The following is a 288358-nucleotide window of genomic DNA, read 5'->3' as shown; positions in this document are numbered from 1 at the left end:
AATATGAGATCATGGGAAGAAAACAAAAATAACAATTTATTTCTTGTATAGCTCAAAATCACACAAGGAATGCCTCAGTGGCCTTTGACACATCCTTTTTTTTTGACAGCTCCCCAGTCTTGACTCCCTAAGAACACAAGAAAAAATAAATAAATAAAATACTTGTAGGGAAAATAAATGGAAAATTTAGGGAGAGACCCCTTTCCAAGTAGAAGGGCATGCAATGGATGTCAACAAATAGGGTAAATAAAATACACAAAACAGAACATAAGTATTCTTCTTCACAGAGCTAGATGGCCAAACTATGATTGTCATCTAAGTACTACAATACAATAGCACACCCTACAAGGCAGATTGCATGAATAGATGATACCACTTACTAAATACAGAACTATCACATATGAAGATACAGATTTGTTCAAATAAAACAAAGAGAAAGTAAAACAAAACTAAAGGGCAAAACTGGAATCAAAGTCAAAATGGAAAATAAGTGGCTTACTAGTTCAGAAACAAACTATTGTTAAGAGATGAGAAGAAAACATGTATCCACCGAGATATAGGCAGTGTTATGACCACTGCCATATTTAGATTTCCTGTGATGTAGGCAATGTGACAGACACAATCAAGTGACAATACTCAGAGCATTACCTAAGCAAAGAAAAAAAGACTCTTAAAAAACATTAACCTTGTCAAAACAAGTTGCAATAAAAAATGGACTGCAAAATGTAATCCTGGGCATAAAACAACATTAACTAGGTAAAAATATACAAATAAAATTGACATGAAATCACACACACCATTATACCACTATTGCAGCCTGCCTGATACTGATTTCCTTGTCATTCTTCTGACATGTAACTTTTGGCCTTCTTCCACTTGTGTCCACAGGAGCCGACTCGGGGTCAGAGAGAACAGTCGTAACCTGACAGCTGACTCAAATCTCATAACAAATTTGAATGATTGAGTGTATTTAGCATAAACACAATACTTTACAGCAAAGTTTAGTAAGAATACCTGGACAAAGACAAAAAACAGAGCTACAGTTTCAACACAGTGTGTGGTATTAAATGTTACAGTGTAAACGATCAACAGTGCCATGCAGGTTATGATGGTGGTGTGATGGTTATTTTGCCTACCATTCAGACAAGAACTCCAGGTCTGATTCATGCCCATTATATTTAATATAATTCTCTCTAATATTATCAGTGCCCCAAGCTGCCTCAGATAGGAAAATGTTGTTTTCAGGGTTCTTTGCATGAGAAAAAGTAATACATTTAAGGGTAATAAACTTTGGTAATATATAATTTGCAATTACATTTTTTACATTTCTGCCTTTACACTTTGTAAACCAGGCAATGACAAATAATTCAGCCAGTTACACTTAAAAGTGGGCATCTGACCATCACACTTATACTGTATGAATTTGCTGGAAATCCCATTCTAAAACAATGGTCATTATTATGGAGTTGCCAATTTGTAAACACCCACTCACTTCTGTGGCTATAACAGTGTCTTTTAAGAACATTTTGGAGTACGTCTGTGGAAATCTGTGTCCATTCAGGCAAGATAGCCTTTGTGAGGTCAGGTACTAATGTTTGATAAGGAGACCTGTCTGCCAATCACCATTCCAATTCATCTCAAAGGTGTTCAATAGTGTTGAGGTCAGGGCTCTGAGCAGATTATTCAAGTTCCCCCACACCTAACTTGATAAACTATGTATTGGTGGACCTGGCTTTGTGAAAAGTGAAGAACCTTCTTGGGATGTGCAACAAAGCTGGAAGTGCCCAATTGTCTAAAACAAGGGTTCTTAAATTTGGTCAGTGGGTCTGATGCTAAAGTAGTTGCAGTCTTTCATGATTCAGTGTTGTTTGCTTGAGTGTCTGCTCTGCTCATTTTTATTTGTCATTATTAAGATACAATGAAGGGAGAAAGAAAGAAAGAGAAAGGGCAAAATGTAATGAAATCAACAAAAACATTTGTATCTCTAGCAAAAATAAATATTTCTAAATGTCTTACAAATGTAAAAATATTACTGTGCTTTTCTATGTCAGCTAATTAAATGAGATCAGTGTTATCAGTTGTTGTCACTGATTATGAATCTGGTTGAAACAAAACCTGAAGTCAAAGTAGGCCCCTAGGACTGACTTTGAGAACTCCTTGTCTAAAATGTTTGTGAGGGCTGTAGCATTGAAAGCATTCACTGGAACCAAATTATTAAATATAATTAATAATAATAATACCAAAGTATTAATATTGAATCTGTGAATTTCACTCAATCAAGGTATTTTTTGAGACTTTGGAAAAACAGTGCATGACTTTTCCAATATCCTTGCAGGAGTACAGTCCAAGGGTATTGTGGATGGATCCAGAACTGCTGGAAATTGTGGAATATCATATTAACTACTTATACTGTAAATCTTTTAGAAACCTCTATGAGCCTGTCTATGTAAAACTGTTCGAAAAGCATGTTTATGAAATTTTAATACCCTGCTTTAGTAAAACTATTGTGACGGGACATATTCCCATTTTTGCCTCAGCTGTTAAAGGATCCTGGAGAACACAAGGAAGAGCTTTAGAATAATCTCTATATATAATCTTCATTTGGATCTTGATCTTTGTTTGTCCAGAAAATGAATTAGAAGAAGAAGCACTAGATGGCAGTAGTGAGACAGCTAAAATATAGGCATTGCATTAAGAATCTCCTCCAGGCTTATACTACTGAAGACTATAGTACTCCAGTCACACCTCAAAACACAGACATTCAAACTAAACAAATTGTTGTGCTTTAAATTAACTAAAGAGATCTTCATTTAGATCTTGATCTTTGTTTATCCACGAATTCCACGCATGTGTAGACCACCTTCCAGTTTAGTACGTTGTTGTTACTCACGGATGTCAACAATGTGCCGGAATAACGAAAGGGGTGGTGGACAGTGTTACGCTGGTTAGCTCCTGATGCCTGTTAATAGAATGAGATTGCCGAAGATAAAAGGTACGTGCCTACGTAACATATGAATGAAAGAAAGACAGTGGGTAAAATGAATGACAATGTAACAGCACGTTCCGGAAATTATTATTGTTACGTAGTAGCCGGCGAGTGCTGCGCGTCTCACAGTTGTACCGTGGCTTGCTCACATGTCAGAGAAATGATCCCTATTTATGCTTTAAAGAGCCTGGATACCTATGTTTCCCCCTTTTATAACCATTGCTCTGTGCATATTACCTTACTCTTTGGATTGCCACAAAGCAACCTGTGAGATTGGAGAAAGGTTGAGAAGACATTGTAAGAGGAAACAATAGCGTCGTAAAAACGAGACAGACTGTGAACGGACAGAAGCAGAAATGCTCCTATACCACCACATAATTACTATTCGGGCAGTAATTCCAAGTAGGTTGTTCCTATCAAATTATTGTCCAAGGGTTTTCTTTTGTAATTTTGTTTCCCTTATAAAAAATCATAATGCTGTGCGACGAAGGGCCTAGTTCACGACTGGCAGCTGCATTTAAACAGGGAGCCCTTCACAGACAACTTTAACACGTGCAACGTAGTTGGGCGCACATGGCTAGTACACTATAATGTGGACAGGGTCTACAGACAGTGTATTGACTACTTATTTTTTGTCTTGTGCCCACAAATGTACTGGGACTTAACCTAGGAGAGGGTGAGGTAAAGAGAGGGGCAAAACAGCAGCGTCCAATGGTTTGACAGTATTTTGAGCTTTGGGTGCCTCTGAAGAGCAAATATTTAAAACCATACATGTGTAAAATAGTGGTCTCCTAGGTTAAGATTTCTTTAACTATAGTAAGGCAACAAAATAGGGCTTCTTTTAGACCAATTGGGCAAACAGATGCCTTCAGAGTTCATTTTTGATTAAACCCCATTTGCAAAGCATGTCCATCCCCAGAAGATTTGAAGGATCTCCACTGGACGTGAAGTAACTGGAGGTCAGAGTACCTTCAACCCCTATATCTGTAAAACACTTATATGAAAGTGGAATGTTTTTAAAAATGGTGGATTTTGTGGCATTCATATTTACTTGAAATAGAACGTTTTCCACAAACTGTTAAAATTACTTGGGGTTTACTTGAGGCGTTCTGTCTTATCTACTCTATGACAGTGCATATTGATGAAATACATTACTCTCCATATTTGTCGGCTTTGTTAGTGATGCAGTATGAAGGGGTTGGACTTTTCAGTGCCCTGGTATACATCTGCTGCATTGAACACCAGGCAGTCCTCTTTGTTGTTCACAGAGCACACAGTTCAAAGCTGAGGTACAGAGCTGAGGAAATAACTTTGTAGCTTTTTTTTTTTAAGCTAGTGACCCATTGACTGTGACCCACAGGTTGAGACATATGTCATTAAATGAGCTTCTTTAGTAGTATTTAAATCTGCAAATTCCTATGCTTGACCTGTTGGATTTTGTATAGTACAGGAAATAGTTCATTTTTGTATTAGGACCACCATTTCTGATTTCTCTTACACCTGGATTATTTTGTACATTTCAAGGATGTTCACCTCTCCAGTGACCACCCTCTCTAGAGATAAAACATATGGTATATTCATTTGAGTATGAATATTATCTCGGCCTGTGCCTCAACCTCAACTATACTCTTGCTGTCAAAATGTGCCTTAGCCCCTATTGCTTTGCCCCATATAAAACAAGGTATGAGCAGTTTGCAACATATCAGTAGGTTTGTGTTCCTTTTCTTTGCTCTGTTTATGAAAATTCCTGGCTGCTACTTTTGCTTGTATCTCAGTTAATCCTCTCCAGTTTACACTGTGCTGTTTAAAAGCCTCCAGCACTTTAGTTTGCAACCATCAATCAATAAATTAATAAGCAAAGGCATATCTGGTTCCACAGTTTGGTTTGCACGCAGTTTGTGTGAGGAACTTGTAGATTTGGGTACAACTACCGATCCTAATTTGATGTGGGAGACCTTCTGTGACAAAACCCTGAAGGTTGCTGAGGGTTGTTTGGTGTTACTGGTGTTCCCAGAAGGAGGTGTTTCATCTCGCTGGGCAACCTGGATATCATCGAGAGGAGTCGCAGCCCATGGCTCAATGGCAACTCTGGTCTGTACTGGGAACTGAGAAGGATGGCTGTGAGGGCTCTGAGGGCAGATAAAGAGGCGTTTGTTAGAGGAATCTGTGAGCAAGTGACACACCATCTGTGGTCTAGCGAAGCATGTCCTACTTACAGAGGAATTGAAGCATTATGCACATCTGAATCTGTTCTTCGGAGAGTCGCAGTCAGATCGGCTGATGGAACGGTCCTCATGGATGACACTGCAGTTGTGACCTGCTGGGCTGGCTACTTTGAGCAGTTGTTCAAAGCTGATCCTCCGACTAGGAGGTTGGATATCTCTGTGTCCACAGTTCTTGAGGCTGATCTTCCAATTAGCTGTGAGCCACCCAACCTCACTTAGATTATGCAGGTGGTAAACCAACTGAGGGAAGGAAAGGCTGCAAGGAAGTCTACCATCGACTGCATCCTGGCACTGAGGGTTCTCATGGAGTGCAAACGTGAATATTAGCAGAGTTTTTTTGCAGTCTTTATCGGTTTTCGTAAAGCGTTCGACTCAGTTGATCAGGCTGCCCTGTGGGACATCCTGAGGGTTAATGGGATCCCCTTGATGTTGCTGGATATCATGGCCAGCCTATACATTGGTACTGTGAGTGCTGTGCAGAGTGGAGGCAGAACCTCTGTGTATTTCCCAGTTGATTCTGGGGTTTGTCAGGGGTGTATTCTTGCTCCTACTCTGTTCAATGCTTGTATGGACTGGGTGTTGGGCAAAGTCGTGGGGTCCAGCGGCTGTGGGGCATCTGTTGGTGATGGCTTTGCTGATGATGCTGTGATGTGATTGGGACTCTTGAGAGACTGAGTGAGGATTCTGAGTGTCTGGCTTGTGAGTGTCCTGTTTAAAAACCAAGTTCTAGACCTTTAATGACCTATTGGGCACAGCCATCAGCAGTGTGTCTGTCTGCGGAGAGAGTGGGTTCATTTACCTTGGCAGTGACATTCATGTCTCTGATGAGTCTTCCTATGAAGTCATTAGATGGATTGGGAAAGCATAAGGGGTCATGAGGATGCTGAAAAGGGGTGTGTGGCGCTCCCAATATCTATGCATAAGGACGAAGTCCAAGTCTTTAGAGTCCTGGTGCTTCCTGTTTTGCTATATGGTTGCGAGACATGGACGCTATCCAGTGATCTGAGATGAAGACTGGCCTTCTTTGGTACTGTGTCTCTCCGGAAAATCCTTGGATACCGTTGGTTTGACTTTGTGTCGAATGAGCGGTTGCTCATGGAGTCCCGAATGAGGCACATTACTTGCATTGCGAGGGAACGTCAGTTACAGCACTATGGCCAAGTGGCATGTTTCCCCGAGGGTGATCCAGCTCGTAAGATCCTCATTGTTGGGGACCTGAGTGGCTGGACCAGTCCAAGGGGTCACCCGCGTAACACCTGGCTGTGGCAGATACAGGGTTATTTCCGGAGGGTGGATGGGGGATTGCCAACCGGGATCCTGAGTTGTTTCATCGTGTAGTGGGTGCGGCAATGCGCTGTACCAGTGCATGCTCCCCAACTTGACTTGAATTTGGTTAGCATGTCTCAGACACCTCCTCTAACCTTTCCTAATATTATAATTTTACTTCTGATTTTTGTGTACAAACCTTTCAGTTTCTCCAGTCAATCTGAATTTTCTTCACTGTTCCTGACAATTTAATAAGCTCATCATTCGTAAACAATTCCTGTAATTTGGTTCTGCTGACCTTTCATCTAATGTTGCTTTTAATTGAGTCCACCTTGTTTCAGAATAGCTGTTAATAATTCTGCCGTATCTCATCATTTTGGCCTGTGAGAAAATATCACTACTTCTAATTCTTCTAAAAATGCAGTTAAATTATTCTTTGGATTTCCCCACTTCTTTTACCCTATCCTGGAGATACAAAGGCTGTGTACTTCAACAATTATATCTTCAACTAACTTAATATTTTAAAATCACCATTGTACTTTTTCCCACTAGGAAATTCTTTTTTTGTACAATGTCTACCCGAATCTGTATGTGGGACTGACCAGTTAACCCGTCTGATTACCTAAGTTTTGTTTCTCCTTCCCTTCCTAAATCATGAACTCTTGAGTTGGAAAAGAATTCACTGTCTTAGAAAACTGATAGAAGCCTGGTGATTTGGATTATAAGGAGGTGATAGACAAGGTACTCACTCATCATCTTCCTGGTTATATGTATTTTGAATTGAAGTTTAACTTTAAAACTGAAGAAGCATTAAGCATTTAATGGGAAAGGGAAATTATTTGTGGAACCGCCACAGATTTTAAATCAGGAGTCACCCCGATTGATTGTGCTCCTGTTTCTGCATATTTTCTTTTATTTTTTTGTGCTTTTTTTGCTTTTGATTTTTCCAATTTATTAGCCATTTTATTAGCCATCCAATTCACTTTTCCAGGTATTACATGCTTTTTCTTTAATGAAATCCTTTTTAACTGAGGACAATGTATCTTTTAAATTAGTCCATCTGTCCCAGTTACATCTACTTCTTACCTATGTCAGCCCGCTGTCATTTTGTGATATTTCTTATTAAAATTATTAACATCTGGTCCATGTTTATTAGCCATCTGTTTAGGAATGTCAACAATAAAATTTTGAATTGTACTTTGGTTTAAAGTCACATATATTTATTTAATTGCAGCATGTTCAGGAGAGGCCCTCCTTAATAGTAGTATTAATTAATACAGCAAATAAATACACACATCATCAGAGTAGTCTGAACCCATCTCTGGTACTATAAACTGTGTAACAAAAAGTAAGCGATAATTTTAATTAACAAAAGTTGGTCTTTATAAAAAAACTTAAGATTTGGTAGATTCCCTAAAAGAATGAACACTAACTAATTCTTTCAGAATATTTTTATAGATAAATGCTACATAGGTATGTATCAAAATGAAAAAAACAGGATAGCTAATGCTGAGCCCATAATCCTGTTTTTGATTTCTTTTAAACAATAGGTATTATATTAAATCAGGAAAGAAATTGTTTTTTTATAAAGTTGTTGCAGATCAGGTTAAAAAGAAAGAAATGTTAAAAAATTTAAATTTTTAATACAGATGTTACATTTGACTTCCACAGGATCACTGAGGCAAAGCAATCACTTATGGCTGCATGGGACACCTATTTATATCTGTTTCTCTCTAAGCATCTGACAAGACTCTTGAGGCTTGTCAAAGAATGTGCTTCAATTTCCTTTTCTGCCAGATAGGCTGCTTCCACTCAAACATGTAGGCCCAGCTAGCCTGTGAAACTCTGGCAAACAGTTGTGTTCCTTCCAGCCTATCTGCTGGCTACTATAGTACTTCCTGGGACACCAAATAATGAACACTGAGTGACTTATATTTCCATAAATTAATTTTTAATTTTTTTTCAGGAACTACTGACCAATACAGTACACCAAGCTATACATTTATAAAATGATCACATAATATTGCATTTTTAAACATGTTGATGCTTTAATTTTTGTAAATTTAGATATTTAGTTTGCTATTTTTAATTCCATCCATCTATCCATTTATTTACTATAGCTTATTTTGGTCCGGGCCATAGGGGAAGCAGTCTTAGCAAAGATGCCCAGACATCTATTTGCCTGGCCACCTCCAAATCCTCCAGAAGGATACCAAGGCATTCCCAGGCCAGCCGAGACATGTAATCCTCTAATCCAGCATGTCCTAGGTCTGTTCTGAGGTCTCTTTCCTTTTGGACATGCTTGAAAACACCTCCCATGGAAGGCATCCAGGAGGCATTCTAATCAGATGCCTGAACCACCTCAATTGACTCCTTTCGATATGGCGAAGCAGCACCTCTACTTTGACCTCCTCCTGAATTTCTGCACTCCTCACACTATCCATAAGGCCAATCCCAGTCACCATGCAAAGGATGCTCACTTCTGCCGCCACTTGTATCCATGATCTACTTCTTTTGGTCACTACACAAAGCTCATGACATTAGTTGAGGACAGGAGCATACATCGATCAGTAAATCAAGAGCTTAGCATTTTGGATCAGTTCTTTCTACACCACAACCAACAAGTACAACATCTGCATGACTGCAGATACCACTCTGATCCAACTGTCAATCTCATGCTACCTTCTTCCCTCGCTTTTGAACAAGACCAGGGGATTTCTTGATTTTTAAAATACCTTTGTTAAAAGAGCTCATTTGCTTGCCTGAACATTTTGTTATAGGACGTCCGACTATCCAAAGACATCCAAGTTAGGTAAATTGGTGAAGCTAAATTGGCCCAAGTGTGTAGTTATGTGTGTGCTGGACTCACTTTTGTCAGACCATGTACCTGCATTCTCCTCTCAGCAGATTCACAGTATCGAATATTTTGTGAATCAGCCACTCATAAGCTCTCTCCTTGCTATGATGAAATAAGCAGTTGGTTCCACAAATGAAAAAGCTCCACAGGAGAAGGTAATAAGTGAAAGATTGAAGAGATTGTCATAATCAAGAAAAAGCCACATACTGTATATGAGTGAAAGGCTCATCCAGAAAGTAAAGGGCCACCTGGAGTTGGCAGTCTGATGATTTATGACAATCTAACAAGAACATTTTAAAGCATTTACATCTAGATATGGAGATTTGAATTCCAGAGGTAAAAATTAAGTACTGCAATACATGAGGGCATGCTTAGCAAAACATTGCTTAAGTGACTAATCAAGTAAGTAGTAGTAAAGTTCTCTTTATGTTTTCTGAGGACCACTAATCCAGACCATATTTAAGCTGCAATACTAATTGTGATGCTTAACAGAGTCTACTGCATGGAGCTGGAAGGTGATTGTGTCAAGCAGTAGCTCCTCATTAACATCATACTTATAATGAGTTTGATGACGCTGATAATCTGATACAGACATGATAGCAGACATGCTGCTTGCTATATCACCATACCCACTCTTCTGCCTGTACTTCATTCTATTTTGATCCTGTGTTGAATTGCAAAAAGTGGAATGTCTTTAATGCTGTCTCCCTTTTGTTTTGGGTTGACTTTAAAATAGTGGTAAAAAAATGCATGCTTCCTGCTAAATTGAAGAAGACAGGCCACCCCAGTGGCAAACCAAGAACATAGTACAAGAGATTTAATTACTTGCAGTATACATAGATTGTGCAATAGCTGTAAATTTGTTTCTTTGGAATTAGGCTTAAAGGGTGGATGATTGGTTTAATTTTAGAAATCAATAAGTTAGCTTTCTGTTCTTTCTTTATTACAGTTACTCATTCTTCAGTATTTTACTATCTAATTTACTAAAAAGAAAAAAAAAATTCACCTTAGGGACAATTATTATACACATAGTTTTCATGTGTTTCTTATCCAGAGAGCTATTGGTATAAACAGATTTTCATCTATTAATGTAAAGAAGAAATTGTCTTTTTATGCTGTTTAACAATCATAGTCTACACTGATTAGTATATTTCAAGCATTCTTGTTGTAAATATCCTCAAAAGTTTTTTTACTTTTAAAGTGAGAGAAACTATTTTAGTCCATTTCAGTCTTTACAGAAACATTGTAAACATTAAAAAATTAATTATATTCTGGTAGTTGTAGTACTGATGCCTCGAAATAAGGAGATCAGGGTTTCCGGATCCTCCCTGCATGGAGTGCGGATGTTCTCTTGATGTCTGCGTAGATTTCCTCTGGGTGCTTAGGCTTCCTCCGACTGTCCAAAAACGTCCAAGTTAGGTGAATTGGCAAAGCTAAATTGCCCCAAGTGTGTGGTTATGTGTGTGTTGGGCTCACCTTGCAATGAAATGGCACCCTGTCCAGAATTTGTTCCTGCTTTGCAGTTTGCACCCTATGCTGGCTAAGTAACATGACATGGTAATTATATTTAGTGTAATATCTTACAAAGTTTTAGTACAAAAAAAAAATGTGACTTTTCTTATTTTATGTTGTGGCAGACAGCCGGGGCCCTTACCGGCCGGGACACCTCTACACATGAAGGACCCGGGGAAAGGAGAGTTTCCAGAGCATTGCCTTCCCCGAAGTGCTAGAACGCAGCCCCCCTGGAGCGAGTTGGTACCACCGATTTGGAGCATGGAAGCTCAACCCTCTTGGGGCCCGTGGCCACTGCCAGGGTGCGCCAGGAGAACTGCTGAGTCCTTTGATGCAGCACTGCTGCTACACCCTGAAGTGCTGCTGGAACAGGGTCAATGAGGACCGAGCACCTGGAGCACTTCCGGGTGCCTTATAATAGGAACCAGCAGCCCCTGCTCCAAGTGCCAGTCGGGTGGGAAAATACTAAGCTTGACAGGAGGAGTGGAATCAAGAGAAAAGAGAAAGAAGACAAGGTTGTGTGCTGACCTGTGCTTTGTGCTGGGACTGTGCTGTACCAATGGGAAACAGGCAAAGGCGTTTCCCACAGAAAAGAAAGACAAATAAAAGTGTGTGTGCTTGCACTTGTGTCCTGCCTTTCTGTGTCGGGGTTAGGACGGCTGTACGTGCCCTTGGGCATCTCAAAGTATATTCAAAAACTGACTTGATTTACAAATATTGGGTTTACCATTAAATATACTAAATATAAATATATGATACTCTATATCAGATTCAGTGTTATTTGTAATTCACCTACTAAACATAAAACATTTTAGATTTTAGTTTTCAAAAATGACTTTTTATATCTACTTTAACTTTATACTTTATTGCTTATATATCAGGTTTGGCTCTATAAATTCATTCCAAGTATATTACATTTGGCTTGGAAGTTTTTGAATAAAACTGAATTTAATTTGGCTTTTTTACACTGATTGACAGTAAAAGACACTTTAATGTCAAAGTGAAAACAGATATTTGCAAAGTGGAAAAAGATAAAAACAAATATGAAACATAATATATTGGATTGCATAACTATTTGCTCCTTTTTGCACATTATTTAATTAGTTTTCTGGAGATCACCTATCTGTAGTTGAGAGGCTAAATGCACCTTATCTGGAAGATCCAATTTGTGGTGAGTCAGTATTATGTCCTACCCTACATAATAAAGACAAAAGAAGACTCTATGAAAAGGTGAGTGAAAGAGACATGTCAGGAGATGGAGACATGAAAATATCCCAGTCATTGGCTATCTCTTGGAATCCAGACAAATCGAGCATTAAGAAATGGAAATAGTGTGGCACAGTTGTAAATCTGCCTAGAGCAGGCTATTCCACGAAAACTGAGTGATTGTGCTTGTAGACTAATGACGGAGGCCAACAAAAGACCTCCAATAACTCTGAAGGAGATACAAGCTTCAGTGAGATTGGAAAGACAGTACATGCAACAACTGTTGTCAGGATACTTCACCAGTCACTGCTTTAAGGGAGAGTTGCCAAGAGAACACCACTGTTAAAATAAACAAACACAACAACTTGGCTAGATTTGCCCAAAGGCTCATGGGAGACTCTGATGTCTGCTTGAAGAAGGTTGTACACTCTGATGAGACTAAATTGAACTTTTTGGCCATCACTCTAAACACCATATTTGACGTAAGCCAAAATTATTAAAAACACACCCTCCCCACAGTGAAGCAAGGTGGTGACAACATCTTGCTGAAGGAATATTTTTTTGCAGCAGGACCTGGAAGGCTAGTGAGGGTGAATGTACCAAAACTCCTGGATGAAAACCTGATACAGACTGAAAGAAACCTGCACTTTGGAAGATGATTAATTTTCCATCAGGATAACATCCTTAAACATAAAGCCAAAGCTGTACAGGAATTGCTTAAAAACAATATTATTGTCCCAACGACTCATTTATAAAACAGTCCATGAAATTGAACATGAAAATATACATATTCCAAAAAACATGAAACAACATATGCCAAAAAAAATCCAATTTAATAAACCAGACATTCACACATTTGTATGCAATTTACCCTTTACAAACCACAATCTCCTTTTAAATGTGCGCACGTCAATACATATGCAGTCATGATGTTGCAGACCTTTATTGGCTGGTAGAGTAGCCAACCACCTGACACATCCAGGACACTGCACTTAGATTTGAGGAGTTCTATGGTGTGTAGCACTTTGTTATTCGGTTTATGGCTTCCAGCACAGAAGGCATGATCGAGCTGAAGCTTGGCAGAGATATTTTTGAGCTCTCAGCCAGTTTCCTCTGGTAGGTGCTTCTTGCCAGAAAGCCAACTATTGTTAAAACTTGGATTTGAATAGGTGTAGCCCGGTTTCAGGCAGTAAGTCTTTCTATTGTTGATGATCTAATTCAGCACAGAGTTCCAAGAGAATGCCTAAATCGCCAGTCATCATCAAGGGTAAAACAATCCTCCCTGTTCCTAAAAGCGCATTCCATTTACAGATGACCAGTTGCATATTCTTCAAGCAACACCATGATGCACCGTGTTGTGCCAAACTATTAGCCTGTTTGAATAGACCGCAGGGAATGCGATTTATGTACACAGGGAGTGAATCCTACCTGTGCAATTCCTTTTTTTTAGTTTTTGATTTTGTTTTAGCTTTTATTCAATTTTACTTTTTTGCCATTCTACAAGTTTAGTTTTTGTGTAGTTTTTTTGTTGTTTATGTTTTATTTAGTTTTTCAGCTAATATCTTTTCAGTTTTTGTCACATTTTATTAGTTTTGTATTACTCACCACAATTATCCACACAACTCAGTTTTGCAAGTGTAAACACAGTTTTTTTCATAGTTGTCAAATTGTATTTCATTCATGTTATAATCATTAACTTAACACATAGAATTTTACTGTCTGCGACAGAAATCAACTTTCTCATGATAATGTGACAGTTCATCGCTCCCAGTATAATCAAAACATGCGAGAATCAAATGACAAGTGTGCTCTGATTTTATTTTGTTACTTTAATGATTAATTAATTAAAAAAAATATTTATTCCCTTTGCAATCAGTAAGTTCACCACACACACATACTCTTATTTTATATTTATTTTTTATATTTCTTGATGCCGACCATATATCATCTACCCATTTCCAAACATAGAAAGTATCTTTTTCAGGGAATCCTAACTGGTTATTTATTTATTTTTTAATACTGCTGAAATCACTATTTGACCTGTGCTAATAACAGTAACAGCAGATGTATAAAAAGAATTTCCACAAGCATACCATTTATATTAAATACTGAACATCTGTTAAAGCAACATTTCAGATAATTTCTTAATAAGCAACATGCAAAACCTGGGTAGCTCCCTGTGAGCCTAAACAGGGAGGATTCAATTTAACAACACATGTAGAAATAAACAGATTTTGGCAGTTGAGAATGCTGAAAAGCACACTTCTAATATCCAGCTATAAAAAAATATCTGAAGTTACGCACACTCAGTCTACGTACAACAGGGGAGAACATGCAAACTCCATACAGACACTGAACAGGTTAGCAACCAAACCTGAGCTGATGGCACTGGGTAATAATAATAATAATAATAATAATACATTTTATTTATGTATCACCTTTCTTGTGCTCAAAACACTTCACAAATATTAAAAGGAATAAAAATAGGAATAAAAGCAAAGATGACATTAATAACACAGGACGCAAATTAATATCAAATATTAAACACCAAATAATAGATTAATATTTGAAAGTCACAGTTCTAAATGGGAAATAAAAAAGCCTGAAAAAAAAGAAAGCCATAAACAAATACCGCAATTTGTTTGCGATTACAAGTAGAATTATAAATGTTAATGTTTCAAGTGCTCATGATGATATGCAGCAATGAATACGATAAGAGCAGATTTCATTATTAGTTTTATAGCAAAATGCTGGACATCCACCATTCAATGGCTGTTTGTTTAATGTTCAGTTAAAATCTAGTAATCCCTGCCAGACCTCTATGCCACTGCAGAGTAAACACTTAGATGATGTCGCCTCATTTAGAAAAGCAAACTCCTCAAGCTTTTTTTTTTTTATTGTTATTTTTGCATGGCATATCAAGATTGCAGTTGGCAATGAAACAAATAGTTCTAGTCCTGTACCACTGATAAGCTGTATGTTAAGCATGGCAATATTAAACGAGGAGAGTTCCTTTGTAATACTGTGGCATTCAAAATGTGTTAAGATTGCTGCCATCTCATCATTTGCTATGGATTGACTATTTAACATGGAGAAGTTCATTATGATAGTATGTGAGGAACTTGATCTGACAACACACTGCCTACTCTGAAACATCAGTACTAATAACCTGACTACAAGTAAACATGTACAATGTTCAGTCAAAGCAATGATTGCATGCTATGCATATGCTTAATCTGCCACTGCAATGGCACAGCCAGAAAGCAAGTAATATCTGTGCAAAATAAGGGTGAAATTGCTAAAATTTCCTTCATTCTTTGGCATATAAAGATTCCATTTTTGTCCAGTATAAATACTGACTGAATTTAAAGTGTGAAGCTATTTAAGCTTGACAATTCTCCCACTGTTCCAGTTTTCCAAGCACTTAGCTACATCTTTCAAAGTAACATGTGGCACATTGTAAGATCCTTTTCCTTGGAGTTTGGTGAGAGGTGCCTTCCACTCACAGGCAACAGGGCATCTGTGACAGATGGTCAATTATGGCCAATGAAATGAAAGTCATTGGTGAGTGATGAGGCTTTGCTAGGTCGCTCCCAGTTCTAGAAGGGAAAGCTGACTGACGGCTGAAATGACCAATGACATCCACAGGATCTGATGCTAGCAGCATGGGGTACTTGCACATGCACACAAGCCAATACTTATTTCTAACTCTAAGTTAACTCTGACTCCTTGGTTTTAACAAATGTTTAGTAAATAACCAGTAACTGCATGCTTGAATTCACACTATGCACAAAGACTGCTGTGGTGAAAATCAAAATTAAAAATTGCAAAAACTAGGTTTTTCTGTATTTTTATTTTCTCATTTTTGTTTAGTTCTAGTATAAAGACATTTTTTCAGTTTTTATTTTAGTTAAGGAAAGTATTCTTTTTTATCAACAGAATGTTTTGTTTCAGTTTTCATTAATGGAAATAAGACTATAGGGACTGCATTGGTTTCTAATCCTGGTAAGCAGTGGTGGCTCTAGCATATTAGTGCTCTAGGTGTAGATGAAAATTGTGCTTCCAAATCTTAGATGCACCTCTTAGTTTTGAGGACATTGATACATGTTTTTTACATCCAACAGTGAGGGTTCCCTGTTTATGTTTCGAGTGTGCTGAGGAACATACATTTTAGCAAAGAGAGTTGGTTTCTTTTGGTGTTTCAAGCACACTGTAACACATATAACATTGCAAGGAACCAGAGGGGGATTGAGTGGGTGATTTGTGGTTCTCCTTAGTGTTGTACTGAGTCTGAGTATTTCTCCAATAGCTCTGTAATCTTAAAAAAAAGCCACACCCAAGCTTTTGGTACCCAAGGCAACCATCTTAGTTAGTCTAAAGTTCCAAATCTCTGCATTGTTGCAATCAGTCTTCTTACTCATGTTTTAGTAGAAAGCTCAGGCTTGGGGACAAGTGACAAGCTGCCATTTGCAATCTGATCAATCCAATGCTTACTATGGTGTGAATCAATAGGGTATTCATCAAATCTAGCAAGGAATGGAATGAAACTGCTCAGTATTTCCTCTTGGTTTCTTTTTCAGTAACACATTGTCCTCCTGTTGCCGTTTGGTTGATGCACCTCCTTTCTTAAAATGTGAAACTTTCTCGCATTCTTGTATGGAGATTTTCTATAAATCACATTAAATAGTAATGTTGATAAAGAAATTGTAAATTACCTATATAATAAAGTTACTTTCTATAATTGGTTTCACTTTGTTGGTTAAGATATGCTCATGTTGTACAACTATTAGTTACTAAGTGATTTGTAATGAGGGAGTATACATCTGAAAAAAATATAATGGGCTTAAACCTACCAATTGTCAAGATGTGAAAGTCAAAGGGGTAGAAGGTATGGAATAAGAAGATTTGACAAACACCATCACAGTACCATGCCTTCTAGAGTAAGAGCAATCTCCCAACGATCAGTAGAGACCCCTGAGACACACACTCCAAATGAAGAACTGAAGAAACTGAAAATATCCCATAAAGTGAAAGCAGAGAATAAGTCAGATTTAAAGTTGATAACATAAAACAGGCAACTGTGTATCTGGTAGCAAATGGTCACCAGGGGATAATATCGGGGGTACTGTTCTAAAACTGATTTTAGAAAGATAATAAAATTTTGCTAAATACATTATGTAAATCTTACAAAAATGATGACAAAAACATTTTGTTTCTAATCTCCTTTTTATTTATTTTTGCAGTGACTAATGAAAGATCCAAAAGAACAAAGCAAATTCCCATTTCAGGCCTAGGAAACAAAAACAAAACATCAATGCCCACTTGTACCATTGAAACTACCACCTGATTTTGTTGTAGGAGGTGTTGGCCTATTATGGGGACAGTTCTATGCCATACATACTATACATTACAAAGCCTACATATGATCGTCTACATCTTAGTGTCACACATGTACGATTAGGAGGCAGTCAAAGAGCCTAAAGGTGAGTAAAACATCGTGAGATAAGGGGATGTCACGTGGTACTTACCTGAACTCTCTTTTGCCAACAGTAAACAAGAAGAGAATTAATCCCGCAACTTACGGGTTTTCAAAATGGCCGTGATGACGTCACTTCCGGCCAATATTGATGACGTCACTTCCGGCACCCACAAACCACCTCACTTCCGGCTCCTCAAAATGATGTCACTTCCGGTTCCAGTTGTCACGTCACCATTTTGCCAACCATTTCCTGACACCTGTTTTTTGTTCTATAAAACTGCCATTTTGTTTCAATAATATTGTTCATTGTACTTTCAGGACTTTGAATCACTGCATTTTTCAATATTGTCTGCACGACAATATACGGGGACGGTCCCCAAATCTTTATTTTGTATTTGTGACTTTCTTTTCGATCACACTAGATACTCATGTTTATAAGAAGCCAGGCCACTTCAACAATGTGGGGGCGAAAGCTTTGCTCAAGCAACATTTTAAGCATTGCACAGAAAAGGTGAAAAGAAACAAATATCATGAACTATGGCTTTCATAAGTTATTTTTTATTTGTATTATCAATTTGTGCTTTTTAGATTAATTGTTTTTGTTTTAAATTTCACTCAAACTTTAAAAGGTAAGATACTTGGACTGTGGAGGTTTTGTGTATATATCATACTCAGTGCTTGAACCTTTCCAGTAACTGCAGAATTTTAAAAAACATCAAATAAACACAGCTACAAGAGTTATTTTGAAGATATTAGAAGAATAAAAACAAAAGAATAAAAACAAATTAAAACAACTCCTAATGCAAAAGTCAACCAGTATTTGCAATACATAAAATAACACAGCACAATATAACATAACAGTCTCAAACCCACTTAATCCATAGTTCTCTAAGTTCCGCTATAATATAATAATATAATATTTTCAGGGTTAATAGATGCTCTATGCTTCTAAGTTTGTAGTTCTGTATGTTGTCGACATTAGACCGTCTTCATGGTCAATAGTTTGAAACATTCTGGAGTTTTGCAAAACTGACAAAAAAGATAAACTATTAAATTTTAATTCTATATTTTTTGTGGTCTTAGGAGGTGATTGAATTTGAGTTGGAGGTTAGATGGCCCTCTTTCAGGGCTCTTTGCAAAAATCCAAGGTGAAATGCAGCCTGGAAGCAAGGGATTTGAATCTTTTGTAAAGTAAAAAAAAAACTAACAAAAAAAAAACATGTATATATATATTCAAGTATAAGTTGGGTCTTGAAACCTGAAAAATTGATCATAGAATCAAACCTTGACTTATTTTGTTGCAGCAGCACAGTTGTCAATTTCTTTTGCTACTTCAATGACATTTAATTTATAACCCGCTTCATATTTTGTTCTGATCGAATGCTCCATTGTAAATAAGGGATGCTCTTATGATAAAGGTGTATGAGGGTGTGCGATACAAAAAACACAAATCAGTGCAAACATTGCTTCTGGATGGCTCTGGTATTACCGTGAGGTCACGTAGACACAATACATAGAATAAAAAGGCAGTGTACTCCGCGGTTACACTTTCAGGTGGGTGTTAGCATGTCATAATCTCTTGGACCAATAGTGTGAAATTTCTGCATTCGACTTATACGACTGACATTATAAAATACTAGAAATTACACGGTAAAATCAAGTCCTGACTTATCCTTCGGTATATATGGTAAATACTAAACCTTAAGAAAATCACATACTATATTAAATACATGACATTTTTTCCTTCAGGAAAGAAACATTAAACTCAGGAGACCATATACAAGAAAGCAAATGATGTTTATAGAGAGTTGTTTAGACCTTTTGACCAAAAGTCACAGTTACACTACTGAAAGAAGGTTTAGCTGTCTCATCAGCCATAACCTGAAGATAATTACAAATAAAATAGGCAATGAAAGGTTATACTGGATATGGTCGTAAAAACATTTTCCTGTCTCCTTTCTAACAGAATATGTGGTTATCTCATGTGATGAAGTACCTCAGGACAATCTGTGATTTATCATTCAAGGCCACAGAAATATATGTCTGACAATGTCTTTCCTCAGCAGATGCGTGGGAAAACATATGGCTATATATTGTATGTAATTTATCTCAGCTCTGATGGAACAATGATGTCTTTTAAGTGTGCTCCCTCTGAGCTCATGACTTCTGTTCACCTGTATGCTTTAATCTAGGATTTGCTTCCAAGTGAAAGTTTATCTGAACTCAACCCTTTGCCAGCAGTTATAAAATTAAATGTCAATATTTTACTTTCTGAATATTTTCTGTCAGATTTATAGTGTATATACAGCAAACAAGCTATGACTCATCTCTTTGAAAATTTCATCTGATGTACTCTAATAATATATACAGATGTTTAAAAGAAACTTTAATACATTGCCTTTCAAGGACCAAATATGCTATGCTGCATTTCTTTTTGCTTTTGCAAGTACTTCCATTTGACTGCATTAAACTATTTTTACTCTATGTAAAGAATTTGTAGAGTATTTTCAGTTATTATTAATAATAATATATTCACTTTCTCCTTTAAAACCGTATGTAAGAAATTTTTTTCCTGCAGAAGACAATCGGGCATACTGTAACAGAACATTAAAATAGTCTACATAGTACATCATCCTTCTTTGGAATATCATTCATTTTGTCCATACATTATTCCCAAACAGCCATTTAAATAAAAATATGGCTTTTCTGTTATCTTTACATAGAAAGTACTACTTGATGCACAGTGAAAGAAGAAACCCACTCCTGGTGCTTCCTTTTCCCAATGTACTGGACTACTGTGATGCTTGGCACATGGTGATGACAGAAGAGAGAAACAATAAAAAGAGTTTTCAGCATACTGCCCCAGTATCGAAAAACTTGAATCAGAGGAAATGAGAATGAAGATGAGGGAGCAGCAGAGAAAGAGTGTGGAGGCAATACGAGAGGTTAGGACAAGTACATATTATAGAAGTAGTAAAAGCACAGCCTAAATTAGAAATGTACATGTTACTGCATATCTGCACAGCCTTGCGAAAGTGCGTTTTCATGCTGACTTTGCATTACTTTTTAAAAAATAGGTTAACTGTTCTGCTGCCTCAATTTTGGCAAAAAAATGGAGCTTTCATTCCTACCATCTTCTCCATTCTCTGCAGGGCCAGGTTAGCTTCCAGGGCCGTGGGATGACTTCACTGAATCTTTTGAAAGATATTTAACAGCTATTGATCAGGACGAGGTGAGAGGGTTTGTAAAACAACACTGCTTATACGCTGCCTAGACACAAAAGAGAAATGAATGTTTGAAGCCTTCAGAACTGCAACTAGTTATTCTGTTTCAGCAGCTCTCTTGGCATGTCTTTTCTGTACACAGCAAATCATCATCCACTGAATCCATTTCCATCAGTGTCATCAGAAGCAGTGGAGAACTTGTTGGCTTCAGCCAGTTTCTGCACGTTGGTGAGTTACTTGCCACTAATGGTTAAGTTCAAGAAAGATTACTAATAGCAGCAAATGACAATACTCTTGCTAAAGTAATTCACATGGCATTTCAAACTGAATCAGCTGCCTGACTCAAGGAATAAACTTGTAGTTTCTCCAGTACAACACCAGCTTGCTGCACAACAACTGACAGATGCCTCCTATGCTGCTGGAAAGGATGTGCTTTACTTTCTGAGCAGTTCTGATGTTTGCCATGCAAGGGACTGCCGACTGTTTCCAGAAAGTGCAGAAAAGTGGAACTGTGGCTCTGCTTGTCATGCATCTAGAGTTCGGAGCTGCCCCACACAGGGATACAAGTGCCAGATTTGAAGGAAGCTTAACCACTAGGACAGTCTTCTTCCACTCAGTTTGCACCAACAACAATTTAGTCAGTGAGCTCCAAAACGCCCACATTCAAAAGCTATACTATACTGTGTGTATATATATATATATATATATATATATATATATATATATATATATATATATATATATATATATATATATGATAGTTTTGGTGGAGGTAAATATACATACAGTATTTGGTTTTGGAATCATTTTTCTTTTAGAGTTGGTGCAATTTTTTTTTGTATATACTGTACACACTTGATTTTTCTTGTAAATATTTTCTCCCTTTTGAGGGGCTTCCTGAGCCAGGGATAAAGAAGGAAGACTGCCTTTATTTTTGGAGTTTGTGTGAGTGCACCATACTTACTGTAAATACACCAGTTTTGTTTTTCTCTTTTGTTTCTATTTGCTTTTTGATAAGAGTGTCAGTGTTGAAGGACTGTGAAACAAAGCCGGCCTGACAATGCCGTGTTTTTTTGTTGTACAGCATTCTTGTAAATACACTTGCACCTTTCACCCTTGAGTTTTTGGATCTGTGTGTCTTCTCTCCTCTGATCCTATTTGGCTCATGAACTATCAGATGTCCAGAGTGTAGGATGGGACCACTTTCCCACTGCACAGAATATTACAGGCAACCTTTAAGAAGAATCTGGATGAGATGTTGAGACAGCTTAGCTATTAGCTAAACAAACTGACTTGATAGACTGAATGGTCTCCTCTCATTTGTCAAATTATTTACATTCTTATGAAGAAGAAAAGTGGCATCAGTAAGGTACCTTCCATAGTATTGAAAGCAGTTTATATCTCAGCCATTGCAGAAAACCTTTAACAGGACCTGTGACAGGAGGAATGTTAACAGTGGGTACGTAAAAAAGAACAAGAGGCCTAGTCCTGTTTCTTCAGCTAGAGCACTTGCGGGTAAAGTCATCATGTCTAATTTTGATCGCTGGTGTGGAATGCCCTGTCAGACTTGTGCTTTATAGTCCAATAGCTTCGCTTACAGGCCACAATACATAGAACTCAATTATAATTCTGCATTTCTGTTTATATATTTTTTTATTAGAAATACAGTATAGGTAAAGGAGCAAGTGCAGCTCCTATAACATTTACCAGCACATTTTAAACTCTTACCTAGTAAATCATTTGCTGCTCTAAATGTAATTCTAAGAGTGCAATAAGTAAGAGATCTAAAACACAAAAATTGTAACAAAGGAAGTCAAAAACATGATTGGCGCACAGAACCAAAAAAACTGAAGCAACTTTCAAACTTAAAACACAAAACAAAAATTGAAGATCAAAAAAGGTCCTAATGCTAACTTCTTTCTTTACCACCAGCTGTTTTCCTATTCAGAAATAAATCCAACACTAGTATCGAGATGCTGTGTATCTTCATCCCATAAAGGCGGAGCGCAACAACAAGACCACATGACTGGCAATGGGCCAGGGGACAATAACCATGGTGGCAAACATTAAAAACTCCATAAAACAGTGGCACCCATGAAAGCAAACCCTTCTCAAAATGGCATTGACAGGACATCATCATCAGAATGATAAAAATATTAAACAATGTTAAAAATGGACAGAAAACTTCTAAAAATATTTTGCTCTAATCAAAAACCTGGAAACCTTTAAAGCATTTCTTTTAAAGTTTACCAAACTGAGTGATCCAATTAAATCAATTGGATGAGAGACAGAAAAACGAACATGTAATTGATAGACCCCACAAAATAACTGGGAAGATGAAGCAGTGAATTTAATTTCAAATGTTATGCACTTTAAATTAAATTTTGGATTAGAACTATAATTACTACAACGTGAATTACTGCATATGATAATAAAATTCTTGTTTGGGTAATCTTTTTCATGCAGTTATGTGCAGATGTTATATTAACTTGGTGAGATTATAATCAAGAGCAGTATAATCTTGTGCTAATGTCAAAATGTGCATCTGTTCTACGTGACACCATTTTTGAAGTCTTATTTTGCTATATATTAATATGTAACTTCACTTTCTGCTAGGTTAAACATTACTTAGGCCTAATATTGTGTCTAATACTTTAATCCATATTTCATTCAACCAATTACATAAAAGTAACATTTCGGATTTTTCAGACTTTGTGCTTGGCAAATCTTTTTTAGATGAGAAAATACATGTAATATATTTAACAGTGTAGATGTAGGTAATTTTGAAAAGAAACATGTTCCTACTAGCCCTCTAAAAGTAAATGGAAACCACCTGTTTGCTCCCATCAAGTCTAAGATTTTTATAGCTTCCCAGCGTGATGTGACATGCTTTTGTTGGAAATTTTACTGAATCAAGATGTCTTGAAAAACTACAAGAAACCTGGAAGATTTCTGAATTATCCATAAAGCGTTAATGTATTTTTTGATAGTCAGTCTACATTACATATAGTAATTATTTATTCTTATTTGAGGCTTGCTGTTTCATAATATGCATTTTAAATAGTTTTACATTTGAATTACAATCATATTATAAATACTCTATTTTTGCCTTCTTATGAGCCTTGTGATTATCAAAACATATCCTTTCTACAAAATTATTTCTTATATTCATGATGTTTTTAAGAATTATGCCGCAGGTGGGATCACCAGCAGAAGTTTAAGGATCGCTCCCAATTATAATGATGTTAAAGAGTATTTGCTGTTTTATTTAGACCTGACTTGGAAAACTATAACAATGCAAAAATTTTGATGAGAACGGGCATTGCAGCCCAGCAAGTTTCCCAATCGTAATTGCCTAATTTCATTGAGTCGAGTTTTGAAGTTCTCCTAAAATATCACTCTCTACCACGCTACTTGGTAATTTATTCCACGTGTCTATAGTTCTCTGTGTGATGAAAAACTTTCTAACATTTGTGTGATATTTGTTTAGTTTCCATCTAAGTCCCCGTACTTTTGTTGAAGAACATTTTTTTAAAGTAATAGCTAGGATCCAATGTACTAGCTATTACCTCTCAGTCCTGGAATCAGCCCAGATGCTCTTTTCTGGACCTTCTCTAGTGCTACAACTTGTTTGTTTAATATGAATCATGGCATATATTAATTTATGACTGGAAATTTTGTTCTTTTTGAATTTCATAAATCAGAGATGGCCTTAAGGGTGTGTTGGGCCTAGGGCTGACCAACCTGACGTGGGGCCGGTCACGTCAAACTCTGTGACCGGCGTCTGTGGAAAAAATAAATGTTAACATACACTGGATTTTCTCATTTCAGTATTCAGCTAAACTTATGCATGATAACAAACGGACTATCAAAATATAACTGGAGAATATCACTTGACAAATCCGCTCAAACAGGACACACGGACCTCTTTAGACGTGGGACCTGGGGTGGTTGCCCCACTTGCCACCTCCAAACGCTGCTCTTGTTATAAATATATTGTCCGTCCTTGTAGCTGAAAATCAAGTTATAGGGTACCAAGGTTGAAAGCTGAATAAAAGGCCTTAATCTTACCAGATACATCCACTTTAAAGCAACATTTTTTAAAAATGTTATTTGAAGAAAATAATATAGCATGCGATTAAGTCAAACTAAAGAAGAAAACTTTTTGATTTAAGAAAACACACCTTCCGCATTTCTGAGGCATCCTTGCACTAATGAAAGGAAACTAGGAATAATTATTTAATCACAGATCCTTGGTACTATTTTGTCAAGGTACTGTATGTAAATATTTCCTGCTCATTTGTTTGCTCGTAGCGGCCTTCATGGATGAAGTTAGGACAACCCAAAATTAAATCCCCTCGACCCATTTTCCAAAGCCCAAAATGCATGTTGGGTGGCAGCGTAGTGAATTTCATGGTACTTTGCACAAATAACAATAAAGCTGAACTGATGTGATTACACAGCATTGCATTTTTAATAAAAGCCTTACATATTTGAAAGAGCTAAGACACCTCTTGTGTGGAATTTCTTAAGCACAATCCAAAAAAAAAAAATCAGAAAATGAAAAAGACAGAAACAGAACAGAATTAAGTGCCACAAACAAATTATCAACTTTTTTTAAAGCCTGATGAGTTGCTTTTTAGAACATTAGAACAATCTAGACAAGAACAGGCGATTCAGCCCAACAAAGCTTGCCAATCCTATCCACTTAATTCTTCTAAAAAACATCAAGTCGAGTTTTAAAAGCCCCTAAAGTCATACTGTCTAGTGCACTACTTGGTAGCTTACTCCAAGTGTCTATGGTTCTCTGTGTAAAGAAAAACTTAATAATATTTGTGTGAAATTTAAACTGAACAAGTTTCCAACTGTGCCCCTTGTTCTTGATGAACTCCTTTTAAAGTAACCGTCTTGTTCCACTGTACTAATTCCCTTATACTTTTAAACAATTCAATTGTGTCACCTCTTAATGTTCTTTTGCTTAAACTGAAAAGGCTAAGCTATTTAATCTTTCCTCATAATTCATCCCCTGTAGCCCGGAATCAGCCTAGTCGCACTTCTCTGGACCTTTTCTAGTGCTGCGATGTCCTTTTTGTAGCCTGGAGACCAAAACTGCCCACTGTACTACAGATGAGGCCTCACCAGTGCATTATAAAGCTTAAGCATAACCTCCCTGGACTTGTACTCTACACATTGTAGTATAAAATCTAATGTTCTGTTAGCCTTCTTAATGGCTTCTGAACACTTTCTGGCAGTTGACAGTGATGAGTCCAGGCCCTAGCATATTTATATAACGGAATAATATTTACTATTTTTCAGTCCTCCTTTCAGTGCACAGTGACTCCCCAAAAGTATGCGTCAAGAGTTTATATATATGTACTCGCTAACCTCCTTAAGAACGTGAGGTCAGGTTTGGGTCAGATTAGGAAGCATGCACTGGTACAGCGTGTTGCTTCACCCACCACATGAAAAAACAGTTAGGGATCCTGGTTGGCAACCTCCAGGCAGACACACATTCCAGTCCCACCCTCCAGAAATAACCATCTTGGCCTGGTCCAGCCCTCGGGTCCTCAACAATGAAGATCCTACGAGCTGGATCACCCTCAGGGACTCTTACCACATGGCCGTAGTGCCATAACTGACGCTCCCTCACAATGCAGATAATGTGCCACATTTGGGATTCTGTGAGCAACCATTCATTCAACACAAAGTCAATCCAGCAATACCCAAGGATTCTGTGAAGAGACACAGTACCAAAGGAGTCCAGTCTTTGTCTCAGGTCACTGAATAGCGTCCATGTCTCCCAACCATGCAGCAAAACAGGAAGCACTGGAACTCTAAAGACATGGACCTTCATCCTTTTTCATAGATACACACCTCTTTCTAGAGACCTCATGACCCACTATGCTCTCCCAATCCATCTATTGACTTCATAAGAAGAGTCACCGATGAAATGTGGTTGACACTCTCACCACAAAAAAGAAACACTGCTGATGGCTGTGCCCAAGAGGTAATTAAAGGCCTAGACACTCAGACTCCAGGACACTCATAAGCCCAGACACTCAGACTCCTCACTCAGTCTCTCGAGAGTCCCAATCAGAACCTCCATTGACTCAGCAAAGATCACAGCATCATCAGCAAAGTCAATGGTAGTGAATCTTTCTTCACCAACAGATGCCCCAAGGCTGCTGGACCCCATGACCCTGCTGAACATCCAGTCCATGCAAGCATTGAACAGAGTATGAACAAGAACCCATCCCTGAAGAACCCCATAATGAAGTGGGAAAAATGCAGAGGTTCTGCCTCCACTCTGCACAGTACTAATAGTACCAGTGTAATAGTCGGCCATGATATCCAGCAAACCTGAGGGGATCCCGCAAAGTCTCAGGATGTCCAACAGGGCAGCTTGATCAACTGAGTCAAACGCTTTCCGACAAAGGCTGCAAAGAAACTTCCAACTGCCAACATTCACATTTGCGCTCCATGAGAACCCTCAGTGCCAGGATGCGGTCGATGGTAAACTTCTTAGGTGTAAAATCAGACTGTTTCTGTCCCTGGCAGGTGAGCAAGTGAACACGGATCCTATTGAGGATGACCCTAGTAAGGACCTTGCCTGGCATTGAGAGCAGTATTATCCCCCTGTAGTTGCCGCAATCCAGACAATCTTCCTTCCCTTTCCAGACAGGGACGACAAGTCCCATTTTCCAGTCAGTTGGGATGACACCCATCTCCCAAATGGAAGCAAAGAGTGCTTGCAATGCCAGGAGGACAGCCTTACCACTAGCCTTTCTCTGTGACTTATCTCAATGATATCCAGAGTGCCCTGTAAGATGAAACACCTCCTTCTGGGATCTCTGGTAACCAAAACACAACCCCCAACAACCCTTTAGGGTCTTGTCATGGAAGGTCTCCACGTTACTTTAGGATCGGCAGTCTCATCCAAGTCTGCAGTTCCTCACATAAAATGCGTGCAAACTCATCAGAAACAGCCTGCTATTGGAGTCTGGCCAGGTCCAGCCTCATTTTCCTAGTACAGTGGTTCTCAAACTGTGGGGGGGCCCCCCTAGGGGGACGCAAAGTAACAAAAAGGGGGGCGCGAAAAAAGAAAACAAGAATCAAAAATATGAAGAATACATCTATTGAAACCAAAACAAATTAACTTAAACTACATTCTGATACTAGAAAAATAAATATAGAGTTAGATAAATGTTGATAAAAGTTAAGTAGGTATAATAAAATATGCATCTATGATATATCATTAATTAAAAAAGAACAAATTGGAATTAGTAGGCTCCTTTCAAAAAACGTTAGGGGGGTGTGATTAAAATTGTTATGAAAACTCGGGTTGCAAATACTTAAAGGTTGAGAAACGCTGTCGTAATAGATGGTAGCCTACTGGACCTAAGATGGATCTTCAGAGTAGCAACAAGTCTGTGGTCAGAATTCACAAACTGGGCACTTCTGTAGATCCTGTAATTTTGCATGATTCTCATGCGTTTGCCCACGAGGATATGATCGATCTCCTTCACTGCTCCACCAATACAGGAGTACCATATCCAATGTTGCAGCTCAGGGTGCTGGATCTGCAGCCGCTGACCTTTTGCAAAGTCAAGAAACATGGAGCCACTTTCACCATGGTCACCAGACCAATGGTTTCCGACACAATTCCATAGCCAGCCCTGTCAGTGCCAGTGGTTCCATTGAAGTCATCCATGTCCAGAGGAGTTTACACCCCACGGGTACCCAGCAACCACAGAGCGAAGGTGCAATTAAAATATCTCCCTAACCGTGGTCATAGCATACACTGAGAGAACAGACAAGGCACCCAGAGAATGTCATAATCTGAGCCTGACAATCTGCTCGTTCAAAGGAGTGACATTGGACACCATCAGAAGGAGCCAATCCGCTACATCAACAGCTACACCCTAAGTATGACAGCCATCAGAGTAACCAGTAGGTGTACCCACCTACAGAGATCTGGCTAGTCCCAGGTCTACACACCTTAGAGAGTGCAGCCACTGAAATGGGGAGTTTACGCAGCTCCTCTAACAGTAGAGGAAGATGATCATCATATAATAATAATAATAATAATAATAATAATACATTTTATTTATAGGCGCCTTTCAAACACTCAAGGACACCGTACATTATACACAGCAACCGACAAACAATACAGTATAATGTTTACATAGAGAAGGCATGATTAAAAAGATGAGTTTTAACTGAAGACTTAAACAGAGAAAGTGAATTAATGTTTCTAATCTCAGGAGGCAGTGCATTCCAAAGTCGGGGCAAAACGACTGAAAGCTCTGTTCCCCATTGTAGAAAGACGAGCAGAAGGAACAGTCAATTTAATTGAGGATGATGATCTAAGAGTACGGGAAGGGGTGACAATGTGGAGAAGGTCAGACAGATATGGAGGGGCTAAATCATGAATAGCTTTAAAGGTTAGCAGAAGGATTTTAAACTCAATGCGGAACTTGACAGGGAGCCAGTGAAGTTGATGCAGAACAGGAGTGATGTGGTGAGTGGAAGGAGATCGCGTAATAATACGGGCAGCTGAGTTCTGGACTAGTTGAAGTTTGTGAAGAGTTTTTTGAGGGAGACCAAAAAGAAGAGAGTTACAATAGTCCAAGCGAGAGGTGACAAGGCTATGAACAAGAACTGCAGCAGAGTGTGGGGTGAGAGAGGAACGGAGACGGTTGATATTGCGTAGGTGGAAGTAAGCAGATCGTGTAATAGTATTGATGTGTGAAAGAAAGGAGAGATTATTATCCAAGATGACACCAAGACTTTTGGCCTGAGAGGATGGAGATAGCGTACAGTTATCAATTATAAAGGGGAAGTTGTGGAATTTGGATAATGTGGATTTTGTACCAATGAGAAGGATCTCTGTTTTATCAGTGTTGAGTTTAAGAAAATTAAATGTAAACCAGTTTTTGATTTCGGCCAAACAGTCAGTAAGGGCGGTAGGTGGGAGGGTAATTGTAGGTGAAGTTGAAAAGTAAAGCTGGGTGTCATCTGCATAACAGTGAAAATGAATATTATATTTCCTGAAGATATTGCCCAGAGGAAGGAGATAGATAGTGAACAGAAGGGGGCCCAGGACAGAGCCTTGAGGCACGCCTGTAGTAACAGATACAGAGTGAGATGAAAATGATTTGAGCTGTATGAATTGAGAGCGCCAGAAAGGTAGGATACTGAACCAATTATAGACATTATGGGTGACACCAATGGAAGATAGTCTATTGAGAAGAATGGAATGAGAAATGGAGTCAAAAGCCGCACTCAAATCAAGTAAAATGAGAATAGAGAGTAAGCGCATTCTGCTGCCATTAGAAGATCATTAGTTATTTTGATTAATGCAGTTTCAGTACTATGGAGGGGGCGGAAACCAGACTGGAATTGTTCATACAGGTTGTTCAGAGATAAATGAGAGTGGAGCTGTTTGGCTACCACTTTTTCTAGAATTTTGGATAAGAAAGGTAGGTTAGAGATCGGACGCAAGTTGTTAAAATTAGCAGGATCGGCGCCGATTTTTTAAGATTGGGGTTATTATAGCAGTTTTGAGTGAAGTAGGAACAATTCCAGTTGAAAGAGAAGAATGGATAATAACAGATATAATATGGAGTAAAGATGGAAGACAGGCTTTAACAAGTGATGTAGGTAAGGGGTCAAGCAGACAGGTGGATGATTTAGAATGAAGAATTATATCTGATATTTCTAAGGTGGAGGGAAAATGAAAGAAAGAAAAAGGGTGAGTAGATGGGAAGAATTCAGAATGAATAGTGTCAGTGGATTGCAAAGTAAGGTAGTGGTGGATACTCTCAATTTTGTTAATAAAAAATGACATCAAGGAATTACAAAAGGCATAAGAGTAAAAATGTGATGGCCACAAATCAGGGGGTTGTGTGACACGTTTGAGGAGTGAAAACAATGATTTAGTATTACCTTCATTCATGCTGATTATATTAGAATAGTAGGCAGATTTAGTTTGATTAATACAATCCCTGTAATGTGCAAGATGGTGGAAATACATATCTTTGTGAACCACGAGCCCAGTTTTTTTATAGAGTCGCTCTAATTGCCGGCCTTTCGCTTTCATAAGACGAAGTTCCGGCGTAAACCAGGGGGCAGAAAGGGAAAATGAAACAGACTTTGTTTTAAAAGGGCAAGAGAATCCAGAATATGATGAAGGCTGGTGTTATAATACAAAATCAACTCATCAGCAGTAGCCAATTTAGGAATTGCAATATGTGAGTCAATACTGGATTGAACAGAGTCCAAATTGATGTTCTTGATATTGCGAAAAGTTATTGTGCGGGGTAGCTTCGGAATAGATATAGAGAGTGGAAGATTAAAAGAAAGGAGAGAGTGATCAGAAAAAGGCAATTCATCAGTTGTAAGATCAAGAGAGGAGACACCGAGCAACAAATTAAGTCCAAAATGTGTCCTTTTGAATGAGTGGGGACCTTGGTGAATTGTTGGAACCCAAAGTTCTCCAAGCAGGACATAAAGTCTCTAGTGAGAGGGTTATTTACATTGTCCATATGAATATTGAAGTCACCCAGCACAATAATTTTAGGGGAGACAATGACAAGCTGAGCAAGGAGAATGGCAAACTCATTTAAAAAGTCACTATTCTGTTTAGGTGGACGATAAACAGCAGCAATGACGGTAGGCGAAAATCCAGGTAACTTGCATACAGTACATTCAAATGAGTTGAAAGCAGAGACAGACATCGGCAAAACGTTCCACTTTCCGCGGTATATCATCGCAAGACCTCCTCCGCGGCCAGTGCCGCGAGGTTGACAGATGTAAACAAATCCCGGCGGAGTGGATTCATTGAGTTCAGAAAAGTCATTAAGTTTTTGCCAGGTCTCAACTAAACAGAGGAAATCAAACTTACGATCAACGAGGAGATCCTGAACAAGAGACCCCTTGTTCGTAAGTGAGCGAATGTTCAGTAGTCCAAAGTTGAAGGTGGTAGTCCCATAGGTAGTAGAGGTGTTAGCCGACCTAGTTAGGCTGGCAAGCACACTATGGTCGACAGCCCGAACAGCGCGGCGAGAAGGACGGCGAGAATTGGACCAGAAAGACTTTATTGCAGACGAAGGATCCTGGTGGATCATTCGTCGGGATCCACGATGAATATATCTCCGGCGTGGATGGAAGATGATGTCCGGATGGAAATGCAGACAAACAGGAGGAGGCGTTAACATGGAGGGACGCAGCCGGAGAAGTTCAGCAGCAGAATACTGGAGCAATCCTAACGCAAACCGATGTACAGGCAGTAGGAAAGCCCAGATGATCACAAACCAGAAAGCAGTCGACATAATTTGTCGGCGTCAGGGTAAGCAGACCCAAGACGATCAAACGGAGTTACGAATAGCAGTTTTTACCGGTGAGCAGCGGCAGCCAAACGCGCCAGCGTCCACTCTACCGGAAGTTATTTGATCTTTTGATCTTATTTGATCATGCGGGAGACACAAGATGTTCCATGCGCCTACCCGGATGGGCCACCTCAAATTGGGACCCAAGTGCTGCCATGAACTAAATCGAATATAAAATCCTACTAATGACCTACATAGCCTTAAATAACCTTGCGTCAAACTACATCCGTGACCTTCTCCATCACTCCATGTGCCTGCCCTCCCACTAAGGTCCTCTGATTCTGGCAATCTTGTTGTACCCCACACTTTTCTACACTCCATGGGTGACAGGGCCTTCAGCTGTATATTGGTCAGACTCTGGAATGACCTACCGAAATTAATCAGGTCAGCTGACTCCATGAATTCTTTAAAAAACAACTCAAAACTCACCTGTTCAGGAAGGCTTTTAGCTCTACTTAACTTTATTACCCTTCTCTCAGTTTACCTCTCTGTCAAAATGCTCATGTAACCTGTGTGTGTGTGTGTGCTAGACCATCAATTATGTTGCCTGTTAGGCATTTTTTTCTCTGAATTCACTGTCGTAATCTTCTTTATTTATTTATTTGGTTTGTACAATGCTATATACTGTATACCCTGCCGGTCTTTCTTATATTCTGTAAGTTCCTTGAGCATGGGAAAGGCGCTACATAAATAAAATGTATTATTATTATTATTATTATGTGATGACCACAGAAAAATGCAAGTACAGAGCATCCACTGTTTCACTGTCTGTGTATTTTAATTTCTCTTTACTATTTCTGATGCAGTCCACCTCCTCCTTGACTACTCTTTTACTACTAAAATACTGAAACAATCTTCTTTTTTTGTTATCTTTCACCTTATCTTCTATATTCCTCTGTTTTTTAAACTCCGTAATAACCTATTTAATAGTTGTCCTCATGTTCTCCTACAATCCACATTGGAGTTATTAGTCTTATACACCTTATATAGCTGTTTCTTCCTTTGCAGCTTCTTTTTTAACTCTTTATTAACCCATTGCTTAGTTTTTAAAATCTCCTACTTTTTCCAAATTTAGGTATGTACCTGTCCTGCATTATACATAAAACATTTTTAAACCTGTTTCACTAGTTCTCAACTGCCTCCACACTTAAAGGCTTATCCCAGCTGCAGCTGCTCAAAATTTTCCCTACTAAAGTTAAACTTAACAGTTTTAATCTTTGCATTAGCACTCTTCCAAAACACTAAGAATTGTGTTATGTTATGTTCACTTGACCCTAATGGTTCAATCACCTCTACACTATTGATTCTTTCCTGATTATTACAAAATACTAAATCCAGACAGGCATCACTCCACATTGGTGCTTTAACATACTGTTAAAAAACAGTCACTGATTAGTTCTAAAAACTCCTGCTCTTGTGCTCCACTATTTGCAAGGGTATCCCAGTTAATATTTGAGTAGTTAAAGTCCCCCATGACTATAATATCCACTTATGAAATTGCCTTTTAAATATTATTAAAAAAGATGTGTGTTGAAATTACTGTCTGCATTGGGAGGTCTATAACACACTCATAAAATAAGGCAATGTTTTCCCTACAAAGCCACATGTCCTCAATAAGATGGAGCTCATCATCCAGCTGAATAGGACTTGCATTTAAATTCTCTTTGACAAAACAGCAACTCCACCTCCTTTTCTGTTCTGTTTATTCTTCCTAAAAACATGTATCCCTCTATGTTATTCTTATCCCCATCTTTGTTATTTAGACAGGTTTCTGTTATTGCTATTATATCATAATTATGCTCCACTACATACAACTCCAACTTGTTTTATTTTTGATACTTCTGGCATTAAGGCAAGCTATTTTTAATGTGTTACTCATTTTACATTTAATTGGGTTAGAATTTACATTACTATGGATTTTTATTTTTATGCTATTGTTAAGGACAGGCCAACTTTAGAACTGTACATGGAGGAATAAACTCCCTTATCTGTCTCCTTTCCTTAGCTTAAACAATCCTTGACTAACCTACTCTTATGACTCCCCAACACATTGGTGCCCCTCCAGTTCAGATGTAACCTGTCATAGTTGAACAGGTCCCATCTGTTCCAAATGGAGTCCCAATGCCCCAGAAACCTGTACCCTTCTACCCTACACCAAGATTTGAGCCATGCATTAAGCCTTCTAATCTCTTCAATCTTACCTGGACTGGTGTGTGGCACAGACAGAACTATGGAGAAGATTACCTTATCAGTTCTACTCCTCAGTCTGGCACCTAACTCTTTGAATTTGAGAGAGCAGAACTGACAGACTACCCTTATGTATGTCATTTGTTCCAACTTGGACAATGACAACTGGATCCACCCCCGCTCTGGCCAACAGCCTATCCACCCTCCAGGGAGGTCTCCCACCTGTACACCCGGAAGGCAACACACCATGTGAAACTCTCTGTCTCTGGAGCAAACCTGTGCTTCAATGCTTATAATGACTGAGTCCCCAACTATGATATGGTAATAAAAGTACAAGTGTTATCCCGTCATAAAGGAATTCATAGACAGCGGTGGTCCTCTAATCTGAAGATGGGAGCATACTAATGCCTCTCTCTCAAAACTGCAGAGGACACAAAACTAACTTTATTTAATGGCCAGAAATGCCTGTGAGGCACAGTACCATACTCCGTCTTTTAGCTAAGGTCAAACCTTTTTTAATCTCTTGAGGTTCTTGAGAAAGCTCCTCATACTTTTATCTTTTCTTTGCTTGATTACTCTAATTCATTGTAGTCTGGGATCAGCAGATCCCTGATACGCAGGTTGCAGTTGGTTCAGAATGCTGCTGCCAGTTTTTTGGTTGGGGCAAGAAATTTTGATTCTGTTTCTCCAATATTAGATTCTTTACATTGGCTGCCTGTTAGTTTTCAGAATTGACTTTAAAATTTTGTTGCCAGTTTTTAAAGCATTACTTGGGTATGCCCCAGCCTATTTATCTGAATTGTGTGTTTTACAACAGCCATCCAGAGATCTACCGGTCAGTTGTCTCTTATGGTCCCTTGCACTAAGTGTAAAACTAAGGAGGACAGGGCTTTTGTAGCTGCTGCACCTCATCTGAGGAACTCTTTACCTCATTACATTAAGGAGCCACTTTCAATTGAACTGTTTAAAACTTGATTGAAGGCGCATTTCTATTCTCTAGCTTAGTCATCTTCTTTCTTTTCTTTAACTTGACTCTTTATTTCTGTTTATTTCTATTTATTTTAAGTTCATTGTATGTTTTAATGTAAAGCACTTTGGCAACTGCATTACTGATTTTGTTTTAAACGTGCTCTATAAATTGATATTGATTGTGGTGAAATAACTTCCGTTTGAAAAATACCAAACTTATCCTTTTACCATAACTTCCCTTGACTTGTTCTCTTCACTTTGTGGTATTTAACCTACACTATAATGTTCTGGCAGCCTTCTTAATGGCTTCTGTACACTGCCAGGATGTAGACAATGATGAGTCCGCTTTGAATCCTAGATCCTTCTCATAAGCTGCACTTTCAATATTCAAACATGCCATTAAGTATTCAAATCTATAACATATCTACTCCCTATCTGTAATACATGAGACTTTTATAACAGTAAGGCACCACGTTTAACATCACTTAACTTTGAAAATGTTGTTCCCAGTGTTTAAGTCGCTTGAGCATCAATTTAAATGCAGCAGCTTGATTCTCCACTTTTTTTTTTTAATTTGTCCAGTAGCCTCCCACATGAAATCTTATGAAACGCTTCTTGGAAATCAAGATAAGTGATATCATATGCACCTCTCTGACCATATGGTTTTGTTGATTTCTCAGAGAATTCCTGCATAATAATGATGCGTCATCTCTCCCATCTTAAACCCAGGGCAGTCTCTGCCACTCAGGTAAACTGCATGGTCTCCTAGGGCGGCAAAATTTGAGGGAGGGGAGAAGTTTTTAAACCGATACAGATTTATGAACACACAGGCTCAATGCAAATGTCCGACTCCCATTGGCCTTATCATTTTATATTACTTTTGTGTTCTAGTCTTAACATCTGACAACCTACATGAGCTATTTTAAGGTGGTCTTCCAAATGCCAGGATGAACCATACTCGGTTTCACTGGGGCCCTATTAGTGCTGAATGTATTTGTTTCTTTATTTTTTTCAGGTGCAAGTCTATAGTTTCACTTTTGTTTTTATTTTGTTTCCTTTTCTACAAGTTTGTTTTTTTTATCTTATTTTCCAGTCTTTTTTCCATATTGGATTGACTCATATTTTGGATACAAATATTTTCTTTTATGTCATGGGTCACATTAAGGATGGTCTCCCACCTTCTCAAGGCCCTATACAGTTTGTGTATTGTGCCAATCGGGCACCTAGACATCACGCACCATTAGACATGTTTGGTAGATTCCAGCCTGTCACCTTTCAGTGATGTTCGCTTTTCGTGTTGGCTTCACAATACTGCTGACAATCCTGCAGCTCCTCATTGACCATTCAGGGTTAACCCTGGTCTGAAAATGTCTGTTGGTCATGAATATCCTAAACTACTTATGATTTATCAATGATAGTCTGATGGAGAAAAGTATTGTTGAAATGAACTGCAATGCCGAACAGTTTCAGAATAGTCACAGCTAAACATTTCCTGGCAACATTCACTGGCATCCTGTTTCTGCAGATGACATATGATTGGTTTTCAGTCTACTAATACTATAGTGCATAGTGGGTAAACTAGACCAGAGGCAGGACTGGTCCATAAACTGGTTGTTGGAAACATCCATTTTCGATGAAGTTATGAGTGAGAGTCATTTTTCATGCATTGTAAAATATGTGCATTTAACTAATAAAGATGACCATGATGATGCCAATCAACCAGCAGTGACACTGTATAAACTGTGGGATGTGTAACAGGATCATCAAAAATATGCAGATGGTGTATGATCCGATTGTGACATAACTATTGACAAAAGGGTTACAAGGGAACACATCCAAAAGGCCATGATTTGGTATCCAGTTCTTCATGCTGTGTGAAGAAAGCTTTGAGTATATCTGGAACTTCATACTTTACATTGGCAAATGGGCCAAGTGAAGTGCCATGTACAGTTAATGTGCTATTGGTACATCATCTTTGCAGTCACTGGTGAACCCAAGGAACCAAGGATATTGTAAAATGAAGGACAATTTCTGTACCTCACTTGAACTGTCGGAGATTTTACTTCAAAGAAAAACTGATGCGTATGCCAATACTGTATATGACTGAACCACTGTGATATGCCTGGTAAATATGGTTGCGTGAATGTGTCAAGCTGCAGTGTAGCAAAAATGACAAAATGATTGTCATCACCTAAAAAAACAAGAAAGATGTGAGCCTCATAAGCACTATTCACAATGCAGAAACTGTCAGTGTATGTGTCAGGGGATATTTGGAAGTCACTATGCCTTTCACCGTAGTAGGTTACAGTAACACAATGGGCAGAGGTGATTATACGGGTCAGGCACTGACATTCTACCCTGTCATATCCAAGCAGCACAAAAAAATATTTTAAATATATTACAAAACAGCACCTATGCACTTTTGGTGACTATTTCAAAACATATCACATGAAGTACATATTCCAAATCTGCATCAGCACAGCAGTGGACACTCGACACATCTTTCCTACTGTGATTATTTTGACATGTTACTTTTGGAACCTTCAAAACTAGACCTGATGTTATTTTGGAAGGATTAAGTGGAAAAGACTGGCGAGATTTGTTGGGCTGAATGGCCTGCTCATATCTAGATTGTTCTAGGGTTGGTATTTACATGTTTCTGTTACACATAATCACATTTTTTGTTGTTGAAAAATAATTCAGTGTTTTTGGCTTATTTTTCTTGATGTAAACATAATGCTAAGAAGGTTAAAGTTCCACGACACTATAATGTTCTGAGATAACCTTGACTTTTCAATATTATTAAAAAGATGTTTGTTGAAACTATATCCGAATTGGGAGTCTATAATACACTCCCAATATTGGGCCTCTATCACAGATTTTTTCTGGTTTAGTCTATCTTTCCTAAAACATTGTATAACCATCTATATTATACTCATGCCCTCTCCACCAATATCACCATTTTTCTGTTATTGGTATAATGTCATACTTATGTGCAGCTTTCTGTAACTCACTTGTTTTATTCTTAATACTTCTAGCATAAAGACAAATAGTTTTTGTAATATATTACTCATTTCATTATGGTTATTAATTGTGGTCTAGTAATTTTAAAGCTACTTTGTGTATGTGTATGAATACTATTGTCCATTCTTTTATGTTAAGCTATAAACCTTGTATGTCCTAAACTCTAACCTACTTCAAGTTGAACCCATCAGGGTAGAACTGGTCTCTTTCATTCCAGAAGAAGCTTCAATGTCCCATAAAACTATGCTCCTCTATCCTACACCAAAACAGAACCACATGTTAAACCTTCTCATTTCCTTAACCTTACCTGGACCGTTACATGCCACAGGCAGAGCATCTGTGAGGACCATCTTGACAATTGTACTCCTCATTTTAGCATGTAACTGTTTTAATTTTGGATTGTAAAACTGGCAGCCTTCCATTATGAATGTCATTTATTCCAGCATGTTAATAACAACTGAATGCACCCCCTCTCTAGCCAGGACCCTATCCATCCTACCAGGGAGCATTTCCACTTATGCATCAGGCACAGAGCTTTCAACACTCTCTGTCTCTGGAACACTATCTCTACTTCTCTCTTTTGGGGACTAGTCTTGAAGTGACCAGTTGAGGCTGCTCATTTCTGTGCATCGCTTTAGAATTATCAGAATCGCTGTCCAGTTCTTTGGGCCCTAAAAATGGTTGGACAAATCCACTTTCTGTAAGATACTTACCTGGCAGAAAACATTTCTTTTGTCAGGTACAGAAAATGCCTCATGGCTTCTAAACAACAGCAAGAAATAGGTTGGCTTGTCTAACTTAAACAATGCAGAAACGTGTAATGCTGGCAGTTCAGTGCCACAAATTTGAGTGCACACGATGTGGCAGACTTGGTCACAAAAAGAATGTTAAAGGCAAATTAGACGCAACTTGTGTGGCGCAGATTACCAGGTTGTCTAATATCATTTTGTAATATAAAACAAACTGGGATACTGCCAGAAAGCTCCTAGTAAAGTTAGATGAAGAATCTGAATGAGAAAAAGTAGATGATGTCCCGGTAGACACAGAAGGAAGCGGAATTCTAACAGAAACCCTGATAAATCCTCAGGGAAATACATTAGTTGAATTATTTTTTGTAGATGAAATAAAATGCATATTGGAGAAAGCCATGAGGAAAATCATAACACAAAAAAAGTAACCAAGAAGATAAAAAATTGGTCAATTAAAAGCATAACTAGAAATGCAGATAAAATCAAAAGAGTTATGCACTATATAGAAGTCCAACTGCACAATTAAGTCAAGGCTTATTTAATGAACAATCAGATGCAAAATCCCCAAAGAAATGTTGAAATGAGAACCTATTTCTGACTGAAAAGCAAAAAAGGAAAGAAAGGAAACTAAGCCAAGTCAGCACACACACTTTTCTAAGACCCACAAGGAGTGAATTCATTTTTCGAAACTTTAGAACATTAGAATGTTAGAAAGATTTAGACGAGAACAGGAAATTCAGCTACTTGAATGACTGGAGGAGAGAACTTGTCCAGGACATTACCTCTCATGGAATGCTAGAGGACAGCACTCCTGGCTTGTGGAAGCTCAAACCCTGCTGGGGCCCATGGCCACCACCAGGTGGTGCCTGGAAAACTGCTGAGCCACTTGGTTGCAGCACTTCTGCCACACTCATGAGTGCTGCCGGAAAAGGTCATCAGGCACCTGCAGCACTTCTGGGTACCTTATAAAGGAAGCCAGCTGCCAGTATTTAGGGAGCCAGCGTCAGGAGGAAGGGAAATGAAGCTTAAAAGGAGAAGTGGAGGTGAACAGAGAGGAAGAGAAAGAGATAGTAAAGAAAAGAAGTGTTGGGTACTGTGTGTTGGTACTTTGGAACTGGAACTGTGCTGTACAGGTGGGAAACAAGGGAAGGCATTTCCCACAAGAGAGAGAGGAAAAAATAAAAGCGTGTGTTCTTGAACTTGTGTCCTGCATCTATCTGTGTCGGATTTGGGCGGCAGGAGCGCTCGCTAGTCCTATTCACTTAATTTCTCCACAATAACATCAAGTTGAGTTTTCAAGGGCCCTAAAGTCATACCACGTGTCTTGGTAAGATATCCCATGTGTTCGGGTGGGCATTAAATTCTGTGTTGTTAGTTTTTGTCTCTTTTTGAACATGCTTTCTTTTTTTAATTTTCTCATGTCTTTTTTATTTTAATTTCTTTTTCTAGTTTGACTATGAAATCATTTGTCATATCAGTTTGACTTGATTCTATGGAATGTTATTTTCTGCTAATACAATTAAAAAAAAAAAGTTATTCCATTTGTCAATGGCTCTCTGTGTGAAGAAAAATGTCCTAATGTTTGCCAGAAAATTACACTTAACAAGTTTCCAAATATGTCCTTGTGTTGTTTTTGAACTCATTTCAAAGTAACCATCTTGGTAAACTGTACTAATTCCTTTCATAATTTTAAAGACTTCAATCATGTCTCCTCCTAATCTCCTTTTGCTTAAAATGAAACGGTTCAGCTCTTTTAATCTTTTCTCATAATTCATCCCCTGTAGCCCTGGAATCAGCCTAGTCACTCTTCTATGGACTTTTTCCAACGCTGCTATGTCTTTTTTGTGGACTGGAGACCAACACTTGAATGCAGTACTGCAGATGTGACCTCGCCAGTGCATTAAAAACCTTGAGCACAACCTCCTTTAACTTGTACTTTACACATCATGCTGTATAACCTAACAGCCTTTCTAATGGCTTCAGGATACTGTCGTAAAGTTGATAGTGATGAGTCCACTTTGACTCAACAATCCTTCTTCTAAGGTGTAACGTCAGTTTTCAGACCTCCCATTGTGTATTCAGATTTAACAGGTTTACTTCCTACATGTAATACTTTAGATTTATAGATATAGATTTATATACATTAAATTTCATCTGACACAAATCTGCTCAAGCCTGTATGCTGCCCAGGTCCTTCTATATGTGTTTTTTAATTCTCCTTTACTATTCCTGATGCACTCCACCACCACCTTGACTTTTCTTTTTCTACTAAAATTCTGAAAAAATCTCTTTGGGTAATCTTCACCTCATCTGCTATATTTCTCTCCAGCTGTCTTTTAGCCTCCTTAATAGTCTTAATGGTTGGCCTCATGTTCTCAGACGCTCAATGGTTAGCATTGGAGTTGCGAGTCTTAAACTCCTTATACAGCTGTTTTTTTCCTTTGCGGTTTCTTTTCAGCTCTTTATTAACCCACTGCAGAGTTTTTTTTGTTTTTTTTTTTAATTTCCTACTAATTCCAAATTTAGCTACCTGCTCCTTGACTGCATCTACACTTAAAAGCTTATCCCAGTTTATCTCTTTTACATTTTGCCACATCTGCTCTAAATTTACACAACGAAAGTAGCAGTTTTAGTCTTTGCATTTGCACTCTTCTAAAACACTGAGAATTGTTCTATATTTTGGTCATTTAATCCTCGTGGTTCAATCATCAAGATGAAAGATACAGGAGAGTGCGAAACAGTAGCAAAAACAAGTAGAAGGGAATGAAGTAAAAGAGGGTAAAGTAGAAGGTACAGGAAAAGTAAAAACATATAATGAAACTAAAGGTCACAGCTATAAAATGTTAGAAGTATGCATGACTCAAACAAGAGAAGAAAAACATCCATCCATCCATCCATTATCCAACCCGCAATATCCTAACTACAGGGTCACGGGAGTCTGCTGGAGCCAATCCCAGCCAACACAGGGCACAAGGCAGGAAACAAACCCCAGGCAGGGTGCCAGCCCACCGCAGAAGAAAAACATTTTCATGTCTATAACATATGAATACAGATATAATTTGCATTCCAGAATGTAGCATTTCCTTTCAAAAGACGTATAAAAATATGAACTAGATTGAAGAAATGGAAAAGCTATTTCTCTGGAACTTTTGAAAACAGGAATGTAAGAACAGGAACATTAATAAAGAATAAACAAATAGAAACTGGTAAATTAGTAGATGTTATTGCAGGTCAATTAATGTCTGCACAAATAAAGATGACAACTTAAATTGTAAGTTTAATAAATATATCTGGACTTGTAACTAATCCTGAAAGATTTGAAACTTTGATAAATTAGAGGTGTTAATAGTAACACAAACAAAAATAGGCTGAGAAGCACAGACATCCAGGAGAGGCTCAGAGTAGAGCGCTGAACCAATGCATCAAGAGGTGGTTCGGACATCTGATACGAATGCTTCCCAGATGATTCCCTGCGGAGGTTTTATGGGCATGACCAGCTAGGAGAAGACCTTGTGGAAGAACCAGGGCCGGCTGGAAGGATTATATCTCCCACATGGCCCGAGAACGCCTTGGAATCCCACAGTATGAGCTGACAAGTGTCTCACTGCTAAGACTGTTGCCTCTTCTACCTGGTTGGATAAGTAGTAGAAAATGAATGTTTGAATAAGTAGCAATGCAACGAGAAGTAATCATTGCAGGAGAACAATAACAGAAAAATGAAAAATAGAAAAAAAAAGTTGGACAAGGCAGACAATGAATTAAAAATATGAAGATAGTCCTTCATTTAATAGACAGAAGGAAGACACAGAATATCTAGGATTTATTCTGTGTTTGCAGATTAAAAATCAAAATGAAGTCATGATGGTTAAAGCCAGTATTCTTTTCATATCATACAATGGAAGTAGAAAGTCCAGTAAAAGACAGCATTAGTAAACCTAAAGTATATGAAAACTAAATATAAATTTAATCCTAAATAAAAAAAAGGCTCAAGATGAATATAGAAAACATTATAGTTACTGATGAGTTTTCCCAAAAGAACACAAAAGTAAAGAAATAAAAAGGAAGAAATTAAATCAAAGTTTTACAAAGAAAGTCAGAGACATGTTGCAAAAGAAGGGACAATTAAAAGGAGAAAAAAAAAATAAATTAATAGACACAAAAGATAAACTAGAATGCAACTTTCAGAAGTAAGAAGAAAATAAAACAAAATTTCAAAGAAAAGTCATGGAAATAGAAGAAGAAGAAGAAGAGAAAAGTCTAAAATCTTTCTTTAAAAAGATGAAGAACCAAGTCAAATTAAAACATATAGAACGATTACTTGATGGACAAAGTTTTAACAATTATTTATTCTATAAGAATGTGCAAAAAAAAAATAAATAAACAAAAATTATCACAGGATAGTTAAACTCAGATAAATAAGATTTTATATGAAGTTAAACAAGAAAGCTTAGTAAAAATTGCTAAAGTAGAAGAATCATTAAAATAATGTAAAAAACGGAAAGCACAGGATGCGATGGGCTCCCACACTGAATTTTATGCAGAGTTTTGGAGTCTAATAAAAAAGACTTTTGCCAAAAAAAAGAAGTGCTTCATGGCCTAAAAACTGGTGACTGATAATCCTGTTAGGTCAAAAGTACAAAGTACTATCAAGAATAATAGCAAACAAAGTAAAAGATGTGTTATAGTATGAGCAATCATGAGATCAAAGAAATGAAAACCAATCTTCTGCCTGATGCTTAATACATCAGTAATCTTACCCAAAATATTGTATTTAGCTGCAGTCCTCCACTCACCAAGTGATATTTTAAAATAGATGACAAAGAAATGCTTTGTGTTCTTCCAAATATGAAAAACTTGTAAGAACCAAACTAATGAAAGAACAAAGTAAAGGAGGTAAACGTTTTCCAAACATAATGAGACTGCTAAACTTGAACTTAGAATACTCAGCAGCAGCAGCAGCAGCAGTTAACATTGTGTTAAGTCAAGAAGGTGGTGTATATTTACCCCCTTTTTGACACCCATTGCACGCCCAACCTAAATCGAAAGGGGCCAAGATTTCGTCCATTATTATTTTTTTCCTACAAGGGTATTTTTGGGAGTTTTTCTTATCTTCTTAAGGAGTCAAGGCTGGGGGGCTGTCAAAAAACTTGTCAACAAGTCTGACTATGAATTTCCCCTTGTCAATGGAGGGGACTACTTCCTTTGCTCTGGCAGATAAGTCTCCTTCTGTTGCAACAGTGAACGGGTCTCTGGGAAAACCCATCACCTTTATGGGCAGAGCAAGTCCATCCAATCGACCAGCAGAGATCTCTTTCAGCCTCATGATGAAATATGTCATCACATCCATGATTTGTGCTGGAGATAATATACATCTGCAGAGTGTTGGTAAATGCAGCATTGGGCCTTTGCTCAGGTCAGTCGTGAAAAGCTCCAGTTTAACTTGGAATGAACATGTCTGTTCCACAAGTTCAATGACAGTTTTGTCTCTGCCTTGCAGAGGTCATTCAGGTCAATTAGGTCATTCAGGTGTTTGAGTATGTCCATCAGAAAGCGAACATTGGCCACAAAGTTGTCATCTAGTGCTATTCAGGTGTGTTTCTGCATTATTTTGCTTGCTGCTGCGGAGGAAAGTTGTAATCTCCTCTCTAAGATTACAGAAATGCTCAAGTACTTTACTTTGCCTTTGGACAGCCACCTGACATCATTGTGCAAAAGCAGGCCGTGGTGCTCAGCATACATTTCTGACATCAGCATACAGAATAAGTGGTGTTGGAGGCTTGATGTGGAGAAAACAAAATTTAACTGTAGCCATGACGCTGTCCATTGTCATTTTGAGCTCCCTGCTTAGCTTTGTACACAACACCATCTGATGGACATCGCAGTGTAAAAATATCATCTGAGGTGCAACAACGAACCAACGTGCTGCCAAACCACTGATTTTTCCTGCCATGGACAGAGCCCAATCCATCATAAGCATGCACACATACTTCATATCCAGACTACTGCCTTTGAAAAAGGCTGAAATTTTCTTTCTTGCCAGTTATGTGTCCTTCTAATGGCAGTAAGCTGTGGAGTTCCTCTGGGAAACATTTGCCGTTAAAAAAACCGACATATATGCATAATTGTATGGTGTAAATTTTGTCTGTGGACTCATCTACTGCTTTAGACAAGTGTCTGACAGGGGTACATGTTGTGACACTAGGGGTCGCTCTCGCTCCTCAAACCCTGCAGATAAACGTCCAGACACCAGGTAAAAGTCTCAGAAATAATTTTAATTTCTTCTTTCTGATAGTATGCCACAGTAGACACCACAATCACTACCATAAGCCAATAAATCAATAATAATAAGAATAAAGATCCTCCTCTCCTCTCAGCAGCTCAGTCACTCTACCTCCCAACTCTGGCTTCGCTTGCTGGGTTTTCCATAGTCCTTTAAATAGTCCATGACCCGGAAGTGCTTCTGTCCTTCAGTCCATGTGATTCACTAGCACTTCCGGGTCAGTTGAAGATTCATATTTTTCTTCAGCCCGGAAGTACTTCTGTTCTTCCATCCCCATGAATTGGGAGTACTTCCGAGCTATAGGGAAAATAGAAATCCCTGCGTCTCCCTGCAGTATCCCCGATGGCACCCACGGCACCCAGCAGGGGTGTGAAGTCGAACTCCATCTCCCACGATGCTCTGCGGGAATCTAGGGCACCTCCATGCTGCAGGGAGAAATCCATCTCGCTGCCTGGATGTGTTGGCCAGGATAAGCTGCCGGCCATCTCTCAAAATGTATTATAGCAGATGTCACACCTCATCTACGATGGTAAGCATACAGTCTTTCTGAGTCTGTGAATGGCCATTTCTTCTTTGCTAGGATCCAGAAAAAACAAAGGGAAGCTACTATAGCTTTCTCTTGGGCTGTGCATGACCACACCATGGTAGTACAGTTCCAGTTGTAAGATTCAATCAAACTCTGTACTTTTGCAGCCCTCTCCTGAGATACCTTAGGAAAGTTTGTGCGGAAAGTGTTGTGTTTCTCAATGTGGTGCCTCAGCACATTGTAATCTTTAAGTATCGCAAAACCCTTGTTGCAAATTAAAGGCATTGGTTTGCCATTTGGATTTGGAGGTAAAATATTTGTCAGTCCAGGCAGGATCAAACCAATGGTTTTCATTGTCAGTTTTACATTTCTGGGTTGAGAAAGACATGTTGTTAGATTGTATTGAGACTTGTCTCAATACTGTATGGGTTATGGAGAATGGAAGTTGGGGGAGGAATCTTGGCAAAAAATCACTCTGTGAGGGCTCAGGACATCTCCCTAGAGAGAGGTGAGTGACAGGATCAGGGTGAGGGGGCATCAAATGTTAAAAGGGCAGGGACAGACAGAAAAGCAGATGGCTACCTGTTGTTTTTTTTTTAGTTGTCCATGTGACCCTGAGAAGGTGTGGTAAGGTAATATTTATATTGTGGCACACCAAATAAAAAGTCGCCATTTTGAAAATTCCCCTGGAAAAGGGGTTCCTTGGTGTCTTATTTGGCAGGTTGTTACTGTGATGATCCGGCTGCAGATTCAAGAGAGCATGAGGCTGGACATCTACGGGGCTCTGTGTTTTCAGAAGGTGCAAATGAAACATCTCAACAAGAGGGGGAGGCCCCTGGAAAAAGGGTGGAAGGATCACAAGAGACAGAATGGAGTGTGGAAGGTGCTGGAACAGAAATGCCCTGTTTCAGCATTGGTGAGAAGGAGGGGAAAAAAACACTGTACAGGAGTGGCACGGTGTGTGGGAACACCGGAAAATGAATGAGCAAGTAGAGGAGAACGAGAGTGAAAGAGCGGTATGCTTCTGGGTCATAACACTTAAGCAGAAGACGAGCAGTGTACAGGAGTTAAATGAGTCTGACTGCAATTAAAAAGTTCAGATGTAATCTAGTCAGGGAGGAACAACACCAGCATTACCGCCGCCAGGATTTAATTCAGGGGGGTGCATAAAGAGATTTTTTTCTTTCTACGCCCCCAACAAAAACTTTTTTGTATATGTATGTGCCCATTAAATACCTGCCAATACAGTCGCTATCTCTGAACAGTACAGAGCAGTCAGTTTTTGCATAGATATATTAACCACTTAAGGCATGACCTAATTTTTAATTTTCTGACAAAAAATCATCGACTTTTTTTTGTTATCATATGATCACTGGAATATAGTTAAAAATGTTATTGATGTATTCAGTGGCATAGGTAGTGCTTTTTTCCTTAAGTTTTTAATGTAATTTTGTAAGCATTACATACAGCTAGATCTTTTACGCGGTTAATAGTTCGATTTCTGGGAGAACAGTACACTTTAGAGAAAAATATTTCAAATAAAAATTGTAGACATTGATAAGTTCTATAACTTTTATGATAAATATTTTTCTCTAAAGCGTACTGTTCTCCCATAAATCGGAACTATACACCGGCGTAAAAAGAGATCTAGCTGTACACTATATACTTGTATGTTGGTAAAATAGATATATTTTTCGGGGTTTTAAAGTATTAGTGGCGTAGAAAGAAGGGGTTGGGGGAATTATAAATTTTAAAAAAAGTTTACATTTTTTTTCGCATTTGCATAATTATTTTGAAAATACATTTTGTAGCTATACACCTATACATATAATAACAATACACAAATAATAGCACGCTCTGAATGCAAAATATTATTATTTACGTAATAATTACAAAATAATGAATGCAAATGACAACAATATACCACTATCGAAGCTTCAAATTATAATTAGATACTACCTTTTGCTTAAGACACGCCCAGTTGTCTTAAGCAAATGCAGTTGATTCAAGGCTTTGTATTTTCATTGTGCCAGTCATATATTGAATCTCGTCATTAATGACTTGAACAATGTCAAAGAAGTTTAAAATGCCAGTGGCACAACTAAAGAAGTAATCAACTTTTTTAGAGAGAGCACTTTACGACGATCTTTGATTCCTAATATTCCTCTGTTTTGTGAAACACGTTGGTCGGCAAAGTATAAAAGTATCAGAATATTTTCTGAGAACTTTTTGGTAATTGTCCAAGCGCTAGAAAAGCTTACAGAGGACAGTGCGAACAAAAACACAAAGGTTAAGGCTCATTTGCTGTTCACTGCTATTACAACTCCAACTTACATTTTGACGCTTTTAGTAATTGCTACTTATTCGCTAAACTCGAACCTGTGTGCAATCAGTTGCAGCAAGTAAATATGAACATTAAAGATGTAACTGCTCATATAATTCAATTAATAGATGTGCTGCAATCCCATCGAGACAATGTTTCTGAAGAGTTTTCATTGATTTTCAAAAAAGCACAATCGATTTGTGAAGAATTAGACATTGAATTAAAACAGCCACGGTTAAATAAAAGGCAAGTTCACAGATCGAATTTACTTTCTGAAAACGCAGAAGAATATCTTAGGAGGTCCATTTTCATCCCTTATTTGGATTCTATAATATCTTCTCTACAAATTCGGTATTCTTTTACACAAGAGAAAGCATTTTCACTTTTACAACTTCACCCAAAAGAAATGAGTAAATTGGATAAATCATCGTTTTTAATAGTTCTGGAAGACATTAACAGTCTGTATGGTGATATTCTTCCAAACTTTATATCTGATGCTACCACATGGTATGAGATGTGGAAAAATAAAAACATTGCAAACGAAATTACCGATTGCATGAGTTTAATTGAAGAGGCTACGAAGTTTTATCCGGCTGTTTCCGAGGCACTCAAGATTGGCATGACACTTCCTGCAACAACCTGCAGTATTGAAAGATCTTTTAGCACATTACGGCGCGTCAAAACTTGGAACCGATCTACAATGAGTGACGATAGATTAAGTGGATTATGTATGCTTAGTGTACACAAAAAAAGAATAAATAATTGTCCAAAATTTATCGACAAAGTTGTAGACAAGTTTGGACAACAAAAAAGAAGGCTTGAGATGCTCTTTTAGAAACAAAGTGAATGATTGTTTATGTATAGTTGTAAAATGTAAACGTCTAATTGTAATTTAAAAATTTAAAATAAAAACTATTTTTTCGCGTTTTTTCTTATTATTGAAAGATTTATTTTTTTTCTCCATTTCCTTTTTTCAAAAGCTAGGGGGGGTGCACGTGCACCTACTTGCACCCCCCTGCCGGCGCCCATGAACACCAGTACACATTGCAGGAGTTTAAAACTGATGAGGCTTTACTTTGTAATTAAACTCCCATTGTTCTGTCCTTGGGGAAACGCCTCAACTTTTTAATCGCAATTGGACTTGATTAAGTCCTCTACACAGCTTGTCTTCTGCTTCAGTGTTATTACCGAGGAGCATGGTGCTCTTCCAACCTTATTCATCCACATGTGCCACTCCTGCAGATGTGGGCCCTTCCCTTCTTCTCACCAATGTCAAGATGGGGCGTTTCTGTTCCAGCACCTACCACCTGGCAAAACAACAACGTGCAGCATTGTGGGTTGAACTTTTCTAGGCTACACAGAGTGTTGCACTCATCCCTGTACTACTGTAGGAATTTATGTAATGTCACACACAGCGCATCGGAGGCAGCTAAAGGGCTCGAATAGTGACAATTCTATGTCTGACCAGGGGGTGGCGAAGTGCACTAACTTTTTTTCTCAATCCTCTGCAGAGCATTCATGGAAAATTCCACAGGGTTCTGGTCCCTGTGATGATGTCACTTCCTGTCCAGACGCCATCACTTTCTGGTCCCAGTGCCTGTGATGATGCCACTTCCGATTCTGGTGCCCTCTATGATGTCATTTCAGGACATAATATACAGGTGGCTGCTCCAAACCTTTTTATGTCTCCTGTCCATTCTTGTGACAATAAGAATTTCTGAAGGTTCATGAAATGTGTTTTTCTCAGTTTTTCTCTATATTTCTCGCTGGACCAAGGGCTGAGCCTGTGGGCCGCCATTTGAATAGGCCTGACCTAGGGTGTTTAAGTTTGCATACTGTAAGTTTTCAACCAAATTAGCGTTGTTTAAAAGAAGGATCAGTAAACAAAATGTCCTTGAATAAATTGTTAAGCAACAGAAATAGTATATCATGTTTTATGGGACTGTATGAGTGTTTGAACACCATTGAATAACGGAAAGGTGAAAAACAATTTTAAATATCACAGTATTAGACCAACAAAATATTCATTATTTACTAAAATGGGAAGAAATATATAAAATAGACAATGGAAAATAACAAATATGGTAAAAGATGTAATCTGTGGGCAAAAAACTAATAAGTTAATCTTGCAAAACAAATACCTCTAACTGGAATTTTGAAAAAGAGCAGAAGAAGCAAGAGAGAAGAAGACAGGACTAAACAAAAATAAGAGGAGTCTTACAAGAAGAACCAACAGATGAATAGATTAAGGCAATTTAAGGTGCAGTTGTTGTAGGTAAGTCTTTAAGGACAATAGCATTAAACAACTGTAAGAAAAGACCCACTAGACTAGACTAAGCGGCCTAGAGCCTAGAAGTGAAAACAGTACATGAAGAGTTAAAGAAAAGAGATCTGAGAAACAGTATCAGACCTTAAGTAGTGGATTTTAGAAAAATAAAGCAAAAATCAGGATATTATTTACCTCTTATCTTTCACTTAAATCAGTCAATCAAGCACCAATGGGAATGGCAGCCTAATCAGTAGCTCTGTCTGTGTTATGGCCTTTTTCTTTCTTTTATTTACTAAAAGTGTAGAGCTCTCTCTCATCTGTTTGTCTACTATGTGAGCACTGCTTTTGTTTAAGTTTACTTTTTAATTGAATTTCCCTTGGGATTAATAAAGTATCTATCTATCTATCTATCTATTATCTATCTCTACTACTTTGTTCTAGGCTCTTCTCTCACAGCACTTTGGGGTACACAAAGTTCTTTGTAAACTCCACTTGCTTCCTGTGAAATATCGTATTGATTTCAAGATTTTGCTATTAACATTTAAAACTCTTCATAATCTACTATGGGGTCTAGATCCTTTAGTTTTGTTGCTCCTCATCTTTGGAATTCCCTCCCTCAAGATATTCACAGCATTGATTCACTTCCCAACTTCAAATCTAGACTTAAAACTTATATTTTCAAATGCGCCACTTCCCCTGATTTTGTTTTTTGGCTGTATGCTTTTTTGCACTTTATGAACATATTTTCATAATGTTTGTAGCTGCGTTTTCCCAAAATTACCAAAGTTCTGTAGCTTCAACTCAAAAAATGGGATTCAACAAAAGCCTGACACGCAGAAATGATTCCACAGACAAAATATCTTCATTTTTGAAAGTTTAGTTAAGTTTTAAAGTAAGACAGATCACACACAAAAAAAAGAAAATTAAAATAGCAAAAAAGGGAAAATTAATGTTAAGAAAAGTTCAATTCTAAGCTTAAATCTTGTTACATCTCAAATCGTTACTATTTATTTAACATTTCTGAACTATTTCAAAACGGCCAGAAAACTGTATGCTTGTCCCATTTCTAAGCTTAAAATGGATCTTTCAGGTCCCTCTTTACTGGGACTTGTTCCAAACAAACTGAGCTTATTATCACACTGTTACTCAGTTATAGTAAGAAGGTTCTATCTCTTGTTAACTATAGGGGGAAAAGACTATACCAAGTTATGACTATGAAAGGAATTTATATTCTATTCAAATTAAGCAAACATCAATATGAGTTTAACTCAAAACTTTAACTTTCTAAGACTGGCTCTTACAATATTATTTTAATTGTTTTTTATTATACTTTTTTTCTTTTACTTATTTTAAGGTGTCCTTGAGTGTCATGAAAGGTGCCTTGAAACTAAATGAATTATCAGACGCCAGTTCTGCACTACCTCTTCCTCTTATTGTGCAACCCTGGCATCCATCGTATATGTAGACATTTGGAAGCAGCCTTTAACAAAAGTCAGGAGGATTTTGAAAGTCCCTTATAGTAACAAGACATTGATGCACTTCTTGTTTCTTGACCCTTCAGCAAATCATTTTTTGTCACATGCATAGTACAGTATATTACAAACAGACACAGACTCCTCCCTTATCAGCATGACCCAGAGTTGATTGAACTACTAGGTCTTTGCAGAGAATCTCTTCTGGAAGAGCACCATGACCTCAGAGTCATATTCCTCTTATAATTCTGAGCACATTATACTCAGCTGCAAATCATAGTCCAATAAGGTCAAGAAAGTCAAAACTCGAAACTCTCCAAAATGAAGCTGTTCAAGAAATAGATTCTTTCATGAGGGAGACTTCCTTTTATTTTTAAATAAAGATCAGATGGGCAATCTGATGCACAGGTTGACCTTACATAAAAAGGCTACCCTGACATGTCATACTGTATTTGATGAAATATATCCTTGGAAATGGTATAGCATCATAGCAACGATAGGACAGACTTGAGTAACCAATGATTATGCTAGCAAGAGTCTCAATAAGTAATTCTAAATGTAACAATGATAACATTTTAAACAGTCAATAAATAGAAAAACATGACAAATAATTTAAACTGCTCAGATTAGTGCACTACAATATTGGAACAAATAAAACCAAATAAGACACAATAGGTATTGTGCTAATAAATATCAACAATAAAGCCATCATGATGACAGAGTTTGGCTTCCATAATTATTGAAAAGAGCTGACAATCTTAATTTTGTCTTTCATAAGAAAACTCTCGGCTATAACTCTTTACCTTGATGCATATAGTCGTGCATCTGTTCCGTATGTTATTTATTTCCTTACACATCCACTCAAGACATCTCCTAGGTTTCCTAATGCTTCTAAATTTTGGTACGTATGCAATTGTCTTGACCTCTACGAGCAATACATTAAAGACAACTCTGTTGGTCCTCAGCCTTTGCCACATATAAGTGTTTGTCCCAATTTTCTTCTTGAAGGATTTAATACATCTGTTTAAAATTACATTTAATAGTTTACATTTTCTGGATTTGGCTCCGCCAAACTACTTTGAAAATTATTATATTTTCTAGTGATGGGAACTTAAGTACTCACTAGTCTGAAAACTTGGCTTTTTCAAGGCTTTATGTGTCCAATGGGTTTTTAACCCTATTTGCCAGCTTCGCTTGAATTGATGTTTTGCATCTCTTCATTTTTTTAGTGAATTTAATTTAAACTTGCCCTTAATTAAGCTATCCATCCATCCATCCATCCATTATCCAACCCACTCTAACCTAACTACAGGGTCACGGGGGTCTGCTGGAGCCATTCCCAGCCAACAAAGGGCGCAAGGCAGGAAACAAACCCCGGGCGGGCGCCAGCCCACCGCAGGGCGCACACACACACACACACACACCAAGCACACACATTAGGGACAATTTAGGATCGCCAATGCACCTAACCTGCATGTCTTTGGACTGTGGGAGGAAACAGGAGTACCCGGAGGAAACCCACGCAGACACATGGAGAACATGCAAACTCCACGCAGGGTCGACCCGAGAAGCGTACCTGGGTCTATTAGCAGCGCTACCCACTAATTAAGCTATTGTGTTGTGAACTGTCTGCTAAGTAACAAATCTAATAGTAAAGTTGTGCATTATCTGCAAATTAGCCATCAACATACACCCTTAACTTTGTTAGAAGTTTTGATAATTTTACACATATCTTTGAATACTTTTTCATAAATCAAAATCTCCTTTTTGGTCTTTTTTCAGAATCTTCTACACCTAACTTACTAACATTTGTGCCAGGTACGGATGTAGTTGTTTGTCTGATGCCCTGCTTGTGTTTCAGACTTTTACTCTGCAATGCCTCAGATCTGATATGAAAAATAATGTCATGAATATGTGACAGGTGTCTGGCCACACTTACAGGTAATATAACCTAGACACCGGTAAAATATCCGACTATGCCTCCCAGTTTTATTAAGATACTGGGAACTCTTGAAATTTACAGATAATAGCGCACAGGTTTCTTTAAATTGGACGGTGAATAAACACACAATGAAGGACACAGCAGAAATTATACGAAAAGCAACAATAACTTCTACTTCACAAGACAAGACAATATAAAGTACATTAAAAAGATAAACTAACATAAAAATCTAACAATATCAGGGAAGAAAACACTTTTTTTCAAAAGGAAAGCACACAGTCCATTCTCTAAAAGTCCATTAAAAAAACATAAAGTGGAGGATACAACCTTTAGTGGTGCAGAGTCCAGGTTGCGTACTGTGTGACCCCAGCAATTAATCATCCAACTGTCCACAAGTGCACTCTGTTCACCGGACACTCATTTCCCAACAGAAGTTTTGTAAAATAATTGAATCTCTGTCAGTCTCTCTTTGTCATTCTTTTTTCCCCAAGTCTGGACTCCTGGCACGCCTAACTTCTCGTCCTCCAGCTTTGATCGGTCCTATCATGCGGCTTTCCTCTCTCGCTGGACCCACAACCGGCGACTTCTTGTGGAGCTGTCTCTTCCTCCCTGGAGGTAAGTGTTGCCATCCTTGAGCCTCACGTCGTACCAGTCACATACCCTAGTCTGCCTGCGAGCCCCTGTGCTCTGTTTGAGTGTCTTGGCAGCAGTCTCAGTGGACTGTCCCTCATGCCTGCCTTCTCCTGCCCAGAAGTTTAAATCTTCTTTAGTCCCTGTCTAGATCAACATATACAATGGCACATCCAAATTTCCTGGGGTTAATAAATAATGTAAACACAGGTTAACAAAAAGTATTGTTACCAACTATCAATGAGTACACATATGCCAATTAGAAATCAATATTGTCAGACATGTTCATTTCTAAGTCAGGTAAATACTAACATTTTCCAAGAAAAGAGTAGTTCTTTTATCACAATTTGTATTGTTTGTATATTTAAGCAGTTAAAACATTATTCTTTTGCAAGACAGCAAATGCCTATATCCTGTAGACAGCCATCACAATAATCAGTAACAGGATTACCCAGGAAATTTGCCTTTCAACTTATCACCACAGTCCCAATAATGGGTGCCTATTGCACTGTGTTTAAAATATAATATTTACATGTTTCTTTGCCTAAGAGAGAAAGAAAACCACCCAGTGTACAAAAAATGTCCCCCTCTGACAAATATCACTGATACTTTAGTCTACAAACATAAACTCAGAATATTCATAGGTCAACAAAGACTGTGATATCCTGTATCAGCTGGAGTTTATAAAATTAACTGATGATTTTGCCTTAAGGAGAATGAAATTAAAGGCATTCTAGCAAACAAAAAAGGTTGATTTTAATTAAAGTCAGAACTTTATCAAAACAGAAAGGTTCAAACAGCTGTGCTTTGTTTGCTACTTTCTTTAAACAGTATATTGTCCATGACATCACTATTACTCCTGTGGCTATGAGCACAAACAAAAAAATAATAATAATAAATATAAGATCTGACACAATAAAACAGGGGAAAATAAAAAAAAAAGACAAACCATTATTTTTCTCTTGCTCTCTGGCAAAAGTGCCTCAAATGAAAAGAACTTCCTGAGTTAGACCTAGGCTGATCACTAAGTTGCCCACTCGACCAGTTCTTCAGACCATCTCCAGTTCTGAACCCAACTGCTGTGAAGAAAATGTGCAGAGCAAAGCTGGAGTTCACCTGAACTTGTACTTTAGAACATTAGAAGAATCTAGACAAGAACAGGCCATTCAGCCCAACAAAGCTTTCCAGTTCTATCCACTTAATTCTTCTATAAAAACATTGCCTAGTTTTGAAAGACCCTCAAACCCTACTGTCTTCACACTGCATGGTAGGTTTTTCCATATGGCTATGGTTTTCTGTGTAACCTAATGTTTATGAGACTCTTAACAAGTTTCCAATGGTGCCTTTGTGTTTTGGATGAACTAATTTTAATCCACTGTAGTAATTCCCTTCATAATTTTAAACACTTCAATCATGTCACCTCCTTAAAAGGCTTAGCTCTTTTAATCGTTCGTAGTAATTCAACCCCAGTAGTCCTGGAATCAGCCTAGTCGCTCTTCTCTGGCCTTTTCTAGCGCTGCTATGTCCTTTTAGTAGCCTGCATACCAAAACTGCACATGGTATTCCAGATGAGGCCTCACCAGTGCATTATAAAGGTAGAGCATAACCTCCTTGGACTTGTACTCCACACATCGTGCTATATAACCTAACATTCTGTTAGCCTTCTTAATGGCTTCTGAACACTGTTGGGAAGTTGATAGCTTAGAGTCCACTATGACTCCTAAGTCCTTCTCATAATGTGTACACTCGATTTTCCGACTGCCCATTGTATATTTAAACCTAACATTTCCACTCCCCATGTGTATTTGTTTATCTCCAGGCCCTCAGTGTTGTTCTTAGCAACACCCGCAGGGGATTGTGCAGCAGTTAATTAATCTGTTTCATAAGCTAAAACTGAAGCCATGATAATATATTATTGTAACTGTTCTATGTTTATAACCTAATTTTCCTAACAAATTAATGTTACTTGATAAGTAACAAACTATATTTAGGTTAAAATATTCGAATGAATGTAAGTCATAACTAAATGTAATACTCAACTAGAAATAAATGAGCCGTGGTTTTAAAATGGAACACTACCATTTTATTCAGACCTTTATTCTCTTTGTTTAATGAGATAACGGCAAGAAAACAAAGTGAACACATTATTATTACCAAATCATTACAAAGAACACCAAATAAGGTTAATTTTTAAGAGAATTGCAAATTTAACTTCAGGAACAACTTTTGGAAAAAATATTGTTCCACTTTAAAGGCATTTCTTTTTTCAAAGTAATACATTTCTTTTGCACAACACTTCTTTTGATTATACATTTGAGAACTGAGCTAAAATTTTCTCTCCCTCCTCCTGCTCCAGAAGGAAGTTTTAAGAAACACTTTTTTTTTTTAAAGTCTATTGTCTTCATTTCAGGTTGTGGAAGTGCTTCCTGGTGTGTTGATCTGTGAAGTCAATTTGGCTGAGCTTCTTGCTTCTCTCTCATCCTAGTTGTTAAGATTCTCTGTACGCCAACCCTCAATTGCACCGCACAAGCCTAGTTATACTTGACAAATGGCTAGAAGGGTTAATTTACGTTATAAATAAATTAATAAACATATTAATTTATAAATAAGGCTTTACTATTATGCAATAATAATGATCATATTTTTCCCAAGAGATGGGTGCAAACATCATGTATTGTTGACATTTATTCCACTAAGGATCTTTTAATTTGGTTCAGAATTAATTCCATGTACAGACCTATGTTGCTTAAGTAAATGGTTTTCAAACTGTCGCCACAACCCCCAGGGGCTTATCCAGACTTCACTTGGAGGGCTTCAGCCCTCCAGGGGAAGCTAACATTAAAAAAATCACATTTTAAAGATTGACTTTAAATTACCTTAGGTGGTTTTTAAATTAAACATACCTCAAATATTCTGCAGTTGAAGTGTGAAAACGGTGAAAGTAAACCTTTATCAGTCTACTATGCAAGCAGTTATCAGGTGACACGCCAGAGCCGCTCATAGCAATTCTACACACCTGCTTCAAGCACCACCTGACCTCGTTCTCGTATTCTGTGCCCGCCATCTGTGCCTGTTCATGCTCATGGCATGTGATGTACTCATTCAGTCACTCTCCAACATTCTCCTTTCCAGTCCATGCTAGAATCAAGACCGGCCAAGACTGACGGATTTTTATCAAAATCAGGTGAGCTCTGTTTATTATAACTCACAAGCCATCTGCAAAGAATATCCTTCTCTTTCACAGATCTAGTCTATTAATATTACAATATTTTTGGTTTTGGTAAATTGTTTGTTGTATAATCATTTTAAGGATGGTTTTAGATGACAGTGTGGCATAGTTGTCAAGGCTTAGAACTTTAAACCCTGCAGTTGTGCGTTCAAATCCTGCTAGAGATGCTATGTGACCATAAGTAAGTCACTGTGCTCTAATCAGAAAAAGACATGCAACCAATTGTATCTGAAATTTGTAAACTGACATTTTATAAAGGCATCAGCGAAATTAGAAATAATGATAGAAATTGACGGACTATTGTAGAAGCATATACGAGGATGAATTGTAACAATTATTAATGATAAATGGTTGTATTTAAAGCTTTTGTCTCAGTCAGAACTGCCAATGTTTGATGCGCAACTGTGCAGCCATGGAGGAAACTCAGTCTTTACATTGATTTGAAAAGTAATTTTTCTCCTTTTTAGCATAAGTTATTTGTAACTTGTGAATTAATTTTCTGCAGTTTTCTGCTAATTCATATAATTGTATTCTTTTTGTAGATATTGTAACCATCCAACCTCTGCTCCTTAGAGACAAGCTGACTGAGATGGGAGTAGACTCCTACCTGGTGGCATGGATTGTGGACTATCTTACAGACCTCAATATGTGCGTCTTGGGAACTGCAGGTCTGACATTGTGGTCAGCAACACAGGAGCGCCGCAGGGGACTGTACTTTCTCCGGTCCTGTTCAAACTATATACATCAGACTTCCAATATGACTCGGAGTCCTGCCACGTGCAAAAGTTCGCTGATGACACTGCTATTGTGGGCTGCATCAGGAGTGGGCAGGAGGAGGAGTACAGGAAACTAATCAAAGACTTTGTTAAATGGCGACTCAAACCACTTACACCTTAACACCAGCAAGACCAAGGAGCTGGTGGTGGATTTTAGGAGGCCTAGGCCCCTCATGGACCCTGTGATCATCAGAGGTGACTGTGTGCAGAGGGTGCAGACCTACAAATATCTGGGAGTGCAGCTGGACGACAAATTGGACTGGACTGCCAATACTGATGCTCTATGTAAGAAAGGTCAGAGCAGACTATACTTTCTGAGAAGGTTGGCATCCTTCAACATCTGCAGTAAGATGCTGCAGATGTTCTACCAGACGGTTGTGGCGAGTGCCCTCTTCTACACGGTGGTGTGCTGGGGTGGCAGCATAAAGAGGAAAGACGCCTCACGCCTGGACAAACTTGTTAAGAAGGCAGGCTCTATTGTAGGATTAAAGTTGGACAGTTTAACATCTGTGGCAGAGAGACGGGCATTAAGCAAACTCCTGTCAATCATGAATAATCCACTGCATCCACTGAACAGGATCATCTCCAGACAGAGGAGTAGCTTCAGCGACAGACAGACTGCTGTGACCTTCCTGCTCCACTGACAGACTGAGGAGATCATTCCTCCCCCACACTATGTGACTCTTCAATTCCACCCGCGGGAGTAAATGCTAATTTTAATTTTATTTATTTATTTATTTTATTTTATTTTTTTTTCATTTTTTAATTTTTATTACTATTTAATTTAATATTGTTTTTTTGTATCAGTATACTGCTTCTGGATTATGTAAATTTCCCCTTGGGATTAATAAAGTATCTATCTATCTATCTAGCTGTAAAATATTTAAAGGCTCTTTTGTATTCCTCATCAAATCATGCCACTGTTGTTGCATTAAAAGCAATCATTCAAAAAAGCATCTGGCATATACACAGATAATTAAAAAAAACTCACAATACACAAAAAACTATCAATAGTCCCGTGTTAAAATTCCCAAATGCAATATTAGAGAAATTGAGATTAAAGAAATAACCTCTTTAGCTGTGCCTAGTAAGAGTTCAATACTGAACAAGTTAAGACTGCAGAAAAAGGTGGCACAAAACATTTCAATGCTCTGCTTTGCTGTTTATATTAGTTGGGGGGGTTGCATGACCAGATGGTATAACATTTTGGTGGGCCTTGATCTGACACCTTAGGAATGAGAGTTTTGATTCAGTCTGCAATCTCAGTCTCTTCTACATGGTAGCAGCTGTGGGTTCATTTCAGCTGAGAGAGCAGGTATAGTATGGCATTGCAAACTACGTTGGGGAGCAAAGTTCTCTGAAATTGGGTTTAAGGTGAAGCACAAGAATAGTCAGCAGCTTTGTAATAACCTTGGGTTGAACTCCTGTTAGTCTGCTACTTTCAGGACGAATCGGCTTTTAAACAGCTCTGACACACCATTTCCTTACATTTATATTTATTTGTTTAGCAGACACTTATACACAGTGATATACAAAGGAGGACAACATAATCGAATAACCTCAGTTTAGGCACTGTTTTAACAAGTGTAGGACAGGTCACAAAAGTTGATCACTGCAAGTTAGCAGCTATAAAGGCAGCATAACACAAAATGATCAATATGACAGATATCTACAGAGCGAGAAACATTCATTAACCTCAATTAAGAGTGAGGCTGGAAAGCCATGTGAGCTCTGCTGCATTCACTCCACTGAGCAGGCATGCTTTGAAACTCGGTGTCTCTCCTAAAACCTTAACAAGATTGGCTTCATGCTTGCTGAGAATAATAATAAAAAAAGGAAATATCATGGTGGGGGGGGTGAAGTATTAAAGATGTGGCTAGACTTCCAAATTCATGAAGGTTTACTTTCCTTATCTCCAATACTAATCTTAACTTGGTTGCTGCTACATTCATTTACAAGTAGATGCTGTATTTAAAGGTGTGTGGAACTGTAGTTTTCATTGTATATAAAAAAGGAAAGAATTTAATAATTGTATCAAGAATATTACTAAAATAAAATATTAAATGTAAAATAAAGTAAGCAACATCTGCATAGCACTGCTTGTAGATGTTTGATTCATTTGAAAGGTCTTAGTTGTCTGCTTACAAATAAAAATCAAGTGTTACAATAAAGTTTCAGCAGGAAGAAAGATTGTATTTTTCCTATTAAACAAACTGATCAAAATATAATAAAGAACAGATTTCTTAGTTCAGTGCAATATGTTTAACTTCTTAGTTCAAGGTTTGCAGTCTCCAGAGTTTGTTTCTAGCTGGGTGCCTTCCAGTTCTCAAATGATATGCTTACCTTTCCCATGAAATGCTATCCTGTAGTGTTCTGCATTACTTCTGTTTAAGGGGATCATCTGCAGGTCACTTTGTCCACAAAGTAACATTAGTTACTGATTATAAAATGTGTATGTTGATTTGTTAAATCATTCATATATTCTGTGGTGTAGAAACAATATGCAGTGTATTTAAATATTGATTTTAAATACATAATATCTGGAAAGTCCTTAAGGAGTTTCAAATCAAATTCAAAGCTGATAAATATTGTTGACAATAATAATGAATAGTGTCTGTGTACTAAGAAATGTAATAAGTTGTTTTTCTACAGCCAAGCACAATATCTGTGGTGCAACCTTAATTCACACTGAATTTTAGATTAACAGCAATAAATCAGTTTTATGTTGAAAGTGGGCGAAGCTGTTGTAATATACAGCAGAATTTATGCAGATGTTGAAATATTTATTTACATCTAAATAGGTTACACTTATTACATTTTTAGTGGGCCACCAGTCTTGATTCTATTTTCTTCTCTATACAATAAATTAAAGTTCAGAACATCACGTTGTTTAGAAATATATTTTACCACTTTACATGATACAATTTATGAAATTCTCATGACACACCTGATATTTTTTCTTAAGATACTACAGTGGTATGAAAAACTATTTGCCCCCTTCCTGATTTCTTATTCTTTTGCATGTTTGTCACACAAAATGTTTCTGATCATCAAACACATTTAACCATTAGTCAAATATAACACAAGTAAACAAAAAATGCAGTTTTTAAATGATGGTTTTATTATTTAGGGAGAAAAAATCCAAACCTACATGGCCCTGTGTGAAAAAGTAATTGCCCCTTGTTAAAAATAACCTAACTGTGGTGTATCACACCTGAGTTCAATTTCCGTAGCCACCCCCAGGCCTGATTACTGCCACACCTGTTTCAATCAAGAAATCACTTAAATAGGAGCTGCCTGACACAGAGAAGTAGACCAAAAGCACCTCAAAAGCTAGACATCATGCCAAGATCCAAAGAAATTCAGGAACAAATGAGAACAGAAGTAATTGAGATCTATCAGTCTGGTAAAGGTTATAAAGCCATTTCTAAAGCTTTGGGACTCCAGCGAACCACAGTGAGAGCCATTATCCACAAATGGCAAAAGCATGGAACAGTGGTGAACCTTCCCAGGAGTGGCCGGCCGACCAAAATTACCCCAAGAGCGCAGAGACGACTCATCCGAGAGGTCACAAAAGACCCCAGGACAACATCTAAAGAACTGCAGGCCTCACTTGCCTCAGTTAAGGTCAGTGTTCACGACTCCACCATAAGAAAGAGACTGGGCAAAAACGGCCTTCATGGCAGATTTCCAAGACGCAAACCACTGTTAAGCAAAAGAACATTAGGGCTCGTCTCAATTTTGCTAAGAAACATCTCAATGATTGCCAAGACTTTTGGGAAAATACCTTGTGGACTGATGAGACAAAAGTTGAACTTTTTGGAAGGCAAATGTCCCGTTACATCTGGCGTAAAAGGAACACAGCATTTCAGAAAAAGAACATCATACCAACAGTGAAATATGGTGGTGGTAGTGTGATGGTCTGGGGTTGTTTTGCTGCTTCAGGACCTGGAAGGCTTGCTGTGATAGATGAAACCATGAATTCTACTGTCTACCAAAAAATCCTGAAGGAGAATGTCCGGCCATCTGTTCGTCAACTCAAGCTGAAGCGATCTTAGGTGCTGCAACAGGACAATGACACAAAACACACCAGCAAATCCACCTCTGAATGGCTGAAGAAAAACAAAATGAAGACTTTGGAGTGGCCTAGTCAAAGTCCTGACCTGAATCCAATTGAGATGCTATGGCATGACCTTAAAAAGGCGGTTCATGCTAGAAAACCATCAAATAAAGCTGAATTACAACAATTCTGCAAAGATGAGTGGGCCAAAATTCCTCCAGAGCGCTGTAAAAGACTCATTGCAAGTTATGCAAACGCTTGATTGCAGTTATTGCTGCTAAGGGTGGCCCAACCAGTTATTAGGTTCAGGGGGCAATTACTTTTTCACACAGGGCCATGTAGGTTTGGATTTTTTTCCCTAAATAATAAAAACCATCATTTAAAAACTGCATTTTGTGTTTACTTGTGTTATATTTGACTAATGGTTAAATGTGTTTGATGATCAGAAACATTTTGTGTGACCAACATGCAAAAGAATAAGAAATCAGGATGGGGGCAAATAGTTTTTCATACCACTGTATATGACTTTTGATTGGTCCACACATTAAAAGCAAATGCTAGGTGAACATTTAAAGAGTTAAATATGAAGGTGATGTTTCTATATACACACTTTTAAGAGTTAATTTAACATGAACAGACTTAACACTGGAGATTTCCTATCAGTTCTACATTGTGCAAAGTTTGAATCTGAATACCAACAGTCTACACACCTTTATGGGAATGTGAAAATTGAGCTTACAGTTGTGCTTGAAAGTTTGTGAACCCTTTTGAATTTTCTATATTTCTGCATAAATATGACCTAAAACATCATCAGATTTTCACTCAAGTCCTAAAAGTAGATAAAGAGAAACCAGTTAAACAAATGAGACAAAAATATTATTCTTGGTCATTTATTTATTGAGGAAAATGATCGAATATTACATATTTGTGAGTGGCAAAAGTATGTGAATCTCTAGGATTAGCAGCTAGTTTGAAGGTGAAATTCAGGTCAGGTGTTTTCAATCAATGGGATGACAATCAGGTGTGAGTGGGCACCCTCTGTTATTTAAAGAACAAGGATCTATCAAAGTCTGCTCTTCACAACACATGTTTGTGGAAGTGTATCATGGCACGAACAAAGGAGATTTCTGAGGACCTCAGAAAAAGAGTTGTTGATTCTCATCAGGCTGGAAAAGGATACAAACCATCTCTAAAGAATTTGGACTCCACCAATCCACAGTCAGACAGATTGTGTATAAATGGAGGAAATTCAAGACCATTGTTACCCTCCCCAGGAATAGTCAACCAACAAAGATCACTCCAAGAGCAAGGTGTGTAATAGTCGGTGAGGTCACAAAGGACCCCAGGGTAACTTCTAAGCAACTGAAGGCTTCTCTCACATTGGCTAATGTTCATTTTCATGAGTCCACTATCAGGAGAACACTGAACAACAATCGTGTACATGGCAGGGTTGCAAGAAAAAAACCCTTGCTCTCCAAAAAAAACATTGCTGCTCGTCTGTAGTTTGCTAAAGATCAAGTGGACAAACCAGAAGGCTATTGGAAGAATGTTTTGTGGACAGATGAGACCAAAATAGAACTTTTTGGTTTAAATGAAAAGCGTTATGATTGGAGAAAGGAAAACACTGCATTCCAGCATAAGAACCTTATTCCATCTGTGAAACATGGTGGTGGTAGTATCATGGTTTGGGACGGTTTTGCTGCATCTGGGCCAGGACAGCTTGCCTTCGTTGGTGGAACAATGAATTCTGAATTATATCAGAGAATTCTAAAGGAAAATGTCAGGACATCTGTCCATGAACTAAATCTCAAGAGAAGGTGGGTCATGCAGCAAGACAACGACCCGAAGCGCACATGTTGTTCTACCAAAGAATGGTTAAAGAAGAGTAAAGTTAATGTTTTGGAATGGCCAAGTCAAAGTCCTGACCTTAATCCAATCGAAATGTTGTGGAAGGACCTGAAGTGAGCAGTTAATGTGAGGAAACCCACCAACATCCCACAGTTGAAGCTGTTCTGCACGGAGGAATGGGTAAAATTCCTCCAAGCCAGTGTGCAGGAATGATCAAAAGTTACCAAAAACATTTAGTTGCAGTTATTGTTGCAAAGTGGGGTCACACCAGATAGGTGGTGGATAGGAACCAGAAAGGTTCACATACTTTTGCCACTTACAAATATGTAATATTTGATCATTTTCCTCAATAAATAAATGACCAAGTATAATATTTTTGTCTCATTTGTTTAACTGGTTTCTCTTTATCTACTTTTAGGACTTGAGTGAAAATCTGATGATGTTTCAGGTCAAATTTTGGCAGAAATGAAGGGTTCACAAACTTTCAAGCACAACTGTATATTGATGTAATCACTGAAACAAACACTTTTCTTTTATTGATAAAATTTTGTAACCACTATATTTTTGGTAGGTAACTATCGGTTTTTAGGAAAAAAGTTCAATGCCTTACTGCATAAGTGTGCATAAACATGAAGTAATAGCACGTGTTGGCCCCTTTTATTACAGTAGTAAGTCTGTTTCAGTCAAACTCTATCAACTTAGTACACCTGGATTCTGTAATTGTATCCCAGTTGCTTATAGAAGAGTTCAGTCTGAGAAAAATACAAGCTGATCTCGTGCGCACAGCCCTTTTTCAGTAAATCAAGAGATTTGTCCTTAGAAATGATGTCCAACCTCTTAAAACCCTTAAAAAATAGAGTATATTGTATCATTCCAAAATACAGAAAAAGCCATTTATCACAAGTTAAGGTAATGTTAACACTGAGAAAAAAATTAGTTATGCGAGAACAAAGCATTCCAGAAGAGAACACGGCAATTTGCATATTCATTTATGGACAGACATTGTCAGTCAATTTACATGAAAAGCAATTCTGTACATTCTTATCATTCGTTTTCAGACTTCATAAGATTTTCTTTCTTTATTGTATTACAGGACAGACTAAATGTAGCACTGCACTAAGCTAGATGGTATGATATATCGTATGCTAGTAGTAGTGGTAGTGGTGCTAAAGGTATGACTTTAGTTGTAAGTGAGAAAATGTATGATGTTTCTGTTTATATACTAGTTATTGCAAACAGATCATTATATGTGTGTTTACTTCTAATTTTAGTGCCTCACTGTGACTGCCAAGTTGGAAGTTTTCTTTCTTTTTAATTTTCTTTCTATTTAGTCATACTGATGTGTGTTAAGACCATAGTGTGTGTTTATATAACTTAATTATTGAGTTTCTGTAATAGGTCAACTTTACCCCTGGGGACAAATAAAGTTCATTCCATCTATCGACATGTGGACAAAATGAAAAAGGACAGGACAAAGTAACAACACAAAAATCATAAACGTCACAGAGAGCCACACTGTTGAGGAGAAAGCAATGGATAGTGGATACTAAGCAATGGTAGATTCTGTCAGGCATTAAGCCCTAGGAATTCAGTAGTCAGTGGCACAACAAGAAATGTTCTGTCCTGGTGGAAACATACACTGTTCCCCATGACACTAGCTGGCAGATGAACCAGCAGATGTTGAGGTGCACAGTCATGGAGTAAGAGAGAGGGTATGGGAAGTGAAGGAGTCTGTGGAGGTAAGAACATAAGAACTTAGACAAATGAAAAGAAATCATTAAGTCCATTAAGCTTGTTTGAGTAGCTGATAGCTTGGTTGTAAAGGCTTCTGTTTCATGTATATTACTGGAGTTTCCTCCCAATTCCCATGATTTTTTTATATAAAAAGTGCTTCCTGGATTCCCCCTTGAATGCATTTTTCCACTCTTGTCATGGATCAGCTTTCTCAAAGCCTTTAGTAATTTTAAGGACCTGAATTATGTCATCTCACAGCCTTCTCTGCTTAAACTAAAGGGATTTCATTCAGTTAGCTTGTCAGACTAAGACATGCCCTTTTAGTCCCAGGCTGTAATTGGTTTCACTCCTTTGCTCACCTTTTAGTGCTGCTGTCTTCTTTGTAGCAAAGTATAGATTTTACAAATAGGACATTTTATTTGCCTCTGTGCAATTAAAATGTTGTAGTAACAAAAGCTCTTCATACTTTTCAGAGGCTACTTAATGCATTAATCTAATAAATAATTTTCGCATTGCCATTACGTAAAATTTTGCACTTTTCTTCCTTAAAATGCACTTTCAAGATGTATGGCTATTTTTGAAATCTGTTCACATTGTAAATTCCTTTTTTTTTTATCTCTTACTGACCTTGAATTACTTAAGAGTAATTTGAACATTTTGCAATCACTAATTATACTAGAGTCAATGACATTAATATAAATTAGTAAGTTTATGCTCAGATCACTCAAGAACTCCTGTATCACCAGGATACTAGAGGACAGATGACCACGCAAATGCCAGGGTCTGAGTTCATCTACGCAGCATGAAAGAGAAACAATGTAAACCTCCTGGTTGAAGGGTAGCAACCCAACTTCCCTAGAGGGGTACGTTAAGGGCAGATTTGAACTTATGAAGCAGGGGTACTCAACTCTGGTCCTAGTTTTGTCAGACCTGGCAGATAATGAAACTTGGTACTTAACTATATGATTTGTTAGTGCGTTCATTCTTCCAAGACAAAACTTCATCACATTGTAGATTTTTTATTTTCTGAGAACATTACCCATATGTTTTTTGGTCTGGAACAGATTTGTACCTCTTGGTTCTTCCCTTCTCTCTCATTTATTTCAAAACATTTTATTAGTACAGACACTTCATGATGCATATGCACAGGTTTAAATGGAAGTATGGAGAGCTGGAGGATCCTTTGTCTTTTGCACCTCATTATCAACTCATGGCTGGTTAAGGAAACAGGTAACAATTAAAACAAATTCAACTGTTTAAAACTAAAATAGGGGATTAAGGTTCTGAATCATAACAAATTAGTTAATTAAAACTAAGCCCAAAAAATATTGCTTTATTTGAAAATAAATGGCATGTAATTACAAAATTTCTTCAAACAAAACCCTGCAGAAACTAGAGGACTACTGTAGAATTGAGTTACCCCTGTTATGCAGAATTGAAAGGTGATCAGTACACTTTCTTTTGCTCTGTTAATGGCATGGGATAAAGACTAGCTACTTTAAAATGTTGGCCCTTTAAGGACTACTCTGAACTTTGAGTACTGGTACACCAAAGTATACTTGACAGAGTTCTAGAGTAGTGTCTCAGCAATTCCAGGATTTGGCCATTGCGTGGAGTTTAAAAATACCTCACCTAGCTGACTATAATATTGTGTAAAATAGTTGGGCTTCTTTTTCTTGAACTATTTGGGATTACATTCCAATTACAAAAAAGTGTAATAGTGAAAGAAAATAAGAAAAGGAAATGTTGTACTATAGTACATTTCAGAAAAATGAATACAGTATAAATATTATGAGAATGTAGAATGTAGTACTCCATAGAATAATTTTAAATGTTTTGTCCCCTAAAGGCAACATGACAATTTCATACAAAACACAACAGACACATGAATTGCAATGTAAAAAGAAAATAAGTATAATTTTTTTTCTGAGCCATAATGCATCTATTTTCTGTCATGTAAAAATATTACATAAAACCTTATTATATACATACTCAGTAAATGTAATAGAATGTGAGATTGCTTTTTCATAATCAGTTTTCATAGTAATATTAAATGAAATTCTACATCTCCAGCTGCTCACACTGAGCGAGACTAAACTGATCTTGTGGATACAGGTCCCTAAGCTTGTCAAATTTGACACCGCATTCATTTATATAGATGTAGCTGAAGCAGTTTTCTCCTAATTCTGATCCTAGGGAGCTCAGACTTCCAACAGAGGATGCCAGGCCCTCCAAACAAAATATGTGCAGGGTGTCCATTGGGTAAGTTACAGTGTCATTGTCTGCTTCCCATATAACTCTGGAAACATGACTTTTGAATTCAGAAGAAGAAGCTGAAGTGGTGCCAACATTCTTGTTATAACCTTCTATTGTTTTAAGGTGCACTTTTCCCTGAGAGGCTTGCTTGGACTTTAGCAGGGGTACTGTTGTTCCATGTGAAGACTGGGACCAATATGTACATCGGGGCCTTTTCAGTTCTTCCATGTCATATGCAGTCTAAAAATAAAAATAAGGATACATAAGTAAATCTTAAGCACTGTAAAAGCTATATGGATATTGTACTATATACAGTATACAACAACTCTTCTCTTTGGGAGCTACTGCCAAAACTGCAATAAAAACAATTTGCAGTTTGTGTAAGTTAAGTCTTCTGGAACAAGAGCTCAGAGAGGACAGTTGGCAATGGTTTCACTAGTGACAGACCCAGCTTTAGACTCCTGTATGATTTTACTCAAAACCATGAGCACTTGGCTAAACTGCAGCACACGACAGAACGCTCAGATGGCCAAGATTCCATAGATTTGTATAAATTAAAGGTTTGCCTTCATGCACTGCTGCCAACTAGCTTTGTTTACTTCACTATGATGCTATATTAACATATTTGTTCTACTTTGTGTACATTAGGGGTCTAAATTTGGCTAAAAGATCAAAAACTTTTAAAAATCTATTCATACTTGAACCAAGGTTTCCCTAGTAATATTAGAAGGCTGAAAGCAAAATTGCCATTTTTGTTGCAAATAAAAGCAATTCAAGTTTGTGAAACAAGAATGATACAAAAATAGAAAATAGGTAGAATAGTACAGAATGTATATGTTGTTAAAGTCATAACTTTAATATCTAAAATAAAACTTACTACTTGGTCCTAAGACCCAGTGCCAACAAAACTAGTAAAAAGCTCAACAAATGTACTGACAAAGCATATTTTTAGCATTATCAATAGTTCTTTACTGAATGGCACAAATCCTGATGCATTAAGTTGTCAATTATCAGACCATTACTTAAAAATCCAGAGATAAACACACATACACTTGATATTTATAGACTCATTTCAAATTTACCCTTTCTTTCTAAAATGCTTGAAAAACCACTTTTTTGCACAGGGGTGATTTCAAAATCCTCCTTTTAACAAATAAAGCCTTAAATGGCCAAGGCCCTGATTACTTATCAATACTTATAAACCAGAGCACACATGACAACCTCAATATGCTTCCCTAATTATGATTCCAAGGATTAATAAAATAACAGTGGGAGGCTGTGGAATGATCTACCTGCTAATGTAAGAGATTCCCTCTCCATCTCAGCTTTTAAATTCTGGCTAAAGATTCACTGCTTTAGTCTAACATACCCTGACTAGAGCTGCTGATTAGCCATTCATACTGCATCTGTTTGATAGTCATTTGTAAAATAATATAACTAATGTGATATATATAAATCATTATTAGCCCTTCTCTATTCTATTTTGCTTCCTGATGTCTTGGTGTGGCACGTATTACCTCTGCTTTACTGCCAAGATGCTTTCCTCCCCATGGAAAAGATATCCCAGATAAAAGAACACTGGAATCATTAGATGTAAAAGAGTCTCTCATCAGACTCGCCGACCCACCACAGACTCTGCCATAGAATGCCCAGAAGAGGATAATCAGAGAATGTCAGAGATGACTAAACACATACATTTCAAAATCAACCAATCAGACAAAACAAAAAATAAATAAAGCAGAACACAATGTCATGTGAATATCAGCACTAAGTGCTAATGTCTGGAGAGAATACTGGAGAGAACTACCAGAAACTAAATGGAATATATCTTGATCATTACATCCAGTAAGAGACAATATGACTTTTCTCCTTAGGTACAGAGTGTACCTCTATTTGAAAGCTCAGCTCTTACTGTTTTCCAATTAAAAATCCAACTGCTTTTTTTATTCCTTACGTGTTTCAGAACCATTCCAGTTCCTTTATCAAGGAAATAATTTCACCTGTTCAGTGGCTTAGGAAAATATATCAAATTAGGAATCATTACCAAAGTGCATTGAACTATTCAATTTACAATTGGTTTTCTGTCACACTAACATACACAGAAAAACAGTACAAACAAAAAGAAATGTACTAGAAATCATGCTTAAAAAAATAAACAATATTGCATACTTCAGAAGGTATTAATAATATGCAGACATACATTAAACAGTCAATCATTATCCAACCCGCTATATCCTAACACAGAGTCATGGGGGTCTGCTGGAGCCAATCCAAGCCAGCACAGGGCACAAGGTAGGAACAAATCCCCAGGCCGGTCACCAGCCCACTGCAGGGCACACACAGACACACCCACCCACCCAGCATGATCACCAATGCATCTAACCTTCAAGTCTTTGGACTGTGGGAGGAAACCGATGACCCAGAGGAAACCTACGCAGCAACAGGGAGAACATGCAAACTCTGCGCAGGGAGGACCCGGGTAGCGAGCCCAGGTCTCCTTACTGCAAGGCAGCAGAGCTACCACAGCGCTTCCATGCCACTCACACATTAAACACTAATTGCTAAATGAAATTGAGATTCATACATTGTTATACAAAAGGAGTTGCATCTAAAGGAACTGTTGTTTTTTAGTTATTTCTGTATTTAATACAGTAATTAATGACTGAGCCCACTAACATGTGTCTTGCGTTAAGGCAAAGGAAAAATCTGAAGGTGCACAGAAATGTGTAAATTTTAAAGGTAGCATCCTCAGTGAAATTTAATCTATTCGGGTTTTTAAATTAAAGTTCCAGAAAGCTTCCTAAAGTAATTGAGCTTTCTCATGGTCACCACCCCTCTGATGTGGCCTGACTATCTCCAGGAAGGCATATTTCAAGTCCATGACCAAGTGCTTGTATTCCTAGAAATGTTTTGAAACTGATTACCTTTCTAACAATCTTCTAAAATTACTTGTGCCCCAATATGTGTGTTTAGACCAGTCGTTCTGTTTAGCCTACATACAACAATATACAGGGATAAAATAGTAAATGTACACCCCCTTTGGTCTCATAGTCATGTCGATGTTTTAATAAATGTTTGTTTTCAGCAAGAAACTGATCAATTTGTGTCCTATTCATTTTTTTTCTAATATCTATCTTGATATTTTGAATCTGTATTTCCAAATCTTATATTTCAGACCTACCCATTTCAAGAATAAGTAACAATAAATCCTGTTAGCATTTGTTTAAAATGGAGACTATTTAGACATAAAAGTAAAAATATCTTTAAACAACTATGACCCTTTCTATATCCTAAGACTCCTAATAGTTTACAATAATTGACTAGAAATTATGTATGTATCTCTTATCAGAGTTTTGTGTTTTGTATGATCCATTATAGTATTAGCAAAATCTTTCACTTCAGGGGAATATTCTTTACTAGTTGTAGGGCTAGTGCCTAAAAGGACTTTGATCTGTTCATTATTATAACTAAAAGTATCTTTCACTTAAATGCCATAATCAAAAAGTGACTGACAATTGTGATAACACTGAGAAACCAACTTAAACTTAACTGTCAAGAATATTAAAATGCACACTTGCTCAGAAAAAACACATAATCGTAGCAGAGAAGTGTAACACTACAGTATATTCAAACACTATATATCTCAAACTCTACTCCGCGTACATCCAATATGGCTAGAGAAGAGTCATCACACTTCAAAAAAGAGAAGGAAATGCCAATACACAGTCAATATCACTATCATTAATACATAAAACTATATACTAACTATGGGGTTACCTCCTGCTCGCTTCGCTTGCCAACCCCCCTGGCTTGTGCTACGTGTCAGCCACTTCACATCTCTGTTGTTCGTGTTATGAAGAGGGGGACTGAATGCACCCCAAGGAGATGCGGTCGCTCCTCCAAAACCTCCTCTTAAATGGTGATACAATGAGAAACAAATACAGTTTTTTTACATCTTCTTTGCTTGATCTGCTTTCTTGCTGCTGCTGGATTGCTGCGTGATCTGCTTCTCACACGGCGCTTTGAACATTTAACACTAGAATTACCAGAGCCTACGAAAAAACTCGTAATTCCGTCCTACCTTAAACTGCTTCTTAAATCCCTTCACACCTCTCCGCCAGCGCCCTTTGTCTTCTAAATGTGCTGATAAAGAGAAGCCGGCTATTCCATCCCCCCACCAATTTAGAACGTGTACGAACTTCTCTCAGCTCATGCCTTGATTGAGTATCTGGGAGTGAAGTGGAGTTTTAGAGTGAAATAATAGATCGTTGTTTGGAACACACGCATTTCATGTCTGTTCCGTTTCTACAGTAATCTGTGTCAACACATTGTTAAAACAGAAACTTTTTTTATATTCTAGTAGTAGATGACAAAATGTAGGCATAAACTATATAATGTATGAAGCCTGAAGTCCAAATAGCAAAGAAACATTTTCACAAGAATAACACAATTGCACTTTTATTCAAACATATAACTGCAGAAAGAAAACGCCGCCTTAACATGCGACATTGACACCAGTTTACTATAACTGACTCTGTGGTTCAATAGATACAGCCCCGCTTGGAATCAAGGGTCACGGGTTCGATCCTGCCCCTCCTTTTGAGAAGTAAACTGTTCTTAGTCTTACTGTTTTAGAATAAAAACATACTTTTGATTTCAGTCTGTAACAGCCGGTGCAATTTATGATCTTTGTAAAGGTTAGCTTTTTTTTTATTCACTTTTCACTCTCTCAGTCGCGTTCAGAATCAATCCATACAACCCCATCTGACACGGCTGTTTTCACTAAAGACGCTATAGCTCTGCAGTGTACCACGATGCATACTAACGCACACCCACCGCCCCGGTTCTGACACACAAGCGCTGGCGAAGCTGCCTTCTTATATCTCACCGTCACTTGCTTTTCTTTTTATTCAGTTTTATTGAGTGTTCCTGCCAGTCCCGCATGTTGCTGTATGCTTTTTCTTTTGCACCCAGGACATGCAGAAGAAAGAATGGTAAAGACCAACTTCGGCGCTATATGCAATCATCAGACACTCCCCATCTGCCCGTGTCGTTCAAACACAGGAACATATATTGGTGTAAAAGTATAACAAAAGTGCACTTTTATTCAAGTGCACTTTTTCCATCGCTTTTCCTGTAAGAAGCAGTGTACACACTTCTCTCTATGCTGTGGTTTCTATTACACACCTGAAAGAAAGAGACAATATATGTGAAATATCCAGCATACAGCAACAGCGGGGACTGGCAGGAACACTCAATAAAACTGAATAAAAAGAAAATCAAGTGACGGTGAGATACGAAGAAGACAGCTTCGCCAGCGCCTGTGTGTCAGAACCGGTGGGGGCGTTAGTATGCATCGTGGTACAGCACAGAGCTATAGCGCGTCTGTATTCTGTTTCTTTTGTACTCCAGGGCACGCAGAGGAGAGAATAGTAAAGAGCAGTAAGTTCGGCGCTATATGCAATCATCAGACACTCTCCATCTGCCCGTTGTTTTGTTATACTTTTCAATACTTTTATACTGCTCAAACGGGCATGCTCAAAAATACACGTGTAATGCCACGAAAAGTGCGCAGACACTTCATTTCGCAAACAAAACAAGTGCACTTTTATTCAAAACTACCTGTATAACCGAAGAAAAAAGAAAGCAAGTTACAGTAGGCGATTGATACGACATCTTGCATGGTGCAATGCTAAGAAGTGAAGATTTTCATTCCGTGCTATATAAAATCATCACATTCAAATATTAACAGTTCCCACACACCCAAGGACCGTCCTTCCTACATTTACGACACGTGTACTTGTTGCCGTGTACACACCTCTCTGTGCTATGGTTTCTATTACACTGAATGAGCACCTGACACTGTACTTTCTTCCCTGGGGAAGGTCCGCATCAGAGAATTTCCAGTTCCTGCATAAATTCACACCCGATCTGGCGCTGTTCGTTTTCAAATAATATTGCATTAGTGCGATTATATTTTCACATATATTGTCTTTCTTTCAGGTGTGTAATAGAAACCACAGCATAGAGAGAAGTGTGTACACTGCTTCTTACAGGAAAAGGCGATGGAAAAAGTGCACTTGAATAAAAGTGCACTTTTGTTATACTTTTACACCAATATATGTTCCTGTGTTTGAGCGACACGGGCAGATGGGGAGTGTCTGATGATTGCATATAGCGCCGAAGTTACTGGTCTTTACCATTCTTTCTTCTGCATGTCCTGGGTGCAAAAGAAAAGCATACAGCAACATGCGGGACTGGCAGGAACACTCAATAAAACTGAATAAAAAGAAAAGCAAGTGACGGTGAGATACGAAGAAGGCAGCTTCGCCAGCGTTTGTGTGTCAGAATCGGGGTGCGTTAGTATGCATCGTGGTACACTGCAGAGCTATAGCGCGTCTTTAGTGAAAACAGCCGTGTCAGATGGGGTTGTATGGATTGATTCTGAACGCGACTGAGAGAGTGAAAAGTGAATAAAAAAAAAGCTAACCTTTACAAAGATCATAAATTGCACCGGCTGTTACAGACTGAAATCAAAAGTATGTTTTTATTCTAAAACAGTAAGACTAAGAACAGTTTACTTCTCAAAAGGGAGGGGCAGGATCGAACCCGTGACCCTTGATTCAAGCGGGGCTGTATCTATTGAACCACAGAGTCAGTTATAGTAAACTGGTGTCAATGTCGCATGTTAAGGCGGCGTTTTCTTTCTGCAGTTATATGTTTGAATAAAAGTGCAATTGTGTTATTCTTGTGAAAATGTTTCTTTGCTATTTGGACTTCAGGCTTCATACATTATATAGTTTATGCCTACATTTTGTCATCTACTACTAGAATATAAAAAAGTTTCTGTTTTAACAATGTGTTGACACAGATTACTGTAGAAACGGAACAGACATGAAATGCGTGTGTTCCAAACAACGATCTATTATTTCACTCTAAAACTCCACTTCACTCCCAGATACTCAATCAAGGCATGAGCTGAGAGAAGTTCGTGCACGTTCTAAATTGGTGGGGATGGAATAGCCGGCTTCTCTTTATCAGCACATTTAGAGAACAAAGGACGCTGGCGGAGAGGTGTGAAGGGATTTAAGAAGCAGTTTAAGGTGGGACGGAATTACGAGTTTTTTCGTAGGCTCTGGTAATTCTAGTGTTAAAAGCCTGTACAGTAGCAATCCTACTCTTTGTCTTTTATTTCTGGCCCCGGACGTGGTTAAATTTCTTGGCACAAACTCACATAAAACATCACATAAAATCGTTGCACAAAATCGTTGCACTTTTAGGCTTAGGATTTTATATACATGTATATAGAGTAGATATCAAAACCAAACTTCAGCAGTATAGGAATCTGGGTGCTAGATACATCATGTATCTTTAGAAATAAAGCACACTTTTATAGCTATCATACCCCCACAGACAAACTGAATACCCACATTCTGCAGAATAACAGAGATGAAATAACAAACACATATCAAAATTAACCAGGTAAACAAAGTTAAAAAATATAAAGTAAAACAAAATGTGAATATCAGTATCAGGTGCTAATGTCTACAGATAGAAAACTACCAGACACTAAATGGAATATACATTCATGATTATATCATTAGTTATATCTGTGCCTTTTTTGTCTTCTGCTATAACCCTACAATTTCCTTTTGGATTAATAAAGTTTCTATCTATCTATCTATCTATCTATCTATCTATCTATCTATCTATCTATCATCTCTGCAGTTCTAAAACATGATTGCTTAGCAAATGTAAGTTAGCTAGCAGTAAATACATTGTAAATCATGTTTTTTCCCCAAAAGGTATTATATTGTTTCTAAAGTTGTAAACTGTGCGGCTGCCAATTAACAATGAACGAAGCAGGCACCAGGGCCAACAGGATGATGAATGGCTTTACGCCAGAAATTTCAAACCTGGGTTGTCTTAATTTAATTTAAACGTTGTCAAGGATGCCAGGGGCGATGACCCGGCCGGGACGCCTTGAGGGACCGGAAGTGGGTGTGCGACCATCTGGGATCACGTGGGGGCTGCCACCCTGGTTGCTTTGGGGGCCACGGGTTGGGGGCTTGGAAGCCCAACCCTGTAGGGGCCTGTGGTCACCGTCAGGGGGCGCCCTGGTGCCTTGGGAGCCCTGGACCTCAGCACTTCCAACACACCATTAAGTGCTGGGGGGAAGAGGAGCAAGAAAACCCGGAGGATTTCCGGCTACACAGTTGGTGCTTCGGAAGCTCCTCAGGAAGCACCTGGAGCCAATCCGGGCGTGCATAAAAGGGGCCGCCTCCCTCCAGTTGATAGCAAGAGTCGGGTGGAAGTGGACGGAGATCGGAAGAAAGGAGTGGAGGCGGTCAGAAGGACTGAGCAAGGCATTGTTGTGCGGCCAGGACTTTAAGGGGTGATTGGTGCTGCGGCACTGGGTTTGTGCACTTTACCACTTGTAAATAAACACGTGTGTGGAGAAAGAACATGTCTACCTGTCTGTGTCCAGGCTGTACCCCACAACGTATTAAACACGTATGTGTTACGCAGCAATAATTTAGTCTTATTTTTAATATTTGCTATTAAAGCGTTAATCATTATCATTATGATTTTCATTCTGCTGTCTTCCGGCTATTTAAACATCGTTTCCTGATGATCAAGCTTGTTGGTCTGTAACTGAAGCAGTTGTTGCCTTAATATTTGTATGAAAATGTGTAATATAAATAAATGTTGTTGTTGGATTCAGAGTAATTTGCCTAGGTATTTACTTTACTTGTCATTAATTGTCAATATTAAGTTATATTTAAGGGTGAAAACTCCACAGAAAATGTGAATTAATAGGAAAATGGCCAAAGAGAAATAAGAGGTTAAAACTGTGCAGAAATATGAATATTTCTAAATACCTTATGAAAGTAACTCCCATACTACTACTCTTTTCTAAATGAAGAATGATAGGAGAAAAAAGTCATCTAATTAATGAGATCATCTAATCAATGAAATCAGAAATAAAACAACTCATGAATTTGGAAGCTAGTTGGACTAAAAAGCCTGTAGCCTCAGGACTCCCCTGGGACTGGGATTGAAAACCACTGGTGTAATTAAATCAACACAAATATAGTGACAGATACACTGCCATCCTCACTTCTACACTGCACACCATATTTGTTCCCAGTGTACAAGTACAGTATACTACAGTATGAATACAACCATATATAAAAGTTTTTAAGGTGGAAAATGTCTGTCACACTTCAATACTAAAGTTATCAGTTTTCTTTTAGGTAATGTCATAAAAATGCCAAGAACACGACACAGTTACTTAGTTCCATTAAAGATACAACAGACAAGTGAAAACAACATGATAAAGACCTGGCTCAGTAAATTAGAGTATAAGAAGGAGAAATGGTCAAAATGAGCTTGAGAATTCTCACACATAACTAGAGTGTGTGATGGCAAAGTGAATAATGCATAGGGACTTTTGGTGACAACACATAATAAGTTCAATAAATAAAAAAAGAGCATTATGGTCAATTAAAAATACACTTGTCCATTTCTAAGGCTAAGATAAAACTGCAAAGAAAGGAACAAAGCACAGGTAACCCAAAGCCTACCACTTTATATGTAAAATACGAAATAACCTGATTAGTAACCTGATGAGATTACTAATAAATGGAGGAGAAGAACAACTTCAAAGTGTGCAGAAAAAACCTCATAGGCCTATATAGTAATGATTAATGTACTGCACAGGCACATTGCATACAACTGGATCAGCAAGACATTAACCTAAAACACATTACCAATGTAACTAAGGAAGTCATTTGAGGGAAAGAAAGTGTCAGGGCCAGAATCGGTATCCTGGTTTTAATTCAAAAGAGAGTGCACATCACTGGCTAAAAAACGAGGCTGACATCAGAAAACCTACTCTCCCCCAACCCTAAAATACACAAAAATGACATTTTTAATACAAAAGAACAAAGAGTGAGTTTAGTGATGTCAGTTTGAGAGCCTTGATTCTTTTAAGTGGCTTCAGATCCTGACACCTTTCAAAAAATGACGCTTTGCAATTAATCACTCAATGAAAAAAAATCTACAAAAATGCACTTTCCTGGTGTGAAAAATTGTACCCCTACCAAGTTTCTTCATGTAGATATTCCTGTAACTGTCTCACTGAGTTGCTCACTTCTGCCTAAGGCAAACTTTGCTCCCTTTATGATTTATGATATTTGCTGGCTGCTTCACATGTACTGTTTGCTTCAGGATCTCCCCACAGCATCTCAATAGGATTTAGATCAAGTGCTTGACCTCTACTGCTTTTTGAGGTATTCTGTCAGATTTTGTTCAGAATCACTGTTTGTTTTTTTTTTTCCTTTTTGTGAGTTTCTTCAAGTTTTTTTTCAGTGTCAACTTTTTGACAGATGGTCTCTTATTCTGGTCAAGTGTTCTGAAGTACATAGAAATAAATATAGCAAGCCCCTGACTCTCAAACAACAAAACACCTCTGCACTCAATGCTTCATACACCACACATTAAAGTAAAATAAATTAAGTAAATTATTTATTGTCACAGTAACATCAGGTGAATGGAATGTGATTTGGTGAAGCTTATTCAAATAAATATCAATACTAGAACACAACATAAGGACAACGTAATTATTACCTTCTAAATTCTAACCACTATGCAGTTTTGATTTACTGCCAGACATGATGTCTAGTATTGAAGCAATGCAACTCCCAATTAGACTAGTCAGTTTAGTGCATATTGATCTTTATGAAGGTTCAATTTTACGTTTATGTTGATTTATGAACAGATGCGTCTTGCTTCTTGACATTCCTTGTAAAACAAATTTGTGTAATCTCTTTCTGCTTGTTGACTCAGTTTGACACTAATTATGGCAAAACATACATTTGATGTTGCACATCTTTTTCAGTCTTGCTTATCTGGCTTGTCCTTTACAGATTTGCCGATAATCATAAATTTGTCATCTGCAGAGAGACTAGTTGCTCAAACCATATGTTAAGCTAGGCATTTGCATATCTGCGGCTGGTTGCTAGTCCATATAAATTTTCAATATGAAGTCTAGTTAATCTCATTGTTGGCTCTGAGAACTATTTTAACAGATCATCAATGTCAATATAATATAAATGAAGGAAATGGTAGCAATTCTGATACACTAATCAAACAAGCACTAGCTCTGTTACAAGAAGTTAATATCATTATGTGTATTTCCTACACCCAGCAGACACGGTTGCATCAACAGAATAGATCTTTCGTTCAGACACCAAGCTAGAATTAGCTAAAAAACAGTAATAGATTGATGGAGTAATTAGCAAGTGGTGAACTGCTTCTATTTCCAGGAAATTGCATTTTATTTAAGATTTGTTGACAAATCAATAACAAAGTTTATTTTTTATTGTTACTTGCTAGATTAGGCAACCTTAATTGCACATAAGACATGAAGACCAGAATTCCATATCTCATCTTTTGAAACGCTTTGCCTGCTGAGGTCAAGTAGGTCAGCCCAGACTTCCCGGTCCCCAACTACAGTTTCCAGCTTTTTCTGGGAAAACGTAAGGAGCACCTAAGCTAGCCAAGAGATATAATCCCTTCAGCATGTCCTGGAGGCATCCTTAGGACATTCCTAACATCCACAACTGGCTCCTCTCAATCCAGAGGAGCAGTGACTCTATTCTGAGACTCTACCAGTTGCTTCTCACACTGTCACAAAGTATCAGCCCACCTACCCTGTGAAAAAACCTCACTTCTGCTGCTTGTAGTCATGATCTCTTTCTTTCGATCATTACCCATCACATGACTACAGATAAGGACAAAGATGTAGATTGACCAGCAAACTGCGAGTTTTGTCTTTAGACTCAACTCTCGCCTCACCAAAACAGAATGGTACAGCACCCACAGAAATGCTGCTGTCATTCCAATCCGCTTGTTCATCTCACTCTCCCTTTTACCATCACCCATGAACAAGATCCCAAGATACCTGAACTCCTCCATGAAGGGCAATATTATTGTTCCCTTCCCACTTGAAGGGTGTGAGAGAATCACATATCAACAGTGACTTTTTAAGTGTAGTTTTAATTACATATGCAGACAATATGAATACTGTAAGCTTATAAAGAAAATGTTTAATAAAAAAATAAAAGAAGGAAGAAACACTTTTTGAAATGTGTTTATTAACCTTTTTTTGGGAATATGAATAATCGAAAAAATCCCCTAAAATTGCTTCGTTTCTTATACATACATTTTCTTTCGCAAGTTTAATCAAACTACCCCAAAGGAATAAACAGTGTGAGGTTCAAAATTCTATTCCATATGTTTCTGTTTGTTAACCTGGCAATTTCAGTCCACTTTCAATCCTCTCTGGCTCTCTTCTTCCCTTTCTTCAGTAAAGGGTGACCTCTAGTGTAAGAATGGAAAACATTGACCTACTCATATTTATTTCCCAATCTTGAACAAAGCGTGGCTACAATGATTTACAACCAAATATTACATCTGATATGACTTATATGTACTGCATAAAGTTACTTTAAATTAATTAGTTAGTTCAACTAACTAGTTAGGTAAATGAAATACCAAATATAATATTCTGTACTTTCACCTCATATTCATCATTTATTCTTCAGTCTGAAATTCTTCTATAAACATTAGAAATAGTAATTTTGAATTCACTGTCTGTACATGTAATAAAGTAAAAATAATAAAATAAAGCCAAAAATTTTTTTGTAATATTACCATTTCTACATAAATATGAATATGCCATAAAAACAAGCATATAGACATTTCTATACACATGCCCTTAAATAATTAAGGTTGTTATTAATTTATTTCACATATAAAATAGACTGAAAAAATATATAAATTAGTAAATTCAAGCAGCAAAGATAATGCAAAAACATCAGTTTTAATATAATGCAAACATTAACAAAGGAAACTGAGGTTTCTTCTGTTTTCTCAAGCATTTTTCAAAACAACATGCTTTATGTGCAAACTATATTATCAGTTTAAATTATACTACTTCTGAATGCCAATGTAAGAATTTAGATTTTTTTTTTTTTTTAATTTTTAACATTTTTATTTTATAATTTTAAATACATGCATGCCTATTACACTGGACAATTTTACTTTCTGAAAAATGTTTGATGATTATGATTGACATTTTCAAGATAAACACAATTACAATTTCATATTGAAGTTATCATATAGGATGGGATTCGTTTTATTGAATTTAATGTGTTTAATCACTTAATTATCCTCGTATTATTTCCCTTAAGATAAACATATTATGCTGATGATTTTCAGTTTTTTGTCTGCATCTGATGCTTCTGATGAAACCTTTTACTTCGTTCATCATTGACTGCACTAAGATTAGCAAAGAAGAAGTCCAAAAGTGAATGCAAAAATCAAATCTTTAGCAACTTGTTTGCACTTCAGTAGTTTTATATGCTTGAAGCATGTTGTCAACCGACTGCACATAGTTTGATGCTCTGTAATAGTTGCCAAACAAATTCACAACAACATCCTTGAATGCCTTCCAAAAGATTTCCTCCATCCCCACTAACAGATCATTTTACTGCTTGTCATTTATGACGTGTCTGATTTGTAGATGAACAAAAATGCCTTCCTTAATTCTGGCATCAGTTATTCGTGTAAATATCTTCCTCAAATATCAATATCCTTCACTTTTCTTGTTTATCGCTTGCATGAAATTCTTCATCAGTCCATGTTTTACATAAAGACCCACTTGTTGGATGGACAAGTTGTTTAAGTACCACAGTTTTCTGCTACGGAACCAAATGGCTATTGAGCAGCCCGTTCTTTTTAATGTAATGAGACTCTTTAGCACTTTGTCACATTTGCAAATCAAACAACAGCACCTGGTACAGTATATCAGAGCAGCATTCCTAGCAACAGTGCCACTCTTTTTAGATTACCACAGATATTCCAGCAGTAGCTGTTGTACTCCATATATTTCAGCAGCATCTCTACCCATTCGTACATTTCTTTCATGTGTACTGTATAACTAATGGTACTGAAGGGTGGGCATTGCCATTGTGTAACAAGACAGCTTTCAGGCTTAAAAGTTACAAATGAATAAAAGAAATGTAATTTTTGCACATCATATTCACAAACCAAAACCATAAACAGCTTATCAGTGTAGAAAGAGAGGTTGTCAAATTGTCCAAAGAAATTTGTCAAATCTCTTGGTGGCTTCAAAAAACAGACATTTTCATACCTGATGACAGCAAACTTCATCCTTGTAGTCTTGAACCAAGTAGTTCTTCTTTTGCTTTTAACAAACCTAAGTCTCTGAACAAGTGCTTTAATTCTGACTGTGCTAGATAAGGCTTACCAGACATAAATTGTTCAAAAGCTGAATCATTCTCATTTTCCACATGCACTGGGGCACACATTTGTGGTGGCTTTGGTACTGACAAACTGTCTTATTCTTATTTTAGTAGAGAAGCCAGAGACATTGATTAGACATTAGTAACAATTCTTCATGATCTTTCTGTTCTCCCCATAACATAAGGACTGCAAATGGCATTTACTTCTGATTACTTCTAAAGTAAGCTCTCAGATCGACAGCACATGTTGTACAACAAACGTAAGGAGCCCAGTTCTTTAGCCAAAGTAGAGCTCACATGCTTTCTTAACAAGTTCAGTCATACTGCATCTTTGATGCTTCAGCGTATACTCTCCACAAATGAAACCAAATGTACGGCGGCAGTTGTGAGACGTTTCTGCTGTAACGATTTGTACTCTAGACAATAAATGGTAAATGTGCATCTGCATATGTACAAACTGTGTATATCAGGTGCTTTAATATCCTTTGTTCACAACATCTATCCTGGTTAAGCACGCCCTGGTATACCTAAGCCTTAGTATACACATTTCATGTTGTGCAACCTGAGTGCAAGGCCAGGCATGCCTGGACTAAACAAAAGAACTTACTTACTTTATGGGCAACATATTAGTAGACTTCAAAATATGAGAGGAAATCACAAAAATAGGCAATTGCAATAAAATGCTACGTGATAGGAAAATTTAAAGGTGATTTTCGTGATCAGTAGGCCAAAATCCATAAGACGTACCGAAAAATATTCAGGAAGCAAAATCTTCATTGTCCAGTGATTATTAATCGATATATCCCAAACAATAAACCAAAATGAAAAAAAAAATACACAATCAGAAAATAATATTGTATTCTACTGGATAAAACAAATAATTTGTCTAAAAACTGGACAATGCAATTCATGGGGGACCAGCAGAAACTCTTTCAAGTACTTACCTGATCCTGTTCTCCTCCTCCCTCTTCATTGTAGTTAAGGACATTTTCCCGAATATCCTCCCAACTTTCATTTTCTGTAGGAATGTGATAAACCACACTCTTCCGAAATCTTCTAGTAGTTCCCTTTTGGCGCCATACTGTAACAGCAACTAATATAGCTATGCATACCAGAGATAAAAAAAGACTTTTAAGGAGTACATCAGTAAAGGTAATTAATGTGTTCAAACTTGTTAACCTTTTAAATAAATAAAACATGAGATGAACTTCCCAACATTGCATTTTCTATGTTATTTACACAAATGCTGCAAAATACTTTTCAAATAAAAAAAAAATGTTCTTTATTATCATCAAAGCAAATCACATTACTAAAGCATTAACAATGATTTGAAAAATAAATGACAAGTATATCTATCCTTGGTCACATGTTAGGCTGCCCTGGTTAAAGTTCTCTAATGCAATTTTTAATTTGCAAATATTATTTAGAGCCGATAATTTCTGAATAAAGTGTGCAACTGTGGCAAAAGCAGTTTCCTGTTTTTTTTTTTTTAATATATATATACTGTATCTCTGTTTTGTTGCAGTGACTAAATAAAAGAACTTTTGTGTCACCCATCCTGTGGAGACTGATAGTGTATTTGGTCAATAAATATATAAATTTATATAATATATAAATATTATGTCAATTAATTTTCTATTATCAGTGGTGTAAAATTAAATGATCTTCTTTCTAATTTTTCAATGTTTTTTTAACTTCTGTTTGTGATCCTGCTTAAAGGTAATGCTAAATTCTGTACCACATTGTAGGGCTTTATAATCATCTAACATTATATAATTATAAATTACAATAGAGTGCTATATTGTTATGAGATAATACATTAAAGTCATTTATACCATCTCAAGAAACTCGAAAATACCACTTAAATATTAATCTTGTCACCTCATCTAATCTCATCTAATCAAGTCCATTTGGCAGCAATTACATCTTTAAGTGTTTTTGTACAACTCTCTGCGATCTGCAGCTTTTGATGTTATTGATCATAGATATGATAATATTTTTGGTATTTGATTCATTACAGGGGTGGCACAGTGGCTCAGTGCTGCCTCGCAGTAAGGAGACCTGGGTTCTGCATGTTCTCCCTGTGTCTGCGTGGGTTTCCTCTGGGTGCTCCAGTTTTCTCCCACAGTCCAAAGACATGCAGGTTAGGTGCATTGACAATCCTAAATTGTCCCCAGTTTGTGCTTGGTGTGTGTGTGTGTGCCATGCGGTAGGCAGAGACCTTGCCCAAGGTTTGTTCCTGCCTTGTGCCCTGTGTTGGCTGGGATTAGCTCCAGCAGACCCCTGTGACCCTGTGTTAGGATATAGCGGGTTGGAGAATGACTGACTGACTGTACTGTTATGTGTGCAGAGTACAATGACATTCGTATTGTATGCTTGGGCAATAAGCAACATGCTCCACTCTCTGGCACCAGAAATCTATTTTTGGTAACTTACAGCTACTTTCATTAAAAGCTCTCTCAAACAAATCCTCATTGTATAGTTTATTTTCTACCTCTTTCCTTTATGAAATTAAAGTCAACAAAATGATGCTATAACTAATATATTTTATGTTAGTCATGTACAGTAGGAAAGTCAGTTGGATTAGAGACAATGATCTGATCTAGTCACAATTGAACTGTAAATCTGATTGTTATACGTACCAATGAAGATTAGAAGGCACATGCTGATGGCCAGGATAGAGCTGGGGCTAAGTGCTGCCATTTTGCTGGACTTTAGCAGGCTTATCTCACACCATTGTCCCTTAAAGCCATCCATGCAATGACAAACAAATGTCTCAGGAGAGCCGATAATGCAGATGCCTCCATTGTGGCAAGGTGACTTGCTACATAGTGAAGGGGCACAACGCTGCACACCAGAAACATTATCTGAAAGTGTTATTTCACCAGTTGGGCACCTGTAGACATAATAAGTAAACAATATATTAATTTCTTCTGTAGTTCACTATGTGTGTAATGTGATTCACATTAATTTTACAAATTACAGAATTCTTTTAAGATAAAATACAATAAGAATAGCCAGTAACTGATTAAACTCGGACATCTAAGGTAAGTCATATAAAACAAAGAACGCAGGCACCATCCCTAGACAGGACACAGGCCTATATTAAAGAATAAAAAATTATTTTAATATTGTGCTGTTTACATAAAGTGCTACATAGACATCTAGAATCTCAATTTAATTGATAAAGAAATTCAGGAAAACACAAGGGTTGACTAATAAGAAACATCATACACATGCCAAAGGCTGTGGTATCAGAAAAGACAGAACACCTGGCATGATACAAATTCTGAAAAAAACAAGGTTGCCAAGACTGGCAAGAAATCACAAGACCACTTAGCTAACAGGTAAAGGTTCCTAGCTAGAGAAACCTGGGACATTTTGTACATTTAAAAATGATGCCAAGCTGCTCATTCTTTGTATCCTTAGGCTAAAGCTGCTCATCGTTTGCTGTGCATTTCTAACTGCTAGAGGGCATACACAGTTGCCTTTAAGGGAATGGGTCACCGAAGAAACTAACGATAGAGACTGAGGTTTTTAGAAGTTATTGAGGAATCAAGGGTGGTGGGAAATCCTGGGCTACCGAAGTATATTTTAGTCTGGTTTCTAGGAGGTAAAGAAAATAAATCTTAGAAGTGGACCTGCACCTTGGCTTAAATCGACCATAGGAGGGAGATTAAAATTATTTTAAGGCAGAGCTCCACAATGTTTAGATAGAGGTTAAGGCAAAGAGTGACTGGCAGTCATATATATTGTAGATAAGTAATTGAATAAGCCATGCCACTAGAAAGACAGTTATTCATGTCTTCTGCTGTTATAAGGTATGTTTGTATAATTACTCTAGGTGCTAAATAGTATTTGAGTATTCAGAATGCATGGAGATTTGTTTTTAACATCATGCTCTGATACTTCATTTTTGTGCATCTTTTGTTAATTTTTCATTTATTTTCTTTATTTTATTATATACATATTTTTGCAAAATATATTTATCACATAGCACCCAGGTGCAAAAAAATCATACATGATCATTTTTAACATTAAATCTTCTGTGCTACTGCTGCTACATTATGTGAATAGCACATTTCAATTAACTAAGCATTTGACATAATGCCAAACCACAACCAAAACAAAGAACATAACCAAGCAAAATCACAAATTAAATAAACTGCATAAACTGGGGAAACATTATGACAACACCACCAGCACCCACTGAACCCCAACAGAAAAGCTGTCTGTTGGTTAAATCTGTTGCCTTGAATACCAGCCCAGTTAGACAGAACCTTTTTTGGCTTCTAATGGAAGATAGATAGATATCTACATGCAAATACTATAGTCTGAACACACCAGAGTGACTAAAAAGAAAGAAAACTAGTGACTTGACAGTCACAGTGAGGCATTATAAAGGCTTATTGCTGCTGGTATAAAGGAGCCACAGTAGCATTTCTTGACAATGAAATTACAGCACCTCACAGCATAGAAAAATCATACAGAGTTGTAGAAGATGTGAAGGATGTTATTACCCACATTAAAGGAACATGGTCTCCTAAGAGAAAGGGATCTGCCCTGCCCTCTGAGTTGTGAGAAGAGTCCAGCCTGTCATTAATGTGGACCACAAAATATTTGTAGCAATGTACCACCTCTACATCCACTCCCTGAATAGTGACCAGACACAGAGGCTTTTTGATGTGGCAAGTCAATAACCAATTTCTTGGTTTTGCTGATGATTAGTTACAGATCATTCTTTCTGTACCTAGAAAGTCTGTAGTACTAGGGTGTTGTACTGTGTTAACAATTATGAATTTAATAAGAATAATAAAAAAAAGACTTTTTATTGACTAACTAAAAAGATTACAATATGCAGTCTTTTGAGGCAACTCAGGCCTCTAGAAGTTTTTTTAGTTAGCCAATAAAAGGTCTCATTTTGCTTGACTTCTAATTGCACCTAAAAAAAATACTCTGTCCCAACCTCTTATCAATACACCCCATAAGTTCAAATTCATTTGAGATGACCTGGTGTTAGAGGTGTCTGAGATGTACAGAGTGTAGAGAAAAGGAGGCAGGACTGTTTCTTGTGATACTACAGTGTTGCTCACACCCATATCAAAGACACAGTCCTCGAGTCTCACAAACTGTAGTTTACCAGACAGATAGTTCATTATTCACGACATTATAGGCTCATCCACCTGGATATCCTTGAGCTTATTATGCCTTAACAGGGATGGCTGAATGGTATTGACAGTACTGGAGAAATCATGAAATGCAATCCTCACAATGCTGCCAGCTTTGTCCAGCTGAGAATAAGCCTTTTTTAGACTGCTAGTGTCTCACATGTGTGTCAAAGTGACACCCTCCCAGCTGGTCACAGGTATGCAATGCCCTGTTGGGGCGAGATGGGGTGCTGTCATACTTGTCTGACAACCTTGTCTATTTTCTCCTCCTGAACAGCAGGTAGAAGTCGCGTCTTGAGGGAAAACAATCCTGCCGCTTCCAGCAGCAGGGCTTTAAAGATCCAACACCTACTGTTGTTGGTGTCTCCTTTGGACACGGTCTTAACGGAAGGATGGAACTCCCAGTGACAGACCTGCTCTCTGGAGCCAAAGCCTTTTCTCCTATCCAGCATTTTCATGCTCTTGAGCACTGAATTTTGATTTATACTGTATATTAGAAAATTAAAAGGGGCAAGCCTGTTGGAAACCCAATATTTGCTTGGCCTCTATCTAAAATTATTCACCCATCCACAAAAAAAACATTCTATCCTCCACTCCAATTTTTGGCCAATAAGCAAACTGCAGGAGATCAAGGTGGTCTACCACAAAAAGACGCTTTATAGTCCAAGACCAGCCTCTCAAACGCTTTCTCGATGCGAGACATAAATGCCACTGATCCATAGTCATTAGGTGAAGAAGCACCTGCTTTCTTTTGAATAGGAATAATACAGGATATTTTCCACAGCAACAGCACTTTCTGGAGCCTTAGGGATAGACTGCTTACAGTATGTTGAGCTTACTCATTCTGTTTGCATTCCTGTGAGATTTTGTGGTGTATGCAGGTTTCCTCCCAGATCCAAAAGTCATAATTACTAGGAGGACAAGCAATTTTATATTGAAACTAGTTAAATGAGTGAAAGGGTATTGATGTGTACATTCACCAGTAAGCTCTGCAGTGGACTGGCATCCCATTTAGGTGGGCATTTGACTTACAATCAGAAGTTCTCATTTTGAACCTTAAAAGGGAAAACTGCTTTTAAAAAATAGATGGAATGGATATACTATTGTATTTGATACATTTTGATATGTGTACAGTACACTATCATATAAAATAAATCACATATACTGTATTTAAAATTCCTCAATTATGTGCAGTACCTCACAAATTGTAATACATTGAAGAGTTATTATGTGAATTTCCCCTTGGGAAAGTATCTATCTATCTATCTATCTATCTATCTATCTATCTATCTATCTATCTATCTATCTATCTATCTATCTATCTATCTATCTATCTATCTATCTATCTATGCTTTTGGAGTGGGAGAAGTTATCAGCACAGACCTCCTCTTTTGGCTGCATTTGGTGGTAATCACTTTTCAGTGATTTATAACATTAACAGTCAGACAACTGTCATTATTAATGTTTAAAAGTAATGTTTTTGTTTCATATAGTGAAAATATGCTACACTTTCATAAAACACTGTATTTAATCTTTGTTTCAGAAATAACAAAAAAATATAAACACCAGTACCTGCACTCGTGGCGCCTCCATATGTCCACACACTGTAAATGGCTATAACATGGCTTAGTGCTACATGCGTCAGAATGACAGCCACTGAAAACTGCCTTTCGGTCAGTAACTGTGATAAATTCAGTGTTTTGTTCATCAAGAAGAAGGGAGTGGCCATTTATTCTGATATCCCTTAAACAACCTAAAAGAAACAGAACATTGCACATGACTTTTGGAATATGTTCTGCTTTAAAAGATGTTACATAATGTATTGAGTAACACTGTGAACATGAGATATTCAGGCAGAAACACCTGGGTAATCACAGATAAGCAGGCACTACCAGATTAAATGCATATCATACTAAAAAAGCAGATAAAGACTGCTGTAAAAGAGCAGAGGGGCTATGTAAAGAAGAACTCAAAGCTGGGAGAGAAACAGTAATCTGAAGAGGGATTCACAGAGAGAGTAAAGGACCAGCTGGCTAATAGAAGGCTTGCAGCAAGAAGGCTACATTGGAGATCTCAGTCTTTGCAGGCCATGAAAGGTCGGGATGTAGGGAGATACTAGCCACTAGGCAAAGATTTAGCCTGGTGTCCCAATAGCAATTATAGGGCACTGATTGTGGAACTGATTCCAGGATGTGGCAGAAAGCAACTCTGGGTTCTGTTAAAAAGCCACCACTTAGCCAGGGTTAAAGGTGATGTGTTCTTTGTTGTTTATTTTGTTCATTTCTTGCTTTTGTTTGTCACTTTTGTTTATCCCCTCCATATGCTTTATTGGTTCCCTTGGCATTTACTTTGGGTATAGCAACAGTTTAAAAATTCTGTCTTCCATTATGTGCTTTAACATACTTTCAATTGTACCATTGTAGTTTTCACATTCATATTTATATTTTACAGCAAACTCTTATCACAAGCAGCCTAATTAATAAATGTAATCCATGACCAAATAAACAAGCTCTGCTATTCAGTGTCATCTACAGGACATCAGACATCAGTAACAACAGGTCATCACCTGATGTGTTTCACTTCTCTTCCTCTCCCTTAAAGTTATTTCTCATTTGACTTTAATATGAAAAGTCACTGAAACAGTTATGGAAAATGATCAATCATATATTTGATTATTTATTTAATCAGATCAGGAAGATGACATGTCGGGTTATCATTTTTTTAATTTACCATATTAAGATTTCTTATATATTTTCCTATTATTGCTCACCTTTAATGTAAGATTGGAATAAAATGGGAGAACACTGAATGAGAATATGCTAAAAACACTTTGTTTTTTGTTTAAAAAAAATAACTGTTCAGGTTTCAATTCAGTTCAATTTATTTTTATGAAACAAGATTTTCACTTACTTCAGCAAAGGTGTTAGGGTGATTGGCACCATATATGATTTTACATGTCAAAAGAATATAAAACAAACGGCTCCAAACAAGTGTTAGTCAGTGTAGTGATTTAGGAAAAGTGCTTAATGGTCATTTTACAGAAACACTTGGAACTTTGCTGAGGATAGGAGGGTAGTCTGATCTCTACAAGTCAGGAGTTTGCCACCATGACACTTGCTAGGAAAGCATGACACATGATAATGAAGACTTCCAGTTATGATTTTATCATCTTGTTTTGAATTAACTGTGAAACTGTAAAGCTGTGTCACAGATCCAGCTAAATCTTATAGCTGATGATACGGATTTTGCAAGTTACCCTTGTGTGTGTTGGTTTCCTTCTCATCAGACAGAGTAATGATTATGAAGCTAGAAATTGGAGGTGTAATGATGAATGTTATTAGTGCATATGCACTGCAAGTTGGGTGTGCAATGTGTGAGAAAGAAGATTTTTGGAGTGAGCTGGATGAAGTGATGATTGGATCGGATTTCAATGGGCATGTTGGTGAAGGGAACAGTGAAGATGAGGAGGTGATGGGTAGGTGTGGTTTCAAGGAGAGGAATGAAGAAGGTCAGAGGATAATGGATTTTGCCAAAAGGAAGGACATGGCTGTGGTGAATACGCACTTTAAGAAGAGAGAGGGACATAGGGTTATGTACAAGAGTGGAGGAATATGCACACAGGTAGATTACATCCTATGCAGAAGCGTTGATCTGAAGGAGATTGAAGACTGCAAAGTGGTGGCTGGGGAAAGTGTAGTTAAGCAGCATATGATGGTGGTCTGTAGGATGACGTTAGAGATCAATAGGAGGAAGAGAGTGAGGGCAGAGCCAAGGATCAAATGGTGGAAGTTGAAAAAGGAAGACTGCAAGGTTGAGTTTAGGGAGGAGGTGAGACAGGCACTGGGTGGCAGTGAAGAGTTATCAGACAGCTGGGAAACTACAGAGGAAGATGATGGCAAAGAAGAAGTGGGATAGTCAGAGAGATGCAGAATGTAGACAACAGTAACAAGAGATAAGGCGCAAGGTGAAGAGAGAGGTGGCAAAGGCTAAAGAAAAGGCATATGATGAGTTGTATGACAGGTTGGACACTAAGGAGGGAGAAAAGGACCTGTACCGACTGGCTAGACAGAGGTACCGAGCTGGGAAAGATGTGCAGCAGGTTAGGGTGATAAAGGATAAAGATGCAAACATACTCACAAGAGAGGAGAGTGTGTTGAGCAGATGGAAAGAGTACTTTGAGAGGCTGATGAGTGAAGAGAACGAGAGAGAGAAGAGGTTGGATGTGGAGATAGTGGATCAGGAAGTGCAACAGATTAGCAAGGAGGAAGTAAGGACAGCTATGAAGAGGATGAAAAATGGAAAGGCCGTTGGTCCAGATGACATACCTATGGAAGCATGGAGGTGTTTAGGAGAGATGGCAGTGACGTTTTTAACTAGATTATTTAATAGAATCTTGGAAAGTGAGAGGATGCCTGAGGAGTGGAGAAGAAGTGTACTGGTGCCAATATTTAAGAATAAGGGGGATGTGCAGGACTGCAGTAACTACAGTGGAATAAAATTGATGAGTCACAGCATGAAGTTATGGGAAAGAGTAGTGGAAGCTAGGTTAAGAAGTGTGGTGATGATTAGTGAGCAGCAGTATGGTTTCATGCCAAGAAAGAGCACCACAGATGCAACGTTTGCTCTGAGGATGTTGATGGAGAAGTTCAGAGAAGGCCAGAAGGAGTTGCATTGCGTCTTTGTGGACCTGGAGAAAGCATATGACAGGGTGCCTCGAGAGGAGCTGTGGTATTTTATGAGGAAGTCGGGAGTGGCAGAGAAGTACGTAACAGTTGTGCAGGATATGTACGAGGGAAGTGTGACAGTGGTGAGGTCTGTGGTAGAAGTGACGGATGCATTCATGTTGGAGGTGGGATTACATCAGGGATCGGCTCTGAGCCCTTTCTTATTTGCAATGGTGATGGACAGTTTGACAAACGAGATTAGACAGGAGTCCCCGTAGACTATGATGTTTGCTGATGACATTGTGATCTGTAGCGATAGTAGGGAACAGGTTGAGGAGACTCTGGAGAGATGGAGGTATGCTCTAGAGAGGAGAGGAATGAAGGTCAGTAGGAACAAGACAGAATACATGTGTGTAAATGAGAAGGAGTTGATGGAATGGTGAGGATGCAGGGAATAGAGTTGTCGAAGGTGGATGAGTTTAAATACTTGCGATCAACAGTACAGAGTAATGGGGATTGTGGAAGAGAGGTGAAAATGAGAGTGCAGGCAGGGTGGAATGGGTGGAGAAGTGTGTCAGGAGTGATTTGTGACAGACGGTTATCAGCAAGAGTGAAAGGGAAGGTCTACAGGACGGTAGTGAGACCAGCTATGTTATATGGGTTGGAGATGGTGGCACTGACCAGAAAGCAGGAGACAGAGTTGGATGTGGCAGTTAAAGATGGAAAGATTTGCTTTTGGCATGATAAGGATGAACAGGATTAGAAATTATTACATTAGAGGGTCAGCTCAAGTTGGACGGTTGGGAGACAAAGTCAGAAAAGCGAGATTGCATTGGTTTGGACATGTGCAGAGGAGAGATGCTGGGTATATTGGGAGAAGGATGCTAAAGATATAGCTGCCAGGGAAGAGGAAAAGAGGAAGGCCTAAGAGAAGGTTTATGGATGTGGTGAGAGAGGACATGCAGGTGATGGGTGTAACAGAATTAGATGCAGAGGACAGAAAGATATGGAAGAAGATGATCTGCTGTGGCGACCCCTAACGGGAGCAAATAAAAGAAGAAGAAGAAGAAGATACCCAAAGATGTGCAGACTAGGGTAAATGGCTATTAAAGAACGGATTCTATGTAAGTATGTGTGAGGGGCTCTGCTAAAAAGTAGCCCTATGTCCAAGGCCTCGTTCTTGCTTCCGAATGCAGGTGGGATGGGCTGTCTCTCTGCAACTTTTTAATCAAATGACACAAATAATATTACAATATTGCATTATTAGTAATTTATGTTTAACAATGAATAAAACTAGATGTCTGTATTACTGCATTAATTTTCCAGCATTTCCAGATTTGTGGAAAGACAAATGGTGGAAATGCCACAACTGAAAAATTATTCATTTTCAGTGTTGATACCTAAACTACCTGACCAGAAGAACCAATCAGTCAAACTTATTTTTTTCTGGTTGCAGGAAACCTGAGCCTATCCACTCATAACAGCCAATTTTGTGATGGCCAATTATGCCCTTGGGATATAGAATACATCCCAGGTAAGTGCACAGCAAGACACAGATGAAGTAGAACTGAAGTGATAGTAAAGTATGTTATAAGAATACTATACTATATTACAGTATACTACACTATACTATACTATACTACTACAACAACATTTATTTATATAGCACATTTTCATACAAAAAATGTAGCTCAAAGTGCTTTACATAATGAAGGATAGAAAAATAAAAGAGAGTAAGAAAATAAAATTGGTCAACATTTATTAACATAGAATAAGAGTAAGGTCTGATGGCCAGAGAGGACAGAAAAAAACAAAAAAAAAACTCCAGACAGCTGGAGAAAAAAATAAAATCTGCAGGGATTCCAGACCATGAGACTGCCCAGTCCCCTCTGGACAACTATATACTATACTATAATATGTTTGTGTCATTATTCATTCCTAAGTTTTTCTAGTTACTCTGACCACTGAAAGTTAGATTTTGTAAACGACAACAAGTCAATACCTATTCACATTGGTACAATGAGGTTTTCTGCATACCTTCAAAGTGTGTTTCCTTATTCCCAAAAGGACTATTGCCAATGAACACATTAAAGGAGCTGATGTAGGTCTTTCTCTTGTTACCAAGAGTTGCAGAAATTTGCCTCATTCCTCCACCTCGATCCAACTGCAAAGTGAACCTGCTGTCATACCGATCCATGCTAAGGAAGACCCACTGACCATTATCAATGCGCACAACTTGCAGACTAAGAGAATATTCACCATCCCCAAAACCTGCTCTAATTCCAAAATGTCCTTCATTGATCTAAAGTAAAAAAAGGAGAGACACGCACACATTGCAAAGTTAGTACAGTGGATTGCTGCTATATTGGGACACAACAACTGTTAATAACTACTGCTATGTAAATAAAATAATACTATTGATAATGGACATTTATTTATTTTTAATTAGCTCCATCTGCCAAATTATATGCATGCACAATATATACAAAAAAGTATGATCATCTTTTGCCTTATGTGTGCCTTATTAAACACAATGCCCTCCTGAACTTGTAAAATAAATTTGAAGTCTTTTAATAAGCAGACTGCAAACACGGTAACTCAGATTCATTTGTCTTTTCCTGGAAATTAAATTAATTCACAATGGTCTCCATCAAATGGAGTTCAGTGAATGAGCTATAGAATAGAAAACTTGGCTCGGTTGTGAACTTAATATACAGTTAGTTGCTGAGCTTTAAAGGTGACTATTGGGCTGTGACATGCGACTTTGTGTGCTGGCTTGCTAGTTCCTGTAGCTGATCCCATACTGACAAAGTTGTACCTGTCTGAAAGCATTTTCTCTATAACAGAATCAGCTGTAGAAGACAAAAGTGCACCCAATTGTTCAAATTATCCTCCTTAATTGGTTTAGTGGTTAATGCTATTGTCTCACTTCACCAGAGTCCTAGGTTAAAATTCCAGCCAGGCACTCTGTGTGGTGTGTACTTTCACAATATATCTGTGTGGATTTTCTCAGGGTGGACCCACAACCTAAAGACATAAAAGGAAATTTATTTTGTAACTATAAATTGACACTGTATGAGTGAATGGGATGTGTGTGAGAGTCTGAATGTTTGGAATTGGTTCTTGGCTTTCAGCTAATGCTTCTACAATAGCGTCTTGCTCCTCACAAACTTGAACTAAAATATATTATCTGTCATAGAATTTTACCTCAAGCGTGATATATTCAGTGTTATCCAAAGATGCCATATGGAGCAGTGTACTTGAAGAGGATCGTGTCCGTAGCAGAAGTTGCACCTGAGTCTTGTGAGGATTGTCAACACCTCGCAGACTATACCAGAGCTGGCTGTTTTTCTCAAACGACCACTCCTGTAGACCTGTGGGTGACATTCCAGATATACTGGACTGAGAGAATAATGAGGAATAAATGCTACACATCATTTATGACTTTAATAAGATTAACTGAAAAATTGTTGTAGTAGATTCTGCTGTTTGTAAATTTGATATAAATTGTATCCTTGAGTTAAAAAAAAACACATTGATAAATACGTTTTTTAGATTAAATGTACGTGCAGGAATGTTATATGGTTTTAGGAGGCTGAAGATATACAAGTAAATTAACACAGCATTCATTGAAGTTGCTATATGCAGACCATTAAATAATTACGCATAACATCACTAACTATAATATTAGAAGTATTAGAATGTTGTCTATAATGGGAATACTGAATAATCTCTTAAAAAAAGATACACAGTGATAAGATGATGAAACCAAAGTACAGTAAAGAATCAGTGCCAAATGACCACATTTATCACTAAACACTAGCAACATTTACAATTAACAAAGGATACTAAATAATAATTTAAGTTGGACATATTTAGTAGTTATTTATAGTTATTTTAAAGTAGAAAGATTGATATAGTTAAAAGTGCTTTATACCTTAACAAATAGAAATATACAAATATATAAATATAATTAAACTATTATAAAAGTTCAATGTAAAGACAGAAGTAACTAATAAAATGTGAAATGTTAAAGGGCTTGGCACTGTGAAAAAAATCATTTTGTAACATTTGGCTGTATAAGAATTTTTAGTTTTTTTGAAGAGAATATTGCATTTATTTAGACCTCGTTATATTTTTGAATGTTAACACTTTTCTGCTCTTGTCACTTAAAAGTGTGAAAAATAAAACAAATTGCATTGATAATTGTTTATTTTAAGATCCAACAAACTGACCACATTTGCTGCACAAAGGGTAATTCTGAGATCTTTATCTGATTGGCATTTTTAAGAATAATAATGGCAGATAATTTACAAAAAATATTCCATTTAAAATTAAATATCCAGTTAAAATAGGTCAATGCAAGTCACGTTTTAGCTTCTTACCATGAACACTATTTCCCTGCAGATGTGTTAATGTTAATTTTACAATGAAAACAGTTTTAAGTCCACTCTTTTCAGTTTCTTTTAACTTACGCTTTTCACACTTGTGTCCAGAGTAGCCAGGATGACAGTCACAACTGAATGATCCCCATTGCCCTAAGCACTTTCCATTCAAGCCACACAAAGGTTCTCCTGCAGCCTGGCACATTGGATCAGTCAGGGCACATCCTGGAGAACTGTCCATGCTCTCTGCGGGGCTACCTAAATCATAAACCTGTCAAAGACGCACACATAGACACACAGACAGACACAGTCATATGTTTTACCAAGGTCAATTTTAGATCTATTATATGGACTGTTCTTAGTGGTTTACTTTATGCTTTCCAAATTATTTTCAGAATGTTTGCATGTTCTCCCTGTGTCTGCGTGGGTTTCCTCCCACAGCTCAAAGACATGCAGGTTAGGTGCATTGGTGATCCTAAACTGTCCCTAGTGTGTGCTTGGTATGTGTACTGTGGTAGGCTGGCGCCATGCCCGGGGTTTGTTCCTGCCTTGTGCCCTGCATTGGCTGGGATTGGCTCCAGCAGACCCCCGTGACCCTGTGTTAGGATATAGTGGGTTGGACAATGACTGACTGACGAAATAAGGAGTGTTCACAAAGGTCTGTCAGTAGTTCAGCATCGGGGTTCTATGCAGGATTATTTTTTTCTTTCTTTATACAATATGTTGCCATTAAAAGATGTAACTCAAAAACACAATATTAATGTTCATTTATATGCTGATGATATTCAGCTGAATTTATCAGTTATACTGAATTGCTTTTTGTAATTAATTGACAGCTTTATTAAGGTGAAACAGTGGATAATGAAATACTATTTATTTTAATATAACATTCTCAAACCTGTGCAATCCAATTCAATCTTGATGTGGACAGAAGCCTATCCTACATATAATAATTGCAAGGTGGGAAATAGTTTTGGGAAGGAGATCAGTTTATCTCAGTGTCAACTCAGGCATGCGTACAACTGCACTCACCCAGGAGCCAAACCTGAATCACCGATCAACTCAGCCTGCATGTCTTTATTGTTGCAGGAGGAAAACAGAGTACCTAGTGCAAAATCAATGCAAGATTCTAACATAGGATGCTACTGTATATCTGTGAAGCAACAGTAGTAATCATGCTGCCTTTTATTGCATTTTAAATTTTGAAAAACACATTAATTATCAGTTAGTGTACAGAATGTTGACTGGTTTAAAATTAATCTTACCAATAAGTTTCTAATACAATAACAATTTATTTTTTGTATAGCCCAAAATCTCATAATTAACAGACCCTGTGTTTGGACAGCCTCCCAACCATGAGACAAGGAAAAAACTCCCAGACAAGAAATAATAATATTATTCCCATGTCCATTAATTCTAAGACAGACCAGTAATTCTGTATTATTCAAGCCACTTCAGGGTGCATGTATCCCTACTCCCTCTTTGCCACTCATGTGTGCCCCTGGCTATTATGACAAGTCACAGTGAATTAATATGACTAAAAGCCAGAGGAACATAAAATATTACCAGCGATAAAACAACAGTAGCTGAAAACTCTTATGGCAATAGAATTGGAGTTCGAAGGTCTCAATAGAGAAAGTTTTATCTGTCATAAATGTGACAATGTACAATCATTTTTATTGAGATTCTCAACTTCTTCAGATAGCTAATAGAAACAATAGTCACATGAATCCCAAACAGCCCTTAATAATTTCCCGCCCAACATTTTGATTGCCACATTAATTAAAAAACTTAATTTAAAATGCAAACCTTTAATTCCTTCTTGTTTTAAAGTGTGCCTCAGTGCCTATAGCATCTAATAAATACTCCTAGTGCAAGATGAAATATATTTATAAAAGTGTGTATAATGCAAGCTTAATCTGTGAATATGTAAATATAGCGGAAAATGCATATTTTCATAAAAAGCAGAAACCATAGTGATATAATAATCATTGATTTTACTCAGACCCCACAAGTCTTGATTGGATTAAGCAGATCTGCCAATGTTGTTATCTTTGTGGCACACTGCGGGTAGTAGAAAAAAATGTTCACTTGTTTATTTGCATGTTGCAGAAGGTGTTTGGCACTCTAATGAGAGTCTGTAACAAAGTGCAAAAAGAATCAACATGAAGTATTTTAATTCATTTTATCATCATAATGTTGACAGCATGAAGAGGCATTGAGTCCAAATGTTACCCTTAGAATGAAATTAGAGAGCATTAGGATGTGTTATGCATTCTCGCTCAGATTTCTTACCTTGTTGTCCACAACCAGATTTCCTATGCAACCAGTGAATCCTTTAAATTGTAACATAGATCTTTGAAAAAGCACAGATTGCTTCAATCCACCAAGCTGAAGAGGCTGATTCACATTGAGGAACCTAGCAAAGTAAAGTCCGCTTGTGATCTCTTTATAAAAAGGTGCTTCTACAGTAAGTTTTTGAGTGATAACCTTAAATGTCTGTTGTGTTTCTTAACTGAAACACTTGCTGGATTTGGAACTTTGGGAAAAATATATTACTCTTCTTGATTTATTTTATGAGCTAGGCTTTTTTATTTAACAAAAACACACATTTTTTATTGTAATAATAAATTCATATATTCATATTAAATTGACTGTATTTGATTTCGGGAGTTGGTGGAAAGTGGTACAGCCTACATTGTCACAGATTTAAAACATTTTTGTCCATGCTCAATTGGTAAAATATTGCATTTACTGTGTACACAATATTTCTTTTTTTTTTTTTTTACTTTTAAATGGATTTCGTCCCACAGTTAGTATATAGACTGACAACTCTAAACTGGCCAAACTGTGCGTGTGTGTAGCTGTGCAGGAATGTTTCTTATGATTGACTGGTGTTTAATGTGCGGCTTGGTTCTGCACATTCACTTGAGCTGGTAAAAGCTCTGGCTCACTAACCAAAAGTGAATGGACACAAAAACAGGTGCATGATTTGTAGCAGAAGTAAAATCAAAGAAGCTGAACATTTTACTTGCTAAATGATTTTTCAGCCTCACAATACTAAGCTGCATAATGACTGTATGTTTCTCATACCTTTCTTTTCCTGGTGTTACACCTGCTGCTTTGCAAATAATCAGGCCAGGTTGTAAAATGTCAGTTCGAGTCTCCTCCAGTTCATTCAGTGTTACTCCAGAACACTGGTCCAGGATTAGCTCCACCATCTAAAGCAAGGAAACAGTGCTGATTAGGCTGTGTTTTACACGAGCATTTATCTTCACAATAAGGAAAACTATTAATGATGCCCTTATGATCCGGTTTCTCATTTCAGGGAGGGTACCCATACCCATCTGCGTCTGGGTGTTCAAAAATAAATTGAAGTCCCCCTCCAGTGACATAACTTGTGTTTTACCATGCCATAATGTGACTTTCATGAAACAAGTATAACAGGCTTTCTAGTATTCTTTGAAGATCTTAAACACGAGAAATAAAGTAATGAAAAAAAGCCATGATAAGTTTGAAAAATACTAAAACTAGGCAGTAGACAGAACACAAGCCAAAGAGAACAACCACAAGACAAAGCCATAAATTGTAATCAAACAGTATAGCACGAGAGTCAGAAGCAATGGGAATCCAAAAAAAATGTGAAAAGTTTGGGAACAAGAGTATACTTCAGCACCATAGGGTAGAAGCAGGAATAACCTCTGAGTAGGGCACCAGTGCATACTTACACACGTTCACACACTCCCTCACACCCTCTCATCAGCAGGGCTGTCTTAATGCATGGGCATTCTGGGGAGTTTCCCAGGGTCTCCACAAGTTTAGGGGCCCCATGCTAATCTATGTACAGTATGTTGTGACATGCTGTCTCATACTATAAATACTATACTATACTAAACTATAAATATTTGTTATTGTGTTACAAGTGGACATTGATATTCACCTCTGACTCTGACACGGTCACCTCTACAACCTTGTGCATGTATGTGTATGGATCTCACACACTACAAAATGTAAAATCATATATGTTAATGTCACTTCAACTTAATTCTTTGCAAAGAAATTTCATAAATGTTTGTGTAGAATAAATAATTCATAGTAATTTCATACTGTGCCATCTCCATCTGTATGGATTACCAATTGAGTATCATTTATATGGTGAACTTTTTGTGTTTTTCAGGGCTCATGTTATATTGTTCAAACATTTTTGTTGATTAATCTTTGCTGTACAGCATGTTTTTAATGTTTGAACACTGATTTTTGGAAGTACCAATACAATAAATATATGTTTAATTTTATCGAACATTTACGTTTGAATTCCTATGAGTGGTTGTGTAGGAAGGGGCCCTGGTGCATTGCTTATATGCTGTTAAGATGGCACTGCTTATCAGACAAATTTACAGACAGAGTAATTGGAGAAAAAAACACACTACAGAGAAAATAATATTTTTTGGAGTTAAATCCCCTGGAGCCTTTGGATAGTGGCAGTAACCAGTGTGCCACCATACTGTTCCTCTCACTGTAAAAAAGTATTATAATGTAGTAATTTGGTCTTAAATGATCATTCTTAAATAACTTGAGGTGCCACTGGATAGTAGGGACATGAGGCCAGCAGAGAACAGGTGCTGACTATGATACCATACCTGTGGTCATTGCTTCAAAGATAGGCTTGACATCCTCAGCAAAGGTGTGGGTAGTCACTTTGCTTTTCCTGGAAGGTGTTGTGTTGGCAACATGCTAATCTGGACAGAGCTGGCCATTCAATCTGTAGAAACTCTTTCCAATTTGTTTTTGGGAATTCCCAGACACTGCCAGGTCAAAAGAGACATATAATTCCTGGCATGTGTCCTGCATTTTTATTCAAAGGAAGGGGCATTCTATCTACAAGCAAAACCCATTTTCATTTTGTGTTCACAATTGATTAATTTGTTGTGTTTTAAAACATTATTAAGTTTTTTTGTGTTTTGGAATATTTGTAATTAAATGTTTTGCGATAACAAACAGAACATTTTGCATTGCATTCCTAATATAAAACATAAAGTCTATCATTAATCCTTAATAACAATAATAGACAAATTTATTTAATTATTATTTTGCATTACCTAATTAATTTAAGTGGAGTTTATAAATTAACCCCAGCGCCCTGCATTAAATACTGTCACTGGATTAGACTTACACTCAGAGTAGAGGGACACAACTGTCTTGCCTATGACAAGTCAAGCATCATACATTCATTTGACTGCTTAAAAACTATAAACAGTAGCCATCACTTACATTATTATTGCTTTCAGGAGCTTTAAAACTTTACTAAAACACTGCATGTTGTTTTCTTGCTCAACTTGTATTTTTTCTTCATTAAATATTATTTAACATTTTTACTTTAACAATATTTATGAGTCTACAGTGTTCTGAGCTGCTAATGGGAAGTTTACCGTGTATAAAAAGTTGAACTGTGAGCTCTGTAACATACCTTCCCATCACTAATGATGTCAATTCGGTGCCAGCGACGGTCTGCTACATTTATTTTAGAAGAAAGCTGGAGCTTTAGAGATCCTCGGCCATGACTAATACTCAGAGCTGGTATCCCATTCTTCAGCTCTGCAAAAGAGAAACGAAACATTACTAAAAAAATTTATAATAGTTAATGTCTTTATTTTTACTGTGCTAATCATAAAGAGATATCTGTGAAGCTCTTGCAATTGGTTCAGGAAGCCAGTACAGTAATTCCAAACACATAAGTCTTTTCAGAACAGTCAAAACTAGCAATTTAAAACACACCACCATATTATGAACGGCAGGAAAATAAAACCATTAGTAGTTCAAATGTGAAATTGTGGCAGGCCGGTTAGCATTTAAGGGAAGGCAAACTGGATATTTAGGACCTAAGCATTTGATTAACTTAAATAAGTGAAGGTTTTCATTTGGTGGAGTAGTTGCTTCACTTTAATGCAACAATCTATAAAATTATCAGATTTTTATATTATTGCTTAAATAATGCAGAGTGCTTTTTGAATCGAGGCAGTCAGGGATGTGGATCTTAGAAAGATTCTGGGGAAAAAGTAATTTTCACTACCGCCTAGGAAAACAAAACAAAAATCATACACTAAAGCACAACTATATAGAATAAGGTGTCACAAAATGTAGTGGATATTAGTACTTTGTGAATCTTCAAAACTCATACTGAACTGGATTTTATTTTGGAATAACAGGCCATTGTTTGACTGAAAATTGTGATGTATACTCCAGAAGAGGAATGGAGTATAGACAGCAACATATTTCAATCTTGGACATGCAATTAGAACGGACTTACGGTGAATAAAAAAATCATACTAAGGATTAAGTCCCAGACATTCTGCAAAACATTTTCAAGGTGATTTTTTTGCAACAAAGCTAAAACTGATCAGATAGGAACCATCGCTACACAATATTTTCTACATCTATTAATGGTGAAAGTTCCTTTTCACCTTTCATTTTAGATCCTTCGCTTGTTACGTAACAAAGATTTGGTTTTCTGCACACATCTTCCTCATTTCTACAACTTGAGAAAAGGTTTAGGTGACCCAAAAGGCACAAATGAAAACCTGTGCCATCAATCATGAGGTCTGGCTGGCTATGCAGACAAAACAGAACGTGATCCTAACTAACAAGTGACAGTCTAAAGAATTTTAAGGGCAGGATGAGGTATAGAACAGAAAATTGTTACCACCTAGCTACAGAGAGATTGTGCAAAACAAAGACTGAAGTAGATTCAGGCAGATCAACAGAAATAGGAAGCTGTCGTGAAAAAACAAAAATCTGGAAATAGTCTGGCAAGAAACTTTCATGACATGTGTGATACATAAAACCAAGCAGTTGTCAACTGCAAAAGATAAACAAACAAACAAACAAGCAAACAAAAATAACATGGAGAGCTTGGGTAAGAAAGACACAACTCAATGAGCTAAGAGGAATACAGGATGAGAAAAGGGAGCTATTGTGCTCCTCAAGGTTTTGAGCCATACAGAAAAAAACAAGATACTTTTGCCATGCAACACAATATCTTGTTTTGTACTTCAAACAAAGAATCAGTAAACAGATGCTTAGGGCTCAGGTTTTGCAAAATGTCACCTGTGTACGCCAAAGTAGAGTAAAGCACATGGGACTTCAGATGTTAAAAGACAAGTAAAAAGCAAATCCAGTGCAACACAAACTAAAAAACAGTAAAAAAAAAAAAATATATATATATATATGCAAACAGTACAAAGACACACCCAGCATACCCCAAATACAGACATCAAATGTATGAAAAGTCCAGTAAAACCAGTACAGCACCAACTGCTGAACTGCACTTTAGTCTTTGTTTGTAATGTAATGGTCTTACCCAGAGCAATGAAGTCTTCCTTGTCCCCTGGCTTAGGAAGATCTACAGGTCCATTGTAAAGCAGAAGTCCATTACCATTTTCTGTAATGAATTCTAGTGAAATATGGCTGTCAAAACAAAGTTTAATGGGGTTGAACCATGCATAGCCATGCCCTCTGAATGTGTGGTGTGTCTGCTCACAGTCCGGCCCATCAAACATAGGAAGACATGTGCACCTAAAAGAAAGGATGAATAATTTTAAAACAAAGGCTCTGACATAGCTTCTCAAAGTCCTGGCACTATGAAATGTTTCCCATCTTTAATGGAGTTAACCGCAAGAGCCAAAATAAGAAAGGTGGCATTAAGGATGAAACTGACATACCCATGCAGGAAGAAGGGACCTTCAGGGGGCATTAAAACCCTGTAATTATAGCAGGAGTCCTAGAAACAGCTACCTTGGTATCACCAAAAGTAGAAAGAAAATGTGAAGCCCCAAGAGCACTATGAACAGATTTTCTCTACACGCTAAAGGACAGGCAGGAAAGGCTGTGATGAGTTTGCCAGAACCAGAGTAACTCCTATTTAAAAAGGGGTGGGGCATGAGCCAAAGTGAAGAACAGTAGAAATATGATGCTAGAGGAGACAGGAAGAATGACAGACAGCCAGTACCAATGGACTGGTAAGTACTGCCAGGAGGGCCCCCTCCAATCACAATATGCTGTATATCTATAAACATTTTCACAAGGTGCATAAAGCTTGAAATAGTTCATTAATTAATGTAATGCATAAATATTGAAACCTAAATTCAGCTAGTAATGGAAAATAGAAAAGCAAAGTTTACATTGAATCAGAGAAAATAAACTTTGGATGCCCACTTATAATTCAAAAAAGGCAAATCATACTGTGTTTGTTCTAATGTATCAGTTATTACCAGTGCATTTATTCTTTTACCACTTGATTATGTTAAAGAACTCTGTTTTAACATTGTTCATAGAAGAAGAAAGAAAACAGGATTTAATCAGTATAGAAAAAGAGGGAAAAGGGCCAGATACACAATACCATAAAAAGAGAAGGACATCAGAATATGTAGTATGAGAAACAAACACCTAACTGGTCCTCAGTTAACCTCTTCTTTAAATACACACCAAATACCATTGTCATCTACAACACAGAAAAGATGATTCCTGGAATGCTGGCCTTAGAGACAGAGTTTCTAAGTAAAAGCCATATGGGAAAATGGCAAATAAAAAGAAAAAGTTAAAAGGGACAAAAGAACATGGATACTGGACAGAAGACGATTGGAAAAGTGCATTATGCTCAGCATCTTGAAGTCTCTGTTTCTCTATTGCATTGATAATGAAAGGTATCAATTTCTACCAAAAACATGGAAATTCCTGGGAGACTCAAAACGTTTCACCAGTATTGTATAGAGTGCAATATCTGGAAGTAGTGAATAGTAAATAAACTAAACTGAACTGAATGTGGACAGCAGTGCAGTTTAGTAGCTAGAACACATGTTCTTTAGTACTAGGGGTCTGCCAAAGAATCCAGTCTCAGTCGATGTCTGGATTTTGCTGTCTCCAAATGGGGTTTCTTTATGTACTCCAGTTTCTTCTATCATTCTGAAGAGATTCTAATTAGATGCTAATGAGGTGATCATTAACTTTAAACTAAGTTAAAAAGTAAATTTGAATGTGCAATGTGGTACACTACTCTTTGAATGTGGTTGTACTTTGCATCTTTTTTTTTAATGAAATTGATGAATGGAGGGATGAACGGAATATGATGCAAAGTGTTTTACTATTTTTGTTCAGAATTTGGTCACAAGGCTATATACATTCATACTAAATTAAAATAAATATTTAAAATAGTATTAAACACATAGGAGTTGATCTAGATGAAATTTTTTCATTTAACTCAAGATGGTTGTGTTCCTGTATAATATAAATGATTTCATACAGTTAAAGTAGATTACAGATAAAATTCATTTCGAGTAGGATTAATGTGATGGCAGCACACCTTACCTATAGCCCAGATCACTGTTGGTGCAGGTACCACCATTCAAGCAGGGATTGCTAGGATAGGAAGAACAGGATAGGTAGTGTCTCTCACGTGCTGAACATGTGCACTGGGCCTTGCTGAAAACTGTTATAGACAGAAGAGAGGTACTTTTGGCTCTTACTCTACTAAGTTTGTTACTGAAAGAAACGTTGCTTAAACACCCAGCTTTATGGATGCATTTATGGTTTTTGCACGCATCTATTCCAACATGGGAAATGTGTATATTCAAGGCAGTCTCCAGCTAAGGAAAATCACAGACAGGATATTGTTACCAAAGTTACACAACAGTATGAAACAATACAACTGTAGAAATTGCAGATCAAACATTTAACCAAGACAACTCTAAACTCAGAATCATTTTGACTTTCAGTCCAGAATTCAGTCTTATGAATTGGAATTACTATAATTTTGGATGTGGTGTTTACATTATAAACTATAAACTTATTTCTGATACATTTCATTAAAACAAAATTTACTTTAAGGGAGATCTAAAATGTTTGGAACACAAATTCTAGATTCTGAGTGAATTGCAACCAATAGCCACACAATACTGTCAATTTTAAACACAGAGATTAAATTTTGCTGAATCTTCCTGAATTCAGAGGATATCATTAACATTAGCAGATTACTACACTAAGATTTACCTTCTCCATGTTTCAGGAAATTGTAAGTAGGAGCAAAGGAACACACTCCCAAATACCAGAATTATTTAGCTACCAATAATGATCTCAGCATTTAAAACAAGGCTGAAATCTGTGCAAAACATACTCTTGTTTGAGGTGTTAGTAATGTTTAAATATTTGACAAGACAAACAGAAAGACTGTTAATATCCATTTTCTCCTTTCCTTTTTCCAGTTCAGCTTATTTTTACAAAATACAGCTCTATTCACAAACCCAGCACACTGTATATATCTGTAAAAAAGCAGTGACACTAAATAACACCTAAAAAAATCTGAACATCAGGAAGAACATGCAGTATATATCTCTATGGATTTCCCATAATTATTTCCTTAAAACCAATACAGTATCACTGTTTGTTTCCCGACTCACTAGTCGTTGGTATGTTCTTGTCAAGGGTCTGTGTCTCTTTTTGTGTTGATAATATAGCTAGTACCGTGATCATCAGAGGTGACTGTGTGCAGAGGGTTCAGACCTATAAATACCTGGGAGTTAAGATGGATGATAAATTGGACTGGATTGCCAATACTGATGCTCTGTGCAAGAGAGGACAGAGCCGACTATACTTCCTTAGAAGGCTGGTGTCCTTCAACATCTGCAATACGATGCTGCAGATGTTCTATCAGACAGTTGTGGTGAGCGGTCTCTTCTATGCGGTGCTGTGCTGGGAAGGCAGCATAAAGAAGAGGGACGCCTCACGCCTGGACAAACTGGTGAGGAAGGAAGGCTCTATTGTAGGCACGGAGCTGGACAGTCTGACATCTGTGACGGAGCAACGGGCACTGAGCAGGCTCCTGAACATTATCATCTCCAGACAGAGGAGCAGCTTCAGCGACAGACTGCTGTCACTATCCTGCTCCACTGACAGACTGAGGAGATCGTTCCTCCCCCACACTACAGTATGTGACTCTTCAATTCCACCCGGAGGGGTAAACATTAACATTATACAATGTTATTGACTGTTACACCTGCCTCACACTCTCCACCTTGCATTTTTTTAACTTGCACTGCATTTTTAACACTATTTAATTAATATTTTTTTTATCAGTATGCTGCTGCTGGAGTATGAGAATTTCCCCTTGGGGATTAATAAAGTATCTATCTGTCTATCTATCTATCCTTTTTTGGTTGGTTTAGCTTGAAGGACCAAGGAAATCAAGTTGGTTGCAGCTCATTATGAAGGATCTGTTGCGCCTTGCTCTATGTAAAGCACCTGTATGGACTGGTCTCTCGAGGGGGGATTCCCTATTCTTGCCCTACAAAACTGTTCTTGTTTTGGCTCTGGTATCTTTTAATTAATTTAGGTATCTTATGGCCAAACTAAACCTTAGGTTATTGTTTGGAAGGTTTTAGTCTTTTGTTCTATAGTACCTTATTTGAATTTGGTTTAATACTGTATTTGACTAAGTTAATTTGCTCTTTTGTGGTTATCATTGTAGTTTTGAGTTTAAGATTATATATATATATATATATATATATATATATATATATATATATATATATATATATATATATATATATATATATATATATATATATATATATATATATATATATATATATATATATATATATATATATATATATATACATATATATATATATATATATATATATATATATATATATATATATATATATATATATATATACAGTACAGGCCAAAAGTTTGGACACACCTCCTCATTCAATGTGTTTTCTTTATTTTCATGACCATTTACATTGGTAGATTCTCACTGAAGGCATCAAAACTATGAATGAACACATATGGAGTTATGTACGTAACAAAAAAAGGTGAAATAACTGAACACATGTTTTATATTCTAGTTTCTTCAAAATAGCCACCCTTTGCTCTGATTACTGCTTTGCACACTCTTGGCATTCTCTCGATGAGCTTCAACAGGTAGTCACCTGAAATGGTTTTCACTTCACAGGTGTGCCTTATCAGGGTTATTTAGTGGAATTTCTTGTTTTATCAATGGGGTTGGGACCGCAGTTGTGTTGTGCAGAAGTCAGGTTAGTTGGACGATCATTTATTTTTCAACAGGACAATGACCCCAAACACACCTCCAGGCTGTGTAAGGGCTATTTGACCAAGAAGGAGAGTGATGGAGTGCTGTAAATGGTCATGAAAATAAAGAAAACACATTGAATGAGGAGGTGTGTCCAAACTTTTGGCCTGTACTATATATATATATATATATATATCACAGGTGTCTGGGGTTCTTACCTGGCCGGAATGCCTGGAGGGACTGGATAGAGACATTAAAAGCTTCCGGGTCAGGAGGACAACCGCCCTGGAGCAGGAGAGGACCACGGGAGAGGAGGAGAGACTTTCCAACTCGTTGGGACCCGTGGCCACTGCCAGGGGGCACCTTAAGCCTCCTAGAACCCGGGAGAACGTTACTTCTGCCACACTTTGCAAGATGGCGGAGGAACCGGCCAGGGACACCCGGAGTGCTTCCCGGGCAAAGGGCAGCACTCCCGCCACACCAGGAAGTAATGCCAGAAGATCGTCAACAGCCACCTGGAGCACATCCGGGCGGGAATAAAAGGCGCCGCCTCCTTATACTCGGGGAGCTAGAGTCGGGAGTGGGAGCAGGACAAAGCTCCCAGGAGGAGATTGGCGGCTAAGGACTGAATTCATTGTGGGAGATTATTGCTGTGTGCATTGTGTCGTGTTTGTGTTTTTTATGTTAAATAAAAGTGTGCGATTTATAAAGATGTGGTTTCCGACTGGTGGTGTCCGGGCAAGTCTCACAATATATATATATATATATATATATATATATATATATATATATATATACCTATTTAGTTAATATATTCCAGTATTCTTTTAAAAATTGCATTTTGAGGTTTTTTTTGTTCAAATTGGATTTTGTTAATTTGTGTTTACTCTCCTTGGGACTAATAGAAAACTCTCATTTATTAAAAAACTCATTCAAAATAAAGGGTTCCATTAGCAGTTCTTCATTTGGTTGCTAAGAACACTGATCTTGCCAGGTGTGAATGCAAAAAGACATAGGGTCAAATGAAGGAACTGGAAATGCCTCAGATAATTTTCTTGTTTCTTTTCAGGAGAGAACCATAAACATCTTTAGAAGAAAATGCTTCACAGGATGGCCTAGCCCTATTAGGCTTTTGCTAAAGATTTACTTGTTACATTTGGTAATGTGACCATGAACCAGAGATGTTTACAGTCACTGTTATGGGGACTCTTTGCAACCAGCAACATGGCTGGGTAACCTCTCTTCATAAAAAACAACAGGCTTAGGCTAATCTAGCACTATTTCATCCTTATTGCTTACCTTACAATTTCTAAATATAACATTTATTTTTGAATAGGGATAATTAAAATATTGTATCCTTATGAACACTTTATTGAAAAAAAATTTTTTTGTCTATATCACTATTACGAGTGTTATTACGTTGAAAAGGCAATCACAATGCTAACGTGAGCCATGAAAACATTGTGTTTGCCTTTTCAACAGCTCCCCTTTTCCCCTTTTTGTTACAATGCATGATCGACTGTTTGCATCTACCAAAGAAGATATTTTTGTTATTCTTCAATTTATAAGGTATTTTAATTGTACATAAATAAAATTATTATTTATTGTAATACTGTAGTATTACATGTTTAGTATATTTTAAAGTTTTATAAGATTATTTGGAAAATAAAAAGTTACCAAAATGCTGGCCTTTACAATGACTGCATCCTTTCATATTTTCACTTACTGCTAGCCTAGCATAAATAATTTTCACAAAAATTTTAATTTCTGTCATGTTAACAGTTTTTTAAACTTATTTATATTTATTTTATATTAAATATATTAAGAACAAAACATCCATAATTTTAACATTTTTGCATTTGCTGTTAGACTACATGATACTTTTAATTATTATTTAAACTATTATTTTGGTTTGAATTACACTGAATTATTAATATTATTTCCTAAAATCCTCTTCTCATACAGTATATACCCAAAATTATTAAGCAATCCAGACTAAAGTTGTTTAAGGGGCCCTGAAACTTAAGCTTCATTAGTTTCATAGTAGATTAGTACAAGGGAGGGACTAATACATCAAAGATGTATAATAAGAAATCTTAATTAAGTCCTTATGCTGGAAACTAGAGTTTATGTGACTATAAAGTCTGGAAGGACTGTGAATTGCAAACAATAGTAAATAAAAGAGTCGTCCTTTTGTAAACTGGCTAAGAGCAGAACTTTATTTTTCCTTGCACTTCACTGCCGTTTATTTATATGTAAAAGCTGTATTGTTTAGGGATAGAATGCTTACTGACAAAAATCATTTTCCATTTGGTTGAGCATCAACCCATCAACAGTCACTGTCACCAGAAGAATATATTTATCACATTCCAACTTGCTAAATAAACGGCAACAATAAAAATGTGTTTTTCGCCTAAAGAAATTACAAAAAGAGCCACTATTTCTGTATTTACGTAGTAAAATGCTTGATAGCTAGTCATAAAAAGTGATGGATGGTGCCATTATATTAATTGAAACATTTGTTACTTGGTTTACTAATTTTGAATCTATGGAAATCCATCAGAATCAGCCAATATCTTTGCTCAGTTTACTGGAGGACAAAAAAAATCCTTTTGTCTATTTATGCTAGAGAACAATAATAGCTGGATTTTTGCTTAATGATTGGTAACAAATATGCTAGTATAGTTAGAAATTAGTGTTGTAATGGCACTATTTGAACAGAATAATGAAGAGGGGATCACAAGAAAACTAAGCCTGATAAGAAAATGTGGATTTAATTTTTGAATTCAGCATGTACTTAGTACATTCATTACAACATACGTTAAAAAGTGTTTGTTGACCATTGAATTATCTATATAATTTATGGTTGCAACCTAATAGCACTTCAGTCCAGGCCAATATTTTGATATTTTATAATCCTGCATAATTATGGGATTTATTTATCTTTTTTATTATTTTCTTATTTATCTATTTATTCCAGCAGATGATGTTTGAGTAAGGGGCTATTTACAGCATGCAGTCCTCTCCATTTTGTTTTGCAGTAGAAGCTAGAAAAGTCACATTCTCCATACATGCATACAAACAGATTAATTCCCTTTTCATTCAAACCTTTTCTTTATTTGCTGCAACGTTTCCATTGAGTTTCTCAGCAGTGTAGTAGGAGGAACCATGAGCAGCAAACCACACATTGAGCTCTCTATAGTGCTGCTTAACATTTGTTATGCTGAAGAGGTGAATGTTATCAACTTCAGCAGGAATGGTTTCTGAAAGTAAATTCTTTAATTTTGAATATTTGCTTTCTCCTTCTTGGACTGAGATGAATTCTTCTGCTGTAATATCTGAAGTAAAATAAATAAAAAGGATAAGTAGTTTTTAATTTACATTTACACTTACATACATGTATTTACTAAACAGCAAGAAAGATTACATTTACAGGTAACAACAGGGAAAATGTTTCTCATCTTGACATAAAAAACCTGATAAAGAGATAGACTGTATAATACCAGTGGTTATCAATCTGTAGATACTTTTACATATTTTAAAATACCTTTAAATATTTATTTCACCTTTAAAATGTTAAACTTTAATCTCTAAATTATGTGTAAAACATCTAAAGAAGTCTTTAAATAATATAATTATGTGTGTTCTCCTGCCTTGCACCCGATGCTTGCTGGGATAGGCTACAATTTCCCCACGATCCTATTCTGGAAAAGTGGGTTTGGAAGGTGTTTTTAACAGCATCACTTAATAAGATATTTATTATGAATAGCATATCCAGGCAATCCTCTGCTTCTACCCTCTTCCATCCCACCCTTCTTGGGTTCCTTCTTTGCAGCCCAAGACACAGCACTTAAGGAACATTCCAGCTGCTAAAGCCCATCACCTTGGGTGCATAGCCAGCAGCGAGCCTTGGATATGGATGCTGGGCTTGGTTTAGCTCACAGATTCAGGGGATTGTGTGGTAAATGATTGCCTCTAACTGTGGGTTAGCAGCCAATAAAGGCAGAAGTGGGTGTTGGGTCTGACCATTGAATCAACCAACGATTTTTTTCTTGGATAACTACCACCAGCTTTTTGTAGAGTGCTAAACCCATTCCTTTGTCTCTTGCACCCCTGAGTCATTACATTTGTGCTAGATGTGGGATAAAAAATAGCTAACAGCCTGAGACAACAGGACTGGTTTAACACTAACACTGGTGCATCCTTTGACCATATTCAAGATGGCTTGTTTCAGGCTGGGCAGACCAGACTGCCTCACACCCTCCACGTATCCATGTGGATGGGCTTCATGTGTTCCTCCAGGATGAGGGTTTTGAAAGAAGGGCACTGTAGCTCTCTAGTTTTAGACCTGAGAGGGACAGATCCTCAGGTGGCAGTAACTATCTAAGGGGGCAGAGATAGCTAGGGAAACCCCCAATAAAAGCAGCCCCTAATAATAACAACACATTTTGCTAGTTTTAATTTTTATATACCAATTTATTGAACCAAGATATTTATTGTGTCATGTAATGATTAATGAACATTAAACAAACATATTTTTTGGCAATTTTAAATGACTGAAGTCAGATTCACCACACATTTTCCTTCACTATCTTAAAATAATGTTCCTTCACATAACTATAGCAATCTCTTGCTAATCTGGATTATGGTCACAACTGGTGCACTACTCACTGGTAATTCGTAAGGATCCAGCATTAAGTATTGCCTCTTTTGGCAGTTCTTGGATGACTACTTTTACAGTAGAAATTACATCAGGCCAACACCCATCCATCACTTTAACTCTTAAATTATATGTTCCAGTTGGGGTTCCTTCTATAGTACTAAGGAATCCAGAGTTTTCATCTAGAATAAAGTGCCTACAAAAAAACAAGAAAAAGGATATGGCAGGTGAGTTCTCATAAAGGAGCATGGTGGTGGTGTTGTGGTTACTGCTGCTGCCTTTAAAGATCTGTCTATGTGAGCTTCCCTATTCTTCCATGGTCTGAGCAGGGTTCTGTGGTCTGCAGAGGGTGCACCTGCCGTCCAAACCCGACACAGACAGACGCGGGACACAAGTTAAGCACACACACTTTTTCTTTTTTCTTTTTCCCTTTTGGGAAATGCCTTCCCCCATTTCCCACAAGTGTTGCACAGTTCACAGCACAGCGCAGTACAAATCTCTTTTTCTTTCTTTTCTCTTTCTCTTCCTCTTCCCTCCTCTCCACTCCACTCCTCCAGGCAAGCCTTGTCTAACTTCTCCCGACTCTGGCTCTGTCTGCTGGCCCCTTATATAAGGCATCTGGAAGTGCTCCAGGTGCTCGTTAACCTACTTCAAGCAGCACTTCTGGTTGTGACAGAAGAGCTGCCCATAAGGGATCAGCAGCAGCTGCAGCAATCCCTGGTGGTGCCCACTGAAACCCAACAGGGCTGTATCACACTCCAACTCCCATGGAGCTTTGCAGGAGTCCAAGGCACCGCTGCAACCCAGGGAGGCTGCCATCTAGCGCTCCGGGGGTGGTAATGCTGATACACTCCCTCCCCCAGTCCTTCCAACGTGAAGGGGTCCTGGTTGGGCAAAGGCCCCGGCCCTATACCACACTACCCAAATTTTCTCAAACATTCCAAAGATGTGTAAATTGTTTTGATTGGTGACTGTAAATTAGCCCAGTATGGATGTTTGTATGTGTGTGGAGGTGTTTGTGTGAATGTGCTCCATAATCATCTGGCATCACATTCAGCATTGGTTCTTCTCTAGTGCCTGATGCTGCCAGAATAGGCTTCTGAACTGTAATAAGTGCATTGAGGAAATTAAGGAATGGATTTCTATTTTCAAAATAAAAAAGTAGTATAAATATAATTAAAGAGAAAATATTATTGTATTGCACAAGGGAGGGAACCATTACATTATTCCCATATATTCTACAATGTTAAAAGAAAAAAGTATTCATATAAAAGGTGTTAAAAAAGAAGAAACTTGCATTGCTTTATTGTACAAAGTTGTACACTGTTGTACTGTTGACTGAAATCTTTAGGTGATCACAATTAAACTAATTTAAAACTACTTTAAAAGTACTGAATTCTTTTGGAAAAATGTTATTGTGGATTTTAAATAGTGTTGTTCTATAGTACAAAACCACACTTCCTACATGGCCCAAAGTCAACTCTGACAAACAAAGTAACCAAACTATGAAACTAGCTGCAAAACAACTAAGGTTTACAATTTACTAAATTACATTCTTGCAATTATTACTACCTACAGTATTTCACCCAGAGTAGAAAAGTCAAACATTTTTCAAGGTAAACTAGACTCTATAAAACAGAAAAGAAGCAATCACAATTCCTGAGCTGTTTTGATGGAATGGGTATCTGGAATAAACTCTCTTTAAGAAAACAGATAATGGTAAAGACAAAATAATTTAAAATAAACTGTCTTGGAGGAGGGCAGCACGGTGGCACAGTGGGTAGCAGACCCCCGTAACCCTGTAGTTAAGGAAATAGCACGTTGGATAATGAATGGATGGATGAAGTACTGTGATGTGGCAAATCTACCTACTATGGAAAAAGGCTGCTAAGATAAATAACATAATAGTTGCAGTAAGAAAATCTATATGCTTTTATTTATTTTATCGATTAGAGGTGATAGTTGTCTTAGTAATTATAATTAAGATCATAGTACCTATAAGGATTTCCTTCAAATCTGTATTTTTTTATATCCCAGTCATCAGGGTCAGGAGAATGCACTTGCCCCAAATGAGTAGATGGTAGAATACCTGAAGAAAATACATGCATTTAGTAGATACAGAAAAACATATGGCTCTGAGATTTAGATAAAAATAAATACACAGTATTTTCATTGATATTAAAAATAACATACATTATCATGGCTATTTTTTATAACTGGAATCCAAAAAGGAAATACTATGCTTTAAATATTCTCATTTTCAGACAGGCTCAGTCAAGGTCTGGGTTGCAGCAAGCTGCAGCCTATAGTTGCCGCAAATGAGGTAAAGGACTTTTTCATTTAAAAAACTTACCCACACATTTTATTTTTAATACAATGTGACATGCATTATGAGTCAACAGTGATCATACTCAACAAGAAAAAAATCTTTATTCCATTAGAATATTTGTTCTTACCCTCATAGGTGTAAACAATAAATTCTGTGTGTCCTGCTTTATGAGGATGGTCATTCCGATCTCCTATAATAATTGTTAAGATATTGGTGGAACTCATGGGTGGATGGCCACTATCAGTAATTAAAATTGGCAAGTAATATATCTTCTTTTCCTCTCTGTCAAAAGTGTGAAGTGCAGTTATATAGGCACTGCCATTTCTTAAATCAGTAAGATTAAAACCATTTTGATTTTCTTGACTCTCACCCAAAAGCTGAAAAGTAAACGGTGGCCCATTAAGAAGAGTGTCTCTGTCTTTTGCATGTAGCAGTAGTGAGGTGTCATTCATAGGGATGACATCTGGAGCTGCAGCATTTTCCCACACTACAGGCTGATATGGCATTTCAAACTCAGGTCCGTTATCATTGATATCTTGCACTGTTAACAGTACTACAGCACTTCCAGTCAGAGGGGGATGTCCCATGTCTGTAGCATAAACTATAAGCCGATGATGGGAACATTTCTCATAGTCTAAGGCATCACCCACTAATATCCAACCCTCATTGTCAACTAGAAATTGATCAAATGGATCAGACTCGGGAGCAATACTATACAGAAATTGGCCATTTGGTCCAAATTCCAAATCAACTGCTGTAACCTGAGTGACAACTGTACCTACAGAAACATTTTCAGGAAGAGTTCCACTATCATAAAACTGAGAAAAGAAGACAGGAGTGTGATCATTCGAATCTTCTACATGAATAATACAGTAAGCAAGACTAAAGAAATCCTTGTCTTCTACCTTGAGAGTCATGTTAAAATGTCTATCCTGAGGCTTTTCAAAGTCAACCTTGGTTTTCAGTCGAATAACTGCACGTTTGTTAGCCTTATCAGTCTCGATAAAAAACCTATGATTGTCATCCCCAGCTACTATGCTAAAGGTCATCAGCGCATTTTCTCCCACATCCAAATCAGTAGCCGAAATCACCAGAACTTCACTGTTAATGTCTAGAGTTTCTGGTATGGAAGATGTATAGAGTTTCTGAGTGAAAATGGGAGCATGGTCATTGATATCTGAAACCAAAATAGTAGCAGTTCCTGTCCCAGTTAGGCCTCCACCATCCATTGCTTCCACTATAACAAAATATTTGTCATTTTGCTCTCTATCCAAAGTTTTCCTTACATTAGAAATAGTGCCTGTAGATGGGTGTATTGAGAAAAGATTAAGACTGACTTCATTGCGCACATTCTGAATAATCCTGTAAGTCAGTACAGATTTTTTTCCAGGTTCTGGGGCATCTAAATCAGTGGCAATCATTTCCATGATAGAAGTGTCTGCTGGGGAATTTTCTGGAACACAACCAATAAAGCACCCATTTGTAGCACAGAGGAACCTTGGAGGGTTGTCATTAACATCTTGCACTTCCACAATTACATCTGCAAAGCCTGTTAGTCCTTCCCCATTCTCATCAGTAGCAAGAACTAGAAAGTGCCAAACCGAATGTTTTTCTCTGTCAAGTTTCTTCTCAGCATAAATCCTTCCAGTCATCTCCTCAATGGTGAACTCACTATTAGCACCCTGTCCATGCAATGAGTACCGCAAGGCACTCTGATCTGCTTCCCAGTCAGGGTCAATAGCCGAAACCTGTAAAATGTATTTACAGAGTTTATAAACTGGGTTAAAGAGAAAGTAAATTACTGAAATTGGTCAGTGGCTACCATAAAGGAGAAATATATGCAAATTAAACACAAGAAACAAAAGTTCAACTTCTGTAATTTGTGATGAAAGCATGTAGTACAGACTATTACTCCTCAAATACTATATAAAATGTTTACAGAATAAGCATTTATATTTTTCATTCTTAATATTATTTAATTGGAAAGTGTATGCGTAGTTATATTTCAGATATATCATTTACATAATTATAAAATAAATCGTTTCTTACTTGCAGCACAAAAACAGGAAGCACATTTAATTCCTCCTCCACAGAGCCATGATATTCATTCTGGTTGAAAACAGGCACTTCATCATTTCGGTTTATAACATTAACAATGACAAGAGTCTGGTCCTCCCATTTTCCATCAGATGCCACTAGTTTTAATTCATAATGTTGCTCATGTTCATAGTTTAGACAGTGAGTTATATAAATGATACCAGTGTCAGGCTCTACACCAAATATCCCTTTTACATTTCCAGATGTAATTTGGTACCATATTTTAGCATTTGCTCCTGAAAACACAAAACAACACAAGATATGATGCTGTTTTATCTTTTGCAGTAGTTGACAGTATATGAACATGTTTAGTTATTGTGCATCTATCCATTTTACCGGACGGTTTTAGGTATTCTAATCATAACACAGCATTCTCAAATGTGCTTTCTCCAATTGACCTTTGCAGTTGGTTGGAATCTATCCCAGCAACATCACACACAAGTGTCCATCACAGGTCTCACCATAGCACAGCCAATTTATTTTGGAATAATCAATCAATTTAAAATGTAAGACGAAAATGAGAGTATCCTGTATTTAGTACTAGATGTGATTAAATCATCAATGAAGAAAATCAAGCAGTACTTGCACTGAATATGTTGCTGAATATAACATCTTATGGGTGCCTTGGTGCACTATGTTTTATTACCCGTCTTATCCTGTGACTGCAAATCTCACATTTATGTTGATATAACATCTAGTCAGAAGATAACCAACCTGTAAAAAATCATTTAAAATGATAAATATAGGCATAATTTACTTCAGATAAGTCAGTAGTTTTACAAAGCAGATGACCTCTCGCTGACTCAACAAGCAATGCAAATCTTCGTTTATAAATGAGAAACAGCACAGACCCAATTTTAAAAAAAAAGACCATGTTTGCTTTGTAATGCCAGAATGATTGCTGCTTATTGCCATCTTTCCTCAGTTGTTTATTTCCATGCTGTGTCATGTGGCTCTGTGAGTTGCACAGAAGGGATCAAAAGACTTCTTGCCATTCGAAAGATGTCACAGCTCTTGTGCATCCAAAACTCTAATACAGAAAGCTGCAAGGACCTAAATTTTTATATATTCAATCTGGTGTACATGACAAAAGCCATGCAGACCCTGTCTTGTCCATAGTGCACATGACAAGTGCAACTTCTTGTTTCTCCTAACGAAAAAAAAACCACAAGTGACCAACTGATGAACTTAAAGAATGTTGTAAATGCTGATCCAAGCAAAATGTTGTAAGATGTAATGGTTTGAAATTCTTGTGTAACTAAAGTCATAAGACAAAGGCCCTATAAAAAATTTGGGACACCGACCCCTCGAGGCAGATGAAGGGCAGGTGTCCTAGGACTGTGCTTCTTTGTCATTTTACCTTTGCCTGGTGTGTATTAATAAAAGATTTTTTGCTAACTTTAATTATATCTCTCTGTCTTCAGTCACAAGAAACGACACTATAGAAAAAGTGTCAACACACCCATTGGCAGGTACAAACTGCCACCAGCACTTCCTATCCTTCTGTTTATTTGGCTTTTGTATTTCCCTTGTATTTTCCTCTGTTGTGTTTTTGCTAAACACACTATGTTTGATAGTATTTATTTTAATGCTGACATTTACTAAGATGATCCTTCATACTACAATATGCTAAAATACTGTACACAAAAACTTGTATATATTACCCTTATCTAAAGTATTCATAAACAAACTCCATAATTTGTAAGATCATCAAATGACAGTTAAATGTCATTTAGAGATATTTCAGAACATAGAGCATTTGTGGCATCTTAGTCCATATTAATCATGACCAAACAACAGAGAATTTACTTCAGACTAAGTTCAGTGGAATTGAAGAAATATTGGGGAGCTTTGCTAAATTTCCCAAAAAACACAAAGATAATATGGAAGTAGAAACAAAACTAGTTCTGAGTAGGTTATAATTGTTATTATGCACACAAAGTTTCAGTCTTTGGGGCACTAACTGGCTGTGCCATGAAGCAGTGGTGTGGAACTAGCTATCTGTGCAGATGCTTTGAACTCCATTTTCTCCATCTAAAAGAAATATATGCTTTGCAAACAGTAATAAATCTTCCATTATCATTGTTATTTCACAGGGTTTTGTCTGTTTTCTGACTCTGGGAGGGTGAGGAGGAGTGCTCTCTTAAGGCTTGTGTTGACTGCTGATATACAACATGGCTGATTGTGCATGTGTTCGGACCACACCAGCTTCCCTTTTGTGAGCTGAGTCCACTGACTCGATGATCATTTTGCACTACTCCATAGTGGCATTTCTCTGCTGAATATGCTGCAAGAGTGTTATATAAGCTTTTAAGTCAATACCTGAACTCTGCATGCTTAATCCAACAGTAAAGACACAAAGTGCAATGAATCTATGCAGAACAACAAAGTATTTCATAATATTCTCATTATGATCAGCTAATGTACATCTTAAATGTATATACAATGAGTTTTTTTTTTTAAGCCTTGTGGAATGCAAATCCGGCCTAACAACTGTGACATTGCGCTACTCTGTACCAGCACTTCTCTGTTTGAGCTTTGGAGTATTGACAGAGCTTGTGATGCAAGGGATCAGTGTTATATAATCTGGGGCAGTCCCTGAGTACCTGATCTATGCTACTAGCGAAAAGTGTAACATGCTAATTCAACAATCAAAACACAACATACAATAAAGCTATGGATGTATTTCCATAATAATTTGTGAAGCAGTTCAGAAAGCAACATCAAATGTGAGATGGAGTACACTGATATTATATATGCATGAAAGTTCTGTGCATGTGTGATCAAATACAGATATCTCCACCCACATTGATATCTTTCTAGCTTCACAAAGAATCATGGGGCACTGAGAAAAAATTTTGTCTAAGCCCACCACACGCTAAATTTCCAGGAAAATATTTACTGCTGTGAAAAACTCTCTGGCTAATTTTGCTGATCAGCAGTAGTCTGTATCTCTTTGCCTCAGATCACCTGTGGTAAAGTGAGGTCAGTGGTTGATTGGTGTCTTTTAAATAAATACAGATGGGGGTGGGTGGGTGTGTGGTAGTATGGTGATTGCAGTTCCCATGTGCTATGCAGAAGCAGAAGGTCCCGCACTTGGTGCACAGGTGCAGGATTGCCTGTAACCCTGATTGATGCCGGGAACTGCAGATTGCCACAGTTGTGCCATATCCCCATTTTAAAAGGGGAGTGCGAGTAGAGAATAGAATGGAGGTTAAAGAGAGAAAGAGAGACAAGACGAAAGGAGGCAGAAGGAGCTGGTGTGAGATAATGAGCGAGCAAGCAGACACAGGCAGTGGTGTGGAGAGCCCCTGGAGAGGAGAGGAGTGGGTGGCCAACACCCAGGGGCTGCTGTATAGGGATTGCTCCAGCTGAGCTTGGTTGGCAACCCACCAGGTAGACTCGCAGTCCAGTCCCACCCTCCAAAAATAACCATCTATTTGCCACAACCAGGTGTTGCTTGGGTGTCCCATTGGCCTTGACCAGCTGCTTGGGTCCTCAACAATGAGGATCCTACAAGCAGGATCACCCTAAGGGGAATCGTGCCACATGGCCATAGTGCCGTAACTGATGCTCCCTCACAATCCAGATAATTTGCCTCATTCGGGACTCTGTGAGCAACCACTCATTCAACACCAAATCAAACCAGTGGTACCCAAGGATTCCCCAAAGAGATAGTCTTCGTCTCAGGTCACTGGATAGTGTCCATGTCTCCCAAGCATATAGCAAAACAGAACTCTGAAGACTTGGACAATCGTCCTTTTGCAAAGATATCGGGAGCCCCACACACCCCTTTCCAGAGACCTTGTGACACCCCCCCCCCATGCTCTCTCTACTAACTTCACAGGAGGAGTCCCCAGAGACATGAATGTCGCTGCCGAGGTTAATAATGAGGAGAAATCTATTGCTGCAAAAAGCGAGCTGTGCCCAAGGGATCACTAAAGGCCTGGATCTTGGTTTTTATCCAGGACACTTGCAAGCCCAGACACTGGGACTCCTCACTCAATCTCTTGGGAGCCCCGATCAGAACCTCTATTGACTATGTGAAAATCATAGCATTGTCAGCAAAGTCAAGATCAGTGAATCTTTCTTCACTAACCCACAGCCTTGCCCAACACCTAGTCCATGCAAGCATCGAACAGGGTATGGGCATGACATCCAGTAACTTTGGTGGGATCCCACATAGTTTCAGGATGTCCCTCACGACAGCTGAAAAAGTTGAACGCTTTATAAAAATTGACAAAGGCTATAAAGAAACTCTAGCGATATTCACATTTGCGCTTGATGAGAATCCTCAGTGCCGGGATGCAGTAGACTTCTTTGGTGTAAAACCAGACTGTTCCGGTCACTGGTAGGTGAGCAAGTGATCATGGATCCTCTTGAGGATGACCCTATAAAGGACCTTATCCAGTACCGAGAGCAGTATTAACCCCATGTAGTTTCTGCAATCCTGTGATGACCATTCCCTTTCCAAATAGGGATGACAAGTCCCATTTTCCAATCAGTTGGGACGATGCCAGATTCCCAAATGGAAGCAACGATTGCTTGCAATGGCAGGAGTACAGCCTTACCACCTGCCTGGAGAAGTTCACCCCTGATACCACAGATCCCTGCAGCCTTCACTACCCTCAGCTGATTCACAGCTTGTGCAATCTCAGTATGATTGGGTGGTTCACAGAAAATTGCAGGATCAGTCTCAAGAACCATGAACCTAGAGATATCCAACGTCCTAGCCAGAAGATCAGCTTCTCAAAGTCAAGTCAATTTTATTTATAGAGCACATTTAAGAACAACAGAAGTTGTCCAAAGTGCTGAACATCTTCCAAAAATACATCATTATGTATATTTTCATGCTTGGGTCAAAGAATTGCATAGAAACACAGGTGATTGTAGAGACAGGAACTTAATTCAAACACTTCAAACAAACATGTCTCTTTCAGAAGTAAAATGAGCTCAGTATGCAGTTAGTTCTCGATTAAAAGAATAGGCAAACATCATTGGGGAGCACAAGGGAAGAGGACCCCCAACAGGAGCAGAGGATGTCTGGGGGAGGAGAGAGAAACAAAGCAATCAGCCCAAAAGGACAGGTGCTGTTTAGAATTTTAAGTATGTGTACCACCGTGCGAGAAACACATATCACGCAACAGAGCAGCTGTAAGTAAGCCCAGCAAGTAAGGGAGCAATGTGAAGGTAGTCTGTCAGTGTTTTTTTAGGAGTGTCTGTGTCTTCAAGGGGTATGTTCAGACCCCCTGCTCACAATATATATGGTGGACAGCCTGGGTGGGACGCCTCTATAAAGGAAGGACCGGGGGAGAGAGCATATTCAGGGCATTACCTTCTCTGGAATGCTAGAGGACAGCCCCCCTGGCTTGCTGTGGGTTTGGGGCATGAAAGCGCAATCTTGCTGGGGCCCGTGGCCACCAGAAGGAAGCGGCTGGATGATTGCTGAGTCCTTTGGGGCAGCACTTCCACCACACCCGGAAGTGCTGCCGGAAGAAGGTCATTGAACACCTGGAGCACTTCTGGGTTCCCTATAAAATGGGCAAGCCGCCATTACTCCAGATGCCAGAGTCGAGAGGAAATGGATGAAGCTTGAGGGAGGAGTGGAGGTGGAAGAAGGACAGAGGAACAAAAGAGAGAGAAAAGGACTGTGTTGAATTGACCTTAGTACTGTGCTGTATAAAGGGTGGAGCAAGGGAAAAACTCTACCCCACTGAAATAAAAGCCTCTGTTGTGCTGGGACTTGTGCATCTGTCTATTGTGTCGGGTGTTTGGGGAGTTGTGTGACCCCTGGTGTCCACAATATATACAGGGTGGTCCAGATCTAATTATGCAACTCTTAATGCAATGCAGGAAAACAATACAATTTTGGGTGATTTGGCGCTACCAGTCCGGTCAAACATTTCATTGATTTCGGAGATCATGTTCCTATTCACTTTAAATTTCTCCAACATCCTGTGTTGCATGTTGTTATAGCATAATGAAAATTGCATAATTAGATCTGGACCACCCTATATATATATTGTAAAAGATGCAACAACAAGTAGCAAAAAGGTTTGGGGTTTTCTGGCCCCGTATATTGCAGACAATCCACAATTAATGAAAAAAAAAAACACTGGTCAAAATATAAACACAACAGATTCATATGCGTGACGCCGAAGATGGCGTCAGCGGCCATTTTATGTAGGAGGAGCCAGAAGTGGAGGAATGCTGGGAAGGAACCGTGAGGGAAGATGGGATTGATGACGTCAGGAACAAAAAGGCGGAGGAAGGGCAGAAGTAACGTGCTGAGGGCAAATGAGGCTTATGGTGGCGGAGCGTCTTTTTTTCTGTAAGAAAGCAAAGGAGAAAGGTTAGTACCCGCCACTCCCTGCCGGCGAACGTCTTCCGAATCGTGTCTCCTATTTGCGCGTGCGTGACAATATATATATATATATATATATATATATATATATATTAAAATCCTATAGTGAACTGGAAGCCAGTTAAGGAAAGCTAAGGCTGGTGTGATGTGATTCTGTTTTCGGGTGTCTGTTAGAAGCCTGCCAGCAGCATTCTGGACTAGCTGAAGACGAGCAAGGGATGACTGATGAATTAGAATCTATAATGAGTTCCAATAGACAAGCCAAGAAGAGATAAACACAGAAAGAAAGGGTTGACCTTCGCCAATATTCTGAGCTGATAGAAACAGGTTTTGACAACGGAGTCAATTTGTTTATCAAATTTGAGGGCATTATTAAAAATCACACCAATATTTTTTTGCAAAGGGTTTACAGTAGATTGTCATGGTGCCAAAATTAATTTCTGTAGCATAAGTAAGATCAGAAGGTCCAAAACCCAGTCTCTGTTTTTTTGTCATTGAGATTAAGAAAATTTAGTGACCTTCATGTTTTAATATCTTCCAGACATTCAAATAAAGGTTTAAGAGAATTTGTTTCAGTGGAAAATACATCTGTGTATCATCAGTGTAGCAATGGAAAGAAATATTTTATTTCTAAAAATGGATCCTAAGGGCAATATATACAGTGAAAAAAAGAATATCCCCCAGAATAGATCCCTTAAATACCCAACTGGTGATAGGTGCCAAGGAGAAGGAGAAATTGCCCAGGCTGACTGAAAAGCTTCTGTCTGTGAGGTATGACCTGACACATTCCAAAGCAGTTCCTTGTATACCCACAAACTGCTCAAGATGGGCAATAAGGATGACATGGTCAGCTGTATCAAATGCTGCAGTTAGATCTAACAGCACCAAGACAGCAGTATCCCCAGAGTCACTTATTAAAATGGAGATTGTTTAGAACCCTTAAAAGTGCAGACTCCGTGCTGTGGTGTGTCATAAAACCAGACTGAAATACCATTTTCATTAAAAAAGTTTGAAGCTGTAGAAAAGCAACCTTCTCCAGAATTTTAGAAAGAAAGGACAACTTGGAGATGGGTGTCTGAAGTTAGACAAGTCTGTAAAGTGCAGATTTGTTTTTTTTTTTATTAAAGGCTACCCACAGCATGTTTACAAATTACTAGGACTTAACCAGTTTCACAACATCTATTTATAATGTCTAAAATGCTAGGTCTAACACTTCAAAAACATATTTAAGAAGATGAATAGAAACAATATCTAGTAGACAAGTTGTAGGTTTAAAGTGACTAATTACTTCTGCCCAAAAGGGGAGAGATACCGGATCAAACTGATGAAAGACAACTGTACATGTAGGAGGAACTGTGAAAACTTTAGCATTAATTGATTTGGTCCATGGCTACTGTTACTCATCTCACCTTCATCTTCATCATTGGCTGTAACTGTAATGACAACAAATCCAACATCTTCATCTTCTCCCAGGCTAACTTCATAAACAGACTGAGGAAAAACTGGGGCATTGTCATTAACGTCTGTGACCAAAATTCTGAGATATGCTGTGTCTGTAAAAAATACAGCAAAAAAAAAAATTATCAGTGATACATCCAAAAAACTTTAAATTGTAATATGTCTACCTAATCTAGTCTAAGCTATTTTAGGAGAAATTTAATGTATACTTTTTCTCTCAATTTATAATAAATGGCATAGGGGTGAAGGCATAGAGATATTTTGAAGACGAGTATGAAATGTCGGAAGCAGCTATCTGAAAATGGCAAGTATTCACAGTCCTCAGTGTGAAGAAGTGTGGGATAACTTTATATATCCAAACTTAGTTGAAAAAATTGAGAGTTGTGTGGGGCTGAAGCCTTTCCTAACAGCAGTAAGCACAAAGCAGAGACCACACAAACATACATGTCCACAGCTGAAGACACTTCCTTGTGCAATTAAACTTGATATTTTTGCTTACTGTGTAAAGATATATTTGCATTTAACTTCATCTCCAATACATCCGAGTCTACGGCAAATGCTAATTTATATTGTTTGTTGTTATCTCTAAAATGAAGAAACCTTTTGTTTAATTTTTGTTCACATTTATATAAATTAAAAAGAACAGTAGATACTCATTTGAGATCAATTAACACTAAGTTTGTTGAACTGTAAGGTATTGTTTTTTTTCTCCAAAATGTACCCTGGATATCCTCCTCTTGTGAGTTTTATCACTGGCTCTTCGGGTGATATCTTATCATTTTTTAAAGTGTAGGTAATAATACTGAATGCTTCTCTACTATCAAAGACTTTTGTTGTCTCCTCATAAAATTCCTGCATATTACTGTAGCACTGATTGCTCTGTCTAAATTTATATTATCTTTACACTAACATTCCTAGTTTGACAGGGAAGGACATTATTTTAATTCTCTGTAGTCCACTTCAGGATCTGATGGTACACTGCTTACTTTGAATATGATGCCACATGAATTTTGAGATGTTACTATTAATTGCACCATTATAAAACAATAATAAAATACAGCCGTCCCATAAGTACAAAATATCTCATACTAAATATCTTATATTGTTTATACAGTAGATTCAGAAAAGTATTTAGACCATTTCACTTTTTTCACATTTTGCTATGTTGCAGTGCTAAAATCATTTAAATGCATTCTTCCCCCATGTCAAGTAACACTCAGTACTCCAGAATGACAAAACTAAAGCAGCATTTTGGAGATTTTTTGCAAATGTATTAAAAATAAAAAACTGAATATCACATTGACACAAGTATTCAGACCCTGTGTTATGACATTTAAATCTGCCTCAGATAATCACTGAGATGTTCCTACACTCTACGTCAATTCAATTGACTGGGCATGATTAGGAAATGGAAGGTCCCACAGTTGACAATATGAATCAGAGCTTAGACACACAACTGTATTGAGGTACATATCTAGGGAAGGCTACAAAAAAATTCTGAAGCAATGAAGGCTCTGAGGATCACAATGGCCTCCCTAATTCTTAAACAGAATAAGTTTGGAAAAACCACAACCCTTCCTAGAACTGGATTTCAATCCAAATTAAGCAATCAGGAGAGAAGGGCCTTGGTAAGTGAGATGACCAAGAATCCAATGGTCACTCTGGCTGAGCTCTAGAGAATTTGTGTAGAGATGGGAGAAACTTCCAGAAATACAACCACCAGTGTAACACTCCTCTAATCAGGGCTTTATGGCAGAGTGGCTAGAAGTCATATGAAACCTAATTTAGAGTTTGCAAAAAGGAACTAAAAGACTCATACACATTGATAAACAAGATTATCTAGACTAATTAAATAAAGATTGAACTGTTTGGCCTCCATTTTAAACATTACATCTGGAGGAAACCAGGTACTGCTCATCACCTGTGTAATACCATTCCAACAGTGAAGCATGGTGGTGACAGCATCATACTGTAGGGCTGTTTTCCGGTGACAGGAACTGAGTGACTAGTCAGAGTTGAGGAATAACTGAATGGAGCAAAGTACAAAGATATTCTTAATGAAAACCTGCTCCAGAACATTCTGGAGCTAACACTAAATGTATAAATTTAATGTAAGTTTAGTTATTGTTAATAAAAAAACATAGAATATCTTTTTGAAATAATGCAATACTTTTGTGAAATAACACTACCATACATGAAACAAGACATTTTTTTTGAGTAATGGTAACAAGATTCAGTAGGTCAGGGCTTCTGTATAGACACGGTCAGTCTTGTTAGGTATATCCAATAATGTGCACACATAAAAAATAAATGTGTTCTACAAAGACAATGGGTACATGTATAATGTTGAACATATTCATTTAAAGAACAATCTTGATATTATTCAGGTTCACATTTTGCTAAACTTAATTTACTATACCATGTCATGATCCCTGCGGTGGGCTGGCACCCTGCCCAGGGTTTGTTTCCTGCCTTGTGCCCTATGTTGGCTGGGATTGGCTCCAGCAGACCCCCGTGACCCTGTAGTTAGGATATAGTGGGTTGGACAATGGATGGAGGGATGGATGTCAGGATCCCATTGAATTTATTAAAACTGTGAGTCTTTTCACTTCTTGCAACTTTATATATTCAGACACTGCCTTTATAATTTTGGGAAAGATTTTATCCATTCAAACACTCGTTTAGGGGCAGACTTTATATATTTGCCTGTTTGGAGCCCGATATATATATATATATATATATATATATATATATATATATATATATATATATATATATATATATATATATATATATATATATATATATATATATATATATATATCCATCCATCCATTTTCTAACCTGCTGAATCCGAATACAGGGTCACGGGGGTCTGCTGGAGCCAATCCCAGCCAACACAGGGCAGGAACCAATCCTGGGCAGGGGGCCAACCCACCGCAGGACACACACAAACACACCCACACACCAGGGCCAATTTAGCATCGCCAATCCACCTAACCAGCATGTCTTTGGATTGTGGGAGGAAACCGGAGCGCCCGGAGGAAACCCACGCAGACACAGGGAGAACATGCAAACTCCACGCAGGGAGGACCCGGAAGCGAACCCGGGTCTCCTAACTGCGAGGCAGCAGCGCTACCACTGCGCCACCGTGCCGCATATATATATATATATATAGTCAGGGATGCCAGGGGCAATGACCCGGCCAGGACACCGTGAGGGACCGGATGTGGGTCTGCGCCCACCCTTGATCACATGGGGGCCACCTTCCCGGTTGCTTTGGGGGCCATGAGTGGAGGGCATGGAAGCCCCACCCTGCAGGGGCTCGTGGTCACCGCCAGGAGACGCACCAATGCCTTGGGGACCTGTTGCCTCAGCACTTCCGCCACACCAGGAAGTGCTTTGGGGAAGAATTAGAAGGATACCCGGAGAGCTGCCGGGAGGACAGCCGGCACTTCCGCCATGCTGGGGCGTGGCCAAGAGGGGAATGCCGGGAACCACCTGGAGCTCATCCGGGAGAGTATAAAAGGTGCCGTCTCCCTTCTTTCAGAGCTGGAGTCGGGTGGAAGAAGGACGAGGCAAGAGAGGAGAGTGGAGGCAGCCCGAGAAGAAGGCATTTGTGGCCAGGACTGTGTGTGTTGGGGTTTGTGCACTTTTGGACTGGGTCTTAGTGACCATTAACTATTGTAAATATTGTAAATAAAACGTGTGGTGGTGAAAAAACAACATGTCCACCTGTCAGTGTCCGGGTCGGCTCCACTATATATATATATACGTCAGGACGTCTGGAAGATGGTAGGACCGGGACAGGACTAGTACCTCCCCTGGAACAAGAGAATGCAGCCACCCTGGTGTTGGGGCCACGGGAACAGAGCTTGGAAGCTCAACCTTGTGGGGACCTGTGGCCACTGTTAGGGGTCACCTGGATGGCTCAGAAGACATGGTATGCAGCACTTCCGTCACACCAGAAAGTGCTGCTGGACCAGGAAGCAGGTACACCCGGAGTGCTTCTGGGTGCCCATGCAGCACTTTCGCCACACCAGGAAGTGCTGCAGGAAGGTCATCAGGGAGCACCTGGAGCACATCCGGGTGCATTATAAAAGGAGCTGCCTCACTCCATTTGGAGAGCCGGAGTTTGAGAGTGGAGGAGTGAGGGCAGCAGAGAAGAAGGAAAGAAAGGACTGTGAATTATATTTGTGGACTGTAAAGAAGAGAACTGAAAATAAAAAGCCCACACTTATGTAAGCGTGCCTCTTGTGTCTTTCTGTGCCAGGTTATGCGATGGTATAGCGCCATCTACTGTCACAAAACACACACACTGTATGGAATGAATTGTGTTTTAAGACTTCCGGGTACATTTATATTGAAAATATATTTGTATTCTTTGAGCAATTCTGCATATGAGGCACACTTTCATCAAAACATTTTTTCTTTTACATATCAGCAACAGATTTTATCAACAGAGCCCTTGTTATTTTTCCTATTCTTATCTTGCTATCCACTGTGATGATTATACCCTCTAGCTGATACAGAATCACGAGGAGTTTCAAAGTAGTTTCAAAACATTGCACCTCTGGATGGTCTGAGGCAGCATTTGGGAACAACTTCCCAACTTCAGTTACATTTTAGATAACACTGCACAACAAAGTTTTTGCTTCTTGAACACTGTTGGGTGTTTCTTATAGATTTTTGGGTGCTGATCACAAATATCACATCAGGATTTACCCACCGTACCATTTCAGTTTTGTCATGATTTTTTCTTATATTTGTATCCAAACATTTTCACTCCCGTAAGTGACTTATCAACAACGGTTTGTACAGCCTGGGCATGTCCAGCCATCGAATCAGGCCAGGTTGGAAGCTGGTTCTGTGGAAGTTGACATCCTGGGCATGCCTGGGCAGGTCTGAACGAGCTTGACGCTGTCTCAGCATGCTATAAAGGTGGCTTGCATACACCGATCCTGCTCATTTGCTTTATATAGATAGTCAATTTGTATGTATAATATTAGTATAGTAAAGTATAGTATCTGTAGCAATATAACAGTAAGTAAGCTTGATGCTATAGACTTTTTGGTGTCGGGCGATATGTCTCATCAATGTTGTATCAGCCGTGATACATTCTGCTATATTGTAGCGAATATACACTTGTGCCTCAGAGACGTTGGATGACTGGTCTTGTGAAGAAAGCTTATCATCTGTATTTTGGCTGCAAAATTGGTGATCAATACAGGGAATGGGCACCTCACATTTGCTGTGCGACATGTGCTGTCAGTCTGAGAGCCTGGCTCAGAGGCACTCGAAAGACGATGTCGTTTGCTGTTCTGATGATATGGCGAGACAGAAAGACCATGTGACTGTTACCTCTGTTTGACCAATGTGTCTGGTTTCTCTGCCAAAAACAAGAAGTCAATTGAATATCCTAATCTGCCTTCAGCAATGAGACCCGTGCCACATTATGACAGTCTTCCAATTCCGAAACCATCAAAGGATTGGACATTAGATGAACCAGATGAAGAAACTGCAATGCAGAGTACTGACAGTGACATTGACCTGGATTTTGAACCATGCTCATCAGGCGATCCACATCTGATAACACAGTCCGAATTGAACAATTTGGTCAGAGATTTGGGTATGTCAAAAGCAAAAGCCGAGCTGCTGGGTTCGAGACTGCAGAAATTGTGTTTGCTGTAACCAGATACGGAAATTTCTGTGTTTCGAGGCCGACATCATGATATAACCAAATTTTTTGCACAAGTCGGCAGTCTCTGTTTCTGTTGTGACATTGAAGGATTGTTCTCAGCCTTGGGTTGTGATCACAACCCGGAAAAGTGATGTCTCTTCATTGATTCGTCAATGTTAAGCCTGAAAGTTGTTCTGCTACACAATGGCAACATTTATCCTTCAGTACCTGTTGACTATGCAGCACACATTAAAGAAATGTATGAGAATATGGAACTATTGCTGAAGCATGTCCAGTATAGCAGGTAAAGATCTGGTGGAGGTGGAGATCTTTAAAGTCGTTGCTTTGTTACTAGGACTGCTGCTCGACTATACAAAGTACTGTTGTTTCTTCTGTGAATGGGACAGCCATGCCAAAGAATCGCACTATTCTCGACAGAACTGGCCACTCCGTAAAAAATTAGTTCCAGGACAGAAAAATGTGGCACATGAATCGCTTGTCGACCCGGCAAAGATATTTTTGCCTCCTCTTCACATAAAACTGGGACTCATGAAGAATTTCATGAAAGCACTAAACAAGGAAGGCAAAGGTTTTCGTTATTTAAGACAGATGTTCTCAAGAATAACTGACAGCAAGATCAAAAAGGGCATTTTTGTTGGCCCCTAGATCAGACATGTTATGAATGACAAGTGGTTTGAAGATCTGTTAGTTGGGCTGAAAAAAATTGCCTGGAAAGCCTTCAAAGACATTGTTGACAATTTTCTGGGCAATTACAGAGCCCCAAACTACATTCAGCTGGTAGTCAAACTTCTCAAAGCCTACAAGACAATGAAGTGCAACATGTCACTCAAGATTCATTTCCTACACTCACACTTGGACTTCTTTCCCGCAAATCTCGGTGCTGTCAGTGATGAACATGGTGAAAAGTTTCACCAGGACATTGCTACGATGGAGAAACAATACCAGGGCAACTGGAATCCGTCAATGCTTGCTGACTACTGTTGGATACAGAAACGGGATGCAAAAGACATTGAATACAAAAGAAAATCAGGAGCAAAACACTTTTAATTCTGTTGAATTTAATAGCTTATGCAAAACATAAATGTGACTAAATACGTTATTGTCAGTAAAAATATAAATGTCTATTTCTCAGACTTCCTACATGATGCAGTAAAACCAAAACTATATTTGTGCATACCCAGTAGGTACCTGTCACAATCACAACTTTTCAGGAAGCAAGAGTTTTCAAAAAAATTGTGCAGTGTAATGTATGGAAGACATCCCTAAATAAAACATATTCTTTAATAATTTATGTGAAACAGTCTAACTAACTCAACCAAAAATTATATACTGTACACATTTCTCCAACTGCCTATAATGTATTTGGTTGACAGAGATGCAAACCTTATTGAAATAAAGTGTTTACTTTTTTTTTCTGACAGCCTTGGTATCACAATAACTGTTAGTCATTTAATAGCTCTGTTCTGATGGTGCCTTAGTAATTAATAAAATTTCTATAGTAATAACTTACAATATACATTCTGTCTTCTCAAGAATTGTAATCAACTTACCATAACACTTTGGAAAATGATGTAATGTTTACTTAAAATGTTGAGAAAATGTATTTACTTTATGAAAAACATTTTTTTAAAACATGACAGTTGTTTTTAAGAATATACTAAGGACGTTAATAAAGCATTCTCACCAAACACATAAATGTAGTTAAGTATTTAAATAACAGTGCCACTTTTGGTCCATCTAAAACAAATACAGATTTTTGAGAATACAGACACAGATCTCACTGTGATTATAAAAGGGACTGAATAGCCCCAGAACCCCACATTTTTGCAGTACCCCCCAAAAGAATTATTTATGGAATATGGTCACACATATTCTCTAAATCCGCAAAACATATGTATACCAATTGGGCATACTTTCATGTCCTCTCTGGTATCCTATTAAGGGGAAATAGCTGGTCCACTGTTCCATAGCCTGGATGGAATTCACATTGCTCCTCCTGGTTCCACGACTGAGTGGAGTCTCCTTTCCAGTACCCTGACATAAGCTTTCCCAGGGAGGTTAAGGAGTGTGATCTCCCAATGCTTGGAGCACACTCTCTGGTCCTCCTTTTTAAAAATTAGGACCTCCATACCCAGCCTGCCATTCCAGGTGCCTGATGAGCATGCAACATTGAAAAGGCAGATGTCATTTTAAAAATGCAGATTGGTGATATGTATGGAACCTTCTATGAGAAAGAAAACTCCTAAACCTTACTGAACTTCTAATAAGAAAGAAAAAAAAGTAAATTTTAGGAAAATCTATTGTTCTTTAAAGGAAGGAAAAATGATTACAAATGAAAACAAAAAAGGTAAAAGGCAGAAATTAGAAATTAAGATTGATTAAATCCAAAGTTTCACCATTTTTCAGTGCTAGATTGTGTACCTGTGTTAGGCTGTCCATACAGTCCTGTTCGAGATGATTCTGAGTTATCTTGGGACTGAAGTTCAATTAGGTATATTTCTTTTTGTTCTCTATCAAGAGAGGCTGTGGTATATATGGTTCCTGTCTTTATGTCAATATCAAACAACAGATAATCTTCATTCACATCCTTTAGAATCTTACAGTTAATCTGAAAGCCACAAAATATTAATTTATTATACAGCAATATTTCAACTCTTACTTTCTCTTTAGTGTAAGTACAGAAAGAAATTATATATTTCTAAACATTATAATGAGAGAGGTAAATTTTTTTATTAAACTTTTTTATATCTAGACTGACCTCATTTGGAAAATAAGTTTACATTCTAAAACAGAAAATATGTTGCTGTAACTAACCATTCCATGTTGTCCAGAGTCTAGATCTTTAGCTAAGACTTTTGCTATAGATGTACCAATATTTGAGCCTTCTGAAACAGCAGCCTCATATGTAGAAGACATAAAAAAGGGCACATTATCATTGACATCTGAAAAGAAAAAGAAAAGTTTAAAAAATTATCCAACCACTCATTTTCTTATTCATCTTATACTAGTCATGTACACTACTGTTCGTTATAAAGATATGATAACACAAAATGAACCCCTGGATAAAATATCTTTATTTCAGACTAAAATGACACCTTTTATTGGCCGACTAGAAAGATTACAATATGCTTGCTTTCGAGGCAACTCAGGCCCCTTCTTCAGGCAAGATGTAATGACATACATTAATCCCAGGGAGAAATTCAGATGCATACAATAATGCAGGCTAAATCTAAACTTTTCTTAATCTGTTAGTGTCCCTGCTATATTAGCCTATCGTATATTAAAGATTTCAGGTTTCTTCTACACACTAGTCCATCTGTTTTCATCCTGATAGAAAAACTAATTTCAAGCTATGTATGTCAGAAATATATTGTAAAAGGTTGGTAGAGTAGTAGCTCTGCTGCCTAGCAGTAAGGTGATCAGGGTTCATGTCCTGGGTTCACTCTGCATGAAATCTGTATGTTCTACCAGTGTCCATGTGGGTCTCTACTGGGGGCTCCAGTTTACTCCTACAGTCCAAAAACATGCAGGTTAGATGGACTGGCAACCCTAACTGGCCCTAGTAATGTAGGTATGAGGTATGTTTGTGAGTGTGAGTGTGTTCACCTGAGATAGACTGCTCCATTCCAGGGGATTATTCCTGCTTTGAGCACTACCTTTTCTGGAATAGGCTCCAGAATGAGCCTGCTCAGGTTTAAGTAGGTTTAGAAAATGGTATATAGTAGCTTTTAAAAAAAACAAGCATACAAAGTAATGTCAAGTTCTTCCAGGTTAACAGTGTCATTCATTGGTGGCTACTGATCCAACAAAATAAGAAGTACTCATCATGTCTATAGTTTCTTTGCTACCGTAGTAATCAGTGGTCAATGAAAAAGTTTGATACAAACTAATATCAACTTAGAATTTTTCTTACATTAAGCTACATATTTTTAGTTAACACTGTAATTAAAAGACAGTGACTTTGATTTATCTATTGTGACAGATGGGAGCGCTATCGCTCCCTTGAACCCTTGACCAAGACATCAGACACCAGATAAAAGCCCAATAATTGACTTTATTTGAACTGCATAGTGCACAAAGCACCCTCCTCTCCACAATACTCATTAAATAAACCAATATAATAAATCAATAAATTCTCCACCACTCTCAGACACGTTGCCACCCTTCCACCCAGCTCAGTTTGACGCTCTGGTGTCTTTCTCACTCTTTTATATTCCCTGACCTGGAAGTGTTCCCACAGTCCTTCAGTCCATGATTCCTTATTACTTCCGGGTCAGATAAAAAGTCCTTTTCTTCACCCTGGAAGTACGTCATTCCCTCTGTCGCCTTGACTAAGACGTACTTCCAGGTTATAGGTGAAATCAAAATCTCTTTGTCTTCCTGCAGCGTCCCCTGGAGGTCCTCATGGTATCCAGCAGGGCTGTGATGAAAAACTCCATTGTCCATGATGCCCTGCTGGAACTCATGGCACCTCTATGTTGCTTGCAGGTCTCCACCTGGTGACCTGGGGGTATTGGCCGAGATGAAAGGCAGGCCATATCCCACACTATATATTGCTTACTGTGTGCTATGTTGTAATCTGTCGTTGTTGTAAATAAAGTAAATTGTGCTATCTAATTTTTAAGGTACCGCTTTCAAATGAAAACCAATTAATGTTAAATCAATATAAATATCTATAAATAATGCTTTATTGTACTAGTTTTCACTCACCCAATTAATAATTTACCTAAAGATAAGTTAAGTACCTGAATGCTATGTTGTATACAGACACGGAAAAGCCTATTTTTATTGTTCAATTTTAGCTGTCCAATCATCTTGCTTTTGCTGTCATTTAACATTATTTTTATACCAACAGATTTAATATCATACATTATGTATTTTTCAAGCCTACCATGCTAAAAAAACTATAAACTAAACTGTATTTGTGATTTTAAGAATATAATAAGGACACTAATACAGCATTCTCACAACATGCACAACTGTAATTAAGTATTTAAATAACAGTGGCACTTTGGCCCATCTTAAACAAATACAAATTTGTTTTTGTCTGTATATTGGATGGTTTACCTGAAATGCTAATATATACAGTTGCAAAAGATGCCAGTGGAACTGCTGCTACAGTCTGTGCCCTAATGTGAAGTCGGTAGAAGTTTGTTGTCTCAAAGTCAAGGGGCTCGGCCACATAAATAGACGCTGAACCATCATCCTCGTTTGCTTTGATGTAAAACCTCACTGGCATGTTGCTCACTGGAACCTGACCATTCTCTAGAACATAAGTGACTGTTGAACTTCCATCTCCTAGATATGAAACAGCCCTAAAATTCTGAAAAAATAAAGATAAAGTTTAAAAGTACAGATTCGACTAAAAACATAATTTTTGAATGGCACAGATGTTACTAGAGAACAACTAAAGAAAATCACAAACTTGGGTAATTAACACTAATCACTTTTAGCTGTACACTGTACACTTTTAGCTGTATCTTATGTATTTTGGATAGCTGACAAAAAAAACACCCTTGAATTCTCCAGTTTTGCACCATATTATTATAATCACCCACTTTTGTGATTTCCAAATTCTGTCATTGAAAAGAGTCTCATTGCAATAAAAAGAACTTTCCCCTCAATAAACATTTGGTTCCAGGGCAGAAAAATGTGGCACACAAACCACTTGACAACCCAACAAAAATATGTCTGACTTCTTTTCATATAAAGCAGTCTGGTGAGAAATTTTCTAAAAGCGAGGAGGAAGAAGGGTGAAGGATTTCAATATTTGAGACAGCTGTTTTCATGAACAGCTGATGCCACGATTAAGGAAAGCATTGTTGTTCGTCTGAAAATTAGGCACATCATCAATCAAAAGCGGTCTGAAGATCTGCTAGTCAGGCTGTCTCTCATAATCACCACATTTTTTTAGGAAGCAAAACTTTTGAAAAAAATGTCAGGTGTTATCAGTAATTATCAATTACTATACAGTTAAGACAAAAATATTTAAGCACTATAAATGTAAATTGAGTTTCAATATGGAAAAAGGTAATGCCATCTAGGTACAGAATGGAAAATACCATAAAATTCATAATTCAAATGCTAAAATATTTGTGTCAGTTCATCTCACATGCCAGAAATAACCAGTGTTATTACATAAGGAAGTGTGGAATCAACAAAAAATAAATGAATCTACAATGTATAGGTAGAATATTTTGGCTGTTCAAGGTGTAGTCATTTCTTTAGGGAGTAAACTATTCAACCTGTCATCTCATCAGTTTTTAAAGTCCCTGTTAACATAATTTATGACCATATCTGGAAGATCATATGAGTGGTGATAAAAAGTCTTGATAGGAGAAATGTAAAACCTGGGTCTGCTAAATTGGAATGTAGGAAGCATTAATGTGTGTTAAATGAATTAACTATTTTATATTTGTGATTTTAACATATTCTTCATCATCATTATTGCATGCTGTTCTAATTATTTAAGCTGTTATTTTCTAATGTTCCTGTCAGAAGGCATTTTATTGACATCATTCACAGTCATTTGCTATACTCCACTCATTGTAAATTATCATACTAGGATACAGTTATGGAAGATGACTCCACCAAAAAACATGTACTGATTTACAAATGACAAATAAGAGTTACGAATTTAAGTCAATGGCAAAAATATAAACATTTATACATTTCTTTACAAAGTAAATCTCATACTACACTGTATATACTTTCCAAAATGCAGATTAAGAGAAGAAAAAGACCAGCTAATTAAACAATAAGATCAGTTAGACAGAAAATGACTGACTGATTCAGAAACTGGTTGTAATAAAACTAAGTAGGCACAGGGGTCTGCAGGACAGGGGTTGGGAACCACTGCTCCAGAGGACTAAAACTACATGGGTCAGGTTATTTGAAAATGAGCATCTTCTTCTCCAGTTAACCTCTATCCATCCATCCATCTTTCTAGCTAGCCTCCATTATTGACAGACGTCTGATAGATTTACCATACTGTACAGTATGTGCCAACATACAATAGTCTGTGATATACTGGAACCTTGTCTAAAGTTAGCACTTGTCTTAGAACCAGTTCTTCCAGGATGGGGTCTGTGTTCTTGCAACCTGAAAACATCTGAAAAATGGATGGCTTTATATAGAGTTTGTGTTTTAGCAAGTGCTTTTTATGTTGTATTTTGTATTTTTTAAAGTCTGTTTGATCCAAGGGTGGCACAATGGCACAGTGGGTAGCGCTGATGCCTTGCAGTTAGAAGACCTGGGTTCGCTTCCCGGGTCCTCCCTGCATGGAGTTTGCATGTTCTCCCCATGTCTGCGTGGGTTTCCTCCAGGTAGTCCGGTTTCCTCCCACAGTCCAAAGACATGCAGGTTAGGTCTATTGGCGATTTTCCCTGGTGTGTGTGTGTGTGTGTGTGCACGCCCTGGTGGGCTGGCGTCCTGCCCGGGGTTTGTTTCCTGCCTTGCGACCTGTGTTGGCTGGGATTGGCTCCAGCAGACCCCTGTGACCCTGTAGTTAGGATATAGAAGGTTGGATAACAGATGGATGAATGGATGGATGGGCGGATGTTTGATCCACAACCTTCCAGACGAAAAAAAAGGAAAAACTCTTAATTAATAGATTCATAATAGAGAAAATAAATAAATCTTTGTCCAAAAATTAAAGAGACACATGCACTAGCCATACAAACTAGCTTGGGAGTGAACTGTTTATAAAGTCACACTTAAAAAATGAACTTTTGTCAGGAAATAATGAGCAGATGTTTGATTCAGCAAGAATTCTTTATCAGATTTTCTGTTCCATGAACTCTGAGTGTACTTTGCTGGTACACATTCTGGTAAACTCTGGTCCAATACTGTTTTTTGTTATGTCTTAATCAAGAAATTGTTCAAACATATTCTTGATTGAAAGATATTTATCATACAGCTAACAGTACCTCTTTTTTAAGTAAACACCTTTTTTAACCCGTAATGTGCAAAATCCATGTTTATGTATTATAACAAGTTTGAAGTTTTACTATTCACCTTAAACAAGAAATATTCTTATTAGAAACTAGCTGTGCTCACGGCAATGCCCGCATAGTAGTGAAACAGGACAGTGAGAAGGGCCCTGCCTGGCTCCCCACTCCTGACGTCATGCTTCCACCTCCCCTTGCCCCGCACCCTCTGTCTCAGATTAGCATGAATATATCACTCCTGCAAGTGAACTATGAATCTTAGTGCAATGAGAGAAGTCTCAAAAACAACCGGAATGTTTAACCAAATTATAGAAAAAAACCTGATCTAAATCCATTAAGTAGTTCTCTCATGAAAAGTGGACAAACAGACAGACGTTTGATTTTATATAGAGTGAGTCAAAGTTATGTTAACATTTGAATGGTGGAAACAACGTATTCACAAAACATACTTCATACTGTTATAATACATTTTTCTTTAATATTTATGTCACTATATCTGGACAATACTGTTAGGAGTTTCATTCACATGTGCATGTTAAGTTTGACACACATGGGCCCAGCATTTAAAATTGCTATCCAAGCATTAGACTAGATAGCCAAAGACAACTGGAGGATTGTATAGTCAGCCTAAAAACAGAATAGTGTATTTCTGTCCTCTGTCAGCACAAAAATCTTCTTTCCTTGTTGGGAGAATAAGAACTGCAGTGTGAGCATGGTCCTATTCTTGTTGGAGGTGGGGTTACGTCTTTCCTGCCCTTGTGTGGAAACCAGAGAAGACCAGCAAGTGAAGCAGACATTATTTAAAGGCTTGGACAACAGCCAGACCCTTTGAAGCACGTGTCGGCAAAGTTCCGAAAAACCTCCCAGCTTGGGGACGAAAAATGGCAGACTGTGTTGATCCAGATTCCCACCTGGATAAAGTCATTGTCATATGCTTCCCGTCTGTAACCGCGTCAACCATCAGTAAATGTAAGCCTAAGTATATTTTTCTCATGTGATTCTTGTACCGCCGTAATCACGATGGGAGGGATATCGCCTTTTCTGTTATATTATTATATTGTTTAGTTACTTAATATGCCGCAATTTCAAAAGAACACATTTCCAAGAGAGCTAATGCCTCTTAAGGAAACACATATGTGCAAGATAATTTGCATTAATGTCTCAACCTGTTTGCCATCATTTTCAACACATGTACCATGTGTGGCACATAAATTGTCCACAAAAATTGTATACAAGTATACACATAGCAGTACCATTAGTGTTAACATTATTTTAACTCACCCTGTATATATATATATATAGAGAGAGAGAGAGAGAGAGAGAAAGAGAGACAAAAAAATGATGATTACAAAGTTGTGGGTGAAAGTAGGAGAATGCACAGGTTATAGAAGGTTCTTTATTTATTTTAAATACAAATAAATAAGCTAAACAAGTAAAAATAAATATTAACTACCCAAGCTTCAAGAATGTCCTGATGGTGGCACATTAATAATATTATATATGAAATGATGTGATTGTATGCACTTACAGAAGTGCACTATGTTAGAAAAAGGTGAAATTAATTAAAGTAAAATTACAATACACATATTCAATTAAGTATGTGGCCTTTTTGTGTACAACCATTTTCAGGGATTTAAGTCCACCGTAGTGAGTACTTCATGTTACATTTACTACGGTCAATGGCAAATATTCACACATATCAACATCTATAATAACTGCAGTGAGAATTCTACCCAACAGGTGATGCATGCAGGTTGCACACTGTGGCATATTCCACATTTTACCTTAGTGGTAGTTGCTTTGCCAAGGATTAATGGCCAGTCCTGAGCATTTTTCTGCAAGAGACAGAATTCTGCCAACATCACAGTGAACGTCAGAAGTAACACAAAGGGTTATAATATTGTTGCTGTGTAATTTGCTTATATTTTTTTAGTGTAGACATGAACAGCTCAGCTCAATATGACGTGTATTTCAATGCATGAATTAGTGAGGTCACAGGTAAGGTCCTGCCACTAACACCCAGTGTGATAATAGTAAACCACATAGTCTTTATGTATCTCTTGTGTAAAACTATGGTAAATACTTCCATAGTGTCTGTAAATTGGCTTTGGATAGGATTCACTCTGGAAAAGCAAAAATTATATTTTTGGTTTGCTCCTTACCAATATTTTGGTGTCTCGTATGATGTTCTCTGGAATAGTTACCCAGTATTCTTGGCTCTCCCACTGTGGTGGCTGATTGTGGATGGTGGTGATAGTCACAGTAAGATTCACAGTGCTGCTTCTATTTCCTCCATCTGTAGCAATAATTTGGCAGGTGATTTGTGACATCTGCAATGATAAGGATTTTTTACAGATACAGTACTTGCATATATCTTTCTCAACTGTTACGAGTGACAATATATTAATGTGTATCTTTCATACTATACATATCCACCAAATAATCTGCAATTTATTAAGATATAGCAGAATACCCGCGCTTCGCAGTGGAGAAGTAGTGTGTTAAAGAGGTTATGAAAAAGAAAAGGCAAAATTTAAAAAATAACGTAACATTCTTTGCCTGAAAGAAAGTGAATGAAATAAGTATAATTGTAATAAACGAACAAAACAACAGCAGAAAAGCCGCAGATTAAATAAAGGAAATGGGTACTTGAACAGTAAACTAAGTGTAAAATATGTACACAATAAGTATAATAATCGTAACAAATGAACAATAAAACAGCGCAGAACCTGTGGATTAAATAAAAAGATTGCCTCGTTGGCAAAGCAAAGAAAAACGACTTTCTTATATGTCGTTCGTTTATAAAAAAAGAAATCAAAGAAAAGGAATCAAAGACGAGAGAGAGAGAAATAAATAAATAAATATCAATCAAAACAGAAGGAGGTTATAGGACGTGAAAGGCAGGCTTGGGAATGACAATTTGGCCACCTGGAAGGAGGAGACAGCACGAGGTGGGGCCCTGCGAAGGAGCATTGGCTGTGGCGCTCAAGGGGCTAGTTCGCCCCATTGAACATTTGGGTGGAAGTAGTGAGCAAGGCAGGTGCCCTCCCTAGGCTTCCAAGGTACGACCACGTGAGTGCAAAGGAAGAAGGGAGGAGAGCCGACAGGAGCTCATGGCTGCTGAGTCTTCACCAGCTAGGCGAGCAATGGGTGAGCTGGGGAGAAAGAGAAGGAGGGGTGGGCTGAGATCAGGAGGAGTCTGCATTTTAACCTCGGATTTTTAATGGATTTATTTATTGATTATTTTTATTCCCACTTTTCACTGGATTTTTATGGATTTATGTATGTACTTTTCTCATTAAACATTTTTTACATGTTCCTGACACTGTTAAATTGCATGGTTGCAAAAACGTATGCAAATAAGGAACCAGTACATGAACCCTAGGAATGTATGCCATCATTGCAACCAAATAATAAAATGCCAACACTTGATGATGTCATCAAAATGTGATGTGAAGTAGTGGCAGAAAAAACATACAGTAAAGCAAATCAACATTACATTAGAATTTATGATGAAAATGTTAAATGTACTTCTTAAAAATGTCAAGAATGCATTATTAATTTATGTGGTATATTTTATTTTTTTCTCTTGAAAAATTTTAATTTTCATTTAAATAGATTTTATTACTATTATACTGACATCACTGTGTCACCACTTTGTGGAATTGTTTTCTAGGGGTGCTGCCATTTTGTCGCTATCAATCACGTGCTTCCTGCGTAGAGCTGTGTGCGCGACTTCATCATGAACACTTTACAAAAGATGACCCCACACAGTAAAATACATCAAAATTTTAAGACCCTAAAATATTCAGCTTGAGGTAAGTTCTCAAGCTGCTTTAATTAATTAGTTAAGAACAACTATTTATTTTAATTTTTGTTTGGTTTTGAGTAAAGTTTTGGTTTTGTCCCTCTGTTTTTGTATAGCGATTTAATGACTTCCTGTACAGATAATACCCTGTAGACTATTCTTTGTCCAGAACCTAAAATAATTTATGTTCGTCTCTGCTGGTCTAAATAATAATACTACATGAAAGGACCCCCACCCTGTCCTACTCAAACATAACACCAGAAATGAAACTTGTTTTCTGAAATGAAATTGCATTCAAATCAAATCAATCAAACAGTATCAAGTGACAAGCAGAGTTATTAACAATGTTAAAACATATTTGATGTACTGTATAGTTAAATAAGCACACACATCTATTCTTTTCATGAAAAACTCAGTTGCTACTGCATGTCATACAGTATTCAAAACAAAATACATGATCATTAAACAGTAATTCCAAGATTTCAGTACTAAATATTTTAGTATATTCAAGATACATAACAATTATTTTCAAATTAGAATATGTAAATTATTTCACAGTAATTGCAGTGTCAATGCGGTGCTTAATAATCATGATTTTTTTTTGTGCAGCAATGTTCATAGTACTAAGGCGGCAGCCATTCAGGAATCACACCACAAAACCATAGTCTATGGAAAACTATTGCAGAACAATTTACATTTTTCTGGGTAAATGACGAGAGGACAAACCCCAGACAGAAATCGTTCAAGAAAGACATGCTTCAAGGTTTAATTTCTTCCAAAAGCACATCTAGCAAATCTATTGCTTTAAGCTTTGCAGATGAGGCCTGTGCTAATCTTATTGGTTTCTGTACACCTTCTAATGTAAATTAATTAACTTATTCCATATTTAAAGAGCAATCAAATTTTTCAGTGGCACTATATATGATCTTCATATGCTAATATTATAAAAAAAAGAATGACATAAGTGATATTCTCCAATAACTAATTGTTCTGACCTGAGAAATAGGATAGTTGACAGATATCCAGCCTGTGTTAGGGCTAATGTTGAAGTACTGAGGTTGCTGATTTGAAAATGAATAGATGATGGCAGCATTCAGCCACAGATCTTCATCATGTGCTGCAACTCGCAAAAAACTTGTTCCAACTGGAGTATCTTCCCTGAGAAAATCTGTTCAGCAACCAATGACAAAACAAAAACAAAACTTATGGTCATTCTCTATAGAGATTTTTTTGTTTATTTCTACACAATAACTCTTTTTTTTATAAAATTAAAAAAGGTTGTTTTTTTGCAAATTCTACCCATTTAAACATCAACCTTGTTTGCAAAGTCCAATAACCAAATTTTAGTACTTTAAAATGTTCTTTCAATGTGTAAGTAAAATATAACTATGTAGGCATAAGACAGAGCACGGTTTACTTTTTTATTCCAAAATCAAAGTCAGAAAATATTCAGAAGCCATGGTGAGTGAAAAGGGCACTAAAATGAGTTTCGCTGATGATGTCACATTTTTTTTTAATTGCACCTTTAATAAGTGACTCTGGAGATACTGCTGTCTTGGTGCAGTTAGATCTAACTACAGCATTTGATACAGTTGACCATGACATCCTTATCGCCTGTCTTGAGCAGTATGTGGGTATATAAGCAACTGCTTTAGAATGCATCAGGTCATACCACACAGGCAAAAGCTTTTCATAAAACCATTTCAGGTGACTACCTGTTGAAACTCATCGAGAGAATGCCAAGAGTGTGCAAAGCAGTAATCAGAGCAAAGGGTGGCTAGAATATAAAACATGTTTTCAGTTATTTCACCTTTTTTTGTTAAGTACATAACTCTACATGTGTTCATTCATAGTTTTGATGCCTTTAGTGAGAATCTACCAATGTAAATGGTCATGAAAATAAAGAAAACACATTGAATGAGGAGGTGTGTCCAAACTTTTGGCCTGTACTGTATGTATATACTAGCAAAATACCCGCGCTTCGCAGCGGAGAAGTAGTGTGTTAAAGAAGCAATGAAAAGAAAAGGAAACATTTTGAAAATAACGTAACCTGATTGTCAATGTAATTGTTTTGTCACTGTTGTGAGTGATGAGTGTTGTTGTCATATATATATATATATATATATATATATATATATATATATATATATATATATATATATATATATATATATATATATATATATATATATATATATATTTACACACACACACATAAACATATATATATATCTATATCTATACATATACACATATACATACATATATATCTACATATATACACACATACATACATACACACACACATATATAAACATATATATACATATACATACATATCTACATATATACACACACAGCTATTTCAGTATCAGTGCAATACGCTGTTTGTTAAAACGGTTGACTCCCGCTCTTACGTGCAATAACAAATCAAATCATTCAGTTGTCTTTGCTCATATGTCATTTTAGAGCTGAACGCCTGGCATCTTTTTTTGGCCACAAGTTTGTTTATGTTTGGTGTGAGGTTCTGTGTTGTGGAGATTCTCAGGATGGATTGCAGGTGCTCATCAGTGAGGCGACTCCTGTGTGCTGTTTTGTTAGTCTTTATCACTGTGGAGCTTCTCACACAGATATGTGCTACCAAACATGCACAAGGTTCGAGCCGCATGTAGACGGACTTTTTTTGTTCTTCAAAGTCACCAAAGCGCCGTGCAAACTCAGTGCGCAATAACTCTAGCGCAATAACTTGCAGCATCATAATGTAGACTTGATTAGCGTGGTAAGTGTTGGCAAGGCAGCTGAAGCGCTGCATTATGGGATCTGTAGTTTATTGTGTTACCAGCGCTTCATATACCGGGCCATTAATAACAATAATACAGTATATAAAATGATCTGCGGGCGGATATAATTACGCCCGGGCGGATGTAGCCCGCGGCCCTTGAGTTTGACACATATGGACTAAATAGAACTTGAAAAGATATATTTTTTCAAATGTGATCGCGCAGTTCAGATAGAGTTGACGCGCACTACAGCCTGCATGCCTCAATAAGTCATCCTCCCCTCGCTCTTACTTTTTTACCGTTCATCTAATGAATACACTGAGTATGGCTTTACCAAAACAATCATTGATGGCGAATAAAATATCCATTATTCGAGTATGTAGAGCGGGATATATATATATACATATATATATATATATATATATATATATATATATATATATATATATATATATATATATATACCCGCGTATAGGAAAGTGTGTTAAAAAGGTAAAAAAGAAAAGGGAACATTTTAAAAATAACGTAACATGACTGTCAATATACAGTATTTGTTTTGTGAGTGTTACTGAGTGTTGCTGTCATCAAGGATTTGATTATCATTATTTCTTTCAATCAGGTTCGTATTTGTAGGATGTGTTGTGTTCAAGTTACATTCCGTGTTTGTCAATCGTTGTAAAGATGACAGGTTTCATTCATCGATTCGTTTCTTACTGCATCAATAAACAGCTCGTCTTCTTCTTTATCTGAGACCTGACACACTGCATGCACGGGTTTTTACACTGTCTTCCTTTAGCGGGACATTGACTTTTCCACCGTGTGCTTTGTTTCCAGTAGCTGGATTTATGAATATGCTTATCAGGCGCTTCATATTTTTGCTGCCTTTTCAATTGTGTAATTGTTTTTGTTCAGCGCTCTTTGGAACTGTTGCTTTGTGAGTGAGTGAGGGCTTTTATTATTAGTATAGATATATATATATATATATCTATACTAATATAGTATAGATATATATATATATCTATACTAATAAAAGGCAAAGCCCTCACTCACTCACTCACTCACTCACTCACTCACTCACTGACTCATCACTAATTCTCCAACTTCCCGTGGGTGGAAGGCTGAAATTTGGCAGGTTCATTCCTTACAGCTTCCTTACAAAAGTTGGGCAGGTTTTATATCGAAATTCTACGCAGAATGGTCATAACTGGAAGCAGTTTTTCCATTTACTGTAATGGAGATGAGCTTCAACGCCGGGGCGGAGTTTCGGTGACATCATCACGCCTCCCACGTAATCACGCAGTACATAGAAAACCAGGAAGACCTCAAAAAGCGCTGAAGAAAACATGCATTATATAATTGAGAAGGCAGCTAAACAATAAGAAGCGAAGCGAAAGTGACATATACAACCATATTCATGAGTTCTGCTACTGAAACAAAGCACATGTAAACCTACACTTTAAATTAAGTTCATAGACAGGCTGACGCTGGCGCTTGTAATTTAGTGCCTGCCCATATAAGGCCGTCCGTCAGCGCAATCCAATAGCAAACTCCCACTAAATATTCACGGGTGAAGGACTGTGCTTATGGAGAGGAAGATGAGATGGTCAGGGTGGTGTTTGACACAAACTCAGCTAAACGCAGAGAAAGTTTTAAGTGCCAGGACTAAGGTAACATTAAATACAGCCATGGACATAGCACGAGATGGCACCAGCACAGCTGGGAACCTTCGATGCATGTACACCGAAGGCTCACGGAACTGACGAGTGCACAGATAAAAGCAACAGTTCCAAAGAGCGCTGAACAAAACCAATTACACAATTGAAAAGGCAGCAAAAATATGAAGCGCCTGATACATACAAGCATATTCATAAATCCAAAACAAAGCACACGTTGGAAAAGTCAATGTCCCGCTAAAGGAAGACAGTGTAAAAACCCGTGCATGCAGTGTGTCAGGTCTCAGATAAAGAAGAAGACGAGCTGTTTATTGATGCAGTAAGAAACGAATCGATGAATGAAACCTGTCATCTTTACAACGATTGACAAACACGGAATGTAACTTGAACACAACACATCCTACAAATACGAACCTGATTGAAAGAAATAATGATAATCAAATCCTTGATGACAGCAACACTCAGTAACACTCACAAAACAAATACTGTATATTGACAGTCATGTTACGCTATTTTTAAAATGTTCCCTTTTCTTTTCTAGCTTTTTAACACACTACTTCTCCTATGATATGCGGTATATATATATGTATATATATATAACCCGATCTACATACTCAATAATGGATACTTTATTCGCCATCAATGATTGTTTTGGTAAAGCCATACTCAGTGTATTCATTAGATGAACGGTAAAAAGTAAGAGCGAGGAGGATGACTTATTGAGGCATGCAGGCTGTAGTGCGCAACTCTATCTGAATTGCGCGATCACATTTGAAAAATATATCTTTTCAAGTTCTATTTAGTCCATATGTGTCAAACTCAAGGGCAGGGCCACATCCGCCCGGCGTAATTATATCCGCCCGAGATCATTTTATATACTGTATTATTGTTATTAAAGCCCGGTATATGAAGCGCTGGTAACACAATAAACTACAGATCCCATAATGCAGCGCTTCAGCTGCCTTGCCAACACTTACCGCTAATCAAGTCTACCTTATGATGCTGCAAGTTATTGCGGCTAGCTCACACGATGCTGAAGAGAAAAGTTGATTCTGAAAATAGAGCCTTTAAAACCGATGGGAGGCTGAGTATATGTTTACTGAACCCGTGTGTCTCATTTGTGGAGCTAATGTGGCTGTAATTACAGAATTTAATCTAAGACGGCACTATGAGACAAAACATCAGGTTAACCTGAATGCAATGCAGAAGATACAGAAAGCAGCATAATTAAATAAGAATCTGACACTTCAGCGGACGCTTTAACCCGTGCACAATCACAAAGTGATTTCAAGTGAAGCTGCTTTTATGGGAGACACAAATGCACCAGTGCACCTTGCCCCACTTTCCCTGTTGCCAAGTAATGTTAAACCAAGTCGTCACTACGGTGTTCCCAAATACGCACTTTGCTGATAAACTGAGCGCACTGAGTTTGCACGGCGCTTTGGTGACTTTGAAGAACAAAAAAAGTCCGTCTACATGCGGCTCAACCTTGTGCATGTTTGGTAGCACATATCTGTGTGAGAAGCTCTTCTCAGTGATAAAGACTAACAAAACAGCACACAGGAGTCGCCTCACTGATGAGCACCTGCAATCCATCCTGAGAATCTCCACAACACAGAACCTCACACCAAACATAAACGAACCTGTGGCCAAAAAAAGATGCCAGGCGTCCAGCTCTAAAATGACATATGAGCAAAGACAACTGAATGATTTGATTTGTTATTGCTGAAAGGAACACATTTTATTTATATTTCTAGGTTTTGTTATGCAGCATGTTCATATTTGAATTTGTATAATTTTGACAGGATATATTTTATGGAGAGCAAAATCTTTTGGGATATTTAAAATCTAAGTTTATTTTTATATAAAATTACATAAGAGTAAAGAAATGTGAATGTTTGTTCTTTTAACGCTTACTTTATTTCTAACTTGTATAATTTAGACAGGATAAATTTTTATGGAGAGCAAAATATTATAAGTTGTTTAAGGTTTGAGTTGATTTATTCACGAATAATATTCCTGTCTGTTTTTACCATTCCTACCAAAGATATTTCTGTCGACTAAATAAAAATTCCTTCTATTTAAAATTTAAATAGAACTTGAACAAATACGATAGTTCATAATATCCACGCAGACTTGCACGTAAGAGCGGGAGTCATCCGTTTTAACAAGCAGCGTATTGCACTGATACTGAAATAGCTGTGTGTGTATATATGTAGATATGTATGTATATGTATATATATGTTTATATATGTGTGTGTGTATGTATGTATATATATATATGTATTTGTGTGTATATATGTGTGTGTATGTATGTATGTATGTGTGTATGTATTTATGTGTGTGTGTATATATATATATATATATATATGACAACAACACTCATCACTCACAACAGTGACAAAACAATTACATTGACAATCATGTTACGTTATTTTCAAAATGTTTCCTTTTCTTTTTCATTGCTTCTTTAACACACTACTTCTCCGCTGCGAAGCGCGGGTATTTTGCTAGTATATATATATATATATATTGTCTGAAGGTTTGCCGGACATGAATCATTGAACTACATCCCCTCCTGCATGCCGTCTCAAATCACCGACTGGCTAGGTACAGTATATCTTGTGAATAGCCCAGTTAGCAATTGCACAACAATCACTCTACACGAGTTGCCGCAATAATGTCGGGTGAAAAAATCAAATAGCGAATCAACATCAAATTTCTCGCGAATTTTCTCTTTTTCCGTAAAGCAGTTTTTGACTGACAAAAACATTACTGTACTCAGTCATACTCCCTATTCAACCAATTTAGCTCCCTGTGATTTTTCCTTGTTCCTGAAAATCAAAAGTGACCTGAAGGGAACACAATTTTTTTATTCAATGGATGAAGTGCAGACAAAAATGGCAAACTTGTTGAAGAGCTTCAAGCAAGAAGACTTCCAGTACTGTTTCAATCAATGAAAGATACGTATGGAGTGGTGTAGAGATCGTGAGGGGGAGTATATAGAAGGTGACAATGTTTAGAATGCTGTAATTCATCAATAAATATATTTTTTACCAATCCGTATATATATATATATATATATATTGTGGTCGGGCTGTGGAAGGACAGACTGGAAACAGTGAAAATGTTGGGACGCCATCCGGGTCGTCACTTTTAATCGAAAATAGTGCCAATGTGCTATCCCGATCAGGGATTTCTTCCTCTGGACAAATCTTTTCGAGAGTCACATGCTCCACTGACTTTCTCTTTGCCGGCGCTTCTTTTATACAGCCACTTCCGGAATGGGTAGGGTCAAGTGCCCTTACCGAGTGGCTTCTCGGAGATGTGAGGGAAGGAGAACAAAACCTCGTTTTGGCGGGTTATTGTGTACCTTTCACCGGTCCTAAGAGGAGTCCTCCGACACCCATGTGTGACATGGCCACCCCCTTAGCTCAAGCCCGGAGGGGCGAGTGGATCTCACCGTGAGGTCATGGATGTGGGAGAGGGTGTCCACATTGGCATTCAGGGTTCCTTTTCAGTGTATTACCTTAAAGTTATAATATTGCAGGTTCAGGAACCATCTCGTCATTCTTGGATTTGAGTCACAAGCAGCGGAGAGCCATTGTTGTGGGGCATGATCCATGACTAAGGTAAACACACTGCCCAGTAAATAATACCGTAGTGTGGTTACTGCAAATTTGATGGTGAGCGTTTCCTGTTCAATTTCCGTCTGAGATACATAATGGGGTGTTCAGCTCCTTCGACGACTTGGTTTAACACGGCACCCAAGCCAGTATCCGAGTCGTTGGTCTGGAGAATAAAAGGACTAGAGAAGTTAGGTGATCTTAATACTGGAGCAGAAGTCAAGGCCTCTTTTAAGTCACTAAATGTAGCCTTAGTCATGAGATTACATACCACTGAATTAGGGGCCTTCTTCTTTGTCATATCGGTTAGAGGCACAGCTTGTTCAGAGAAGCGGGGCACAAACTGGCAGTAGTACCCTGCTAAGCCTAAGAAAGCTTGCAGTTACCTCTTTGTTTGCGGCCAAGGCCAGTCACAAATGGCGGCTATTTGGACTACTGTGGTTTGATCTGTCCTCCACACACCCCTTTATCATCAAAAAAGCCTGTACAGCAGTTGCTGCTGCCATTCTGTGTGATCTGCATGTCGCACTGCGCGACAATCACTTAAAAGCCTGTACAGTAACTGTCCTTTTGTCTCACTTCCTTGTCTTGTGGGACGTTAAAGTGTCTCCAAGAAATTGTTTGTAAGTAGGGCATGACAGGCAAGAAGTCTTGCGGGACTTCAAAGTGTCTCTTCCAGATGATCACATCTCGACTCAAGATTTTTTTATGTAATAGATATAGAGAGAGAGAGGTTAGGAGCACGTACTGATACAGTGCATTGCTGCACTCACCACAAACCAACTCAGGATCCAGATTAGGACCCGAATGTAGGCATGCAATGGGTGATACCTCAGCACCACACTAGTTCAGCTGGAGTGGAACAATGTAAGGTTTTTTATGGAGGCTGAAATGTTTTTCCCTGCAGGGATGATAGATATCATATATACTGTATATACTATATATTTACCATTCAGGAAAAAAAGCTTGGTTCGTAAATATATACATTGGTTCAGATATATATTTTGGTTCAGATACATTGGTTTGAATATATATATATATTGGTTTTAATACATCCATTCAGATGTATATATCGATTCAGATAAATACATTGGTTGGGATACATTGGTTTGAATACATCTGTTGAGATATATACATTGGTTCAGATACATTGGTTGAGATACATATACATTGGTTTGAATACATCCGTTCAGATATATACATTGGTTGAGATAGATCCGTTTGGATATATAGGTCGGTTCAGATATATACATTGGTTTGAATAGATCAGTTGGAATTTATGGGCAGGCACAGCGTGCGGCCACCTAAGTTTAGCATCTCCCCTTTTCTTCATCATTGCTTCAATATTGTTGTCATTATTGCATGTATTTTATATAAGTAGCATATGTCTGTCTGTCACATTTTGTTTTGTACACCGTCTTAGTTGGGGGCGCTCGATTTCAAAGCACTTTTTTTCCTTTCATTATTTAAAACACTAATATAGATACCCGCCTCCTCGCCTCGCTCCGTCCCGTCCCGGCTTAATGCACCCGCCTTACTCGCTCCCTCTTGTCCCTCCCATGACAGATTCTTCTCAAAAGCTGAGTTACCAGGAAGCACTGATAGCAACCGCAGTACCTCCCATTTTTCACCTCAAGAGATGCTGGTTTATCATTGACTGAAAGCTGCCCGGTGATTTCTGTTATTCTGTATTGGCAGCATTTCATTAAAGGGCGATCTGTTTCAGCAAGCACATTAGTCCTGTTTGCTGAAAGGATGTTATGGAGGAAAACACTGGAAAAGCACTGTTTCTTCTGAATGTTCATCAGTGATCAGGGTTCAGAATGATCAGAATATCCCTGATTCACAAATAATGGGTGTTTAACCCTGTTTTTATAGTAAAACTGACAAAACCACATACATGTACACGTACACACACACGTACACGCACACACACACACACACACACACACACACACACACACACACAAACTCACAAATCTTGGGTCGCACACACTACTAATTAAGTGTATCTGTCAGGGGCGATCATTTTTTTCACCCCATAAAACGTTAGTTCATCAAAGATAGAAAGCAGCGTGGTGATTTCTATTATACCTTATTGGCAGCATTTCATTTAACGATGATTCACGTCAAGAAGGCGAAAGAGTCTCTTATTTTGACAGGACGATCTTTTTTATAGGCCTATCTGAATGGATTTAAATATATATACACTGGTTCAAATATATATACAACGGTTTGGATATATATAAATTCATTCAGTTAGGCCAGTTTATATATTTTCTTCTTGTGTCAGCGCGTGCATGTGCAAGTGCTTACGCCTAAAAAAAAGATCGCCCTGTCAAAATAAGAGACTCTTTCACCTTCTTGACGTGAATCATCTTTAAATGAAATGCTGCCAATAAGGAATAATAGAATGTTATTGATAAGATCCTGCCAGGTTTTAAAAACGTTTTAAACAGATCCTCTAATTGAGAATTAGATTTTTTCCAATTTCAAATAATATATGACATCAGTTACCCACTGACTTAAAAGCGGTGAGTTAAGATTCTTCCAGTTGAGCAAGACAAGTTTACGCGCCTGCAGTGAAGTAAAGGCAGTTGCAGTTTGTTTGTCCTTCTCCACCAAAAGAGGAGATTACTGAATGAAGATAGAATGGAGATACGGAAGGCAGCACAGTCACCTCCTGTTATGTGGGAAGGTGCAAGAGTTGAAAGATTGAAAAACCTGTGCAATGTGATTTTGTGTGAAGGGAGTATTCCTGACTGGGAAATATGTGTGCTTCTTTCAGTAATTTAAAGAAAAGAGTGATCCGTTAGTGTGTGGTCATATTGAATTATCAAGCTTTGGAGCAGGTAGTGAAGGTGGTTAAGGGAGTGCAAGAGAAACAAATCAGGGTTTAAATTAAAGTTGCAGAAATGCAGGTTTGTTTTATGCCTGTCAGCAATACATTCAATCTTTATAGTCGGGCAAATATAGGAAAAACATCTGGAAAAGCGAGAGATGACTAATACATTACTAGATAGGGCCCTGAAAATGTCCATGCACCCCCTGGCAGTGGCCATGGGTTCCAATACAGTTGAGCTTTTATGCTCATGACCCGTGGTCCCACTGGAAACCAAGGGGGCTGCCCTCTGTCAGTATGTGGGAGAAACTGTCCTGGAAATACTCTCTCCCCTGGTCCTTCCATAATCAGTGCGTCCCAGCCACACTATTTATGTATGTATTTATTTAAATAGCTCCTGTAAAAAGCCAGATTTCTTCCTGGGGACAAATACAGTTTTACCCATCTGTCTATTTTGACAGGTGAGCTAATTCATGTAAAAGATGGCATGTAGTTTCCTGTTGTAGACTGAACAAAGGAAGACAGGGTGGATGGGGTAGTTGAAGTGTAGAAACAGAAAAAGAATGATAAAATGCTGAGAGAAGAAGGTAGGTTGAAATATGAGACTTGAGAGATGCAGTTTAAAGGCACAGCATTTACCTAAGTATATGTTGTTTTATAAGTGATTTTTAATATTAAATAAATGTGCAGTGAGTGAATTGTGGTTCAATAGCTATAACTGGAACTTTTAAAACCAAACTACTTACATTGGTAGTAGTTGTTCTCAAACTTTGGGTCATTGTCATTTTCATCAGCAATCATAATGGTTATTTGACAAAAACCAGTGAGAGGGCCTTGGGCCAAATCAGTAGCTGTTATTGACAGAGTGAATTCTTTCTGTGTTTCTCTGTCAAAACTTAAAGCAGTAGTGATGATTCCTGAAACAGATGGAAAATACTTTTAATAGTCAAATTATGCATTTCATTGATTGTACATGATCTTAAGGCTCTCATACCAAAATGTAGTTTTCTTATATTAGAGTGAAAACTACTAAAGGTCTTTTTAGGAGATTTTCTATATAAGAAAAGCTCACAAAACTGTTTGAGGGTGTAAGTTAATCAATTTTTTAAATAGAAAGTATAAATATGATAACTTTATCAAGATCAACACTAAGCTACATCTTTTAAAGGATTTGTCTATAAATAATCTGTATCAGTAAATAATCTCTTACTTAACTAATTTTCTCATTTAGCCAATCATACTGTAATCAGGGGTCATCAACTATATTTGTCAGAGGGCCAGAGTTTTACCAGACAGTCTCCTTGGGGGCCGGACCCCCAAGAAGAAAATCTAATAAATATCTAAATTTGGTTTAACATTATGTTTAATGTTTATACTTTTTCCATTGCATTACAAAACTCAAGGCTCCCATCACCTATACCACAGTCAACCACTAGGAGTGATAGATATTTTGCATCATTTCCATTAGGCCAAGTAAACTTTATAATAGAGCACTTGAAAAACAAACACGGAGGAAGTGACAGGAAAGGGTCTCCTAAAAGAGGTAAAATGGCACTCTCAAAGACCATGAAACGCAAAGTTGATGTAGAAAACAGGTCCTTCAATGATGACTGGACTGAAAAGTACGCATTTATCATGCCAACCTTCCGAAATGCGTCACCAGTATGCCTAATTTGCAGCGAAACTGTTGCTGTTGCAAAAGAATACAATCTGCGCCGTCACCACAACACAAAACATTCTAATTTCAAGGTTTCATATCCTGAACAGTCAGAGGCTCGTCAGAGAAAAATCGCCACATTGAAATCTGCCTACTCCCGTGCAAGTGGCATTATTACTCAAACTTTAACTGATCAAGAGAGAGCGACGTGCATCCCTGCAGGCTGCTTGGGTGCTTTGCAGACATAACCGCCTTTCGCGAAAGTGATGTTTTAAAGGAGTGCATGATCACCGCTTTGGAGGAACTTGCCCCGACAAATCAATAGACAGAATTATTGCATCTGTCAAACAAGTACCTCTATCTGCCTCAACGAATGCACGCCGTGTGCACGCTTTGGCAGAGCAAGTGCAGAAAGCTGTCATTGACGGGTTAAGGAAGCCAAATACTTTTCGCTAGCTATTGATGAGTCCTCTGACAACACCGATATTTCACAGTTGTGCGTTTTTGTCAGATACTTTGATGGCAAAGATTTCCGAGAAGAGCTGCTGGCATTGCTTCCACTGGAGGACAACACCACTGCTGACATCATCTTTGGAAAACTGGAGGATTTTTTTAAAAGCCATGGATTGCCCCTGGATAAAATCAACCTGACAGTGACAGATGGTGCACCTGCCATGATTGGAAAAACAAGGGTCTGGTGAGCAGAATAAAGACTGTTGCTCCTAAAACTAACGCACTCCACTGTATCATCCATCAGAGCGTGCTGCGCAAAGCTAAGTGGGGAGCTCAAAGAGGTGATGGAGAAAACGATGAAAATTATCAACCACATCAGAGGAACTTCAAGCACGCAGCACCGCCTGTTCCGCAAATTTGTGCTTGAATCCCAGGCTTCTCATGATGACCTGTTACTCCACAATGACGGCGCTGGCTTAGTAAGGGCAAAGCACTGGAGCGCTTTGTTGAACTCCGTGCAAGTAGTGGATTTTTAAAACAAAGTAAATCCAAAGCGCAGCTGACCATCTCCGCATCATGCAAGACACATTATACATGTGCAACGCTATGCTTTTAACAGACATCTTCTCCCATTTGAATACACTTAATCTCCAGCTGCAAGGAAAAGGAAAATCAGTGGTGGATTTGGTGGAAAAACTTGATGCCTTTGGGAACAAACTCGATCTTTTCCACGCAGATTTGTTGTCAGGAGGCTGCTGCACTTTAACACACTGAAGACGGTGGGAGAAGGCAACGTAACAGACAAGATGAAGACATTCATCACACAATTAAAAGACAACTTTTCTGCTAGATTTGATGACTTTTTCATTTCCAGGGATGTCATTGGATTTGTGCGTGACCTATTCACCATCAGCCCAAGCGGAGAATTCTCCACAAACGCGGTGAAAATGTTGCCATTAGACGAGTCGGCCATTCAGAGCCAGCTGGCTGAAATTCAGGCCGCAGGCGACATGAAGTCGGCTCTCCGTGGTGCTGAAAGCCTGAGCGCATTTTGGGTATCTTGTCCCGAGACCTATAACACATTGAAAACGCTGGCTATGTATGTGCTCACCATGTTCGGTTCAACCTACACCTGCGAGGCTGCATTCTCCAAGATGAATTCGATAAAACACAAGAGAGGAACCGACTGTCAACCCAGTCTTTGGAGGACTGTTTGCGATAAGTCTGACAGCGCCAAGCCTGATGTGAAAAAGTTGGTGTCAGAGGGGAAATGTAACTTTAGCCATTGATTAAGCACTGTGAGTAGCCCGTTTCAGCATTGTGATTTGAATTCAAGCCCACTTAACGTTTCATTTGATGTGCGAACATTATTTGTGACCTGTTTTGTTCTGGTACCAGGTTATTTATTTACAATGCTATTTTAAGTTTTTATACCTGAGGATTCTGCTAGTTTCAAGCATGTTGTTGAGACTTAGTAATAAAAAAAAACATATGTTATGTAAGGGCACGAGGAAAAGTTACGCGTTCGTTGTTTTTTTTTTAAACCTGTTTGAAACAATAAATGCTTAACGCCGCAGTCTGTCTGAGTCTGTCCTCATTTTGGAGTGTAGCCTAAATATAGTCATAAATGGTGGTTAGTCTGACAAGAGACTCAGTTGTTGTTATTTTTTGTTGCTTTAATAGTGTGGACAACCATTTTCTTTTTGATCCTCACAATTTTGGAATCCGTCGCGGGCCAGATTGAATGGCTCAGCGGGCCGGATTCGTCCCGCGGGCCGCCAGTTGATGATCAGTGCGTGTACATACTAGAGTGATGACAGTGTAACTAATTGCCTTAAGTAACAATGCTTGCCTAGTCAGACTTGAAGAAGCTACCACATAAAGTGTGCTTACAGTCAAAGTTAGATTATTGTAATGTACAGACAAGATGATGACAACACTAACTGCAAAATAGTGGATGATGCACTACAAATGCTGGATACACCAATTTCATTCTCTGCATAAACACTGTCAGCTTATGCAGTGACATGCAAAATCTTATGTTGTTTGTACAGTAAATAGGGAAAATGATGCTGTTGTTGGTTCATAAAATACTTGTAAAATCATTGTCTTTAAGTATATTATTGTATATTCTAGCCCAGCATTCCTTCCAGGCTGCTTACTACCTGTTTGTCACTGAAAACATCTGTGGGTTACAGTAAGACCTAAAGTGGGATGTTAGCACATAAGAACACACACAACCTAAGAAAGCATGTTGGCTGAAGTTTACTTAGTATTAACAGAACATTCTATTAGTGGACAGTGAAAACTGCAAGTGTGACACCTATATAACTATTTCAGATCTTGGATGTCTCTTTCTGTCCATCCAGTCCAACTGAGGTGACAGGGCAAATTAATTCTGATACCAAGTCTAAAGTAGATGGCCATCCAGAATTTTACAACAAATTGAAAATCCCTGACATAAACTATCAATGCAGGGAAACCATCCAATCAGAATATGTGATTAAGGAAACTATCTATCAAATCCTTAAACTATGAATAGTTATCTAGGCATGGAGTGTGTACTGTTAGAGAAGTGATCCACCACTACTACCACCAGTGGCATTCCATGAAAAACTTACACGGAGGTAGATCTTTAATAAATCCCATAGACATTCTGGCACTAGTATGGGGGAATAAAGATCAGTAGCTTCAACACTACACATACTGTGCATTCTTTGACAATTTTTGAGAGGTTTTGATATATATATTATACAGTACCAGAACAAATGTCTTGAAATTAATTATTTGCCATATTACAATATTAATTAGAAAATTTTACACGAGATCAGGCCATTCAACCCAACAAAGCTCATCAGTCCTATCCATTTAAATCGCCCAAAATAACATCAAGTTAAGTTCTGAAGGTACCTAAAGTGCTGTCTACCACACTAATTGGTAACTTATTCCATGTTTCTATGGTTCCCTGTGTTTAGAAAAATGTCCTAATGTTTGTGCAAAATTTACACTCAACACATTTCCAACTGTGTCCCTGTGTTCTTGTTGAACACCTTTTAAAGGAATATATATATATAAATTGACGAAACGATTCTCACTTTAATTTAGCCTTAGTAAAAACAGACGATATATAATGTAATGAAAGCACGTACTATGTATGTATGCATAGTATGTAAGATATCTTGAAGAATATACATTACAAAACAACAACAACATCAGCCATGAATATAATGTACATTACTTAGCATTACTTCAAGTATAGATGTTGCCTTCATTAACAGTGCAGGACTTCAATACAGGTTCATCTCTGACAGTAGTAAGCTTGGATATTGGATATTGACAAACCAGGGAGTCGAAAGTGGATGGCAGTCTTATGAAATGAAGATGGTGTCATGAATCATAAGTATGCAGGTGAAGCTATGAACTCATATAAAACAGCAATGCATGTAAGGAGACATTGCTTGACATCTAATAAACCTTCTTTTAGCTAAACAATTATATCGATGTTAAGTCTTAATTGTAAGGAATCCTAAGTTAATAGCTGTCTTTCACTGAATCAGATCTCTTAAGATCTTAGCTCCAATAATCTTTTATTTGATGGGATTCACAACCAGAGGATGAATCCTCTAGTTTAAAAAATACTGGGCCGGCTGTGCTATGCAAAGCAAAGATGTAAGATGAGGCAGGATGACTGGTAAGAACCTATCCACTAGCAAAATGGGCTATGAGTTAGGCTCAATGTCTTGGAGGAAATTAATCTTTTGGTTTTAATGTCTTACTTAGTAAGAAATTACATAATCCGTCAATAAATAAATCGTTGTGGTAATTTTAATCTTTCAGAAGCTCTTGTGACACATTAAATCCCTTCCAACCAATAGCAAAACTCCTTAAATACCGACTTAACTTTCAGCTTCATCCTATTACGAACATCCAAACTACACTCAACAGATAAGCACATTAGGAGAATGCACAGAGTGCAGCCTATTGGTTTTGGGAATGGCCAAGGATGGAACCAGCAACACTCACACTGGAGATAAGGGTCTGGCTCACTGAGGATTGTAGGAGGTATAACCAAGGCTTTTAAATATTAAAAACTGAAAAAGTCTACGTAAACTTCCCGTTTGCATATTTGTTTGGAGTTCTTAATAAAATTCAAGTAGTTGTCAAAAACAAAATGAGTGGCCATTGTAGCTACAAAACACTACACATTTCTATTTTTCCTTGTTTATTTATTCAACAGTAAAGTAATTTTTTGCTTTTAAGTGGAAAATTCCCCATCTGAGAAGCCTACGGCAAATTAAAAATGGGCATAATTTCCCCCAAATCCATAATTCTTTTCAAAAACAATGAGGCATCTAACCTGCCCTCTACCTCTTGTATATGGCTGAAAGAATATTTTTGAAACATTTTGTCCACATCCTCCATAGATCCATAAACGTAACATAGCTCAACCTGGGCTGAGATACTCTTCAAAACACATTTTGTTTTTTTTTGGTTTTTGTGCAGCAGTGCGTTCTGTTGTAAACCACTCACCTGAAACAGGCAAAGAGGTGTGAGGCCTTTAAAAATACCCAGGAAAGCTGGGCTGAATCCCTCCTGCCTTTCCAGAGAAAGTGCACCAAATAACAGCCTACTTTTTACTTGACTATCTTGCTTGGGCCTCCACTGGACTGAAACACACTTAATCCTTACAGTTCAAAAATATACTCTGAAATGCCCCAAAATCCACACAAATAACCCACTAGAGAGGCAAACACTGTCAACCCCTGGCTAGTGCACAGCAAAACAACAAAAAATCTGTTTAAAAGGAGAACTTATTAACAAAAATTCAGAAAACTAAAAAAACAGGCAAAAAGGATTTGCCAACAATGCAATCTCCAGGACACAAGTCCCAGAACACTAACCACTAATCGGAAAAAGGAAAAAAAACACAAAAAATAATATCACATAAAAAGGCTATTTACATGAGTGCAAAGTTTACTGAAACACTCAGACCACAATGATGCACTAAATATTATTGATTCTCGCTGCTGCCTATATAGCCATACAATATGCTTTAAGATATTACCTGTATTTGGATCAATGAGAAATCCAGACATATTCCCATCTGCAGACATAATTCCATACGTGACTTGTCCATTCATACCTAAGTCAGGATCATGGGCCTCCACCTGTAATACAAACGTCCCTGGAGGCTGGTTTTCCAGGACTAGTGTATTCTCATTGTACGAGGAGCACTAAGAAAAAGATAAAAAGGTACAGCTCAGATTTGTGATATTTAAACGAGAGATGTTTACTAATTTTTTATACTATTTTAACAATTTGCCCATGTGGAAATTCATTGCCATGTCATGATTTCATACATACATTTATTTATTTTATGGCTGGCATGGTAGCAGTGTAGTCAGTGCTGCTGCTGCACAGATCCAGTGTCCTGCACTTGAATTCTGAACATGCTGTGTGGAGTTAGTGCATGTGTCTGCATGTACATTGTCTATCTTCCTACATTCAAGGCATAAATGGACCTTGTGATTGACTAGCATCCAGTCCAGCATTGATTGTTGGCAAATTAGAGTACTGCTCCTTGGAGCCTGAATTGGATTAAGTGGATTTGAGAATGTTATTTATTAATTTATGAACAGGGTGTTCTTTATTGAAACATGAAGATGAAACAAAAATATGGGCAAACACTAAAGTGATGAAAATTTCATAATTTAAAATTAAATTCTAAACTTTATTTTAATGTGTAGGACCCGAGGTTAAAATGTGATCTCCTTTCTAAACAGTTTAAGATTAGCATGATTTTTACCTAAAATGTAATAAAGCAACCTCTACTGCAGCTATAAATATACATTTTTATCTTTTATTTAGTTTATAAACTGAAAGTTAACTAGAATTTTACAAAAAAATCAGAAATACACACTCATGAAACCAGAGTGGGTAGGGAAATCCTGCACTGACAAAAGAAAAATATGCCAACTCCACATATACACATACTGGATAGGCTGAGATGTAAGCCCAGGGGTCCAGAGCTGTGAAGCATTAAATATAACCCTTACACCACCAAACCACTCCAAGATTTAAATCTTATTTTTTTCCATTTTAAGTCACACAGTTACTATAATCTTAACATACCTTATGGAAAACTGGTTTGTTGTTATTTATGTCGTAGATCTCCACTATGACCTGGGCAAAGCTAAACAAAGCCTGTGGTCCTCCAGATGCATTGTCATCCATAGCAGAAATGTTTAGCACATACTGGGGGCCTCGTAGTCTTGGTGAAGGATTTTTGCACAGTTTGATGATACCTAGAAATAACAGGCTGTTTTATTATTTTACTATTCCTGGAAGCTTGAATAAATTTATTATTAAATTATACAAAAATATTCATAGAAGCATAAGTTATACACTATTGCTTTATTCTTTGCTAAGAAGCTGTATGATTAAAAAAAACTCAGACTTTGATTATATTATTCATTGGTTACAAATTTAACATTAACATACTCAAATTCCAGTTTGGTTCATAACCTATTCTCTTCATTGACTGAATTCTCTTGTAGTTAGTTTTTTTTTTAATCAAAAGTAATTCACTAATGGAATTATACAAAACAAACAAGAGTAATAACTTGCAAACAAATTTGAATGGGAGATCTGGAGCTTTATGTCAACATGAATAATAATTGCAAATGAAGCAATGTAATTTTGAAAAATAAATAAATAAATAGCAAAGGAGAGCACACATGGGCTGGCATATGGGCTGGACTGGTCCCATGCCCTTAATTGGTCAGGAGGCCAATGTAACAGAGAGGGGGAGGGGAAGGCTCTGTTTCAAAGATATGCCACCCCAACCCATTAGATGGTAACATCCCTGGGCTTCGGGACACATTCAAATATCAGCAGGGAATGTTGAGAACTGTAGTGCAGTGGGGCAGCCCTGCTGAGGTGGGACTTCTGATTGACCCGGAAGTACTTCCATTGAGCTATGCCCCGGCACCGGAAATACTCCTAGGTCCAAGGTAAAAGGAGCCACTCGGCCTAATCCAGGCAAGTTGGAGTCAGGTGGAAGGAGGGCAAAGCTCCTCGCCTGGGAGGTGTGGAAGAGAAGAAAGAGAGACAGAAATTATGTTATGCTGTACTTACGATGCTTTTGGAACCTTTGTGTAAGGCATTTTGTGAAAATAAACCTTCTTTTATATCTGGACGTGTGTCTGTAAGATTATGTCTAGGATTTGAGGTGCAGCAATGCCTCCTAGTGGTCACAATATATACACACACACACACATAAAGATATACATTGCTTTTTACATTTATTTATATACACTACATATATTTATAGATAAGATACATTTTAATATGATGCACCCAATATGTATAGTTCCTTGTTTATAATGCTTCAAGATTGTCCTAGTCTCTCTGTGTCATGAATTGGATTAGTTGGGCTCGATAATGTTATGTATATGTACTGTATATGCAAGTACACAAATGTATGTTGTGAACCCCATGGATCTGCATACATTCTACTGCATAGTTCACATTTAGTACACAAATTGAGCCTTTGCCATGACACCAATTCCAACTCCATGTGGTGGGAAAGAAATATCTTTATATCCCTAGACGGAGACCACCTCAGGGACACACCAGAAGCCACTTCTGGGATCACGTACAATGGGCAGAAGCTCCCCTATTCTTAACAATTGCTAATTATGGCTTAAAGAAGAAGGCATCCCAGAGAATGCCTAACTTTCCTAATGAACAGTAGGGGTCGGTAAATAACATAAGGGAATCTTCTACAGACTTCTAAATGATTGGGAAATTATTTTTCTACTGCTACTGACTAATCGTAATTTTTATGCAAAGTTAATCTCCTGGGAAAACTGTCCTTCTGCAGGCAAGCTGACATAATGCACCTTTAAATTGGCAATGTCTTTTTTACTCTTTTTAATAAATGTAATTAACTCTACATGCAACGTATACTGTAAAGAATAAATGTATACAGTGATTAAGTCTCTCTGTCAAGCCTGCAATTTACTCGCCAAATTTGTCAATTCAGACAACTAATTAGAACATTAGAATAATATTGACAAGAACAAGCAAATCAGCTCAACAAGCTTGCCAATTCTAATTTCTCCAAAATAAATTGAATTTTGAAGTTCTCTAAAGTATAACTCTCTGCCGCTACATAATGCAACCCAATTTTCATTGGTTCTGTGTGTGAAGAAAAATGTTTTAACAAAATTTGCGCTTAACGAGTCTCCATCTGTTCCCCAGTGCTCTTATTGAAGAACTCATTTTAAAGTAATAGCTAGGATCTATTGTACTACTTCCCTTCATAAGTTTAAACACTTCAGTCATGCTCTCCTAATCTCTATTTGTGCAAACCAAAATGTTTCAGCTCCTTCAGTCTTTCCTTGTTGCACCTAGCTACCAGTCACAGACTTAGAGTAGTCACTCTTGTCTGTGATTTTTTTAGTTATTTAGTCTTTTTTGTAATGCAGAGACCAAAAACTGTACACAGTAGTCAAGCCTTATTAGTGTTACATAGCTTAAGCATTAATTCCTTTGACTTGTACTTTACACATTGTGCTTTATAAAGTAACATCCTATTAGCCTCTTTAATGCCATCTGTACATTGTCTGGATGTGTAGATAGTGATGAGTCCACTATGCCCCCTTGGTCTTTCTCATAAGGTGTACTTTTGAGTTTTAAACTTCCCATCCTTATTCAGATCTTACATTTTAAATGTGTTAAACTTTTTAAATGTATTTACATTAAATTTCATCCAGCTACAAATCTGCCCAAGCTTGTATTCTGTAGCAGTCCCTCCATAATGGTTTAGCTTATTCTACATTACCTTGTATTCCACCTAGTTTGGCATCATATGAAAAATTAACCACTTTGTTAATTATATTCATGTCAAGTATATTGACATACAGTATTACTTTTATTTTGAAAGCTTTTTATTTTATTTTACAACAATACTTACTGTACATATTTTGGGTCTTTGTCCAAAACTCTTGGTGTTTGGGAATGTGACACATTTTAAATGTGTATTTCTTTTTTACTTTCAGGTTTCTTTTGAAGTTTTGTTTTTCATGGGCATATATATGCAGTTCATACATGTACATATACATACATTGTGACAGTAGATGGCGCTATACCAGAGCTTAACCCGGCACAGACAGACACTAGAGGCACGCTTACACAAATTCACGCTTTTATTTTAAGTTCTGAAATCACCATAAATAACTCACAGTCCTTTCTCTTCTTTTCTTTATTGCCACCTCTGCTCCACTCCTCGCAAGCTCCGTTCACTTCCATCCAACTCCGGCTCCCTGAATGGAGTGAAGCGGCCCTTTTTATAATGCACCCGGATGTGCTCCATGTGCTTCCTGATGACCTTCCTGAAGCATTTCCACCACACCAGGTACACTCCGGGTGTACCTGCTTCCTGGTCTGGCAGCATTACCTGATATGGCGGAAGTGCTGCATACTATGGCTTCTGAGCTATCCAGGCGCCCCCAGGTGGTGCCCACGGGTCCCCACAAGGTTGAGCTTCCAAGCTCTGTGGCTGCCTTCTCGTATTCCAGGGGAGATACTGCTCCTCTCCCAGTCCTTCTATCTTCCAGGCGTCCCGACTGGGCATGTTTTATAGGATCATATGATTTTTTTCATTATTACTTATTCAATATTATTCTTACCAAGTCTTTTTTGTTTTTTTTCTTGTAACTTTCACTTTGAGCTACATTCTTTGTAAGAAAATATGCTATTTAAATAGAGGTTGTTGTTGTTACACACATTGTCACAGGGCTTGAGTTTGAAGCTTAGATGATAATAATGGTATTTCTTTTTCCCAGAAGAAAATTCCAGTAAGCAGAGGAAGTATCCCACAACTGTGGGATGTGGATAAATGGCCATATTTAAAGGAGGTCTATCTCATAAAGGTATACATTTGTTAATAGGAAGATATATGCTTAAAACATCAAAGCCATGCCAGAATATTAACAGTGAGGGAGACAGGCCTTATGCAATGAAGGCTATATTAGGCTGGATCACTTGCAATCAAATAAAAAAGGAACACCCCAATGAAAAGGAAGATGACATTAGATAACTATAAACTGGATTTCAGATGGAAGGCTAGGGGACCTTAAACAGCAGCAAATCAAGTACTGTATAACTTCCCTGAGAGTCATCAAGGTGAGAAATTAGTACTGTCCAGAGAAGATTAACAGTTTAAAGGATTTATCTCACAATCAGTAAGGTTTGTCTGCAGTCATTTTTATTCTTGTCTACGTACCTTTGAGAAACAGGATAATGGTATTCTAAAAAAGTGCTCTGTACCTCTGCAAGAAAACCTTGCTTAAGGTTAAAAATGACTATATTTTCAGAATTAACAGAGTTCAAATATAATCAAGGGACAGAATCATGGCTTTCTCTTGGGATGGGTACTCTGACCCTGGAGGTAGACCGAGAAAAGAGAATTTGAGAGGTTTGCACTTTTTGAGAGTAAGCAGATTCACCAGCAATTAGAAATGGCATCTGGGCCCCAATTCAGGTAGATTCATATAGGAATGCGGGATGGGTTGCTTCACCCGGATAACATTTAGTCCTTAGTTCCTGCATTACCTATTTTATTTTGTTAATCCAAATCTTAACTAGCACCCAGTTTGGGGGTAGGATTTTTTTTTTAACCAGGCAAAGCTGTGGGAAGATCTGGGCTGTGCTCTTTGCCAGGATACTTTGTGTGGATGAAGAGCTGCAGGGAGATTGTATTTGTTTTTGATTCCAGTTTTCTTTTCTGGATGGCTTGCAGAGATTATGTGAAGGCACCCAATATTGAGTTGAAAGAGGATATACACATGGGGAGGTCACACTGATTTAGTGTGAACGTATGTACATGTGACATGGGTTCAAGAGTTGTGTTTGGGATCATGTGATAATGGGCAAGCGCATACTTTGTGGGTGTCGGTTCAAGTGGGAGGATTTTTACTGAAAGAAGCAGCCAGAACAAGTCTGTAGAATGTGTCACAGATCTGATGTGGACTGTGGACGGAGAAAATTCCTTGTTTTTACTTAGTCAGGGCTGAGCCTGTTAAAAGATTTTTTTTTAAAGATTCTTTTTGCAAATTTTTTTTATGGTTTTGGATAATACTGGATTTAACTAATACTATCGTTTATTTATTGTTCTGTTTTTTTAGGATACAGTGTTACCCGTTTTTAATTGATCACTTATTTATTGCTGTACTTATATATAGCTTTTTCATTGTTTAGAATTATTTTTGCATAATAAATGCAGCACATTTTTTCCTCAACACTTCTCTTGTCTGTCTTGCTTATTGTCTTGCTATCCCTCAGTCCCCCCATATGCCCTTAGGTTCTGAGATACCTTGGGCTGAGGTCAATAGTGTGTGGCAGGTGCAGAGATACATTTGTTTTTTTGGTTTACATGAGCTTACTTCACTATAAACTCTTGTTACTGTGTACATTTTACCTACGAGTGCATCCCTTTGCATGGGGCAACAGATTTAAGAGGACCAGAGTGTAAAAGTGTTGTATGTGCAGCACAACCTTGTGTATTTATGCAGGAAACAACAATTGTTGCCACTTGTTCTTTTATTTCTCCCTATTTAGCTCAGCTGGAATTTCATTTGCAGCTGGGTTGCAAGCACAGGGACAGTTTTGATCTTTGATGCAGTATACATTAAATGTAAACCTGTACTTTATGGTGTACACACAGAAACCAAAGTTTTCTTACAGCTTCAAGGACAAATAAAATTGATGCACGAGTTACAACTACAGGACCTCCATGTTGTGGAATTAACTAATTGTCATTATAACAGATTCTGTGTTGGTTTTAGAATTTAAATCCAGGGTGAGGACTTACTTAAGCTTATTGTACTCATTGTAACTATTAGTGTGGCTGGTTTTGTCACTTTATGTTTTGTCAACTTTTTTGCACAGACTATATTAACTTTCACTAACAGCTGGTATGAATCCTTTCCCATTTTTTTAACAATTTACGTGTTCTATTTTTAGTGTTTGTTGTTTATATTTTTTAACAATTCATCTCAAGAAAAAGTTTTACTTACCTCTACGACTATCCATCTCAAAGTTCCCATCATCATTGCCTTCAGCAATTGCATATGAAACATAATCTCCATCAAGATCTTTAGCATGGACAATGGCTACAAAGGTGTCCGGACCAGCATCTTCTGAGAGGAAAGTCTTGTAACTGTGATGCAAATGATTGGACAGACATTTGTTAATGGTCACCATTTTAATATTAGTCTCCATGTGAAAACTCTACCTGAAATAGTAATGAGAACAGATCTATTTACCATTCCTTCGGTGGTTAATTTCTGAGTATTACACACCTAATGATATTTATGAAAATTTTCCAAACATAACTTATTTATCATTTTAATTGAAATTACTTGTGAAGAGATTCAATTGGAATTGGGAAGCATGAAATTACACTATCTTCAGAGAAAACTGATAAACTAAGCTGTCTGATTTTTATTTTCTGTTACTTCATTAATCCTCTAATATAGTGCATTTAATAAATCTGAATGCAAATAACATCACTCATCATTTAATTTTAGCTGACCACATTATGATAGTTTTAACTTTTATCAAAAACAGTTGTAGATATCAAAAAAATGACAGACACTGGACTTTCACATACATGGCTTGTGAAAACACAGGTGCTTCATCATTGCAATTGGACATATGGATGCGAACAGAGGCTGTTCCAGTTCTTGGTGGGTATCCTTTATCTGTCGCCATCACTACAAATTCATACATATGGTTGAGCCGCTCATAATTCAACTGCTTCCTTGGGCTGATAACGCCTTGGTTGGTGATGTCAAAGTCAAAGTTGTTGATAAAGTAAGATAATTCAGCATTTGGCCCACTGTCACAATCTTTTGCATGCACTGGGAAATATAATAAAAGTAAATACAGAATTTATAATGAAATAGAAATGCTTAATAAAATGTTTACAATGTAAGTATATTATAAAGGTCAAGCTGAAATTCAAATATGCTATTAATGTCACAGATCACCCTTTGCATTAAAAGATTAAATATGTTAACATTAGCAGGATTTTCATATATGCCTTACCTAGAAAGCAATAAATAGTAAAGAACACACCAATATCCAACAGTATTTTCTTATACAGTATTTTCACTTGAACCTGAGAGTATGCAAGTCAGCTTTTAACAATGGTTATCTGTGAGAAGGTAAATAAAATACAGCCACCCCTTGTTATCCAAAACTAATCCATTCCTAAAAGCATGTTGGAAAATGGGCTGAATCCTTCAAAAAAAGGCCAGCAGCCTTGAAGAAAAATAAGGAAGGTGGGGACAAATCTTTAGTTTAATATAACAAAATTGAAATCTTTAATTTTAATTTTTTTAATTAAATAAAAAATACTCAAAAGAAATCCTGAAAAAAGTTTTTTTTAAAACAATAACAGATTCCAAAAGGAAAACAATAAGAAACTCAAAGGCTGCCAAAAAGCAAGAGACCCCAACGTTACCAAAGCAAACCAAAGAGTAAACAAAGAATGAAAGCCAACAGTCAGTAAACTTTGCAAAGTCAACAGAAAAAGGAGAGAAAAGCCAAGCAAAATGACACCTTTTATTGGCTAACTAAAAAGATTACAATATGCAAGCTTTCGAGGCAACTCAGGCCCCTTCTTCAGGCAAGATGTAATACAGAAACTGAAGTTCCCTGAGTTTATATCCACACACTAGGACAAGAAACAACAATGGTAAATCTTTAAATGAAAACTCTTAAATGTAAAAAATTAATAGGTTCATTCAGGCTAAGATTAATTTAACAGGAGATAGAAGAACAATGTATGGTCAAGATCTTTAGATAAGATAACTGTCCAATAAAGTCCTTTGAAGTTTGTAACACTTCGAAAAACTATCAAGGAACTTCAGCCAATACTAAACAACGACCAAACACTAAAAAATGTATTTCCTGAACCTCCTCTCCTGGCATACAGACAACCACCAAACCTTCAGCAACTAATTGTCCGAAGCTCCCTAAATGAACCAACAGAAAATGGCACATCTCCCTGCCTACAGAAAAGATGTAAAACGTGTGCCCACATCTACAATACAGACCGTCTAATTATACCAAACTCCCGACTTGAACATCACATAAAGGGATCATTTTCCTGCAGATCATCAAATGTTGTCTACCTAATTCTCTGCATGAAATGTCCTGACACTACACTCTATGTGGGAGAAACTGGACAAACACTCCGCCAGAGAATGAATTTAAACAGATTCCACATTAAACATGGCAACACAGATGTTCCTGTAGCGGCCCACTTCAACAGCCATGGACACTGTGAGAGGGACTTTAAAGTCACAGTGCTTATGGGCAACTTCAAAACGCAGCAAGAGAGAAAAGAATGGGAAGTTAAGCTCATGTTAAAATTTAATACATTATAGCATGGCTTGAACAGAGACAAGAGTTTTATAGCCAGATATGAAGACTGTTTGCATCTCTCAGACTGACACAGACAACCTGACTACAGATCTGCATTGTTTTGAAAAACTTCACAAACTTCAAAGGACTTTATTGGACAGTTATCTTATCTAAAGATCTTGACCATACATTGTTCTTCTATCTCCTGTTAAATTAATCTTAGCCTGAATGAACCTATTAATTTTTTACATTTAAGAGTTTTCATTCAAAAATTTACCATTGTTGTTTCTTGTCCTAGTGTGTGGATATAAACTCAGGGAACTTCAGTTTCTGTATTACATCTTGCCTGAAGAAGGGGCCTGAGTTGCCTCGAAAGCTTGCATATTGTAATCTTTTTAGTTAGCCAATAAAAGGTGTCATTTTGCTTGGCTTTTCTCTACATTCATAATGGCTAACACGGTACAACAACCTAGTACTACAGAAAAAGGAGGAAAGCCCAAAAAGGGAACAAAAACACTGAATGCTAGCTAATACCTGAGAAGGAAATCCAGTGGAATTTAATCACACCCAAAGGCTTTCAATTGAGACAATGAGGGTAAAAACACTGGGGCAAAATCAAATGTAGTACAAAAATGTAAAGAAAAGAGCCAAGGAAAATTTTAATATTCATAAAAAAACCTACAAAACCAAGCGGTCAGTCTGTTTGTGAGAACTTTAGCCAAATTCTGTACATTTGTGTTGGAATGATCTGTAGTATGTGCATTTAAAAAAGGCATTTCCATTTTATTACTATTACTGTTTTTTGAATAGGGCATTATTTCCAATACATTCTAATCAGTAAATTGTCTTATTATATTCCTTAAACATGCTGCTTATCTTCCTTTATGTTCAATAATTTGGTCACAATAAAATTATTGGTTCAATAAAAAAATCTAAAATAACCAAAAATCAAAGATCTGCTAAAATGTACACTCTCCTCTTCATGGTTCAACCTTTAAATTACCTTCCTGGTAATGAAAGAGTAAGATGTCACAACACACAGATAAAGAAAAGGAAATGCAGCATTGTTCTACAGCTACTTCTTTTACCAGCTACAAAATAATTTTTTTTTTATTTTATATGGCTTTACTTATTTCATTATTGCAAAGCAGTGTTTACAAAAAAGTTGTAAAGAAATGTGCACTGAATTGGTTATGATTTTTTTCTCTGTATTTAGTCTTGTTAGAGTTAGAAATAAGACCCATCACTGTTGTGTCATCAACAAATTTTACAGTGACGTTAGACCTGATCCTAGCCATGCAGTCATGGATGTACAGGGAACACAGGACAGGACTTAATACACATTGAGCGGCTCCACCGTTGAGAGTAAGCATAGCAGAAGTGAAGCCACCAAGTCTTGCCACCTGGCGCTGACCTAACATGAATTTCAGGATAAGGCTGCAAAACCTTTACCTTATTGTATGTATTGAAATTTCTTATTTTTGATTTTGTTTTTTTATGGTCATCCCAATTTGTGGCACAGTTGGTACAACATAATGTCTCATTGTCATAAGGTGTTTCCCAAAAATCATGCAGTTTCGATGTCATAGATATGGCAGGCACACGGAAATCACCTTCCAAGTTTTTGGATACTTTACCAAGTGCTGCTTTGATTTAAACTTCTAGAAACGTTTGGCTAGGTTTTTCTGACTTTTCCTGCTTCATATATTGGGTTTAGCAGTTTAATCATTTGGCTTTCTGTTTCTGACTCCAACTTTGTTTTTGGTTACTGTGTTTGTTTCCTGGGGCCTCAAGAGTAGAACTCACACTAAAACATTGTGTATGGAAAAAAGTGGAAAGGTACATATGCACAAAAAACATCAGATGCTCAAAACCATGTGTAAGCCAGCTTCCACGCACTTCAGGTCCATAAATCCCAGCCCAGCGTGAAAAGTAACATGTGCATGCGCCTGCCGTCTCACCCTGACTCCTCCCACAATTTTGCAATTTTTTATATGCAAATCAATATAAATGTCATCTTCCCGTTTCAGAGTTTCATTAAAAGACAATGCCAAAAGCACGAGAAAAAAAGAATTTCAGTGAACGCGAAGTGCAGGCAAGGAAAAATGTTAGCTTAAGCAGTGGTATAAAAAACAAAAGGAAGTTGATTGAGTGACACAGAGTGGCGGAGAAACGCAGAAGTTCAAGTTCAGAAAGTCGCTCAGTGCCCGAAATAAAAAAGAAGTGTTCAGATATCAAAGTCGCCATGAAAAGGCATGCTGTAGCCCATCATCTGAGTTTCATATGGAAGTTTATTAGGGTACAGAGAAAAGACAAAAATAGGGACAGAGTGGAAAACAAAGGATGAAAAGTCCACTTTAATCTTGTAGTTTATTTTGTCATTAATGTAGAATGTCTAAACTTCATCATAAAATCAATGTTTAATTTACTAGAGTTTCTCAGATCTCATTGTAACTAAAGTAGCATGTTAAATGCTTTGTATGGTATGTGTTCTTCTATGTGCTCTATGTGTGTAAATCACTATGTGCTTCTTAAACGAGCATTCTCTTACACCAACAAGAAACAGTATAAATTGCATTCATGATATAACAGCTCTCTGAACAGTTTAAATACTAAGATGTGTACTTGGTATCACTTTCATCATGAAGGGAATTAAAGCATGTATTAAACATGGGGGCACGGTGGTGCAGTGATAGTAATGAGCTGGTGCCCCCTAAAGAGATTGTCCCTGTCTCCCGTAAGATGCTTGCTGGGACATGCGCAACCCTCGATAAAATAATTTATTGCAGCAGTACTGTCTCTTTCAAATGTACTAACCTCCAATTCCTGTCCTTCCTTTTCCTTCTCTACATAACCAATCACCACACAATAAGCTCTTTAATAAACATCAAGACATTTGTAAGCTTAGAACGCAGATTCTTCAAAACTTTTATGGAACATTGACATATCTTTGTAGTACATTTTTAATTATTCCATCCATCTATCCATCCAGTCCCAGCAAGCATAGAGTGCGATGCAGGACCAACCCCTGGAGGGGTCACCAGCTCATCACTACCGCTACCCCACCATGCCCACATGTTTAATTAGTAACAATATTCATTATTTAAATTGAGTTAAAATGTATCTGTATAATGTAATATAGGCGGCGCAGTGGCACAGTGGGTAGCACTGCTGCCTTGCAGTTAGGAGACCTGGGTTCACTTCCCTGAGTTTGTATGTTCTCCCCATTCTCCTCTGGGTGCTCTGGCTTCCTCACACAGTCCAAAGACATGAAGGTTAGGTGGATTGGCAATCCTAAATTGTCCCTAGTGTGTGCTTGGTGGGTGTGTGTGTGCCCTGCGGTTGGCTAGCGCCCTGCCTGGGGTTTGTTTCCTGCCTTGTGCTCTGTGTTGGCTGGGATTGGCTCCAGCAGACCCCTGTGACCCTGTAGTTAGGATATAGCGGGTTGAATAATGCAACATACATACTTCAATTCATTTCTTCTTAAAATGATATCAAGAGCTCTTTGAAATCTAAATCGACTTAGAAGCCATTCATCATCGTCTGTAAATAAGCAATTGAATTGAATTGAATTCCTTCATTGTTATTGTATGGTACAATGAGATTCAAAATGCAAATCCTCCTTAAACTTATTATCCGATAAAATGATAAAATAATAATAATAATATGATAAAAAACAATTAAAAATATACAATATGAAAGCATAAGTACAATATACATGTAACATATAGTGCAGATAGTTCATAAAGTGGCTCAAGCTGTGAAATATTACAGCTGTAGTGCAAGTTTACAGTGAGATATATATATATATTTTAATTCAAAATACAAACAGTTCTACCGGGAGCACTTGATGGACTGATTGAGTACGTTTATAGCTCTTGGGAGGAAACTGTTTCTGAACCTTGATGTTCGTATAGGAAAGGCCCGGAGACATTTGCCAGATTGGAGAAGTTCAAACAGACTGTGTGCATGGCTGAGGCAGCGGGTGCTATAAATGTTCTTGAGGGTAGATGCTGTATCCCAATAATCTTCTGCGCTCTCACAGCCTGCCGTAGAGACTTACGATCAGTTGCTGTACAGCTATGATTCCACACTCAGATACAGCTGGTTAAAATACTCTGAGTGTTGCAATGCGAGTAACAACGCTAAAGCAGTTATGGTATTTGGAATAGTTTGGCCATTCTGTGGACCATTATTTTGTTACAGGTTGATACAATCAGATGCCTTAAATTTATAGACGATATGCAGTTAATTTTTGTATATTTGATAAATCTGTGTCAGGGATGTGAATCTAAAAAAAAAGGTAAACCACATAGGAACTGACGCTGATGCTGGGTGCCACCAGTATGCAAAACCGAGTGGAAACTTGTGTATTCACAGGATAAGACTGGCGTGAGAATGTGCGTGGCTTTACGGCAAGTTTAGTTTTTATACATTGCGATGTGAGCATGGAAACGGGCGTACGCAACATTTTTATGCATACGCACTGTTCATATATGAGGCCCCTGGTCTTTTTTCTCTTTTTCTTAGTGGGCAGTCAGCTTTACACTTTCTTCCAGGACAATCTACTTTTTTTACACCAACAGTAGGTAGGGTAATAAAGGTGTGGTGGCTTGTACCTTTTCTGTACATTTGTGTTAAGTAATGTGACAAAAACACACTCAAATGAAAATATGCAAGGCAGGCAGTATTTTTGTTACATTTCCTGAAGTCAAAAAAACTCTCAAAATGTTATTTAGGAGAGTGGAAAAAATGTATTCATAGCAGAAAAATTTTCCATAAGCATATCTTTACATTTTAGTGTGATATATAAATGTAAAGAATTATTATTGTTATTTGTAATTGTTTTTGTGGCACCTTATATTAACCTTTTCCAAGCATTTTCTGCAATAGAGCTGGTTAGGATAGGCATCTATACCAATCACACATGGCCCTGCGACTAACACAGACACTGTACAGTGTTAATTCACCATTTGAGCACAGGATATGCCAAATAATAGGGTAAGTGAACATACAGATCTACAACATACACTGGGCCATTTACGCATTGGGCACTTCAAAATGCCTTTGGTTTAAATTATGTCAAAAGAAAGCACTTAACTGTGAGATTAATAACATTGGGGTGGAACTGTGTGCCTAAAGCTGTGGTTTTGTCCTGGTTTGCCCTGAGCCCCTGGTTGCTTTTCTATGGCTTTTTTAGTGTTCTCCCTGCCTAACCTTTACTATTCCATTTCCAGTCTAGTTTGATTCATGAAAAAGCTGAACATCATAAGCAACTTCACAAAAGTATATATTTTTCAGAGTGTGGATAATGTCAGAAAGCAGATTAAGACTGAAAGTATATTGACTCACTTTCTCAAAGGGTGAACCTTGCATTATCTAAAAATAAAATCTGTTTTCCAAGTAAAAGAGCACACGGTGCTTTCTTTGTGTTCCTATTAAAAACCAAACCAACAGGCCAAAAGTGGATCTGGATACCTGACAAACCTCCCCTAAATAATCCTAGAAACTATTTAATGAGCTTCATACTCATGCCTGATGCCTGATGTGAAGATCTGCTGCAGACCTTAAGACAGAGAAGTGGCTCTCTAAGCAAAAAATTCATGAACTTCAACTATGAGCAAATCTAAACTACACGCAAAAATTAAAGGAACACTTTGAAAACACATTAGATCTCAATGCGAAAAAAAATCCTGCTGGATATCTATACTGATATGGATTGGGTAATGTGTTAGGTACGTAAGAATGCCACATCATTTGATGGAAATGAAAATGATCAACCTACAGTGGGCTGAATTCAAAGACACCCAGAAAATCAAAGTGATAACATGATGCGGCAGGCTAGTCCATTTTTCCGAAATTTCACTGCAGCAACTCAAAATCATACTCAGAAGTTTGTATGGCCCCAATGTGCCTGTATGCATGCCTGACAACGTTTGGGTGTTGGGGGTTGGGGGAGGCATGCTCCTAATGAGATGACGGATGGTGTCCTATGTTATGTATTGAAATAAATGTAATAACGATTGGTAGTATTCCCAGGCAGCAGGGGGTGCCACAGTGGGGTTAAGAGATATCTTGGACAAGTGGTTACAGAAAACGTTCTTAGTGAAAAGCCTACTATGCAGTTAACATAACTTCTGGCCTCATTGTCTATCATTGAATATCTGCTGTCATCAGCCTCAAATTACCTAACATAACATCCTGGGGGATCACCTCCCAGATCTGGACCAGGGCATCAATGAGCTCCTGGATAGTCATAGGTGCAATCTGGCGGCGTCAGATGGACTGAAACATAATGTCCCAGAGGTGTTCTGTTGGATTTAGGTCAGACGAGCATGTGGGCCAGTCAATGGTATCAATTCCTTCATCCTCCAGGAACTTCCTGCATATTCTCGCCACATGAGGCCGGGCATTATTGTGCACTAGGAGGAACCCAGGACCCACTGCACCAGCATAGGGTCTGACAATGGGTCCAAGGATTTCATCCTGATACCTAATGACAGTCAAGGTGCCATTGTCTAGCCTGTAGAGGTCTGTGCGCCCCTCCATGGATATGCCACCTCAGACCATCACTGACCCACCACCAAACCAATCATGCTGAACAATGTTACAGGTAGTATAACGTTCTACACAGCTTCTCCAAACCCTTTCACGTCTGTCACATGTGCTCAGAGTGAACCTGCTCTCATCTGTGAAAAGCACAGGGTGTCAGTGGTGGACCTGCCAATTCTGGTATACTGTGTAAAATGCCATTCGAGCTCCACGGTGCCAGGCAGTGAGCACAGGGCCCACTAGATGATGTTGGGCACTCAGGCCACCTTCATGAAGTCTGTTTCTGATTGTTTGGTCAGAGACATTCACACCAGTGGCTTGCTGGAGGTCATTTTGTAAGGCTCTGACAGTGCTCATCCTGTACCTCTCTGCTCAAAAGAGCAGATACTGGTCCTGCGGATGGGTTAAGGACCTCCTACGGCCCTGTCCAGCTCTCCTAGAGTGACTGCAAGTCTCCTGGAATCTCCTCCATGCCATTGAGACTGTGCTGGGAGACACAGCTAACCTTCTGGAAATGGTACGTATTGATGTGCCATCCTGGAGAAGTTGAACTATCTGCTCAACCTCTGTAGGGTCCAAGCATCGCCTCATGCTACCAATAGTGACACTGACCATAGCCAAATGCAAAACTAGTGAAGAAACAGTCAGTAAAGATGAGGAGGGAAAAATGTCAGTGGCCTCCACCTGTTAAATCATTTCTGTTTTGGGGATTGTCTTATTGTTTCCCCTCTAGTGCACCTGTTGTTAATTTCATTAACGCCACAGCAGCTAAAACTGATTAACAACCCCACCTGCTACATAATTTACCAGATCAATAGCCCAGAAATTCCAGTGACTTGAGGCTATACTCTGATTAAAAGGTGTTCCTTTAATTTTTTTGACAAGTATATTATGAGCTTGGCTTAATTTTTGTCTTGAGAAAGACACACAGAAAGAATATTATAGTAGTGACTATGATGATAACTCTTTTGTTTAAAAATCTGGGAAAAATTATAAATTTATAAACAATAAACAGCCTGGGAAATTTACTATCTAAAAATCTTGAAGTTATTGTTGCGATGTTAATTTACCTCGACTGAACTCCTGTAACTGATTTTTTTCTTTAACCTCTGTTATCTTTCGCATTTTTCCACACAACATCTACACTTTCTGTTGTATGCACACACCGACAGTGGAAAAAAAGAGTTAAGACAGTGTGGTTCATATTTGTTAATTTTGTGTTCAAATGTTTATTTTTAACCAATAAAAATAAATAGACAAAATGGCTCAGACAACAATTCTGAGTCAATTTTATGTTCAAGATATTCAGTTGTAAACAGAACTGAAAATAAGATCATGGTTTAGGGTGAAACAACACACAATTACTATAGTTCAGCTGTGGACAATGCTTTGAAATCTGACTGTTGCTTACAATTTTTTTGATAAAATAATGCAAAATAATAATTATTCCCATATATCGTTTAGTATAAAAAGACATTCATTTATTAAATTTACAAAGATGGCAGGAGACATTTTATAAGAAAATGTATGCTACTGTATATTTTGAAAAGCTATCCTCACTTAAAGACTGCCAGAGTGCACTTGTTACCTCAAAGAATCCCCTTGCAACAACCATACAAAACTGTATACTAATGTCCAGTATTTACTAAAATTTCACATTACTTTACTCTTACATTACATTATCAAAACCTGTAAATTTCACAAACAGATGTATATTCACTTTTATATCACATTTTTATTTAAGTGCATTATGAATGAGGGAGAAAGACATTCAAAATTCATATTGCGAAGCTATTAATTTATCTACCAAAACATTTACAGGGGATCCTCAGGGTACGACACAGTTCCGGTCCTACAACAGTAACCCGAATTTTGGTGTAAGTCAAAACACACCCTAGCCAAAGTCACTTACCCATCCTAACACATTTGTAAAATCATAATCTAGAACATAAAAACACAACTAAGCCACAGAAAAAGGAAAAGGACATAAATATACTGTACTTTACACTGTACTGTAGTAACAGAAAAAATGACAAAAAATGAATGTAAAAAAATTCCTTATCTTTATTACTTCTAATCTCCGTACAATGTCTAATTTCACTTCCATTGTGATGGTTTTCCTCTTCTTCGAAGCACTACCATCTGAAGACTCTGACTTTCATTTAGGAGCCATGATAAGGGCCAAAAAGTCGCCAAACAAAGCAACACAAACGGAACACGTGTACCAAATTAGTTCGCCAACATAGTCTGTAAGTACGACACTAATGGCGTAAGCCGAAACACTCACGTCTCAATTTTTTAAGCTTTATGGGAGTGAGTGTTGTAAACTCGAAACGTTGTATGTTGAAACATCGTAACCCGAGGACCTTTCAAGGTTATCTATCTGTCAAACTGTTCTTTCAAAAAAAACATGAAACTTGAATTCTTTTAAAGTAGAATTTACCACTAAGTATTACTTACAGTTCAGATACTTTAAATTTTCAGTACAGTTCTTTTAAGTCTTTACCGTTTAATAAAGAGGTGCCCAAGGGAACGGTTTCAGGGATGTTGTCCCGACTGTAGATAGAGTGCTGAAATTCTGGAGTGCAGTCATTTTCATCAGTGATGTGCAAAACAAGCTGCAACAGCATCAACATAGTCCAATGATTTAAGTTTACACTTTCACAAACAGTTTAATATATTAAAATACATATATTTTTATTTCAAATGTAATACATTAAAATCTCTCATTACCAACCAGCACAGTTTGAAGCAGGTGTTTCTACTTTCCTGGTAAAGACTGTTCTGTTTACTTCTTTCAAATTCTCACTACCAGCATGGTTGCAGCTATACAAATATGCAATGACTGTTTTTCGCATCATAGTTTTGCAGGTTTAACAGATGTTACGGTTGTAGAGAACAGCTTAGAGTTTGGCCCGTGAAACTAACAGCTGGTGTCATTGACAGAGGAAGTAAATCTTGCAGTCTAGTAAATCTATAAAATATGACTAAACATTATTTATACAAAGTCATAAACATTTTAGGCAATGTAGCATTATGTGGTTATACAACTCATCTTTAATCTGTTTTAGATTTATTTATTTAGTTACAGTTGATCTCAATAATTCTCCCAAGCCATAGCAATATTACTGCCAAAGTATTTCTCATTTCACATTTTAAAAAGAATAACCTTCAAATACCCTCCACTTTCTGATAATTTGTAATCTACTGTCACTGTATATCATACAACAATATACTGTAACAAACTGTAAAATGGAACCGTCATGAAAGCTATGTTTCCAAGTGTATTCTGTTTTTGGTAAAAATGAATTATACATAGTAGGAAGCTAAATATTTTGCAAACATGTCTAAAGAAGTTTCTATCTACGTTTGCCAGATTTGGATTATGAAATTGCAACTAATTTTTTAAGAAACATCCCAAAGGTCTACATAGCATGTCTAAAAAATACATAAATGTACAATAAAAAATATGAAAGTGCAGTGCTTTAAAAAATTAGCTGTGTTAAATCAGTGTTACTATAAATTAATATTCCAGAAGAATATAATAAAATGATAAAATTAAACTTTAATTACTAGTAATTATAAAAAAGAAACATGAAGACTAATACCTCTGTGACGCTGTTCAGGCTAGTTCCCAGTTCTTGTACTTGTATCAGAAGGTGGTATAAGTGATGTTCACTCTCATAGTCCACACTATGCAGCACACTTAGCTCTCCTGTTTCCTGGTTCATGCTGAATAGACTACTGTGATTTGTGAGCAGGTAATACAACAATGGCTGATTCTGGAATGAAACTGCCTCCACAATTGCCACTCTGCTCAGGAGAAAAAAAGGTATATTTCAGCAATAAAATTGATTTTTAAAGCCATTTGTATCTTTGACACAGGTTTTGCTGCGATTTAAAAAAAATCTCATTCATCTAGTTTACTATATATATCTCACTTTTAGTAATTCTGGAAAAGACTCAGAATAGAGAAGACAGCAGTAGCATCACTATTAGCACCAATGCTATTAGTAATGCTATTTAAGCTGATTTGTAGATTTTTTTCCATTATAAAAAGTTTAGACAGGATTGCTGGATCTAAAATTATATATTTATATCTATATTCTGTATATAAAAGCCAAATACCACTGACTCACTCATCACGAAATCTCCCAAACCATGAGGACTTGGGACTTTGGAATCTAGATTACCCTTGGCCCATAAATGCTTGCTAAGAAACAATTTTAAAAATTTCATGGTCTAAGCACGAAATTGCTTATAGTTTTTTACACCTGTTTGTATGTCTGTCCGGTTTTCACAAGACAACTACTTAATGGATTTAGATCAGATTTTTTTCTATAATTTGCTTGAACATTCCGTTGATTTTGCGACTTTCTCATCACGCTAAGTATCATAGTTCGCTTGCGGTACCAATTTATTAGCACAAATCCGAGAGAGACTCATAGGGCTGTGGGGAGTGTGGCGGGTCTCTACTGACTCACGTGTCTGCCTTGGGGTGTAATCTTAACTCCTTAGTTAGCGAACGAGAGAACTACTTAACGGTTTTAGATCTTTTTTTTATCTATAATTTTCATGAACATTCTGGTTGATTTTGCGACTTCTCTCATTGTGCTAAGATTCATGGTTCGCTTACAGAAGCGATATATTCATGCTAATCCAAGACAGAGTCTGTGGGCCAAGGGGAGGGGGAAGAGTGATGTCAGGAGTAGAGAGCTGGGTGGGGCCCTTCTTACTGTCCTGTTTCACTAATACGTGGACGAAGCCACAAGGGGTGGCTAGTACTGTATATATGCACATGTATGTATATATATATGTAAACAGTTGTGCTTCAAGTCTGTGAACCCTTTAGAATGTTCTATATTTCTGCATATATATGACCTAAAACATCATCAGATTTTCGCTCAAGTCCTAAAAGTAGATAAAGAGAAAACAGTTAAACAAATGAGACAAAATTATATATTATACTTGGTCATTTATTTATTGAGGAAAACAATTGAATATTACATATTTGTGAGTGGCAAAAGTATGTGAACCTTTGCTTTCAGTATATTTATGCAGAAATATAGAAAATTCTAAAGGGTTCACAAACTTTCAAGCACAACTGTGTAAATATATATATATAATATATATATATATGGGACACCTAGAAGGACCAGGAGAGGGCAGCTGCCCTGGTTTGTATGGGGGCTACAGGAACTGAGCATGGAAGCTCAACACTGTAAGGGCCCATGGCCACTGCCAGGGGGTGCCCGGAAGATTGAGGACATCACACATGGAAGTGCTGCCAAAAGGATTACCAGGGACACCTGGTCCTGGTGTGGTGGAAGTGCAGCAGGAAGATTGTCAGAGGGCGCCTGAAGCATGTCCGGGTGGGTATAAAAGAGGCCGCCTTCCTCCAGTCATGAGAAGGAGTTGGAAGAAAAGGACGAAGCTCGGGAAGGAGGAACGGAGGTGGTGAAAGAAAGGAAGGACCATTGAAAGGCATTTACTTGAAGGGTGTTTGGTGCAGGGGCACTGTGTGCTGTGTGACACTCAATTGGGAACTGTAAATAGTGTAAATAAAAGCTGTGTGTGTTGGACTGATCGGTGTCTGCCTGTCTGTGTCCGGTCTGGTTTCCACTATATATATATATATGTGTGTGTGTGTGTGTGTGTGTATATATATATATATATATATATATATATATATATAAGCTGGAGGGGTGATTGCACCCCAAGAGGACACAGACGCCCCTGGGAAAACCTGAAACCCAGTCTACCTTCACATTGCTCCTTACCCTTCTCACTTGCGCTATAACACATGATAAACCTCTCGCGCGGTACTCCACTTACTTAAAAGCCTTGTGCAGCACCTGCCATTTTTGGAATTGATTGTTTTTGCTTTTATCTCTCTCTCTCTCTCTCTCTCTCTGACATTCTCTGCTCCTAGCAGAACTGTTATCTCTGACTTGTCATGGAGCACATTTAAGCTTTTGAAAAAGAAACAAATGTTTGTTTGCAGCGTTTGAATAAAATTCCTGTTTTCTACAATCTCCTGTGTCTCTGTGCAAATCTGTGACCGAAGCGTGACAATATATATATATAGATGCAGTTGAAGTGCAGACTTTCAACTTTAATTTAGTGGGCTGAACAAAAAGATTTCATAAAAATGTGAAGCAACTAAAGCATTTTTTAACACAATCCCTTCATTTCAGGGGCTCAAAAGTAATTGGACAATTGACTCAAAGGCTATTTCATGAGCAGGTGTGGGTAAGTCCGTCGTTATGTCATTATCAATTAAGCAGATAAAAGGCCTGGAGTTGATTTGAGGTGTGGTGCCTGCATGTGGAAGATTTTGCTGTGAACAGACAAAATGTAGTCAAAGGAGCTCTCAATGTGAAAGATGCCATCCTTAAGCTGCGAAAACAGAAAAAACCCATCCGAGAAATTGCCTCAATATTACGAGTGGCAAAATCTACAGTTTGGTACCTCCTAAGAAAGCTAGCAAGCACTGGTGAACTCAGCAATGCAAAAAGACCTGGACGTCCACGGAAGACAACAGTGGTGGATGATCGCAGAATCATATCCATGGTGAAGAGAAACCCCTTCACAACAGCCAACCAAGTGAACAACACTCTCCAGGGGGTAGGCGTATCGATATCCAAGTCTACCATAAAGAGAAGACTGCATGAAAGTAAATACAGAGGGTGCACTGCAAGGTGCAAGCCACTCATACAGTAAGCCTCAAGAATACAAAGGCTAGATTGGACTTTGCTACAGAACACCTAAAAAAGACAGCACAGTTCTGGAAAAAGATCCTTTGGACAGATGAAACCAAGATCAGCCTCTACCAGAATGATGGCAAGAAAAAACTATGGAGAATGTTTGGAACAGCTGATTATCTAAAGCATACCACATCATCTGTAAAACACAGTGGAGGCAGTGTGATGGCTTGGGCGTGCATGGCTGCCAGTGGCACTGGCACACTAGTGTTTATTGATGATGTGACACAGGACAGAAGCAGCCGAATGAATTCTGAGGTGTTCAGAGACATACTGTCTGCTCAAATCCAGCGAAATGCAGTAAAATTGATTGAGCAGCTTTTCATGATACAGATGGACAATGACCCAAAACATACAGCCAAAGCAACCCAAGAGTTTATTAAAGCTAAGAAGTGGAAAATTCTTGAATGGCCAAGTCAGTCACCTGATCATAACCCAATTGAGCATGCATTTGAAAAATAAACTTTGGACAGAAAGGCCCACAAACAAACAGCAACTGAAAGCCACTGCAATAAAGGCCTGGCAGAACATTAAAAAGAAGGAAACCCAGCATCTGGTGACGTCCATGAGTTCAAGACTTCAGGCTGTCATTGCCAGCAAAGGGTTTTCAAGCAAGTATTAGAAATGAACATTTTATTTTGCAGTTATTTAATTTGTCCAATAACATTTGAGCCCCTAAAATAAAAGGATTGTGTTAAAAAAATGCTTTAGTTGCCACACATTTTTATGCAATCTTTTTGTTCAACCCACTGAATTAAAGCTGAAAGTCTGCACTTCAACTGCATCTGAGTTGTTTCATTTAAAATGCATTGTGGTAATATACAGAACCAAAATTAGAAAAACGTTGTCTCTGTTCAAATATTTATGGACCTAAATGTATATATATATATATATATATATATATATATATATATATATATATATATATATATATATATATATATATATATATATATATATATGTCACAGCACTGCCCAGCCGGGACGCCTGGATAGTCCCAGACTTGGACAATGCTACTCCTCGGCCACGAGAGGGCAGCCGCCCGGGGCTATTTGGGGGCCACAGGGACGGAGCTGGGATGCTCTTTATGAGAGGACGTGGCCACCGCCAGGGGGCGCCCGGACAGTTAGAGAAGCCTGGATGGCAGCACTTCCGCCACACCAGGAAGTGCTGCCAGAAGTAATTCCGAGGCCACCCGGAGTGCTTCCAGGTGCTTTCCTGACACTTCCGCCACACCAGGAAGTGACGTCAAGGGGAGCACCTGGGGCTCATCTGGGTCATAATAAAAGGGGAAGCTTCCCTCCAGTAGACAAGCCAGAGTTGGGAGGAAGGAGACGAAGCTTGTGAGGAGGACACGAGGTCAAGGAAGGAAAGAGAGAGAGAGAGAGAGAGAAAGAAGAAGAAGAAGAAAACAAAGACAAAGGAAGAGAGTTGGTGCTGGTAGACATTGTGGTGCTCAAGAACTTAATAAAGGAGTGTGTTTTGGACATCCTGGTGTTGGTCTGTCTGTGTCTGGGGGTACGCTTTCCACAATGGCGCCCAACGTGGTGCCCACCTCCTGCTAAAAGGGGGGACCCCGTTTAAAAAAAAAAATTTTTTGTGGAGGTTACCCCGCACAGCAGACGAAGGCACACTTCCATCGCCACATGCAGGCCTGCGCCAACGCCTCTGAAAACGCTCGCCTAGGACCACACCTGACGGACGTCTATATTATGGGGAAGAAGAAGGGAAAATGCACCCTGAAGGTAGCGACGCCTCTACCCGGCGTCGTCGTTGCAGATGCACGGGGCGGCGGGGCGGAGGAAGAGGCCGCCCAGCGACAGCTCATTCAAGAAGACGGGATTCGGTAGGTAAGTCTCGCGTATGATGGTGATACGCTTGGAGGAGCTTACCCTGCTGTCCCCTGGTCTTGTTTTTTAGTAGGGGACTGCCCAAATTCGTGTCTGTGGCCGAAACACGCCGACCAGTGGAGTGATAACGAGACGGCGATGGAAGATGAAGAGGAGCCGCCGCTGACTGCAGAAGGGATGCAGGGCGGAAGCTACCCGGAAGACTCTTCCCCGATTGAGTCCGCTCATAGGGTGGAGGGAGCATCGGATGACCGGAAGTTCCTCCCAGAGACAGGCACAGGATTGGACGGAGTGTGTTGTGTGCCCGTTGGTGTGTGCTTGAAGGCAGGACCTACGAACGTCAATCCTGGGACGCTCAAAGACCCAATGTAGCATGCGCAGGAGCTCCATGGCTCCCAGCCGGCAGGTGAGTACGAAAAAAATATGAATTCACGGCCGGCTGGCTTAAGTGACTTGTTGTTGGCTGTACAGGAGTTAGAGAAAGTCTTTCGTCCTGTACAGCCTCTTTTACAGATACTTAACGATTTGAAGGGCGTAATTAAGACGCTGGAGGAGACTGCGGATGCACCCCTAAGAGCAGTACTGGGATGGCTGAGGTGGCGCGACATGGGATTCTCCAGCCAATCTGATGCTTGGGTACAAGTAAGTGTTACCGGTACCGAATATAATAATGGAATCCCTAGCGAAAAGAACCCGGATGCAACAGAAGGGATCCAAGTAGCAGGGGTTCCGACAGTAGATCGGGGGACAAAAACTGAGCCCGCAGTACAAGCAGAGACAGGGGGACGGTGCTGGCTTGTATGCTTCGGCACCCAGACTGCCCCGGGCCAGGAAACTGCGGCACTTGTAACCCGGTTGAGAGGTGTGCAAACAGCATGGGGTCCCTCTTTAATTCATAAGGGGATCCAAGCTGTTACAGTGCTCCAGAGTAACGGGAGGCCCCGGAAAAAAACGGAGGGGTCTCCCGACAGGTGGAAACAAGGTTACGAGAGCTCACGTAAAGAGAGAGAGCTCTCACCGAGACAGTGGAGAGCTGCCCCAAACCAAGCCGAAGAGATACAGGCACGGGCGTTCCCGTCTTGTTTTCAGGTCCGGAGGGCACCAGAAAGACAGAGGGTGCGCAGGTGTTATACGTGCCATGGACGTTGTCCATATGCCTGGAGTAAAGATGCCGTTAGGCGGCGTTGGGACGGCGTCTCCGCACCTGTTTCCTGTTTTGCAGGTCCAGACCATAGAAGATGGTATGTTGGGACCCCGCCTTGGGAGACTCCTACCCCTCGTGGGACGGGCCACTTTGCCGGAATGGGCTTCAGCTGTTGAGGGGGCAGTGTCACAGATGACCGAGGACACTGCCTGGCCGGGACGCCTGGATAGTCCCAGACTTGGACAATGCTACTCCTCGGCCACGAAAGGGCAGCCGCCCGGGGCTATTTGGGGGCCACAGGGACGGAGCTGGGACGCTCTTTATGAGAGGACGTGGCCACCGCCAGGGGGCGCCCGGACAGTTAGAGAAGCCTGGATGGCAGCTCTTCCGCCACACCAGGAAGTGCTGCCAGAAGTAATTCCGAGGACACCCAGAGTGCTTCCAGGTGCTTTCCTGACACTTCCGCCACACCAGGAAGTGACATCAAGGGGAGCACCTGGGACTCATCCGGGTCATAATAACAGGGGAAGCCTCCCTCCAGTAGACGAGCCAGAGTTGGGAGGAAGGAGATGAAGCTTGTGAGGAGGACAGGAGGTCAAGGAAGGAGAGAGAGAGAGAGAAAGAGAGAGAGAGAGAGAAGAAGAAGAAGAAGAAGACAAAGACAAAGGAAGAGAATTGGTGCTGGTAGACATTGTGGTGCTCAAGAACCTGGGGGTACGCTTTCCACTATATATATATATATATATATATAGTAATCCCTCGCTATATCGTGTTTCGATTTTCGCGGCTTCACTTTATCGCGGATTTTATATAAAAGCATAATTAAATATATAACGCGGATTTTTCGCTGCTTCGGGTTCTATGGACAATGTGTCTTTTACTTCCTGTTCATGCTTCCTCAGTTGGTTTGCCCAGTTGATTTCATACAAGGGACCCTATTGGCGGATGACTGAGAAGCTAACCAATCAGAGCACGCAGTTAAGTTCTCCTGACTGAGAAGCTAACCAATCAGAGCACGCAGTTAAGTTCCTGCGTGCTGAATGCAGTGTTAACCAGGAAGTCTCGTCTCGCTCATTCAGCATCAACGTGTTTCGCTGTGTAAAGTGCTCTTTTGTGTTTATCTTTATGCATAGTCAAGCCCTTCATTATGGCTCCAAAATGATCTGCTACTGCTTCAGGGGCCGTGCCCAAGCGCAAACGAAAGATGTTAACAATTGCCGAAAAGGTAAACGTTTTGGATTTGTTGAAGGTTACAATTCTTTTTATTTAAAAAGTAGGAAAGGAATAGAGAAGATAGAAAGATCTACGGCTGCAGTGTCCTTTTAACCAGGGTGCAAAACGAGTTGTAAGTGGATGTAATAAGGCAGTAGTCTGGATGGAATCTGCTTTAGGGATTTGGATTGAAGACTGCCAGAAGAAGAACAACGGCAGTGCTACACAATTGCCTGAAGTGGCTCCTTTGGAAGAGCTGTAACGCTCTTCTTTGTTGTGCAGTAAAATTAAACTCATTGTTATCGGACAAGTCATCGTGTCATTGTTGGTGAGTAACCATAATTAATTTTCTACTTACAGTACTTAATACATGTACGTACGTTTAGTGTCACTGTACACACATTTACTGTATACTATTTTTCTTGCATTGTACGTATTTATTGCTGGTGGCCTGTCTATCGTAATGGCTGTAACATATGTGATATCGGAGACACTCAATATCTTTAAAATAATATTTAGGTTTTACTGTATATAAACCTAATATCTAAATATATACCTAATAATATATATAATCTATACTAATAAAAGGCAAAGCCCTCACTCACTCACTCACTCACTCACTCATCACTAATTCTCCAACTTCCCGTGTAGGTAGAAGGCTGAAATTTGGCAGGCTCATTCCTTACAGCTTACTTACAAAAGTTGGGCAGGTTTCATTTCGAAATTCTACGCCTAATGGTCATAACTGGAAGGTATTTTTCTCCATTAACTGTAATGGAGTTGAGCTGGAAAGACGTGGGGGGGCGGAGTTTCGTGTGACATCATCATGCCTCCCACGTAATCACGTGAACTGACTGTCAACGCAGTGCGTAGAAAACCAGGAAGACCTCCATAAAGCGCTTAAGAAAACATGCATTATATAATTGAGAAGGCAGCGAAACAATAAGAAGCGGCGAGTGACATATACTACCATATTCATGAGTGCTGCTACCTCGAAAGAAAGCAAGGTGTAAACCTAAACTTTAAATTAAGTTCATAGACAGGCTACGCTGGCGTTTCACATGCCCACAGGTAATGCGGGATACAAGTTTAATGAGAGGACGAGGATATAAACGAGAGTTTTGATCACTTTGTAACTAAGTTAAAATTGTAGGTGAAGGGGTGTGCTTATGCAAATTCCGGAGACTGTGTTTGTGGGGATTGACAGTTAAGGCGGGTGGGGAGTCACGTCATCATCCCCTCCCATTCATCTCATTTCGTCTGAGCTGAGCTCAGCTAACGCCGTCTTTCGAAGTAACTTCATCACACTGCCTCCAAATACTCACAGAAAAATCCACAAGTTAATACACACTCTGTCTCTAGAGTTTCTCCACACTGAATCCTCCAGGCACTACTTACAAAAGGTTACATTGACAATCGTGTTACGTTATTTTTAAAATGTTTCCTTTTCTTAGCACAAGCACAGCTGAGAAGCTTCATGCATGTGCTCCATAACGCTGCTAAAAATAATGCATTTAATCACACTTTGCATTACAAGCAAAGGGAGCTTTTGTCAATGCATGATTTCCTGGTACACGATTACATTGATCAGCATCCCGATTCATTTTACCCTCGCACCACCTTAGTTTGAGAAGAAGTATGAAAAATATGAGGTTAACACAGAAAAACAGATCACCAATTCAAGCTTTATGAATAATCGATTCGCCATCAATAATTGTTTTGGTAAAGCCATCCTCCTTCCATTTTATAATTTTTCCGCCACTAGCCATGATTAAATGAACGGTAAAAAGTAAGAGCGCGAGGTGACTTATTTAGGCAGGCATATATATGACAGCAACACTCATGACAATGTCAATCATGTTACGTTATTATTAAAATGTTTCCTTTTCTTTTCATTACTTCTTTAACACACTACTTCTCCGCTGGCGCTGGTATTTTGCTATATATATAATATATGAATGACCTCCAAAGAGCGCTGAGACTTTTGATATCATGAACGTGTGTACAAAAGGGGTCTCCTGCCCAGCAAAAGTCGAGCAGCCAGCGCTGCGTGCATAGCTGTGCCGCCTTTGAGACGCTGACTGCGCTTCTGCCTTAAGTCAAAGTGAGCACTTTTCATTTTTTTCATCCTCCCCTGCGCTATAGCCCAGACAAGTGCAAACACGGGACCCCTTTTCTACACCACGGCAAAATAATATTAAGGCGATTCACACTTTCTTTTGCACGATACGATTATGAGGTCCTCAGCTCGGATTATGAAGATACGCACAGGAGTGGAGGACTGACAGTGCCATCACAGCCGATTAATGGCGGGACGCCTCACCAGTCTACACAAGACCCACGCGACTGTCCCCAAAAGGCGATCATAACGCCAGCGAACACATCTCTCTATACTATATAAAAGGAAAGGCAACTTTCCTTTCTTTACACCTTTTTTCCTTTTATCCCAAACCAAAGCCTTTCTCTCTTAACACTGCAGAGGACACGAAAAAATTTTCTTTAATTGCCGGTAAGGCACATTACCAGAGGCACAAATTTGAACGTTCACATAGAAAATGTAATTTCTATACCACAGCCGTGTGTAGCGCCTTTCAAAAGGGATCTACTACCGAGAGATGATCCATATACATTTTAGCTGCTGTTAGTTACTTACCTGTTGTGTTACACAGTCTTTAAAATGTAGTTTACCTGAAACCACTCCAGTAGTGCTCAATGTACCTGTACTTCTTAAAACGTTAATGTTTTACTGTTTAATAACTTATAGACTATATTTTATTATTTTTCCCTTGCACTCAGTGACCAAAGCTATACACACACATATAGACACATACAAACATATACACAAGTATATATATGTGTATATATATGTATGTATGTGTATATATATATATATATATATATACACACACACACACTATCTAGATTATATATATATATATATATATATATATATATATATATATATATATATATATATATATATATATATATATATATATATATACACATACATACATACACATTTGTGTGTGTGTATGTGTGTGTGTGTGTGTGTGTGTGTGTGTGTATATATATATGACAGCAGCAATCCAAGCTGTGAGAAAACAGTAAAAAGGAGGCGTGTCAGACGTCATGGTACATTTTCTGATGCAGCTAGACGAAAATAACTTTGTGACGCTGCCACCAAATACACAAAACAATTATATTGACAATCATGTTACGTTATTTTCAAAATGTTTCCTTTTCTTTCTCTTTCCTTCTTTAACACACTACTTCTCCGCTGCCAAGCTGGTATTTTGCTATATATATATATATATATATATATATATATATATATATATATGTATATATATATATATATATATATATATATATATATATATAGATAGATAGATAGATAGATAGATAGATAGATACATAGATAGATAGATATAGAACAACATATATATATATAGATAGATAGATAGATATGAGAACAACACTCATATCAATGACAAAACAATTACATTAACAATCATGTTACGTTATTTTTCAAATTTTTCCTTTTCTTTTTCGTACCTTCTTTAACACACTACTTCTCCGCTGCAAAGCGCGGGTATTCTGCTAGTAATATATATACCTAATATCTAAGAGAATACAAAGGGATTATGCTGTATAGCTCTGCGGGGAATATTTATAAACAGAGTGGGAGAGTTTATAAGGGCTTAAAATATACAAAAATAACCATACAAACATATGGTTTCTACTTCGCGGATTTTCACCTATCGTGGGGGGGGTCTGGAACACAACCGCCGTGATCGAGGAGGGATTACTGTATTTTATATATATATATATATTAGTCACATGTGCTAAGGGGGCAGCTGATGGGCTCTAGCGACCGTAATTGTACCACTGGTTCAGGGAATGCTGCTGTGTCCTAATGCTTTTCCCCTTCCTCCCTCTGCAGACTGGGTGATTGAAGACTACAGCACATCTGCTCTCACTTCCAGTGACCCATCTCTTCCTACCGAAAGGTCTCAAAACCAAAATCTCAACCATTTTTTTTAGTTCTGCTTTGAACTCATGTTTATAAAGTCTTTCCTCAATTTAATGCATGCTTTTGTTTTTGTGCCAACGTTTAATTATATGGGGTCACCCGTCTGATACCCGAACTCTTTATCGATCTTATCCTTCTCTTCCACTGGTGTAGTTGTCAGGGCTTGTTGCAAGAACTTTGGTACAAAAGAACATGCAATACCTTCTCAAGGCCATGGCAAAAGAAATCTGGGCACTAAAAGTCCAGGTTGGGGAACAACTAACTCAGGTCACTGAGGCAGAGCGACCAAGCACATGTTACCTTCCAGCAGGAACGACTTCCCTAGATCATGTTGCCAGAACATGCTTGTAATAATACTGAAACATACTTTTTGTTATTCGAGCGTACAGCTACCTATCATCATTGGAAAAGCATACTGGCGCAATTCTGGAGGGGACTGGCTCAGCGAGTTTATTACAACCTCGACAAGTGAGTTGCCAAGGACTATACCCAACTAAAAGACAAGGTGCTTCTGAGGTATGGCATTAGTCTGAACCCGCAGGCTTGTCAAGAGTGGAGGTATTGGCTATGGCCAGAGATCAATAATCCCAAAAAGGTGGTAGATCTGGTAACCTGTGATATCCTGGTGAATGCCCTCTCTCATAGCCTCGCTGACAGCTGAAATACAAAACATCAACAACCTCATTAGTCATTTGTTACTATTTCTGAGCCTACTCGCCGTGAGACTCGCTCGCTCATGCACCTTGAGATCAGAAGAATGCTGGACCTTGGTGTGATTGAAGAAACTTTTAGTCACTTGTCTATCCCCATCATTCTGGTCTCAAAGCTGGATGCCAATTGGTGCTTCTGCAAGATTTTCCCACTTAATCAAGTGTTCCAATTGGCTGAGCTCCTCAAGCAACTCAGTACAGCTCAATATCTGACCACTCCTGACATGATACAGCGGGCATTGGCTAATTCCTTTATCATCGGGTTCCTACCCATTCCAATGCCAATGCTCTTTCTCAGGCTCATGACCTTGTGGTTTGGGCCGCCCGACCCAAAGGGTCTAAGAGGGTGTCCTGTCATGTGCGTCTGCATAGGAGACAGCTGAAGGGCTCTAGAGACTGTAATCTTACCACCACTCCAGGGGCTGATGCTGTGCCCTAATATCTTTTATCTTCCTCCCTCTGCAGACTGGATAATTGATGGCTGTAACACCTCTGACGTCACTTCCAGTGTGAGTCCACCTAGACTCAACTCTTTCTGCCAGAAAGATTTAAGGACTTTAAAACCTGCTTCTAAAAAAAGTTTCTGTAATGTAATGTGTGCTTTTGTTTTTTTGCAAACCTTCAATTATATGGGGTTATCAGGCTGATAACCCAAATCTTTATTGTTGTCTTGTCCTTCTCTTATAACTGGACAGTCACCAAAACCAGAGTCAAATTTCTAGTATGCATGCATACTTGGTGAATAAATCTGATTCTGATGAACTCACACATCATTAGTGAGCATGTTCATTAGTTCTGTACTAGTTGAAAGGTATTACATAGCCACTACACATACTTATGTAAATATATTTATATAAATTAAAAATGTAAACTATACAAGGAGGCCCCATTGATAGAAAATAATTGAGAGACAATAACGGACAATAAAGCAATTACTCACATCAAAATGAGTACCAAAAAGTTATCTGGCAGACAACCTCAATAAGGACTACATGCACTTTGATGTGAATGATGCTTCTGCTAACCAGCGGTACAACAAATCTGTTGCAAGAGATCTTCTCAGTGAGGAAATAGCACTTACTTTGATGGAACTCAAAATATTCAGAGCTTTCAAGAAAGTGAACATCAGGAGTCCAGCAGGTCCAGATATTATTCAAAAATGTGTTTTTAAGATCTATACCAATCATCCTGCACCAATACTGACGGAATATTTAATCTCTACTTAACCCAGCCTGTCTTACGAATATACTTTAAAAAATCTGCTATTGTCCCTGTAACTAAAAAAGCAAATCCAAACTGCTTGAATGACTTATCGTTCCAACACTCTTACGCCTATAGCAATGGAGAGATTCAAGAGGCTAGTCAAACATTACATTTGCTTTGCTCCGGCAAAAGACATATTACAGTTTACATACTGCTCCAGTAGATCCACAGAGGATTACATCACCTTGATTCTACATACAGTACTGGCCCACCTGGACAACAAAAGAGGGAATTATATGTGAATGCTATTTATAGACTGTTGTTCTGTATTTAACACAATCAACTTTTCTAAGCTCATAGCCAAGGTCAGGGACCTTTAGCTGAGCACTAAATAAATCTTTATGCATGGAGAAACTACAACAAGTTGGGGAGCATGCACTGGTACAGTGCGTTGCCGCGCCCACTATATGACGAAACAACTCGGGATCCCGGTTTGCAACCCCCCAGGCAGACAAGCGTTCCAGTCCCACCCTCCGGAAATGACCCTCTATCTGTCGCAGCCAGGTGTTATGTGGGCGACCCCTTGGCCTGGTCCAGCCACTCAGGTCCCAACAATAAGGATCTTACAAGCTGGATCACCCTCGGGGGAAACGTTCCACATGGCCATAGTGCTGTAACTGATGGTCCCTCACAATGCAGGTAATGTGCCTCATTCAGGATTTCATGAGTCAAATCAACAGTATCCAAGAATTCTCCGAAGAGACACAGCACCAAAGGAGTTTTGTCTTCGTCTCAGGTCACTGGATAGCTGCAACACTGACTGTTTTTTTTTTTATATTACATTTTTTGTTTACTTTGTTATGATATATAACATAGAATTCCTGAACAATTTCAAAAATGCTCACTAAAGGGGAAAACCACGAAAACATGGCTAATAACCAGGACAAACACACTGGATCTTTATAAAATACAGTAAGAAGATTTATTTCACAAAAAAGGCTCTGTCAAACTGAGAAGCTCCAAAAAGCACAGAAGGCAAGGAGGTAATGCCTAGAAAAGACAATGCCAAAGGCAAACAAAGTCCCATTGCAAAATCCAAGAGTGAAGTTGTTATTGTAAATATTTTTTAAGTCAAGCGTCCAAAAAGGCCATAAAATCTATGGTAAGTATACATAAAGTAATTTGACAAATGGTAAACGTTACTAGAATTGTATGAAGAGCTTTATTGTCTCTCTCCAGTTCATCGGTGGATGATGATCTACCAGCAGGGTGAACTGGGGGTGTGCAATTCCATATGCGAGAAAAGCTAATACAGGTGTTGTACCGAATTCTCCCCCCCCACCCCACCAAATCATCAACGTTCACGTTGCATACGCATCACCCAAACCATAAGGTATTATTTTAGCATTCTTAAGGTAAATATGTAAGTGCTACTGATTAACTCTATCATACTATTAGAAGAGTCTGATTCATTAGTAGTTGACACCTTTCCACACAATACACATATGCAGTTATTCATACAGTATATCGCCACCCCTCAATTTAATGTACAACCATTGGCCTAAATGAGGGGGATTTTTTAAAGTCATGTTCATAGAGTGTAAATATATGTGTGAGACACCCTGGAACATGTGGGATTTTAATCTGCATGCTACATCTAATTTTTCTCAATTAGAGAAATACATGTAGGTAATACAGATGAGTTGATATTTGTCATTCATTATGCATCCAACTTTTCCTAATAACCAAATTTTTGAACATTCACCAAAGCGTATAAAATATATATTACATGTACTGGCAGAACTGAGATTTCACAATACGGCAGGGCACACCCACTCATCACTCTTATCAAGACCCATTTGGTGTTACTAATCAACCTAACCTGCGCATGATGTGAACATAAATTGGAGACCTGTGCTGTAACAGATATCCTTAAATACTCCAGTGCAATTAAAAACAAAAGAAATAAAATTAGGTCTGTGGTTCTAAACATAAATGGCTTTATTTTGCCCCTTAGGTCTAAATTATATTTATGCGGAATAGAAAAAGTATAAAGTAATGCTATGACTGTGAATTACTAGTTTTCAGTCTAAACTCAGACTAATAAAACTTCAAAAATAATTAACATTAGCTGCTTTTTTTAGAAAAAAATTGTTAATTACTTCACCAAGTTTTTGATGTCTAATATTGTTTTTCCTTGGCTTTACAATAATATTAGTGATTGCCCATTTTAATATTTGGGATTTAAAGATGAAGTCAATGTACATGTACATCCCTGAAATTCCAATGGATGATTTTCTTGGACAGCATATTATTTAATTAACACTGACAACAAGTTTCACTTAAGTTTAAGACGTCTCTACTTACACTTTTCCTGAAGCAGTATTTTCAGAAATGAACACGGTGTAGGATGAGTTAGTGAACTGTGGAGGTCTGGAACCAACTAGGATAGAGACAGATGCATGGAGACTTTGCCTGCCCAGTTCTTCAACAGCTTGTACTGTGAGGATATGTTCAGTGTGGAGCACGAGAGTCTTTCCAGTTGTTCTTATTTCCCCTGTTACTCTGTCAACTTCAAACAAGCCACTACCACCTAAGAAAATAAAGTAAAATCATTGGTAAGTGAAAAGTGTAAGCACATGACAAATGACAGCTTCTATACTGCACAGCATGAAAGTAACTATTTGATGATGTTTATCATATGTAATGGCAACGAGGCCTGTAAACAGTCTTAATTCATCAATAGAGATCTTGCTGGCATCAAAAAGTAATCAAGTAGGTCATATGTCTCAATTCAAAGTTTTAACTACCCTGAAACAAAATTAGTTATATTGAGATGTTATTTTATTTTAAAGTTTTCTTTCTTAAAATAAAGTCAATTTCAGTTTATCTATACTAATAAAAGGCAAAGCCCTCACTCACTCACTCACTCACTCACTGACTCACTGACTCACTGACTCACTGACTCATCACTAATTCTCCAACTTCCCGTGTGGGTGGAAGGCTGAAATTTGGCAGGTTCATTCCTTACAGCTTCCTTACAAAAGTTAGGCAGGTTTTATATCGAAATTCTACGCGTAATGGTCATAACTGGAAGCAGTTTTCTCCATTTACTGTAATGGAGATGAGCTTCAACGCCGTGGGGGCGGAGTTTCGTGTGACATCATCACGCCTCCCACGTAATCACGCAGTACATAGAAAACCAGGAAGACCTCAAAAAAGCGCTCAAGAAAACATGCATTATATAATTGAGAAGGCAGCGAAACAATAAGAAGCGAGCGAGTGACATATACAACCATGTTCATGAGTTCTGCTACTTCGGAAACAAAGCACGATGTAAACCTACACTTTAAATTAAGTTCATAGACAGGCTGCCGCTGGCGTTTGTAATTTAGTGCCTGCCCATATAAGGCCGTCCGTCAGCGGCAATCCAATAGCAAACTGCCACGAGTAAATATTCACGGGTGAAGGACTGTGCTTATGGAGAGGAAGATGAGATGGTCAGGGTGGTGTTTGACACAAACTCAGCGAAACTGCGAGAGAAAGTTTTAAGTGCCAGGACTAAGGTAACATTAAATACAGCCATGGACATAGCAGGAGATGGCACCAGCACAGCTGGGAACCTTCGATGCATGTACACCGAGTGGCTCACGTGAACTGACGCAGTGCACAGATAAAAGGCAACAGTTCCAAAGAGCTGAACAAAACCGAATTACACAATTGAAAAGGCAGCAAAAATATGAAGCGCCTCATACATACAAGCATATTCATAAATCCAACTACTGCGGAAACAAAGCACACGTTGGAAAAGTCAATGTCCCGCTAAAGGAAGACAGTGTAAAAACCCGTGCATGCAGTGTGTCAGGTCTCAGATAAAGAAGACGAGCTGTTTATTGATGCAGTAAGAAACGAATCGATGAATGAAACCTGTCATCTTTACAACGATTGACAAACACGGAATGTAACTTGAACACAACACATCCTACAAATACGAACCTGATTGAAAGAAATAATGATAATCAAATCCTTGATGACCGCAACACTCAGTAACACTCACAAAACAAATACTGTATATTGACAGTCATGTTACGTTATTTTTAAAATGTTCCCTTTTCTTTTCTAGCTTTTTAACACACTACTTCTCGCTGCGATACGCGGTATATATATATGTATATATATAACCCGATCTACATACTCGAATAATGGATACTTTATTCGCCATCAATGATTGTTTTGGTAAAGCCATACTCAGTGTATTCATTAGATGAACGGTAAAAAAGTAAGGGCGAGGGGAGGATGACTAATTGAGGCATGCAGGCTGTAGTGCGCGTCAACTCTATCTGAATTGCGCGATCACATTTGAAAAGATATATCTTTTCAAGTTCTATTTAGTCCATTTGTGTCAACCTCAAGGGCAGCGGGCCACATCCGCCCGGCGTAATTATATCCGCCCGAGATCATTTTATATACTGTATTATTGTTATTAAAGCCCGGTATATGAAGCGCTGGTAACACAATAAACTACAGATCCCATAATGCAACGCTAGCTCACACGATGCTGAAGAGAAAAGTTGATTCTGAAAATAGAGCCTTTAAAAACCGATGGGAGGCTGAGTATATGTTTACTGAACCCGTGTGTCTCATTTGTGGAGCTATTGTGGCTGTAATTACAGAATTTAATCTAAGACGGCACTATAAAACAAAACATCAGGGTAACCTGAAAGACCTGAATGCAATGCAGAAGATACAGAAAGCAGAAGAATTAAATAAGAATCTGACACTTCAGCGGACGTTTTAACCGTGCACAATCACAAAGTGATTTCAATTGAGGCTGCTTTTATGGGAGACACAACCACTTGCCCCACTTTCCCTGTTACCAAGTAATGTTAAACCAAGTCGTCACTACGGTGTTCCCAAATCGCACTTTGCTGATAAACTGAGCGCACTGAGTTTGCACGGCGCTTTGGTGACTTTGAAGAACAAAAAAAGTCCATCTACATGCGGCTCGAACCTTGTGCATGTTTGGTAGCACATATCTGTGTGAGAAGCTCTTCTCAGTGATAAAGAATAACAAAACAGCACACAGGAGTCGCCTCACTGATGAGCACCTGCAATCCATCCTGAGAATCTCCACAACACAGAACCTCACACCAAACAGAAACGAACCTGTGGCCAAAAAAAGATGCCAGGCGTCCAGCTCTAAAATGACATATGAGCAAAGACAACTGAATGATTTGATTTGTTATTGCTGAAAGGAACACATTTTATTTATATTTCCAGGTTTTGTTATGCAGCATGTTCATATTTGAATTTGTATAATTTTGACAGGATATATTTTTATGGAGAGCAAAATCTTTTGGGATATTTAAAATCTAAGTTTATTTTTTATATAAAATTACATAAGAGTAAAGAAATTTGAATGTTTGTTCTTTTAACGTTTACTTTATTTCTAACTTGTATAATTTAGACAGGATATATTTTTATGGAGAGCAAAATATTATAAGTTGTTTAAGGTTTGAGTTGATTTATTCAGAATAATATTCCTGTCTGTTTTACCATTCCTACCAAAGATATTTCTGTCGACTAAATAAAAATTCCTTCTATTTAAAATTTAAATAGAACTTGAACAAATACGATAGTTCATAATATCCACACAGACTTGCACGTAAGAGCGGGAGTTATCCGTTTTAACCAGCAGCGTATTGCACTGATACAAAATAGCTGTGTGTGTATATATGTAGATATGTATGTATATGTATATATATGTTTATATATGTGTGTGTGTATATATATGTATATATGTATAGATATGTATATATATATGTTTATGTGTGTGTGTGTATATATATATATATATATATATATATATATATATATATATGACAGCAACACTCATCACTCACAACAATGACAAAACAATTACATTGACAATCATGTTACGTTACTTTCAAAATGTTTCCTTTTCTTTTTCATTGCTTCTTTAACACACTACTTCTCCACTGCGAAGCGCGGGTATTTTGCTAGTTTATTATATTTTGTACTTCTCCACTACCCATTTCGGGGTAGTTTATGAAACAAAATAAGAAGACAAATATTACCTTGCAATTTCTGCATTATGGTTTGCATTTCTCGGGGGCCGGTTTATGTTTAGCCTAACAACTACTACCTGGCCATTCGCCACATTTTCACCTGTACTCGTGACTGTACATTGGTAAAGTAATAGCACTTGTTCCTATTTATTCAGCCCAGGCTTGATTTCTGGTGGAGTTGCCTTTTAAAGGAAATTATAATTATAATAAAAATACACTAAATATAAGTAGCCAAAATATAAGGCCTCAAAGCATGCTCAGTGCTATACTTGAAAAATAATACACAATAGATTTAACAACTAAGAGAAAAAGAGATAGAGAGAGAGAAAAACATTAATATGGTAGCCATTTTCATCAATTTTAAGGTATCCTGTTTCATACATTAAGAAAAACATGAACAGAATGGCACTGCTTCTATTAAACTAGCAGCTGACACTTTCTAAAACAGCGCTTACAATCAATAGGACAAAGTAAACCTCAGTTTCAGAAATCAACTGAATTATGTGCTTGAGAGAATGTTCAGTACTGCTTGTCCATTTTTCAAATCATACCTTATTCATACCTTCAATAAGAAAATATTCCATTGTTGATGTAAATCCACCATTTCCCCGATGCCGCACAGAAAGATGATAAATGGCGGTGCCTTTTGTGGCATTCAGGGATACGGCTGCCAAGTAAGGGAAGGGGTACATTGTCCATTCCAGGTTGGACAATTCTGGCACTATTAAACTCAGATGGCAAAAGTGCCACTTCTTTCCTGTAACACAAAGCAGATTATGTCAATTAGTTATAGAAGTATTTGATGAGTCCTTACTTGTTTATAAGCCTACAAATCAATAATCATAGAAAATTTTCGGATTTTGAGTTTTCTGTTTCAAGTTGCAAGGATCTTTACATACAAAATTATTCATAAAACAATAAAACAGTAATTAACACAAATTTACAAGCTTTTCCATGAATATGTGCAAAGAAGAGAGCTAAAACCAGGAACATGCAGAGTTTTCTTTTTTTTAATTTAAAGTATAAAACATTTCAGTGAAAATAACACAGCAGGTACCACAGTATGTTTGAAAGTCAATCCAACAACATCAGTACTCACACATCTCCTGACCAAGAAAGCTAGGTGATAACAGGGCCTGTCTAAAATAGTTCTTTATGTAGGATATGACAACAAAGTTGAAACTGCAGGTCTGCTAATATTCTGCCTGTTTCCCAAAGATACATAACAATCTAATGTTTGGTCCATCACTGGCTTCTGCGAAGGTGGCTAAAAGCTTCATCAGTGATGCTTATATTGAAGGGAAAGTATTTCTTGCAGAAAAGAAAAGAAAAATGAAATTGCAAGTAGCATTATTTCGTTTTATTCTTAATTTTTGGAGCATTCTTATGTACCGACTTTGAAAATGAAATTGCAAAAGAGAGATTGCATTTTCATTTTATAACTTTCATTTTCATTTCCTTTTTTGCAGAAAATACCTTTCATACACATTGGGAATTTCTATGCTAACTTTTTGTTATTGTTTAAAATCTAGTGGTGTTTGTGTCCAATTCCCATCTCGCTCCAAATGCTACCAGAGCAGACATGATCCCCCAGATACCTGGGGTGGATTAATTAAGTCTGATAATGGATTCATACGGGTATCAGCAAGAGTGAAAGGGAAGGTCTACAGGACGGTAGTGAGACCAGCTACAGTATGTTATATGGGCTGGAGACGGTAGCACTAACCGGAAAGCAGGAAACAGAGCTGAAGTTGGCAGAATTAAAGATGTTAAGATCTGCATTGAGTGTGATAAGGATGGACAGGATTAGAAATTAGTACATTATAGGGTCAGCTCAGGTTGGACGGTTGGGAGACAAAGTCAGAGAGGTGAGATTGCGTTGGTTTAGATATGTGCAGAGGAGAGATGCTGGATATATTGGAAAAAGGATCCTAAGGATAGAACTGCCAGGCAAGAGGGAAAGAAGAAGGCCTAAGAAAAGGTTTATGGATGCAGTGAAATACGACATGCAGGTGATGGGTGTAATGGAGCAAGATGTAGAAGACAGGAAGATATGGAATAGGATGATCCACTGTAGCAACCCGTAACAGGAGCAGCCAAAAGAAGAAGAAGTAGAAGATGGAAACATAAATGGATAAAATTGCTGCTAACACAATTTTAAATATACTTCAAGACAGGAGCCATCTAAATTGGGTCCCAATGATAGAGTATGGCAAAATGAATAGAGTAGAAGGTAAAAGAGAGCACAAGAAAGAAATGGTGAGGAGTATAGTCCAGAGAATGTTCAAGCAAAAGCATCTGGCTTTGGTGAAAGGCATTGGCTCAGACCACGACTTTTACTCAAGTACTGTTGGCCAGTGCTGGGATACATTCATTGTTCCCACCAGGAAATATTTTGTGTGCCTCTTCCTCCCAACAATGATTCATTACACAATGTTGTGTAGTACTTGTAGAACAATGTTGTAGTACTTTAGTAAGTACAGTGGAACCTCGGTTTGATTGTATGTGTTTTCAACTTGGTGTTAAAAATGAGGGCTACCACCTCCTCCACACTACAATCCTTCCATGTTATCCAATTTTCACTATGATATTCAATATCCCTCTCATAACTGGACTTGTTCTGACTGAACTGAAAGCTGCTGCAATCACATCAGTCCTCCATAGAAGCCAGAAGCCTCATGTATAACTTCATGTGTAGAATTCACACTAAAACATGGCGTACAGAAAAAAAAATGAAAATGCATAAAACTGTGCGTAAACAAAATTCCCCTTAATAAATCCCAACCGGTGTGAATTGTATTGCACATGCATGCGCCTACAGCCCCCATCCCAACTCCTCTCAGAAATTTTAATAGTTGAATATGTAAATCAATATGAATAGCCCCTTCTGTTCAGTGTTTTGTTAAAAGACAATGGTAAAAGCACATAGAAAAATGAAGAATTTAAAAAAAAAGATGTGGTGAAATGTCAAAGTCAACGTGAAAAGGCAAATGTCTGAGTGTCATATGGAAGTGTATTAGGGCCACAGAGAACAAAAAAAAAATGGGGACACAGTGAAGAAAAACCTATTAAGGTCTATGACAAGAATAAAGACTCAACTTCAACTTTAATCTCAAAATATTGACTTTAATCATGTAGTTTGTTTTGTCAATAAAGTAGCACGTTGCAAACTTCATCTTAAAATCAATGTTTAATTTACTAGAGTTTCTCAAATCCCATTGTACCTAAAGTAGCATGTTACAAGCTTCATATTCTATGTGTTCCCTGACACAGTCATTAATTGCTACGTGCTTCCTACAAGAGCTTTCTCTCATGCTGACAGGAGCACACAGACAGTGGTAACCACACAGAATACATTACATTTATGATATTACAGCTCTCTGAACATTTTAGAATAGCAAGATGTATACTTGATATCACTGTCACGATGAAATGCATTAAAGCATGTATTAAACATGTGTCGTCAAGATGACGCAGCGGTAGTGGTAAGCTGGCACCCCATCCAGGGATTGTTCCTGCCTCCTGCAAGATGCCTGCTGTGATGTGCATGACCCTGAATTGAATCATTAATTACAGCAGTACTGTGTCTATCAAACATACCAACCCCCAATTGTTGTCATTCCGTTTTCTTTCTCCACGTAACCAATCTCCACACAATAAGCATGTGTAATTAATGTAAAACCAACTGTAAGCTTAAAACACTGATTCTTCAAAACATTTAATTTAAATGAAGTTAACAATTTATCTGTAAAATGTAATATACATACTTGAATGCATTTCAAAATAAAAATGATATCAAGTGTACATCCTAGTATTCTAACAGCACACCGCTCCAAATGGATAGCTCTTGGAAATCTACATTGAATTAGAAGGCAGTCATTATCATCTATAAATATGCGCTCTCTTCTATTGAACTGAATTTAATTCCTTTACTGTCATTGAATGGTACAATGAAATTCAATATGCAACTCCTCCATGAAAATATTTTTCTATAAAATGATAAAAAAAATAATGAGATAAAAAAATTAAACATATACAATATGAAACCATAAGTACAGTATACATGTACATATAGTGAAGATAATGCAGATGGTTCATAAAGTGGTGCAGGTTATGCAATATTACAACTGTAGAGGTAAATGTAATTATTAATACAAACAGATCTATCAGGAGCACTTTATGGAGCAATGTATACTGTAGCTCTTAAGATGAAACTGTTTCTGAACCTCAAGGTACTTGTAGGAATAGCTCTGAAGCATTTGTTGAATGGAAGGAGTTCAAATAGTCTGTGCATATAGCTGAGTGGAATCCATGCAGATGTTGGTGGATTTCCTGAGGCAGCGTGTGCTATAAATGTCCTCCAGGGCTGGAAGCTGCATCCTCTGAGCTCTCGACACAAACCTGTGCAACTGTGACACCACACACAAATACAGTAACAACGCGAAAGCAACTATGGTATTTGGAATAGTTTGGCCATTCCGTGAACCGTTACATTGTTACAGAATGATTACAATCAAGTAACTTAAATTTGTAAATGATATGCAATTAATTTCTGTGTATTTGATAAAGACTGTGTCATATATGTAAATCTAAAAAAGAAAGGGAAACTACACAGGAACAGCAGCACTGCTAGGATGCTGGGTGCTGCCAGTTTGTAAAATCAAGCAGAAAGGTGTGTACATATGGAGTGAGGCTGCTGTAAAAATATGCATGGCTTTACACCAAGTTTAGCTTTTATACATCTCAACGTGAGCATAGAAATTGACATGCGCACATTTTTGTGCGTACGCACCTTTTATTCATGAGGCCCCAGGACATTATGTATGTGATTTGTCCAACTACAGACCCATATCTAACATTATATTTCTTACTAAAATACATGATTGTGTTATTTCTGCCTAATTAAACAATCGCCTGTCTGGACACAGCACTGAAACAGCTCTAGTCAAGTTTATGAACGACCTCTTTATTTTGACTGATTCAGGGGCATTCAATATCTTAGTGCTGGCTGAGGTCAATACTGCTTTTGATATGGTCTGTCGTGCTCCTTTAATTGATTTTATGGAAAGGTGGTATCTGGTACAGTGCTTAACTGGCTTAAGTTCTGTTTATCAGACCATCCTCAGTTTGCCCTCATGGATAACCATAAATCTCACTCTGCCCCCATGTACCATGGTGTTCCCCAGGGTTCAGCTCTGAGGCCTATTCTTTTCACCATATATATTTAACCCTTAGGGCAAATTATAAGGAAATATGGTATAAAATATCATTTTTATGCAGAGGACACTCAGATCTATATTGGGGTAAAACCTACATGTAATTCCCTCTCTACTCTCCTCACCAATTATCTTGTTTTGTCTTGTGTTTAAATAGGTACTCTTACCACTGTACAAAAAATTTACAATTTTTGTTTATTTGTTGATAGTATTTTGGTATAACATTTCAATAATGCCTGTGGAGTTCATTTTTACAGTTACCTTTCATTTGAAGCAAATGTTAAAAACAATAAAGTTCCTTTTTTCATCTGTGCAATATTGCAAGACTCCCACCATTTCTGTCACTAACTATAGATCGAAAGCTTATTCTTGCCTTCATTACCTTTCATTTAGGTTATTGTTATGTGCTTCTCTTTGGCATACCAGCAAACCCTCTTAAGGAGCTCCAGTATGTGCAAAACTGTGCCACTTGGATTCTTAGAGATACAGCAAAGAACCATCATATCACCCCTGTACTCACACATTTACATTGGCTCCCTGTTCTTAAATACGTTACATTTAAAACTCTTAGTGTAACATACAAAGCACAGCCCTTCATTACATCTGTGACATTTTTAAACCCTATATTCCCACATTCTCTCTCTATTCTGCTGGCTCTTTCACCCTGCAGTAGCCACATTGCAAACAACTTTGATCGATGGAGGAGAGAACTTTTTCTTGTTGTGCTCCTCGACTTTGAAATGCCCTAAAAGTAGCCATTAGAAATGCCCAAATGCTTCACTGTTTTAAGAAACATCCCCATTTATTGTATTTAACTTTTAAGGAGATTAATAATTTTTAGGCATGCTTTCATTTTATTTTTACTTTTATTTGCATCGTCTAATGTTGTATGTTTTATACTGTTTGAATATCCTGTTTTGTTTGTGTGTATTACTGTATGTTACATATTGTTTTTTTGCTTTGTTATTTACTGCTTAGTTTATATTTTTTATTCTACTTGTTATACTTGTTACCTTGGCACTTTGTGTCAAGTAAACCATGTTGTAAGTAAAATTTATTATTATTATTATTATTATATGGACCCCAAAAGTAAAATATGTGTTGTGGAAAACGTACCCCCAAACACAGACAGACTAACACCAGGATGTCCAAAACACACTCCTTTATTTTATCTTTGAGCACCACAATGCCTTCTCTCACCAACTCTCTTCCTTTCTTTCTCTTTCTCTTCTTCTTTCTCTTCTTCTTTCTCTCTTTCTTTCTTTCTCTTTGACCTCCTTCCTCCTCCTCACAAGCTTTGTCTCCTTCCTCCCAACTCTGGCTCGTCTACTAGAAGGAGGCGGCCCCTTTTATCATGACCCGGATGAGCCCCAGGTGCTCCCCTTGACGTCACTTCCTGGTGTGGCGGAAGTCTCAGGAAAGCACCTGGAGGCACTCCAGGTCTTCTTGGAATTATTTCCGGCAGCACTTCCTGGTGTGGCGGAAGTGCTGCCATCCAGGATTCCCTCACTGTCCGGGCGCCCCCTGGCGGTGACCACGTCCTCTCACGAGTGTCCCAGGTCACTCCTTGTGGCCCCCAAATAGGCCCGGGCGGCTGCCCTCTCGTGGCCGAGGAGTAATAGTGTCCACGTCGGGGACTATCCAGGCGTCCCGGCCGGGTTGTGGTCTCTGGCATCCTCGACAGTGCGAACATCACGTCCAAGCTTATTCCAACAGAAAACACTTAGTAATGGCCAGTGAGGTCAGGTGATCAACCAACTCAGATCAGTACCAGACAGATCAATGAATTATCAAACCTTTGTAGATGAATGCTATGATAAATCAAACACAGGAATTCATGTTGAATTATAATAATGGAATTTGTTGCATTGGAGGTTAAAATATTATTCACAACAAGAGCTTATGTTATTTTGGTGTAGTGACAAGATAGATTAGAATTTCTCATAAACATTGAATTATTTTAGATTCAGGTTATAAGTTTACCATTTTCTCTAAAACTTTAAAAAGTTGTCATATGTTTTAAATTGTTCTGCAGTTCTTAAAAAAAATTTAGATAAAAATCCAGTTTATATAATAGAGGTTTTATAACATCTACTCTTACAGTAAAACAATAAATAATTAATTATGTCCAGCTTTGGTTATGCAAATATGCATGAGTTTTAATTTGGCTTAAAGGATAAGCAGCAGGCTTCATGTTAGAAATCAAACATAACTTGCTGTACAGTCATTAAAAGTCACTTTGACATTTACATTTATAAAGTATATGTGTGTAAGTGTTAACATTTTTGATACACTGATACCTAATATGGCTGCTGACTGATTAGTGTGTAATGTTTTGTTATCTAGTTTATTAATTTGCATAAAAGTATGCTAAACTTGACTAAAAACTTACTGTAGGGTAAGGATAATAAGGTCTATAAATGAATAATTTTAAGTACATTTAATTTACTTTTAAAGTTTAATATTTTCTAGTATTAGGATCTCAACAAATGCAGCATCAGCAAATATTCCTGGTTTTATTCAAAGTAAATCATTAGAAACATTTTGAGCACACCCTCTTAATCTCAATTTTAAATTAAAATGTTCTTAACAATTGTATGCTGATTTCAAATTTACTGTTCCTTCCTAAAATTTTAATGAATTTTTGGTGAGCCAAAATGAAGTGTCACATTTCTCAAGGTCATTGTGTGAGGTAGAGACAGCCAAGTGGGTTGAGGTGGGAGTCCTTTGATAGATGATTCCTTGTAGTTTTCAGCTGGCAACATGTCTTGGTCCGGTGCGCACTTTGTTTCAAAAACAACTAATACATCATCACTACACAACATGCCTTCCAAACGCACTTCAGCATTCCCCCTAATGGTGACATTCCGAATCAGAAAACAAGTCTTCAGTGGGTGGCTAAATTTAGACAGACAGGTACAACATTGAACAGAAAATCTCCAGGCCGTCCTCAGACTATACGAACACCTGAAAACATCCAACCTGTAAGGGCATCAATTTTACATTCTCCTAGACGTTCAGCACACAAACATGCTTCTTCCTTAGGCATTTCCAATATGTCTTTGAGGAGGATTTTCCATAAGGACCTTAACTTCCATTCATGCAAAATAATGGTAGTGCAGGAACTCACTGAGAGAGACTGGGAGAGCCGTAAAGAGTTGTACACGAACATTCTGCAAACAGTTCATTGCGATGCCATCATCATGCATAGCGACAAGGCACATTTCCACTTGAATGGTTGCGTAAATAAGCAAAACTTTCATTATTGGGCTGAAACCAACCCTCATGAACTTCATCAGAGACCCCTGAACAGTGAGTGTATTACAGTTTTTGAGGAGATGTCACCATCACTTCAGAACATAGCGTTTTTGTAGAATAAACATTTGAAATGTGGTACTTCTTTTTGGCTCACCCTGTAGTACTCTCACTAAATTGCCTCCCAGTTTATTCTAGAACCAATTTTAAAACCCCTCCTTTTGACATATACATTGTGTAACAACTTTAGACAGGGCATCCTCATTTGAAGAATAAAATTACTGCAGGCAAAACCTTCATTTATGGGACCACGAACTTTGGTACAAGTTATATGAAAAAATTAGGACACTCTCTGCCAGTCTCATCATTTCAATCAAGGGTGAAAATCATTATTTTAGAATATAATATTCTTGTCAGAGATGCTGTAGGAACTATTGACACTGTTTTTAATAAGCATGGCAAAAGCCCAGGAACATTTCTCTTTGTTTCCTCTGTGTCCCATGAAGGGACTACATATTAGCATAACCAGTGATGGGCCAGGTTTCAGACATTTAGCATTTTCCAAAAAAATTGTAAACACAAGACTATTATCTACTGTAGATTTATTTTTCCAACGAGGGAGTAGTGTGTCAAATTTACAGTAAACCTTTCTCCGATACTCTGTTACTCGATAGATTTTTGTAATAATAGGAAAATAATTGAGCCTTATATAGGAAGTTATAAAACTTCTATGCCAAAATGTTTTTTACAAGTCATTCAAAAATAGTTATGTTTGGTTTGAGCATTTTTAATATTTGCCCATTGCAGGGATAGAATGTTCACTAGAAAAAAAAGAATGGTAGAAAAAATAAAAATAAACAAAACTGATAAAATTCAACTTTGCACATTAGACACAGGATCAACTTTTTCTTAAGAAAATATTGGTGTACTACTTTATTTAAATAGTTATTATGCTGCAGTTTGGTTTGGTTATTTTCATCAAAATAAAATGAAAATCTTATTTCAGTAAATTTAATCTGAGTCACATTCAAAACAGGAATCGAAAGTTCTTTGGAATGAAATGCTGGAGGTACACACAGTCTAACTTCCCGAGGCTTCAATGACCTTGACCTAATTCATGCCTAAAAATGTCTGCCTTGGGCTCTTCGGCATGTCTGTCAATAACACCCCATTATCACAAAGTGACATGATGTCTGAAGCTATAGCATGACATTTAAATGCAGTACCTATACACAGCAACATATTACTCAAAACAGAACATACTGCATTTCTGTGTTTACCTGCATCTCTAAAGATTATAAGGAAAGTTTAAAGTGAATAGCCCATTTAACTTATGTGCAAAACCTTAGCTCAGTCTCAGAAATTATTTCCATAAGGAGATGGAAAAGTAAAAGTCTTTGCTACAGACTGCTTTTTATACTTTTGCCAGTGGCTAATAATTTTTTTGTATTTGCTTATATTTTGGCACAGGATGTTTTTCTGCACTGAAAAAGTTAAATTGTTCAATGGATTCAAAACCACACGCTGTCACAAATGGCCAGGGTCCTTGCCTGGCCAGAACGCCTTTTCACTAAGAGAGGAAGAAAGGGGAGGGGAGAAAGTGTGGGCAGAACAGTCCCGGGACACTAGATGGCAGCACCCATGGGTTGCAATGGTGTCTCAGACTCCTGCAGGGCTTCATGGGAGATGGAGTTATCTACAGCCCTGTTGGGATCCAGGGGTGCCACCAGGGGGTGCTGCAGCTGTTCCTGAGCCCATGTGGGCGGTTCTTCCGCCACACACGGAAGTGCAGCCGGAAGTGGGTCAACGAGCACCTGGAGCACTTCATGGTGACTTATATAAGTGGCCAACAGAGACTACTCGGTGAGCCAGAGTCAGGTGGAAGGTGGATGAACCTTGCCAAGGAGGAGTGGAAGAGAAAAGAGAGAAGTAGAGGAGTTATTTGTATTGTGTTCTATTGTGCATGTGGGACTGTGTTGTGCCCGTAGGAAACAGGGAAGGCATTTTCCACGTGGTGAAGAAAAATAAAATATTTGTGTTTTTATAAATGTGCTTCCTGCATCTGTCTGTGTCAGGTTAGGCGCTGGTAACGCCAACAGGAAGATTTGTTTTTAATATTACACAATACAGGCAACAAATCATGTACTATAATCACACAAATCATTTTATAACATGTACGAGAGGGTACCCAAAAATAACCAGAATCTGCACATGGCGCACAATCTAGACTTAGTTGCGAATTTCGTCACTTGGTGTAGCATACTTACAGTATTCTGTGGCAGTCTGCCAAGTGGAATTGCTCTGTATTGTTCGTATGGCATTCCATGTCAGTTTTTTTTGGTGCTTATTAAATGTGTTCTGCGATTTTTGTGATGGGTGATCATAAAGAACAGCGGGTCTGCATTAAATTTTGTTTTCTTTTAAGGAAAACAGCTGCTGAAACTGTAGTGATGCTTGAAACTGCTTTTACAGAAGAAGTTTTAAGTAAAACACAGGTCTACGAGTGGTTTTTGTGTTTCAAACAAGAGAAAATATCAGTTGAAGACCAACCAAGATCTGGTTGACCTTTCACAATTAGGAATGACGAAAATCTTGAAAAAGTTCACAATGGAATTTACGAAGACCGTTATTGGAATATTGAAGAGATTTCTGAATTGACTTGTGTGCCTTGGAGTTCTTGCCATACTCCCTACTCGCCTGATCTTGCTCTGTGTGACTTTTTCTTGTTCCTACATATGAAAAAAAGAACTCAAAGGAAAACATTTTTGCACTGTGGAGGAAGTCAAAGAAAAATCGCTGCATGCCTTGGACAACATTCTTCTTCAGCAATTCCAAAAATGTTTTCCACTAGTGGGAAAACCATTGAGACAAGTGCATTCATTCTCATGGAGAGTACTTTGAAGGAGACTAAAGGTTCAGTAAGTAAAAATTACTTATTATTTATTTTTGGGTACCCCCTCATATAATGCATTTTGTATGTTTTTTTTTTCTTTTTTTCCTTTTTTCTTAAATTAGCAAATTGTACACATGTAATATTGTAAAATGCAGCACGCAATTTATTTTCATATTTCTTTTTTACGTAGCTTTTTAATAGTTGCAATAGTTATTTTATTTAGTAATTGACAACTCTTTTACATTTTCATTTTCTTGAATTCCTAGAAAGTGACAAATCACATTGTAGTTTGTGGTTAATTTTCTTCTTTATCTCTGTTGTGATCCATTACTGAGTGCAAACTCTGTTTCTGTCAAGATTTTCTGAGTAATTTGACATGTTTGATACTATGTACAGATTTTGTTGTTTATTATTTTTTGAATACCATTCAATTTTAAAAGAGAAGGTATCTCTGTTTAATTTTTTTGTATTTGGACACCACCATCCTGATTAATGTTTCCTCTGCAGTTGCTGGCATTGTCCTGCATGTAAAATCATCACCAAGTGGTCCTAAAACTTTGTGGCATAATAATATTATCCTAGCATAGAGATAGAAACAAACTGTAATCTATATGTTTTCTTCATTTTTAATCTTTTTGGTTGCTTGCTTTGTATTTTATTGATCTTCATTATTTCCTGGTTTTTTTTTTTTGTTGTTGTTTTTTTTTACTTTTGATCAGCTAAATTTCTGTTTTTGACTTTTCTTTATACTTTTCACTCTTTTATGTTTGGCCCATTATCCTGTAGACCAAATTTTTTCTACTGTTGTTTTTAAGGACAATGCCTAGTTTTACAGGCATTATAAATAACTCAAATTAAAAAAATCCATTCAACACTTCACAAAGATGTTATACAGTATGTATTAAAAAAATCTCTTTATACAGTAGAACCTCTGGTCACAAACATTTCCGAACACGTACAAATCAGGTTACAATCAAAAAGTCTGCTAAAATTTTGCATCTGTTCATGACCACATGCTCTAGTGGCAAACAAAAACACTGGCGGCCAGTTTCCCTACGTGCATTCGTAAGCGCCAATGAGTTCCCATTCTCCATTTCCCATTTTCTTTTGTTTGCGTATAAAAGGCCTAACAAAGCAGCTAATGTTGCAAAAGGAGTTACAATGTTAACCAAGCAGAGGCCTCAAGTGATAGAGGAGGTGTAAAAACTAGTGTGGTTGAACGAAAAGCAACTTGCAGGGGATAGCGTAAGCAAGGCGATCATATGTGAGAAAGCCAGGACGATTCATGGCGACTTGCTGAAAAAAAAACCTTCTTCGAAGGTGAGGAATTTAAAGCCAGTAGAGGATGGTTTGAAAAGTTTTGCAAGAGAAGTGGCATTTAATTTTTTTTCCCTGTGCTTAAAACTCATAAAAAAAGTGTTTAAAGCGAGCAGTTCGTAAAGGTCTAGCGCAAACTCTTACAATGTTAGTTTTCTCTGTTGTTCAATGTTTTCTCAGTGTTATTCAATGTTTTTACATTTAGTTTACTATTACACTGTGCATTCTATGATATAATTAACTATTTTTATGCTTAAAAAAATATATATTTACATACAGTTTGTACGGTCTGAAACGGATTAATTGTATTTACATACAATCTTATGGGGAAATTACGTTCAGGTCTTGACCAAATCGGGTTGCGTCCAGAGTTTTGGAACAAATTACGGTCGTGACCAGAGGTACCACTGTATATAAAACTACAAAATGTCCAGCGTCCACCCATGCTAAAATTTAACCTAGCAGCGTTTACATGTATCAATACCACTCATGTCATCCTACTTCTACAAGAATATCTTTTTAAAAAGTAGTTACTTTGAATGAATCCCCTTGGAAATAAAGCCTAAAATGAATTAGCCTTTTAGATAAGGAGCTTTAAGAACATAAGAAAGAAGTTAAAAAACAATGAGAAAAAGAAAGATGACCTAGGATATTGAAAGAGCAGAGAAAACAAGAACCACAAAGAAAAAGGGATGCAAGGGCTAGTGAAAGTTAATGGCTGGACTACATATGTCAGGTTAGGTCAGATTGGGGAGTATGTACTGGTACACCATGTTGCTATACCCACCATACAACAAAACAGCTCAGGATCCTAGTTGGCAACTCCCCAGGCACACATGCAGTCCAGTCCCATCCTCTGGAAATGACCTTCTATCTGCCGCAGCCAGGTGTTACGTGGGTGTCCCCTTGGCCTGGTCCAGCCACTCAGGTCTTCAACAATGAGGATCCTGTGAACCGGATCACCCTAGGGAAATCGTGCCACATGGCTGTAGTGCTGTACCTGACACTCTCTCACAATGCAGGTAACATGTGTCATTTAGGACTCCATGAGCAACTGCTCATTCGACACAAACTCAAACCAGTGGTACCTGAGGATTCTCCGAAGAGACACAGTACCAAAGGAGTATGGTCTTCGTCTCAGGTCACTGGATGGCTGCCAAAACAGGAAGCACCACGACTCTAAAGAATTGGACCGTCATCCTTTTGCAAAGATATCAGGAGTGCCACACACCCCTTTCCAGCAACCTCATGACCCCCCATGCTCTAACAATTCATCTACTCACTTCATAGAAGAAGTCACTAGAGACACGAATGTCGCTGCCTAAGTAAGTAAACCTCTCAACGAGGTTGACACTCTCTCCACAGACAGACACAAGAGGTGATTAAAGGCCTAGATCTTGGTTTTTATCCAGGATACTCGCAAGCCCAGACACTCAGACTCTTCGCACAGTCTCTCTAAAGCTCCGATCAGAGCCTCCATTGACTCCACGAAGATCACAGCATTGTCAGCAAAGTCAAGATCAGTGAATGTTTCTTCACCAACAAATGCCCTGCGACCCTGCCTAAAACCCAATCCATGCAAGAACTGAATAGAGTAGAGGAAGAACACACCCCTGACAAACCCCAGAATCAACTGGAAAAAATGCAGAGGTTCTGCCCCCACTCTTTACAGCACTCACAATACCAGTGTACAGGCCGGCCATGATATCCAGCAACTTTGAGGTGATCCTGAAAAAGTCTCCGGATGTCCCACAGGGCTACTCAATCAAATAATCGCAGCTCTGAGACAACAGACAGCATTCCTTTATGCTCTCTGTGGGATTAGCTCTGCTGCAGCCGCCTATAGGAAGGCTGCTTGCCTTATGAGAGGATGGGGGAAAGCCCGTAGCAGCCTCATCCCCAGAAGAGTCAAAACCTTTGGAGAGCTAATGGGGTCAGGCTTGTCGCGGATCAGAACTGGTGTGGTGCTGAGGTGTCGCCCACTGTACGGCAGCACTTGGGTCCCAATTTGAGGCGGCCCATTCGGGTAGGTGTGTGGAACTACATATGTGTTAAAAAAAATTATGGAAATCATTATATAAATCAATATCTCCTTAGCATGCATTTATGGGTGGTAGGATCACATCTCTAGCAGGTTATCACCCATATTGTTTTAGGATTAATGCTGTGATTCACCATTGTTGTCATACATTACATCCAGCTTATACAGTAAGAAGGAAGTTTACCAAAAACGTAGTATACAAAGAAATCTTTTGTCTTTACTATCTACAGTATTATAACAATAATGACCACAAAACATTGCGAAGGTTTGGGGCAGCCACCCTTATAATTGTTCCCGGCTGCAAAACCTCTTAATAATTACATCCATGTTCACACGACTCAGTCCAAAACAGAACTAACTCAGTATTAACAAGATGGCGGTTTTAAAGGTCATTAAAGGAAATGATGTCAACAGGAACGGAAGTGGAAGTGACGTCGTTGGCTGCCCCAGAGCCAGGCAGGATATCCCTAGAATTGTCTGTAAGAGTTCGAGAGAGAGAATTAGTGCACTTCGCCACCCCCTGGTCTGGCGTGGAATTACATGTATTCGAGCCCTTTAGTTGCCTCCTAAACACGCATGTGTATCTATAATTCTATATCTATATCTATCCTAAACACTACAGATTTAGTTTTATATAACCCCAAACTGTAGAATTAAGAAATTAATAATAATAAATATACAGTACTGTATTAAAAAAAATTCACTTGACACTTCCAATAACGTGCTCAGTTTCTACTGTATGAGATGATTTTCTCTTTAATAAAAATGGTCATTTCTGCAATCCTATTATAATGAAAAGAAACAAATTCACTTTTGCTAATTTTTACTTCTCTTCTTTCCTATTGTACTATTGTACATAACATTATGCCCATTTTACTAAACTTGCTTCTTGCTAGTATATGTATATACTGCATGGATTTTTCAGATGGTATTTAAATATTATTTTTGTGTTCTAGCTGCCTATCATCATCCTCTTTAATAAAACCCTTGTGTGCGTCCAGTGTCCATGTGTGTGTCTTCTGGTGAAGTGCGCATGCGCGGGGCCACACAGCACGTGTTCAGTCTCTTCCTGTGCATTCCCTGTGCAGAGAGAGAGAGAGAGAGAGATACACACACAGGCGCGTGTGAGTCACACACACACACACAGGCGCGCGCGAGTCACAAACACACACACACACACACACACACACACAGGTGCGCGCGAGTCACACACACACGCACACGCGAGACACACACACACAGGCTCGCGCAACAGACAGACAGACAGACACACACACACACACAGGCAAGAGACAGACAGACACACACACAGACACAGAGGTGCGCGCTTAAGAGACACACACGCGAGAGACACACACACGCAGGCCTGCGAGAGAGACACACACACACAGGGGCACGTGTGCATTGTTGCAATGTTACTTTTCTTGGTTGTTTATTAAATTACAGATTTTTCAAATGTTCATTTTTTCCCCTGTGCTTAAAACTCATTAAAAAAGGTGTTTTTAGCGAGCGGGTCATAAGGCTATAGCACAAATTCTTGCAGTGTTAGTTTTCTCTGTTGTTCAAGGTTTTCTTAGTGTTAGTCAATGTTTTTACATTTAGTTTACTATTACGCTGTGCTTTCTATGGTATAGTTAACTATATTTGTGCTTAAAAACTTAAAAAAATATATATTTACATACAGTTCATACGGTCTGGAACGGATTAATTGTATTTACATACAATCCTATGGGGGAAATTACTTCGGTTCACTACCAAATCGGGTTACAACCAGAGTTTTGGAACAAATTATGATCGTAAACCGAGGTTCCACTGTATTACTGTCGGACAAAATTACAGGCATTTCACGGAAATACAAACCAGTATTACTGAGAGAGAAAATTAAAGGCACACAATACAGTGATGCATATTACAGCCACATACAAGGTCCTTTGCCATTTAATATAGACTGATCATACAAATGTTTATGCACTACTGTTCTAGCGCCCGTTATTTTAATGGGCTTAATGCCTAGTTTTAACAATATTGTCTTCTTATTTCATGTACAGTGTGTTGGTCTTTTAAGTGAAAGTGTGCTGTTCAAGAATAAGCAGAACTGATCACATGCTTTATGAAAATGTTAAATAACCTAATGAAAATGGTGACTCTAATGACCTAAAGTTTATTGTATAAGATCATCTAGTCTACGCAAAAATTGCTGCACAATTGCTGTGAAGTGCAGATCACATGGCATGGCAGCAGCAGCAAGCCAGCAGCTGCTCAAGCAAAGAGGAGGTAACAGAGGAGGTAAAAAAAACAACTGTTATTTGTTTCCCATTGTATCACAATTTAAGAGAGGTTTTCGGAGGAGTGACTGTGTCTCCTTGGGGTGCGTACAGCCCCCATCTTCACAACGGCGTGCAGTGCTGGTGGGAGGGTAAAGGGGTTGGCAAGCAAAGCCCCCTAGTCCTTTAAGAAAATACTTTTTGAGACAATATTTCTGTTATGTATTGCAGCAATTTCTGTTTGCTCAAAATCTCTTTAATGTACGTGAAATCCTACATATATAAATAATACTAAAATTGACTAATATACTGTATTATACACAGATCTGCTTATGATGTTTACTTAAAAGTTTAAATAAAACTGGTAAGCTACATAAAAATGTTTTCCATAAATGAATTATATTTTACAAGAATAGGAACTTGACAAAAGAAAAAACGCATTTAGAATAACCGTCATGGCACATGAGGATTGCCTATCAATGTGAAAATCATACCTGTAAATCCATCAGTGCACAAAATAACTTTGCTTTTTCAAAACAAAATCAATGATTTTCTGCTCAAGTCATCTACCTTATTATTTTCCTGGATAAGGTGTGAAGAAATATGTTAAACTTTAGCCATGTATTCCGTAGAATCTATGTACAATGTACAGTAGATCACTGTTGACATGTTAGCTGCATGAAAAGAAGGGAAGTGGTTGAGACGAAGTAACAAAAGAGATTGGTTTTAGGCAAAAACAGCTTTTTGAAAACAAAACCAACTAAAAATAAAAGATGCCCTGTTCAAAAAAGCTAAATTCAATAAAAAACATCTTTTACTAAATAAAACAAAAGTTGATTTTAAGAACAATCTTTACAAAGTTTAGCTGTTCTTTGGAATCAAAGAACAGACTTGTGCTTTCATGTTTTATAGTGTATGTTAAATGACATGCTAGCATCATGTGCATCATATCTCAACAACACAAACTGTTCAATTTCACAAAATGCTGGTGTGAATTAAATAAACATAAAGACTGAAATAATAATAAATTCTCAACTGTGAACCAAGATCAGTCACATTTAGTATCATTCCTCTTGATCTGCTTGGTTGTACAAGCTTTAATATTGTCAGCTTTTACTGAGTAAATTATGTACTGCCCTTGCCAGGGCACACGCTGTTGACTTGTAAACAGTCTCATATTTTACAGAAGTGGGTTATGTTTTCCAATTAAATATATCAATGTGTGTTATTGCCATTTCACTTGAGAGGTATTGTATATATGCAGGACCTCTCATGGTCTGACATGGGTTTAACCATAAAGACCACCGGTAACATTCTAGACATTAGATTCAGACATGCCTGAATCTCATCATTGGGTTATAAAAAAAATGTTTTCTTCAGTTTCTTTCAGATAAACCAACAAAATAAATACAGTATCTGAGAAGCATGAATGGAGCAGTCTGCTATCAGAAAATATTTTCACATTAATTAGTGGCAGAGCCATCAGGTTCTACTTACAGGGTATATATAAAATATGTTTAACAACAATCTGGCATATCCCAATAGAAAGACTCATATAAATATTATATTTTACAGAATGCACTTTTGAAATTTATAAAAGGCACACATTGATCCCTTACCCACACTATGTTGCCACAAGATTAACTCCCACATCCTTCTAATAAATGTGTAAGCACAAATCAGGCACACTGGAGTACAAAAAGCAACAAGAACAAGTTCTCTTTATTTCAACTTTGATTCCACTCTCACACTTTTTTATCCTTGAGACAATCAAAAACTAGTGAAAGCTACAATGATAAAATGAACCATAAAGATAAAAGAGATAGAGAGAGAGAGAGAGAGAGAGAGAAAACCAGAAAAAAGTAGCCATGAAAATAACAACGAAAAATGTGGGAGCAAGGAGGTCAGCTCCTGTTACAGATGCAGATAGAAATTATAATAACTAGAGAGAGATGAACATGCAGCATGGAATGAAAATTGGCACTAACAATGCTAACTCAACCCTCTTCAGGCTTAACATTTTGGAAAACTACCGCATCAATCCAGGCTGGTTCCAAAAGACAGACACTCACCTCTGATGGCGTAATATTTCTAATCGATCATATACTATATGCATAATCTTTGGAATTTGTCTGTGTTTTGTTATCATGTGCGGGGAGTTGTGTAAGTGTGTGTGTAGGTGTGCGCTCGTGTGTGTGTGTGTGGGTGGAAGGGAGTTACTGTATGTAGGTTTGGACGGCTAAAAGAAACTTGTCCGCCAATTATAAACCCATGCTCCATCACCGCCATTAATAGAAGCCTATCAAATCATCTAGGTGGCTGATCATTTGAAGGTGAGTCAAGTGCATACTCTGTCTAACTCGTGCTGTTGAGATTTGTTGAATGAAATGGGTGGAGGCCTTTGGGATGTGTTTGCTCTTTAAGTTTTGTTTTGTTTTTCAGCGTTCCTAACAGGAGTGGTTTGTTAACAGGAGCTACTTAAGGCTCAGTCCATTGAAAGCAGCTTGGCCTAGTCACTCCACTTCAAGTATGAGCTGGGAGATGTTTTAAGCAGGGGATTTTTTTTGATTAAAAAATATCTATTGTCACAGATTATTTGCTATCGATACACTTTTTAGTCTAAGCCTTGAAGCTGTACAGTCAGGATTCAAATCTATATCCAAGCGCGGCTATCTCATTTGGTGTTTTGCCTAGCTCTGATTTGTCAATGTAATGAGCCAAGTTTCTTGTATGACTGTCTATCTACTGCATTGGCCTTTTTAATCTTTGGCTTTAAAAGTCATGCAGAACACATTCCTTCAGGATGGATAAAGAATCAACCAAAATAATATTTATTCAGAAATTATAGCCATTTTTAAGCAACTGATACCCTCCACCTAGTTAAGTGACACTTACGCTTAGGTATATTTCGGTTTTTTGCATAATTACTTTTAATTTGTGTTCTATCAGTCTCCTTCCTCTTCAGACACTTGTGTGCCATATTATTTTAACACACAAACTATTCTGATAATCTGAGACGCCTTAGCAATAATCTTAGGGTGGAGAAACCTGTAAACCGCCTATTAAAATAAATATAAATAATGCAATACAGTTTTTTAAAAATTGCACACTATCATGATTTGTAGGCAAATATAACAAACACTTTTTTGAAATATGTAGAATAATAACTAATATTAAACATACTTGTACATTTTAACTTTCCATTTCACAACAAAATCTCCAGTATTAAATTAGCATTAATTGTACATGCAGAAGCATTCTTTTCAAGTGTACATACATTGAAGGGTTACTTTAACAGCAAATGAGTTTATTTAAAATGGTGTCAGGAAAGAGTAAAGTGCAGTGCTCGACATGATTACTGGAGACACCAAAAGAGAAAATATAATGTACTATGTAAACAATGATCACAAAACTCATGCATTTTTCTTTTCTTAATAAGAAAGGCTTGCCCAGTTTAATACCTTTTTAATGAGCTAAATAAAAACTTACTTCAGAAAGGGAAAATTTGCATATACCTTTTACAGCATTGTGCATTGCTTGTGTGTAAATCTTTCCATCATGTCATTGTCACTCAAGCATAATAAAATGTTAAACTTTGTAATAAAATATACTTTTATCTGAAACAGTCTGAGCTCCTGGTAAATCAAAAAAGATTTGCATGCCATTATGCCAAAAGCAATGTAAGATATGAAACTATGAATACATGCAGATATTAATGTTATACTTATTATACCGTATTACACTAGATCACAGATAATCACAACTCAGTATCAGGTATTTTGAGTGCTCCCCATTTATTTTATTAGTGCAGCTCAGATGCCCTTAAATGCACATATCATTCTGCTCAAGGCTGTAGCCCCTGCTTTATCAATAACTTTTTTAAAATGAATAAGCACATTAAAAATGAAGTACATTAAGTACATAATAAGTACATTTGAAACTGTGCAGCTCACACTGTTCTTTCACAGATTGCACTTCCTGACTTCAGATTCTGTGTCATGTCATTCCCTGTGTTGAGTCTGCAGGTTCTACTAGTGTCTCTGTGGGTTCTTCTCCAGGTATACTTTTTTTCTTCCCACATTTCCAAGCATACAGAGTCAATGTAATTGGGGATTCCAAACTAACTCAAGTGAGCTTACATTATATGTTTGAGTGTATTTTGCCTTCGGTTCAATGCTGCTGGAATGTGCTAGGGTTACCCATACAATCCAAAGGTGGATTAAGCATGTTTAAGCATCTTTTCTTATAAAACAGACAAAAATGATGTATACTGTAAATGATTGTTAAGTGCAACAAGATAGAAATACAAATCCAGACAAAACCACCCCAGTGGTTGACAAATTTGCTCTTGTACACATGAACACCTTGCTGCATATTGCTCTAGTCATATAAATTTCATATTTCAAGTTCATGCACTTTACCCTGAGACGTGACATTAAAAAATGCAAACTTTTCTAGGAAGTCAAAGAAAATTAAGTTTAACAACCTGCCACCCTTTAATGTCCAAGTACTTATATCACCTGCAAACAAAAACTTTAAATAAAAATATACTAAAAAAAGATATGATTCAGTTTGTGTTTGTAAATGCACATCATCCTACCTTACCACCTTGTATTTCGAGCTCTGTGTTGGCTGTGCACACTAACCCGGCCTCATGCTAGCACTGTATCTGAGCACTGATCATGCCCATCACTTTTCTAGGTACTCTATGTTCTTTCATTTCTTCATGCTTTATGTATGATCAGTGCAAAAGCATTTCTCTAAATGGAAAACTTATTTCCATTATGAAGAGGAAATCCTTCATACATTGTGGATGTCTTGCCACTTGTGATATTCTCATTTACTTACATAATACTCCATAAAAACTTGACACAATAAAGAAAAGATACTGCTAGATAACTGGTCAGAAAAAGTACAAATAGAGTCTGAAAATAAATATGTGGGTAGCTGTCTAGGCAAATTGGAATACTAGGCATACTAAAAGTACTTTACAAAGTTTTTTTTCCCAAACGATTTTGTGAATCATTGAACCTGTTGTCTCTATGTGTTTGATCTTTGCCTGTTTTGGATGCAGCTGAGAAGGCAAATTTAATGTTTTTGTGTTTGACTAAATAAAAACCTTAAACATTTACTCACATGGATTTCCAATAGAAGAAACTAATAAATAAATGGGGGCTTAAGGGTGGCAGGGATTCATCTGAGGCGACTTTTTTATGATTAATGTACAGCACTTAGGAATGACAACCATCGGGCTTTGGGGCAGGCTGGGAGCAAGTGACAGGCTGAAGAAGCGATTCTAAAACGTTAGCTTTTCACTCCTGATTACTGTACGTCTACCTTATGCGCAGCGACTGTTTTCCTTTTGTCCTTTTTGTTTATACTCCTTAATATTTTTTAAATCAAGATTGCTGATGCTTGACACCAGTCAGGTCCGTTTTTGCTCAACTGGACAAACCAGATGTCAGCGTACGGGTAACATAAGACAGACTTGCTTCGGTGTGAAATGATGTCAAGCAATTATTCAAAGTCACTTCAAAAAGAATGCGTATTGTTTATAATTTATCGCTGTTTCCTAGCGTGTTCTCTACCATTCTTAAAGTAAAGAGTATCTCTTACCTTGCAAATCGTGCACTTTTACAACAACTTCGGAGCTGCCTTTAAGGGTCTTTGCCAAGTAAATTCTCCCGGTGTCTATCTCGATGTGCACCGGGAAGTCATCCTCAGAATTCACCTCAAACGTCATGCTGGCAAATTCGAGCCCCGGCACTGTGAAGATTAGATCGCCAATTTTTGCATCGCCAGAAATATTCACAGTATAGAAAACGTCGTCGATCACCATTCTAGACGACCTTTTATTAGGAATTCTTTCACTCGAATTGTATTTTTCAACGTGAATCTGAATCAAGGCAGGGTCGCTTCGCAATTCATGATGTCCAGTGCACTTGGCAAATACGGTAAGATTTATATATTTTGAATCTAAGAGGGAGCCAACGAGAATAATTTGGCCGGTTTTCGGAACGACAAAGAGGAGTGGATTTTCAGGTGATGCATAATAAACAAGAGTTGCATTTTGACCGGCGTGTGCCTGCAGTCTGGCCAGTTCCGATCCAATCGGGAGAAGCTCATCAACCTCTATAGTTAGTCTGTCTGCGATAAATAAAGGCGTTCTTGCATATTTGGAGAGCACTCTGACGTTTACCAGCAAGGTCTGGTTACAGGTCTTGGAAGTAACTCGAGCGTTCACAGTGTAAGCTGACTGTGGCTTTCTGTATAACGGCTTTGCAGTTTTCAGAAAAATCTTTCCTCTCTCTTCATCGTATAGTAAAGAAAAGTAAGGGGCGGCGTCACCCTCCAAATCCAGAGTTAGAGCCGACTCAAGCGGGACTCCTGGACAGACTCCCCGGACAGGTGCAAAAGCTCCCACAACTTCGCTTTCCGGAGGTGAACTTTCCTCAACGTAGCCATAGAGCACATTCTCACCCAAGGCGGATTTAACAAAAGCGAAGAGGGACAAACACAAAATGACGCTGTGCTCCGATACCGCTATAATTCTAGATATGCCCGACATGAGACAAACGTCAAAACTCAGTTGCAATATCATTTCAATCACAGTCTACACAGACAGAGAGCTACTTTGACAAGCTTTAGTAATTGACGCTTCCGTGTCAAAGTGCATATACTTTACTGCTGTTGCTTTACTTTCATCTGGAATTCATTACAATAGACCTGCACGGCGCATCTGTCCTGAGAAGCTTAACTGCTTACCTCGGAGAATGGAGCTCTCAAAGTAGCGCAACTGTGCGCGAGCACAAGACAGTAGCCAATTAGAAGTGTGGTAGGAGGGGCCTGAATGCTGGCTGCCTCCTTATTATTGACTCTCGGAAAAGCGTTACTCCATACGAAGCAACAGAAGGACACGTCAATTGCTCACCTTGGCAGTACTTTTACAGAAAACCATCGCTGTTTTTTACTCTTTGAAATAATAGTAAATTGCGTGCGGTGCACTGAGAATTGATTGTCAATGCACGTTGGGATAATTGGCATCACCGGCATTGTGGAGTACAGGTGTATACTTGAACTGTGCCCAGCGTTATAGTGATACCCTGTACTTTACATGGGATCCTTCCAGTATAAGCAAGTGAGAAAATTGAAGGATCGATGCAAATGCCAGATTCAAGTCTTCATCCTCTTAAATCATACAGATCAGACACGGATGTTGTGCCGGTTTTTATCGACTGAGTAGGAAAACAGTCTTAAATTGGTTCAGAATTCTTCGAGGGACTGCCAGTTGGCCCTCCTTTTAGGTGTATGAGTAAAAGCATTTTATCAATTTTCCTAATTTAGAAAACTACTCCTAACTTAAAAGGACCTCGGCAAGTTGACCTAATTAAATGGGAGGTGCCGGAAGAAGCGTTTCAGGCAGTGATCGTGATCCTGCGAATGGCGAAATATTTTGGAAATGCTGGACAACAATGAACTCGTAAAAGGATATTTGTCTGATAGAGATGGGATAAGATTGGTAACAAATCTTGTTCATTACGTGATTAATCTATCTACACGGAGGAGCCCGGAGCTGTCAGCTGAAATTAAGTATTGACAACTTAGGCCACAGGGAAAATGCAACTTTGCAATAGCGAAGATTTGGGTATTTCGCAATCAACAGTTTCTCAAATTTTGCACCAAACACTGAACGCCCTTGCAATGCACGAGGCAATAAGCATGTTATACATTTACTCAGTACTCCATGTGAGGTAATGTTGCAACAAGCTGCATTCATGCAAATCAGCCCACATATGAAGCTCATTTCCCCAGTGTGGATGAGCACACATATGTGTCTAACAAGCTGTATCACAATATCAACAAAAAGATGGGCATGGGTGCAAACTGTACTGTAGTAGCCAGCATATTACCCTGAAGATAAGTGGGGCAAGATGGGTAATTGACAGTGAAATGTCACACAGGTACGCTGAGCTTTACATTCCATGCCTTGTGGAATATTCGCTTTATACCTTATAAGTGCTGAAAGGTTCAAACAGACAGGTGAAGCCTCCCAGGCAATGGCAGACATACATTTTTGGGGCTCCTTCATCCCCATATATTTAGAATGAAACATCCTTAATTTGGACATTTTTTTTGTTTATGGCAAGCCAACATGATGCTCAAGGGCATCAACCCAGCAATAGGACCGGTATCTAATCCTTTTGAAGGAACAGTAGGAGTACTGCCAGAGCCCTACCAAATGACCTCCAGTTGACTACTGGAGTGCATGTTTCTGACCAAACTGTCAGAAACAGAATCCATGAGGGTGGTATGAGGGCCCGACATCCTGGTAGAACCAGTGCTCACAGCCCATCACCATGCAGCTTGATTGGCATTTGGCAGACGATATCACAATTGGTAGCTCTGCCACTCATGCCCCGTTCTCTTCACAGATGAGAGCAGTGTCACACGTGACAGATGTGAAAGAGTCTGGAGATGTCGTGGTGAAACGTCATTCAGCATGATCAGTTCAGTGGTGGGTCAGTGATAGTCTGGGGGCATATCCTTGGAGGGTTACGCAAACCTCCAGTGCTAGGCAAAGGCACCCTGACTGCACTTAGGTACCAGAATGAAATCCTCAGAGCCACTATCAGACTATACGCTGGTGCAGTTGGACTTCTTCATGCAGGACAATACCCAGCCTCATGTGGCCAGAGTGTGTAGGGAGTTGCTTAATGATTCCCCAGTTGCTGCATGTTCCCCAGACCTGAATCCAACTGAGAACCTCTGGGATGTTATGTTTTTGTGCATCCAACACTGCCAAATAATGCCACAGACTGTCCAGGAGCTCACTGATGTCCTGATTCATGTCTGGGAGGAGATCCCCCAGGATCAGATCCGCTGTCTCATCAGGAGCATAACCAGCTGTGTGTGTGTGTGTGTGTGTACACAGGGTGGTCCAGATCTAATTATGCAGATCCAGATCATCTGGATGTCTTTGATTTATACAGGGACGATTCCAGTTCAGCGTGAAGACGATTCTTCATGTTGTCAGTTTGCACACTTCTCGATGGTCCAGGATTTTTCGGGTGATTTTCTATGTAATAAACTCAATAAGTTATAGCGTGACGAAAATTCCATAATTAGATCTGGACCACCCTATATATACACCAAAAATATTGTATGAACTATTTAGGAATGGCAGTCATTTTTCTGCATAGCCTACCCTCATTTCCAGGGGCTGAAAAGTATTTGGACAAACTAACATAACCATAAATATAATGTTTATTTTCAATATTTGGTTGAAAACCCTTTAGAGTCAATGGCTGCTTGAAGTCTTGAACCCACAGCCATTTCCATTTCCCCAGTCACAGGGACAGAAGAAATGACGTACTTTTGGGTTGAAGAAGTGTTACAAAGTCACATGGACTGAGAGACAGAAACACTTTCGGGTCAAAGAGTTTAAAAGGACTGTGGGAGATCCCAGCAGAGAGCCAAGTTTGAGGGAAGGGTGACTGAGCTGCTGGGAGGTGTGGAGGATTGATTATTGTGTATTTGATTATTGATTTATTATTGTATTTAAGTATAGTGGAAGTGGAGGTGCTTGTGCACATTATTGTATTAATAAAGTCAGCATTTGGACTTTTATCTGGTGTCTGGCTTCTCGTCCGAGGGTTCAAGGGGACGACAGCGTCCCCTATTCGTCACAATATATTGTGACAGATTAGGGCTGTATCACTACCTTGAACCCCTGTCCAAGACTCCAGACACCAGATAAAAGTCCAAATGATGACTTTATTAATTCGCCACAGTGCACAAAGCACCCTCTCCTCCACTATACTCATAAATAATAAACAATCACTAATCAATACAATCCTCCGACTCCCAGACACGTTGCCACCCTTCCACCCAGCTCAGCTCCCCTCTGGGAGCTCCCACAGTCCTTTATCCTTCCTGACCCGGAAGTGTTCCCAATCCCCAGTCCATATGATCCTTTATCACTTCCGGGTCAGGTACAAGTCCTTCTTCTCACCCCGGAAGCACGTCGCTCTTCCTTTGACGCACTTCCATGTTATAGGGCACAAATGAGTCTTCGCTCCTCCCTGCAGCTCCCTCTTGCAGCCCCTGTGGTAACCAGCAGGATCGTGTATAAAAACTACATAGTCCATGACTCCCTGCTGGTCTTCAGGGCACCTCCATACTGCAGGGAGGGCTCCATCTGGCGCCTGGGGTATTGGCGGGATGAGAAGCCGCCAAAGACCACTATATATATATATATATATATATATATATATATATATATATATATATATATATATATATATATATATATACATACATATATATATATTGTAATAAACTCAATGTCAAACAGAAAAAGGTTTGTGGTTTTCCGGCCCCGTATATTGTCTGCAATCCAGATCTTGAACAAAAAGAAACGGGTCAAAACAGCAAAACAAACATTCAACTGTGCGACGCCATACTAGGCGTCGTCTGCCATTTTATATGGAAGGAGCCGGAAGTGAAGGAATGCTGGGAAGGAGGCGTGAGGGATGATGGGACTGCTGACGTCAGGGAAGATGGCGTAGGAAGAGCGGAAGTAGAGGTACTGCGGTACAGTGCCTCATGGCGGAGCGTCTTTACTTCTGGAAAACAAAGGAAAAAGGTTAGTACCCCCCCATTCCCTGCCGGCGAACGTCTCTCGATGTGTTTTAAGGTCCATCCACGGCATCCTACTCGCGCATGCATGACAATATATATATATACATATATATATATATATATATATATATATATATATATATATATATATATATATATATATAAAGTGAACAGCTTACAGATTTTAGAGGCAATTACAAAGGTTTCTCTGATAACCAATTAGCATTTATACATAACTAAATAAGGATAAGCTATGGGAGTTTGCCAATTAAAAATCCAAAATTCTTAGCAGTACTTCCAGCTACATTTTTATATTAATAGTATTTTAATTGAAAAAAGGTAAAAATTGATATTAAAATTTCTGAGTGTTTCCAAACTTTTAACTGTTAGTGCCATTGTAGTGTAATATACTGTATATCTTTCTAATCAGAAAGCATTTTTAAAGGTATGGTTTCCAAACAGAACCATAGATAGGTCAAACTAAATAGTTGACCAGAGTAGGTGATATACAACTTGTATAAGGAATAAAAATATGTAGCCAGCTATGTAGTTAAAAATGAGCAGATATTGATAAACAGAGCAGACTTTATCAGGCATAGACATTCATTGAGGCAAGCATAATGCTAAAACACAATAACAAGCACAAACAAGGCTGAAATACTACTGTCTATTGCCAAATTGTTCCAGATGTATAATAAGGTGTGGAGATTGAAAACACTGCATGGATCTCTTGCCCAGCAACAAAAAGACTTGGACAGCAGGAATATGCAGTGTCCTAGCTTGACACTTATCGAGATTGTGGTTTCTGTTCTGGCACGTGAAGGCTTGCATGTGATTTTTGGATGGTGTTCAACAGTCACGTGGCCTAGCTGGCATCTTTGTGTTTATATAATGGTGACAAAAATCAATTTATCCTTAGGCTATCAAGTCTATTGTTACAAATCCTCTGCTTAATTCTTGCCTAGAGCATGCTATGACATTATGATCAAAACAAATATGATGAAGGATGTGTCCTGCTAGCTATAAGTATCATATTATAAATGGCCATTAATGGACTTTGAAAGAGTGTGGCTTAGACCCACCAAGATATTAAACAGAAATGTTTTTGTTCTGACCAAATTTTTACTTAAATGACTGAAATATACAAATAATATACACAAATAAAGATATACACAGTATTATAACTAAATATTGTGGCGGACGGCCAGATCCCATGCCCAACCGGGACGTCCCTTCTACTTATGTTCAGGAGGAGCAGCCAGGGGCTCCTCAGCACCTCCCCCGGGACGCTTGGTGGCAGCCTCCCTGGTTCATGATGGTGCCTCAGCTTCCTGCAGGGTTTCATGGGAGCTGCAGTTCTCCCCAACCCTGTGGGGATCTGGGGTGGCTGCCGGGGGGGCTGCAGGGATTCCGGAGCCAACCTGGACACCTCTACAGCCCTGCCCGGAGGTGCAATCAGCCCCAGCTGAACCAACACCTGGAGCACTTCCAGAAGGGCTGTAAAAAGGGACTGCCTCCCTGCCAAAGCAGCCAGAATCGGGAGGAAGAGGACAAGGTTGCCTGGGAGGAGTGGTGGTGTAAGAGGAAGGACTGGGTTTGTGGTAAAGTGCTTTGGGACTGTGGTGTTGGCTGGAAGGATTATGGGGAAGACGTGCCCTCCAGCTGAAGAAAAATAAAAAAAATTCTTTGATTTTGAAACGTGCCTCTGCGTCAGTCTGTGTCAGGTCGGGCGCAATATAGCGCCTTATTCACAATATATACACACAAACATTGTAGAGATATCCCTGGTAAAGAATGTGGATGGCGGCAAGCATTGACCCATCCCTGCTCTTGAAAGGCAAGGCCTTTTATGGAAGCACTGTATATAAAACAACACGATTGACTCACCTGTTTGACATCACCTTGTTATTTCAAATTATCACATCATAATTTGTCCTAAACTACCCCATCCCAACTTTGTAGAATGTGTATCAATTTGAGAATAAACAAACTGAATCTTCAAAAAATAACAATGCAGCTGATGAGGAAAAACATTAAATACTTGGTCTTTATACTGTTTTTGTTTGAATGCAAGTCAAATCACTCCTTTTTGTTTTTATTAGCATTCTCCATACTTTTTCAACTTTTTTGGAATTGGAGTTATAGAACAGTGTGTAGGGTGCAAGTCAAGGAAGCCTTCCCTAGAGTACTGTATTCAGTTTTGGTCCTCATATTTCAAGAAAGACACAGCAGCATGGAGGAGGTCTGGAGAACAGAGCTAGGAGAAGAAACTGACGAACTTAAACCTTTTCAGGTTAAACAAATGGCAATTAGGAGGTTGCATAAAGGAAGTGTTTAAAATGATCAAGGAAATTAATACAGTGGATCCTGCCATTACTTGAAAATAAATTCTTCAACAAGAACACACATACTGTACACAAATGGAAACTTGTTATGGCCACATTTTGCACTTCTTCTTCTTCTGGCTGCTCCCATTAGGGATTGCCACAGCGGATCATCTTTTTCCAAATCTTTTGTCCTCTACATCTTGCTCTGTCACACCCATCACCTGCATGTCCTCTCTCACCACACCCATAAACCTTCTGTTAGGCCTTCCTCTTTTCGACTTGCCTGGCAGCTCTATCTTGAACATTATTCTCCCAATACACTCAGCATCTCTCCTCTGCACATGTCCAAACCAACGCAATCTCGCCTCTCTGACTTTGTCTCCCAACAGTCCAACATGAGCTGTCCCACTAATGTACTAATTTCTAATCCTGTCTATCCTCGTCACACCCAATGCAAATCTTAGCATCTTTAACTTTGTCACCTCCAGCTCTGTCTCTTGCTTTTTGGTCAGTGCCACCATTTCCAACCCATATAACAAAGCAGGTCTCACTACCATCTTGTAGACCTTCCCTTTCACTCTTGCTGCTACCCGTCTGTCACAAAATACTCCTGACACTCTTCTCCACCCATTCCACCCTGCTTGCACTTTTTTTTTCACCTCTCTACCACAATCCCTGTTACTCTCTACTCTTGATCCCAAGTATTTAAACTAATCCACATTTGCCAACTCTATTCCACTGACCTTCCTCTCATTTAGACACATGTATTCTGTCTTTCTCCTACTGACCTTCATTCCTCTCTTCTCCACCGTTCCAGTGTCTCCTTGACCTGCTCCATATTCTCGCTACAAATCACAATGTCATCAGCAAAATCATAGTCCAAGGGGACTCCTGTCTAATCTCATCTGTCAACCTGTCCATCACCATTGAAAACAAGAAAGGGCTCAGAGCCAATCCCTGATGTAATCCCACTTCCACGTTAAATTCATCCGTCACTCCTACCGCAGACCTTACCACTGTCACACTTCCTTCATACATATCCTGTACAACTCTTACATACTTCTCTGTTAAATCCTGACTTCCTCCTACAATACCACAATTCCTCACGAGGCACCCTGTCAAATGCTTTCTCCAGGCCCACAAAGACACAATGCAACTCCTTCTGGCCTTCTCTATACTCCATCAACACCTTCAGAGCAAACATTGCATCTGTGGTGCTCTTTCTTGGCATGAAACAATACTGCTGCTCACTAATCATCACCTCACTTCTTAACCTAGCTTCCACTACTCTTTCCCATAACGTCATGCTGTGGCTCATCAATTTTATTCCCCTGTAGTTGCTACAGCTCTGCACATCCCCCTTATTATTACAAATCGGTACCAGTACACTTTTTCCCCACTCTTTGGGTATCCTCTCACTTTCCAAGATTCCATTAAACAATCTGGTTAAAATCTCCACTGCCATCTCTCCTAAACACCTCCATGCTTCCACAAGTAGATCATCTGGACCAAAGGCCTTTCCATTCTTCATCCTCTTCTTTGCAGTCCTTACTTCCTCCTTGCTAATCTGTTGTACTTCCTGATTCACTATCTCCATATCATTCAACCTTCTCTCTGTTAATCAGTACTATTTCCATATTCTCAACACACTCTCCTTACTTGTGAGTATGTTTCAATCTTTCATCACCCTAACTTGCTACACATCTTTCGCAGCTCAGTCCCTCTATCTAGCCAGATACAGATCCTTTTCCCCTCCTTAGTGTCCAACCTCTCATACAACTCATCATACACATTTTCTTTAGCCTTCACCACCTCTCTCTTCACCTTGTGCTTTATCTCCTTGTATTCTTGTCTACTTTCTGCATCTCTCGGATGGTCCCACTTCTTCTTCACCATCTTCTATCTTTGTATATTCTCCTGTACTTCCCTATTCCACCACTAGGTTTCTTTTTCCTCCTTCCTCTGTCTAGATGTCATGCCAAACACCCTTCTTGTTGTCACCCTTACTACTTCTGTAGTTGCCCAGCTATCTAGTAACTCTTCACTGCCACCCATTACGTGTCTTACCTCCTCCCTGAACTTAACCTTGTAGTCATCCTTTTTCAAATTCCATCATTTGATACTTGGCTCTGCCTTTACTCTCCTCCTCTTCTTGATCTCCAACTTCATCCAACAGACCACCATCCTATGCTGCTTAATTACACTTTCCCCTGCCACCACTTTGCAGTCTTCAGTCTTCTTCAGATTTACTCTTCTGCATAGGATATAATCTACCAGTGTGCATCTTCCTCCACTCTTGTATGTCACCATATGTTCCTCTCTCTTCTTTAAGTACTTATTCACCACATCCATGTACAGTCAACCCTCGTTTATCGCGGTTAATCCGTTCCAGACTCTGCCGCAATAAATGAATTTCCGCGAAGTAGAAACCATATGTTTGTATGGTTATTTTTATATATTTTAAGCCCTTATAAACTCTCCCACACTAACATTATTAGAGCCCTCTAGACATGAAATAACACCCTTTAGTCAAACGTTTAAACTGTGCTTCATTACAAGACAGAGATGGCAGTTCTTTCTCACAATTAAAAGAATGCAAACATATCTTATCTTCAAAGGAGCATCGTGAAGAGCAGATAATGTCAGAGAGAGCGCTCGCTAAGAAAAGCAAACAAAAAATCAATACATACTTTTAAGTATACAGAAGCACCGCGATAAAGCGGCATTTTGTAGAGGAGCGTCCTATCTTCTAGGCAAACAGCCACTGTGTAAACAGCCCCCTCTGCTCACACCCCCTCCGTCAGGCAGAGAGAAGCAAACAAAACAAGCGCCACGCGGGAAGCATATCTTTTAGCATTGAGGAGTTTTAGTTAATATGTAATACATGCTCTGATTGGGTAGCTTCTAAGCCATCCGCCAATAGCGTCCCTTGTATGAAATCAACTGGGCAATCAAACTGAGGAAGCATGTAACCTAAATTAAAAGACCCATTGTCCGCAGAAAGCGGCGAACCAGCGAAAAATCCGTGATATATATTTAGATGTGCTTACATTTAAAATCCGCGATAGAGTGAAGCCGCGAAAGTCGAAGCGCGATATAGCGAGGGATTACTGTATATCCTTTTCGGAAAGATCCACTGTCACCTGACCTTCTTCATTCCTCTCCTTGACACCATACCTACCCATAACCTCCTTTTCTCCTCTGGTCCCTTCATCAACATGTCCATTGAAATTCGCTCCAATCACCACTTTCTGTCCCTTGGGTACACTGTTCATCACTTCTTTTTTCTCATCCATCGCACACCCAACTTGTGGGGCATATGCACTAACAACATTCATCATCACACCTGCAATTTCCAGCTTCATAATATTTACTCTGTCTGACACTCTTTTCACCTCCAAAACACGAATGACATACTGTTCCTTCAGAATAATCCCTACCCCATTTCTCCTCCTATCTGCACCATGAGAGAACAATTCTAATCCACCTATGATCCACCTGGCCTTACTCCTCTTCCAATTAGTCTCTTGCATGCACAATATATCAACCTTCCTTCTCTCCATCATATTGGCTAACTCTCTCCCCTTACCAGTCATACTGCCAACATTCAAAGTTCCCACCCTCAGTTCCACTCTCTTTACATTCTTCCTTTCCTTCTTCCATTGTATTATTGTCCGCATATTGATTTGGCAAAATTTTACACCGGGTGCCCTTCCTGATGTAACCCTCCCCATTTATCCGGGCTTGGGACATTTTGCACGTTACAAAATTCTTTCTTCACATAGAACTATAGACATACAGTATGGAATAAATTACAAAGTACAATGGTAGACAGTATTACTTTGGGAAATATGAAAAGCTGACTTGAGGTTATTTTGGAGAAATTAGATGATTAGTAGCAGCAAGCTTGGGTTGAATGGCCCTTTCTCATCAAAATTACTAGAATGTTCCAAATTTTGGGAATGAGGTCACTTTGAATGCTGCTCCAACTTTAAAGAAGCTGATGTTTGCCAGAAATATGATATTTTGAAAACATTTTTAATAAAATCCTAACATGTTTAACTGTTAAAAACACATTCCAAAAGTGATATAAAGAATCAGATTTTTTCTTTTTTTGGTTACACAAAGTCTTATTTATTTATCATGTATTCCTGGGCAAATATCAGATATTTATAGGTGTTTCACAAACACTTCATGGAAGGCGTCTCTCTTGAATTCAATATCTTACAATTCCTGATGCAAAAGTACAGATTGTGGCATAGAGATTAAGAAAAAACTGATATTTTATATAGTTCGCTGCAACGCACAGCCAACTGAGTGCTTCAGTGAAACAAATTCTTATCTCTGTAGTCTCAGCCAGAACCTTCAGGAACAGTACTTTACATCTGATCAAGAGGTTTACATAGTTTCAAATAATTCATCATTCCATTTTCATAAGCAATTTTATCAAATACAGCACTTGAAACATATCACAGAGAGAAAACAGCAACTAATCCTGGGAGGGACCCATTTCATAACAGGGTGAACGTTTGAAATAATAATATTTTTTAAACATTTTATTACACTGTTGTATGTGGGAAGGAAAATGACAACACTGTCATTGGGCTGCAGGTGACTGGACAAGCCTTAGAGAGAACTGATACCTAATATGTAAAATAAACAGCACTTTATAATAATAATTAATTATTTAATAAGTAATGGTTTCCTACAGCGCATAAATTGCCAGCTGGAGGACTGCCATAGCTACAGAGGTAAAACAATTTACAGATCAGCACTACAACTTAAGCATAGCCTCCCTTAACATGTACTGTACACACTGTTATATAATCCCAACAGCTAGTACCACCTTTATTTTCTGCACCCATGGAGGCCAACTCTGCAGAAGATACTGGGAAAAAGCAAATCAGTGATCAATTTTCTTTCAACATTTGCAAAACAAATATGGCATAACATACATCCAGACTTTAGCATCTCAATGCAGAATATCACCCACTGCAAAAATAAGCAAGAGAAAGATTACTTGAAATTTCAATTCCTTCTTATACAGCACTCATTTCACTAAACAGGCTCGGAGTACTGCATACATTTAGAAATGTATAACAGTAACAAAACAACAACAAAAGTCATGCAACACATGTATGAAAAAGGTTATATGGTTATTTTGCTTTACAGCACAGAATGGGGGTAAAGTAAGTTGAAGTGCTATTAATTTTATTCTCTGTTTAGCAGGATCCTTCATCCAAGGTGAATGATGTCAATATACATACAGCAAGTTAAGTACTGTTCTAGACAAAGCAAAGCTAAGCAGCAACTCACAAAATGTCTTTAGAGTATAAAAAGTTTAATACTGTACCTAGTGGCAGGACAAGATGACAAACTGGCTACATAGCACATCAGCAAAAGAAGAAAAAATTCTCATGCAAGGGTCATAAAAATCAAATTAAGCTACCATGAGCACTCTCACTAGGAACTGTGAAACCCTGGGTTTTTCAATGGTTTTGGAATTAGCCATGACATTTACATACACAGTTACTTGATATTTTGTAATGTGGAACGAGCCTCGGACACAGACGGGCAGACATTTTGAAAAGCACCACCACACGTTTATTTACACTAATATTTATAACTAACAAGTGTCTCACAACCCACAAACTCCCCCAAAGTCCAGGCCTCACACTGCCTCTTTCTCTCTTCAGGCCGCCTCCTTGCCTCTCCTCCCGAGCTCTGTCCTTCTCCTCACCCGACTCCAGCCCGCGAATGGAGGGAGGCGGCCCCTTTTATCCACACCCGGATGAGCTCCAGGTACTTCCTGACAAGCCTCCGCCGACACTCCCCAGTGTGACGGAAGTGCCAGCTGCGCACCTTGAAGCACTCCAGGTGTCCCTGGTCTTCTTCCCCCCAGCACTTCCGGGTGTGGCAGAAGTGCTGAGGGCCAGGGCTCCAAAGGTATCGGGGTGTCCCCTGGTGGTCCCCAAAGCCACCAGGGTGGTTGCCCCCTCGTGGTCTGGAGGAGGCATAAGCCCTCCTCCGGTCCTGCTGGGCATCCCGGCTGGGTAGCAACCCCAGCCACTCGCCACAGTAAGTAGAATCTTTGCTGACCTCATGATTTTGCAGTCACTGATTAGTTTCAGCATATGTTGTAATGTTACTGTACATAATCTTTAATTGCTCTGTCCACCATTTTTAATGTGGAGAAGCAGCATTACATATAGACAGCTATTCTGAGGTATTAAGGAGCCAAGCAATTCTTATAGCTGTTCATCAAAATGAAAGATCTTTCACGAATCACTGAAGTAATGGCAACTTTCTAGAAAAAGTGAAGATTCTATAGAAGTGTTGCTGTGGAGCACAAAACAACAGTATGGGAATTGTATTCTAGGTTGACTGCCAAGGCTGGATAGTGGTTACTAAGAGTCCCACCTATCAGCAATGGGAAAGAAGGGGAGAATAAAACAGTAATAAAACAACTTTACTTGGTACAGATCCAAAATACTTTCACTTTTGGCCTGAGACCTGGAGGACTGCTAAGGACAGAAAACCTTAGTGACATGCTCAACCTAAAAACAGGATAGAAAGGAAGATAGTAACTATAAGAAAAAAGAAAAACACACACAAACGTGCACACACATGCACACACAAACACACACAATTTAGAATAAGGTCTGACATTAATATTCTTTTGTATTATTTATTCAAAAAATAAGTGAGAAGAGTGCATGGTTCATTTTTAATAAAACCATTTTCACGTTCTTGGTAATATAACAGAAAACCATGCCATATAACTGCAGCATTTCGTTTATAACATAATGACAAATACAAAAAATAAACCTAGGCTGAGTAACACCTATATCACTGGAACTGTACTGGGATATTTAAGCCTAATTATGTATCCATTACTGTTTAACCTTGAAATGAAAATCAGGCAAGTAAGTCATGATTAAATCAGAAATCTTAAATACACTTTTAAAATGCAGTGGTCAGAATATATAAATTCTGTATGTGTGAAAATTTGAAATATGTATTAATATACAGTAAATCCATAATTAAAGGAAGAGAATAAAAATGGTTACTAACACACCATTTTTTTAAAGGAACATTATCTTATGCCTTTACTTAGTAATATTTAAAACCTCTGCAAAAATGAACTTAGTTTAGCTTTTAGATGGACAATATGGAATGATTCTGTAAAATATTTTTAAGAGTACTTATTTATGCTCATGCTATTATTATTAATGTTAATGGAGGAAGACTCATTTCAATAAACATGAATATCTTGTCTGGTACTGTATAGTGATGCTGTAACAACTGTTCTTACATGCTTTAGATTGCATATTATAATAGTTATTTCAGAAAACTCCAGCTAAACTGAAAATCATCTTTTATAGCTACTTATGCAGGTAAATTCACTATTAGCTAATGAACTAGACAATGTTGTTGAAACATAAATCATTCTGCACAAAAATGATGATAAAATCAATTAATTCATAAGACTGTGGCCAAAAAATACATCTGACACAATTAGTTATTTAAAAAACACTCTCATTTCAAACATCTTTCAAACATCTTAAACTTGCCATTTGTTTTATAATAGCACAGAAACATGGCAAATGCAGTAATTTAAAATAAATGTAAAAAATAAGCTATAAAAACTAAAATCAAATAATTTAAAGCTAAGGTTAAAATAAAGAAAGTGCCAGATTATATGGGGAAAAAAGCACATTTGCTACTTTTAGTACTGAAAGGAAATTATACTGCTGACTTTGTACACGTGATATGAAAAATTCCAAAAAACTCTAGTGAAGTAATTAACGTATGGAGAATAATTAGACTTAATTTCGTGGCAAAATCTTCCATATCTAGAGAAGGAATGAGATTCCCCTTCATCAAAGACAACCAGAAAAACAAAAAATGCCCTAGTTTTACTATTCATATAAATAAACCAGTTAAGCACTTCCTAAATGTCATAAAATTAATATACTTGTATTTCATAACAGAATACATAAAATCTAACAAATCTGGTTATTATAGACATATTATAAAACAATCATAAAAAGAATATTTTATGTCTGTATTTCATTTGTACCAGAATTATATACCATTTGTTCTTTTAACAGCCACCATATGGGCTCACCATATACTATGTGAATGGCAGGGAACCAGTGGGTTGTCAATTCTAAAATACAGCAACTACATGTCAGGCACAATGCAGATATATAATGTCCTGCCAATGGAAATTTAATCCCGGTACAAGGAACATAACTTCATTGATCGAGGCATTGCACAATGTGGAAGATCAACAGACAGACAAACTCAAGACACACCTCTACATCAAAACTACTAAATAATGGACACTAAAATGGATTAAGTGAGTTTGATAATGGATGACTCATTTCCGGGGTCTAGCCTGAACATTCAGAAATTACATTTTTCAAGTAATCATATTATTGACAATTATTTTGAAACTTTTACTTTATTTTTTTTTAAAAACCTGTCTATATATTGTTTTCAAATAACCTTTTAAAATATTTAGGTTTTCATTAGTTATTTGCTTATAGAAACTTTCTGACCATTAAAAAAAATTATACACCTATACTTGTACATATATATACAGTATATACACAAACACACATATATATTGTGAACGATAGGGGCGCCCTCGCTCCCTTGAACCCCTGTCCACGACTCCAGACACCAGGTAAAAGTCCTCAAATCGACTTTATTTTGTCGCCACAGTGTACAAAGCACACTCTCCTCCACAATACTCATATAAACCACAATAATACAAATAACCAATCCTCCAGCTCCCAGACGCGTTGCCACCCTTCCACCCAGCTCAGCTCGTTGTCTGGGAGCTCCCACAGTCCTTTTATACCTCCTGACCCGGAAGTGTTTCTGCCCAATAGTCCACAAGTCCTTTTCCCTTCCGGGTCAGGGTAAATCGTCCCTTTCTTCAACCCGGAAGTCCGTCGCTCTTCCTGTGACGAACCTCCGGGTCACAGGGCACCAAGAAGCCCTCGGTCCTCCCTGCAGCTCCCTCCTGTGGCCCCCACGGCATCCAGCAGGGCTTTGCATAAAAACTCCAATGTCCATGATGCCCTGCTGGTCTTCTGGGGACCTCCTCGCTGCAAGGAGGGCTCCACCTGGCGGCTTGGGGGTATTGGCCGGGATAAATGGCCGGCCATCCATTACAGTATTCCCCCCCCAGCGACGAATTATTATTCGGAGCGGCCTGCCCCGAGAGGGAAGTCTTCCTCCAAGAGGACGTCCTGGTTGAGCCTTGATTAAAATGAACATCTTGGTCCCTGGAGAACCTAGGGGAATATTATTCCAAATTGACCTCTTGTCCCCCTCTCTCCAAGGACAGTTCCGCCAAATATGGCCCAACCTTCGGCACCCGTAACACTGCCGCTGTCCTCCTGGTATTCTTCCCTACGGGACTGAAAACAATAAGGAACTGTTAGGTCCGCCTTTGGCTGGGAGAGAAACCCCCTGCCGCCTCTAACGGTGCTTTCACTTTTTCTGCTTCTTTTCCTTTCTTGTCAGGAGACCCTCGTTTCATTATCGGGATCTCCTGCTTAATCTGGGGCTTGTCCACAGTCTGAGTCTCTCTACTAGATGAAGAGAGCCCCTTTACTGTCTGCACCCCTCTTGATTTATAAATTACCGGCGGCGGCATCTTCAGGGCTGCCTCGCTCCGGGAGTCAGCACTGTCTAGCTGCCCCGGATCGATTAGCCCTTCCGCCGACCACTCGGTTAACGTATCGACCTCTCTTGTAGGGTACGCCGTGTATTGGCACCGCTACTTATTAAACGCGGGCCCGGATCACACCGCGCCCTCTATTATATACGATACGGGTCTCGCCACCTGTATCGCCAAGATCATTCATTTCGGGAGGCTCCTCACCAAATCGCCGCACGTAGGCCCTCACCTTCTCCAACGGCTCTCTGGCTGCCGCTCCCAAATCCCCGACGATCTTTCAATGGTCGCCAGGACCTGCAAGACACTCGCTACGGGCTCGATTAGTTTTTCGAGCTCCCGTAAGTTTATATAATTATTCATTTCGACCGGCAGAACACTCACTTCCTCGTTCGTGTTACCTGCCGACCGGGAGCCAATGAGCACGCCCGCTTCAGGCACGTGCTCTGACGGGTCTCGCGGAGGCTTCTGGGACTTGGAGTTCTCGGAGGGTCGAGTTGCCTTCTTCGGCGAACTGCGGTCTGCCTTTAATATTTTTTCGACATCCCGATCAGCTACTTCCCGACCCTCCTTACCTTCTTGTGTGTTGAGCGATGCCTCGCTCGCCTCCCCCTTCCCCTTCGGAAAGGCCAAGTCCGTTTCTTCAGGCTCGAAGGTGCAAACAGCAGGACGCTGAGCTCCTCCTTCCCAGAATGCACCGGGTTTGCTACCGTGTCCCTTGTCGGCTGCCATCATGCGGAAGTCGATTTCTAGGTGCTCTGGCTTCGACAAGAGAAGGCCGCCGCTTTCGGGCAGTCTCCTTTTCCCCTCGGAGCCTCCAGGTGGTCATCTCCAAGGTACATGCACGGGACAAGGTGAGAAACAATAAAAGGATTTTAATGTCGCTCCCGCACGTACCTTAGAGGGATCGTTGCTTCCTGGAGGTTTCTCCGGACTTGTAACGCCTCTCCTTAACTCCTCCCGAAGCGTCGGCCATTGCACCTACGGCACTCCCGCTGGCGTTGTCGCTTTGCTTGCCCTTCTTCTTTCCCATTTTGGACTCGGAATTTTCGGGTTCTGGCGATGCTGTGGTGATTCCTGACTCCGTTGTCTGTTCAGGGTTCGTTTCCCACAGAAATTTTTTATTCAGGTCCTCTGCAAACGACACTAGAGTATCCTGCCGACTACGCCACTGTGAACGATAGGGGCACCCTCGCTCCCTTGAACCCCTGTCCACGACTCCAGACACCAGGTAAAAGTCCTCAAATCGACTTTATTTTGTCGCCACAGTGTACTAAGCACACTCTCCTCCACAATACTCATATAAACCACAATAATACAAATAACCAATCCTCCAGCTCCCAGACGCGTTGCCACCCTTCCACCCAGCTCAGCTCGTTGTCTGGGAGCTCCCACAGTCCTTTTATACCTCCTGACCCGGAAGTGTTTCTGCCCAATAGTCCACAAGTCCTTTTCCCTTCCGGGTCAGGGTAAATCGTCCCTTTCTTCAACCCGGAAGTCCGTCGCTCTTCCTGTGACGAACCTCCGGGTCACAGGGCACGAAGAAGCCCTCGGTCCTCCCTGCAGCTCCCTCCTGTGGCCCCCACGGCATCCAGCAGGGCTTTGCATAAAAACTTCAATGTCCATGATGCCCTGCTGGTCTTCTGGGGACCTCCTCGCTGCAAGGAGGGCTCCACCTGGCGACTTGGGGGTATTGGCCGGGATAAATGGCCAGCCATCCATTACAATATATATATACTGTATATACACACATATATATACATACACATATATATATACAAATACATTCATACATCTATATATACTGCTCAAAAGAATTAAAGGAACACTTTTTAATCAGAGTATAGCATAAAGTCAATGAAACTTATGGGATATTAATCTGGTCAGTTAAGTAGCAGAGGGGTTGTTAATCAGTTTCAGCTGCTGTGGTGTTAATGAAATTAACAACAGATGCACTAGAGGGGCAACAATGAGATGACCCCCAAAACAGGAATGGTTTAACAGTTGGAGGCCACTGACATTTTTCCCTCCTCATCTTTTCTGACTGTTTCTTCACTAGTTTTGCATTTGGCTACAGTCAGTGTCACTACTGGTAGCATGAGGCAATACCTGGACCCTACAGAGGTTGCACAGGTAGTCCAACTTCTCCAGGATGGCACATCAATACGTGTCATTGCCAGAAGGTTTGCTGTGTCTCCCTGCACAGTCTCAAGGGCATGGAGGAGATTCTAGGAGACAAGCAGTTACTCTAGAAGAGCTGCAAAGGGCCATAGAATGTCCATAACCCATCAGCAGGACCATTATCTGCTCCTTTGGGCAAGGAGAAACAGGATGAGCACTGCCAGAGCCCTACAAAATGACCTCCAGCAGGCCACTGGTGTGAATGTCTCTGACCAACCAACCAGAAAGACTTCATGAGGGTGACCCAAGGGCCCCATGTCCTTTAATGGGCCCTGAGCTCACTGCCCAGCAGCATGCAGCTCGATTGGCATTCGCCATAGAATACCAGAATTGGCAGATGCACCACTGGTGCCCTGTGCTTTTTACAGATGAGAGCAGGTTCACCCTGAGCACATGACAGAAGTGAAAGGGTCTGGAGAAGCCATGGAGAACATTATGCTGCCTGTAACATCATTCAGCATGAGCAGTTTGGTGGGTTAATGATTGTCTGGGGAGGCATATCCATGGAGGGTCACACAGACCGCTACAGGCTTGACAAAGGGACCTTGGCTGCCATTAGGTATCAGGATGAAATCCTTGGACCCATTGTCAGACCCTATGCTGGTACAGTGACTCCTGGTGCACGACAATTCCTGGCCTCATGTGGTGAGAGTATGCAGGCAGTTCCTGGAGGATGAAGGAATTGATACCATTGACTGGCCACCACACTTTCCTGACCTAAATCCAATAGAACACCTCTGGGACATTATGTTTTGGTCCATCCAATGCCACTAGGATGCACCTCAGACTGTCCAGGAGCTCAGTGATGCCCTGGTCCAGATCTGGGAGGAGATCCCCCACAACACCATCTGTCATCTCATTAGAAGCATGCACCGATGTTGTCAGGCATGTACACAAGAACACAGGGGCCATACAAAGTGCTGCGTACAATTTTGAGTTGCTGCAATTAAATTTTGGCAAAATGGACTAGCCTGCCACATAATTTTTTCACTCTGATTTTTGGGGCATCTTTGAATTCAGGGCTCTGTAGGTTGATCATTTTCATTTCCATCAAACAATGTGGCATCCTTTCGTTCCTAACACATTACCCAGTCTATATCAGTATAGATATCCAGGAGGATTTCTTTTTCCCATTGAGATCTGATGTGTTTTCAAAGTGTTCCTTTAATTTTTTTGAGCAGTTTATATATATATATAGATATTGTGGAATATGACCCGGGCACAGACAGGCGGACACGTTCCACTCACCCACAACATGTTTATTATACATTATTTACAATTATAAGTGCACCACAACCCCCAAACTCCCCAAAAGTCCAGGCCAATGACCAAATGCCTCACTCTCTTCAGGCCGCCTCCTTGCCTCCTCCAAGACCTTGTCTCCTTCTCTCCCAACTCCGGCCAACAAACGGAGGGAGGCAGCCCCTTTTATAGTCACCCAGATGTGCTCCAGGTGCCTCCCGGCAACCTTCCGCCGGCACTCCCCAGTGTGGCGGAAGTGCCGGCTGTGCAACCAGAAGCACTCCAGGTGTCCCCAGTCGTCTTCCCCCCAGCACTTCCGGGTGTGGCAGAAGTGCTGAGGTCCAGGGCTCCACAGGCATTGGGGCGCCCCCTGGCGGTGACCACAGGCCCCTACAGGGTTGAGCTTCAAAGCTTTGTACCCAAGGTCCCCAAAGCCACCAGGGCGGTTGCCCTCTCGTGGTCTGAAGGAGGTGCAAGCCATCCTCCGGGTTCTCCTGGGCATCCCGGCTGGGTAGCAGCCCCAGCCACTCGCCACAATATATATATACACATATATACATACATACACACATATATATACATACATATATATATATAAATTCATATATACATATACATACATATATATATTCATACACATATATATATACATCCATACATATATACATATATACATTTACACACACACACACACGTGATTAAAGGTGCTATATTGCGCGCGACCCGACACAGACTCACACTGAGGCACGTGTTAAAAGAAACAAACACTTTTATTTTCTTCAGCTGGAGGGCACGTCTTCCCCGTGAACCCCCCAGCCACAACACAGTCCCAAAGCACAAATAATCAAACCAACACAACCCCTTCTGGCTCACCACTCCTCCCGTCTAGCTTTGCCCTCCACCTCTCGACTCTAGCTCCTTGAGTGGTGGCTGCTGGCCCCTTTTATAATTCACCCGGAAGTGCTCAAGGTACTTGATTGCCGTGTTCCGGCTGCACTTCCGGATGTGGTGCATACGTGGCCCACTGGGGTGCAAGAGTCCCAGCTACATCACCTCCTGCCGGTGCCTGTGGCACCCAACAGGGCTACATCCAACTCCAACTCCTGTGGAGCCCTGCGTGAGCCCGAGGCACCTCTCCAACCCAGCAGGGGCGGCCATCTACCGTCCAGGAGGAGGTATTGCGCCGTCCAGGGCTGCTCCCCCTGAAGATACAGTGCAGGGGCTTCCCAGCTGGGCATGGATGCCAGCCGCCTGCCACAATATATATATATATATATATATATATATATATATATATATATATATATATATATATATATATATATATATATATATATATATATATATATATATATAGTTGGAGATGGCTGGGGGGGCAACTCAGCCGGGATGCCCAGGAGGACCAAAGGAGGGCTCACACCTTCCCCAGACCATGTGGGGGCGACCGCCCTGGTACCTTGGGGGAACAGAGTTTTCAAGCTCAACCCTGTAGGGGCCTGTGGTCACCACCTGGGGGCGCCCCTATGCATTTGGAGCCATGGACCTCAGCACTTCCGCCACACCCGGAAGTGCTGGGGGGAAGAGGAGCAGGGACACACAGAGTGCTTCTGGGGATGCAGCCGGCACGTGGAAGATTGCTGGGACACACCTGGAGCACATCCGGGTGATTATATAAGGGGCTGCCTCCCTTCATATGCAAGCTGGAGTCGGGAGAGAAAAAGGACAAGGTCTATGGAGGCGGCCTGAAGAGTGAGAAGGCAGTGTGTATTGGCCAGGACTTTTGGGGGACTTTGGGGTTGTGTGGCAATTTGTAAATAATAGGACTGTTAATAAAGGTGTGTTGGGTGTAACAACGTTGTCTGCCTGTGTGTATCCAGGCCAGTCTCCACTATATATATATATACATACACATATATATATACACACACATATATATACAAAAATATATACATATATATACTGTATATATGTACATATATATACATTGTGACAGTAGTGGGCAGTATCGCTCCCTTGAACCCTCAAGTACCACGCCAAACACCGGGTAAAAGTCCAACAATAATTATTATTATTATAATAATTACGTGCACCAAGCACCCTCCACTCCACACTATTCATTAACCAATCACAAATACTTCAATAATCCAATCCTCCAGCTCCCAGACGCATTGCCCTCCTACCACCCAGGTCAGCTTGCCGTCTGGGAGCTCCCACAGTCCTTTTATACTCCCTGACCCGGAAGTGTTCCTGCCCAACAGTCCACAAGTCCTTATTTCTTCCGGTCAGGGTAAATAGTATTTTTCTTCACCCCGGAAGCCCGTCGCTCTTCATGTGACAAACTTCCGGGTCATAGGGCATAAATGAGTCCACTGACCTCCTGACAGCGACTCCCGGTGGCCCCCAAGGTATCCAGCAGGGCTGTGCATAAAAACTACATAGTCCATGAGGCCCTGCTGGAATTCGGGGCCCGTACATGCTCTCAGGAGAGCTCCTCCTGGCGGCCTGGTTGTGAGGGCCGGAATATGAAACCAGCCATCCATTACAACATATACATACATATATACACATATATACATACATAAACATATATATATATTGTGATGAAGAGGGGAGGGGGCTGAGTGAAGGGCAATTAATTCCCCGGGACATGAGAGGGCAGTCCTCCTAGGTTGCATCGGGGCCATGGGCTTGGGGTTTTGAAGCTTAAACTTGTTAGGGTCCGTGGCCACAACCAGGGGGTGCCTTGACAGCTCCATCAACAACCAAAACATTTATTTATATAGCACATTTTCATACAAATTATGTAACTCAAAGTGATGATTATATGATGAAGAAAAGAGAAATAAAAGACAAAGTAAGAATTAGAATAAGACAACACTGATTAACATAGAATAAGTGTAAGGTCCGATGGCCAGGGAGGACAGAAAAAACAAAAAAAAAACTCTGGATGGCTAGAGAGAAAAAATAAAATCTGCAGGGGTTCCAGGCCACAGGACCACCCAGTCCCCTCTGGGCATTCTACCTAACATAAATGAAACAGTCCTCTTTGTATTTAGGGTTCTCTTGGATGGACTTGAAGTAAGATCTGCAGCACTTCCACCACACCCAGAATTGCTGCCAGAAGAGGTGTGGGATTTGTATGCAGCACTTCCACCACACCTGGAAGTCCTGCTGGAAGTTAATCGAGAGGCACCTGGAGCATTTACAGGTGCAGTATAAAAGAGGCCGTGTCACTCCAGTAGATGAGCCGGAGTTGGGTGGAAGAGGACAGAGCTTGCGAGGAGAGGAGTAGAGGTGGCAGAAGACCTGGGAGAAAGAGGAAAGTAAAGGACTGAGCAATTATTGTGGGTTGGTGCACTGTGTGCTGTGTGTGCAGAAGAAAGTAATAAATTGAGTGTCCTTTTTGGACATTGTTGGTCTGCGTGTCTGTCTGTGATCCGGGCTTCTTTTACATTCTACAACAAATTTTCCTTATTTATGTTCCTGTAATTCAGTTTATACCGTGTTAGCAAATACTTAGAATGTCAAAAGGCTAAAAAGTGGGCATTTACCTAATATGTTATATTATTAATGCTGGCAAAAGGCTAATACTCACATGACCATTAGCAAAATCAAGCAAATCCTTCACTCTACAGCCTCTTGCTGTACCCATTTCGCTACAGACTGCCTCCTCTATGATCACATAATCCACTTTGTATGATGTGAGAATTTTATACACATCCTCTGCAGACCTCATTGCATAGATCTGGTAAATCTGAAATATGAAAAGAATATACTATAAAATGGGGAGAGAGAGACAGAGCAAGAGACATGGAAGGTACAGTGAGATACTTAAGAGAGACAGGTGGCAAGTGTTTTTTTCTGTTGTTTGCTCTTTGGGTTTATTCAATTCTTGCCGTTTGCTTAATTAAAGTTCCTTATGAATCTTCAGGCCTACATTTCATTATACTTGAAGAATTCTACAAAAGTGTTCTCTACTGGTCAATATACAGTAGTCTACAGTAAGTATGAATGACAATTTAATAATTTAAAGTTAGTTAAAATTTAAATAGGCACAAAAATAATCTAAGGACAGCCGTTTTAAATACTACACTTGGTAAATTGTAATTTTTCAATGCACTTAAGTAGGACGACACTGAATGACATAACCAAACATCTATCTGCTTGTTCACACTGGTGAAACTCTAGTAACGAATCTGAAATATTGTTGACTGGTAACTTAAAGGAACTGAAGAATCAAAATGTATCATACTATAGTATTAGCAGCAGTTATGGAAAAAGATGATCCACTGTGGCAACCCCTAACGTGAGCAGCCGAAAGAAGAAGATAGTATTAGCAGTAGTAGTGCTGAGTAGAGTAAAATTATTTCTTATATGTTACACACACTACTCTAAAGTGTTTAGATAAACAGGAATGTATTAACTAACATTATGATATGTAAGTTATCATTATGAAAGGTATACTATATATGGCAAATGGTGGACATCAAGTCAAATCAAATTCTGTCACATACAAATTATAGATGCAGTACAATATGCAGTGAAATGGTTAGATGCTCCTATGACTGTGCCTTGAGGTGAATATAAAAGGACAATAGCAATACATAACTTTATAAATTCAAAAATCATGAATAATAATAACTACTGTAAATAGATGACTTAATGTAAATTGTGAGATTGTGAGACAACTGACAATAGGGCATCATGTATTTCTAGATACTTTCATTATTTAATATGTGGGTGGACTATGAAAAAAAAATCCTTCAAAGTCTCTCTGAGATGGACTTTAGGCAGTGGTAGCACAACACAAAAAAAGATACCATTGTTGGAATGACTAGTAATCACCGATAATTTTTCTTACCCTGGTTCAACGTGATTTAGTGTAGATATCCTGGATGTTAGTGAGTGAAACACTCTTTGATGCATTAGGCTGACTACATGAACCTTACGGTCCTGCTGCATGCTGTTCTCAAACCAGACTGTGATACTCCCTGATAGGATATTTTCGATGGTGGACTTATAAAAATAGTTTACTAGCTGGGAGGGCAGCCTGAAATCTTTGAGGCGAGCAAGTTTGGTACAGATGTTGCTGTGCCTTCTTCACCAAAGTGTTGATGTGTCTTGACAGGTTAGGTACTCCATGATTTAAACACCGACATAACCTGAAACTGTTCACCTTCTCTATCTGTGTGTTAATACTGAGGGGATGGTAGTGCCTCTGTTGTTTCCTCCCAAAGTCCACAATCATCTCCTCTGTCCTGCTGACATTCAGTAGAAGACTGTTGGTCTGACACCAGAGTTATTGTTCACAGATGCTCCACTTCATTCAAGTAAGCCTGCTTATTGTTGTTAGATATCAGGCTACCACATCTGTGTCATCAGAAAACTTGACAAGGATGTGGCAGTCATGTGTGAAGCTGTGAAAGCATATGTGCAGAGGTAGTACAGCAGTGGACTCAGGACACAGCCCTGTGGAGTGCCTGTGTTGAAAGTGAGGGATAATAAGGTGAGGCCACCCACTCGAAACATCTGGTGTATGCCTGTCAGAAAGTTAATCATTAAATGCACAATGTAGTGCTCAGCGGAGCACTACAGGTCCCAGAGCTTGGTGATAAGCTTAGAAGGGTACATTGTGTTAAATATAGATCTACAGTGTATAAATTGTATTCATACATAGTTCCCAGTCTTGCTGTCCAGGTGGGCCAGTGCTGTATGAAGGATCAAGGTGATGGAGTCCTCTGTAGATCTACTGGAGTGATAAGCAAACTGTAATGTGTCCAATTCTTTTGGCATAGAAGAGCATATGTGATTTTTTTGACTAGCCTCTTGAAGCATTTCACTGCTATAGGCATTAGTGTGACAGGACGATAGTCATTCTTCCGACAGGTTGGATGTGATTTCTTCGGTATAGGGACAATGGTGGAACATTTAAAGCATTTTGGTAAGACAGACTGAGTTAAGAACATTAAATATTACAGTGAACATTGGCTCAAGCTATCAGCACAGATCTTAAAAACATGTCCTGGAATCTATACTGGACCTGCTGCCTTCCTGGTGTTCACTTTGTTAAAAACGTTTCTCATGTGGTGTTCCAACAAAGTAAGAGTAGTTTTCCTGACCGAAGTATGTCAGTCTTTGCCTAGGCGTTCCTTATTTGGGATTTTCGCTGTCCATGGTACCACAGAACCACAGCTTTTTATCTGCTGTTTTCAATAACCATGTTTTGCAGCTGTAGGTTGCTATGAGTGACAGAATTGTTTTGTCCATTCTACACTTTGCAGCAATTGTGATGTCTTTCCTCTTTCATTTTTTATTTTAACTAAGTAAAGCATAGAGACCAAGTGCTAAGCTTCTGATGATCTGAAGCCTTGATTTTTTACTTTAATCAATTTTTGTGCTGAGGAAAATTAAATATTGGACCATTTTGATTTCATTATTGTTGATTATTACTTTGATGTCCCCATTCTTATCCATAGTCATAATCTTTTGGTTTTGGTTTTCATGCTGTGTAACACTTGTTTTATGCCATCTTTGGTCTCTGCAAGCAGGGTTGTTTAGTTTATGTACCTACAATTATTGGTGATCCTGCCACACATTTTTACGCCAATCCTGAACGCTTCTTGGTTTTCCTTTCTCATTATTACACCTACACAAATGCTAAAAAGAATCGAGAGAGGATGCACACCCTTACCAATGTCAAACAATTCTGTGTCTCTATGTGCTGTACAGACTGTCACCTCTTGGTTGACGTACTGCTGTTTAATCAGCTAAATCAGGTGCTGTGAAATGTCCAGTGTCTGCAGAATGTAGGATAGCCAATGAAGTCAAATGCTTTGGTGTAATCAATGACGCACATAAAACAACAGACTAATTCACTAAAAAACCTTTTAGATATTTAAACTAGGTTCAGGCAATGATTTGGACATGAACAAATGAAATGAAATGTACTTTTTTTTTTAAAAACAGTCATAAGAAAAAGTTTGGGAACCCTCTTAATTCTTTGGATTTTTGTTTATCATTGGCTGAGCTTTCAAAGTAGCAACTTCCTTTTAATATATGACGTGCCTTATGGAAACAGTAGTATTTCAGCAGTGACATTAATTTATTGGATTGACAGAAAATATGCAATATGCATCATAACAAAATTAGACAGGTGTGTAAATTTGGGTATCCCAACAGAGATATTACATCAATGCTTAGTTGAGCCTCCTTTTGCAAATATAACAGCCTCTAGATGCCTCCTATAGCCTTTGATGAGTGTCTGGATTCTGGATGGAGGTATTTTTGACCATTCTTCCATACAAAATCTCTCCAGTTCAGTTAAACTTGATGGCTGCCGAGCAGGGACAACCTGCTTCAAATCATCCCACAGATTTTCGATGATATTCAAGTTAGGGGACTGTGATGGCCATTCCAGAACACTATGCAATGAAGACAAAAGAGCAGAGCAAGTAAATCAATGAAAAGTTGATTGAAAAGGTCAAGTCAGGAAATATCCCCTGGAGTACAGTTAAATCAGTCATTAAGAGATGAAAAGAATATGGCACACCTGTAAATATGCCTACAGCAGTCCGTCCACAAAACTGAGTGATCAGGCAAGAAGAAGACTAGTCAGGAATATCACCAAGAGACCTACGATAACTCTGATTGAGTTGCAAGCAACAGTTGGTGACAGTGGAGACACTGTGCTGACAACAACTATTGTCCAGGTGCTTCACCACTATAAGATTTATGGGAGAATATCAGGAAGGATATGGAAAAGTCTGAAGTTAGCTGAAAGAAGAGTATGGTCTGATGAGACCAAACTTGAGTTCTTTGGCCATCAGACTAAATGCAACATTTGGCATAAGACAAACAATGCACATTATCAAAAACAAACACACTCCACCATGAAATAGGTGGGGAGACAGCATCATGCTTTGGGGATGCTTCTCTGCAAGAAGTTCTGAAGACCTTGTGGGTAGAAGGTAAACAGAATGCAGCAGAAGAGGGATCCTAGAGAAAAACCTGATGTAATCTGTAAGATATTTGCATCTCAGAAGATTTATTTCTATCCAGAGAGTGACCCCAAGCTACACAAGAATGGTTTAAAAACAACAATGCTAATACCCTGGATTGGCTTAGCTGGAGTTCAGATCTCAATCCAGTTTATCATTTCTGTCTGGACTTGAAAAAGGCTGTTCACACACAATCACCATGCAATTTGACAGATCTTGAGCAGTTCTGCAAAGAAGAATGAGAAAAAAATGGAGACTCAGTGCTGGAATTGCTGCTGAAGGTGCAACTACTAAATAAAAAATACTTATGCAATCAATTATTTTGTGTTTTATATTTCTACATTTCTTTAGGTCACTTTGCAGAAATCGGCTTTCATATTGATGTTAAAGAATCTTTTTTCTGTTGATCAATGTCAAAAAGCCAAATTTAAATACACTGTGTTTCATCTTTGTATAATAAACAAATGTGAAAACATCCAAGACAGTAAATATTTCTTATAGGCACTTGTAGAAGCATTTAAAATTATTACCTATGTGAAAAAGAAATCAAACACTTTAAGCACTGATCAGTTTGAAACATGGGTTTATTGATAGACACACATAAATGGCCTATGCCCTGCCAGGGTCCTGCTGCAGCTCCTAAGATGTGTATGTTGTGAGAGAATAATTTAGACTTCTAATTTAAAATTTTAACAGTAAGTAGTTAAGTGTTTTGGTTTGCTGGTTTGCCGTGCATGTTGAAATATATTTTGTTTTTAACATCATGAAGAGACTGCTGTAATGGTCCAGTAAACAAGCAGAATATTCCAGGGGGATAGTTCAATAAACTGGCTGGTTCTTTAATACACCTAGTAAGACTTGCTAGTTGGCACGTAAATAGTTTTCATAATAGATTAACAGCTTAATTCAAGAGATATTGAAGAACATGGATATTATAGAGAAAGACTGATTTTAGGCTGGTTTTGCTCTATGCTAAAACACCTCAAGGCTTTTAACCAATCTTCTTATATAATACGCTACCGTGGCTGTCCATTTGTCTGTCCAGGATTTTAAATCACCTGTAGCTCGCAAACCGTTTGAACTATTGACCTGAAATTTGGTACACATATACTGCGTGATGTCTACTTTTCACTTTCGGGGTGATGATACAACAACAACAACAACATTTATTTATATAGCACATTTTCATACAAACAGTAACTCAAAGTGCTTTACATATTAAAGAATAGAAAAATGAAAGACATAATTATAAAAAATAAATCAACATTAACATCGAATAAGAGTAAGGTTCAATGGCCAGGGGGGACAGAAAAACAAAAACTCCAGACGGCTGGAGAAAAATAAAATCTGTAGGGATTCCCGACCATGAGACCAACCAGTCCCCTCTGGGCATTCTACCTAACATAAATGAAACAGTCCTCTTTGGATTTAGGGTTCTCACGGAAGGGCTTGATGATGATGATGGTCACGTAGACTTCTTCCTTTTAATCCGTCCATCATTGTTGGAGCATCATGAAGCTTTGAGTAGGTGGAGGTGGCGCAGGCCACCACCACAAAGAAACCGGAAAAAGAAACAGAAAAGAGAGTAGGGGTCAGTACCGATTTTAGAGCCACCATGAATAGTTGTTATGATGAATTGAACATACAGAGTATCAGGATTAAGTTAAATTACGATTAAAATGAAGTTATAAAAAGGCCATGTTAAAGTAATGTGTTTTCAGCAGTGTTTTAAAGTGCTCTACTGTATCAGCCTGGCGAATTCCTATTGGCAGGCTATTCCAGATTTTAGGTGCATAACAGCAGAAGGCAGCCTCACCACTTCTTTTAAGTTTTGTTCTTGGAATTCTAAGGAGACACTCATTTGAGGATCTGAGGTTACGATTTGGAATATAAGGTGTCAGACATTCCGATATATAAGATGGGGCGAGATTATTTAAGGCTTTATAAACCATAAGCAGAATTTTAAAGTCAATTCTGAATGACACAGGTAACCAGTGTAGTGACATCAAAACTGGAGTGATGTGTTCTGATTTTCTTTTCCTAGTTAGGATTCTAGCAGCTGCATTCTGCACTAGTTGCAAACGATTTATATCTTTTTGGGTAGTCCTGAGAGGAGTGCATTACAGTAATCTAGTCGACTGAAAACAAACGCGTGAACTAATTTCTCAGCATCTTTCAGTGATAAAGAGGTCTAACTTTACTTATGTTTCTTAAGTGAAAAATGCTGTCCTAATGATCTGATTAATATGTGATTTAAAATTCAGATTACAGTCAACAATCACCCCTAAGCTTTTTACCTCCGTCTTGACTTTTAATCCTAATGTATCCAGTTTATTTCTAATAGCCTCATTGTATCCATTATTGCTGATCACTAAAATTTCAGTTTTCTCTTTATTTAACTTGAGAAAATTACTATTCATCCATTCTGAGATACTAGTCAGACATTGTGTTAGTGAATCAATAGAATCGGGTCATCAGGTGCTATTGATAAGTACAGCTGTGTGTCATCAGCATAGCTGTGGTAGCTCACGTTGTGCCCTGAGATAATCTGACCTAACGGAAGCATGTAGATTGAGAATAACAGCGGACCCAGGATAGAGCCTTGTGGAACACCATATTGGATATCATGTGTCTTCGAGTTGTAATTCCCACAACTAACAAAATATTTTCTCCCTGTCAGGTAGGATTCAAACCAATTTAAGACACTGCCAGAGAGGCCCACCCATTGACTAAGGCGATTTCTAAGAATGTTGTGATCAATGGTGTCAAATGCAGCACTCAGATCTAAGAGGATGAGAACAGATAAATGGCCTCTGTCTGCATTTACCCGCAAGTCATTTACTACTTTAACGAGTGCAGTTTCTGTGCTGTGATTTGTTCTAAAACCTGACTGAAATTTATCAAGAATAGCATGTTTATTTAGGTGGTCATTTAACTGCATAATGACTGCCTTCTCTAGAACTTTACTTAAGAAGGGCAGGTTAGAGATGGGTCTAAAATTTTCAAGAGCGAGGGTCAAGATTATGTTTCTTAAGTAGGGGTTTAACTACAGCAGTCTTAAGACAGTCTGGGAAGACCCCAGTATCTAGTGACGAATTTACTATGTCAAGAACATTATCAATTAGCACGCCTGATACTTCTTTGAAAAACCTTGTTGGTATCGGGTCAAGGACGAGGTGGAGGGTTTTAATTGAGATATTATTTTTGTAAATCAGGTAAATCTATCCTAGTGAAAGAGTTTAATTTGTTTATAACAGGATGTTGGGGTTTAGGGGATCCTTAGTGTTGGGGAGATATACTATGTTATTTCTAATATCATTAATTTTTGATTGAAAATACAGCGACAGCCTCACAGGTTTCACTGGAAGCACTTAGGAGGCATTCCTTTGAGCTACCTGGGTTTAGTAGGTGATCAATTGTTGAAAATAAGACTCTAGGATTACTAGCATTGTTATTTATAATATTAGAGAAATAGCAGCGTCTCTCAAGACGGACAGTGTTATTGTATTCTGTTATTTTGACTTTTAATATTTCGTGGTGGATAGTAAGTTTACTCTTCCTCCATTGACGCTCAGCTCTACGGCATGTTCTCTTTAAATCAGACACTCTTTGGGTCTTCCATGGTATACCAATGCTAGAAGATTTTTTCACTGTCTTTTCAGGTGCAACTATGTCAACAGCAGCTCTCACTTTAGAATTAAATCTTTCCACCTTACTATTTACATTGTCCTCGCTATTATAGCTGGCACTATAAACGGACTGATTGCTTAAAATGTTTGTAAGTTTTAAAGCTGCTGCCGAATCAAAGAAGCGTTTTTTAACAATATGCTTCTCATGAGTGTTTTTATCATTATTTCTATATTAAAAGTAGAAGAAAATGGTCTGATAGACCAATATCAATGATCTGTTTTATATCAACTTTCAGTCCTTTAGTAATCACTAAGTCTAATGTATGACCTGCTTTATGTGTAGGCTGATTTATGAGTTGTCTCAAATCAAAAGAATCCAGGAGGTTCATAAATTCTTTTACTTTTAGATCACACTGATTATCTATATGAAAATTAAAGTCGCCAACTATTAGGAGTGTGTCATAATTAGTAATTAAAATTGACATTAAGTCAGAGAATTCCTCAAAAACGCGCGTTATATTTAGGAGGTCTATACACGGATAGTATTAGAACTTGAGAATCTCCATGAATAACAACGGCGAGATACTCAAAGGACTTGAACTTACCAAAACTGACATCTTTACATTTTAATCGCTCGAGTAAATGTTAGCCAATCCGCCCCTTTTTCCCTGGCGGTTTGAATGAGTAAAACTGTAATCCGGAGGCGCAGATTCGATTAAAACTGACGCAGCATCTGAATTCAGCCATGTTTCATTTAGTGCAATAAGATCTATTTTTTATCACTAATAAGATCGTTGATAAAAACGTTTTGTTAGTTAAAGCTCTGACATTTAATAGTGCCATATTTAATGTTTCGGAGGTGCAGAGATGAGTACTATGTGCGTTATTGTTATTTGGAATAGGAACTAAATTATTATTATTAGCGCGCTCTGTGTATATTTTTGTTTAATCTGTGATCTGTTTTATAGTTTTAATACATTGTTCCTCTAAAATAGTGATTTTAATTAGATTATTGGAGTTTATGCCGTATTTCCTAGGTTTTCTACGTGCATTGAGATTGCTTATTACAGTATTAATGGTGTGAACTTTAACGGAAGACTCTATTAAACATTCATCATGTCCTGGCACAGCAGTATTATTTCGGAAGGGGTTAAGAGCAGAGATAGATAGTCAAGAAAAACGAATTACCTTCGATATGTTTTCGGAGAGGACCCGGCGCGAAACTGTTCGGATGCAGGCCATCACGCTTGAAGAGACGCGCCTTTCCAAAAGAGATTCCAATTGTTGATGAAGCCGACATCCTTCTTCTTGCAGAAACCCTGTAGCCAGTTGTTCAACCCTAGCAGACGACTGTAGTACTCGTTGGATCGTCTGACGAGAGGTAGTGGACCCGAGACGAAGATCTTTGCCGATGGGGTCCTCTCCTTCGTGTCTCTAATCAGAGCTGCGAAGTCAGCCTTCAGGATTTCTGATTGTCGGTGCCTTATATCGTTTACGCCGGCATGCAAGACGATTGATCCAACTGCCCTCTCCTTGTGTTTCGTAGACTGCTGGCGCACGTTTCATTACATCTTGGACACGAGCACCGGGAAAACAAGAAACAAACGATTTTGCATTAGGGCATGCGACATTAAGGTTTCTAACGATGGAATCACCTACCACTAATACATCACCAGGTGCTGAAGGCGAAATGGGGACGCGTAGAGGGTCAAACCGGTTCTGAGATAAAATGCTCGCCTGTGCCGATGGAGGTGCTCTGGCCTTGAACCCCCGCCTGCATAGCTGAAATCCACCGAGGTCAGCAGCGGAGTCGCTCCTACGAGACGCGGGGGTGAGGTCGGCACAACGCGGGGTTGATGTTTCGCCGGTTCCAGATGGCAAGGACGGTTTATCCAACAGCCGGGCCTTCAGATTTCTCAGGTATTTCCGTCGGGACAGGAGTTTCTGAATCTTTTCATCAAGAGCTTGGAGTTCCTCAATTACGATTTCAACGCGAGTTACCCCACTGTCGGCCATTTTCTACTTCGTACCCTAGGAGAAATGAGAGAAATGAGAGAGAGAGAGAGGTTAGGATCACGGAACAAGCTTGATTGACCTCCAAGGTTATTCCTCTTTATATTTTTATTTTATTTTATTGTAGAATCTAGCAGCCAGCAGGGCGACCATGCAGTGCCTGAGTACAGGCGCCGTTCTCATCCCTACCACCTTCGCTGTCATTCCCCTACCTCTTCATGTCTTAAATCATTCTTGAGGCAGATTGAAGAAGCTTAAGTGAAAAATTAAAGAAAACGTAATTGCAACACAAACACTGACTTAATCAGTTTTAAAGCGAAAAGATGCCGACGAAAGAAGAGAAGAAGCGGGCCGCAAGGGTGGAGAAAAGAAGAGCGGCTCAGGAAGCAGCAAGTGTATCAACTTCTGAGCAAACGAATGCTAAACATACAGAGAAAGAGTATGAACACTATGAATGATCAACTCAAATGTATTCACTGCACGTTATCGTGCAGGACGCTGTTACTGGTAAGATTATAATATGTAGACATTAATTCAGCAATGTTGTGCAAATTTATGTGTTAGAAAACAGGCCTCTGCCCTTATTTTTCTGATCATTCCAACCGTGCTGTAACAGACTACTGTGATGAATGCTCACTCTTCAGCATGGTGCTACAAGGGTGAATAAATGACACAGATGGACAAGCGCTCTCCTGCCTGATTACTGACTCAAAAGGATTTTATCAAAATTGTCCTGGTAGAGGGGATACATTTCTTTCTTTAGTTTTGATGTTGATTTGTACCACAGTTTTCTCTTTGTATCAAACAGGCTGCTTTAAGAAGTTCACACATGCATCATTTATCTCTTATCAAGTGTCATTTCTTTGAAAGAACAAAATGATATTACAAACTAATAGGAAGGCTGATGTTTCAACAAGATTCATAGGCAGCTTTGCTAATACAAGCCAAGAAAAAGATTTAAGAGTTTGTTGCTTAATTTTTTGTCACAAGTCAATGCATAAGCTAAGGCAATAGATAGAAATAAGCAAACATGGGCAAAAAACAGCTATGAGCTAATATAAATATTGGCTCAAATAAAATATAAGTGAAGACTGCTGCACCATTTGAAATATTTAACAACAACAACATTTATTTATATAGCACATTTTCATACAAAAAGTAGCTCAAAGTGCTTTACATAATGAAGAGAAATAAAAGACAAAATAAGTTAACATAGAAAAAGAGTAAGGTCCGATGGCCAGGGAGGACAGAAAAAACAAAAAAAAAAACTCCAGACGGCTGGAAACAAAAATAAAATCTGCAGGGGTTCCAGGCCACGAGACCACCCAGTCCCCTCTGGGCATTCTACCTAACATAAGCCTTAGCCTTATTTAAGCCTTAACACTTATCCTTCAAAATTTTTAACACCCCAGAACTCCTACGCATTGCACAATTATATTTGCTTCTTAGTACCTATTGTAACTCAAAACAGACTGGTTGTTTATTGATTCAATTTTAGTAGCTTTCCTTGGACCCTTGCCTCTGAAAAAGGGAAAGAATCCTGAAACACATCAGACTTTCAAGCTGATGGCCATTTCTTTATGTCAATGAATGTGGTGTTCCTTAAATTCATCTTGCGGATTCTGCAATTATGGATTTCAATTCACATTTGGATTTTTTTAGCCCAGAGATTTTATTATATTCAGCCCCAGAATGTTATCTTTATTGCCTTTGTTTTAAGTTTATTATTGGATAGAGCACATTCCTTTATACACAGTTGTTCTGGCCATTTAATTAGTATTTTTCTAAAAGAATATAAAACAGTTTCATTGATACACATTAAGGCCAGGTTTATACTTTGCGCGACCCATGCTCCTGCGGATGCTACTGCTACTCAAGTGGTGTACTGTTTATACTTGTGCTTGTACTTTAAGTAAATCTGAAAGTTTCCAACAAATGGTATTGCAAGATAACATTACAGTGAGAAAACAACGTTCAGCTTTGCTGGGTTGTAAATTGCCTGAAACATTCATTAACTCTCAAGGTCACCTTGCCACAGTATCTCCGAAAAGGATGGATGTTTAATGATTACATCCATCAATCCAGGGTCAAACCCATTCCTGCAAGCATCGGGAGCATCAAATCATCATAAGGTGAATGCAAGCACACACATACTGTACACTAGCATGATTTTAGCATCACCAAATCCTGCACATGCAAGATTTTCTTTTATAGGTTTCTACCCCATCTTATGGAAATAATTGAACCTAACAATAATGACTGTTACAGGAATCTGCTGCATAGCAATCTGAAAGCAACTTCTCAATTGGACAACACTCTACAATAAAACAGTTTGCTATCAGTACAGTCCTAAGCAGCTCTGGACTCCACAACAATAAGAGTTAACAAAACTTACACATTTATGATGATGTTAATTTAAAAAAAAAATTTAAAATATATAAATATTCATTTGAGGAGTTAAAACTATAAATTAAATTAATTTTCTGAAATAAAAACAAGGAACACAACACAATAAGTAAACACCTTACATTTTCATTTCTCTTCAAAAGATCAATATCATTGTAGAGAGGTAGATTTGCTACTGTCAACCCTGAACAGAGCTTGACCAGACTTATAAGCTGTGGACTTCCTGCAAACACTGCGGCCACTGGTACTTGTCTTCTGTAAACAGAGCATAAACAGACTAGTGTAAAAGAAAAAAAAAGCTTTTAACTAACTTGGCAAATAACTTAAAGTAAAGAATCTACATGGTTTTGGTTGTTACTACTTGAACTGAAGTCTAGTCCCATAACTCTGCTTTTAAAGGTAATATGTTACAGGTTTTCTCACAAAATACCAACATATTACTAAATAAATTAACAACAGCCAATTAATTGCAAGGATATAGTAATTTGGGGAGAACATTGGTGTTTGAATTACAGACAGGCATTCGATAAGTGAAAAAACAAATACAGAAATTAACCCTATTAATTTTCAAAAATATTACACCATTTAAAGATATTACAATTTTAATATATGGGGCATAAAAATAAAAGTACAACTCTAAAAGAACAAGCACCTTTTTAAATTTTATTTCTCTCGTACATAATATATTAGCTCCTTAAAGGTAAACATTAATTTTCAGAAATGTTCTGGTTTTGCTGAAGGTGTGGTCATACTAGAATATCTATTCAATCTGAACCTAAAGCTTCAAGGAATGGATTATGCATTCATGAATTGTATTCCAATATAAAACCTTTTAAAGTACAAAACAAAGTTGCTTTTTAGACAAATAATCAACATGTCATTTGCTCACTTACCATCTCTGTCAACACTGAATGTGCCAAACACACCACTGGGATATATAACAACACTTTAAGCATCTTATACATCAATATCTTTTATCTCTTCTCTAAATGCATCAATATCTTTTATCTCTTCTCTAAATTTGCTAAAAATGAAGATGGCGCTGCCAACATGCTGCATTCCTATTCTCTTATGACTGTGAAGAAGCCTACCAGATACTCATGCTGACCTAATCAACACGAATGCATGAGAGCTTTGAGGCAGAAGTGCAGTATGTGTATTTCAGACCACTGTTATGCTTACTGATTGGAAAAAAAGTTTTTAAACATAAGAAAACACATAAAACTGATTTTAGTTGGATCCACATGATTATGAAGAAACTTTCTCAATCTAAACTGCAAAAATCTCACCAGCAACTAAATTTAGCAAATAAACATGTTCACTATTTGATAACCTCCATGTTAAAAATGTAGTACAATCCAATGATCTTATTAAGAGAACTGACTACTTTTATTGCTCACACTAGTGTTAGACCAGTTTTAAACCAGTAGTTTGATACTTCCTATTTTTGTGAGGACTTGTATTCAGTTAATTTTTGCTTCAAAGCTAAGAGTCCTTATGCTGCCAAAAATATACTGGTAATGGTATATTAATATGGATTTACAAAGCTTTTGTTACACATACACTATTGGTCTAAAGTTTTAGAACACATCAGTTTTTTCAGCTTTTATGGAAATAAACACAGTTGTTTCATGAGATCAAGGCATAGAACAAATAAACAATGGCAAATAAAAAAATAAGTCAAGGAATCATTAAGTGTATAAAAATTTAATAATTTTTTTATTCATCAAAGTTGACACCTGTTGTTGATATAACAGCCAAACTGTGGTAACCCTTTTGATTCAGAATTCCAGTCACCCTGTGCAAGTCACCAACTCTGTCTCCAACAAAAGAACCCCAGAGCGTCACACTTCCTCCTCCATGTTTGACAGTTAGTGTCACACACTGAGGGACCATCCTTTCACCAACTCAATGGCATACAAATGTGTGATGAACCAAAGATTTCAGATTTTGAATCATTGATCTACAAGACTTTCTTCCAGTCTGCAGTCATCTACAGCTGATATTTCAAGGCTCTATTTTGTCCTTTAAGAAGCGTCTTTCTTACCGCCACTCGCCCTGTCAAACCTACAGCACAAAGTCTCCTCTTCACACTAGAATCTGAGACTTGCTATTTTCAACCACTATTAAGCTGTACTTCAAGCTGTTGTGCTGTTAGTTGCCTGTCATGCAAGCTGGTGACCCTCAGAAACCTAGCTTTTGATTGGGTTGTGATTTGGGTCTGCCAGATCTCTTCCTATCAGAGTTTCTTCCATCCATCCATTTTCCAACCCGCTATATCCAAACTACAGGGTCACGGGGGTCTGCTGAAGCCAATCCCAGCCAACACAGGGCGCAAGACAGGAAACAAACCCTGGGCAGGGTGCCAGCCCACCGCAGGGCACGTGCTCACACACACACACACACACACACACACAAGGGACAATTTAGAATTGTCAATCCACCTAACCTGCATGTCTTTGGACTGTGGGAGGAAACCGGAGTACTCGGAGGAAACCACGCAGGGAGGACCCGAGAAGTGAACCCAGGTCTCCTAACTGCGAGACAACAGCGCTACCCACTGCGCGACCGTGCCGTCCTATCAGAGTTTCTACCAGTTTCCAATTGCCTTGGATCGTGTAGGACAACATACTCACTGACACCTTTTTGCAATTTCTCTAAATTCTAGTTAATGCTCTGCTTCATTTGATTTGTTAATTGCCATTTTCTTGCCATTATCAGTGTAATAGAGTCCAAAAAGTACTCCAGAGGGTATAGTGACTCAGTGTGATCCACCTCTGCTTTAAACACTATAGCTCTAAAACATAGAGAGGGTTTTTTTTTAATAATCAACAGAAGCTGGGACATCTGTGCATACTGTTTGCTTCAACTTGCAAAGCTGAATTTACTTTAATTTCTGCAGAACATCAGTAGGTTGTGACCTATCAGTTGTTCCCTGAATAAGGCTTAGTTGTAATTTTCTGAAATTTAATTTTTTTAGTTTTTGCTAAACTTAAGCTTTAAAATCAAATCTGGCAGTTTACTGCATACCTTTTTGCCATTTTAGGTCATTAATTGCATTTCAACTGATTAAATTTCAAGAAAAACTGCAAAAACCAAGGTGTTCTAAAACTTTGACTGATAGTGTACATGCTCAGCCACTAGCTTTTATATGTTTGTATACTTGCTATATTTGTAACCTACCTTTAATTCTGAACTAAATTCTCAATAAAAATCAGCATCAATCCATATCGAGAAAAAAACAATTCTCATTAAAGCTATTATAATAATTATTAATGAATAAATTGGCTTAAAGTAAATGTAGTCATAATCTAGCATAACATTCTCAAAACTCTAAGCCACTTTAGGGTTGATGCCTAATGAAACTGCACTGGGTATAGCACAGGAAACAGTCCTGGAGAGGGCATCAGTCTATCACAGAGACACCTTATGCACAGACTCACATGTAGACTCGCACAGAGATGATTCATAGCTATCAATAAAACTAACCAGCACATCTCAAGGCATGTAGGACAAACATTGGAGTGCTAGGATCATACTCCCCTGAAATTAACTCATTTATAAAAATTAACTAATTCACATTTTTACTTTAAGTGATGTATAACGTACGCAGTGGTAATTCTAGTATAACTCTAACCTTAAATTGAGTTCTTAGCAAAACTATATCATTTTACATTGTGTATACTGTTAAGTTATATGCTTTTTGTTAAACTGTATAATTTAAATTTCAGAAATGTTATTGTCATTTAAAAAATATATTTTTTTTTAAAAATCAGGGTTTACATATTTCATTTAATTTAACATTTTTTCTATTAAAAAGTATAATTATGCACACTTCTTATCAGGAGTAATTAGAATATCTCATTGATTTAATGTCCAATAAGTACTGCCTGTAATTCTGATTTCTGAGATGACCCAGAATCAATCAATCTTATTAAGTATAACTTCAGTAAGCAGGTATAATTTCCATAATATTGCTTTAAGCTATGACAAAAAGATGTTTCATTGTTAAGTGTGATAAACTGGTGTATACTTATTTACAGAAAAAATACACATTTTTTGAGGAAGTTATTTAAAAGAATTATTTCAGAACTTTAGAGGACAGAACAAAAAAGAGGCTATGTTTTGCTAATCAAAATATTTGTTAGACATATTTTATTTTGTTTTGAACGCCATAACTTCCACTTTACATAGAAATTTGCAAAAGTATTATAAGTCCTGAATACTTACTTGATCCAATTAATCAGTTCAACAGTGTCAGAATTGTATACCTCCTGCATCTCTGCAAGTAACAGTTACTACTTGAGGAAAATACTAAAGGAAAAGAAAACAAGTCATAAAATGTATACATGACTTAGTTTACTAATTTGAAAGTTACAGAATTTCACATTTTTGCAGTTACTTCATCCAAGAGTCAGTTATATAATTTTTTATAACATTTTATAAGAGTGAGTCATATTCAAAAATAACATCAATAATAGAATTAAATAACATGTGTTAGCAGTAGTCGTGATGCTCTCATAAAAAGGCTTATTTTTACCCAGAATGACTTGATTGTTTGCTTTTTCAGAACCTTCTGAAATTAATGAAAGTGGAGTAATAAACTGAGAAAATTTGAATTTGAGAAGTCATTCTGTGCATGGAAAGGAAAGCCCGAGTATAAGAAAAGAGAGGTGCTTCTTTGACAGAAAATTAAATAAGAAGAATGAGTTGAGACCTTTTATTTTGTCTTGTAATTAAAACAGACACTATTTTTCTGAGTTTGGGTAGCGAGTGAGCTTGTACTTATTTCACTTGTCTTCTGGGAACTGTGCAAGCAGCAGCCTTTTTATAGAAGCTCCATATTTCTCACAGTTTTTTCATATTGCTTCTGAAATTATCTACTAGTTGCTAGCTTTACTTAAGATTAGGGTTAGGGTTAGTTAGGTTTGTGAATTTCACCTTGGGATTAATAAAGTATCTATCTATCTATCTATCTATCTATCTATCTATCTATCTATCTATCTATCTATCTATCTATCTATCTATCTATCTATCTATCTAAGAATAGAATTTATTTGGCTTCTGGCGTGCCACTGATAGTAGCACTATTAATTTGGACAAATGGATTTTCAATAGATCTTAAATTTACAGAGGAATGACAATGCACACAAACCCAGGACCATCTTGTCTTGACTACACATGCTGAGAACTAGGATGGTGTCACAAAGAGAACCTGAAGGCTGCCTTATGTCTTCAACACATGGAAATGTAGGAGACACTGAGAAAATAAAAGTGGAGAGTATTAAATACTCCCATAATCAGTACTATCACTGTACTGTGATAACTAGTTCCTAAGGCTTCAGAAAGTGCCACCACTGTGGAAAACATCCTGCATTGTTCCTGTTCCAAAGAAGGCAAGCACCACTTCACCTAATGACTACAGACCAGTGTGAGTCCTCTTGTGGTAGACTACCTGGGCACACTGCAGTTTGCCAATCGGACAAAGACTGGCGTGGAGGATGCAATTATCTACCTGCGCAACAAGGCTTATTTTCACCAGGACAAAACTGGCAACACTATAAAGATTATATTTTTGATTTCTCCATTGCCTTTAATACCATCCAGCCATCCCTTTTAAAAGGTAAACTCAGAGATACGCAGGTGGATGAGCTTGTGGAGTCCTGAATAATGGATTACCTGTCAGGCAGACCGCAGTTTGTGAGACTCAAGGACTTTGTGTCTGATACAGATGTGAGCAACACTAGAGCACCAAAAGGAACAGTCAGCCCTCTTTCCTTTGCTTTTCACTCTGTACACCTCAGCCTTTAAATATAACACATTGGTCATTTGCAGAAATTTTTAGATGATTATCTACTAAGCGGGTATATTGATAAAGAGGACGAGAGTACAGGAGTCAGGTGGAGAACTTTGTTTCTTGGGGCAAAGAGAATTGTCTGCATCTTAACATCAGCAAAAACAAGAAACTGGTTATTGACTTTCACTGTACCAAAGAGTCTCAATGTCTGGTCAATATTCAAGGAGTGGATGTAGAGGTGGTCCACTCATACAAGTACTTGGGTGTCCACATTAATGTTAGGCTGGACTGGTCACAGAACACAGAGAAACTATATAAGGAAGGGTAGAGTAGGTTCTCTTTTCTTAGGAGACTGCGTTCCTTTAATTTGGAAAGTGACACCCTACACACATCTTCTATAACTCTGCAATGGCCAGGACAAGTTTCTATGCTGTGGTGTGCTGCGCTGGTTACATTATTTCAAGAGAGGCCCACTAAATCAACAAGCTAATTAAAAGTGCAAGCTCTGTTATAGGATGCATTTTGCACCTCTGGAGGGAGTAGCAATGGAGAGAGTTAAATAAAACTGAGAGCCATTATGAACAATACTGCATATCCTCTCTCTGACACACCAACACCGAGCACTTTCAGCCAACGAATTATTCAGCAGAAGTGTGTCAAGAAACTCTACTGGGACTCTTTCATACCAGAAGCAATACATCTGTATAATGCTTCACAGTGACTGTGTTCTTCCTTTTTAATTTTCTTCTTTGTTCAGACCAAAGTGTGCATGCTTATTTATTATTTACTCAACTAACTATTCATGCATTTATTTATTTAGAGGGCTTCTGTAAAAAGCTAAATTTCCCCATGGGGACAAGTAAAGTTCTATTTATCTGGTTAGAAGTTCACATTTTTTATTAGCAAAGAACAGATAACGAAGAATTTGTCCTCACTGCACAGTAAACAATAGGTTTACTAACTTTACAGTCAATTGTGTTGAGTCAATGTATAAACTTGTTAAGCATATTAGTCTTATATTTTCTTGATAGGCATGAACATTGTGTTAGAATTGTGACTTATAATTAGGAGGAGGATTTGTATTTTCTTTTATGGCATGTGCATTATGGGTACATATTTTTATACATGTTTTAATTAGTTTAAAAAAGTAGGCTTTAAGGAGATTTTATTTTAGTATTTTTTATTGTCATTGAACAATAAACCTACTGAATTTCACTTGTTAATAAAAAAATTAACAGGTAACACCTAAGGCCTAGAGTTAAAATATAAATATATCACTTTAATATAGAATATAAAGCTTCTACATGGCGGTTATGGAGGAGCTTAGTGAAAATAATTAAAAGAAAACATAAAATTGAAAACAAATCAAAATTGGTATTCAAATTGGCTAATTCTAGTAACATGAACTCTCTGATTGATACAGACCCTAAAAAAACCTGATCAGAGCATCCCTGGTTGGTAGACTATATTAAATACACGATTTTAAACAGAACTTTACAATGTCATGGATTTAAAAATGAAGCTTAAATAGAGTTGTGGTGACTCAATAGCTTTCATACACAGAAGATCCCAAGTCAAATGATATAAAAATGTCATGGATTTATGTGTTTTAGTGGTATAAGGTCTATGGTTAATTGTTGCTCAATTTTCTTAAACATAACATTTTTTGAATAACTTACAAACACTTTGAAATCAGTTTTTTGTTCTTGTCCAGCTCCTTCTGACTCATCAGCATGAGAAACCCCGCAAATATGATATACCACTCAAATCATCTTAATGTCTAGTTATGCAAGACGTCAAGCTTGTTGGGGTCCTTGCCATGTTTGGTGCTCTAGACCCAAAAAACACAAATTTTTTACACCATGTTTAGACCATGTTTTGTGCAGGAAATTACACTCTTATAAAAAAGGGTAAACCAACAGATGTTTCCAGCAAAAATGATAATAAGGACTTATTCTTTATAGGTTGTCCTAGCCCTCTAAAAAGGTTAAAAATGACAGTTTTCAAACTTATCAACATGACTATTTCAAGGTCACGGATTAGGAATGTGACATTTTTGATGCTTTACTAAGGATCTACCACTCTGTGGACCTCCACCAGAGGGTGAAAAATGCCAGATTCATATTACAGTCATGAACATTCAAACTTTAAACTTTTAAATTGAAGCAAACATCTTAATATTTCAAATATTTGATTATTATGTACTTTATGTACCTCATGAAGTAAATCATTAAATTTTTTAATTAACACTCTGAACTAGGGTGGCTAATGCTAATTCAGACTTTTTTTGTACTTTTAGGGTTAATTTATCTAAAGAATCAGGAAGAAGGGTTCTCCTTTATGAGCTGTTTGCATGCAACCTTCTGAACTTCTGATTCACTTGAACTGGGCATTTAAACAGTTATCAGACAAGTTAAACTGAAAAATATGTAAAATATGCAAGATGATGTAATCACTCTCAAGGTAAATGTGAAATGGTAAACCAAACTTTAGGTCTCTTTCTAAAATTTCATTCTATCATCTCCGTAACATTGCCCACCTCCGTCCATTTCTGTCCTTGTCTGATGCTCAAACGCTGGTTCATTGTTTCATAATATCTTCGTATTGATTACTGTAATTCCCTCTTCATTGGCCTCCATGCAAAATCTATACAGAAGCTAAATTCAGAACACCACAGGTATAGTCCTCATCCACACAAAGCATTTTGTTCACATCTCCCAGCTTCACTGGTTCTCACCTTCAAAGCCCTTCATAACCTTGCCACCCATCCCCTAACCTCACTCAGCTCCTTACACTCCTTGTTGCTCTCTCAGGTCCTCGAGCAGTAATCTCCTTACTGTCCCACACACCAGACTCTCCACCTTGGGAGGCATGTCCTTCAGTGCTATAGCCCCTCAACTCTGGAACTCTCTTCCTCAGTCTCTCAGAGATTGCTCCTGTTTCTACACTTTTAAATCTCAACTGAAAACTTTCCTCTTCTACAAACTTTTGTCATCTGTGTAATTTTTTTTTTTTTACTCTCTATGTAAAGCGACCTTGGGTTTGTGAAAGGCACTCAATAAATGTAACATCTATATATATAATTCACTAAGGCAAGACACCCATGGAAAGCACGTCGGAAGGGGCGTGGATTCACTAAGCTGCCGAAAAGTAAGACACCTATGGCGCACGCAGGAAGGAGCCACACCCACCAACTCCAAGACCATTGGATACGATGACAACTCGCAGAGCCGAGGTTAAAACACAATGAAGTAAGCAGTCTTTAAAAACCGAGTTTTCGGTTACGACGCACGACCGCGTGCAACATAGCAAACTGTTTAACACGCTACATACAGCAATTCGCGTCCGCGACAAACATGCATCTTCTTAGATGCTCCAGCAGGAACACGGAAAGTCTATGTGAGTCGCAGGTGCATCTGGACTGTGCAAAGACGACAACAACTCAAGTGACGAGTTGGAGGTGGGCACATGAGCGATGGCGGTCCGCCAGTTTTCAGTCACAGACGATTGTGTGTTGGTTCGTTCCGTGCATTGTTACAATGTTGCTTTTCTTGCTGATTTATTACATTACCGATTTTTTAAATGTTAATTTTCCCTGTGCTTAAAAATCATTAAAAAACCAGCCTGATTATGCGGCGTATGGTACGCCGCGGGTTGTCTATTTTTTATTATTATTATTATTATTTCTATTATTATTATTATTATCATTAAATTGTTGAAGTCACACAAAACGTTTCTCTCTTTTAAGACAGACAAGCTTGCAGATTTGCCAATGGTTCTCAATGGAAGATTTTTAAATTTCAAAACGTTGTACAGCGTGATATGTTTGAGAAACCTCAACAAAAATGTAACTGTCTCAACAAAACTTTTTTGAAGAACAAGCATGCTAAATTTCAACATAATCAGTCAAACAAAATCGGACTTTTGCACTTCCAAAATTACCTGCAACCAAAATTTTAACATCAGTTTCTCAGAAATGTATGTGAACTGAAACCTGCCTGTTTCACTTACTCATCAGTACTTGCTAGAAGTTTTGACCTACAAAAATTATGCATATCACATATCACTGTTGAACATGAACAAGCATCTAAAAATGTTTATATTTCTAGTATGGGTAAAAAAAGCAAGAGCTTTTCACCAAATTCAGGTACATTAGAAAAGTTCTCCTAATCCAAAAGTAATTTACATGATGTTAATTGTTAACATGTTAAAACTGTTAATCATATCTCATGTAATTAAAATAATATAATCATCAGTTGATCTGAACTCAGTTTAAAAGAAAGTCAGATTACAGAGATTTTAGATCAGACCAAATATTCAAAATGTATCCTTAAATATGAATGAGCTTCAATATAACAAAGCCAGTACATGTATCAATTAAAATTCTGGATACTTTAAAATAGTAAATCTTTACCTCTCTCCACAAGCTGAATTCAATTATTGTAGGAACAGCAGTACTTAGTATAAGTGCCTAAAATACAAAAAACAAATGAATCAATCAGAGATCTCTCCTTATTAGAATTTACATCTGTTATATAGATCAAACACAAATAATGGAAAAAAAAATTTTTAAACTAATAATTTTAAAAGCAGAACTACGTTCAAAATGAAACATTCCACTAAAAACATTATTACGAACTTAATTAAACCCTTGTTCTATTTATAGCCATTAAATCACCAAATACATAATAAATATTTTTTAATAACGCAGCTATTTATCAGTTAAAAATATTTTTTTTAATAATGCAACTGTTTATCAGTAGCTTACTTGGTTAAATCAAATTAATATTTTAAACCTTTATAATTTGCCAGTTATAAATTTAAATGCAAAAATAAACAGATATGGCATATTAACAAAGAAAATGTAGCAAAACTCAGATGTATGCTATGAATTTTCAAATGTTGTACAGGTTAAACAATGCTCTATCTTTCAATACAGTGGCGTGCAAAAGTATTCCAATCATAAAAAATTACTATGCATATGTATTCATTCAGTATTTTAATGTGAATTCTTACACTGTTACAATGTATTTAAAAAAGTCAAAATAAAACATTGTTACAGCATAAGTACTGAATGGATAAATATGTGTAAAAATGTTTTGTCACACAGACAATTATGACATTCAAGGGAATTGAATACTTTGTCACACACGTGCGCATGGGAGGCAGCTAAAGGGCTTGAGTAAGGGCAGTTTCAAAGCATGCCAGGATGTGGCAGAGTGCACTGACTCTTTTTCTCCCTTTCCTGTAGACCATTCACGGGAGATCCCACCTGGCTCTTTTGACATCACTTTCGGGACCGAGCCTATGAAAGAAGACCTTGCCGGCCCCTGTGATGTCACGTCCGGACTTGAACCAATGGCTGAAGACCATGAGTCCGATCCATATGATCTCACTTTCTGTCTTCCCCTTTAAAAACCTGCACCTTTTCCCTAATCCCTCAGTTCTGTTTTGGACTCGGTTTTGTGCACATCAGTGCTGTATTTGCTACAACATTACTTTTGCAGCCAGGATACCAGATTATACGGGTGGCTGCCCCAAACCTTTATATGACTCTGTCTCATATTTATGACAACTTGTACTTTTCAAGGTATGCTGTACTTTGTGAATTTCACTTTTCCATATTCACCAGTGTACAATAATTTTAGCATTCTGACATCAAATAAACTGATTTATTTTAGTGAATCTAAACAAATTGATACCCAACTTACCCCACTTTTTTATTTTGTAAAACTTCAATTATTATATTGAAATTTCTTATATAGTTCTTTTTTTTCCCCAACATCATACCCTTGGTTAATTGCATCGGGAATGTAGTATCATACGCTATCTCAGTCTCCATGGGAACTGTTTAACATCATTCACTAAGTTTATTGCATTTGGACTGCTTAAGATCATATCCTAGGTTTATTGTGTTTTGACTGTAATATCAAAAAATATCTAAATTTTAACCTTTTATTAATCCTTTCTACCCCAATAACTTTAAGCACCAACATGGCATTTGGCTCCATAGCCATAACACCTGACAATGATATGAAATCTATGTCAAAGCTATCATATGCAACAATGTGCTATCTTAAATTAAGACTATAAAATTTCATCAGAAGTTCTAAAGCAGTGTCATTATGACCAAACAGTGGTCATAACAGATTAAAAGATTAAAAGTGTTTTAATCATGAATTAAAGAGAAAAAAATATTCTCTCACCAAACAGCACTAAATGCCAAGATAATATTTTTACACTAGGGTGCTTCATCCCCTGCTCACTTCACTCGGAAACACCCCTGCCTGTGCTACGTGCCAACAACTTCACGTAAAATAGCAACTGAGACTCGCTTTTCAAGAATCGTAGCATTTATTCTTTAGAAACATCTAAGAATGCACAGCTTCCATAGTGAACTTCATAGTTAAAACTAAGCACATAATCGAGAGGAGACATGAACCCATTCCTGGTGTTTATACACATTTACCTCTGGGTTCAAGCTCTTTATAATAAACATGGCCAGTAACTCTTAAACAGGACAGAAAGTGACAACAGTGCAAAGCCAAACTCCGCTAAATGGTCATCTCCTGCTGGTGCAATGAAACATCCAGACACATATCTTTAGGTTCCCTTGAATGCAGAGTTTACTTTTTAGAGTAAACGTGGACATTAATACTTAAAACAGGATGGCATGTGACTGGAGTGCAAAACAAAATAACTCTATTGGGTCTCATCCTGCTGGTGAACCGAAAGAGTCACAAACCTATCTTTGGGTTCGATTTAAAGCAGGCATGACTGGATTCAGCATAAAACCAAACTTGTCATCCCAGTTGTTTCGTGGGCACATCCAGCCTCTGTAAAATAGCCATTGAGATGCGTGAGTCTCACGGCATTTATCTCTTAAAAACATGTAGGAATGCATAGTTTCCATAATAGATTTCACAGTTAAAACTAAGCACTTAATTAAGAGGAGACACGTTGGTCAACACAAGGAAAGGTTTTATTTACTTCTGGGATCAAATTCTTTAGAGTGAACATGGCCATTAACTCTTACTAAGTACAGCATGTGACGAGTGGCTAATGCCACGCAGCACTAATTGGTATTTACCTGCTGTTACAATGAAAGAGCCAGACACATATCTTTAGGATGACTTCAATGCAGTCATGACTGGCTTTGAAATAAAACCAAACACATTATGCCCGGTGTTTCGTGGGCACTTCCAGCCTCCATAAAATAGCAATTGAGGCACACATTTCAAGTCTCACTTCATTTATCCTGTAAAAATGTCAAGAAATACACAACATCCATAATGGACTTGACAGTTAAAAGTAAGCACTTAACCGAGAGGAGACATGTTGGTCAACACAAGGAAGGGCTTCAAATCCCTCTGAGTACAAGCTCTTTAGGGTGAACGCGGCCATTAACTCTTAAATAGGAAAGTAAGTGACGAATGGCCAAAGCCACATAGCCCTAAATGGTCTACAGCCCTAAATCGATGAAACCCATTGCTAAATTAACCCTTCTCTGGTGTTGACCAATGTGTCTGCTGTCAATTACATGCTTAAGTTTAACTGTTAAGCTGATAATGGATGCGGATCTTTGCCAGACATCTTAAGATTTAGGTATTGTGAGACTTGAAACCCATGTCTCATTTGGTTTTTTTTTGCGGATATTAAAAGTCACTACTATGAAACAGCAGGGATGACAAATCTGATTGTATTTTGAAGCCAGTCATTTTTACATTGAAGGGAACCTAAAGAAATGTGTCTGACTGTTAAATTACACCAGCAGGAGGAGATCATTTTGGGTTATGTGGCTTTGGGGTATCGTCACATGCTGCCTTGTTTAACAGGTAATGGTTTTGTTTCCTCTAAAGGCATTAAACCCAGAGATAAATGAACCCATTTCTGGTGTTGACCATGCTGAAATTAATGCCACATTTTTAGCTCTGCAGATAATGATCAGAAGCATATTGATGCTAGATATGTTTATATTTCAGCCATATTTACATTGGAGCTTCACATACAACTTCATACTGAAATGGACAATGAATAAACAGATTTAGGTGATGATTGGATTGATATATTTGGGTCCATTTCTATGTATTTCTAATTATACTTCATGGCTATAACAGTGTGCCATTTAAACACAATTCTGTATTATGTTGTCATTTTTAATCACGCTGATTTGTGTGAAGTCATCCATTTTTTAATTGTTTCTTTAGTTCTTTGTGTCACATCTTGAACTCTGTTCATGAATTAAACTTATTATTGTTTCTACTGTAACCCAGCCACAGGGGATGCACAAACCAGTTTGATTCTTTGTGCTGATCCCAAGCCCGGAAAAATGGGGAGGGTTACATTAGGAAGGGCATCCAGTGTAAAATTTTGCCAGATCAATATGCGGCCAACAATACAGATTTCCAGTATAAAGAGGAAGAGGACCGAGACCATGGTCCTCAGCCGGAAAAGGGTGGAGTGCCCTCTCAAGGTTGGGGGCGAGATCCTGCCCCAAGTGGAGGAGTTTAAGTATCTCGGGGTCTTGTTCACAAGTGAGAGAAGAATGGATCGTGAGATTGACAGGCGGATCGGTGCGACGTCCGTAGTGATGCGGGCTCTGCATCAGTCTGTCCTGGTGAAAAAAGAGCTGAGCCGTAAGGCAAAGCTCTCAATTTACCAGTCGATCTACGTTCCTACCCTCACCTATGGTCATAAGCTATGGGTAGTGACCGAAAAAACGAGATCGCGAATACAAGCGGCTGAAACGAGTTTCCTCCGCAGTGTCTGGGCTTTCCCTTAAAGATAGGGTGAGGAGCTCAGTCATCCGAGAGGGGCTCAGAGTAGAGCCGCTGCTCCTCCGCATTGAGAGGAGTCAGATGAGGTGGCTCGGGCATCTGATCAGGATGCCTCCTGGACGCCTCCCTGGTGAGGTGTTCCGGGCACGTCCAACCGGGAGGAGGCCCCGGGGAAGACCCAGGACACGCTGGAGGGACTATGTCTCCCGGCTGGCCTGGGAACGCCTTGGGATTCTCCCAGAAGAGCTGGAAGAAGTGGCCGGGGAGAGGGGTCTGGGCTTCTCTGCTTAAGCTGCTACCCCCGCGACCCGACCTCGGAATAAGCGGAAGAGGATGGATGGATGGATGGATGAGAGGAAGAGGATGGCAAAGAAGAAGCAGGAAAATCAGAGAGATGCAAAAAGTAGACAGGAGTACAAAGAGATAAGGCATAAGGTGAAGAGATAGGCAAAGGCTAAAGAAAAGGAGTATGATAAGTTGTATGAGAGGTTTGACACTAAGGAGGGAGAAAAGGATCTGTATCGATTGGCTAGACAGAGGTACCGATCTGGGAAAGATGTTGTGACTGTAGATGGCGCTATACCAGCGCTTAGCCCGACACAGACAGACTCTGGAGGCACACTACTAAAATAAACTGGTTTTATTTTCTTTTTAGCTCCTGTGGAACATCTCCCCCGTCCCCTCGAGCCCACAACACAGTCCAAAGCACAAGACTGCACACAATACTTTCCTTTCTTCACCCAATATTTTCACCACTCCTCTCTGGCAAACTTAGTCCTCCTCCCGACTCTGGCCTTCGGAGTGGTGGCTGCTGGTTCCTTTTATAGCCTATTGTTACACCTTTGTGCATGGGAGGCAGCTAATGGGTGCGAGTAAGGGCAGTTCCGAGACATACCGGGATGTGGCAGAGTGCACTGACTCTTTTTCTCCCTTGCCTGCAGACCATTCACAAGAGATCCCACCTGGTCCTCTGGACATCACTTCCAGGATCAAGCCAATGGAATGGCCCCTGTGATGTCACGTCCAGGCTCGCGCCAATGGCAGAAGACCCTCACAAGCCCGACCCCGTTTGACTTCACTTCCTGTCTTACCCTTTTAAAGCCTCCGCCTTTTCCCAATTCCTTCAATTCTGTATTGGACTTGGTTTTGTGCACAGCAGTGCTATCATTTAAAAAGACGATTTGCAGCCAGGAAACCAAATTATACGGGTGGCTGCCCCAAACTTTGCAATGTCTCATTGTGGCTTTTGTGACACCATCCAGAAGTGTTCCAGATGTTTGATGACCTATTTATGGCTGCACTTCTGGGTGTGGCTGGAGAACCGCCCACACAGGTCTGGAACAACTGCAGCACCCACTGGCGTCACCCCTGGATCCCAACAGGATTGTAGGAAACTCCATCTCCCATGGAGCCCTATGGGAATCCGAGGCACCACTGCCACCCAGGGGGGCTGCCATCTAGCATCCCAGGGGAAGTACTGTTCTGACCAGGCTTGCTACCCCGGTCCATACAGTGAAGAGGCATCCCACCCGGACAAGGATCCCGCTGTTTGTGATAATGTGCAGTAGGTTAGGGTGATAAAGGATAAAGACGGAAGCAAGCAAGGAGGGTGTGTTGAGCAGATGGAAAGAGTGATAGTGAATCAAGAAGTGCAATTCATTAATAAGGAAGAAGTAAGGACAGCTATGAAGAGGATGAAGAATGGAAAGGCTGTTGGTCTAGAAGACATACCTGCAGAAGCGTGGAGGTGTTTAGGAGAGATGGCAGTGGAGATTTTAACCAGATTGTTTAATGGAATCTTGGAAAGTGAGAGGATGCCTGAGGAGTGGAGAAGAGGTGTACTGGTACTGATTTTTAAGAATAAGGGGGATGTGCAGGGCTGTAGTTACTACAGGGGGATATAATTGGTGAACCACAGCATGATGTTATGGGAAAGAGTAGTGGAAGCCATGTTGAGAAGGGAGGTGATGATAAGCTAGCAGCAGTATGATTTTGTGCCAGAAAAGAGGATCACAGATGCAATGTTTGTTCTGAGGGTGTTGATGGAGAAGGAGCTTCAGTGTGTCTTTGAGGACCTGAAGAAAGCATATGACAGTGTGCCTCGAAGGCAAGATTGCATTGGTTTGGACATGTGCTGAGGGGAAATGCTGGATATATTGGGAAAAGGATGCTAGAGCTGCCAGGCAAGAGTAAAAAAGGAAGGCCTAAGAGAAGGTTTATGGATGTGGTGAGAGACGACATGCAGGTGATGGGTGTAGCAAAACAAGATGCAGAGGACAGGAAGACATGGAAAAAGATGATCTGCTCTGGCAACCCTAATGGGAGAAGCTGAAAGAAGAAGAAGAAGCTTCAGTTTAAACCATACCATTATTTTATTTTTAATTTCTTTCTGTTGATTCTACATTACTTTTGTTATTCGTGTGTATTTACTTTATGTATTCATTTTGTAATTACATGCTTTAATGTTAGATGAGATTACTCGTGATTAATTACATATATTCATGCAATTAATTAGTTAATTTTTTAAATATATAAATATATATAGTCACACACATGTGCATGGCAGGCATCTAAAGGGCTCAAATGGTTGTAATTACATGTCAGGGTGTGGCAGTGTGCAATGATCCTTCCTCTCTTTCCTCTGCAGATCAGCTGAAGAAAATCCTGCATGAGTCTAAGGACGTCACTTCTAGTTCCACCCTCACTGACATTACTACTAGTTTTAGTTCCACCAGTTCTCCTATAACTGCAATTTTTAATAGTATTACTCTGTTCTGTTTTGGACTCCAGTCTGTAAAGACCATTTTTTTCACTCAACCTACTTGTTACCAAGTATACGGGCTGGCTACCCCAAACTTCAATCTGTTTCTTCTGCTCTTCATTTCCACAGTTGGCATATTCAGCAGGATTTGCTCTAATAATGAGCCAGGAGCAGGTCCTCAACACAATTCTGGTTAATATTGCCTCAAAGCTCCTGACCCTGAAACTCCAGGTGTGGGAGAATAATGAATACAGCATGCAGAGTCCGAGACGTGAGCACAAGCATGTGTCATTGTCCAACAAGGTGGCTGTGTCCCTCCAAAGTAAAGACAATATTGAATCTTATTTTTTTAATTTTTGAACATACAGCCAACAGGAATCATTAGGAGTGTGCGGAATGGGCTAACATAGTAGCGCCGTTCCTAAAGGGGGAAGCACAGAAGATTTACTATGACCTCTCTGAGGAGACAGTCGCCAATTATGATGCTCTGAAGACTGAGATTCTCAAAAGGTACGGCCTTTCTCCTGACCAGCAGGCAAGGATTTGTCATGAATGACGATTTGACCCAGAGAAGACAACACGGACTTTGATTTGTGAAGCAAGGTAGGACACTGGCTACGGTTAGTCGTAAATGACTTGCGACAAGTCCTGGAGCAAATCTCTTTTGATCTCCTAATAAATGCCCTTCCCAATTACCTTGCCCAGCTGGTCCAGTGGCAGTCTGTTTAAAATATAGATGCTTCCATAGTTACCACAGAACATGACAGGGAAGCTATCTAAGAGGGCAGAATGGTTTCAACACCAAACCAGGACAGGACGTGTTCTGAAGAGCCCACCTGCTGCAGCATGGAGATCGTGTCAAAGCTGAAGTACAGGCACAAAAACCCCTGTGCTGTTTCAAATGCGGGATGTTTGGTACACCATACCCCTACTGCCCTCAAATCATCGCGCCCATGGTATGTAGCTGAATGAAGGGAAAAGGGTGGTGTGCACTTGCTAATCCTCTGTCTCTTCCCTGTACAGGAGTGGTACTAGTTAATGTGCATAAGGTGACAGCTTTAATAGATTCCGCCAGTAACATTTCCATTTTCGCTTGCCGTTTTGTGTTACAGCAACAGTGTTTGGATTGTAAGACCAGTCTGACCTGTATCCACCATGAAATCTGATGGTATAGGTTTCATCAAATACGAGGGCTCACTAAAAAGCCTCACAGTAGCAGTCCTCTGGAATCCTCCATATCCGGTGATACTGTGGCAAGACTTGTCTGACATGAAAAGTGGTTTTACACAACCCACTCATAAGAAAGTTTTGAGCCTAGTAACAGATGGGAATATTTCATCACAAGCTACCTCCATGCTATGTTTACAGTCGGCCTTGAGGAGTAATGTGGTCATTCAGTGTGATGTGATGATTCCTGGAACGTTGCAAGACAAGCCTCAGGATGAAACCGCGCTGATTGAGGTCGACTCTGAACCTCTCACTACATTACAATTTCAATTCAGGTAAACTCTGGCCTCCTTAAAAAAGGAGCAATGGAATGATGATTCCATTAAATTTGCGAAAAATGCAATCGTTCTGGTTAATTTCCAACATACTCAGCATCCTACTCCACAGGGTCCATACTTTGCCCTAAATAACAGTCTTCCCTATTGAAAACCAAGTGTGAGGGGAGGTACAATCATTGTTGTTAGTGCCTCAGTCTTACTGGTGGCTAGTCTGTGAACTAGCACACACCCATCTTCTATGAGCCCATTTGGGAACTGAAAAGACTCTGGAGTACATTAAGCTCTGATTCAGAGATTAATGAGGAAGTGTGATGCTTTTACACTTCCTGTCTGGACTGTCATTTGAGTCAAATTCCTAAAATGGACTGAGCTATGCTAGTCCCCATTCCCCTTATTCATATTTCCTTTGAGTAAATCGGGGTTGACCTACTAGGACCCCAAGAGTCCTCGGCTAGAGGACATAAATATATTTTAGTCCTTGTTGATTATGCTTCCCAATATCCTGAAGCTGTCCCTCTGCATACAGCTGCTACAAAAGTAATCACACAGGAATTGGTAGGGGTCTTTGCAAGAGTTATCATCCCTAAAGAAGTCCTAACAGACCTAACAGATGCCTTTTACCAGAAGACACTCAGGGAAATGGCTAAGTTACTCCAGATGAAGCATTTAAAAAACTTGGTATACCATCCTTAAAGCAAAGGTGTTATAGAGAGGTTTAACCAGACCAGACATGTGCACATGTGTGACAAGGCACCCCCTCAGCTCAGACCCATCGGGTCGGGCGACCCTGACCGAGAGGTCGTGAAACTGAGAGAGGGAATCAGCGTTGGCGTGAAGAGTACAAGCGAAAACTTGTACGGATGGAGGTCAAGAAACCACCTGATAACCCCCAGATTTGACTCCTTGTGCAGGGCCATCCACTGTAAAGGAGCATGGTCCATGACAAGGGTGAATTCCCGGCCCAGCAGGTAGTACCTCAGCTGAGTAATCGCCCATTTAACCGCCAAAGCCTCTCTCTCCACCGCGGCATACCTGGTCTCCCGCCCAACAGTTTCCAGCTCAGGAACATAATGGGGTGATCCGTACCATTGACATTTTGGCTCAGCATTGCCCCCAGGCCTGTGTCCAAAGCGTCCATCTGGAGGATGAAAGGTAAGGAAAAGTTAGGAGCTTTCAAAATAGGTGTGGATGTAAGGGCCTGCTTCAAGTCACTAAATGCAGCACCTTCCTTTTCAGTCCATACCACAATGTTTGGGGCCCTCTTCTTTGTCAAATCAGTCAAGGGCGTCGCTCTCTCTGAGAACCGGGGCACAAACTGGCAGTAGTACCCCGCTAACCCGAGAAAGGCTTGGACGGGGCCATTTCAAAATGTCATCTACTCTGGAGCACTGTGGTTTCACATTACCCCGACCCACCAGGTAGCCTAAATACTTAGCTTCGCTCAATCCGAAGAAACATTTCTTGAGATTAATCCGAAGCCTGGCCTCACTGAGTGTCCGCAATACCGCTTTTACCTGTTGTAGGTGTTCCTTCCATGTGCTGGAATAGATGACCATGTCATCCAGGTAGGCAGCACTGTACGAGTTATGGGGCCTGAGCACTTTCTCCACCAGACGGGGCTGGAGCCCCGTGTAACCCAAATGGAAGGACACAATACTGCCAGTGTCCGCTAGGAGTGCTAAACACGGTCTTAACCTTCGCGGAGTCCATTAAAGTCCAGTACCCCTTTGTCATGTCCAGTGTGGTCAAATATTGAGCCTGTCCAAGCCTCTTGAGGAAGTCAACCACTCGCGGCATTGGATAAGCATCGAATTGGGAGACTTGATTAAGCCGACGGAAGTCATTGCAAAACCTCCAACTCCCGTCAGGCTTAGCGACTAACACAATGGGGCTGGACCAGGGACTATGACTTTCCTCAGTTACACCTAGTTCCAGGATGTGTTTGATCTCAAGTTCCACTTCAGCCCTTTTTGCCTCGGGAAATCAATATGGACATTCTCGGATTATAACCCCAGGTTTTGTCACAAGTTTTCACTCACTACCTCCACGACAGATAGGATAACTGCTTTCAGCTTCCGTCATTGTCTGGGATTTAAATCCACCCCGAAGTTTAGGCTAGCCGTGTGAGCAAAGAGTGAGCGGGGCAGACCAGAGGAGAGATCGGGATCCCTGTCCTTCCACGGTTTCAGCAGGTTTACATGATAAACCCGCTCCCTTGGCTGACGATTGGGTTGACTCACCAAATAGTTGACGAGTCCTTTCCTCTCCTTAACTTCGTAGGGACCTTGGCAATGGGCAAGTAACTTAGAGTGGGAGGTAGGTACTAGGACCATGACCCGATCTCCCAGGCAGAACTCCCGGAGAGACGTGCCGCGGTCATAATAGCGGACCTGTGCTGCTTGAGCCTCTTCCATGTGCTTTTTAAGGAGGGGCTGAATCTTACCAAATCTATCGCGTAACTGCGTGATATATTTTAATATATTTGTAGAGGGAAGAGCCTCTTCTTCCAATCCTTCTTTTAAGATGTCTAATATGCCCCGGGGTTGTCGCCCATACAGTAATTCAAAAGGGGAGAACCCCTTGGAGGCTTGAGGGACTTCCCGATAGGCAAAAAGGACGAGGGGGAGGAGCTGATCCCAGTTCCTTCCATCCTCACTGACCACCTTACACAGCATTTGTTTGAGAGTTTGATTGAACCTCTCCACCAAACCGTTGGTTTGAGGGTGATATACCGCGGTCTTTAAATGCTTTATTTTCAGTCTCCTTGAACATCTCCGAGGTAAAGGGCATCCCCAGGTCTGTTAAGACTTCTTTGGGGATGCCCACACATGAAAAGACCCCTAGTAATTCCTGTGTGATGGCTTTGGAAGTGGCTGAGCGCAACGGAACAGCAACAGGGTATTTGGTAGCGTAATCCACGAGGACTAAAATGTACTTGTGTCATCTTTCCTGCCCATCATGCACTGCTACCCGATAGAGAAGATCATTTTCCAACACAAAGTGAGGACCCTGTGGCATCGGCTGGTTAGTGCACTGGCCGTTGACTAGGACCACTGCATTTTTTGCAAACTTCAGGGAATCGTCATTCCACTGCTCCCTTTTAAATGAAGCCGGCGTCTCTCTAAATTGAAACTGCAAGCAGGAGAGAGGATTGGCGTGGGTGCCTCCCTTTCCGCCGTGGCGCTGGTGGATGATGTGTAGGCACACGGCAGTCTGGGAGTCGCCACGTCACTCAGGGCGGCTGCTTCGTCTCTCTCTGCTGGCTGATTACATGGCGTGGAGGTAGCTTGAGATGTCTTTTCCCCGTCCATAACTAGACCCAAGTTAACCCCAGGAGTGGTACAGTATGTGTCTCACCAATTTTAATATTAGACCAGTCCCACCCAAGTATCACTGGGTGTGAGGGATTTGGGTGGACGGCCACGGTTAGTTTTTGAACCAATTCCCCGTAACTGATGACACAAGCGGCGGAGCTGTACCAACGGATGTCTCCATGGACACAGGTTATACTGGTCTTAACCTTTATTTACTGTCGGGGCAGCACGAATCAGCGGGCAACAATGGTAATGTTGCTACCGGAATCAAACAAGGCTGTGGTCTTGTGTCCATTGACGATCACCACACCAGTATGTGGGACCGCCAACGGATTAGCCAGAGCACACCAACCCCTCCTTGCCCTCCACCTGCACTCCTTCTTACCTCCAAGCGGTTTGTGCACCTGCAGCTCCGCGGGCACCGATAAAAGCTCCGGGTTGTACGGTGTCTAGGTCTTGGGATGTACTCCGGCTGAGTTTGACAAAGGGACAGTTCTTCTCTGCCAGAGTGCGAGGCCGCCCTTTGTGTCTCCAGAAGCTCTATGAGCTCTGCCATGTTCTTAATCTACTTGCCCCAGACCAGCTGGGTGAAGCCATGGGGAAGCGCTTTTAGGACCAGATAGCAAGCTATCTGCTCTATTATGTGGTAGGGCTTGTTTTCAAACGGCTGTAGCCACTGCCCTACCATTGCCCAGAAGGACCAGGCTTGTTTGATGGTCGGCCACTCTGGGTCCAACCTCCAGTTTTTTCCCGTATAATCTGGTATCCTGGCTGCAAATCATCTTTTTAAATGATAGCACTGCTGTGCACAAAACCGAGTCCAAAACAGAACCGAGGAAATAGGGAAAAGGTGGAGGCTTTTAAAGGGGAAGACAGGAAGTGAAGTCAAAGGGGTCAGGCTCATGTAGGTCTTCTGTCATTGGTGCGAGCCCGGATGTGACATTACAGGGGCCGGAGCTGGCAAGGTCTACTTCCATTGGCGCAGTCCCAGAAGTGACGTCAAGAGGACCAGGTGGAATCTCCCGTGAATGTTCTGCAGGCAAGGGAGAAAAATAGTCAGTGCACTCTGCCACATCCCAGCATGTCTCGGAACTGTCCTTACTCAAGCCCTTTAGCTGCCTCCCATGCGCACGTGTGTGACAATATATAGTACCTGCCAAATACTACAAAGAGTATACAGAATGTATTTTGCTCTAATTGGGGCTTATCAAGTGTGCACATCTTACACAACTTACGCCGATCAAATCGGCCACAAAGGCTACTTCGTTTATTTTGCAGGACGAATATTTTCATTATGGTCAACTAATGTGGAACTAAAATGAATAAACCGTAATGTTAAGTTGTCCTGCATGCACAATTCCGATTGGGCCGTGCCGTAAAGTGGATTTTTTTGTGTGTAATATTTTTTTCATTAGGCGCATGCGGTGTGTGTCACTATCTGGTCCCTGTTGCCGGCCCAATCTGCGTGCGCATGTGTATTGAAAGGCTACGTCATCACACACTTTACGGTGCTGCCCAATCTGTTTAACGCATGCTTGAACACTTTACGGCATGTTAGGCTTTCAATACGCCTACACGTGCAAATTGTGCAGGCACGCAGATCGGGTAATGACATCCGCATTGACTCTTAAGAAGTAGAACCCAGAGCTAAACTAACCCATTCCCGTTGTTGTGCAACACGTCTCCTCTCAATAAAAGGCTTAGTTTTAACTGTAAAATTGATTGGAGAAGTGTAGCCTTCCTAGAAGTGTATAAGGGGTAAGTGCTGTCAGACTTGAAACGCGAGTGTCCATTGCTCTTTTTCAGAGTCTAGAACAGCCCACAGAACACCGGGTATGACGCGTTTGGTTTTATTTTGAAGTCAGTCATGCCTGCTTTAAAGCGAACCCAAAGATAGGTTTGTGGTTGTTTTGGTTCTCCAGCAGGATGAGACTATATAGGGCTATTTTGTTTTGCACTTTCGTCACATGCCATCTTCAAGCATTAGCTGAAGAAAAACGGGAAGATATTTCTGGAGTCCAGAGAAGCAGAGGAAGTTAAAGGGAGAGGAACTCAGGATTGGAACTTTGAATGTTGGCAGTATGACTGGTAAGGGGAGAGAGTTAGTTGATGTGAAGGAAGGTTGATATATTGTACGTGCAAGATACTAAATGGAAGGGGAAGTAAGTGCAAGTGGATCAGAGGTGAATTCAAATTGTTCTGTCATGGTGTGGATGGAAGGAGAAATGGGTTATGAGTTATTCTGAAGGAACAGTATGTCAAGAATGTTTTGGAGACGAAAAAAGCGTCAGACAGCAGTGATGATTATGAAGATGAATGTTGTTAATGCATTTCCCCACAAGTTGGGTGTGCGATGGATGAGAAAGAAGATTTCTGGAGTGAGTTGGATGAAGTGATGGACAGTGTACCCAAGGGACAGAGAGTGGTAATTGGAGTGGAGTTCAATGGACATGTTGGTGAAGGGAACAGAGGGGATGTGGAGGTAATGGGTAGGTATGGTATCAAGGAGAAGAATGAAGAAGATCAGATGATATTGGATTTTGCGAAAAGGATGAACATGGCTGTGGTTAATACATACCATGGGTTTATATATTTTTTTGCTCCAAAAGATGCACTAGGGCTTGTTTTCTGGTGATATTTTATATTTATTCATGTACAACAATATACATTTATCCAAATACAGTCATGACATCTTCTTCTTGAATATCATCATAACTCTCCACATTCAAACCCTGAATTTCAGCCTGAATGTCTTGCTACTCCAGCCGCTTTTAGGATTCTCCAGGGTCGAGGTGTGCGCTTCCATGTTTGATGAATGGTTCGATGTGGTGAAGCAAAATGCCGAGATACAAATGCATTTGCGGTGCTTTGATATTCAAGTGTCACATATTCCTCAAAGTAATGACATTTTAAAAGTCACACATACCATCTTCTGTGCCGTCTTTTTTTTTTTTTTTTTTCTCACCTTTACAACACTATCAAAATGTACGGTGGCATATTTGAGCTACAGAGAAAAAAAAACAAGGACACAATGAAAATGTCTATTTTGTGATTAAAGAGGAAATTTCGACTTTAACCTCAAAATGTCCACTTTAACCTCGTAGTTTACTTTATCTTTAAAGCAGACCGTCGTCAACATCATCTTAAAACTGACCCAGTTTTTGACAGCAGCAGCAAGCAGCATCGCCACACAGAACAGATTAAATATGTAATATTCCAGCTCTCTGCACATTTAGAATTCTTAAATTTATACTTGATGTCACTTTTATGATAAAATGCATTAAAAATATGTATGTTACATTTTACAGATAAATCGTTAACTTCATTTAAATAATGAATACTGCTAATAGTTACACATATGGGATGGCACTGTGGCATAGTGGTAGCGCTGCTGTCTCACAGTGAGTCCCGTCCCTTGTGATCCCTGTCTGGAGGTGGCATATTTTTCTGGTGGGTTTCCACAGTGTGCTCAGTTTTCCATCTAAAGACATGAAGGTTTGGGGATTTGGTGAAGCTACAATGACGCCAGTGTATGTGTGTGCTTGTGTTCACCTTGTGATGAGCTGTTGCCATATCCAGAGATTTTGTTTCTGTCATGTGCCAAAGCCGCTGGAATGGGCGCATCCCTGAATTGATGGATGTAATCATTAAACATCCTTTTCAGAGATATTGTGGCAAGGTGTCTTTGGAATTTAATGGATGTTTCGGGCACACACATCACATTGCGTGAAGTATAAACCTGGCCTTAGGTGCCTTACTTTTCAGCTGACAAACTTGACTAGGGCTTATTTTTGGGGTAGGGCTTATATTACAGAGCACCCTGAAAATCATGCTAGGGCTTATTTTTGGAGTAGGTCCTATTTTCTGTGAAACATGGTATTTTAAGAAGAGGGAGGTACATAGAGTGAAGTACAAGAGTGGAGGAAGATGCATACAGGTTGATTATATCCTATGCAGGAGGGTCAACCTGAACGAGACTGAAGACTGCAAAGTGGTGGCAGCGGAAAGTGTAATTTGGCAGCATATAATGGTGGTCTGTAGGATGACGTTGAAGATAAAGAAGAGGAGGAGAGTGAGGGCAGACCCAAGGATCAAATGGTGGAATTTGAAAAAGGAAGACTTCAACTTTGAGTTGAGGGGGTAGAAAGTAGAGGAGAGTATACAGAGGAAGTGGTTGGCAAAGAAGCAGTGGGGTAATCAGGGAGATGAAGAAAGTAGACAGGAGTACAAGGAGATAAGGTATAAGGTGAAAAGAGAGGCAAAGGCTAAAGAAAAGGAGTATGAGGAGTTGTAGGAGAAGCTGTACACTAAGGAGGGAGAAAAGGAACTGTACCGATTGGCTAGACAGAGGAACCGAGCTAGGAAAGATGCTGTGACTGTAGATGGCGCTATACCAGCACTTAACCCGACACAGACAGACAATGGAGGCACATTAGTAAAATAAAGCGCTTTTATTTTCTTTTACACTCATGTGGAACGTCTTCCCTGTCCCCTCAAGCCCACAACACAGTTGAAAGCACAAAACTGCATACAATATTTTCCTTTCTTCACCCTCTATCTTCACCATTCCTCTCCGGCAAGCTGGCTCCTTTTATATCCCACCAGGAAGTGCTCCAGGTGTTTGATGACCTATTTCTGGCTGCACTTCTGGGTGTGGAAAAACTACCCACATGGGCTCAGGAACAACTGCAGCATCCCCTGGTGGCACCCCCAGATTCCAACAGGGTTGTAGGGAACTCCAATTGAGCCCTATGGGAACCACTGCCACCCGGTGTCAACTAGCATTCAGGGGGAGGTACTGTTCTGACCAGGCTTGCTCCCCCAGTCCATACAGTGAAGAGGCGTCCCGGCCACACAAGGATCCCTGCCATTTGTGCCAATATGCATCAGGTTAGGGTGATAAAGGATAAAGACGGAAACGTACTCACAAGTGAGGAGGATGTGTTGAGCAGGTGGAAAGAGTACTTTAAGTGGCTGATGAATAAAGAGAAAGAGAGAAGGTTGGATGATGTGGTGATAGTGAATCAAGAAGTGCAATGCATTAGCAATTGTAATAACATGATTTAATGTTAGATGTGATTACTCGTGATTAATTAGTTAATTTTTTAATTGAATATATATATATATATATATATATATTCATACACATGCGCATGGGAGGCATCTAAAGGGCTCAAATGGTTGTAATTAAATGTCAGGGTGTGGCAGTGTGCAATGATCCTTCCTCTCTTTCCTCTGCAGATCAGCTGAAGGAAATCCTGCCTTGCCTGTGTCTAAGGACATCATTTCCAGTTCCACCTTCACTGACATTACTTCCGGTTCCAGTTCCACCAGTTCTCCTATAACTGCCATTTTCAACACTGTTACTCTGTTCTGTTTTGGACTCTAGTCTGTAAAGCCTGTTTTTTTTACTCGACCTACTTGTTGCCAAGTATATGGCCTGGCTACCCCAAACCATTCTGTTTCTTCTGCTCTTTATTTCCACAGTTGGCATATTCAGCAGGATTTGCTCTGAAGATGAGCCAGGAGCAGGACCTCAACACAATTCTGGTTAATATGGCCTCAAAGCTTCTGACCCTGAAACTCCAGGGGCCTCATGTATAACGCTGTGCGTAGAATTTGCACTATAACATGACATAAGCACAAAGCCAAAATGTGCTTACGCACAGAAAAATCCAGATGCAGGAATCTGTGTGTACTCCAACTTCCACGTTCTTCCGCTACATAAATCCCGGTCAGCGAGAAAACTAACGCTCGTGCATGCGCTTTATGTAACGCCCCAACTTCCCCCAGAATTATGCCTCTTTGAATATGCAAATCAATATTTGAATAAGCTCAGTGTTCTGTGAAAAGACAATGGCAAAAGCACGGGGTAAAATATAAGAATTTCAATGAATACCAAGTGGAGGCAAAGGAAAAACATACTATTTATTGATTTAAAGAATGGTATAAACAACAAAAGGAAGTTGATCGAGTGACATAGCGTGTTGGAGAAATTTGAAAGCTCAAGTTCACAAAGTCGTACAGTGCCGAAATAAAAAAGAAGTCACATATAAAAGTCGCTGTGAAAAGGTGAGCCCACCATCTGAGTGTCATATGAAAGCTTATTAGGGTACAGACAAAAAAAAATAGGTATACAGTGGGAAAAAAGCACAAAATGTCAACTTTAATCTCGAAATTTCCACTTTAATCACGTAGTTTATTTTGTCATTAAAGTAGAACATCATAAACTTCATCTTAAAATCATTTAATTTACTAGTTTCTCAAATTCCATCGTAACTAAAGTAGCACGTTAAATGCTTGGTTTTGTATTTGATGTGTGTGAATCACTACGTGCTTCCGTTCTTTCTCTTTCTCCGACAGGACACAGAATCCATTACATTCATGATATTACAGCTCTCTGACTAATTAAAATACTGAGATGTATACGTGATATAATTTTCATGATGATTAGAATGAAAGCATCTTATTAAACATGGGAAAACGGTGGGGCAGTGATTGTTCATGTCTCACACAAGATGCTGCTGCGCCATGCGTGACCTTTGATGAAATAATTTATTGTAGCAGTACTGTCTCTTTCAAACGTACTAACCCCCAATTCCTGTCCTTACTTTTCTTTCTCCAAATACCA

At 38.7% G+C, this 288358-nt stretch overlaps 2 protein-coding genes across 2 annotated transcripts; both read right to left on the bottom strand.

Annotated features, from left to right (window-relative positions):
- Positions 1 to 68224: 68224 nt before the first annotated feature.
- si:dkey-22o22.2 (neural-cadherin) lies at positions 68225 to 224008 on the bottom strand. Its single transcript, XM_039736564.1, has 33 exons — positions 223057 to 224008; positions 201017 to 201211; positions 196733 to 196958; positions 181054 to 181258; positions 179952 to 180063; positions 169134 to 169383; positions 168538 to 168680; positions 162587 to 162759; positions 161520 to 161688; positions 155091 to 155261; positions 144419 to 144591; positions 141778 to 141945; positions 136734 to 136989; positions 134481 to 134608; positions 134088 to 134274; positions 125917 to 126060; positions 118096 to 118379; positions 116174 to 117794; positions 115713 to 115806; positions 113729 to 113913; positions 112166 to 112395; positions 106330 to 106607; positions 104327 to 104541; positions 102437 to 102564; positions 100063 to 100190; positions 99265 to 99388; positions 97060 to 97240; positions 95792 to 95958; positions 94622 to 94886; positions 89493 to 89673; positions 85395 to 85648; positions 83697 to 83854; positions 68225 to 68659 (listed from the first exon to the last, which is right to left on the bottom strand). Exons 1-33 carry the CDS (start codon positions 224006 to 224008, stop codon positions 68225 to 68227), a joined length of 8580 nt encoding a protein of 2859 aa, XP_039592498.1.
- A 14129-nt stretch (positions 224009 to 238137) lies between these two features.
- Positions 238138 to 282283, bottom strand: LOC120515503 (probable C-mannosyltransferase DPY19L4). The gene is given in 7 exon segments (XM_039736563.1): positions 238138 to 238302; positions 247124 to 247282; positions 259696 to 259828; positions 263804 to 263862; positions 263864 to 263887; positions 269785 to 269841; positions 282113 to 282283. Coding segments are annotated over 7 exon segments (768 nt in total).
- Positions 282284 to 288358: the final 6075 nt, after the last annotated feature.

The sequence above is a fragment of the Polypterus senegalus genome, chromosome 15 (assembly GCF_016835505.1).
Source record: "Polypterus senegalus isolate Bchr_013 chromosome 15, ASM1683550v1, whole genome shotgun sequence".
Taxonomy (NCBI): domain Eukaryota; kingdom Metazoa; phylum Chordata; class Cladistia; order Polypteriformes; family Polypteridae; genus Polypterus; species Polypterus senegalus.
The sequence above is the reverse complement of the archived record's forward strand: the minus strand, read 5'-3'. Positions and strand labels throughout refer to the sequence as shown.

Coding starts and splice junctions, on each gene's coding strand:
- si:dkey-22o22.2 (XM_039736564.1), bottom strand. CDS start 224,008: ATGTCGGGCATATCTAGAATTATAGCGGTATCGGAGCACAGCGTCATT. Junction 155,262..161,519: donor TCTCATTGATCCAAATACAG/GTAATATCTTAA, acceptor CATCTGTTTCAG/GAATCATCACTACTGCTTTA. Junction 68,660..83,696: donor GAGGAGGAGAACAGGATCAG/GTAAGTACTTGA, acceptor TTTTATTTTTAG/ACTGCATATGACATGGAAGA.